Source organism: Seriola aureovittata, chromosome 8, assembly GCF_021018895.1.
Source record: "Seriola aureovittata isolate HTS-2021-v1 ecotype China chromosome 8, ASM2101889v1, whole genome shotgun sequence".
Classification (NCBI taxonomy): Eukaryota; Metazoa; Chordata; class Actinopteri; order Carangiformes; family Carangidae; genus Seriola; species Seriola aureovittata.
The window spans coordinates 12,062,911-12,302,619 of NC_079371.1; the positions used below are offsets into that span (position 1 = coordinate 12,062,911).

General features: G+C 40.0%; 12 protein-coding genes and 2 long non-coding RNA genes across 43 annotated transcripts; 10 read left to right on the top strand and 4 right to left on the bottom strand.

Annotated features, from left to right (window-relative positions):
• Nucleotides 1-7,043: 7,043 nt before the first annotated feature.
• On the bottom strand, nt 7,044-10,992 carry p2ry4 (pyrimidinergic receptor P2Y4). Its single transcript, XM_056383057.1, has 2 exons — nt 10,751-10,992; nt 7,044-9,658 (listed from the first exon to the last, which is right to left on the bottom strand). Exon 2 carries the CDS (start codon nt 9,607-9,609, stop codon nt 8,515-8,517), a length of 1,095 nt encoding a protein of 364 aa, XP_056239032.1. The 5' UTR covers nt 9,610-9,658; nt 10,751-10,992; the 3' UTR covers nt 7,044-8,514.
• Nucleotides 10,993-13,829: 2,837 nt separating this feature from the next.
• Nucleotides 13,830-36,248, bottom strand: inppl1b (inositol polyphosphate phosphatase-like 1b). 2 transcript variants are annotated; one of them, XM_056382761.1, is made up of 29 exons: nt 36,199-36,248; nt 33,114-33,141; nt 29,035-30,220; nt 27,666-27,729; nt 25,692-25,830; nt 25,432-25,552; nt 24,754-24,894; nt 24,508-24,595; nt 24,274-24,351; nt 23,898-24,035; nt 23,691-23,805; nt 23,512-23,612; nt 23,322-23,424; nt 23,018-23,214; nt 21,482-21,599; nt 21,213-21,309; nt 20,961-21,099; nt 20,697-20,796; nt 20,428-20,516; nt 19,493-19,574; nt 18,902-18,991; nt 18,693-18,806; nt 18,529-18,617; nt 18,350-18,437; nt 17,712-17,864; nt 17,224-17,305; nt 16,264-17,059; nt 16,062-16,177; nt 13,830-14,659 (listed from the first exon to the last, which is right to left on the bottom strand). In XM_056382761.1, the coding sequence occupies exons 3-29, from the start codon at nt 29,169-29,171 to the stop codon at nt 14,566-14,568; spliced, it is 3,669 nt and encodes a 1,222-aa protein (XP_056238736.1). In that variant the 5' UTR covers nt 29,172-30,220; nt 33,114-33,141; nt 36,199-36,248; the 3' UTR covers nt 13,830-14,565. The 2 variants fall into 2 exon arrangements, with proteins under 2 accessions (XP_056238736.1, XP_056238735.1); XM_056382760.1 differs by lacking the exons at nt 33,114-33,141; nt 36,199-36,248 and having other exon boundaries at nt 29,035-30,421.
• Nucleotides 34,770-41,065, top strand: arr3b (arrestin 3b, retinal (X-arrestin)). 5 transcript variants are annotated; one of them, XM_056382765.1, is made up of 17 exons: nt 34,774-35,612; nt 35,852-35,885; nt 37,139-37,169; nt 37,333-37,393; nt 37,489-37,533; nt 37,631-37,824; nt 37,985-38,044; nt 38,131-38,207; nt 38,347-38,482; nt 38,575-38,659; nt 38,839-38,911; nt 39,150-39,287; nt 39,455-39,532; nt 39,632-39,655; nt 39,767-39,816; nt 39,985-40,132; nt 40,589-41,065. In XM_056382765.1, the coding sequence occupies exons 2-16, from the start codon at nt 35,878-35,880 to the stop codon at nt 39,990-39,992; spliced, it is 1,068 nt and encodes a 355-aa protein (XP_056238740.1). In that variant the 5' UTR covers nt 34,774-35,612; nt 35,852-35,877; the 3' UTR covers nt 39,993-40,132; nt 40,589-41,065. The 5 variants fall into 5 exon arrangements, with proteins under 5 accessions (XP_056238738.1, XP_056238737.1, XP_056238740.1 ...); XM_056382763.1 differs by lacking the exons at nt 39,985-40,132; nt 40,589-41,065 and having other exon boundaries at nt 34,770-35,601; nt 39,767-39,974; XM_056382762.1 differs by lacking the exons at nt 39,985-40,132; nt 40,589-41,065 and having other exon boundaries at nt 34,773-35,612; nt 39,767-39,974.
• A 680-nt stretch (nt 41,066-41,745) lies between these two features.
• On the top strand, nt 41,746-50,340 carry rab41 (RAB41, member RAS oncogene family). Of its 5 annotated transcripts, none has more exons than XR_008828480.1 (8): nt 41,746-41,960; nt 43,107-43,165; nt 44,686-44,739; nt 45,643-45,748; nt 46,053-46,164; nt 46,598-46,691; nt 47,105-47,198; nt 48,067-48,084. XR_008828480.1 is itself a non-coding variant. In XM_056383191.1 (8 exons), the coding sequence occupies exons 1-8, from the start codon at nt 41,882-41,884 to the stop codon at nt 48,395-48,397; spliced, it is 636 nt and encodes a 211-aa protein (XP_056239166.1). In that variant the 5' UTR covers nt 41,756-41,881; the 3' UTR covers nt 48,398-50,340. The 5 variants fall into 5 exon arrangements, 4 of the variants coding, with proteins under 4 accessions (XP_056239166.1, XP_056239167.1, XP_056239165.1 ...); XM_056383191.1 differs by lacking the exons at nt 45,643-45,748; nt 47,105-47,198 and adding exons at nt 45,025-45,130; nt 48,333-50,340 and having other exon boundaries at nt 41,756-41,960; nt 48,067-48,133; XM_056383192.1 differs by lacking the exons at nt 45,643-45,748; nt 46,598-46,691 and adding exons at nt 45,025-45,130; nt 48,333-50,340 and having other exon boundaries at nt 41,763-41,960; nt 48,067-48,133.
• A 1,168-nt stretch (nt 50,341-51,508) lies between these two features.
• On the top strand, nt 51,509-56,235 carry stard14 (START domain containing 14). Of its 2 annotated transcripts, XM_056382151.1 has the most exons (7): nt 51,509-51,620; nt 51,814-51,934; nt 52,059-52,206; nt 52,854-52,957; nt 53,122-53,239; nt 53,337-53,389; nt 54,874-56,235. In XM_056382151.1, the coding sequence occupies exons 1-7, from the start codon at nt 51,589-51,591 to the stop codon at nt 55,078-55,080; spliced, it is 783 nt and encodes a 260-aa protein (XP_056238126.1). In that variant the 5' UTR covers nt 51,509-51,588; the 3' UTR covers nt 55,081-56,235. The 2 variants fall into 2 exon arrangements, with proteins under 2 accessions (XP_056238126.1, XP_056238125.1); XM_056382150.1 differs by lacking the exon at nt 51,509-51,620 and having other exon boundaries at nt 51,646-51,934.
• A 333-nt stretch (nt 56,236-56,568) lies between these two features.
• Nucleotides 56,569-61,320, bottom strand: pdzd11 (PDZ domain containing 11). Its single transcript, XM_056382152.1, has 6 exons — nt 61,226-61,320; nt 60,566-60,673; nt 59,658-59,798; nt 59,422-59,520; nt 58,636-58,696; nt 56,569-58,008 (listed from the first exon to the last, which is right to left on the bottom strand). The coding sequence occupies exons 2-6, from the start codon at nt 60,656-60,658 to the stop codon at nt 57,974-57,976; spliced, it is 429 nt and encodes a 142-aa protein (XP_056238127.1). The 5' UTR covers nt 60,659-60,673; nt 61,226-61,320; the 3' UTR covers nt 56,569-57,973.
• Nucleotides 61,321-66,180: 4,860 nt separating this feature from the next.
• Nucleotides 66,181-77,765, top strand: gdpd2 (glycerophosphodiester phosphodiesterase domain containing 2). 5 transcript variants are annotated; one of them, XM_056382147.1, is made up of 16 exons: nt 66,181-66,467; nt 68,765-68,997; nt 69,889-69,992; nt 70,155-70,248; nt 70,499-70,558; nt 70,658-70,756; nt 70,897-70,987; nt 71,797-71,942; nt 72,893-72,975; nt 73,375-73,534; nt 73,642-73,848; nt 73,937-74,085; nt 74,849-74,996; nt 75,191-75,273; nt 75,377-75,398; nt 76,620-77,765. In XM_056382147.1, the coding sequence occupies exons 2-16, from the start codon at nt 68,911-68,913 to the stop codon at nt 76,773-76,775; spliced, it is 1,689 nt and encodes a 562-aa protein (XP_056238122.1). In that variant the 5' UTR covers nt 66,181-66,467; nt 68,765-68,910; the 3' UTR covers nt 76,776-77,765. The 5 variants fall into 5 exon arrangements, 3 of the variants coding, with proteins under 3 accessions (XP_056238122.1, XP_056238123.1, XP_056238124.1); XR_008828372.1 differs by having other exon boundaries at nt 66,331-66,467; nt 74,929-74,996; nt 75,377-75,393; nt 76,620-76,659; XM_056382148.1 differs by having other exon boundaries at nt 66,331-66,467; nt 75,377-75,393.
• A 371-nt stretch (nt 77,766-78,136) lies between these two features.
• Nucleotides 78,137-157,976, top strand: dlg3 (discs, large homolog 3 (Drosophila)). 13 transcript variants are annotated; one of them, XM_056382139.1, is made up of 24 exons: nt 78,137-78,227; nt 80,285-80,416; nt 87,576-87,661; nt 93,066-93,182; nt 126,152-126,205; nt 126,715-126,765; nt 128,099-128,223; nt 128,690-128,859; nt 129,125-129,261; nt 130,489-130,633; nt 132,359-132,521; nt 139,158-139,314; nt 139,895-139,997; nt 147,309-147,423; nt 149,224-149,400; nt 149,517-149,592; nt 150,186-150,285; nt 152,168-152,209; nt 152,342-152,392; nt 152,499-152,600; nt 152,688-152,860; nt 153,147-153,256; nt 153,343-153,434; nt 154,741-157,976. In XM_056382139.1, exons 1-24 carry the CDS (start codon nt 78,152-78,154, stop codon nt 154,845-154,847), a joined length of 2,661 nt encoding a protein of 886 aa, XP_056238114.1. In that variant the 5' UTR covers nt 78,137-78,151; the 3' UTR covers nt 154,848-157,976. The 13 variants fall into 13 exon arrangements, with proteins under 13 accessions (XP_056238114.1, XP_056238117.1, XP_056238108.1 ...); XM_056382142.1 differs by lacking the exon at nt 150,186-150,285 and adding an exon at nt 150,945-150,990; XM_056382144.1 differs by lacking the exon at nt 78,137-78,227 and adding an exon at nt 78,803-79,112.
• Nucleotides 157,671-167,904, bottom strand: tex11 (testis expressed 11). 4 transcript variants are annotated; one of them, XM_056382129.1, is made up of 29 exons: nt 167,826-167,904; nt 166,617-166,729; nt 166,188-166,272; nt 165,951-166,030; nt 165,787-165,867; nt 165,565-165,684; nt 165,259-165,339; nt 165,044-165,129; nt 164,897-164,954; nt 164,701-164,796; nt 164,497-164,578; nt 164,108-164,186; nt 163,839-163,990; nt 163,618-163,703; nt 163,079-163,216; nt 162,781-162,883; nt 162,533-162,657; nt 162,007-162,092; nt 161,568-161,621; nt 161,419-161,459; nt 161,237-161,314; nt 161,063-161,133; nt 160,374-160,487; nt 160,090-160,162; nt 159,816-159,965; nt 159,621-159,729; nt 159,376-159,496; nt 158,623-158,790; nt 157,671-158,411 (listed from the first exon to the last, which is right to left on the bottom strand). In XM_056382129.1, exons 1-29 carry the CDS (start codon nt 167,887-167,889, stop codon nt 158,340-158,342), a joined length of 2,766 nt encoding a protein of 921 aa, XP_056238104.1. In that variant the 5' UTR covers nt 167,890-167,904; the 3' UTR covers nt 157,671-158,339. The 4 variants fall into 4 exon arrangements, with proteins under 4 accessions (XP_056238104.1, XP_056238105.1, XP_056238106.1 ...); XM_056382130.1 differs by lacking the exon at nt 165,259-165,339; XM_056382131.1 differs by lacking the exon at nt 158,623-158,790.
• LOC130173174 (uncharacterized) lies at nt 160,174-165,880 on the top strand. The gene is made up of 3 exons (XR_008828375.1): nt 160,174-160,272; nt 161,429-161,474; nt 165,795-165,880. It is a non-coding gene; the product is annotated as an uncharacterized LOC130173174 (long non-coding RNA).
• Nucleotides 167,884-169,697, top strand: LOC130173173 (uncharacterized). The gene is made up of 3 exons (XR_008828374.1): nt 167,884-167,971; nt 168,678-168,783; nt 169,607-169,697. It is a non-coding gene; the product is annotated as an uncharacterized LOC130173173 (long non-coding RNA).
• Nucleotides 169,698-170,131: 434 nt separating this feature from the next.
• Nucleotides 170,132-214,553, top strand: kdrl (kinase insert domain receptor like). Its single transcript, XM_056382128.1, has 30 exons — nt 170,132-170,996; nt 177,422-177,512; nt 178,637-178,851; nt 180,402-180,526; nt 181,731-181,890; nt 182,004-182,140; nt 182,238-182,409; nt 182,523-182,649; nt 182,796-182,965; nt 184,274-184,430; nt 186,481-186,595; nt 189,133-189,241; nt 190,419-190,703; nt 190,973-191,119; nt 191,728-191,856; nt 192,936-193,042; nt 193,527-193,656; nt 194,184-194,288; nt 196,173-196,286; nt 196,509-196,597; nt 196,769-196,922; nt 197,658-197,755; nt 198,395-198,517; nt 198,812-198,923; nt 201,704-201,803; nt 204,444-204,549; nt 205,637-205,761; nt 208,650-208,728; nt 209,255-209,358; nt 212,276-214,553. Exons 1-30 carry the CDS (start codon nt 170,933-170,935, stop codon nt 212,472-212,474), a joined length of 3,948 nt encoding a protein of 1,315 aa, XP_056238103.1. The 5' UTR covers nt 170,132-170,932; the 3' UTR covers nt 212,475-214,553.
• Nucleotides 214,554-223,568: 9,015 nt separating this feature from the next.
• cdx4 (caudal type homeobox 4) lies at nt 223,569-227,558 on the top strand. Its single transcript, XM_056383314.1, has 3 exons — nt 223,569-224,288; nt 225,734-225,879; nt 226,858-227,558. Exons 1-3 carry the CDS (start codon nt 223,853-223,855, stop codon nt 227,089-227,091), a joined length of 816 nt encoding a protein of 271 aa, XP_056239289.1. The 5' UTR covers nt 223,569-223,852; the 3' UTR covers nt 227,092-227,558.
• A 1,122-nt stretch (nt 227,559-228,680) lies between these two features.
• Nucleotides 228,681-236,367, top strand: chic1 (cysteine-rich hydrophobic domain 1). The gene is made up of 6 exons (XM_056382655.1): nt 228,681-228,841; nt 231,904-231,958; nt 232,961-233,116; nt 233,510-233,566; nt 234,091-234,150; nt 234,902-236,367. Exons 1-6 carry the CDS (start codon nt 228,696-228,698, stop codon nt 234,950-234,952), a joined length of 525 nt encoding a protein of 174 aa, XP_056238630.1. The 5' UTR covers nt 228,681-228,695; the 3' UTR covers nt 234,953-236,367.
• Nucleotides 236,368-239,709: the final 3,342 nt, after the last annotated feature.

The window sequence follows — 239,709 nt, forward strand, 5'->3', positions numbered from 1 at the left end:
CAGTTAAATCTTACAGAGATAAGGACAGGGGCATGCTGACTTGGGAACACGGGCCTTCACTCTTGCCTTTAAGACCGGCTTTAGCAGCTCTCTTCTAGATGTATTCAAACAAAACGTCCTGCAGAAATAAACCATCTTTGGTCTTATGAGCTGCATCAGGACGCATGTATATATATATATATATATATATAATATATATATATATATATATATATATATATATATATAGGAAACATGTATATGGCACCAACACACATGCACAAAGCATGGTCTTTCATCTGCGTTTTACCATTACACACGGAGAAAAGACACAGAACATACTGTGTTAGACACTAACTGGATGCCTGACTGAATGGTACTCTTACTGCTAATTAAGTGCTAATGGCAGTTCCCCCTGCGGAGAATACTAATTAATGCTCCATTCTTCTGCGGGCTGAGCGCGTACTCCACCGCGGCCTAATGAGGGGAGGCAGGTACATCTTCTCCCAGGCTGGGTTAATAAGTACAACACAGTGGGGTCTGAGTAGAGAGGGCCATACCAGGGGGCTGCTTCCTGTTCCCTAATCTTAACAGACCCCCCTCAGAACTCTCACAATGAGCCAGGGAGGTAATGAAAGGATTTGTCCCATAACCTCAGAAAATAGGCCACTATGTGTCCGTGTAGATACCGCCTCCGAAGTTTTGGTGTCTGTACTAATGTAACATTTCCATGGAGGAAATTCTGTATTGAAAAAAATATATTTAAAAAAAAAAAAAAGGTAACAAAACAACCTACACACTGACAAAAAAATGTGTTTTTTTTCCTCCAAACAAAGATATTTGTGAGTTTTTTTTCATTATTACAGTGAAGTGAATGTAACTCAGTACATAACTTACACATGCATATGCTATATTTACAGTACAAGTACATGGGAAACTGTTCTTTTTACCAAAAGGTTCTCGAGACGGAGGACCTTTTTATATTGCTTATGTTTTTTCTGTGTGTTCCTACAGAATTATGACTTAGAAACTGCTGATGTCTCTTAGAAAACAACTTCTATTTTATATAGTTTCCAGCTCCCTGAGAATATGCAGCACTGAAAAATAAATAAATACATTACCTGTTTGGATGCAGAAAGCCTGGGAATCAGATTCAAAGTGCTGAAGAATGAATGGATGTGCGAGTATGTGGGTGCGTGCATGAGCGTAAACATAGATTGAGGATGGTATTGGAATTACCTGAGTGAGATAATGGTGGTGCATTAGATTAACTTTCAGTCCTTAAATGCAACACATTTAGGCAATCTTGTCCCCCAAAAACATGTCAATGTCTGAAAGGCCTCCCTCTCGCTATCAGGAGCCTCTGGTCCCCCACACTGATGCAGCTGGCAAGGCGCTACCGTCGACTGTCAAAACGCAGCGCCAGATCTAGTTATAAAATAATTGAATTTTCATATCAGAGGGGACCAGAGTCCCAGCAGACAATAGGACTGCTGAGTCCTCTCTGATATTGGCTCAGGCCCTTTGCCATGCGCATGAAATCAGTATGTTAATGTTCCAGGGTTTTCTTTTTTTAAGGGCACTTGTGCTCTCGCAATGTACTACCGATGCGGTTTCAAAAAAAATTGCAACTATTGATAAGTAGGCAGCCAGCAACCCCCTCGACCCCTCCCCCCACCCAACGTGCCCACCCCCGCCTCCCCCCAACCCATCGAGGCTCTAGACATTCTCGCACCCCCATCCTCCCCCATTATTAAAATTGTAATTTATTTTTCTAAATCAGAATGACAGCTTGCTTTCTTTTCTCTGCAGCAGGCAGTGAATCACCAAGCTTTAATTACTTTCGTAACTTCGCTGACCCTGTGAGCGTGCTGCTCTCCCAGAGAAAATGGGACCTCCAACAAAGGCCCTCCACAGCCACAGCCGCCTTCGGTTCATTCGAAATGCGAAAATTTATCAAACTACGGATTTTTTATAAGATTTTGTTAACATTTCACCTCCTATCTTTTTCACACTCCCCCAAAACAACCCCCGCTTGCAACAGCTCTGCACTCCAGTCTCCTGGCCCACCTCCTGAAGAAACTCAGTGGATAACTAAACAACCTTACTCCAACTCTCCTCTTCTGTGTGTGTGCTTGTGTTGACTCAACAAAGGTCCCTTGGGGTCAAAACAGCCAGAGGTCATACTATTATCAGTAACCCCCTCATATCCAGGCCGTGGCCTCGGCAGCAGGGAGACAGACAGCGCAGGGTCCTGAGGCCACAAAGCACAGATCAACAGGGATGAACGCTACATTTGATCACTTCACAGATCTTTGGCCTCCAGACATCAGGGTCAAGCTTTATTCAGCAGAGCCGTCAGAGTCTATCACGCAGCGATCAACGGCCTTTTCTGACCACAATTCATCGCCACAATGGAGTAGCTTCAGCTTTTAACAGCATGAAACACTTTCTGAAATCATCCCGTGGATCGTGGCCATGACACTGATGTGTGCCAGAGCAACGCGTGACTTTTAAGTTGAGCAGGAAGAAGGTTTCAGACGTTGCCCCCTTCTGCTTTGTTGCTACAAAGTTCAGGCATGTGTCTTGTTCGCCAACAGATCCCCATTTGCTTCACATTATTCCCGGCGCCTGACTTATTAAAGTAGCTAATATGTTGTAATCCCTGCTATCGCTCTCACCTTCTCGCTGGCACACCTCTGTTTTGGGCTGTGCCACTGTGTGAACCAGGGTTGTGCAGGCACGGTTGGTCTTTTGCTGACTGCCTGATAATTGAATGAGCGATTATCCCTCCCATTAATAGACAATGATACAGAAAGCACTGCCATATGTACAGAATATTAATGAGTGGCTGCAGCAGCCTAGATAAGAGAAGCGCCATGCAGTTGCTGTAATAGGGGTTAAAACAATTTGCCCCACACCACCCTATCCCTCCTCGCACTCTCTCTTACACACACACACACACACACACACACACACCAGCTCACATGCTTTCCACTATGCTAATCCTCCATCCTCTCACCAACTACGCAGGCTGCTGCCACCAACCAACCAACCAACCAACCACCCCCCATGGCCTGGACTTGCTGCTTGGTGCTGACCTCACTGCTGCCAAGGCCGACCCGCCTTTGTGTTAGAGTGCGAGCAGGGTCACTTGACAACAGAATGACATGCTAATGATGTGAAGCGGGTGTTTAGTATTTATATTGTGAGACATTTTGCAACAACAAAGATGGGAAAAAAAACTTGCAGCAATTCAGAGGAGTTCTTGATGAAGAAGAATCAGTTTTCTAGCTTTAGTACTGTTTTACAGCTTAATCTGTCTTCACCTTCTTGCTGTTTTCTAGTACAGTGTTTTTTTCTCTTCTTCTTATGTTCAGATGAAGTAAAGATGCAAGTGCAGCTCAAACCCACTGTGCCACAAAGGCCTATCAAACATCACCTCCATCAAATTTCATTAGAGGTTGCAGAGTGTCAGGCAGGTGAAACAGTAGGGGCTCACTTCTGTATGAATCGTCATGCCAATCAATATCTAACATCTATTAGCATTTGGAAAGCAATATTTCCCCTTTTACCTTGCAATAATTGTGCTTAATGCTGTGAAGTACCTTATCATAGGTCTGACGGCAAAAGAAAGGCCAGTTACCATGGTGACTGTGAAAGCCATTGGTTTCCTTTTCAGCAGAATAATGAACTTCTCTCCTCTGTGTGTCACTCTTCCACTCCACTCTCAGCCTCTTCGATTAAATTCAGTCCACGCGTCCTTGAAATCCCTCATCTCTGCCTTATAATTTGACAAACAAGAGAAAAACAGAAAAAAGATGTTCAAGGCTCAACAAATGCATCACTTGAGACTGAGGCGTAGGTGTATCCCACAATCAATACACACAGTATTTTTTAAAATGTACTCATATCTAATCATAATTAGAAGTTCTATATGGTCTGATAGATTGTATTTTGTATTTTTTGATGATGAAATGGTTTAGAATTATATTTTTTTCCTTATGTATATAATTATATGACATGTTTTCCTCTGTTGAGGCAGTAAGATATGACATGGTCGTGATATGATAATCATTACTTTTTCTCATAGAAAACCTGTATTCATTAACTCAAAAAACTCTGAAAAGAGAAAGAAAAGAAACTGTAAGAAAAATCTGTAAAATAAATAAATAAATAAATAAAGCTTTCAAATGCAATGTAATTATTTGCAATTACAGTTGGAATTTTTTGTATCTATGGTTTTTGAAATATATCCTAAAATTTGACCTGCATCCCAAAACTGAAACTCCCAGCCCCTTGTGTGTATCAGTTGGAAGTGGTTTTTGCTGCAGATGACTTTAAGCTGATGGAAATCTTGTCAAAAGTATTTCAAAGACGTAAATACTTAAGTTTGATTTAAATCTGCTTTGTCACATTTAATAACGTTGGATGCATGGAGCTGAACAGAAGTCTACAACATGTTCTCAGGTTCTTTTTCTATATTTCTGTAAGGCTCTCTCCTCTAAATGTCGTGAATCCGATCATTGATTGCACTCGCTATCCACAGTGTCCTCGAGCAACTAATTCAAGTAAACCAGCAGGATCAAGACGAACACAGATCAGACAATGAGACCAATTAAAACAGCAGCGGCAGTAATTTCCCTAATTTACCGGGGTCGTTAAATAAACAGATTTTTTTTTTTTTTTTTAACTGTAAATGACTTGAACTATTGAAATATTTTTAGAGAATAAATATATAGTAATATACAACATGACATGGGCATCAACATCGAATTCTTTAATTAATTCATTTGACGTGAATTATTTAGGCTCAAATTATATGCTACAGTATTTTAAAGTTTTGTTTGTTTGTTTGTTTTTATTCCGTTTTGTAATTCTTGCTGTTTTGTCAAAGCCAAGGTGACAACCAATACATTTTCTAATGAAGCTATTGAGCAAATATCACCATTCTAAAAATGAAAAAATTAAAGCACCTCCATTAACAGTCTGTAAGACTCACGTTCCTTAAAGCTTAAAAGCAAATGTACTTATTTCTTCTAGAGCGGTAAAGATTCGTGCCAATTTAAGTGAGACTTCATTTAACGCATCTTCTTCACCACCAACAAATTTACATCGATGATTTCCTTAAGGAGGCGAAAAATACCCGGGGTACTGTCTGACAGGCCTGGTAATATAATTTCATGACCAAAATATTAAATCTAGCAAAAGGAAACATGAGTAATGTTGTTATCTTAAACCCCCTGGTGAACAACATAGCAGCAAACAAAAAGCACATATCTCTGTTTAAAGTATAAAGTTACCATAGTCTGATGATAGATAATTTGGTGAAGATTTCTCAGGGAGTAAAGCTTTATGTACGTAGGCCTTTAATAACAATTAGAGAACAATTAGTTTGTTTAGATAGGTCTAATCGGATGACACAAGGCACAACAATGTGTCTCTAGACACACACACACACACACACACACACACACACACACACACACACACACACACACACACACAGGTTGTCAAGTCACCTGCACGATCCTGTCAGCATCACTAAATCATTTAGATCAACATTTGATTTGATTTAATGAAACCTGCCTCCTAAAGATCAATCAGATACACAAAGTGAGCCTGCAGAAAACCAGCTACTGTTTTTAGCTTGATGGTCATTATCATGCAAGTGGTTATTAAACTGTTTCCTGAATCCAACAGAGTTAGAAATGTATGGCTCATTCACTGAGAAACACTGTGAAATATGAAAATCACCAAAAGATGTCATTTAGCTCAGTTCGTTTTGTTCCATTCATCCTTCAAGGAGAATTTCAAGCCAAGAAACTTCACAGATCAACATCTCAAGGGCAGCGGGAGGAAATTAACAATACCAAGTGAAAGGGTTCAGTTTGCCCAGGATGATCATTCATCATCCCCTCACGAGGCACGGAGCACATCACATGGGCTAACAATAATAATGAAAACTGTGACTAGTGCTTTGCAATATTAAGGTTCCCCTGCGTTTTCTCTCCTGTAATTTCAGTCGCAGGTTTCGCCTCCATCTTTACCCACTCATCTGCACTGTGGTGACACCTGCTCTACAAGTGGCACCTGGCGAAGACACAGTCTCCTTGGTGAGAAAACACGACTCAGACTGTGCTGGAGATATGAGAAAGACACACTTGACTTACCTGTAGTGTCAAACATGGCGGTCTGTTTCCACTGGAGAGGGTCTGAACATGTGGCCTTTAGCTAGGCTACAAGCTGCATGTTTGTTTGTTTGTTTTTTTTATTCGGGTTAACGTTTTAGTTTCACGTAAATACGTGAAACACGTCACAAACACTGAAGAGCAGTTTCAGTTTCAAGTCAGCAGTTGTGCAGGTTGTTGGGCCTGGACACGACCATAGGACCATGTTTCTGGGGCGCGTGCGGGCCACACTTCCTCTAGTCTTCTTCTTTGTCTGTTAGACAGCACTGGGGGCCAAAATACGTCATCGACCACACGAAAATGTCATTGCTTTCGAAGACGACAGGACATTTTTTTTTATTTTGCAGTTTTCATGCATAAAGTTATCTGACCTATATCGTCAAGACGCCCAGCTGAGTGAGCACTCAGACTACAACAGGCTTCTTTTCACAGTGACACCACAGGGAGGCGCTAGTGAGCTGTTTTCACAGGAGTAAAGAAGCAACTGAAAGACAGTGAGGTACACAGTTGAAAATGCACAGGGCTGCTTTGTCTAGTTAACAAACAGTTTGAAACCTTAATTAGATTTATTATTATTATTATTATTATTATTATTATTATTATATCGTGTCAAATAAGGAGATCTTTCTCAGGCTCACTTTTATTTGTTTTGCATGGTGGAACATGAAGTACAAGATGAAGATGGTGGTGATAAACCTTCATGTAAAGGGTTATGAGAAACATGACAATATAGAATAATATTTCCAAACCATTATCATTTGGACTATCATTCGGGTCAGTCAGAACTGATTTGGTGTTGAAAAACTTTGTTCATATTCTCAGAACATTATTTTAAATTCCTGTCAAAATCAACAATATCAGATACATCAGGAGCAGTGTCTAAAGGGATGCTCACCACATCAAATTTATTCAGATATAATAGTTCAGCCATGAAAATACAGGGTTTTAGGTTTGAGTAGTTGAAATGAAGCTGAGACAGAATGTAAATAAGACACAGAAGATATTATTGCATTTCTTCCACAGTGTGGAAGAAATGCAATAAGTATTTTAACTTTGAAGTTATTTTTTGGGAAATTACTGTGTGAGAAAAAAAGAAAAAAAGTGGTTTATATTTTTCTTGTTCACATAAACAGTTTCCTCATCTTTACAGTATTTACAGCTGCCCCAGGACTTCCTTGCTTGACTCAGACAGTCTGCGTTCATTTCACAAACATCACTTGTAGTGTATCTATAAAGGTCCCGGCAGGTGCAGTTATTTCAGTTTGGCTAAAGACTTGAGGAGCCATACGCCTAAACTTACATCGCTCTTTTAATGATGGTTAGTTGACTAAGATGTTAGACTTTGATGATATCTCTGACCACACAGGTTAGATTCACTGCATCATCAGGTAATAATATGTGTCATACAGTTCATGATACATGACATACAACAAGTAACTCATGTGGCAACACTCTTTCACTCGCTTTCACATCCTGCAAAACTATCAAGCAGCTCAACTTAAGATTACTGATAGAAAAAGGCCTTTCAATTTCATGTATCAATCCCAGAGGTAAAGGGGGGAAAAGGAAAATCCCTTATTCCTCTAATGAGGCGTGGGTGGGTTGAAAAATCTATGTCTTATCCAGATCAGCCCCTCTGTTTTACGTCAAAGTCGAGCAAAAGGCAGCTGTTGGGGTTGAAGGACAAAAACAGCTGGGAAACAGGGGGTGTAGCTGCAGTTTCTGGGTAACTCGCAGACACTGTTGATAAAACAGGAAGGATTGCCTCATAACTGTCTCAATACTGACACAATGGCCAGACTATCTGTCATCTCTGTCTGCTACGAATCTTAATGTTTAGATAATTTTGTGTCCAATCAAACTTAGTTCTCCTTACTCAAGATGACAATGATTCATTGCCTGAATCATCTGTTATTTATTTTAAGGAACCTTTGACCACCTGGGTCACAGCGCTCACGTGTTTCACTTACTATTCCCCTCAAACTGAAACTCAACTCTTCTTCTGCATGGACACCATTTCCCTTAAAGAGGAACACTGTACAACCATGTGAATACTGTCTATTGTATACTGGGTTTTGTGTTATAATCCCTTTGTGGAAAAGGTACAGACTCTTTCGTAGAAGCCCACTTGAACTTCATCTTACAACCATAACAGAAGCCGAGCAGAACTGAAATATGTTCGTTATGCCTGTTAAAAACAGAAGGTTGGAAGTATATACTGTCAGTAAAATTTACTGTGAGCTAACTCTCTTCCAAAGCTCTCAGTGCAAAAAGAGAAAAACAAACAGGCGCTTCTGAACATGGCATTATACATGTTAGTTTAGCCTTGAGCAGAAATTTTCTGCTATCTATCAACCTCTCCACTGTCTTTAAGGGCTGAGTTCTTATAGACCAGAGCAATTCCATGGTTATTGTTCCGCTGCGTTTGTGCCTGTTCATGTATTTGGCTGCTTGTCGTCTGTTTTTTTCCTGTCAGAACTGACAACATTTTGGAGCGGTAGTGATCCCCAGCCAGGAAATATAGAACTGGGTCAATGCAGCTGTTGACACTCGCCAGCGGCCTGGTGATCTTGTAAGTAAAGTTGACAATGTTAAGGAATTCACAGTTGAGATTTAACACACGGGAGGTGTAGTAGAGGGTCCGCGTGATGTGAAATGGGACAAAGCTCACAGCAAACACCACCAGAACCACGATGATGAGCTTGATGGACTTCTGACGTGAGGCACTGCTCTGCCGGCTGGCAGATAATCCCTGTCTGGGCCGGCACAGGGTCCGCGCCATCAGGCAGTAACACACCACGATGACCATGAACGGGATGCCAAATAGGAGCACCATGACTACAGAGCTGTAGTCCACATACTCCTCAAAGGCCTGCTGGCTGGTTGTGTCATGGCACAGGGTGTCATTGTCCCTTCTGGAGGTGGTGACAAAAATGAGGTTGGGCACCAAGCACACGGTCACCACACCCCACACCATGCCACACACCAGATGGGCATGACGAGACTTCACCAGAGTCAGCGCCTTGATGGGGTGGCAGATGCCCAGATAACGGTGCACGCTGATGCAAGTGAGGAAGAGGATGCTGCAGTAGAGGTTGGCATAAAAGAGAAAGCGCACTATTTTGCAGGCGGCCACTCCAAAGGGCCAGTGACTGCGGTTGGCGTAGTAGTAAATGAGGGTGGGCAGGGAGAGGACGTACAGGAAGTCAGACAGGGCGAGGTGGAACATGTACACTGTGCTGGGGTTCCACGGACGCATCTTTTGGAACATCCATAAAGCCGTAGCGTTGAGCATGAAGCCAAACACAAACACCAGACTGTAGGACACAGGTAGCAGGATGTATTTGAACTCCTCATCGAAGCGACAGCTGGAGTTGAAGACTGAGATGAAGACAGTTGGCAGGTTGTGCGTGTCAGGGCTGCTGATGACCGATTCCATAATGATGTGACTTCTCAGTGTAGCACTACCAAACCAGCAGAGACCAAACCTGAAAAGCAGAAACAGTGAGATGTGAAGACTTTTACATTCATAAAAAAAATACGCTTTGTATTAGAGCTGAAAAGGTTAGTTGATTAACTGATAGGTCGACTAACAAAAAATTAATCACTAACTATATTATACAATGTGAATAATTCTCTGGTTGAAGCGTTTCAGTTGTTGAGACTTACTGCTTTTCTCTGTTTCACATTTTTGTAAAGTCTTTTTTTTTATGTAGTTCCCGTTTAAGAGTGGTGGAAGAAGAATTCAAATCCTTTGCTTGAGTAAAGTAATCCCACTGTGACAAATTAGTTTACTTAAAGTTTACTTAAATTATGTATATTTTCACTTAAGCACAGTATTATCACAAGAATATAAAATAAAGTATCAAAAGTAAAAGTTTTTATACACTGTTGCTCATAAAGTTGGAATAAAATATTTTTTACCTCTTTCCATGAAATGATTGTGACAATGTGATTTATTCATTCTTGACAGATAAAGTTTATATCTTCTCAAAACTTTAGTAGTCAATCTCTTCCAAAGTGATTACTGATGCATTTAAATAGTTATAAACAGAGGACTGTGTCTGAAAAACAAAATTATTCCAACTTTATGGACAACAGTATATATACATATATATATATATATATATATATATATATATATATATATATATACACACACAGTATAAGCCTGTGTGTGTGTGTGTGTGTGTGTGTGTGTGCGCGTGTGTGTGTGTGTGTGTGTGTGTGTGTGGGCGAATATGTAACAAAGTAAGTCCCTATGAAGAATAGTTTTAAAATAAACAGAGTAAAAAGTAAGCCGCAATAGAGATGTACAGTAACGTAAAAATGTGGTTATTCTAATACAAGAACAATACTTGAGTACTTGCACTTGTTACTCTCCACCACCATCGGTTAACAATTCAAAATGTTTTCACGAGGATTCACTGTTTATCCACATCTGTCCTGTGTTCCAAAATTCTCCACATCTGGTTCCACACACGGTCAACAACAAACGCTGGGGCATTAGCCTCAGTCGATATTTCGCGGTCACACAGTCACTTTAAGAAGCCAGTTATCGTAACTCCGCCGCTACTCACCCACAATGAGACCCGTAACACAGAGCTGGTTGTCGGACTGCTCCTTGATTCCGGTACTACAGAGAGAAGTCGTGTAAACGGACCGGTTTCACTTTTCAGCGGAGGTCGATAGTCGTTTCTCTCACTCCGTCGTCCTGTTCGTCCCCTCTGCAGCGCAGCTGGGGAGCGTTAGATACGCAATTTTTCAGTGGACGCCGCGTTGGAGTCCATGGCTGCGCTGCAAACGCCCGATACATGGAGAGGAAGCCACACACACACACACACACACACACACACACACACACACACACACACACACACACACACACACACACACACACACACACACACACACACGGGGAGTTAAAGTGCTGAGTAGGCAAAACTCCCGCCTCCCAAAAAAAAAAATAGTCTTCAGAGTAAACTCACTTTCAAGTCACTTAAGTGAATCACGTGAAAATGCCACCAGACCTCATTTAAGGAATCCACACCTTAAGATTTACTTGAAGTGTTGGATTTTGTCCTTAGACTCTCCAAGTGCAGATAAGAGACTGTTTAAAGCAGCAATCATTCTTGGCACGTTTCTGTTTTGTGCTCCTGATTTCAGAGGGCAATACAACATTATGGCCATAAATAGCTGTTCATTGTTTAATGATGAGCCCCATATTTTGTTGCAATACTATAGAAGAAATGACCCAACACTCAGCACTGTCTGGAGCCTCAACATTAAAATCATGCTTATATGTTTGTAACACCCTGTCTAATACATGAGGCACCAGCACTTTAACAGTATGGTGTATGTAAAAGATCTTAACACTTACTCCAAATGAAATTCATTCCCATGACAACACATAATGGCAGTCAACACTCAAATGCTGTAGAAGTTAATATTTGCACAGCTGTACAGTAAAGCCTGTGTAGCAACAGCTCTCTTGAGCTGTGACGAACTAACTGGATGATCTTCTCTGGAATCTTTGGCACCTCTGCCTTTTCTGCAAGAAGGACATGATAAGTTATGGAATTATAAAGTCTGATCATAAAGACATAAAAATAGGGAGGATGAGCGATACTGTTGTCTCAGACAGACAATAAACTGGTTTGATGAGACTTTCCATTAATAAGTTACCAAAAACTACAGTTTGATTGACCCACAGTCGCAAACAGGATTATAACCACTCCAATAACCCTAAGACTATATGACAATAGCACACAAAATATGATTTGGTTCACATGCAAAGAGCTCATATCCCTATAAAGTTCAGTTCTCTCGTCCTACACTGAGCTTTGACTTGCAGAGGTATCGTTATACTTTCTTCAAACGGTGTTTTCCAATTTTGAAACGTTTGTTGAAAAGTCAAATAAGTTTAGGCAGTGTTTGTAAATAATAATTATAAAATAAATCAGACTAACATGATCTGAAACTATCCATATATGGTAAATATAACTCACATACTGTATTTTAGATGTCAAATGTCGGTTAAAACAAATTCAGAATATTATTTGCAGTTATGTTCTTGCTCTAAAAACGTCCTAACTGTTCCCTGCTCCCACATATAGAAACTGGCCCCTTCACCCCATTCAGAGATGCAGCAGTGACTTGTGTGTGTACGGGCCAGCTCGGTGGGTGCAGTGTGAGATTGTGTGTTTCTTTGGACTCAATGGGTTTCTGTGGTTAAGATGCCTGGAATGTGAGTGGGCCACTGACAAAGCATGTTCTCCATCAGAAACCCATTCAGACTGTAGTGCAGGGTGGATGGATTTACAGCACCACGGATGGAATACATGTCAGCAGCTAGTTGTAACAGATTATGAATGAATTTGTCAACAGTTAAAGGAAAAAGTTCAATATTTTGGTGAATAAGCATATTTGCTTTCTTTGCCGAGAGTTAGATGAGAAGATTGATACCACTCCCATATCTGTACAAATAAATAAATATGAAACTACTGTCGGCGGCCAGTTAGCTTAGCTTAGCACAAAGACTGGAAACAGAGGGAAACGGCTAGCCTGCGTCTGTCCAGTGATAACAAATTCCACCTACCAGCACCTCCAAAGATCACTAATTAACATTGTTTAGTGCAAAAACATATGCATAAAAACAACATGTCATATTACAGGGGCCATGTGACTCCTTGAGGTTGACAGGCAATGCTAATTTAACCAGATTCTGGCTACAGCTTCATGATTAATGTAGACAGCAAAGTGGTCTTGATCTTTTCATCAAACTCTTGGCTAGAAAGTACATAAGCATATTTCCCCAAATATCAAACCATTAATTTCCTAAAGAATGTGATTTTTTTTTTTTTTTTTAAATGTGTTCTTCTGTGTCAAACTTTACGTCTACATCTGCAAATAACTCAATACACTCATTCATACACATTGTTGTTGCATAAACTAATATTTTCAATTAAACATGAAGGTTTCAAACGACAAACTATTTCATTTGCATGTCACCAGAAGTTCCCAGGCTTCCAGGTGATGACATTGTCGCAGCCATGATACTATGCAGAGGTCAGTGACACATACCTGCTGTCAGTAGAGAGAGGGACGTGTTTGGTCATGTTTTAATGAGTAACTACCTTCACTGAAAAAAAACAAGCACAGACACTCCCACAACAAGGGGAATATTTAAGAGTTATTTTCAAATCAGATTCACACAGGTCTCATCTCTTTCTGCTGCTATTATCTAAGTGAGCTGATAAATACAACTCTCACTATTTGCTTGTGGACTTGGTTATTAATTCAGGCGTCTTGTATTCGCAAATCTTAACTGAGGTAATTGTATTTATATAAAATGTGGAAATGCATTGGTATTTGCTCAGTTATCCAGACTAAAGAAATACACCCTATGCAGTTTTCAAGAAGAACCTCAGAAGTGTTCAGTAAATAAAAAAATGTAAAATATGAACTGTCAAATGTTATATTATAAAAAATGAAGACTTTGATGCTTGGTTGAACCTAGATGGTAACACACAGTGTGTCGGTTATTGCACAACGGGCAACTGGCAATTATCTGGCATCTGAAATAGACGAGATGCAAAGAGGAAGTTTCCCTTTTCCACCCCTGCTCGACAGAAGGAAATAACACTTTTGCTTCCTTGGTGACAGTCAAGAGTTGCTTTATGCACTTTACTTCATAAAGGTCGCATAAAACATACACAGTGGGCATAGGTACTGATTAAGTGACATGATAGCAACAGTAGGCGACAGTAAACAAAATGAGATATGGCAGGTCCTTCTACACCAACTTTACAGACAATGTTCCAGTAGATAAGTACGGCTATGGATTTTATGCTCCATAGGTTTAATAGAGGGCTTTTACAAGCTCAGGTCCAGGCTCAATAATAGCAGAATAATGCAGAGCACACAGTAGAAGGGATGAAGGTGAATGGTAAACACTAGCCTTGAGTGAACACTGGAAATAGAAGAACTATGTTTTTATAGTCATTGAGAAATCATTTAAAACAAAAATCAATGAGACCTTGATACCATAATAAACAGCTTTGTATGTGTCAGTCACTAGAGATACATATCAAGGCTTTCCATTCTTATCACCCGCTCTCATAATCTGTCAAGATGGATAGATGAATAAAGCAGACTGTGCAATTAGTACTCCCTGCGCTATGTTCCCTTTGTTGTGCTGACACAGACAAACTATTGTTGCAGTATTGATTGAGTAAAGGAAAATATGGCAGGGCTGAGGTAAAGTCCAGCTGTCGAGATTGATATCCGATCAGTCTGTCCTCTCTTCAGATCTCAGTTCTAGCAGTTCTTCCAGTTCGAATCGAGCAAGACTACAGGGCTTTGTACCATCGATGTTTGTCATGTCTGCCTTTTATCAGTTCCAGTTCCTGGGCAGGTTCTCGAGGATCCTACGTCGGTGCGATGGGTTTGTCACTCCTGCAGCACGTAGATCCTCCTCAGTGATGCCGCTGTGGTGAGGAGAAATGGTACTGAATCAAAGTTGACTTCAGTTCAGACAACAGTCATTCATAGTCATTTTTACTTTGTAATATTTGCAACTTTATAATCTGATACATTTTTGTAAATGTAGATGGTGTCAGCATCTTTATATCTTTATATACATCAGGGAAAACACAGGATTTTTTTTCATTTACACTTGAACCTGAAAGGACTGGTTCATATTTTTAAGTCTTAAAACATTTCACACGTGCCCATTGAAACAATTTTTGCTTGCTCTAAGCATTTCTCTTTTTCAACTGGCCTTTAAAAAATCACTCTCCGATATGCTTCCAATGTAAATGATGGGGGACAAAATCCAGCACTCATTCCATGCAAAAATGTACTCCAAAGTCAATCTGGAGTGAATGTGAGGCTTCAACAGTCTGAGTTAATCAGATCAGGAGGGTATCTTAAAAAGTTCCTCTTTCAGCATGAGATTCCCTCTTTGTGTTACTATCCCTCCACCACAGCTCAACACAGAAATGCTGTCCAGCAAAACACAGAGGGAAAGTCACTCAGTTGATTTGTCTAACTCAGACCGCTGAAGCCTCACATTAACTTCAGATAAAATTTGATAAACTTATTTTTTGCACAGAACATGAACGATGGATTTTGTCATGTTAAGTCATCTCAGTCAGATGAGCATGACTGTCACATGCACACTAGTAATTTGATTAGCCCATCAACTGATTATTGCAAGTATCTTGTGAAAGTGTATATATCTGTACAGACAAGTGTATCTTTCTCACACTAAGAGTCACGTTAGATTGATATTGACTTTTGACTTTCACCTTTCCGCTTACTCATATTATGGGTCTTATATTTTTATTCTGTGCATGCACCACAGAGTGAAGCAGAAACAGAAGAGATGAAAATAACACTAGGTTTTTGGTGGTGGCAGCTTTCATGTTACATTTAACACTGCAAATAACAGAGCTTATTCCGGCGCTCTATAAATTTCCTAGCAGCTACCACAATGTTACTGTGAAGAGGGCACCACATAAATCAACTTGGTTTCTGTTCCTCTAGTGGCTGCTGGATGTTGGTTCCATGTTATTTTCACTTCAAATTTTTATCTAGGTTTTGATTTAAAATATATTTATTTGCTAAAAAATAGGGCATGTTTGGGTTCGTGTTCTAGATTAGTGTTGGTATTAGTATCACAGCCTGTTGCGCTCAGCTGTGGTGGTTGCTCCGCTCAGGCTCCCTCACCTCTGTCCAAACTCAGATTTTCTGGCTAAAGTAACAGCAAAAAAACCTTCTCTGTGTGTGTTGTAACAGTAATCAAATTATTTCTTTCCTGTCTATGAAATTCAGTAATGAGCCTACGTAGGTATGGCTTGTGCACCATGTTATCCAAAATCATTTTACCTGAAGTAATCCAGATCATCCCAGCCATTCAGGCTGAGTCCCAGGGTGTATTTCTGAAGACCCAGAGCACTGAGAAGCTCCCGCACTGTCTCTGGTGCACCTTGGAGGACAGACACCTGGATTGAGATAAACCAGACTGAATTTTTACAGAGAACCAGGAGTCAGGTCTTTTAAAAACTGTCTTGGAGAAACAGCGCCATACCTCTTTCTCCCAGCAGTAGCCTCTGTCTCCATGCATCGAGGGGCCATTTCTGTAACTTGGCCTCTGGTTTGGTATGGTTGGGCCTCTCTGCTCTGTGGGGAAGAAGTCAACTTCGCTGAGGGACTTGGCAATTTGCAAAGCAGTGAGGGAGTTGTCCCCTATAGGCCCGGGTGGCTGCTGATCCACCATCCAGGGAACAGAAACCTGACAGTGTGCTAAGTGCGTGGGGGTGTAGGGGAAAGCTGGCGGCGCCTTGGCTGCCCGTAGAGGACTGGCCCTCTCTGTGAGAAGCTGATGTTGATCCCTTCTGGCTTTTTCCCTGATGATTGCTGAGTGATTCATATACAAGTTCCTCAGGTTCTTCTCGGGCAGAATGGAGTCCTGAACAATATTTTTACCTTGGTATTTGTCTCTGAGTTGTGAAGTCTGCTCCTGGTACTGTGAGATGGCGTTACTCGAGGGTGGAGATATGGGAGATGGGTCTTTGGCAGGGAAAAGCTGATAGGAGGAGTTGGTTTGGGGCGTATGAAGGTCATTGGTTGGAGTGTACTGGGGCAGAATGGCTGGAATTTCAATCTCTGTAAAGTCTGATCTGCGACAGGGTCTCCTGTCAAAGCCCTGACGTCCTGAGATTTTTGGGAGCTGCAAGGCCTCATTACCAGACCAGATCACCTGAGGGTCCCTCTGCTGGGGGAGAGCCTCCTCCACCCTGCGTGCCACAGACACACCTTCGAAGATGAAGTAAGCAGGATTGGTGTAGCTGCTCGGAGTTAGTTTGGGAGGAACTGCAGAGGACCTGTAATGAATATACAAGTCTTGGATTAAATTAAACTACATATAAATGTTAAAAAACCATAACACTGCATGTGGCTTCAGGTACTGATAAGAAAATAAAATGCCATCCACTGAAGGCTTTCTGCTGCTTTACACTGATGCCCAGAAACATTAAGAGGTCCTCACCTATTTATTGGGAGCCGTGTAGGTGCAGGAGACATGTGTCCCCTCGTGGGACATTTATCATCTTTCTCAAAACAGAACCACTCTGAAAAAGTCAAATGACAGGAAATGAATAATACATTTTGTAAAGAGCAAGACCTCTTCAAAGTCTGTGTAGTGCGTGTAGGACGAAAGCTATGTCAGTTTGCAATCACACAGCATGGTGGTGTTTGTGTGTGCCTTGTGTGATGTCTGACCTGGTGCCACACTACTCATCTGTCCTGTCTCAGGATGCATCTGGTCAGGGTCAGCCAGGAGCCAAAAGAGGAAGCGGTCGATAGATACCAGCAAGTGTAAAGCCAAGCCAGGGATCATTGAGGAACCAAATAGAGGAAGCAATGTGAGACTCAGGAGAGTCAAAGAAAGCAGTGACAGTGGAGATGAAAGTTTAGTGGGAAGTGATAGTGCAAGCAAGGCAGAGATTAGGAAAGCACCCGTTCCCGCTGACCTACCATAGATCTTCTCCCGCGTTCCTCGCCTGTCCTTGGGGACATGGACCCTGACTCGTCCTCTTATGGAGCCCATCTCCTCACCTCGGTGACTCAGAAATGTCTCAAACTGCTCTGATGTACGCGTGAGAGAGCGCAGAGCTACACAGCATTCACCTTCAAAATTTTTTAAAAACATTTATTGATTAGATCAATAATACATTTCATCCTGAAACACCACAAAATGTAGAGTGCAATCGATTCATTCAGATAGTTTCAGCATGTGATTTCCTTAGGTTTGGGCATACTAGTAGTAAGTCAATTACATTTGATTTGGAGTTCTCAGAAGAAAACACTGTAATCCATACACTGAACTGTGAAGACTTTTTCTTTTGCATATACATAAAAAAAAATGTTTTAAGCATATCTTGATAGAAAATAGTTGTCAGTGAAATTGAGCACAAATAGATGTGTCACTTCCAAAGAGATGAGCAACCATATCAAATCATATTGAAACTATCTGGACTAGTAGATAGCACTTGTGATAGGAGTTAAATGGCTTTTGGATATACTGTCACTTTGAGGGCACTCATTAGAAAAGTAGCCAACCAGTTTTAAAAAGAGTTGTTAATTAGACAAAATGAATTTGCCCTATGACCAACCGTATGACTCAAACCCATCACATGACTTGACAGACAAGAGTAGGTGCTGATCCTGAAGGTATTCCATGTCAGACAGGACTAGAAGAAGCTATAACAGACATACAAATCACAAGTTAATAATCTTGACTTCAAGGACAAACAATATTTTCAGTCATTTTCAAGCAGACTGAGCCTCTAACCTTGGGCAGTTGTTTGAAGGACCAGCCAAGTTTGAGAAACCCAGGAACATCACAGCCCTGTGAGTCATTCTCACTTGAACGTCTTGTCTCTGCAAAGAAAGACATGAATGACTTTCTGCTGCTGTGTAGCGTAATGCTAAATGCTTTTTGATGCGACATCATACCTTCAAGGCAAGATGAATGAAACTCAATGAAGAACTTTGCTTTGCTTGCTGTCTTCACAATGGCCTCCACGCCGTCAAGCTCTATCCAGGCCCTCTCCATGCTTGGATTGGGATCTGTGCAAGACAAAGGCATGACAATACTGTTTATTCAATGACCGCATTCAGTCATATTCTATTTTGTGTCCCACCAGCCACAACAATGACAGCACCTGTTTTGGAGCTGAACTGTGATGTCACTCCCACTTGGAACGTGGCGAAAACAGGTGAGTGATCGCTTGTGAAGATGTCATCTGTGCAACCTGGTAACAGACAAGCCACCATATTACTCTATTAGTATGATCACAATAACAACACAAAAATACCTTATATTTACTGTGGCTAAAATTATGTAACAACTCTGTATAGACAAATGATCTTTCAGCAAAAAGAGATTTAAGAGACAAAAGGTTGTTCTGCTACTACCCAGCATTTGTTATGTTTTGACAGTTTGCTGAGGTTAGTGAGAAACACAAGCTCGGGTTGAGTGAGAGGAAATGACTCTGTTTCTTGATGGACCACAGACCAGTATGTAAGGGTTTGACTGTTTTGAGGGTTGCTCTCATTTTACAGTGGCTCAAAGACAAAAAAAAATAACCACAGATATCTAATTTGAGCATGCTGCATAAAATCTTTTGTCTATGTCGAGGTTTAAGCAGTGCCCTTTCTTTGCTGCTCTTCTGCATTTTGTTTATGTCTTATTTAACTGTGTGCTTTTCTACTTATAGATTTTTTGATTTTTTGTGTAAATCATCAGATCTTACCATATGCAGAGCATATTATGTGCGTCTCCGGGTACGATTTCCACAGAATCCTATCACACCATGATGGAACATTCACTCGCACCTACAGGAACAGATTCAGGTAAAAATCAACAACATGTTTGTTTGTATGTTTGTCTGAAGTGTTATCTGAAGGGTTCCTTCATTCCGTCATGCCAGGCATTCTGTTTTTAGACTGGGTTAATTCTTAGCCTCCTATTTTTAGTGATCACAGCAGCTGTTGTCAAAGTCAGCTATCCCTACAGACCTCCTAAAGGCCACATTTCCAGGCTTGGAAGCAGTTTTTACCCAAGAGCCTTCACTGAACTGAACTCAAGAGACACTGTCCCCCTCCCAACATAACACTACACACCACAGGACTAAACAAACTAAACAAATTCTTGCACTACAAAAATCTAGTAATATAAGTTTACACTTTGTAATTACATCTCATAGATGCAATAGCACCCAATACAGGTTTCTGTATTTATTTCTCTTGTTATTATCTCTTTTAAATTTTTTAACTGCTTTTAACCTGTTTGCTGGTGCTTACCTGCATGGATAAATATGTGTATGTGTATGTTTTCAGGAGCTGCATGGCAAATTTCGTTGTACGACGGTGTGTAATGACAATAAAGGCATTTTCCTCCATTCTATTCTATTTAATAGTGAGTCAACTGTATACTTAGAATACTTGTACCAAATACCTGCCAACAGATCAACACTGCTATCTCTACAGCCATGCTGCCAGTGTGGCGAAAAACCTTGATGAAGTTATTGAAATGTTATGCCCCTCACACTTTTTGGCAGCAATTCAGAAATGTAGATATTGTTTCTGTTGTGAGCCAGCATCTTCTGCACTGCACCTGAAGGAATTTTTACATGCACCCACGGTTCTGTTATTCTAAGGTGATTTTGGTTAACAAGAAATGACTCACCCCTGAGGTCTTGTACTTTTGCCATAGGTAGCAGTCTCGAGAGCCCCGTTCATACCGATAGGTGGGTGGAAATGCAATCTTTTCCTCCTCTTAATCATGATAAACAGACAAAATTGCAGAGTGAGCTAAGCAAGGGTTAAGCTGAATCAAAATGCAATGGTACTGTACACTCATTTATTGTGTCATTTAAGTGCTTATGCAATAACTGTATGATATTGTATTTATAGCTCTCAATATAGGTCAAAAGTCAACAGAAAACGGAAACTAACTGAAATTCAGAAAGGCCTTCCTCTTGTGTCTCTCTCGGGTCAACTGATCTGCACACATGAGGTCCTCAAACTCTCTCTTTGACACGTGTTTCAGGATGTCCTGGAGTCAGTCAGGACCAGAAAGAAGCAAAAACATCAATGTCTGGGATTTCTCAAAATGACTATTATGCCACATCAAGCCAGTATTCAGTTGGTGCTGAATCAGAACACAGTGTTTTAAAAAAGAACAATGAATGACGAAGAAATAATATAGGCCAGTCTGACCTGCACATCCAAGTCGAGCCTGTAGTTGAGGTCTCCACACCAGAAGAGGTGAGTGAAGCGCAGGCTGATGTCAAAAGGCCCGAGCTGTTTGTCGCCCAGAGACAGCAGCCTGAGGATGTCCACAAAGTTCTGGTTCCTCCTGAACATTACATACATTGAAAGATAATAATATTTTTAATATAACACAGATAGGACATAGGAGCACACACACTTGGTCTTTCACACATGTATACACACAAAGCCACAATGTACCTCAGGACTTTCTCACTTCCGGAGGTCAGGTGGCAGTTAACAAACCCAAAAGACGTTCCGTTGAAGAGGAAGGAGACCCCAACAGCTCCCTTGTTTCCTGAAACAACGGAAATACTCAACTTCAAACCTCCATGATAATAAAAACACATTTTGTTCTTGTTATTCGTACATTGATATATTTTATTTCTTGCTGTCACCCCTGATATTGAATATTTTCTGTATTTGCTCTGTGTGTATTTGTGCTGGTGTGTTCATGCAGGGCAGCCTACCCAATGTGTTCCCCAAGCCAGTCTTCACACTGGCTGTGTTCACATGGCTGATGCGACTCTCATGCTCCGGCTTCACAAACACAGCCAGCCTCATATTCCAGAGGGACTGTACTGCCACCTGCAGGACATCAGGCTGTATTACAAAAGATGACAAGAACAGTCTCCAACCAATTATAGATTTCTCAGTGGGTTTGGCCCATTTCTATGAAGTCAGGTTCTCCGAAATGCTGGCACAGCCACTAAAAACACATGCTTAATGACATCAAAAACATAATGTACCACTGAGGTTATATTTTCAGATACATTCCCGCAAGAACATGGATGACAAAATATGAGAAACTCTCACAATCCTTTCCTACAATCTACTGAGAGGCTGCTGAGACATTGCCCCTCCAAGTGAAACATGTGGGTTCTCTCACACTTATTACATACTGCCAAGCATAATATATTAGTAATAGTTTAGTAATAGTTTTACATGAGGGTGGGTGCCCTTTGAAATTCTGAAGAAAGTGTTTTCATCATTTCACATGAACAATACTATAAAAAGAATGAAGCACTGCTTTATATGATGTTAAAATACCACCTTTGTAAGACTAAAATACCAGGAGTGACATCACCATTACACAGAAGACATTTGTACGCTTTACGTTATACATTGTTCAAAAATGCCAGTGTGATGTCACTTTTTGTTTGAGGTGAAATCACAAAGAAATTACCTTGTGACTACATTTTTCATCAATCTTTTTATTTCTGTCAGACCTAGTAGTGTTTGTAGTTTTTTTATTTTGTGTTAAATAATGATAATTAGATATTATTTTTAACAGTAAAATAATATTAGATAATGCAAAGGTTTTCTTTGTTTGCAAAATTGCAAATCTGGGTGAATGTTTTGAGAGCATGAACATTGATTTGGAGCTTTCTGTGAGTTACATGTGGGTGAGCTTTGAAATAATGTTATATTTAAACAAAAAATCATACAGAGTTAGACGCTGCATTAATAGTTTTTTCATGTGCATCTTAGTTTGGAGAAATGCGTCAAATCACTTCTCACTTCACTTTGAGATGTTATGTAGAAATTCTTTAGTTTTTATATTCACTACACACTCACACACAAAAATATTAATAAAAATGTTAGCAAAGTCATTAATTAGCAAGCATTGTCCAAAACAAGTGTTGTTTAGTTCAGAATTTCTGATGTTGAAATGAAATTCCTTACATTGTGCAATGAATCCTTTCGGTAAACTCTATTTGCTCTGCTCCACTGATTTAGTATAACACTTCTATACCATTGTAGGATTCAGGATGGACAGTTAAAACCTGAAACAATTTATAAGATCACACAGCTCCATCTGCAGCTGTACGAGGCTTAGTACATGTGCTGCAGTACTCCCCAAGTAGTTCCCCTTTAACTATTCTGGCCATGTAAATTTGTGAATCTTTCTTCAGTGACATATTATAGCTTTATGGATAATGCACTCTTTTTGGACATAAGAATCAACAGTTGAAGCTGGAAAAAGTTAGAAAAAGGAGAATTACTTGTTTGAAGTCAATGTGAGTATAGCTGCGAAGAGTTCCTTTGATATGCTCCGTCCACTCTCTCTCCCCCTGAGGGTTTTCCTGAGTCCCCAAGGCGTAGATGTCATGAGGGAGCAAGGCAGTCGACTCATCAGGGGTGTGTCCCAAACCGCAGCAGGTCACCCACGTCTGCAGGTTTCGGGGAGGAGGGGAACCACCTGTGCACACAACACGAGACAATAAATCATCAAAATAATCCTCTGTTTCTACTTCAGCATACAAATGAGTCTTCTGTAAAAGATGCTGTCATCACATTTATGCTTACCCATATTCCAGGTGCCAACAAACACAGAGACCATGTCAGGTTCACTCAGCTGAGAGTGCCTGGCTTTCATCATTTGGAGTAGTTGGCAGAAGGAGTCACGTTTCTGACAGGAGATGACAGTCACTCAGTGAATCATGAGGGTGGAAACAGTGGATTCCAGTGAATATTAAAACCGATTATCTTGTTTTACCCGTGCACTCTCAAACGTCATTTCCCGTGGTGTGTTGTGGTGACTGTCTACCACCATGCGTACTTTGGCTGGACTGCTCTGGAACTTGACAATCTGAAGGACTAATAGATAATTTATTAAGTATATTTGCAAGCAAGAGAAATGTTATAGGAACTAAAAAAAGTAAAATATTTTCTTACTTCTGTCATGTGAGACCCTCTCTATACCAAATGAACCAGCCTTCCTGTCAAAAAGCAGCACTCCTGGGTCCACATCAACAGAGACCGTCTGTCTGCCATACCTCACCATCTTCACCTGGCCACACAGAGAAAAACAATTATATTATATTAAATACAATGTAAACTCTGTTGGTTGTAAGATGAAGTGCCTTTTTCACCCTGGTTTACCTGAAAGGAGTGGACTGGAATTTGTCTGTCATGGTTCTTTACAGGTGGTATGTTGCTGGGTGTTGGTTCAGGTGGAGGTGGATTGGGCTGCACTGCCAGATTGTGATTGGTCACTGCATCTTGTAGTGCTTTTAACACCTTTATAGGCAAAGAATTTTAAATGTTAGAATTGAATTATTTTTGTCCGTCACAAATATTTTTTTTATGGGAGCGGGACACATGATTTTAGCAGTTTTTCTGAAAATAATGTGGATGCATAAAAGCTGGAGAAAGTAAAACATGTCTGATGACAACAGTCTGTTCAGGAATAACAGCCTATCCAGTTTGAAAAAAAAAAAAAAACACTGATCCTGAGTTTAACCCAACGAAAACATACCTTTTTCTCCAGCGAAGACAGGAGGCTGACCAACGCTGAAATCTTACACAACAAGGTGTCTATCTCCATCTCTGGACCCTTGTTCCAAAGAGACAAAGACAGGTCTAACTAGTTGATGTATATGAATGTTGTTTCAGATTACCACCTTTTATCTCCCACAGTTCTGGGTCACTATTTTAGTTTAGTTCGATTAGTTAGATCTGACAAAAGCATATTGGCTGGTTTGTGTTGTACCTGTGCCTTGGTGTGTGTTAAAGAGCAGCTAGGATGGTCAAAGACCTTGGCCAGAGTTTCCAGACTTGAGAGAGTCAGGTCAATCTCACTGTAGAGCAGATCAATGCACAACTTTTGTTCCATAATCATATATGAATATATGTACATTTTCTAAAATTGTATAGTATGCAATATTAATTCCCAACATAACAGTCCATAAATGGCAGTCTTCACATTGGGGTCATCGTAAACATTAATTATGCTAACCTGTTTAGGCCTTGGCAGGCAGTGCCCAGAGTACGCTTGAGGTGGCATAGCGTTGTTGCTCCTTTATGCACATTCTCAATGTCGAGAGGAAGCTCGCTGAAGAGGTAGTCATTGAGCAGACCAATCACGTCACCCGCAGTACTGTAAACAGGATCAAACAGGCAGATGGTAAAGTGTGTAAGCCGTTTCTGCTCTCTGGACTTTGCTTTTGCTTTCATTTGATCTGGTAAGAAACCCCTACTTGAAACAGTTAAAAAATACAGTAGAGAAGACAAAGACCAATAGTTCAGTACACAGCAGATACTGTACTATATCTGCTCTGTGCTCTACCATTAATAGGCCAAACAAAAAGTCAAAAAGATCAAACAGTATTTCACAAGTTGCTGCCGCAGGTTTCTTTATGCTTGACTGCCATCATGTGCATATTTAAATATGAAGATGTTGAATTGCACATTACAGATGACGTTAATGTGACACTGCAAATCCATAATGACTCGCAAGTCAATAAACAGAAACATTTATAAACTTATGTTATTGTCACTAAAGATAAGCAGATATCAAGTAAAACACAGATATGTTAAGAAAGGCTACACATGCAGCATAGATAGGCACTACACATCTTTGAAATAGAGTTTTGGCAATTGATCACTGTTTTACATTTAAGCTGGATAATCATACCTGGATGTGTTCAGCTCTTGTAATTTATCCAGGAATGGGGCAGGAGGGCCTGGTTTAGCTGGTGGTCCTAATAAAAGCGCTGTGTTGACAGAGGTTGGAACTGGAGGCGGTCTCTCATCATCTATGCATACATGAAACATAAAATCAGACATTAATAGTCAGCAATGAATATTTTAGGATGTATGCATAATATAGTGTACTATATTTTTTTTTACATATATTTAAAATTTTGGGGATTTTTCTGTAACTGCTGGACCCACCTGAGCTCTCATCCCCCGTGTCTGTATCACGAGGAACAGGGTAGAGCAGGGGCGTGACGAGGCCTTTGTGGGGATGCTGGTACCCCAACACCAAGTCCTCCAGTGTCCGGAAACAGTTTACCTGCACCCCCTGTGTTGTCTGTGAGACATACATACATACAACAGATGTCACTGAGTATATGTACATGATGTATGTGTGTTAAGAGACTGTTATCTCCTGCCTATCTCCTATCTACTTTTATCATATAATATTCTTATTTCTAAAACTTTTTCTTTTTTTTCCTGTCTTTCAAATACCCACTTTTTATAGACTTAATTTACTGTCTTTATATTATCCTATGTTTATTAAATTGGACATTAAATTAAATAACTAAAATAACCCAGTTTTGACATGAAAATGTCATGTGGTTGTTTCTGCACAGGAAGATCACCCATCCCCCCCAAAGATTACTTGGCAGAACAAAGCAGAACAAAGCAGAAGCATTTATTTGCATGACAGAAAAAGGCACATACAGATGATTTGCTGTGATAAAGGGAGTCCCAGGGGGATTTAGAAGTCCGTGCCCTGCACCACACAGGACGGGTGACATCACTGACAGCTACTTCCTGACTACAACAGCAGTTGGCTGTCATGTTTCACTGTGGTCCAACTTTTCCAGTCAGACTAAAAAGCCCCCCATAAAAACATGGCATGGAAGTTTTTACATGCATACGTTCACACAAACAAGACTACCCTCAAACTTTCCACAAAAACCTGCACCGCTATACATCAGTGGCACTCAAAGCATCGCAGGCAAAAATTACAACTAAGTAAACACACATGCTGTGCACAGGTGCTGGGAATATATATTAGCAGTCACATGCACAAAATCAACATGGTATGCATTAGATCACAATGCAGAGCAAACTATTTTCCTGTGTCCTTTTTTAAGTTTCTTTTTTTCTTTTTCATTTTGCTGTGAAGGATTCGAGCTACCTATCTGTTTGTTGCCAGGACCTCTTCAAATAGTACTTTTTATACCACAGTTATCTCTTGAAAAGCAATTATAAAGAAATGAAAAGCAATAAGAGACAGTGAGAGACAAAATGGGGCCCAAAATATCTCCGTGGCCCTCTTGGAAAAACAAGAAGGCAAGCATGCGACTTGTGAGTTAGTGGAGCAAATCCAGTGAGGGAAAATACGTACTGGAGGTTTATACTGATGGCAGTGGAAAAACAACTGAAATAGCAACAGAGTTTAAGGTCTTCTTTTGAAAGCAGAGGATTTTTCCAAGTCGAAGGCTTGAAAACAGCTGCCAGACAATTGTTATTAAACTCATTATTAGACTTTAATGCACAGACATGGTTAAAAAAAAAAGCCACAGATGATATTGGCTTTAGATCTAGAAAATGTCTATTTCTGTCACTCTATTTCTTTCTCTCACACACTGTGTGCATGTGTGTGGTTGCAAACTTTGTGCTTGTGCGTTTCTACGGTCTAATAATTAGGTCATTTGCTGACTAAATGGCCCCTTTCTCAGAGTATCAAAAACAGACACATACCATCACTGGCTTAAACTCTTCCGCATCCAACAGACTCATTATGTCTAATACAAACACCCCCATACATACACATAACAAATAAGCACATCCATTGGTCAGTGACCTAGTGTGTGGGTTGAGTAGGAATCTCTGAGACATAAAAACAATTTCTCCTCTGTGCTGCTGAGCTCATGCTGCAAGCATGCAGCCACATGGCAGAGATGCCATTCAAACAACAAGGCTGCTGCAGTTGTAACAGAGCCTGTACAGAGATGAAACACAAACAGGTTCCTGTTCTCCTCCTAACAGGCAATAACAAACCATTGTTTGATCTCTCTAACTCCATCTGACCAGCTGTGTTTCTCACTGTGTGTACAGTTTGTGCCAAGGTTTCAGACATCTATTGTGTTTCTCATGGTCTTCCTTGTCAGGCAGAGGGTGATGAGCACTCACCTGAACTGCTAGAAGGCCGTCTGCATCGGGAAGAATACGATAGGTGTGAACATGACGTTGGAACCTTTGGAAACCAAAAAAAACCTCTGTTATTAATGGTGTTGCAACTTACTAAAACACGATTATCATCAAACATTCAAAAGGCAAAATATATTTTAAATTTATTGTTTATATGAGGACATCTAATTGTAGTTAAAAACACTAACTTCCTTAACAAGGTGTCAGTTGTTTTACAGATCGCTAATGACGTGGCTTATTTTACTAATACAAGGCGAGACTTAGATCATCTCCATCAGTCACTTCAGAGGAATTTGTTTCAGAAGCACGTAAAGATGAATGGCAGTTTTTAATCAGCCAGCTACTGCATATTGTATGAACAAAAGGGAACCATGACGGCATAATGACTGAATACAAATCAAAAGTGTGGAGAAATTTAACACACTAAAAGAGGGAATGAGATATTGAGAAAAGAACGAAGGGAAAGAGGGAGCACTGCGAGCGGCCAGGCTCAGCTTTCAGGAATGTATCTGGCTGGGGCTGATGAGCAGTCAGCGTAGTGCGGTCGCTGGAGCTCCCGCCCTCTTTCAGGGGCCCCAGGGAAGAAAGTGGGGTAAGAGGGGAAACAGGGAGTCCTGAGCCAGGGTTTGCCTGGCTGAGATGAACTGTGTTCGGACAGGACAGTCTGACTAGTCTGGAGAGGGTGTATGTGTGAGGTTGGCCCAGTCTGTATGCAGTACTTTAGGCCGTAAGAGCTCCTTTGCTGCCTGCTGGCAGACGATGGTGAAAGTGATGGATATGACAGGGTGAGTGAAGCTGCTGAATCAATTTACAGATGGGGACATTCGGCAGAAATGTTGAGTTTGTAAATACTTTCCAATCCTATATGCCAAAACCTAAAGTTTCACAAGATAAGATAATAAAGTGTGGTTTCACATAAAGTAGAGCTGCTTTCTGTTTCTTCCCAAATAGAACAGCATTTACTAATCCAAGACATCGTGAATTAATCATTCGGTTAATATTTTCAAGTAGGTGGAACTCATAAAATTAGGCATACGAAGTAACATTGAATCACTTTTGTATAAATCATTTCTGAGTGCAGAGTCACATTCCCTTGCATTTTCATTTTCATTTTCTTCGTTTCTAAGTTAGTATAACGAACAAAAGACGTACGACATTACACTTACAAAAACATTCAAGTACCAGCTCAGGTGGGCTCATCTAAGACACCATAAAAGCTTAAAGTACCTTGTGAAGTCAGTTATGTTTGATTGTTATGGGTAAGAAAAATCAGCTGTAAGTGTATGTGTGTGTGTATGTGTGTGTGTGTGTGTGTGTGTGTGTGTGTGTGTGTGTGATAGAGTGTACTCACAGCAGGCACAATGCATAGGCTCCTGGCACGGACTCACTGTCTCTCACTAGGTAGCTGCCATCCCTCCCTGCCCGTGCCAGCAAGTCCTCTGCGTGCACACGGCTGATGTCACGATGATACCATGCCGCCGTAGCCATGGCAATCAATGTTGAGAGATATGTTCAGAAATATCATCCACATGAGGTGATGAACTTGACATAACACAAGTCTAACACAAGTTTACTGTGTCAGAATTGCTCAGATGGCATGACGCTGACAGACTGTCACTCAAGTTGTTAGTGCCCGTGTGCTGAATGGTCTATTTAAGTTGTTTAGAACTTTCCCATGATCCTTTTCTTCATGACCAAAGTGTCAAATAGACAGCCCAACACCTTGTTTTCATCAGCTAGCACTTCCTGGGTCCCTATTGGTTCCTTGGTCACCCTGGGTCACACATCCTGTTCCATTGTAGTAAGAAAGAAGAGGCATCCAGTTGATCGTGAAGTTAGTCCACTCTAACAACAGCCTGCTCCTCACCAGAAGCTCCAGTCCACCTTTCTGATAATACCCTCCTGTACCAAGACCCTGTTTCAGTTTTTGGTTGCAATTTGCTGCACCCAGGTGGGTGTGTTGCTCCAACAAACACAGATCATCACAGCGGTACGCGGGGGGGAGAGAGGAGGTAGAGGAAAAACAGCGAGAGGTGCTGCAGAGTCTCAATGAAGCTGCCAGCCCTGAGGCGATGACGGTGCCTCTAGCTTAACCACAAACACAAGCCCTCCTCTTGTCCCAAAACAAAAACCCCACATGCAAACAACAGGAAAAGAAGAACCAAGAAGGCAAAACAAACAAATCAAGCCGCACACACGGCACCCACACACGCACACAGCAGAGACAGAAACATACCAGATGGAACTCAGTCAGCACTAAAACCAGACAGGCATGCAACAGAAACCAGACTAATTCAAATGATTTCTTAGCTCTGTTGCCATATAAGGGAATAGGAACACCCTCCAAAAAGTTCAGCTGATGACTGCAGTTGTCTTTGCTTCTTCCAGGCCCGGATTCCATTTAGAGTGTGTCTGGTTGGATGTGGGCTAATCCGGGGGTCTCGCTTTCATGCTGGATGTTTGCGTGCTGGCGTGTGTGTGTCTTGTCAGAAGAGTCCCGTCCGCACTGGCGTGGTCTACGGTGGTTCTTCAGAGTGCTGTCAGAGCAGAGGGAGGGAGCAGAGAGGCAGAGGACAACCCCCGTTAGAGCACAGGGCAGACAGAGGAAGTGACTCGACATTCCAGATGGCGGACATAGCCAGGAGAATTCTTGCGAGGGGCTCAACCTCACCACCAGTGTGTGAAACAGCAGAGTGCTTCCTTTCTCTCTCTCTCTCTCTGTCTCTCTCTCTCTCTCCCTCTCTCTCTCTCTCTCTCTCCCTCTCTCCGCCCGTCAACTTTCTTCTTCCTCCCTCAGCCCCTGCCCCGTCTCTTTCCTCAAATTCCAAACAGAAGACACAGCTTCCCTCTCACAGGTGAGCTGCCTGGCTAGTCCTCAGTTTCTTTATTGTTTCTATTTTACCATCTCTATCTCCAGATGTTTCAACCTCTGCCAGGCATATTTACCTTCTTCCACCTTTTCTTTCTTCTGTCCCAAACTTCTTTCCTTTTTTTGTTACCCTCCCTAAACTTCCCGTCCTCTCTTGCTCACTCCTTCCCTCTCAGCAAAACGTAGTCTCCATATGGTTATGATCATCCCTAACTTTCTTATTTTTGCCTTCCTAGAAACATCGCCCATTATTCAGCCCTCCTACTTCCCTCCTTCTTCGTGAGTTGGAACATATAACTCTGTGGGAAGCTGTTTGGTCCTATATTTGCTGTTCTGCCTCTCACTACTCCGCAGAAATGTGCCGACCACCAACCGCAGCCCCCATAAAACAAACAGACACAAGTCCATCCCCAACTGATGACATATCTTCTTATCCCTGTAATCTGTAATCACTTGCTATGTGCTCTCTACAGCATATAATTGAAATGAATGCAGTATCTTGAGGCGGAGCAGCGGTGCTTTGAGCTAAATGCTAACATCCACAAGCACATGCTCATGCTCATAATGAAAATGAGAACATGCTGATGATCAGCAGTTCATGTTTAGCGGGAATGTTTACAACATCATCTGGTGCTATCTTTGCTAATTAGCACTAAATAAAAGTACAACTGAGGTTGATGGAATGTCATTAGTTTTGCAAGTATTTGGTCATAAACCAAATTTTTGACCTGATGATGACCTTGTGCTGGATGAAAATTTGAGGGATCACCAAAGTTCCAAGATATCACTCTGATGGGGGGCTGATAACATTTACTAAAACCATAAATCCTCACCATCATTACTAAGTACCAAAATCACATTTGTCATTCTCAGAAAGAGCAATTTGTGTCTGATGCTGATTTGCTTTCTCTCTTATATGTTGCTCTTTCTAGTTCTACCAAATGCTGCTTGTGCGAGCAATGGATTGGACAGAATACTGAGACATGCACTGGGAAAACAAGATGTACTCCATTTCTAAGAACCACCTGCTGACTTTCACTTCCCATGCAGGCTGTCAGAACAGTTTTTTGAATATAAATATATAAATAAACATACTGTTTAATTTCAGAAAGATTCATCTATGTCGAAGATGAAACTGGATGACCTGATGAAGAACTGTTGTTTTGCTGATATTGAGCAGTATTTTGATTGAAAGATGCAACATTTCTTTACTTGATATTATATAATCAAGGCCACATAGCAAAAAGGCCATGATTATATAAGGGCTAAAATACAGTATGGCTTTAAGAAAAACAAGATAGTAATTAGTTAAATATGGAGATGATTTCTATTAAAGGTGCAGTCCACCTCTACCAGAGGACAAACTGGCTACATGACTGGCTTTATATAAAACTAAAGGATATTGTAAAACAGGGTTTAATCAGGTTAAAATCTCAGGAATTTTACAAACTTAACACTTACTGTAAAAATGAACACAAATGCCAGACATCTAAATATAGTTGAGGAATTGTGTTTTTAAAAAGAACAACACAAGTACGCCACATTGTGAAAGAGAAATGTGTGTTGAATAAGTGCCCTGGCTGTGGATGACCATGTGCTCATAATAACTATCTTTCCAACTGATGGCAGTAAAAGCCCTTCAAAGTTCCAACATCACTTGAGTTGAGTTAGTGAGCAGCAACTGCTAAAAATACACTGAAGAACATAACAGACAGAAAGCTGACAGGTAACATCTTTGTGCCTGCCCAGCATTTAGTCTGAATACATACATACTGATACTAATCACTAATAAGAATTACAGTACTACATATCGACAAATCTTTACTGACAGTCACACTGGAGGAAAACCTCACCTTACACAGTTAACCATCACTCGTATGGAGCCACTGATTGGCTCAGCGCCTAATATAGTTTGTCCCTCTTAACAACAAAAACTACATCACTGCCTCAGTTTAGCAACACACTGAAGACTGTGTTGTTAAGAAGTACTAATACCATGGTGCTATAATGCATTGAGACTAGTCAGCAGTGCTTTTAAAAGGGACAATGTTGACTGTCCATATATAGTGTTGCCTAAAATGGCACCAGATTAACTGTAAGGGGCTTATGTGACTGTATGTAATCTTGTGCAACCAAAACTGGAAAAAGAAAACTCAGAGAGAATGTTCATCATGAAGAGAGCAGAAAATAAGATTAACTATCCTGGACGGTATTATGTAAATACAAAACTGTGTAAACAGTGTGGACAACGAATAGAGACCTGTTTACAGTAGTTTACACCATAACAAACAGTACATCACAATGGTGTATCTGAACTGTCAGTGACTACATAAAACATCTGAACTGATTGAAATAAAAAAAAAATGCAATGCACATTAGACTGGGCGATACATTCATGTCTGGATAACAGATCGGTTGCTGCGATTCCTGACCCATTGGCCCAGAGCTGAGCTGTGACTTGGTAAGTTCATTAGAGGAATGAGTATGAAGGGGAGGCCAGTTATGTGACCTTTTATTCATTCACTTCACACAGTTCATAAATGGCAAATAGTTACACTAACCTTAAAAAATGTCTTCATCCTGAGAGGCCTGTGAATAAATGAATGAAAACATGGTGAGTATTCTTTTAGCACTGACGCTGTGTCAGTTGATTTCAGTTGATTCATCAACAAGACATACCAAATGTAATAAAATGCCCATGAGGTGTAAAGCTTTTAGGTAGTGCTGTTTCCCTTTAGCTACTTCAAGCCAGATGTTTGTTTTTTTTCTTTCTTGTCCAGTGAAGCGCATAAAGGCTGTATCAGAATGACTGTAAATGTTTATTAATAGAATACACAGAACACAGAATATAAGCACTTGGGTTAATAATGTTACATCAAATTGTTAGAAAAATGTGTATGAAAAGGCATCACATTTATTTACTCTGTGTTATATTGTTATGACCTACCATCTAAGTTTAGAGCCCAAGCAGGACAGTGGATTTAATTGTATGTATCTCCATGGATAAAGCTTGAAAAAAAAACATCTGTTTAAAGTTATTTGATGTAAAGAACAGAAGAAATTTAAATCTCAGGGACATTACAAACTCATACACAAACACAATTAAAACATATGCTACACAACTAATTATAATGTGTGTTTTTGGCTTAAGGAATGTCTTGCTTCTTTTAAACTTTCTTTTCCAACGTCGGTTAACAGAGGTGTAGGACTTTATAGGAAAAGCCTGACCATTGTCAGTTTTCAGTTTAGGCAACAGTTTGTATGACCATTTTCTGCCCAAACTGTGGCTGTGTTTTTGTTGTTACATAAGCCTCATATTTCTCATAAAGGAGCCTCTGCCCCCACATCTCACCACTCTTTCAAAAATAACTGTTTTGCTTGAATTTCTTATTATACTACAGCAGTATACAGCATGCTTTCCACAGTTCCTCAGCTTCTCTGGATTTCACTGCACTGACATGCATATTTGAGTTGTACATGTAAGTGTGAAGTCACGAGTTACATGCAGAGCACCAATGTAAAATGATTAGGAAAGCAGCTTTAATGAATTAAACGGCTTAGCTTTGTTTATGCCTGTGAAGTCCTGGCTGATGATACAGCAGTGTAATGTACAGTAGTGTTGTCCTGTCTGGGCAGCTTTAAAGAGATCTCAAACCCTATCCCCATATGACAGTTGAATCGAGGCAAACACATACATCCAGCAATCTAATTCATTATCTTTGACTGGCAAGGCGTGATAATCCATCCGTAAAGCCAATGATTCGGCTCTTCCATTAATCAATCAATTACACCTGGCTGAGGAAGTGAGAAAATCCTCTATCGATCCACCAGACAGATTTACCTCAAAAGCTGTGTGCCAGTTCAGAGGCTAGATCCTCTAAAGGTCACTGCCAATGAATGTGGAAGACATGAAGGTCAGGCTAAACCTGTGTCTGCTCCCCAGTTGAGGTGGTCTAGCCTCACTCAGATCAAAGCCAAAGGATTCAGGTCAGTCCTGGCAAAATTAACTGCTATCATTATATACTCGATGCTATTAACTTGCTGAATAATCTTGGTCACAACCATAAACAATACAGATTTAAATGTATAGTGGTAATTCTAGTAATCAAGGTAATACTAGTGGCAAAGCCTTGTTGTATGCATGGCAGTAAGTCAGTTAGATTTCTGTAAACCTGCCAGGAGTACAGATTGTACAAGGCTTGGTAGAGGAGCCATCTGTCGTCCTGGCTACCATAACAACCAAAATCCAACTAATACCAATCTACTCCTCTCTAAGCTATAAGAAAGGAAGTCCTTGCACATTCACACTCAGTCTATTCATAAGATAATGTTTTAACCTCAGTGATGTTCTAATGGCAAAACTCACAGCTTGGAGCACAGAAGTTAAATAAGTACTATTGCATAGTGTTTTATTATTGAGCCACTAAAAATAAAAAAAAGTTTTAATATATTTTTCATAAAGTAATTTTGAAAATGATAAAAAAAAAAATAAAAAACTGCTTGTGATTGAGTCATGATGCTCGGTCTAAACACAGGTTGAACTAGAGGGGCACTCAGAGAGCGCAGACCTCCACCAAGGCCAATGTCAAACAACATACACCAGACTTAAGAGAAAAAATTGAAATTCATAGTAAATTATCTGCATCATTATAATATCCTTGTTCCTGCACTAGCTATAGGGAAATATAGAGGACCATATGTGCAAAATGCAAAAACCAACAAAGACCAAGTGACCAACATAGTTGAAGTCCAGGAATATGGTCTGTCCCACCCCCCAACACTCACAATGCCCATACGTCTCTGAGCTTATTCTTTTGAAGTCACATACACAACATTATTTTTACACACACTGAGGACCAAAACAGTAGCGTTCTAATGAATTAATCAGATTGGCTCTAAAACAGCCTTCTTTGAGAAGCTGTATAAGCTGAAGGGAGGGCTCTAAGGTTGGGAGGTCATAGTATAAAAGCAAACAGGAGGCAGTGATTGGCACTCGCACACACTACAGTCGATCAACAGTGACGGATTACAGAAGACTCACTGACAGAAGTGAGGGCACAGTAAGTGAGTTTCTCTTGCTGACCAACGGCACATTAGCAATAGATGGAGATAGTTGAGATAAAAACTCAAGATAATGGTATTACATTTATTGCACAGAGGAGCACCAGGATTTACTGAAAATATAACGTTTTTTAAAAGGTGTCTCCAAAAATGATATTTAAACAAAACATAACAAGTGTGTCATAGATTTATCAATTATCACGTTTTGATAACTCTGTTTAACTCTTTTTTTTTGCAGATTGGATCTATAACTTTTCCATCAACATGTCAAAGTGAGTATACAGGGTTTTCTCTTATCCACTATATTCTGCAACTATCCTGACATAGTAACTGCTTTAATTTAGAGGTTAAAAATCAGTCATTCCACTTGTGTAAGGCATTAAAATGCTACAAAGGGTAATTGAATATACCTATTACGAATGCTATTTAACACCACTGTAACAGTGATACTTCATGCTGCCTCAAAATGAACAGTTCTTTCATTTGTGCCAAAATAAAATGTTAAGGATTATTGAATAATCTTGCAGCAGTATGCACATTTGAGGTACTAATCTGACATTGTTTTTTTATTAAACTATTACTTACCGATACTTCACTCACTGATGAAAACAAGCGCGTCTTACGATCCAAGCAGAGATCAAAAGGATAATTCCTTCACTAGAAACAAGCAGAGAAGCTTAGCTCTAACAATTTAACATCTTGGCAGAGGCACGCAGAGTCACTGTGACTCCTCTGACACTTGAATCTTCCAGGACATGGATAAATCCTGATTAAGATGGATTGTGTGGATTTGATCTTGGAAGAGAGGTTAACAAGACAAAGGAAAAGTTTTAACAAGATTACTTGGCACTCCCCTGAAAGAGGCAAATACCACCAAGGAGTACTTGTTTGGGATTGCATTCAAAAGGTTATGTAATATTTGGATAATTAAGAAAAACACTGAATTCTCTGGATTATTGATAAAAAAAAATGACACATTTACCAGGACACATACAACATACAGTATGATGAATCTATTCACTGTAGCAACATACTGTTGGATGACTTGGAGAGTTTAGCAAGAATACTACTACTACTATTTGTCTTATACTAAAGTTAGCACCATGCATTGAATTTATGAGCAATAGCTTCATATTGAGCAAAACAAGACAATTTTAATTGTATATAATGTTACTATTGTGTACAAATTTACCAAAACATAGTTTTGTCATACGTCCAAATTAGACACTTGTGACAGCAGGTGCTTTTCCATCCTACAAACTAATCCATCCTCACAGGAATGGAGTGGTGGGTGGAGTTCAATGGGGGCGGGGTGGGGTATCCTATAATCGGACATCCGTGGTAGGTTGTATGTGTATAAAATCATGGCATAAGACCACACTAAACTAAACTAAATTATTGTAATGCAACAAGGCAGAAAGAATTACATTATTTATCAAATAGGTTTACAGAATGTAAAGATGTTGAAAATGTGTGAAAATTTTTGTCTGATTCATTGCATTTTCCTTTTTTTCTTTCTTTTCAGGGTATTTAAGAAGACCAGCGGCAATGGACATGTAAGTGGCCTCTATAATATAGTCATTACAGGGCAACCCTCGGGCCTAAGGAGGAGTGCAGTTTGTGTGTAGCTCTTCCAAATCCCAGAAATAACTTCCAAACTCTTGTAACCTTGGCGGAGGAGTGACTGTTTTCCTCGCTGCTTTTCTCCATTTCTCTCAGATTGCCCTGTACTTGGGGAAGCGAGACTTTGTGGACAATGTGGATTCAGTGGAACTAGTTGGTGTGTGGCATAGAATCTGCTTTGCATCCTAATATATATACAAATATGTGCATCTCTGTGAAATCTAACACTGTTTATTCTTCACTCATTTGCAGAAGGGGTAATCAAAGTGGACCCTTCTGGTCTTAATGGCAGGAAAGGTACTTTTATCTCCTTTGCTGTCAGTGATGAAAGTTATAAGCCCTAAATCTACCCAACCCGGACCAATGTGCAACACTATATCATTTTCCATTGCAGTATTTGTCTACCTTGCTTGTGCCTTCCGCTATGGAAGCGAAGACTTGGATGTCATCGGGCTGTCCTTCAGGAGAGACATCTGGATACAGCGTGTTCAGGTGTATCCACCTACAGGTGGAAACGCAGCCAAATCACCTCTGCAGGAATCCCTCATAAAGAAAGTTGGAGAGCAAGGATGTCCCTTTTCCTTTCAGGTAAGGAAGCATGAACTCACTCTTTACATAACATATCAAATTGTTCTTGTCCTTCAGTCCAATGTTACATTGATCAAACACAGATCTTTACTTCACCTTTACTTTGAGATCATTATCTTAAATTGTATTCATCAGTGTGCCTCATCTCTGCTTGTTTCAGTTGCCAACAAATCTCCCATGCTCAGTTGGCTTACAGCCTGGGCCAAACGATGCTGGCAAGGTACTAGTACAGTTCATCTATTTAATATTTCTTTTATTTTACTCTTATATAGTCAGTCATTTTATTTGGGTCTTTTTCTATTGTAGGCCTGTGGCGTGGACTTTGAGGTGAAAGGGTACATTGCCAACTTACCTGACAGTGCAGATGAAGTCATTGACAAGAAGTATGTATGCCCACAGTCAAACCATACTGTCAGCCAAATCCTGGCAACTCTTTTCTTTTCATCCTTAAACTGTAACAGAATAAACGACATACAGAGCGCTATCACTGATCCTATTTGCTTGTCTTTTTTCTGGCCTTAGGGACACTTGCCGTCTGATGATTCGTAAAATACAATTTGCACCAGCTAACAACAAGCCCGGACCCAAGGTTGATATAGCCAAGCAGTTCATGATGACTGACAAACCAGTTAACTTGGAGGCCTCCCTTGAAAAAGAGGTACATTTAAGTATGGAAACAGCATTCTTGATATTTCATAAATTATATAATGATTGCTAAACTATTCCAAATAAAATCATTCTTAATTTTAGATTTATTACCATGGAGATCCAATCACCGTCAAACTAAAAGTCAACAACGAAACCACTAAGGTTGTGAAGAAAATCAAAGTCTCAGGTGAGTAACAAGGAAAGAATTAAAACTTGACTGAAGTTAAAGTTGAAATGAATTGTGTTTGTTCGGCTCAGAATAGAAGAAAGTGAGAAACAAATATTAGTGAGGGTTCAACTTTGTGTGTATATATGTTCAAGAGTCATACGTTTTAACTGGTACAGAACTGTTCTTTTTCTCTTTAGTTGAGCAGCTAACGAGTGTGGTCCTCTACTCATCTGATACTTACAGCAAGGCAGTCTGCACTGAGGAGTTTGGGTAAGGCTTTCTTTGTATTAAATTCGGCTTCACTTGAATTAATTTAGGAAAATTCTTTCCTATAAAAATATTCTCACATCCAAATATCTCTAAAGTGTATCCATTACGATTACTGAGAAAAAAAATTGTCATGGTTACATTTCATTTTAAATCTAAAATGTGTAAAAGTAGAGACACAAATAATGCCTGTTAAGTCAAGCATGTGTTATTTATTTATGGCTTTCACTGCTATACACAGGGAGACAATAAATGCCAACTCTACATTCGAGAAGTCCTTCCAAATAACCCCCCTGCTGTCCAACAACAAAGAGAAGCGGGGTCTTGCAGTGGATGGACGGCTAAAAGATGAGGACACGCATCTCGCATCCACTACCCTGTAAGCCACTCTAGCTCATTCATCAAAGGGCTTACAGTGAGCCCAGGACAGGTTTTCATCCTCTTATTGAGTGGTGGTAATACAACTCTACACTGTGTCATCCACTTATCGTGACTTAGACCAAATCCTCCAGCTATGAAAAGTAAACTATTCCTGTCCCCTCACAGGAGTCAAGGAGAAAAGGAGATGCAGGGAATCATTGTCTCTTACAAAGTGAAGGTGAATCTAGTGGTGTCCGGTGGAGGGTAAGTTTTAACTGAATAGAAAATATTCATAATGCTTTTACATTTTGTGTCAAATTGTGGAGACTAACGTTTTCTTTTATTGTCTTTCTCTCACCAAAGCCTGCTCGGTGGCCTAACAGGAAGGTAAATATTGATTTTACGTCATCTGTGGTCATGTGTTATCTATGTGAAGAATATACAAATTGCTATTCTATTTCTTTTTAATAACAAAACTTTTTTATTTTTTATTTTCAGCGATGTCATTGTGGAGCTTCCTCTGACTCTGATGTCCCCGAAACCCGCAGGTGAGTGCAGTGTTTTGCATGTAACTGCAATTTAAATGCTTCCAGAGACATTTCCTTTACACAAAAGAGACACTATTTAGTTTACTGTAACTGACCTGATTCACATGTTTAATGTCATGTTCTCCCCTTTTATCCATCTATTGTGTGTCATTGCTGTCCAATGAGCAGAAGTGTGAGTATAACAAAGGCGTCTCTATGAAAAGACATGTATTTGGCTTGTGGCTGTGATGTTTGTGACATGCTACTGATATTCTTCTCCTATGTGTTTGTGTGTTTTGAACCACAGCACATTGGAATAAAGGCCTCTTTAGTTCAGGTGAGGTGACTTCAGATTTGATACATTTCATGGTGTTCACTTCTTCAAGGGCTACAACATATATAATTTCTATGAAATGAATACTTGATGTAAACACAGCGATGTTAGATCTAGTTCATGACAAATGTGAACAATACAATCAAAGGACTTTTTCATTCATAATATAAGTATTTGCATAATAAAAGATAAAAGTCATGAGGGTCTTCTGAAAGAAGCATAGATGCGATGACCCTTGAACAAGCACACTCTTTCACACTACAACCCTGTTGAATTTGTGTGAAATATTAAATCTGAACCATTGTTGCTCCACCTCCCAGATTAATTTTTGTAAGCATCTCCACTAGCTACTAATAGACGCATGTATGCTGACTCATAGCTATTACTATGTATGCATTAGACATATAGTTACCTTGGTGTAATGTTGAAGTCACAGAATGAGTTGTTTCATGCCTACAGGGCAGAAATCACAATTGAGTCCATGGAAGGATGAGATGACCAGCGAAGGAAAATCACCTCTCTGACAGAGAACACAGAACACAAAGGAACTCAACACCAATGAACAGAACCACTACTCATCATTGAGTTACTATAATGTTCTTACTTCCCTTGCACGTATACATTTCTAGTAGGCATTGCTGCAAGAGTTTTATCACTGAAACAGAGTCTAAACTCTCTGTGACATTTCTCTGAATGCCATCATAACATTATATAGAAATAAACATGTGTTGTATAATTTTCTTTGTCAGAGGAAGTGTCCCTTAGCATAGATAGTTATGAATACTGACAATGCAATGCTTAATTTATTGTTAATGTTTATTGCCATCTCATTAGAGCCATCACACATTATGACTGAATGTGCAGCTGTGGGGTGAATATCCCCAAAATACTACTGTCACTCTTTATAGACAAGAGAAGGAAATAAACATGTTGTTTCCCCAACTACTCTCTTATTTGTTCATTTTGCTCAGTATTTTCACATCGAGACTTTGGTACTTAACACTGAGCTGAAGGGCTTTTATCAAGAAAGTACTTTGTTACAAAAAATATAAACTGTTTAATAAATTCATGAACAAAAGTGAATGCATAACTGAACAAAAACAGCATTTTACTGTCAAAGCTCTTATGAAGAATGTTTTTCTTTTCTACACAGGCCTCATTCATATACTTTTATTTTTATGCTAGCAATAATTTTGTTAGGGTGAGTCACATTTCACAGTTTGTACTGTGTGTTTTTCATTTAGGGCTAAAATTAACACTCAATGACACACAAGCATTGCTCTGAAAAGCTGCACCAATAGTGAATTTCTGAATCATACAGCTAACTATAATGACAAAATGACGCCTTCTTCGTTTGCTTCTTGGTTTTCTATTTGCCCTTACTTTTTTCTCTAAACAGGCACCTAACACACTGTCTAACCAAATGTTATTAAAAAGGTCTAGCTAAATCTGAGTAACCTAATTGTGCCTGTAGGGCTACCATGAGTGAATGCTCACTCGTTCTGTCTGGCTAAAATCTATGAAAATCCCTTTGCTTGACACATAGAGAAATAGCAACAGATTTTTTTCCGTTACCGTTGAAATGTGTTATGTCGTTCAGTTCCTCTTGGTTGCGCTATTTCACTCCTGTATGAATAAGGAAACAATAGCGCTGGCTTGTGCTGGATAAAGATACACTACTTGTCCCTCTCCGGTCTAGACACATCACATCAATAGCCAAGTTAGCTAACTAGCTGTTTATTTTTTAACAAAATGTCAACCACGACCGGCGGCGGTGAGTTTGGCAACCCTCTACGAAAATTCAAGCTCGTCTTTCTGGGCGAACAGAGTGGTAAGCTGGAAATGATGTACTTGGAAGTATGAATTTGGTTGGATGTGAGGGATATGTTTGAGAAGTGGCTAAGATCGGCTAACTAGCTTCTCCGGCTAGCTTGCTGCTGGCTAGGAGGGTAAAGTTACTCACCCAACATCAGCGGCCAGTGAAAATACAAAGCGAAATGTTAATATTTCAGTGTCAATAAGGTGTTTACCTGAGAGTAAGATGACAAAAGAGTGATGGACACGATAGTCTTTCTCACTTGCGATGATGTCATTGCAAAGCTAGCTAACGGTAAATGGCTAAACTAGCCAAACATCTCGCTCTTCGTCTTAACGAGAAATTCTTAAAATTAGTCATGCTAACGTTCCAAACCATTATCGCTTGTGATTTATCTACAGATTGGTTGCTGTCATATTAAAGTAAACGACCTAGTCCTTACTCTGGCCATTAGTTTGTGATGCATCAGCATCATCTCACTAGCGTAATTGTAGTGAAACGTAGCTGGCCAACTACTTTTAGCTAGCAGTGAGCTGTGCTAGATTGAAATACACCAACGTTTTCTTATATGAGCTACTAATCATTACTGAATTGAAACCTTAACGTGGTTGTCAAATTGCTCTTGCTTCCATAGAGGATAACCCGTATAAGTCTATGGATTTATATTAATTCGCTTTATCACTATAGCGTTGTTCAACTCACTAGCTGTTAGCTCCCTACGGCAGCACCTTGCAGAGCCACGTCGGCCAATGGGTTTAGACTAGTCGGCCTTTTCCCGACCATTTAACGTCAGCTTATAGGGACTGACACCGACATTATCTATACGTGGTTGATTTTGGGAGCGATTGTTCAAACATGGCAGTGACAGTTTTCTCTTGTCAAATGAGAGAAATGAATATATTCTTATTTTCCAAATTTTGTGGCTCCACCCATATTGCCAGCTCAGCGTGTGGGTTCAGCAGTCCACATTGCATCAGTAATAACAATTTACTCACTATGTCATATTATTGAGTCATATTGACATTTTTTTTCTTCCTATAATAAAGAATTAGAATTGAGATATGTGGGTATTTTATATTATCAATGGAGTTTGATCCTTGATTACCAGGAACAAATTTTAAGGTTGCTATTGTTATATTATATGTTATTGTGTTTGTACAGTTGGGAAGACCTCACTCATCACCAGGTTTATGTATGACAGTTTCGACAACACTTATCAGGTAATAACATATGTTCATCACATGACATAGAATTAGTGTGCCAAGACTGAGTATGTTCTAATCAATATTAAATGTGTTTGAGATGTCCTTTTTCATAACAGACATTAAGACTTCTTAAAAGCAAGTGTAATTAATAGGGTTGGATATCAGCACTCTTCTAAATTCAATTTTGATTTCAATGTCCAGAATCGATTGATTTAGATTCTGTTTTAGATTAGATTCTGTGTCATTAGATAAACGCCATTGTTACGTAAAGCAGAATTTATCCTGGGAAGTTAAATCTCTTTTTACCATCAACAAGTGAGCAACACCATTATTTCTTGAATATAAAACTGTTTGAAGTGTACATTATAGGCTAAATTACAAAAGCATTTCTCGGCTTTGAAGCTACAGATCAAGGATTTCTTTTTTCTTGGCAAATGCATAATGACCAAAAGATGATAAATCTATATATACCTACATATATTTTTAGGCCTACATATGCAAAACAGCTGAACAAGGATAATACAAACCTATACCACTTACAAGGGTGTCATCACTATGCATAATACTATCCCATGGACCATCAGTAGCAGATGCTTCAACTAAGTACAGACATCCACTTTAATGATCAGATTGAGTGCAGAAAGTCTGCTCACTAATTCATCTGCACTGTTTGTTTAGACAACACATCAGCCTGATATCTGCACACAGCTGATTGGCTGGAGTTAGCTACCCGACAGGGACTGACTGAAAAAAGTAGAATCCACACACTGTTCAGTTGATTTCTACAGTTTCCTCATAGGCAGGGATAATATCTCTTTAGCAAACACAAGCAGAGCTCACATCAGTCTTTTTTTTCAGTTTATCCCTCTCATAGATGCAATCTCTAGATTTGATACTCACCATCCTGAATCACGACAGTCCCATAAAGTGTGGTGGGTTCACACAGACTATAATTGTTCACATTACACATTTTACATGATTGTCTTGATTAAAGGTGGCTCATATATCATCTATATTACTTTTTAACTTAAAATTTTCTTTTATGTATACATTATAATAACTTGATTTCCACAAAATAGATATTTTACACAACATGCATCCCCATCTGAACCACTTGCAACAAGTAACCAGTGTATACACGCAACAAAGCACAGACACACAGGTTTATTGAGAGAAGTGGCAAATATAAAGATTCATCTTGGGATTTTGAGAATTTATATATACATATATATCTCAAATGATTAATTTTTTATCCAGTCCGTATTAATTAACATGATTTAATTATGACTTTTGTATGATCTTTTGACTCCACATCCTTTAAGATTAGCACCTAATTGGAACAGAGTCATTGTTAATGTTATTAGCTTCACTTAGTTCCTATGAGAAGTCAAATGTTGTGAAAAAGGTCTGTAGGTAATGTTTAATAGAAAATGTGGTCAAACTCATTTGTCTAATAATTTTTCCTAGATGAAGATGTCATACATTGCCAAGTATTGTACCTACAACAATGTTTTAATGGAATGATTGTATTTCAGGCAACAATTGGCATTGACTTTTTGTCAAAAACCATGTACCTAGAAGATCGCACGGTAAGCCCTGTATATTTTATTGTAATTCTCATCATTCCCATTGCCCTAGTTTTAAAACTGCTGGAAAAGCTTAAGGCATGCATCTGCTTTTTATGCAGTAGCCACCATTTATTTCCCTTTCATCATTTCACATTTACATTATCCTAGATTTTACCATTCATTTTGTTAGACATGTTATCATGTTTTTAGTTCCCATTGTTAAGTTTTTGTTTTCCTTCCATCCCCTGGCTGGGTCATGAAATGCCCCCCACCCTATTCCCACATTCATTTTGTGGCTGGCCACAGATTCGGCTGCAGCTCTGGGATACAGCCGGACAGGAACGCTTCCGCAGCCTCATCCCCAGTTACATCCGCGACTCAGCTGCTGCTGTGGTGGTTTATGACATAGCCAGTAGGTATCATGGCCTTGCCTCACCTCCCTGTCCTTTGTTTAATATGTGCAAGGGCATAATAGAGCATTTACTATCCTGGCAAACCCAACTGGACAGCATGATGAGGGTATATTCCAGGCTCTTTGCATCAGTTATGGTGATGCTAAAGCATTTCTCCAGCAGTGTCCAGGGGTGGTCTGTGCTTCCTAAATGCTGTCATATATGAGGCTGGTGGAAGGAATAATAGAAAATGTCATCAAATCTCACCTCATGAGCAGAAATCCTCTGAAGCAGCCTCTATAATGATTCAGCATGACTTCCTTTTACGCATCTTATTTGCATAACACTGGTCATCTCTGACCCTGCTGCATTTGAATGATTTACCCCATTCCTCCATAAATGGCCATTTTCATCTCTGCTGCTTGGCTTGCACTTCTTTTATGTCTGCCCTGTTCTCTGTGTTCTTGGTCTGCCTTTCCTCTCTTCATCTCCACCTCCTTGTCCTTTTCTTCTCCTCCGTTCCAATCCTCAGGTCCGGCTCCAGCTTTGGGACACTGCTGGACAGGAGCGTTTTCGTAGCCTAATTCCCAGCTACATCCGTGACTCTACCATTGCTGTGGTTGTTTATGACATCACCAGTGAGTCAGGGCTGTACTCTAACTTTTCAGTAGGGGTCTTTAGCAATTGGAAGGAAACTATCTTGGCATAGTTGATACTTAATGTATTTCTGCTAATAACCTTTAACATCCTCTCAAGTATTTTTTCCTTTTTCAAGCTTCTCTTCCTAATACGTTTCCTTACTGACATATGGCTTTTCTCACATAAGATGTTCTACCTTTTTAACAAACAGTAAAACCTGCCAGTAATACCAAATGTTTTATGTGTTTTTGGGACTGCACGTGGCTGATGTGTACAGTAATCTTGTGTTTTTTGCATCCACAGATCTTAACTCATTCCAACAAACCTCAAAGTGGATTGATGATGTTAGAACAGAGAGAGGAAGTGATGTCATTATCATGCTGGTTGGGAACAAAACAGACTTGGCAGATAAAAGGTACATGGTGGCGAGAGATGAGTGAATGATAATTATTTTCTTATTCTGTTTACAAAGATTGATAAATACATTGTAATTTTATACTTTTACTATGATTTAGAAAATGGGTAGCATCAAGTGTTACAGTATATAAACTCTGCCAAAGCCTGGAATCCCACTTTTCTTCCCTTCAGTGCATCTCATCCAATTTTGACTTTTATCATCCCTCAGTATTTTGCATACTCCAGCCTTTTTTATTAGTGATTTATCTATTTTTATTTCTTATGATTTGATCATATTTCTGTTCTGCCTTTTTTTTTTTTTTCCCTTTCCTTTCCTTTTTTTGTTCCCTTTCCTGGTCTGTTCTATCCATGTCATTTTGAATTTTTTTGTGTTTCCCTCAACACCACACTGAACACCACTCCCTCCCCCTCACTTCCCGGGACCATGGCAGGCAAGTTTCTGTTGAGGCGGCAGAGAGGAAAGCTCGTGAGCTCAATGTGATGTACATAGAGACCAGTGCCAAGGCTGGCTATAACGTCAAACAGGTTGGTGTCTAGCAACAGCAGGTGTAATACTGACAAATGATCTTGACGTTTCCAGCACAGGTCATAACGTCCTGTAGGTCAGGGAGGCCCACCTGCGACGACTCCTCCATTTATTCATTATATGGATCAGAGTGTGGCTGTTGAATGAATGAGTGACCTCTGGAGTCGATTTCCTGCTGCCTCATCTTTACTCAGCACAGCAGCTTCTCTCCCTTTGTCTTCCTCTCTGTCTGTCTGTGTTATAACTAAACTAACCTCTCTCTCTCTTTTTCACCAAAACAAGATTCTGTGCTGAGCTCTCTTTGTTTCTCTCTCCATCTCCTCCCTCTCCTTTTGGCCTGTCCTCTTTGCGATGTTTCTTTCCATATCTGTCTGTTCGTCCATCTCCCCCCCTTCTGCTTTTACCTGAGCAGACAGATCACCACGGAGGAGGGCGAGCAGAGAGCTAAGGAACTGAATGTCATGTTCATTGAAACCAGCGCAAAGACTGGCTACAATGTCAAACAGGTAGAGATTCTGCTCTCTCAGGGTAGTTGAGCTCAATCTGCCCTCAGAGTGTACAGTTAACTCTTTCCGCCTCCCTTTCCCCTCTCGTGGCTCATCATGACACGTCTTAGCATTCTCAGTACATACTGCTGTATCAGTTGTGTTTTCCCCCCACAGGCTTATCAGTTCACTTGTTCTGCACAGCTTTACTGCTACTTTGTTCATTTTTGACCAAAATCTTCTTGTCTGGTTCACTAAAACTTCTGCCGCTTTGAAATTGTATCTGTGAATATGATGGATTTGCTCAGTGGAGGAGGTTAGCACGGCAACCTTCAATTTCATGCTCTTATCTCAACCAGCAATTACAGTCACATTTTGTATCACTGCTTTAACTGCTTCTTGTGTTTGCCTGTTATTCAATGAAATATCCTATTTAGGAGTGACCACTTTCTGTCTGTGCTGTATATAGCTCATTTGACAGTAGGGCTGGGTGATATGATGATATAAACAAAAAAAAAAACTAGTCAGTAGGCATAAATATTTCAATGCTTTTTACACCAAGTGCACCATCCCACCAAATATCTCTTGGTGTATGTGGCCATTGTGGGTATTGTTAAAAATTGGAAATTAAATTTTTCAGACACTGAAGTAGACAAAAACAGACTTTGCTGGCGGGTTATTTTATGTATAAACAGTTTCTATCTTGCATTTTCAGAAGAATTACAATATCAACATATTTCAGTGTCTAAAATAAAATGAAATTACATTTACCTTAATAGAAGATTTTATCCATATCATCCACCCCTATTTGAATGCATTTTACTTTAGATGGCAGTCTGGTACTTTGAGTCCTTTTTCAAATGTGTCTAATTCCCACTTTGTTTTATAGCTGTTCCGTCGTGTTGCTGCTGCATTGCCAGGGATGGATAGCACACCAGAGAAAAGCAAAGAGGACAGTATCCTTTTTAAACTTGCTTTCAACAGATACTGTCACACTGTTAAGTATTGTTATTTTTGCCAAGGCTTTATTACTTTAATGGTAGGAAATGAAGAATGAACGTTGACTGTTAAGATTGCAGCCAGATAGCTCTGCAGAAAATACTGAAGTGAAATTTGCTAATTCATCTGTGATGTTGCTTAACCAAGCCCTCTCAGTGATCGACATTAAACTGGAGAAACAGCCAGAGATGACTGTCACCGAGAGCAGCTGCTCATGCTAGTACACCTCACCCTCACCCAGCCTGTCTCCTCCCCACCAACAGCTTGTCTCTCAGTGGCCACTCTCTCCACCCTTGGCGCACTGCCATTGGGATGGAGGACCTGTTGTTTGTTTTTTTTCCCTTTTCAACTCAGTGACTTTTCAGAGTAACCGTGTGGATGTGCATTACTGTATTGAAACAGATTATCTGGGGAAAAAATGGTTCAAAAGTAAACATTTAAAACAAGGAATAAGTTACATGATATGTTGAGATTTTCATCCAGTTGCATGGCATTATATAGGATTGCCGACTGACATAGCTAACCGCTCATGAGTTATTGCACAGTTCAGAATCTTAGTGCTGTTACTCTTGTCATTGTTGTAAAGTAAAACTGCTTGGGATTAATTCAAAGACTCTGCAAAGTTGAGTTACCAGCCCATTGTATTTTACTTTTTTTTTTTTTTCATTATCATCTGAGATAATGTTGTATGTCTCAGATAACTGATTATTTTTGGACTTTGTCTTATTTTGAGGAAGACGAGACAGGATCTTACCAGTGAAATTATGTCATTGCTAACCATCATATTAACACATTAGGCTCAAATGAACCCTTTATATTGAAGAGGGTCAGTGGTCCATTCATTGGGTATCATTTATACCTAATACATCTGTAGGCTTAAACTGCCTCATACAACAGCATGTTAGTAGACCAAATTTATATCATTTGAGACCTTATTTAAAACATTGCTGCAAAAGGGATGTGTTACCAAGTCTATTTTCATTTTAAAGGGAAGCCATCCCGAGTTGATAAGAATGGCTACTAACTTGAAACTATGTCTGCATTAAAACTATAGCAACTGTCTTTCCAGTGTTAAATTAGCTGCACGCATACTAACATGTCTGAGGAGGAGATTTCAGTTATTAGATGCCCCTGTTGTATGAAATAAAAAGAGCCAGTGTTTAGTTTTTCCATGCTGATGGAAAGTTGTCACTTTGGTCGCTATGACGTACCCACTCATTGATAATTTGTGTTGTGTTGATTACACTATTGCAAGAACATGCAGCATGCTCACTCATGCAGGATTTATATGGATAAGAACACAGATGCCTTGCTTGTTTGTTCACCAACGTTGTGCACTGAATCAAGCCACAATATTGTAAAATATAAAAGAAGCCTGCTGACTGGTTCATGGCTTCTCTCGTTGTTTTGTAGAGCTGGTAGATAAAGAGTTCGTCTTCAGATACAGCTAACGCTTACTAACACCCTTGCTGTAAAAAGTGCAGAGAAGTTAGTTGCAGTATCCTTTTGCTGTATTGCTATTGCCTGTGTAGGACTGTTGGTTTTATGTGTTTATTTATTTTGTAACTTGGACTTACAGATAACATTGTACGCTTGACCAAAAGTGCAGATGCTGACACGCATGTTGAAAATTTATTTTATTTATTGTTTGCGTGTCTGCTGGGACTCCAACTAAAGGCGATGTTGATGCCTGGTAAAGTTTTGTCCTGTCACACTGCAAGAAATTACTTTTTGCAGTTTGTGTAGTCAGTAGTTTGGTTTACATTCGCAGGTAAAGGCTGCACCATCTTCAGACACACACACACGCACACACAGTGAAACACAAACCAACTAACTAGCCATAGCACAACAAAAGACACTGGTCATTTGCTGTAGCTTGTTTTGAAATGTCAGCGTTTTAAAAATGGATTTAAAAATTTAAGTATTTAATTACATCAAACAACCATTTTAACATGAGCAGCTCTTCTATTACTTGTCACTGACTAAATACGCAGCTTTGTGCTATTCTGAATTGTGTCTGTCCATTTGAAATATGCTGTCTACTCGTGTTTAGCAACGTTTGTGTGAATAATGTACTATTACTATCTGATGTATAAAAAGGAGAGTTAATGAAACACAAGTGTAGGCCTATCACGTGGAATAGAATAAAGATATTTCACCAAAATCTCTGATCCCTGTCTTTATGAAGCACTACTGTAGGAAAAAGTACGCTTACAGATTATTTGGTGTCAGTCGTATGGTATGTTTTTAATTCTCTTGTTTCACATGCTATGGTTCAACAAATTATCATGTTCTGTTTGTCAGCACAGTTATTAATAAAATACAGTATCTGAGTTCAAGGTGAGAAACCCGTCATGTAGGTGTGTGTGTGTCACACTTGGCAAAGTAGACAAACCACTTGGTCAATAACTTACAGGCATGAAGTGTTACAACAGGAAGGTGTGGCCAAGTATGAAAGTTAGGTTGCATTACACACAATTACACTGCTACTTTGCTGCGTCATCTTTGGCCAAAAGCTGTTGAAAGCATGTAATGAAAAATTGAATGTATTAACTGGGGTTTCATAAATCTATTAGTTTTAATTGTCCTAGTGAGTACATTTTGTCCTCACTACATCAAAGGACTGTTTGAAGGTTAAAGTTAAACTTAGGGTGAGGCTTGGGAAGGGCATGTGCAATGTTTAAGGTTAAGAGCTAGAGGATGCATTATAGTCAACGAGGGTTGATATACACACAAATATATGTGTGTCTCTGTGTGTGAGAGTTTGCTACACATGGAAAGAAATGTAAAACTAATTAAGCATACTAATACACAAATGAATTTCCCCTAGGGGATAAATAAAGTATCTATCTATCTATCTAATAATATATACTCTAACATATAGTTGAGACTTGGAAAATTCCACAATTTCAGTATAGTATATATTTTATTTTATTTTATTATTTTTGTTGTCTTTTTAAATTCATTTAAATTAAATTAAATTAATTCTTACATTTAAATTCAATTTAATTTTAATTAGGACATTTAATGAAGAGTTGTTAAAACTGACTATAGGACCAGTCTAAGAAGGTTCATTCAGGTCTATGAAAGGTCTAAATGTACTTTTATTGTTTCACATTTAAAGTCGTGATGATACTCTGGAGTCATGAGCAATTCGCACCTACCCACTCCCCCGAGCATCCCACAGTGTTCAGCCCACTACAGTGAATGTACCCTCACACTTTCTGACAACAAAACACCACCAGTGTTGGTTTTCTGAACTCGTCATCGCCTCTGGTATCAGTTTCGACGTATAGTAGCTGTAATGATGCGGTGTGAGTTTTGCTGTGGTACTCTTTGAGGGCGGGGCGCACCTGCCCAGCACACCTGGTCTCAGGAAGTACTGTGAAGTATTTGAAGGCATGGCTCAGGAATGGAGCACAAGAATCCCGCTCGACTCGCTAGGTGAGTGTGTTCGCATATATTCGTGTCGCCAGAGACAAACAACTGCACAAGTCAAACACACTCTGAACTGAGCAGGTTGCTTTGCTTTTTGGGATTTCTCTTTTTTAAAGCAAAGGAAGTGTTTTTTTTTAAGATACTCAAATATGTCTGTTTCGAGTATTTTGCCTGATGAGGCGGTGTTTGCTGACTTCAGAAATCAGTGTTTATCAACGGACAACTGGATAAGCAAGTATGATAAGAGTGAGATGGAAGTGTGGGTCGAACACCCACCTGCGAATAGAGGAAATCACGAACCTAAAATCCACAAGATCAAGGTAAGGTCACTTTCACACTAACTTTCCACACATTGGGTTATCACACTTGACTCTGGGTGGTGTGCTGTGAACTTGGCCTATTTTCCATTGTATATATATATATATATGTGTGTTTGTGTTTCAGTGTAAAATGACGATTAAAGATGTATCGGCTGCGACCATGTACGACGTCCTTCACGATGGACAGTACCGTAAGAAGTGGGACCCCGCCATGTTGGACAGTTTTGACATTGCCCGGCTCTCTGCTAACGCTGATGTGGGCTACTACTCATGTGAGGACTCCTGGTTATTGTATCTCATCACATTCCTCTGTGTTTTTCCCCCGTAGAAACACGTCCGTCTACAGTGCAGGCCTGACTCAGTTTCACCTGTTGTGCACAAAAAACACAAACTCTGAAAAGATAAAGTGTAGTAGATTTTGATAACATTTTAGGATTTTGTACTTCTTTGGAAGAATAGTACCAATTTGTGATTGAAATAGTACTATTCGGTGACTTGACCTGATTTTTTGATACAATAACTACAATGGGCTTACACCTCAATGATTTCTTTAAGCATTGTGTTCTTCATAAATAATAGAGTAAAATGGACCATTATTTTGAGTCATAGTGAAATACAAACAACACCACCACTATTTTCCCATCAGCAAGCACTTCAACTCATTATCCTCTTAAACCCATCCATGGTGCATTTTTGTCGTAGCTTTTAACCTCCATTTTCTAATTTATTAGAAAAGTGTTTTCTCCTTTTCTAAGCTACTAAAGCCCTCAGGGATGAAATGTGAGCGGCCTCTTGTTCCACCAGTGTATTTATTGTCATAACAAGGGTGCACTTGTAGAGTCTAATTGAAGAACTGAACGAATGAAGGAAATCTTACACAATATAATCTGATTTTTATCTCCGTTTTTTTCCTCTGCAGGGCTTTGTCCAAAGCCAATAAAGAACAGAGATGTGGTGACACTGCGTTCGTGGCAGGTGACGGATGACGAGTACATTATCGTTAATTTCTCCGTCAAACACCCGGTAGGCCACCTCCTCCACACACTCCCAGGCACATAGCAACCACTGTCTTTAAACGCACCATTTCTATAACTCTCTGACACCTAAAGTGCTATCTAAATAGACAGTGTCACATTGCCTAACTTTTTTTCCTCATTTTTCTGCAAACTGTTTTGATTCATTTACAGAAATACCCGCCTCGCAGTGACATTGTGAGGGCCATTTCCATCCTTACTGGCTATTTTATCAAGCCCACAGGACCAAATAGCTGTACTTTCATTTACCTTTCACAAGCTGACCCCAAAGGTAAGACCATAACCAACAATTAAATTGTTTAGTTCAGATTGAAAATTATTTCGTAATATTTTTAGAGCTGTTTTTAAAGTTTATCTCTCTGCTCTAGGTTCTCTTCCAAAGTGGGTGGTAAACAAAGCATCTCAAGTTCTTGCCCCCCGGGTATGTAACATTACTGTTGTCCCTAACTCTTTGCAGCAAAGCTTTTATTTACTTGTACTTAACATTGAAAGTGATAAAGTCAAGATACATGAACTGTGTATCAGGATGTCTCACTTGTCCACAAGGTGAGAAGTGTGCAAGAGGTGTGTGCGCATAAGGTAGTGAGGGTTTCATGTGTTTTTAAAGGACAATAGTAACCATAGAAACCCAATTTTAAGGGCCTGACCCGGTACAGTTGCTGACAAAGGATTATCTCAGCTCGAGCTGTTGCTCTCTCTCCCAGCAGAACTCGTTCACCAGGTTTCATATCCTTCGCAGATTGAAAGTATTTAGACCAAAGTGTATCTCTGTGTGTGCGTGTGTGTGAGAGAAAGTCTGCCACTGACAGACTTGTGCCTTTAACTAGACAGAAACATTGACCTTCTTTACCTAGTAACAGTGATTTCTATGAAAAAACATTATAAGGCAAGAATACATAACTTTGGCTAAGAATGGAAAATAATTGAATCTTAATTGTAGAGCACTTTTAATTGCTTTCAGAGTGTAAATAAAACAACTATATTAAATAAACAGCAAGCTAATAGATTATGAAATAAAATAGGAACCTGAACAGAGTAAAATATTAAAAGATGACAAAACAATTCACAGCAGTTGTTGGGAAAGTAGTTATGAAGACTTGCAGGATTTCACTAGGTTTCTTCAGGAGAGGAGCGCTTACTTGTTTGTGACTGGAGTTGGACTGCAACTTGAAAAGATTTTTATTATCAATTTAATCAACTAATCTTTAAGCTATAAAATAAAAATGACTGTAATTCCCAGCAGCCAAGGTGACAGTTTTATCCACCCAACAGTCCAAAATCCAAAGATCTTCATTTTACTTTTACAAAAGGCTAAAAAGAAAAAGGTAATGTTTACATTTGAGTCAGAGACCAGTGAATGTATGGCATATGTTGCAAAAAAAAAAAAAAAATGATTTAAATAATCAGTGATTATCCAATTAATCATTTCAACACTAAACTGGTAACTATTAATGGCAGGTGAAAAATTATCTATAGATTAAGATACAATGGCCAAAGTGTATTAAAATCAAGTTAACATACAGTATGAGCACCTCACACTGTAGATAGTTAAACAGTAAGTGCATCCATCCAAGTAAACTGACATTTGCAGGAAGGGAAAGGTCCTCATTTCTTTTTTCTTTTCTGGTTTTAACTTGTATTTACTTCTTGCCTAATTCACAGTCGAAGCTGAAAAATAAGATAAACAAGATTACAAGTCTAAATACAATTCATATTATTACGTGTTACATTTAGCTGTTGAGAACACTGTCAGAGCTGTAAATAGTTTTTCACAATCACTACAACCCGTGTAACTACTGGCTTTATCTTCAGCTTTGTTGACTGAGAATAAAGGTGTGGTATTATCCTCACTGTCGGACTTCAGCCCTCTGATAATTGTATCCTCTCTTGGCCCACTCCTTCCAGGTGATGAAGTGTGTACACAAGGCGGGGCAGAACTACCCAGAGTGGAAACAGCAGAACTCTCCCGACCAGAAGCCGTGGTTGTACCCAGAGCAGAACACCCTGGCCATGATGGACCCCGCCGAACTGTTGATACAGAGAGCAGACTCGCTTGAAAACGTGGACGAGTGTTCCAAGGTGGATGCTCAGGACAGCGAGGACAGTAGTTAAATCGCATCGAAGTGATGGGAGGAAGGGCTGGAACAAGAGGGAGAGACTGTATATACTCACAAACACGAAAAGACTTGAGAGCTCCAACTGTGTGATATCGCCCTAATCCTCCGCTTTTCCAAATCAGTGTGCCTTTTGGGATGAGCAAGAGTATGAAGTGTTTACAGCCATCTTACCAGATGAAAATGAGCACAGATCAAGTTGCCATTCACCTCAGTCTATTTTGAACTAAGCTAATTCAGTGTCCAGTGTTCGCCATGGTGTAATTTCTTTACAGTGTACAGGGTTAGAGGTGTTGGGGTTGAATGTTACAGCACTACTATTTACAATGGCTCCTCTGTCAGGCCTCGTTTAGTTGCAGCTATGAAGAATACACACAAACAAATTTTTAAATGAGAAGAAAGTCATTGTTCATTAGTGGCTCTTTATAAGGGACTGAAGATTAGGTATTGTCAGTGGTGAAAATGATGTGAAATTTCTGACGCCGCAATTGCTCGTTAAAACGTTATGGAAACTATTTTTGACTTAAACTTGTTTGTTGAATGTTAGATCCGAATAATTGGATCTTGAACTGAACACACTTAAATAGTCACTTTTATTTTGTTAAATCACATTAATATGATTAGTTACATTGTTTAAAATAGGATTTGCATTAACGTGAGACATATAGAAGGCAAAGGCTTCTTGGTTTGTGCAGCAGCTCTGGGCATCAACCTTGAATCTTAACACAAAATTTTAAGTTTAATCCAAGACACAAAGAAGAAAAAATTCTTCACTGTCACTGCATTTGCAACTGATTTTGTTTTTAAATGTGAATTTTATTGCTAAATGTCAGTTAATTTTATTTAGTCACGAGTTAGCATTTATCCTGTATGTCTACCCTCTATATGTAATACAGGAAGACTGTTGAAGGTTCATTGTATTTATGCAGATGTGCAATCAAAGTGTATCCATTGTAATTCTTACAGAAGTTATATACGAAGTGTAGACTTGCATTGACACTCAGGGAGAGGGTCAGCTGTTGATCTCTGATAATGAAAACCTAGTTAGATTGTATTAACATGTGAAATGTACATAGCAAGTCTGCATTTTGTCAGTTGATTATTACTTTACCTGAAGGATTGGAATGACCATAAAGGATACCTTTTTATTTTATTTTATTTATTTATTTGCAGTTACTGTGCCCTCAGATGAAGTCATGATGGAGAAATGATGCTAGAATGAAGCCCTGCAGGCTGAGAGCTTTAAGTTTTTCTGCGTGATATGAACTGTTACATGGTCTTGACTTAAAAAAAAAAAAAAAACAGTAAACCTCACGAAGTTAACCTGCTTAGTCACTGTCATTGACTGCATTCCTCTTAAGGTGACTGTCAGTTTCAGTAGAAACCAGCCTACATAGTGGAACAAGTCTGTCTACTTGCAGCATAGCAAACCAGTTCATTTCCAGCTCTTTTTCAGGCTCTTCAAGTACACAAAGGCAAAGGTTACTAGAGTTCAAAACTTTTTATTTCTTTTACTTCTCAATGTTAAGTTCTTTTATGAAAAATGATAGTTTCATAATGAGCTCTGGATCATTAAGAAAAACATTTGTCAAATTGGGAAACCAAACATTATTCCTTTATGAAAATTATTAGTGTACAAAAGAATAAGACAGTGTTAAGATGCAAAGGGCAGGTATTTACATAGGTCTTAACAAATTTTATTAATACATGAACTTACTGTATTCTAGCATACTGTAGTAACATCCAGGGGTGTACAACTGCTTTCTATAAACGTTCAAATGTCTGCAGATTTACTTGATAGCCAAAGCTTGCATCTCTTGATTTCACTGATGATCATGTTTTACCAAAGAGGCGAAAATAATAAAAGTGCCAGGCAGATTCCTCTGCATCGCCATCACACACAGATAAACACAGGGCACAATGTGCTGTTATCATGCATTTTAACAGCATGTTAGAGGTTATACCTGTCAACAGTTTGGCACCTCAAGTAAGTAGTTTATACATTAAATACCTAATATATCATTCAGGCCAGGAGAAGTGTATGTAGACCTTTCCATGTATGAAACAAGAACATAACATTAGACATTATTAAAGTAATGCTGGGTCCACAATAGCAGTCAATATTTATACAATGGCAGTTGTATAATATAGTTATACAACTTAATATTTCCCACACAATTACAAATATTTGTTAAAAAAAAAAAGTTGATGTACAGTGTATTCACAGTGATATTTAAAAATCCACTAAATGTTGTGCACTCAACATCATTTGGTCTGACAATATGTGAGGCTATGCTGTATTTGTACCAAACGTGTCAGAGTGTACTGAAATCCAAGTTATATGTACATTTTTTACATGTATATACACCCAATTACCAGTTTATTAGGTACAGTTACAGGTAGTAATATATTTCTCTACCTTATGTTAGTGTCATCAATGCAAATGTGTACAGTACAACTTGATTAAAGTATTATATTTCTAAGACTACAATTGAGATTATTAATTAGGGCTTGAGGAAAAACTATAGAGACATTGTTCACTCGTTAAATTATGCAGGGTTTTCTAAATGTTATGCTTGAACAGACAATATATATCAGTTCTACAAAGCCTCTGCTTATACATCTCTGAATTCCAAGAAAATATGGTGTAGAAATCACTATATATCACAGTAGATAAGAGTGTTATAGATTATCTGGGTGAGAGGGAGAAACTGAGAATTTAACAGAGTGTATGTTGTCCTTACATGGAGGACTTTGAATGAGTTTGTTAGTCATACATCAGTCATCCTGAAGCTGAGACAGAATGGAGGCCAGAGTCTGTGGGAGGAGGGTAATGATGTGCAGTGACGTGTCTATCCACTGTCGCTCTCTCTCTCTCTCTTTGCTGCCACCTAGTGTACAGTCCTCTCCTTCTGCCTTTGGTAGTCTTAAAGAAAACAGAGATAAAATTACAATGCTGAAAGGGTGTCTTTATGTAATATCATACCAGTATGGTATAATTCAGTGACTCAAAGGCCAGTTTTTTGTTGTTGAAGACAAGCACTATGATTAGACAGATAGTTTACATGGCTAAAATGATGTGGGTACTGAAACAAGCTGGGTCTGTGTTCTGACAAGCTTCAAATTTTTCAGGTTTACCTCTTCAGACTGATATATTCATTATGGAAATATGAATGTTAAACTGTAATTTTTAGAAGGGGAAACAGTGACTCCATTAGCACAACAAGTACAAATGCACTTATATTAACATGTATTTCTATATTTGAAACCAAATTATACTTATATTTTTGCCATAATTAAAGATTTCTTTCAACTTAATTCTTCTCCCCATATGTACTATGTTCCATGGTTTGAATTTTTTTCTCCAATACGAAACCAACCAACCAAATATAAATTATAAGCTTCAAGTCAGAAATAGGATTCGTGCCCAATTGTATCACTACATAAATGGTAATTTGCAGTTGCACTGTAAAGCGCAGATATAGTAGATGTCAAATCTGGAGCACAAACTGTTATTTACATGACTTGAAGTTTTCAAGATTCAATGACTTACTGTAAGGAAAGAAGCGCACCCTCATCAGTATTTCTCGTGCAGTCTTCAGAATCTCAACAGCCTAAAGAGGAAGAAGAAATGAACTTAATGCAATACAATAAAAAGTTTATCACCAATAATAACCACAACTGTTGGGGCAAAATGTTGACAACAATGCCACACTGGATTCACCCTAATAGGGCATTATTTCTATGTGATATTTACTCCTTCACAGGGAGATAAGGTCAAGAGCCCTGGCAGCTTATTTTAAATATTTAATTAATATTTTTAACATTAGCTTAAATTCTTAAACAGTAATATTTGTATCATGACCATTGCATATTTTAATTGCCACTGGAATATGTAATTTGCTAAATGAAATACCAAAATCAAAATGTATGCTCCAATCTTATAGGGAATGGATTTTCGGTGGGTTTTACATTCAAGTCTAATTACACAGCCAACTTTGACCATCAAAACATGAAAACATGACAAGAATAGCTTTTATAGATATACATGACCTCTGTGCTGAAGAGTTGTGTTAACATTAACCCATAAACATCCTTCACATTCTTGAATTATAAATGGTTACGCCTATGTGTTAAAGCTGCACCTTGAATATGTGCAAACTACAGTGAAGATGACAGAGCACCCAAGTGTGAAGCTGTTCAATATTGTTATACATAGGCAGGGAAAATGTCAGCGACCAACCAAGTAATGCGATTGGAATCATATTATATACTGAAATAATAATGTGTTAACTAAAGTCTGTATGTACCACAATTTGAAATTACTGCTCTGACTTACTCTTGAGTGCTCTATGTCTTGGAAATCAACCTCATTCACTGAAAGAACCTGGTCTCCCTCTTGTAGTCCTGCTCTGTGGGCATCTGAGTCTGGAACCACCTGGCAACCCATCACATAGGTATACAGAAATTAGTAAACACAATGTGGACATTTTTGAAAGCCAAACAATTAGTCAGCAACACAACAGGTATAAACGGCAGTAAAGGGCATACCAAACCCTAGGACTAAATACATACCTTGGATATAAAGATTCCTAACTGTGATGCCTTGCCCCCACGGATGTTAAAGCCCAGCTGTGCTCCCGGAGGCTTCTTCAGGACGATGGTGCGAGGTAGGAATTGGGTAAGCTCATTGTTGTAGTCAGGGTGATGAACACGCTACAAACATAGAAAAACCTTGACTTACTGAAAGCAATCTGATCAGAATCAACAACCTACAGGAAATGGTGTTGCAGGACATCACATACCAGAAGATTAAGAACAACCTCAGTGTCTCCTTTTTTGCTTCTTTGCAACTAGGTGGATCAGCAGAAAAGTTATATAACTGAGCATGAAAGTTAATTCCTTTTAAATCAGAAATTCCGGAAACACTAGATTGATGATTAAAAAAAAAACAAAAAAAAAAACTCAATGTCCAGTTACTGGCTTTTTGCAGAGCTTTTTAACTGTACTACAGTCTTCACCTTTGTTGTCGGACGTGAGAGCTTCCTTGATCTGTTTTCGGTCAACACTAACTCCTCCTGAATTATTTTGACCACTTTCCAGCTGATGCCGTGACCAGTTTTGGTCTGACAGTCGATGTTGTATGTTCCCAGTGTTGATAAAGTCTCTTGTCCAGGAACAAGGATAAATGGGATACAGACTACATCATCTCTGTGAACACCAAAACAAAGTCATTGTCCAGGTGTCAGTGGACAACTAGAGAAAAATCAAGGAGGCATTAAACTCAAACACCAGAGGTTACCTTTAAAGAGTGACAGTTACAATCTCACCCTTACGTGACATCATGTTATCATGTGACCATAGGTCCTGAGCTCTGCCACCTGTACCATCTCTTCTGTGCCATTTCCAACTGAGAAAACGCCATCCCCTGCTGAAGAGATACAGGCTTAAGCACAGCAGGTTTTTCTATTAAAGTGGCATACCTCTTGTGGAGGTATCCATGCTGGTGGGTTCTCATAAGATGGCAGGAATACCACTGGGAGCTGGTAGTCATCATAAGGAATTTTCTGATCCATTGTTTCTGAAAACACCTGAAGAAAGATAAGTGCACTGTTATGAAAACGTGTTCCCTAAGGTTTAGTGTATGGTTTGCTATAGAAGAACACCTTACTGTAAACTAATGCTATATTTATATAATGCTAGTTACAGCATTAAAACGATGAAAGTATAACTACCGTATAGTATCTCAGCTGCGTTCACATCACATATTTTCTCCACTAGTTACTAAGTTGTACGTAAAAAGGTTTCTAAAGAGTAAACCTGTCATATCACAAAAGTGACATAATACAAATAATGATTTGACTGTGGATATATTGATGTACATCATACCATATGACGCAAATTAAAATGAATTGTGCTTTCGCCGAAAGTCGGTAATTTAACTTTGCAATACATAGACGAGATGCTAGCCAATTCTAGTTAGCTTAAAAGCTAACTTCGAAACGAACTTAATTTACTCAATTTACAGCTCATTTTAACTAATATCACTACCATTGTCATCTGAACTCTAACGGTGAAGATACTACATAATTTTCCGAGAGAGAAATGCTGAGTGACTAACATAAAACAACAAATAATCTCACCACAGGCTTGTCTGAAACAGCTAGCAACAAGCACTTCTTCTGTACTAACAATGATTAGCATCTCAGGCATTACCGCCTCCTACTGTCGTGGAGTGGAAATTACTTCTGCCGTCATCAGGTGAGGACTACGGATGCATTGGGAAGATGTATAATAGCTATTATTACAACTTACTTAATAAAACATCCATAGTGTGGACACAACTTCTTTGAGATTTTGACATTCTTGACATTACATTGGTGAAGTATAAATCTTAATTAACATAATTCATAAGTGTTCTAGTTTTTTTTTTGCTAACCCACAACTAGGCATTTATTTATTTATCTTTTTTTTTTAATTTATTTATATATTTTACTTAAATAATAAGGCATAATTTTGGAAGCAGGGTCACATGACTGCTGGGCTGAAGACAGCAGGGGAACATTGTGCTAACTGGGTAGGTGATACAGGTGCCTTGAGTGCTCTTTGTTCTGTGGCCTGAGCTCATTCTCTGTTTGCCCTTCAGTTCAGCTGATTCCCACTATCATTTCACCTTTGCCCCTGAGTGTGTTGTGTTACTTTCTTTCATTATATTTCCTCAAGTCATGTTTATTTTGTCATTAAGTAGTACATCTAATCACCTTGGTTTGTTCATACATTGGTTAGAGTGAGAATTTATTCATGTACTGATTTTCGATTTAGAATTGTTTGTTGCTTTGTTCAAGATATATATGATAAAACATTTGTAACTTTGTGTACGCTTTCTTTCATAACTACTCACACCTGACTGCAAGCAAAAGATTAAATACTTTCAAATAGAACCTGCTGTCTGCTTCTCCTGCTTTGCTCATATTCATAAAGAAAAAGGCCAGTATAATCCTACACATACATGTGTGGAAAATTACATTGCTATAATGGAATTAGATTTTCATTTTCAAGTTCACATGATCATCTTAATAAAGTCCCCAATAGGCTTCTATAATGACTTTAATATCTATAATTTTAGCCTGTTATTTTTCCGCACCAGATACTTTGAGGATGTAACACTATATTATAAGCATGGATTGTGCATTTAAAGATTCCAACCCAATTCAAATTTCTTGTTCCTGTGCACCAGAACAAATTGGTGAATATTTGTGAACATGCAGCACTATCTTCTAAAGTTAGAGACCAAAGGGAGAACCTTAAAAAGTTTGCTGGCATAGTATACTATAACTATAATTATATATTATGCTTCTCACTAAAACAAAAATTATGTCTCCAGAGATAAGATTCACTTCAAATATCATTGTTTCATCTAATAAATATCAGGTTTATATTACAACGCACTGCTCTCTATGATTATTTTTCAGCTGTCTTGAACTCGGGGCCCTGCAAACTGGCCCAGTGTCAGCCGCCTGGTTGAGGCCATTTGCAGCCAGCTCTGCCGTCTTCACCCAGTGGCCACGTGGTCCAGAGGAACCATGACAATTTGGTGGTCCCTCATCCTCAAGGACAACGATGCCATTAGAGACCAACATCCAGCTCTTTGAATTGAATCAGAGGACTCAGTGGTAAGAGTTTGTCATAAAGCTGTGTTGTTTTGTTGTAATCTATACTGTGCTTTATATTTCAATGAAAGCTGAAAATCCTAAAACAGCCTGTGTATTCCAGGTGCCTCCCAGACTCTCGCTCCAGCCCTCTCTCTTCATGTCAGATTTATTTAATAGTTAACAAGCAGGTTTTTTCAATGAAAACACAATAGCATTTCTCTTGCCTCAACTTGAAATGCACACACCAGCAAAGATCTTGTTGTCCCCAAGCACATTCTCACAGCCAGAGCCTTTATGTACGACTCTGCAGGCACAGATTTTGCTGCTGATCCAGATGGAAAACTTCCAAAATCTAGCCTTGGTCTGATTAGGACTGCATGTATCATATGTTTCATAGACACAACATAAAATCACACAGGGCACAGGGTTTTACACACTTTACACAGATACTGTTTTCATGTTAAACCTCAAGTCAAAATATACTTCCAAACCCTAAAATAAAACCTTTCATCTCTCTAAGTTATTTGCATATAATTTAAGATTATTACCTTCCTTGAGTCTCTTTCTTGTGTAGAACATAACTTTTACTTTCCCCACAAAAAAATTCAATCCAGAATTCTTCTCCCACATTTTAAATTGAATTGTATCCCATGCCCCACATTTATTTAACAATTCTGACCCCATTTTAATTCTGACCCCAGTTCCTATTTGATCCTCCAGATGCAGCCACGCAGCCACTGTAACTCTTATCCAAGAAGTTAGTCTGTTAGTGTTAGTCTGTCATTAACCATCCTTAGCATGAAAGAACAGAGGTATGATATCAAGGAAAGAGGTCTATAATTTTCCATTTTTCCCTGGTTTCCTTGTTGCTTTTTCCAGCTCACTGGGATTCTTATTTCTTCCCATACTTTCCCTGGTGCAGTCCTCTCTGTTTTAGCCAGGGGCATCTCTATTTATCTATGGACTAGGCTGGAATGGACTCAGACTCTATCTTGTCTTATTTTATTGGGGCCCCCTACTCCTATTTCTTTCTTTTCTTCTTTTTCTCCTTATGCAATGAGAGTCTATGGCAGCCCCTAGAACTGTATGTTAAAAGGTTTTGAAATTTGCCACACTGATTGGGGACACTCCCACAATGGTTTTTCAAGTTTCATGTCTGTGAAGGTCAGGTCAAAGTTGGATGTGCGTTCAAACATGTAACTTTTGCAACTGAATTTCTTGAATTAAGCCGAGGTCAATGCACCCTATGACCCCACTTACCGCCATTTGGATTTTCTGGCATTTTGGATTTTTTTGTAAAAGTTTTTTTTGGTCACACTTCACTAAAATTGGCACAGATGATCTTCAGACCAAGCCTCACAAAAGTTATCACATGGGCTTTTGATTTCCGAAAGCATTCATTTGTCACGGCCAATCACAAATTGTGGTCATATCTCGGCAACACTTTTCTGTATGAAAACGAAACTGTGTACAGAGACTCACTCATCAGGACGTAGCTTAAGAAATCCAGTGCCCTTCGACCTCTAGGGGTGCTGTAACAACAAAATTAGCATTTTGCCATATAACTGTTGATGTGTTTGCCTTAAAATCTAAATTTCCGTGTCAGGTAGTACTACAGAAGAACCCAAGGTCAAGACATGGCAACTTGTCATGTCAACCTAAATGATGAGGTCGCCACTTTGGATTTTATGTAGAACTGTTTTTTTGCTATTCCTCAGACAAACTTAAGCTGCTTGGCCCCACATCACTGCTTGCAGCTATATTTATTAAAAGTTTATATGTCCATATTAGAATCAGTCTGACCTAGGTAATGTATCTATGACATTTTTCCTGATATTTCTCCTCATTAACATCTATTCTTATTTTATCTCATTTCAGCACACTGAAATCTTTCATTAATCGTTATTATCATTAACTCCCCCATAATGTGGTATGCATGATAAAATCCCTGTAGCATGCAACACAGATCTTTGTATGCAAGCTTAATTCTAGTCTTCTACATGGGTTGTAGTAATTCATGACCATTTGCTACTTTCCTACACTTTCCTTTCCTTTGCTTTACAGAAATGACACACTCGGTCCCAACACCATTTGTGGCATCTCTCCTAACTGCAACATACACAAAATCCAGGTTAGGCTTTAACCAGGACTCTTGAATACACACAATGTCTGGTTTTTGTCTTCCACTTATTATTAATTGTTTAGTCCTGGCCATGAGCAATTGGGCGTCTCCACTGAAGAATTAAAATGATCAATAGCTTGCTGAATCTTGACTTGACTGCACGTTGAACTCGTCCAGTGTTTCTTGTCACTTCTTCTTCTTACTATTTTGGGTAGATTGACTTTTTCAACACTTTTCACACATTTTCTTTCCTGTACGTCTCTAACACAGAAAGTGTGCCATTTACTAACTAGAAATTTGATTTGTCAGCAAGGGCAACAACAAATAGTTTCCAAACATATAGCAAGCTTAAACCCACATTAGCGTGTGTGGAAAGTTGCAGAAAGATGCAATACTTTCTCCTCTACTGTGACACATCTCATTCCTGTAAAATAATCATATTCTCACAGTTTAGCCAATACCAAAATTAAGATTACACAATTTAAAATATCTGACTCTCATCTTAGTGTCATGTCTGCTGCAATTTCCCATTGAAAATAATTTGTGTAGCCAAACATACCCTACCCATTTGGTTATAACTGATTTGAATATGGAAATTTTACTGCAGAGACTTTTATGAGCTTGATCACATACATGCTTCATACAGTATGTCTGCATTTATTATTAAGTTAATTATCACGTTACATTGTCATTTCATATAATTCAGTTGTAAGAGAAGAATGACTGAAGAGTCAGGTCTACACTGCTTCACAACTCAACAGTTCAACAGTTACCTTGTTTGACAAAAGTCAAATCAGGCATTATGTTTAGGCTACTATAATGTCATCCCTGATAGTTTCGCAATACAGGCAGGAAGGATCCTCACGCAAACACAGACAGTTAAAATGAAATAACTGCAAAGAAATGATGACTGATGAATGAATGAATGATGACTTACAGGAAAACAAAGAGGTATACAGAGAATAAATAAAAGAACAAGCAGGCGACAACGATCTTTTTCCACACTAAAGCCTCTATCTCAATGAATCACGCTGAATAGAACCTGTTTGTGCACTGTTACTCAACAGTTAGGCTACCCAACAGGTGAGAGCAAAAATCAACCGAATATTTTGATTAAAGACATTTCAATCTTGGGAGTATTAAAAAAAAAACATCCATTAAGAGCTATTTATAATTAAGCTTATTGGACCAAAGTAAAATTTGATAAGAAAGTATATTAGTGGGTAAATTTAGCTTCCATCTGGATATCATTATTATGAGGTTTCTTAAACGTGACCTCGACAAGCGGAACTTTTTTCTGTCTTTATGTTTGTTACAGAGACGCTGTCAACGTGGCCGGTCCACAGGTTCAATTCCCCGCCGGCTGTAGGTCCTACATCTACCTGAGCTGGACTCGTTGGATCCTCCCTCTGTCTGCTTGAGCTACACCGCCCCTAATCCAGCACCCATTCACGTAGGTTTATTTTTCTTTCAGGTCACGGACGACTCAGTAAGTGAAAAGGATGCGAGAGAATGAGAGTTGATGCAGACAGAGCAAAGCGGTTCTCCCAAGAAGCGTGTGTCGGCGTGAGGACGCGTGAACTGCGAACGAAGGATTTAGGGACATTTATGGTGAGTCACTTTTGGTTGGAGATTGTTTTCAATAACGATAAGCCCCTTGGTCGTTCACCTCAGCTTCGAGGACACTGCTAAGTTATTAAGTACACAATGGGTTTTGTTCCTTAGATGCAAAGGATTAAACGATTAGTGAAGAAATAATACTTGTGGACGTGGACATCACATTTTCTGTTTGGACATTATGGCTTGAAAGCTGACAGGTTGGAGTGACATGGTCTTGTGTCAGTTTAATCACATGGAAATCACTAATGTTTTCAATTAGCCTACACATCTCTTCACATCATAATTTATTGTATTGACATGGTAAACTAAAAAGGAAAAAGCAAGAAAGTAAGAAAAAAATAGGAGGAGAAGAAGAGAAAAGTTGCAGCTGAAGCATTCATCCAATCCTGTAAGTGAAACAGGAATGTATCATTTAATATTAAAACTGTATAGTACTTTTCCTGATCAAGACAGCACAGCTAAAAGAAAGTGTATATATATATATATATATATATATATATATATATATATATATATATATATATATACACAAGACATTTGGGTATGAAGAGATGAAGCTTGCTGAGATGGTTTTAGATATTATGTGTATTGGCCTAATTCCAAATTTCTATTAAAGTGTAGAAACAAGGATTTTCACATGGTTGTTTGTAAAAGTTGTTTGTTAGCTTTTGTTTCTTGGAAACAGATTAATAATCAAAAGGGATTTTTTGGGAAGTTGAAAACAAAGCTTGATGGCAAAATAGTTTCTGTTATAAAGGGAGGTACCAGTGAGGCAACATCATTTTTTATCCAAGAGGAAGCTCTGCTTGAACTTATTCAGTGAGAGTGAGAAATGATAGTAATCTCTTTTCACTCCTTTCCCCATTAGTTTATCACCTCATAGACATCAATCATTTCAGAATATGTGATTGGATATTTGATCTTTCATCAGTTCTTATTACAGTGGTGCACCCACTACATTTTTGTGCCTCATTAGAGTTTGCAACACCAACCAGATGGAAGTGGTATATAAATGAGCAAGGTGTGTCTGTGTGTATCTTTTAATCCTCTTTATAATGTAGGTGCTTGTGCATGTATTTTATGTAGAATTACCCAGTGTGTGAAATTATATCCTTATACTTTGAGTATAGTATGCTAAAGTTTGAGGTGGAAATTGAGAGCAGCAATTAAAGTATCATTAAATAAACAGTGATGTCTTCCTGCCAGTTACATTAGACATAAAAAGGGTTTTGTTGTAAGGCTCTCAACCATAAAGAAGTATTTAATTGTTCTTTGATTGTAATTGGGACATTCCTACTTCACAGTATTTTGTCATCTTGTACCCTTAGATAGTTTGGTTGCTCATATTATGGTTATTACTCAACCTCCAGCTTCCTGGTCGATGCTCAGTTTACACACTGAAACAAAGTGTCTTATTTTTCATGCCTGTGATATTTAGACCTGTTAATCTGTCCAAACACGCCCCTATTAGACAATTTCCTGATTCTTTTTATGAAACACATTACTTAATGTTTGGATTTTATTTTATGATTTAGAGTGATAGTTTAATCTTAACCTTGCTTGATCAATTGAAAACTTATGATCTTTAACTTTAATTACCCTGAAGGCTTCTAGTATAGAGAGAAACTGAACAAATCAGATGACAAAAAGCTGGCAAACGCCCAAGTCAAATCAAGTAAAACAAGAAACTGCTGCTTATGTTTAACGTATTTACAAGAAACCCTTATTGCTCAATGTGTCATGTTGATAGGTGGCAAACGTGTGAATTTCCCCGTGTTGTTTCTGTTTCATGGGACTGAAACCTGGCACAAATAAAAAATGTCCCAACATGTTTACTAAAATCCTGCTGTGACCCTTTCCCAGACTACTGCAATGAAAATGACATGGAAATTTCTAGCAAATCTAAATCCCTATAAGCTCTGGTCATTATCCGTGTCCATAGACTGTCGCTCACTCTGTTAGTGTTTAAACTGTTTGTTCTTCACTTACGCTCAGTTTATTTCCTCCACCCCCTCTCTGTGCGTGGATGTGCCTGTCACTGAGGCTGTTTGTGATGCAAAGGCTTGAACAGCGTGACTTCACTCTCACGCCAGTCTGTGCACTACTCTCAATACCCCATGGTGTCGGCCATTGTAAGTGCTTCCAGTGGCTGTACCCCCTTTGCACACAGACTCTACTGAGTAGGCTTTTGAGCAGGGATTGCCTTAATACCCAAAGGAACTCTCGCCCCCCCCCCCCCCATTTGCTTTCTGTCACAGTCGTCTTTCTTTCCCTTCGTGCTCTCATAGGTTAAGGGAGGTGAATGAAATCGGGCCTCTCTTCGGTATCCAGAGAAAGCTGGGCTCCCTCCATCGTTCTTCAGGCTGCGTGTATCAGGTGTCCAGATTGCACAGAACAGGATCTGCACTTTCTACACTGTGAATGAGAGGAAGTGATGTCTCAAGAAAATAACTGTTGCAGAGTTTGCAGCAGGGGCTTGTATAGCTGCCGCTGGAGGGGCGCCAGTGAAAGTAAGAGAAAAGTGAGTATTTTTATCCATAGCTTTTTGTATATTTAAGTGAATGTAATGTAGATATATTTTTAAATGACCGTTAAGGAGTTCAGATACGTCTTAGATGTTCTAATTTACCTCAGCTGTGCTCTGCATTGAACTGTGATGTGTGTGTGTGTGTGGTGTTTATTAAATAGTCTGTTCAACATTCCTTCATCAATTTCAGTTTTCAGGTTCCCATGTACTTGCACTGATCACTGAACCTTTACAAATGACTGAAAGCAGGGATTAACATTCCACCGGACTGAATTTAGAAATATAGAATATTGCCAACGAGCAGTTCTGCCACACGAATCGTGTGCTTTAAATGTATTTTAAATGAAAGTGGATAACTTTGTGTAGAGAAGGCTATTCACATTCTTTTAGGAAATAAAACCCCAGTAAATGAACTGATGATTAAAATGCCGAATATGCATTTGTGTGCCAAGAAAAATAAGTCAACTCACAGGCCCTAACAGGCTTGTTATGGAGTGGAACAGGATTATAAAGCGGGGGGAGGATGGTGGCAGTCTATAATTTTGCACAAAAATGAGAAACTGCAAGCGAGGTGTGCTGTTTGAGTTCAACTGTCAGGGTACCATGCAAGGTGCAAAATCAACTGTGAAAAAATGTTGGAATCGTTCCATTTGTCTTCACAGATCAAATTCTCTTTGGAATTCACACACACACACACACACACACACACACACACACACACACACACACACACACACACACACACACACACACACACACACGCACACACACACAGATTTTCACTTAAACACACAAAACATACAAAAGATCATTATCATTGCGCTCATAACCTGGATTGTGAAGACGTCCAAATGAATAATAGTCCACCTGTTCTTTTTCTTTTAGCAAACATGCTGCTGGTTCTCAGTCGTCAGTCTGGTCTCCCTGCTTTCTCTCTGCTGGCTGTACATTTGTCTGGTTACTTTTAACGACCGAGAGGATGTGAACTGGTCAGTGTCCACAAACATTCACACACACATGCATGCACACGTCCCACATTGAATCTGGCACAAAAGCCCAGAATCCTCTCTTTTCTTTCCATTTCTTTTCTTTCTTTATTGGTGACCTCTACTCTGCTAACCTTGTGCTGCCCTCTTTTGTTCTATTATCAGGCAGGGATTCACAAAACTGAAACGATGGGTGAACTGGTTCATGGTGGTGATCATCATCTCTGCAGTGTTAACCAGCTACTGCATCCTGCTATTGGTGAGAATACAGTGTTGATACTGTGGTGTTGAATTTGAGTGGTAAGGATGGAGTGACTGCAGGATGTTAAACCTCATCGTCATGGGAGTGGTTAATTACTGGCAGGGGAATGGGTAATGTAGCTAAATGAAAAACATAAAATAGCCATTATTTAGCTTAGCTTTGTACTGTGGAAACATCATTCTTAAGCCACCGAATAAGAGGTCATTGCTGCAATTCCATGTTCTATAATTGACGCCATTCATTTCAGCTTTTTGCACTGCTCCAAGTTGCCTTAGGAGAACAACTCGACTTACACTGGCTGCACAAGGTATCGTAAACATTCATCTGACCAGCTTTTTTCCAAATATACATAACTTATTTAAGTTATTCAAATTGCTGATTGTCATATTGCTTTTTCTCTGCACAGATCTTCCTGTTTTTCGGTGTGACGTTCATTGCTTTCGGGGTCACAGGAATTAGCCTCCAGTGGCCACAAGAATGGCCAACTGTTCCTCTTTCACTCCAGGTACAGTCAGGACCTCTTGTCGAGGACTGAGATCTGAGTGTGGGGATGGTAATGACGGTGTAAATGTATTTTTAAATGGCTCTAAGCTCACCTGCGTCCATCATGTGTTTTTGATGTGCCCTGTGTCGGCCTCTTGGCAGGCCACAGCTCCTTTCCTGCAGTTTGGCGTCGTTGGAGCCTTGACGCTGCTGAGTCCGTTTGTCTTCCAGGGCTTCCACACCGCCAAAAATGGTATGTGTCAGACATCATTTCAGAGTACACATAGCCATGACTCACAAGCCATTACATTATAAACCTTTTACCAGACATAAACATGATCACTGCTTTCCAATAACATTGTACTCGTTAATTGTGACAATGAGGTTCATTTGGCTTTGACCAGCAAACGGCTAGAAACCAAGATAGCACTGTAGGTGAAAGGATAGAGTGAATAAAGATATAATAAATTAAGAAAGATTGAAATGTTAATAAGATAAGAAAGTAAGACTTCACAGTTGGTATCACTTTTAATTCTGTGTTTTGTGTTATGCAGAATGTATTACGGTAATATGTTGTTGATTAGTAACATAACAGTATGAAGATGGACTGCCGCTGGTTCTCAGTAATTGCTGTCATGTATCATGGCCTAAAGGCTTTTTTCTTTACCATTAATAAGGAAGTGATTTATGACTGGGATGTGGAATAAATGCAGCTAAACACATGTACGGAAAAGCAGCATAGTTGTGATATAAGAGCCCCTATGCCCTTATCCAATGATCTTAATAACACATAACTTTTTATTTTCATGAAACTCAGCAAGTGAATCCCAAAGAGTAGTTTAAAGAATGACTATGAACACAAATATTCACTTGTGACTGCCTGTAAGGGAAAGGCGTACAAACAGGACACAAGTATTTAAAAGGCGGGATATTTATGTGACCACCACTGTATAAATAATACTCATTATTTCCCCACGCTACCGCACAGGTCCTTTGTTCAAACTCACAACATGCAAACAACTACAGGGGATTGTTTCATCATTTGACTTTTGTTCTCCACAGTGTCTAAGGTCCTTATCGCTGTGGCCTTTGTAGCGGTGTCAGCAGCCATCTTCCTGTGTCCCCTGTTCATCCAGTCCCCTTGTCTGATAGAGTTGAATGAATTACCGGAAAAACCAAAGCTCTTTGGCCACAGAGGCGCACCGATGGTGAGCATCCTGTTTTACGTGACAACACCCTTAAGATACACATGGTCCATCTTTCCCAGTGTTGGTAGATGTTAGTACACCTTCGGAAAGAGCCGTCATGGTGGCGTTATAGCACTTAGGCTTGCAGTTTATTTTGTCGAAGGAGGGTGGATTAATGATCATTTGAAGGGATAATTGGACATTTTGAGAATTATGTTGAACACTTTTGTGTTTAAAGAAAATTGTCATGAAATTGTCTGATCTATAACCCACTATGGAAACACTATTTGTCATTGTTACAATTATGTTTTTGACATATTAATTCAAGCTTTAGAGAATTTTTCTATTGTAGATTCACACTAGCTGCTTTCCCCTGCTTTCAGTCTTTATGCTAAGATAAGCGTTTCCTGGCGGTAGATTATATTTTATGGAGATTTATCAATCTCATAAAATTCTTGGCAAGAAAGCCAGTAATTGTGTCTCTCTAAATGTCAAACTATCTCTGTAATTTGTAAACCACCCAGAGAGAAAAACCGACTGCTACAATCCATGCAAATAGCATTATCTCCTGTCATTCAGAGCAAGTCATACAATATATAGTATTATGTTCTGTTCACTGATGTGCAATGTTGACATTTTCATGTTTACACATCACAGCGAATGCTCTACCCCTGGCTCAGGTGTGAACAAATGTCCAGTCATGTGAGGGCCCCATATGTCGTGCTGCTCTGTCCTTGTTAGTTTGCTTTGCTCCTGGGTCACCAATAAGCTCAATTTAACACATTGTATGGGGTTGTGTGTGTGTGTGTGTGTGTGTGTGTGTGTGTGTGTGTGTGTGTGTGTGTGTGTGTGTGTGTGTGTGTGCGTGTGCGTGTGCGTGTGTGTGTATGTGTATGTTCACACAGCTTTAGGGTAGTTTGAGAGTTCAAGCACATGAGTGTGTCTCACCCATCTGTCCTCACTGTGTTCAGCTGGCTCCAGAGAACACCATGATGTCATTCAACAGGAGCATCGCGTGCGGCGTGAAAGCCTTTGAGACGGATGTACAGCTCAGGTACGGTGAAAATGGCTTCATCTTTAAAATGCTTTTTAGCAGCTGAGGATAACAGCATTTTGAAGTAGTACACATGATTTCTACAGCCCCATAGCACCATCTGACCATTTGCTAAGCCCCACCAGCATTACTTACTCTGGCTACACTTCTCAAGCTTTCCTTTCTTGCACAACACATATGCAAAGGTAACGATGGCAGAGAAACCATGTGTCTTCGATTTCAGACGTAGGTAGACAAAAGCAGGCTTCTCTAATTCTAAATAGCGACTGCAGCTTTTTCTGTAAGAAATTAAATAAACCACAGAGGTCAATAAGTAAAGTCATAAATGACTGAATATAATTTTAAATTTGGATTGTTTTGTCTTCACAGATGCTAATTTTCACTGTTTCTCCAATCTAGTAAAGACAGAGTTCCCTTCTTGATGCACGACAATGTGTCTGAGTTTTTGTCGAGAACGACAAATGTTAAAGAGAAGTTTCCCGACAAACGCTTCACCTACAGCGCCAACCTCACCTGGGAGGAGTTACAGAGTCTGAATGCAGGTGAATGGTTCCTAAAGGTGAGGGCTGTGCTTTGATCCACGATAGTCTACACACTTGCTCATAAAGATTTATGTAGTGTCATTAAACATGCTGCAGTTACAGAAAGTATTTTTGGACTTTGCAGACAGATCCTTTCCGTTCAGTGTCCCAGCTCACAGAGGAGGAGAAGGAAACGGCTAGAAATCAGACTATACCCTCCTTACTTCAGCTCCTCAACCTCGCCAAGCAGCACAACATCTCAGTCATATTTGACCTATATAGCCCCGACCAGGAAAGTGACACAAACGACACAGTCAGCACCATCTTGCGTTCTGGCATTGACCCAAGCCTGGTGAGTCTAATGTTAATGGATGGAGTTGGATTGAGAAATTTTATGATATAGCACATTTTGTTAAAGTTTAGTATTTTCCTTTTTACAGATCCTCTGGCTTCCTCCAGCAGAAAGAGAAAGTGTAAACTTGACTGCTCCAGGTTTCATCCAGGTCTATAACAACGAGGAAGAAATGATTAAGAAAGGAGGAGACCACCTGAATGTGAAATACAACAAGATGAGTACAGAAAAAATCAGGTAAAAACATTAATATGAAAGAAATACACCCATATTATCTATGTGGTGGTGCTAGGGGGCATGCACAGTACTGTGTGTATAGCATGCTGAGACACAGTGCTGGCACTGAACATAGATACACAGGATCGGCCTCCAGGGAATGTGATTCAAATAATGTCCCAACCCCTGAGTGTTATTAAATGGATGAACAAACTAACCATGAAAAAAACGTACTGGCAGTGTAGCAACATGTTTTGAATAAGTGCTAAATGAACTAATTGTACATGGACTGCTGTCTTTGCTTTATGATACCGTCTTTCTACATGTTTGTCATTAGGAAGCACAAGTGCAGTATGAATACGATCAGGGATCATGATGCTGTGCATGTGTATGTGTCTGTTCTTATCACTGTCTATTTATGTGTGCATGCAGACAAACTCTTTATTTTTTGTATGATTCATGTTATTGATTTTAGTACTTAAACAAATGCAAAAATGATCTAATAATAGATTAAAAATAAGAAAAGCCATAGCATACAACATGCATTTACATGCACATATGCATACACACTTACAGTACATGCACCCACTTACATACATATACACACATAGCTACAAACATACATACACACACAGGTAGATACATACCTGCACATATATTTACTGTCTTGCTCTTCCACAGATTTCAGTTTTCCAATTTTTTTATATTACTTCTCTCCTCATTTACTTGCAGTATAACCTGTACAAAGTTCTACATTCTCTTTCATTGTGTCTGTATCTGGCAGAAACCTACGCAGTAAGAATGTTACAGTTAACCTGTGGGTGGTTAATGAGCGTTGGCTGTTTTCTCTGCTGTGGTGTGCAGGGGCCAGCTCTGTTACCACCAACTCCTGCCACCTGCTAAAAGACATGGACAGCCCTGACTGGATCATGGTGAGAAATACATACAGCTGCACACACTGTCTCATGTTTTACTTCTACTGCCTGTTCACTTCATTATCACAAAAACACTCCATACCAGTCAATCAAGCATTTGTTTTGGAGCCAACAAGTTTGTGCAAGTGTTTTCCAGAGTATGTGACACGCCTTGAACATGTCATGCCTATGGGCATGTTACTGTGTTTCAGGGACAAAATAAATACATATTAATATGGATTGCAGTGGACGCTTTATCTTTTCTTATAATGGCCACGCTCTACATCTTTCAAAGGTAAGTTGAGCAAATGTTTGCTGTACATGTTTGTGTCTGCATAAAAATGTCCATGAAAGTGAATAGACTGACTCATCAACCTCACTGTTTCTTCCTCACACAGTTTGTGTCACAAAGGAGGTATAGTAAGTTTAGATTTTAAAATGTTAAGATTAGGGCTGCAACTAAACTACTTCTTTACTCATTATTCTGCAGCTTATTTTCACAATGAATCGATTAATCATTAAGTCTTTAAAATGTTTATCAATATTTCCAAAAGCCTGAGGTGACAATTTCAGATTTGCAATCCAAAGCCCAAACATTATCCATTCACTATCATGTAAAATAAGATTTTAAAAAAAGCAACCTGGAAAAAGAGAATGTCCTTTTTTTTTTTTTTTGCTTGAAAAAGGACTTAATTGATTCTGAAAATAGCTGCAGATTAATTTTCTGTTGATCGACTAACCCCAGAATAATTGCTTCAGTTCTACTGACTGTATTGACAATAATGACACTAAAAAAGATTAGCTACCGGTATTACATGATTCAAGTTTGGGTGATGCACACAGCACTCCAGGTAACAGCTGATATTTTGATTAAAGTGGGTTCCTATCTATCTTCTTCTAATCTGAATATAGGTTGCTAATAATACTTTTCAAAATGGTGATATTAATCCAAGCTTATTTGGGGTTTAATGAATAACTGTATAACATAACTACAATGACAAAAGTATTGCTGGCAATAGAAATACAAGCCTGTACACTTTATTGATAAAAAATAACTTTTTAGAGACTGTTAAAATGCGAATGAACATCAAGTAACTTTTTGGTACCACTTTCCAATAAATCACTGTTTACAAGAGGTTTATGAATTGTAATTAATGTATTCAATTATTACTTAATTTATAAATAAATTCATAAATTATTTACTAAATTGATCAGTAAGGCCATCAATAAAAACACATTTGGGGTTGCCACGTTGTAAAAAATGTTTGACCACTTACTTGGATTTAATTTTTTAAAATCTTTTTAACATTTAAATCTTCAGACTTAATGGATTAAAAATCCTTTATTAATAACTTATCTGCATGGTTCTGTAGGTGAAAAACATAAAACATTTATTGATGGATTAGCAACATTAAATGATCATCATTACAAAATAGAAAGGATAAGTACCAGCTAAAGATTTTTTCACAACCTGACAACCCAGTCTATAATCATTAGGAAATAATTTATTTACTATAACAAAATACTTGATTACAGCTTATAAAACGATCATAAATGGTGCCTCATTAGAAAGCGGTACCATCTCTTTTACTGAAGTGGGTCCCTTCATTTGTTTTCTTAACTTTTTTTGACTCCAAACAGGAACAGAGAGGAAAAGAAACAATACTTCAGCCTGGAACGAGAAAGAACTGTCTCCCTTCTTACCCACTGGGTAGGTTGACTGAGTCCAGCTGCAGATGTTTCAGCCCCAAAACGACATACATCCTTGTTTGCACTACAAGAATGCTTTGGACTTGAACCAGGAAGAAAGCAAGTCAATGTGAATTTCCATGGACTGTATTACAAAGCCATGAAAGTTGTTTTTTTAACAGAAATTTGAAGATGTGAATCCAATTTTGGCACTATACCACTAAATGGCTGTTTTAGTGTTTTGTTTCCGTTTAAGTCTGCTAACTGGGTTTATCGTTCACAGGGTTTTGGTCTTTGTTCTGTTGCTACTGAAAATATGAAGCTTTTCTTTGATTGTATCATTGCAATCTGCAATGTAGATCTTTGTTGTCACTGTTTTTTTTCTTCTGTTGTTGCTGTTTTGATTTGTTTCAGAGCTCTTTTATGATGTCACTGCTGCAGGAAAGATGTGCCTTGTGTATTCAACCCTCTACTGTATGAACTACTGGTACATTTTGTTTGTTTGTTTTGTTTGGGAAGATCGGAGACCCAGGTTAACTCCATATCATTCAGGTCTACGTAAGTTGATTATTGGCAATTATGTTAGGATGTATGTTATGTTATGAAATTTTAACTACTAAAATGCAATATCAACTATGTGGGATTCTCTTCCCTCAATCTTGTAACCCTGGTCTTGAGGAGGGATCCTGTGTTAAATTCTCCTTTTAGGACCTACATTGTTTGAGTGTTTATTGTGCTCCTTTGTTTTAAAGTTGTGTTTTATTAAAGTGCTTCCATTTTTCTATATTTCTACGTAATTATCAGACAGAAAACTAGGACAGAAAGTACTGTAATTAGTCTTATTTTTATTATCAGTGGGTCTGACAATTATTTTCTTTAGTACTCGATTTGATTGTTTAATGCAGTGGTTCTCTAAGTGGGGTCTGCTGACCCCCAGATGTCCTTGAGGGGGCTACTGGGGGTTCTCAACAAAAAGGAGAATAATTTATTTCACTATAGCCTATATTTCCATCCATATAACACAATGATGGAATGTGTGAATTTGGTCATGGGTTTCAAGCACTTTCTGTAATAAAACATCTAAAAGCAGAAATGTTATCAGATGGGGGTCTATGATTTAATTTGGGGGTCCTTAGTGTGAAAAGTGAGAATCACTGGTTCAGTGTATAAAATGTCTGAAAATAATGAAAATGCCCATCATTATTCTGTGAAACGAGAATTTGCTATTATAGAGAACTAGAGAAAGAAGAAAATATTCACATTTGAGAAGCTAGTACCAGTTAATTATTGGCAGTTTTGCTTGAGGGGAAAGAGTGTATTAACAGTTAACTTTCTCTACTAATGAAGAAATTATTTCAGCTAGAGTCAGATGAAATAATGCAGCAGAGATAAAAATCCTCTTTTCTATCCACACATCTTTTTTCCTTGTCATACACTACCCACAATGCAACTGATTCGGCGACAGTTGGGGCAGCAGGTGTGTTATGCTAGTAGCGGCTAAATGTAGCCTCGAGCCTCGCTTGCCTAAAGCAGAGCTGGGAAGTGGATTACAGAGCTCTGGTAAGACCACTTCTTTTTAACTCCACACGCCAGATTAATTTTTTTTAATTTCAAAACTTTTAGTCTTCAGCCCCAACTGACACTGACTCACCAGAGGTAGTTTATATATCAGACCGCGAACAGCTCCCTCTGGAGCCGCGAAAGACTTTCTACAACTTCCCCCAACATACACACTCAGCAACGTTAGCTATTTCCTCAAGAGCTGTAAACTGACTGGTGTGTAAAACCCTTTAAATTGTGATTTCCTAGCACCAACTCAACGCACCACTAGATGGCACACAATGCATAAAAAAGAAAGAAAAAAAAAAGGCGACTAGAAGCTGATCAGAAGAAAATTTGACCGTGGACGACATACAGCATCGCTAAGCGCCTTATGACAACAGATGATGGCGTCCAACATAATACTGTAAGATAACTGCAGGTGGCATAGTTTAAATGTGTTGACGTTGGTATTACAGTCGCCTGATAAGCCTGCGCCAAGGGCTCGTTGAAAGCGAGGCATGTGTGCGTGTGTGTGAGGGGAAGAGGAGAGGGAGGAGGAGGAGGAGGAGGAGGAGGAACATGTCACGCTTCGGGGTCGTTTTGCCCAAAACTTGTGGAAAGTTGACATGAAGTAAACAATCTCCTCTTGTCACAGCTGAACCTCAGTGTGTGGGTGTGGATCACTGCTGACTGCAGTAACAGTTCAGACAGACGGGGAGTGTCCACCGACTGGATTCAAAACTCCACATCCCACTTGTTTGTGAAGAAGGAGCTACAGTTGTGGTTGTGTAATTATCCGGGGCTAGTGCTGTAATTATTTTCTTCCAAAAAAAAAAAGAAACTCCCCCAAAACGGTAATTTACATGACTTTTCGAGTTGGCCACAGCATGGTTCATAAATATGGTAAGTACCGTTAAATGTAACGTTATGTCTTCAGCTCCCTAACGTGTCAAAGTTTCAGAGTAAACCTCCGCTAAAGTTAAATTTTTAGGTTAATGCCAGCTCATTACTACATTAGATTACTTGCACAGCTTTTCACTGGCCCACTAACCTCAGTTATAATCCCCCGAGAACCACGTTTTTTTTTTGTTTTGTTTTGTTTTTTTTTGTCCTTAGGGGATGAAAAAAGATAAAATGTTGTGAGTGGAAATTGTGCAACTTCCGGGCAGCAGTGTACTGTTTTTGAGTTTTTCTTTTTCTCGACCAAAATGTTCAAGAACAGATAGGAAACTGAAGTAGTAGATTTACCTCCGTGATGTGCATCATCTCTCTGCTGTGTTCCTCACCACCCACTGGGTTCAACAACCAGCTGCACAGTCCTGTTGCAAGAGAAAAATACCTTTAATGTGCTGTACAGGAGAATGTAACAGCAGTGCTGCATTTGGCTACAAGACGAATACAAATCATTACTATTATATGATATGTTGTAGAGAGTCATACATTTATACCTAACTGTGTGTCCATAACACTAAAAATAAAGCTGAAACTTTTTTACCTACTTAACATATACTTTTTTATTTTTATGTGAGCTGCATTTGATTATTTATTGCTATTCTCTCTAAATTTTAGGGATATATGATGTATCAATTAGTGTCTTGGTTCCAGCTCCTTAAATGTGATTTTCTTTTTTATCTTAATATCTTATTGTAATAAATTAAATATATCCTTGGGTTTTAAAACAAGAAAAGATATTTAAAGAGCTCTGGGAACGAACTTTCTTGGTATTTTCTCCTGTTTGCTGACATTTTATAGACTACAGAAATGACTTATGTAGAAAATAATCTGTAGTTTAATCATTAAGAAAAGTAATCAATAGTTGAGGTTCTTACATATCAAAACAGGTGTTTTTATCATATTATCATATTTTGTTGCTGTTTTAGGTGCTTTTTAAGAGCAATACGATAAATATTATAATATAACAGCATTTTATGAATAATATATGATTACATTCACTCATTTGTCAGACACCTTTTATCAAAAGTGAATTAGTGAGGGACATCACTAAAGCTTCTATTAATATTAATAAGAAAGTCTGTTGCTGTTGTCCTGAGACATGTCTCTATTTTGTGAGGCAGACACAGAGCGGGCAGTGGGGCTGCTCAGACAGTACCAGGCCAATCTGACCAGTCCGGAGGAGCAGGCCTTGAAGACCAGCGTGGGTAAAGTGTCTGCCATCTTGGGAAGCCAGCTGTTCCAAGCCCTTCTTGGTAAGAAAAACACTGTAAAACTGCTTGTTTTGGAGTCTTTCAAAACTCGGCCCTCCAGCTTAAGTTGCATCAAAGTTTTCTCAGGGTGAACTTTCTAAATAACTTTTCCTGCTCACACCCCTTTCATTTTGAGTAAGAGGGATGTTTTGTTTTTTGGTTCTGTTATTGTGTGATTGGCTGCAGGCAGAAACAGGACGTAGACAGAGTCAGGTTGTATTAATTTGTGTGGGAAGTTAACTGAGTCTAAATGTTTCCCAATTAGGTCTTATGAAAGAGGCCTTTCAGTTTGCCTCACAAAGGTTAGCTGTATACCCCCCTCTGTAACATAGTCAGATTGTAATAAAATCCCAATAAAGCCACACACAACACAGTCTATCTATAGACTGAGTTTTTATAAACTCAGACATGTCACACTGTGAAACTACAATTCTTCTCTTGCCTTTGACAAAATGGCCTCTTTTGCACATTATACCTCATGACCTCATGTCGACACAACATTGCTCATATAAACTGAAACAGCTGATTCACCACAACCAGAAAGCAATAGTAATCTACTGAAGCTGCCGCTGACTAAACTGATATTACTAATCCTGCAGTGTGCATAGTTTCTACTGCAACTCATCTGAAGAGTCTCTGTTAGTCATCGTAACCTGCTCCACCTTCATGACAAGTTTGGTGTTTTGGAAAAGAGCTCAGGGAAGGCAGTGTGAACCTTAACCTCAGCTCCTTTTTAAAGCAGATAAAGAACATTACTTCAGTTTAATCAATGGTTGAGTGGTCCTTCTAATTACCACAGCCATGTTATAATGATGCTTGCCCTTGGCTCTGCTGTTGCTACTGCTGACCTACTGCTGCTTCACAGCTGGGGATCTGAGGGGGGAAGGGCTGCTCAGGCAGCAGTTGAAGAAATACAGTATGGTTGGTTTTTAGTAGTGATGTATACTGAAAGGAGTTTTCTTCTTGTCAACTATAGAACATCAGAGTAAGAGGTGGTCGGGACTTATTTTAAGATCATATGTGTCTTAACAGGCCAACAAATCTGCCCCATTTCAAAACATCCTTCAAATGTAGCCGTCTTTTGCCTGATCATGAGGACATGACTAGTGCATCCTTTTGGGCCTTTTGTTGTAATCCACTGCTCTCCAGTTGGTTACTGGTGTGTTCAGACAATTCTCATCAACATGTCAAGTCAATTATCTTTAATCAGGTTTCTGATTACCAATAATTGCCTGTAAACTCTGGTGTTACTGAACCAGTTTACCACTCGTACCACGTACCACTAACCTTTTAATAGCCTCAAAGTGGTTAATTTTGGCACGTGCAGTCCTCCAAAGGCTACACACAAAGGCTGTGTCTATTATAGAAGGCTGGCCTCAGTTTGGCACATACTGTAGCTGCTGTGTTAATGAAAGACACTTCAGCAGGACAGATGGTTGTGATCACAGTCTTAAATCCAAGCCTTCAGGTTGAAGGATCTTCCTGCTCATTGCGCTCCCATGCTGCTATTCCAAATCAAGAACATTTGAAAGCGTTATTGTTTTGTTGCTTAAATTGGTGATTGTTTCCCTCATAGTAAATGGCATCATTGATAAACCACATTTTTATCAACACTACACATACACTATGACACACAGTGCAACACAAATCACTGTTCTGAAATGAGGTTTTCTGTAGACACAGATGTAGTTTTGAGTGTCCAAAGATGTTTTTAGCCATGCTCGCAGAGTTTGTGGCTCTAGGAATGACAAGTTTAGTCAATCCACTACTTCGGTTCAGACTGAAATATCTCAACGACTCGCACAAAATTATCTGAGTACATTCATGATCCCTAAAGGATGAATGCTACAGACCTTGGTTATCCCCTCACTTTTCCTTTCACAGCATCTGCAGGTTGAAAAACTTTGTTGATCCTCTGACGTTTCACATAGTGTCATCATGAGGCCAAACTTTATTTGTCCAATACTTTGGTTTTTGTCCATATACCTGCAAAACCAATTACATTCCCATCAACCTTAGCTGTGCTTTGTGTTTAGCGCCAAATAGTAATAGTGTGCTAGCATGCTAAACTCAGATGATGAGGACATGATAAACATTACACATGGACCTGTTTAACATCAGCACGCTAGTATTGTCATTGTGAGCGTGCTGATGTTAATATTTAACTCAGTATAACCTCACAGAGCTGCTAGCATGACTGTAGACTCTCAGTCTTTATAAACTGATCTGTTGACTCACTGTATTAGTCAGCTTAAAGCTACAGTTTAACAAAGAAGTATCTTTATATAACATCTTTATACCCACCATTTGTACTAGTTTAATCAGTATTTTCACCTTGACCAAGGTTTCATTCTGAGTGTGATTCAAATATTAAACTTGCTAAAATGTCCTTGAGCAATGCACTGGTTTCCGTCTAGCTCTGAGGGGACTTACATTTTTGTCTTTCTCTGACAGGGGCAAAGCCATAAAAACACTCAAGCATCATCCATTTCTTACAGTATTGGAACTATTTTGGATTATGTTGAGACAACTTTTTATTAGACTTTTGGAATAAGTTAGTCATGTTCCTCTGCAGAGCACATGAATTGTTTATAAAGGTGTCTGTATATCTGTATAATAGCTCTATGCTGAACACATTTTTGATCTAGTAACTATTACTAAAGTAATATACATTGTTATTTGTTTAAGTGAGGGAGACTCAGAGAGGATTATCTTTCCAAATCGGGATTCCAAACATTCCTCACAAAGAATGTTCAATCAGGGTCGAGTCTGAAGCGGACAGGAAAATAAAGTGCTCTTGGCTGCCATGGCCAAGCCTATTCCTCAACTGCCCTGGCTTTCTGGATCATCTATGCAGTGTGTGAAGGTAGAGGAAAAAGAGGAAGAAAAAAAAGGCCTACGGTTGATGCTTGTCAGGTACGGGGCTGACGAGGCTCCACCCTCCATTCAACATGTGGTTCTCATCAGAAAAAGCAGAGTGGAGGAGAAGCCGGTTCACGGCACTAATAGGAATACAGTGCAGTGTAAACATTACTCATCCTCTTATCCTCTCCTGTTTTGTTTGCCTTGCAAACTTTGTGCCATGTGAACTCGTTCTGTTTTGAACTATTTTGTCACTGTGGTGGTGGGCTGAGAAGTGGAGAGGTTTATGAGCAGGATTAGGGTTAGGGTTATTGGTGACTATGTTTTAAACAATTGGTCATCAGGTGAGAATTTACAAAACCAGAAAGTTTTATGATTGAAAAACTGCTGTTCAAACAATTTGGAGACAGTGAACTTCCAACATTACAGTACAGTATTTGTCTTTGAGAGATCTCTGTAACTTTGATGCACTGTGGGAAGTAAAGAGTTGTTTGATGCAGTGTGGGAAGGTTTTGTACTGGCCACTTGATTGGATGTCTGCATGGTTGCACAGTCACGAACAAAGGTTGCCTTAACTGTGCATCCACCCTTTTGTTCCAGTGTACAAATATGCAGTGGGGGGCATGGGGGGGCTCACAGCGAGTGGGGTCACACATACAGACAAACACATGTTAAATTACAGAGGACCGTAAATGCCTGGGGAATATTTTATTGAGGCAGTGACAAGGGGGTGAATTGTTTGCCCTGCCTTGAAATTGTGGTCTATTTTTCAGTGAATGCATTATTCTAGTGAGCTGTGGGTTGCTCATCACCATGTAAAGAACCAGAGGGTCATTTGTTTTTCTATATGATTCACCCAGGCAGGCAATACAAAGATGACTCCAGTCCAATTGAATAGGTACATGACAAATAGAGGAAGCCTATAACACACACAAACAGACTGATCCTGCATGCAGAGTCTTTGTAAGACTGGGAGAAGGTGCAGGAAAACCCCCTATGACTGTGACAAAAAGGCTCAGTGCTCCGACCAGGCGGTCCAAAAATAGTGCCAACATCAAAAAGAGATCTGGGAGTAAGTCCTGTGAAAGCGACTTCTGGCTTGGAATATGTATTTTGTTCCATGGCCAGGAATTTATGTGGTCTGCGAGGTTTGGAACAGTTCAGAGATTTTTTTTTGGAAAGTCACAGATGTAAAAAAAAAAAAAAAAAAAAACTAAAAAAACAACAACTCTGTACTTTGTGTTACTGTGAATCCTGATCTTAAAACACTTTAAGACCTGATTGAGCACTTTTCTCTGTCTTGTTACTTCTGCCAGGAATAGATGAACGATGTAATTAGAAGTGTTAGTTGTGTGAAAGCAAGCCAGGTGTCTGAGATGCAGCTGAAGAGCAGATCCTGCACGACTTAACAGACACAACAATTTCAAGATTTATTTGAAGCAGAACTGATCATTTTATATGAACAATGGGACAAATGAGTGAAAAGTGTACGTGAAAGTTTTCACCCGCTTTTTCTTTTCTCCCCAGTGCTGCATAGCTTTTTAGCTTCTTTCAGCTCATTGTTTTGGTTTTACAGCCCACAACTTTCCTTTCTCATAAACCCCGTTTGCAGCTACAGTGGCTGGCGAGCTCTGATAAACCCGCTAAACACTTCCTGCCAAGCACCAAATGACAGACAGACAATTTAGTGACCAGCTGGTGAACTTGGTGAATTTAGCAGCTTGAGACATATTTTCCCAAACCAGAGCTAAAAGAAAAGCGAATATTGGACAAACATTTGTCAAGTGGGCAGAAGCACGACTCCAAATTAATGCAAATGTTTCTCCTTGTTTGCTTGATGTGTAAATAGGCAAACTGCTTGCAAACACAACTTTATAAGATGTTAAGTTAATGTCTTTGCAGCATGCTCTGCTAACGCTAAGTGCCAAAATAAAAGTTAAATTAATACAGGTTTAAAAAAAAAAAGTGGCAACCAAACACTTAATACTATACCTTGGGCTTATGAAAGGCAGCACACTTTTGGTTTTTGTGTTGAAATTTCAAATTTTAAACTGCATCTAAACCCTGTTACATTTCATCTTAGGTGTGACAACAAACAAGCCAATAAACTTGTACCTAAACCTTTTCTTCTCAGAGAATTTTGACATGAATGGTAATTGGACTGAACTTATATAGCACTATTCCAGTCTTATTGACCACTGGAAGTGCTTTGCAATGGAAGCCACAGTCACCCATTCACACACACACATTCATATACTCACACAACGATGATATATTGGGGGCAATTTTGGGGTTCAATGGGGTTCATGGGGTCCCAAGAACACTTTGAAATGCAGACTGGAAGAGCCAGGAATCGAACCACCCATCCTGAGCCACAGCAAAATACGCTGTTTGTTCTAGCAAAGTACTCTGATGGATTTATGATTTGAGAGATAATACACGGTCGTGATTTTGTAAGCAGAATAGTTAATTATGTATCTGAAATAGCTACAAATATTAGCAATAAGGCTCACTAGTGTTGAGGGTATTTGTATGTAAATGTGTTCATTTAGGTCGGGCCACAGGATGTGTGTGTCTGCATGTATATAAGACTTTGTGTAAGTGAGGATGCTCTTTAGTCAGCTGGGCAACAAACTCCTCTGCCCACACATGGCTTCACTCCTCCATATTCAGACACAGTGATGAGTCACATGCTCCATTCTTACACTTTTGTTCTCCTGGTGCTTTGTTGGGACATACTGACTCTTATCTCGCTGTCTCACATACATACACATGGAGAGAACTTTCTTTGTGTCTCTGTTTCAACAAAAGATTCACATTGTTAATGGACAAAAAAACATGTTTTAAATTGTATCAGGTTTCCTTAGATGTCCTGCCTTGTGGCCTGTCTCGCCCTGACATTGAACTTTGGGAAGTTGATGAACTCTCTACCATCCTCTTTATGCCAGCAGTGCAGTAACCAGGCCCCGTGTGTGTGACATCAGCAAAATTGTCCCAGTGCATTCTCGTCAAATGGCTGCCACTCAATAGGTGACCACAGGACATGGGTGTGTAATGAGCCAAGAGGTGATGAGTGGAGACGAGTAGAGAAGGGAGGAGAGCAGCAGAGGAGTTCAATCTGAAAAGAAGAGGAAAACTTTAAAAGGAGGGAGGAGGAGTTGAGGAACACGCTGAGATGTCAATACTAATAATGTTACTCTCATGGTGTTTTGCAGTACACGTAGACAGCTGCCTTTTGAAAAACCTGGTTGTCTAGTCTTCAAGATAAGATATCCTTAAGTAATTTCATCAGTCAATGGGTCGCTTTGGTCATCAGTGAAATATTTTAACAATGAATGGATTGTTGTGAAATTTAGGACAGACATTGGGTTTCACTAACTTTGGTGAACTCTTAACTCTTCTAGCTAAGGGTTAATCTAGCACTATAATCGGTTCATAATTTTAATTTGTCTGGTAATGCCAATTCCCATCAGTCTCAGTTTGTATTATAGTGCTTAAACAAATGTAAGCATGTTAACTTGCTGAAGACCCTGTTAAACATTACACCTGCCAAATAAACATCAGCATGTTCGCTTTGTCTTTGTGAACATGCTAATGTTTAGCTAAAGTACATATCTATATGAAAAATATGTATATGGAGGTCACACTCCTTTCTACTGCTCATACAATCACATTAAGTTTGAATCATCATCATACATGACTTTCAGGGGAAAGTTTAGGGAATAACAACGTTCATTTCTACAGTACTCAACTCAAACCCTGTAACAGGCTATGCATTTCTCACTATTCAACTAGGGGGCAGTGTGTACATTTATTCAACTCACCCTAAAATGGAGCTTCAATGCAAAGACACTGAAAGTGACCTACAGTGTAGTTGATCTGTGATGTTGAACTAAAAGAATCAAAAAGTTGTTTTTTTTTGGGTGTGCAATGCAAGTAGTATGAAATATTATAATGTGGGCCTCTAGGACACAGACTTGATGATTTGCTCGGTCGGTACCTGAGTCATATAGTTCAGCAACAAGATAAGAAGAGCGCTTGCAAATGTGGAGGCATAGCTTCCATCTAAACAGACGACTCCCACCCCCATGTTTGCACCGGCTGTACCACTGAGGAAAACAGACATCTCCCAGTGTGCCCATGATTGATTGGCGGTTTCTAGAACACAACTAAAGCAGTGCACTTTAGAGGACAGAGAAGTTATGAACAAGAAATAATGATTACACAGCTTACATCTGATGTTTGTAATCCAAGTAAAGAAAAAAAAAAAGCTGATTATTGTTTTGTTTTTTTCTCACAGATATTCAAGAGTGTTACGAGGTGACCTTGCAACAGAACACAGAACAAACTGTTGTGAAAGACGACAGCAGGCAGGACGCGTGGGAGGTAATTTTCCTGCTTCACGTTATAGATTAAAGAGAAAATATACTAAATGTTTACAATCTATCTGGTGTCACACGTGCTGTGGTGTATCCCCTGGCTGCACAAAAGCTTCCACAGCAGCCAACACACAGTGCCTCTACCTGTGTCCCTTACACTCCTACATGGATAAAATGTTATCATGAGTCATGGCAGCTATGACTTCAACCTGGTGAGTGAGTGTCAGGCAGAGAAAAAGTTGGGGGGAGGGACATGTGTAGAAGGAGAAGAGGAAATTAGACGGAGTCAAAAGAGCGCTGATTAGCATTTGCTCATCAGTGGGCTGCTCTCATGAAGTCAGCCAGTCTTTTCATTATAACAAGTGTTTGCTGTCACATGGTTATTTAGAATATTTTTAGAGTACAACGCAGAGAACAACTGAACTGAAGGGAGCTGCATTTTGTGTAGATTTAAACCTGATTCAGATGATTTACTGAGGAGCATCACAGACCTCTGACTACATTTTACAGCAGGGTAAATATCAATAAATCCATACACTGTGGTGTTTTTTTGTAGGTCCATGTCACTCATCTCCTAAGGAAACCTTCACTTCATATCGCTTGTGCGATTTAATGTTGTCTCAAAACTTTCCTTCAGCTCTGCCGAAATGTTAATGAAATTGATCTTTGGTTGACTTCTATAACCCATTAACTTTGATGATCTTCGGCCCTTTTTTTAGCAGAGAAAAACACTATAGCTTGTACTTTGTGTGTGTGTGTGTCTGTCTGTCTTTGCGTGCATGCGTGTAGTTATTTGTCTGCACTCACAGTGATGCAACCTTAATGGACGCAACAGGACACAAATTCACAGTGATGCCGCAAAAAAAACCAAAAGAAAACGTGATTTCAATCACTTAGCACAAAATAAAAAAATGTAATTTTTAGAATTGAATTAAAGGCACAATGGGCAGTTTTGATCACTTTGAAGCATCAAACTGGATTCTTCCACAGAAATATCAGACCTATTTTATTGAATTATGTGGGCCTGAAAGATGCTTCAAAGACCGTCATTCCATTACAGAAAAAGCAACAGGACATTTTCCATAGCTTACTGTTCTCATTCATTATCCAGAAGAGAACAAGCGTAATGTGACTGTTTAATATACTCAATAAAACTGAGTGTATTGCTCTGCAAAAGTTTATTGCTATTATATTAGCAGTTCATTCCAAATATTATCTAGCAACACACAAATGGGAATGAGAATTTAAAGCGTTTCTCTGTCTTAATGTGTTAAAATAGCTCTCCAGAGACATTGGGCCTTACTGATCAAGTCTCTAAAAAACTGTGAAGAAGCAGATCCCTGCAGAAGAAACTACGTGTACAAAAGCGAATAAATAGATAAGGGGGCAAATCTCCTAATATCACAATTTCGGGTTGGGTTGAAGCAGAAATTATCCTTTTTGTTTTTATTTAAAGACCAATTTTTGGCATTAGGCATTTATTTTAAAATGTACAGTAGGAAACATGGAGAGGGAAAAAGATGTGACATGTAACAAAGGTCAGGGTTAGAGAGGGCACATACCCACTGGTTTAGTCTTCCTCCTTTGCTTGTACACAGTATTCATGCTGATCTGCTGAATTGTCTTACTTTAATATTGATTCCCTATTTTGTCTCTCTGCCCAATTGTTACCTGTTCTGAAAGGGGATACTTTCATGTGTGATCTTCGTTGTTTTCCAGCACAGTCATTTTGGAAATGCTGTGTAGTAACATTTCGGATTGTTCATAACACATCCCCACACATAGCTTTAGTTTTGAGAAGCTCACTATTTTGTTGCAGCTCTTTTATGTAAGGTTCACATTTTTCAAGTGTTAATATGTTAATACTCACATGCCAAGTTATTAGTTGGTTGTTGTGAGTTTCTATAACTGTCTTTACTAGCCCCAAAGAGATCCTTTCATAAGGTGCTTTCAGTGTAAGAAATGGGGGATAAAATCAGAGATACATAATAATACATCATCCAATGCAGTAACCCTTGTTTGACCATTGACCACTGGGAGGGCAGCTGACCCTCTGTGCCTCCTCAATAACCAGGCCCTGGATTGAAACTATGCTCCAGGGGCCACAGTGAGTGCAATGTCAAACATTGGGTTACTGTCAGCAGGGGCCTCATATTTCTGACAGTCGTCAGGAGACAGGGCTAAAATGTGGAGCAGGTGGCTGTGGATCTGACTGAGCCGCCCTGTATGTTTGGTTGATGGGATCTATACTTGATTTTATACATATCCCAATAAATTGATCATTGGATTAGTGTATTTGTGCATGCATATTCTGTATATGCACGTGTTTTTACATTTCTACAGTGCTGTGTTCTAGAGGTTTTTTAGCCTTATAATATAAAGGTGATACTGAAATTACGCAATTCAATCCTCACACAAGATAAAAACTTTAATCCAACATTATTCCTTCATGCTTAACAGCCCCCCCCCCCCCCCCATTCAATCACTTAATGGCTATATGTTTTTGAAATTCATTTGCTAAGTCTGAACTGGATTACGTACGGTCAGCTGAACAGGGCAACTGTGATAAACTTGTTATTGACTGGACTGTATTAAATGGATGCTTTAGTCCAGAATACTGTGTTGTTCAGTTTATGACTGCTTGTCAACACGCAAAACTTATGTTAAACAAGAAGGATTCTCATGTACTTGTAACATTGTTTAAAGGACACATTAGGGAATGCATTAAAAATCTGTTTTCTGATTATGAAAAGTTTAAGAAAATAAAGAAGAGTATCTGCAAGAATTATGACTTCTAACATACTGGATGAGTCCAGCAGCCTTTATCCTTTTTTGTCTAAAGAACTACAGCCCGATCAGATCAAGAACTCCTTGATCAGCAGCACCCCTTATGTTCCAAATGGGCTCATTCGACTTGATATTAATTTGGATGTTATTTAACACTAATAATTATATAAAAGTTGATTTTTAGTTATACAAATGAATTCTAGATTTTGTCAGTTATCCATTACATACCTATTTCTGATTCAACCATTTATTCATTCATTCATTTATTTATTCAACTGTTTTAACTCTTTATCCATTACTATTAGCTGACTCTTTATTATGTTTAGCTTTCTATTTAAACAATCAAATACAATAATATATATCAATAAACAATAATTTTCTTCAATTAAATAATTATTTATCTGAGCTTCTCCACAGTCTTTCAGTGTAACCCCTGACAACCACAAAAGTCGCCCCCATGTAAGTCAATGATCGACTGCATTGAACCAAATGTGTTCATACGGTGTCACTCCCATAGTAGAGAAACTAAACCACAAACTTTAACTGTGGCTTGAACTCTACTCTGCCATCCTAAGCTCCTCTCAGTGTATTCTGTGATCCACCCTGTCTAGCTTCTAATTCAGTGCAGCATGGCTCCTGATCCTTCGCCCATCCTCTCCTCTGTGGATCCCAGCTGCCTGTGGAGCCCAGGCACAATCCTACAGAGAGAGAGAAGGTGATGGAAGGATGCAGCAGCCATAGTGGGAAGTTAGGGAAAGAGAGAGAGAGAGAGAGAGAGAGCTGCTTAATGGACACCCAGTGAGGTGCTCATCAGTATTCTAGCCATGCTGTCACCTGAGTGGAGGATGGGAGGGAAACTAAATGAGTCTGCACATTCCCTGATTTGGTGCAGAGTAGCAGGTGAGAGTGGAGAATAGCTCGTTTGGAAAAGAAATGAAAAAAGACAGGAAGCTGTTTTTAGTAGATTTATTGAATTCGTGATCAGAAAGTAACTTGTGTTTGGATTGCAATAATCTTTCTATTTTGTATGTTTTATTTTATTGTGTCATAATCATGGAATAACTCAGAGTAATGGCCAACATGAAACTGAAATACTTCATAAATTTTAAATATTGTATGACTTGAGATTATTAATTGATGGAGTCATTTCAGAAATTTCTGCACAATTTGTGTGTGTGTGTGTGTGTGTGTGTGTATATAGTGCAAAGGGCATACTCATAGATGCCACTATTAGAAAGAGCGGGTAACTAGGGGGGCAGCTCTGGCTCTGGCAGTGCCGGTTGACCTGCCTGTCAGTGCTGCCATGTGGGAATTGAGCCGTCAAAGAGAGACTCACTTAGCATCTCTGAAATAACACAGTATATCCATTCTGCACCAGGTCAAAAATAAGGAGATTGTTGTGAGAATACTGCAAACTTGACATTCAATGTGATTTTAAACTCTTGCTGTTGGTTGCCAGGTACAGTTGGCTGCATGCTTGGGGGTGTGTGCGTGTGTGTGTCAACACAAGGGCAGCTTTCATTTTAATTTGGAGCTAACAGCTGAGAGAGAAGGCACCGCTTGTTTGGAAAATCACTGGGCCTGTTTTGCAGTAACACTTTTTGTAACTTTGTGCCAGTGATGGCCTGCTCTAAAGGCTGCCCTCTGCTGTCAGTTAAAGGTGTGTGTGTGTGTGTGTGTGTGTGTGTGTGTGTGTGTGTGTGTGTGTGTGTGTGTGTGTGTGTGTGTGTGTGTGTGTGTGTGTGTGTGTGTGTGTGTGTATGTGTGTGTGTGTGCGTGTGTGTGTGTGCATGTGTGCGCGCGTGTGTGTGCGTGTGTGTGTTGTGTGTGGTCTAATTTGTGGGAATGAGCTCACTAAATTTCGGGTACTGTAGACTCCTTGTGTTCATGTCTCTGTCACTACTCTTATGGTGTGAGACTTAATATGTTGCACTTATTTATTTGGATTTTAGTTACAAACCTGTTGTGAAATAGCTCAGTGTTGTGACTAATGGCTGAATTCCAGTGGTGCAAATTAAACTGTTACTCTAATATTTTTGGTTTTGCAAACGTCTTCTTTCAGCACGGCACTTTTTTTGTACATTTTAAACAAAAAAGATATAACATGTTAAATACAGACTATTTGAGGTGCTGGTAGGTGGGTTTTTATTCCTTTAGACAGAGTCAGGCTAGCTGTTTTCTCCTGCTTCCAGTCTTCATGCTAAGCTAAGCTACCTGCCTGCTGGTTCTCACTTCATATTAAGAGCACCTCTTCTCTCATGCAGTGCCATTGGAGTCTCAGAGCTAAGCATCTGATTTTGCACTTATTGCTAAGCACTTATCACTGTTCGGAAAATATTTCCACAATCCTTAAAGACTCTTATAACCACCTGGATGAAAAAATATTCTGTTTGCTGCAAGATAAAATATATATATTTTTAACCTGTGAGAGTGGCCTAATTCGCCTAATTCTCAGCAAGAAACCGAAAGAGCATATTTGCCAAAATGTTGAACTATTTCTTTAAAAATGTTGGCAATGGTTGTCATATTTGGTATCCACGAGTGTGTCCTGATCATTGCATTTTTTTTTCTAAATCTGATTTTATTCATTCATGTCTGACAATTGATCTTTCTGTGTCCTGCAGGACCAGGATGAGGAGGAGGAGGGTGTGTCTCGGGTGCGAGTGACCAGCAGGAGGAGCCCTCACAAAGTGGAGCGAGTGTCTGGCTTGGTGACTCGCTCCCATGTCGACATGCCAAAGGTGAGTAGAGCAAAGCAAAACGGAATTTTCCCAGGGGTCTCTTGAACACAGCTTCTCCCCAGTGATTCTGTTGAGACATCAGAAAGGGCAGCTGCTGCTAAGAGAAGCAGATACTAATGAATCTGATGATGTGATGATTACACATTCTCCATGGAGAGTGCTCTGGCATCACGAAACATTTGTTACTGTTCATAAAGGTTGATGACCTTTGGAACATTATGTTAATGATGAGACATAACTGCTAAATCAGAAAGCAATCCAGGAAGTCCAAGAATTATTTCCTAGGGATTTGTTTGATCAGTTTGAAGTGACAGAACCAGCTCAGGCTGGACTCCTAAAAGACTGTGTTGATTATTGTTATTCTTATATTTCATGCTTAATATAACATCAAATAAATACATTTTTCTTCAGTGTTTCAGCACCTTGCATGGATAATTAGCATTGATTACGCTCAGACAGATCATATACTGTGTAATTAATAGTATTTAGGCGTTTAATCATACTCTGGCAGTAATTATGTGACACAGCTATTTTGTAGATATTTTGTTGTCAATCTCTTCACCTACAGCTGTATAACTTAAGTATTAGTTTACGCTTTTTCCCATGTCGAGGCGCTCCCTATTGCTATGAACGAATGTCATAGATTTAAAGGAATAAGTCACCTTTTTGAGAAATGGGAGTATTTGCTGTGTTCAAACAGGAGGAACAGCTGCCATGGCTCTGTCCAAAGGTAATAAAGTATATAGCACCAGCACCCCTAATGCTCACTAATCAACATGCTACAGCTCTATGTTTAATCCTTGTATAATTCAGAGTAAAAAACTGCAATGTGTTATGGGCTGTTTTTCTTTTTTTACAGTTTGTTTTTGTATGGATTAAACAAACCAGCTTTGGTGTGTTAATAAATGAGCTTTAGAGGTGCTGGTAGTCTGGTTTTGTTACAGCTGGCTAGCTGTGTTCCCCTGTTTCCAGTCTTGATGCTAAGCTAAGCTATCTGCCTGCTTGCTTTATATTTATCTTACAGACATGAGAGTGGTATCAATCATCTAAGCCTATTTCCTAAAATGTCAACCAATTTCTTTAAGGGTTGTGGTCAACCTGCTGCCTACCTGAGCAACAAGCACAGTCCTCATAGTTCATGATAGAGACATGTCTCATAGGCTTGCCATGTTCCTCAGTATTGTTAAAGGCCCTTGTGTTCACATGCCTTCCCCATTACAACACGGCCAGTGGCACATGGCAGCACAGTGGCCGCAGGCGTTGGCTTTTCAGCTGAGCCCAGAACTAGTGCAGTGAGTGGAGGGGGTGGAGGCGTGAGGATCTAGGGGCTTGGAAGGGTTGAAAGATAGGGAGATGCGAGGCTGTAAGCTCACAGATTCAATGTGTTTGTATGGTAATGTCTCACAAGAATATGGTGACAGTACAGGTTGACTCTGGTGTGGATAATATGGAGCTGGCTGGGTGTGTGTGTGTGGTTTGTGTGTGTGTGTGTGTGTGTGTGACTCCCTCTATCACATGAAGGAGGGAGGTGAGGGAGCCGAGGAGGCGCAGGGATCGGGAAGGAGGGAGTGGGGGGGTGAGGGGTGGGGGGGTAGAAGGAAAAAGAAAAAGATATAGTGGGGGAGGCTGGAGAGAGAGAGCAAGGCGGCTGAGAGGCGAGGGCCGGTGCAGTGCAGAGCTGGAACGGACACCCAGAGCTCAGCCTTCCTCGGGTTGCCATGGAAACCACATTCCTCCCCCGCCTGCATCCCTACAGACTGCTCTGACTCTCTTCCTCTCTCTATCTATCCCTCTCCTCGCTTCTCTGTTTTTCATCCTGTCTTTTTCATTCCTCTTTTAATTCGCATCTTTGTTTTGTTTGTTTTTTCCCTTCTTTCCTCTCTCTCCCTCTCTGCTCTGTTACACCATACACGCATTGAGCACATCGTGATCATGCACACTCAGCAAGCACAATGATTTTACATGCATTGCTCTCTGTGGCAAGGTGAATGGGTAATTACACACACAGGGTTTATTTTGCATTCCCATGCACTCATGGACACATACGCACTTTGTTGTTTTCTCCACATCTCTCTATTTTCTTCTCTCTATTTTTACTCCCCCTTCTGTTCAGCACCATGCTTCAGTAATGCCCCCTCTAGTCATTGCATTTCTGCCCACACACAGGGCACCTTAGCTTCGTTTCTCCTCAGTTATGGCGTCTGTCGTGGACCTACAGCACCTTCATCATATTTTATCAACTTGCTTTCACCTTCCTGTCGGTTTCCACCTCGTCACTTGATCTCCTACTTGCACCCCCTTTTCATAGCTCTCTTTATTTTCCTCTTTTTCATTCATGTACAAAATCTATGCCAAAACAGTGTTCTTTAACCATGCAGCTCTAATACAATCTCTCACTCCTCTTTTCCTTTCTCTATCATTTCCCTCCATTCCTTCTTTCATTTTCCTCCATGTGTATGCTTCTGTCTCTCATTATTCCATCAGTTGGAGGTGCTGTATGTGGTGTGTGTGGTGGAGCAGCTGTTCCCTGCCACTGAGGCCTCTTAATAGGAGTCTTAGCCATGCAGCCTTTGTTTTCTGCATTTGCATCGCTCGAAGAGCTTCGTTGCTGCTCCTCAGCAGGTTACTTTGTCTTTTGGTACAAAACTGATGAGTATCTCTCATTTCTCTTGGTCTGACTGGCTTGCTGTCTTGCGGTCTCTCTTCCTTTCCCATGTAACCCCCCCTCCTCCTGCACACTTCACAAAGCTATGATTCATTGAGCAGTGCCAGCATTAAGTGTAAAGATTCTCCGATATTCTGTGATTTAGGCCTTTCAATATCTGATATTTGTGGAAGAACCAAGAGCATTCTGCTATGATGTAATGATGCCTGAGCGAGACTTATAAGACTTGCTTCCTCACCCCCCCTTACAGTTAGTTAAGGCTACAGTAGAGCAGCTTAGTATGTGTTGATATGGAGCTGCCTCTTTAAGACTGCCTCACTGCCGATTGTCCTTTTATGGCGCTGCTTCCGGTCAGGTGACGAAGGAGTAGTCACATAGCTTCTCTGAGAAATGCCTAGAAATGACTGAAAAGCTCAATACATGGTCTGTGCAGTGGTTGGGGGTTGTAATGCTCATTATGAGTGTAGCGTGTGTGTGTGTGTGTGTGTGTGTATATGAGTGTGTTTGTTACTTGGTGTCCAGGTGGGTTTATGTAATAAGGGCTGTGCAGGCTGATGCTGAGCTTATAGTGTTGGGGGAGCTGCAAGGTGGGATGCGGAGAAGCATCTCTGTTCCAAAGCACAGGATAATTTCCTCATTTATGCCATAAATCACAGGTCCTTCTTTTTCATTTGTCAACTGAAGGTCAGAGGTCACCGCTTTCATTTCACAAGATAAATCACCTAATGCTGTTGATCCACATCGTTCCAGCCCAAGCTCTTTAATTGGGCACAGTGTTTATCAAGGATTGCGCAAACACACAAACACCACTCACTCTCTCTCTCTCTCTCTCTCTCTCTCTCTCTCTCTCTCTCTCTCTATATATATATATATATATATATATATATATATATATATATATATATATATATATATATTTGGGCATTAGGTGAATGCCTGTTTTTTCCAACAAGATTGCTATTCTTCTGGGTCTACTAAAACCAAGTTGTTGTTATTGTATTTTCTCCAGGATAGAAACGGCTATTAAACTTGGTAAGAGTCAGAGTGTAATTACTAGCTAACAGTTCAATCATACCCTGCTGTGCAGTGTTGTTTCAGTGTCTGTGACAATAAGTTGTTTCAATATTTATGACAAAAAGGTTTTTCACCTTTCATTGACAGTGGGACATCTTTTTGGTTTTTTTTCATGGTTCTACATTTTTCCTTCTCTGGTATTTATGTCTACCCACCAAAGAAATGCCAGTAACAGAATATTGCTTTTTCTGCTTGGCACTGCTTCACAAATGGAAAAATAATCTTATATAGGTGACAGTTTTATTGTGTAATAAACTGCAGATTGAATTGACAACATCATGTGATCTAATACAAGGACATTGCAAATGACATGCTCAAAAATGATTGTGTAATTGAGTCCAACCAAAACTACATAGTCTCTACAAAAATTTAACACAATCTGGGCTGTATTTAGTGCACAGGTATGGTATTACACTACATTGTACTGATATGGGTTTTATGCCCCCTGTATAAACTTGCTGCTACTGAAATGTTAACTCTTAAAGAAGCAGAGGACATTAAGAAGCACTAGATTTCTTTATTTAGTGATTCAACCAAAAAGGGAAGATCAAAACAGAAAATCCTGATTTATTATCCACAAAATTACATTAAAAAATGACATCATACAAGACATGTTCACCAGGACTACATTAACCTTCAAGAGCCTTTCTGTCACCCATAACAGCTCTGTAATTTGATTAATGCACATTTACTTCCTGTATTCCTCTTCCTGCTACCATTCTGATACAGGAAAACAGCAATTGATTGGCTCTAAAAAGACCTACCAATTTTTTAATGTATTTTATATTATGTAATATTTAAAGGGAGAGGCTTCTTTCCCCTAGAGGGACTAAATGTGCCCACATACACAGTTTGTAGATCGTAGATGCTTGTGTCTATATGCCAGCCCACCCATACAGATGATACAGATGACATATCTGTGTTCATTCATTCAGGTGATCTTTTTCTGTCCATCTCTCCTGCCTTTATTATGTTTTACTTGCCATTCCCTCATTTTGTATGCCGCACAGTGTGTGGATTTTTTTTTTTACTGCAAAACATCTGACTGCACTGAGTGGTAAATGCGATGTGGACAGTTTTTAAGAGAGACAGAGCGAGGCAAGGGAAGGATGGTTGCAACATGTGCTCAGTCATGTGTGCTGTGATCGATATGCTTACATCGTCCTTTCAAGCCGCTGCCTCTAAGCCCCGCCTCATCGCTCTGATTGGCTTCAGCGGGGTTTGTGGCTGAATCCTACAATGTAACTTGAGGCATTCAATGGTTTCTAGTCTCTGTTTGAAAATGCTCAAGTTTCTCCTCCTTTTGCTCTCTGCTTGGCAAATCTCTGTAGGATAGAGTGAAAGAATATGATTATAATGAAGTGAGTTACTGTTGCATGTAATTAAGTGTGGCTGAGCCTGCTGTGTGTGCCCCCTGGTAGGCCTGCAACACAGTGCAGTGTGCCCTAAAATCCTGCTCAATTTATCAGGATGCACAGATACATATTAATAGATGCATCATTTAAATGCACTATGTCTTATATATTAATCAAAACACTGAAAATGCACTAGCATTCACGTATGAGCACTGTAACATGCAGACTATGTACAAATATACTCTCTCCCCCATGCAGACACACCCAGCTCTGTTCCCCGTCACATTTCATTAATAATGCATATATGCAGGGCCTTAATGGCGACACTATAACATTCCCTCTCAGTTCTCTAAAAACATAAATCTTCACCCTCAGTGTCGGGATGTTTTATATCTAGCTGTGATCAACCTACAAATTCATAAGCATGCAAAATGGCACAGGCAGTCCTATCGCATGACTGAAACTATAACTGCCACAGATACATGAAAGCCATATAGTCTCTCCTTCCTTCTTTTTTTCCCCTCACACATTCTCACTCTCAATCTCTTCCTCCACCCACTTGAAAACCCAAGCGTGTAATCTTGTTGGTTTCGTACACATGTGTTGATGTCATCATTGTGAACATAAAATATTTCCCCCTATGGTTCTTCAGCAGTTCAGTTTTCTCTCACTGTGCTTATTTTGACCCAATGCTGCACATGGGCAGGACTAAGGAAAAAAAAAAAAAAAATTCAGCAGCAGTGCTGCTTTGCCGGTACTGAAAAAAAAGGAAGAGAGGTAGAGTGATGTAAAGTAATGCAGTGTGATTCAAAGGCATCCTCTGTTGAGAGGCAGGTCTAGTGATACCCAGGAGAAAAAGGATTTTCATCTGCTGCACCTGCTTCCATTGTGAGATTATTTGCAGATGTGTGCTGTGACACAGAGCCCGAGGTTGCCAATCACTAGCACAAGAAAGCTGTTAAGTCTGCAGCTGAACTAGAGATGACCGTGGAGGTGACCAGTGACCAGTCGGAGGGACAGGGGTGCTCACTGTAAGTTGGATTTTGGCTGCACTGGTCTGATGGAAAACGTGGATTAGACTCACAATTAGTGGGTCAGGGCTGAGGTTCGGCATTGACAGATTGTGGACTATGACATCCTGACCTTTTGTTTTTTTATAATAATGAGTAAATAGACAAATACAATGTTGTTAATGGGGTTTGATGTGTGAAGCAGTACCTTTTCACCCAAGGCAGGCAGCACGGAGGTTTAGGTGTTGCGGCCCCTTTAAGAGCAGCTAGCGAAGCGCTCAGTCCTGTTGGTGCTGCTGCTGCTGATGGCAGTGCTGCCAGTTGATTGGCTGTGGCTGTCAGGGCTGAGGTGCTAGAGGGATGCTGCTACGTATCTTTCTCCCCCCTCCCTTCCTGCCTCTCTCTCTCTCTCTCTTTCGCTCTCTCTCTCTCTCTCTCTCGCACTCTCTCGGTCTCCATCTCCCTCTTGCTTGCTCGCATCCCTCTGAATAATCCACATCTAGGGCAAGCTGGCTGAGAGGCGATCCAGTGCTCAGCTCCTCTCTGCAGGCTGAGAAAAGAGACAGAGAGAGAAAGACAACGATTTTCAACGCAGGAGGAAAAACGCGATATTTTGACAGAACGGGAGAATACCAAGAATTAACAGAGGAAGATTTTCATCTGCGGATATCATTTATTTATATATATTGTTTATATATCTATATATATATTTGTACACACACATATAGATATTTATATATATATATACATTTATCCCTGTACATATCTGTATTTGTGCTTGTCTGTTTATATTAATATTTTTATATGTATTTGTGTGTGTAAATATATATGATATATAAACAAAAGAATATATATATATATATTAATGAATTTATATGCGTATCACTGTGAACCAAGAGAAGCAAGAGGAAATTTCTATCATTGGGGCTGGTCTCTGATTGTGTGGTCGTATACAATATTTTGAATATTTCCTTTGATCTTCTACGTCAAGAGGACAAAGACTACGTGCCCATTTTGTATTTTGTTTTCCTGTTGCTGCTTCCCGTCCCTCTTGATCTTTTTTTTTTTTCTACATCTGAGAGGAATAAAGCGGAGAGTGACAGGATTTGACGAAAAAGGGAAAATCTGTAGAAATTCCTGTGATTAGTGTTATTTCCGTCGGCATTAGCGCTCTGTGAGCCGATCACAGCGTGCTGTGTGAGATCTGAGGAGGCAGCAGAGACAGAGTGCCACGCCGCTCAGCTCAGCGTCAGCCCAGCCAACACAGCCAGCATGCACAAACACCACCACTGCTGCAAGTGCCCAGAATGTTATGAGGTGACCCGTATGGCTGCCCTGCGTAGGATGGACGCCCCGTCATATGGAGGAGACTGGCAGGCCGAGCCCTATGGATACCCGCCTGGGTACGGGGGAGGCCAGACCTTACCTCCCCCAGCCTCAGGGGGAGGTGGAAGCATGGGAGGAGGAGGGGGCACTTTGGGGAGAAGTAAGGGCAAGATTATGTCTAGTGGGGGCCCTGGAGGCCCCAACCCAAAGGGCCAATCCAAGGGAGGCCCCAAAGTAAACGGCAGCAACTCCAGTGGACAAGGAGGATGGTGGCCTGAGTGCACCTGTACCAACCGGGAGTGGTATGACCAGGTAACTCATCTTTCACACTCTGTAAGATAGCTCAGGACTGTGGGGCCTGGCTGGGGATCTGGGATCAGATGAGCTGTTGCTGTAGTAAAGCAGAGAGGATCATGTATCAGCTGAGGCTGTCAGTTTATGGAACATAATTCATATTTAGTATTCATCTCAAGTCCTCCGTTTCCCATTTGTTGACTGTGGTTCTTCAATTGGAAGCAGAGTACGGAGAACAGAACGGGACTGATCCAGTTTCACTGCACACACATGGAGATGATCTTCATGTTTGGATTTGATGCAGATGACTAATGCTTATAGATTTAACACACCTAATGCATGTCGTCAAAGGCTTACGCTGATGCAGTTACCATAGGCCAAAAAATGGTGCATTTTCATTCATTGGAGCAGCATTGAGAAGCAATTTGCAATTATTTTAAGCTATCTCTCAAGCCAGTTACTTAGACGTTACACACTGACTCTGTGAGGAATTAGGTGTAAGAATGAAATACTTCAACTAATTGTAGGATTGTGTCTCATAAGCTCAGAGTAGAGGAAGAGATGATGAAATCGACACGGGTTCCATTCTTATTAATGGCCTTTTTTTTTAACAAGCCATTTTGCTCAAAAGATTCACAATATAATGGATGTGCTGTCAGAAAAATAAAGAATCAGCAGTAATCTGTGTCCAAACGCTGCCTGTCATACATGCCGCACAGTGTGAATGAAACCGCCTCTTTACATGCGCTCCATTTTGTTTCTATTATCTCCATTTATTTACATGTATTTATAAATTACAGTTGATATAAGGTCAGAACAGCCTCAGAAGCACAGTCTTTAATTAAGCAAGGTGCATGCATGTGAGCATGAGAGTGAGCTTGGGTGGGGGAAGGGTAGCTTGGTGAGCATGAGATTCAAGGAATGGTTCTTGCTGTGCATGAGTATGTGTCTATGTAGCCTCGTATTTGCAGCAACTGAAGCCGTTGCATCGTTTGTACTTCCCCTGTCTATGTCTGATCACATTTTGAGCAAGAAATGCGAGGCAGCGGGAAGAAGGAAGGTGAGAAGAAGCAAAGGGTAAAATGGAGGCAGAGTGGAAGAGATCCCCCTGAGCTGAGCCCACATATGAGCCGCAACCTGGCTGATATTAGCAGATTACTACAGCCAAGGAGAGGTTTTAGCTTTGAGGAGAGAGATAGACACTTCCCCTTGCTTCGTGTTGTATTAAAATCTGTTGCAAGCGTTTTTCTTATCAGCTGCATCCAGACCAATCAAGCTTATTTCATGTTTCACACATTTGAAAGCTCACAGCAGATGTGATTATGTAAGCATTTATTGCTTACACTGAGATTTCATTCTCCATCAGTTTTTCTACTTCTCATTTCCAGCACATTTTTTCAACATTCGACTTGCAGTGAAACAAATTAGTATCTGCTTGATGAAATATGTTTTGTGACCGCATCGTGATCCATGTAGGGGTCCTGTGTTGTCGAAACAGCACCATTAATGGATAAACCACTCTGTGGAGTCATATCTGGTCCTATCCTTTCGAAGGATACTTGCTCCTTTGCCATATCATGCGAATATGTAGCACACAAAAACTCTTGAGAGGAAATATCCAACCTGGCGTACATGACATGGAATAAAAAGATGTGGAGAACGAATCAGCAATGGATGATTGGCGGGGGGGGGGGGGGGGGGGGGGAGCAGTCAGTGGGGTGAAAATGCTAAGGTTGAAAAAGAGAGAAATAAGCCAATAAAGGCAGGCAGCGGGCCTGGAGAGGGGGAGGGGGTTATGTAAGAGGAGGCAGTTGGTGGTGCTGTCAGAGAGAGAAAGCAGGAGAGGCCCTGACACTGTGGACAAGCATCTGCCCCTCCGTGTCTTAAAACAGGCATTTGAATGGCCAGTGTGTGCTCCCCTTTCTATATGAACGTGCCATAGCACCGCATGGATGGAGATGCACACACCCACCGCCACCCCCACCCTCTCAGCTCCTTCCTCAGTCACCGTTGCTCATCCTTGGGTGGGAAATGTGAATGCTACCCCTCCCCCCACTACCTATACACAGCCGGAGAGCAGGGCAGTAATCACACACGCCCAAACACACACACACGTCTTTTATCTTATAGCTTTCATAGCAACTCGTGTTTTTGGATGCGAGCACGATGAAAGGCAATAACCTTGCACAGTCATTCAGAATAATCTGAGCTGGCTTTTTATAGCTGGATCATTGACATTTTTAAATGGCTGCTGTAGCCATGAAGACTTCATGTATGTGTGAGGAAATCATTAGACACCCCAGGACATAATGATGCCGTATTAATTTTTTTTCCCCTCTGTCATCTATTTGCTAAAGGATTGTGCTGCTTTTGTCAAGAGCTTGCTAGGTTAATTATGGATGATTCCAGTTGGGATTATAAGAACATTCTTTAAAACAAGAGCTTTTGAATTTAAATCTGAGAAAAGTAGAGGCCTCAGTCTACAGGGAGCTTCAGTCAGAAAGCTCCCTCTTCCCCCCGCGGGCTCCAATCTGTCTTTGTGTGTTCTCCAGCTCTGTCGCTATGATTAGCTTTAAATATTAATTGGATTTTACTTTATTTATTAGCATCAAGATTTGGTCCAAAATGCTGTGCCAGACCTATTGTTTATAACAGGTCTCTGTAGTGGCAGTGGTGTTTTAAATTAATGTGAAGGCATGGTGGGCGTTCCATGTTGAACACTCCCATAGGTGATTACAACTTGACAGCCCTCAGGCCTTGATCAGAAATGTTTATGTGTGTGTGTGTGTGTGTGTGTTTGTGTGTATGTGTGTGTGTGTGTGTGTGTGTGTGTGTGTGCGTGCGTGCGTGCGTGTGTGTACCTTTTACAGTCCCATTGATTTATCAGTGTCATTGGTTTTTACATCTGTCTGATGAGATTTTGTTTGGTCAGATTTGATTTGCCATTCCTGCAACAGCAACCCAGAGAGTATTATCGGATGGGATTTACATGTGCTCCATGTCCAAATGTCTTTAGTTGGATCCCCCACAGTGATCTTGAAAGGCTCCATCTGAAACCTGGAATATTCTCATCAGATCAAGAGATTTATCTATGAGCTTGTCTCAGGAAAATACAAGGCAATATGTATGTGATCTGAAGGAGAGTGCACTCTGTACGTTTTCTATAAAAAAAATGTAGTGTTAATGATAACGCCAAGATGGATGACATTTTCATTACACCTGCAGATGCTGTTACTGTCAATACATTTAGTCCAATGTGACACATAATTACCGCAAGGTTGTTTTTTAAGTGTCAAGTAAGTGAAGCAAATCTGCACATATTGTGTGTAACATTTCAAGTCAGCGCTCTGATTGGCTGGTATTGCCTTTCGGTGATAGGTACTTCAGAAAGACAGCAGATTCCCAAACTTGTGGTTGTACTGATGACGAGTTAAGTAAGAATACTAAGGAACAACGTTGTTAGAAAACACATTTCAGTTCAATGACAGGATAAATACCTATAAACCTCAATTCTACTGGTGAGAGCTGCTTTCAAAAGAATATTAGGAATGTCAAAAAGCAATAAAGATGTAGGGGGCGTGATACAGGAGGTGGGTTAGACTGTCATGATGGTCAGATGGCCTCCTCATAATGCCAGGATACCTTGACCTCGAGAAATAAGGAGTTCATGAAAGCAGTGTTTTGTCGTTTGTTTAACTTCACGTTTTTGGTGGGAGGTCTCCTTGACATCACAGGTAGTTGTGTGACGTGGGCTGCCATTTGGTGTCAAGTGTCAACATGATAACTTCTGTCGTTGCCTGGCAGATTAGGATGACATCCCAGGGATAGCTGGTAGGCCTCTTCATCCCAGATTACTGGGAATATATTGCCTCTTTTAATGCAGCAGTGGTACTCGTTGCTTTTAGATGTGACAGTTCTGGCCCTCTGTGAGACTATGATGTGGTTCTCTTACTTGCAGTAATCCAAGGCTCCGGTTTTAGAGTTTTCTTTACTGTTTTGTTGTTTCTTTTGCAGTATTTAATAGTTTGATTATTTATGATATGATATTTAAGTGGTGGTATTCCAGTCTTAGCACCAGCTGCACATTTACTAAATTAAATGGAGATAAGGAGAAGGTGACCTTTTGACAAGTAGTGAACATAAAATTATGCTCAGTCATTTTTATCCCAGTGTAATTAAACATTATGTTTTATCAAAAATAATTTCAGCAATTCTGAAAGAATATTTTACATCCCTAAAATCAGCTTAATAATTTTATTTTTTTATTCTTAAGAAGAGAATCAGTGATGTGAGAGCATGTCTGATGTCAAAGTACCTCTGGACCCTGCTCCTCCATGCTGACCCTCCTTCTCTCCCACACTCACCCCAACAAGCGTTTTCAGAATTCAGTAGGAGGCAAAAACAGGCAGAAACAGTGTAATTACTTTTTGAAATCTGTCGATTCAGCTAAACGATGTGAAGTGTGACAGACATGTGCTCCAAATTTCTTAGGATTTCATGGTGCATTATTACATCTGCCTCAGCCACTCGGAGCTGCACACATATATTATGTCTGCTTTAACCACCGGCGAGGTGTAAATGTGTAGCTGATGTCCAGCCAAACATTGGCTGCTTCAGACCCAGGGATACTAAACTAACATGAGATAAAAGTATGTAACGTTGATGCCTCCAATTTTCTCAGAATGCTCACTGCTGCTCAGGAGACCAGTCTTCAGCTCTTTGACACGAGCTGGAAGAAAAATGTTCTGAACCGACACCATAATTTAATTTTGGGCAATACTTGGGTAGATATCAGAAGATGCTGGGGGTAACATACAGAACTCTGTACGTAACTGTGCAAGACATTATGTTGTCACTGTTTGCCATTACTTAGAAGTGTTCTTTCAAACTGTGTATAGCAATTTCAAAATATTTCACTACAGTGAGCACTGATGGTTTTATGAACTCATCGTCGTTCTAGTCAGAATGTAAAACAGCCACAGTCATCAGAGTAAGTGCATTTTATGGAAAACAAGGTTCACAACCTTTGTTCTTTTGTGACCTGTATTTCGTTCAAACTACAGATTCAGGTAATTTCTTTGCAACCCATAATATGATCCAACACTCATATAAATTTGCAAATTGCAGTTGCCACATTTCAGTACAAGGAACACCAGCCACTTATCAGTGTTTTTGCTGTTGATATGTCACCCTAGCGTGCTCACTTGTCAATTACTCAATATAGCAAGCAGTGAAAAAAATATCTTGGTGGAAAATTCACTTGTTGGCTAACTCGATGTATTTCCATAAACATGTGAAAGAAAGAGAAATAGATGTTTGGTTTAGCCAAGAAAATCATTATCTCTTTTCATACATGGCTTTGGTGGTGAAGATTCAGAACTGCATAAAAATCTAAATTTGAACCATTTTTCAGTTACACTGAAACAGATTTTTTGAAAAACTGCATTTCAGCTTTGCAAACTGCTACAGAAACTATGATTCAGATGCCAACGCTGCATTTTACTGATCTCATACAAATTCAGAGCACATAATTTAATTTCAGTTGTCTTCTAGCAAACCTCCTACATCATATCTTCCCTTCTGCGCCTGCCTGTCTCTCTCCCACACACACACTCGCACACACATACATACAGTATAAGCACACACACCCATGCCTTACACAGACCTTTACCCAAAAACAAAGTGTTCCTTACCCATGAGAATTTTGGGGTAAAGAGAGGATGGTGAATGATGGGAAATGCACTACAAAACAAGGGAGACAAGGTGCACTGCAATATTTATGTGCACTTTGCCAAAAGTTAGCTTTTTATATGATGTAAGAGGGGGAAGGGACGGAGCGCTTGTGAAAAGCCCGGTCAGGCGTTGACGTCAGTGTGCAGAGGAGACTTTGACAAGCGAGCCACCATTATGAGAGCTGAGGAGCTTGATCTGTGATGGGGAGCTGCTGTAGCTGTGACCCAGGACCTGAGCTGTGTTGAATCCCACCTCCTACACTTGCTTTTAAAGCCTCCACGCAATAACTGTTGTTCATTATCTTTGCATTGTGTTCTGAATCTGCTGTTATTGTTTCAACATGGAGGTCCTCTGTGAAATTCTGGATTCACAGGAATGTGTTGTGTCCCCTGCCAAAGCAGATTTAATGCTCATCAAGTGGTTTGCTCATTACGGCAGTTTGGCTACAGCTATGTGATACATATATAGGCTTTTGCACAGTGTTACAGGTGCAGTCGCCTGAAGCTGCAGATCCTGTGTGTGGAGTTGTGTGCCCTGCTGGAAGCTGAGGCTACCATGCCCCTGTGATCCATATGGTCATTGTCAGAGGCCTTGCCAGGGCTCAGCCCCGTATCAGCTCGCCTGTTCCCCTCTCTGGCTCTTGCTGCCAGCCAGGAGAGGAGAGGAGAGGAGAGGAGAGGAGAGGAGAGGAGAGGAAAGAGGAGAAGGGAGGGGAACGCTGTTTGTTTGTTTGCTTGCCTGCTTTGTTTTATTTAAGGGTTTTTGCTGATCACAGTAGCGACTGGCCTAGAAATATGACTGTGCTGCGCAGGGCAGAGTGGACTCCTGATTCAGCGATGGAAGCATCAGATTTTCTGTTAGAGAGAGAGAGAAGCGAGGGACACTGGGCCTTTGATGGAATGAGATGGCAGCGTTAAATGTTACAGCAACGTTGTTGTTAATTAAAAGAATCAGACATTAGCGTGTGATGTGTGTTCCATGTACACATATGAAAGCTTTTTCTTCTTTTGTACTAGACTCATTTTTAGCAAAAATGTGCCAGCATCCTCGGCAAGGTACACCAGCTCCATCACCCACATGCTGCTGTGGAATATGTGTATATCCAATCAATATTAGAGAAGAGCTAGTCCCTAAGTCTTCTGACTCCTCTTCATTTTTGTGGGGGTGTGTGGGTGCTTTCAACAGTGCTTGGGCTTTTATTGCTTTTATTCAACCACCATATCAACTGTTATTTTTGTAACACTTTACAACAAGGGACAAAAAATCCAAAGCCATCAGTACTTGAATTAGGTTCCAAATTATTAAAAATCAGTGATTATATATTAGATAATTATTTTATTAATTATTTTCTTCTGAAGTTTTTATTTATAGGCTACTTAATCTCTGTTTTATAAGTATATCTTATTATAGTTTTGTCAATAGCCTGACTGTTTTATGTTAAAAACTCAAAACTTACATCCTCCATGTTCACTGTTGTCTCAATAAATTTAGCATTATGTACATTTCCATAGCATAGTTAATGTGGTCATGTTGTAGCCTCCTCACACCTCTTCTCCAACAGAAACACTGTTTTCATTCGCTTATTATTTCCAGTCATCTCCATTTCGCAGTTCTTCCGGCATTTCCCAATAACCGAACTCAGCCATTCTAAGTTAGCTTTTAATTTAAAACAGTTGCAGGAAGTGTGGAGTTTCATTTACAGTAACTTCACATCACTTGATATAATATAATATGAGTAGAAACAACTGGAATCAATTAGTGAATAAAGTTGGAGAGGAGAAACTCAGAGCAGTAGAGTTAGCGTTGTAGAAACGTACATTATGCTGAGTTTACCATGCAGGCTATAAGAGTACAGGTAATCCCACACAACCTGTACTGCTTTGTGCTGAATAGCTGTTAATTAAGACTTGACTATTACTTGAACTATTGCTTTAATTGGAGAATTAACAATATATTTAGGGTACTTTTACATCATATATTGGGATAACGCAGCCAGACTAGATGCCGGCAAGCTAACTGGTGAAACTTTATGAATAGGCTGTTTTTCACAAAAGATATTTTGACATGTCTCAGTATGAAAAGGACAGGTGTAAATAACGAAATTAATGATGGTTCGAATTCCATTTAGCTGTTTCAGTTTCAGGGTCCTGGTGTCGTGCATGCTGACTCACTGTCACACTGTCATGATTTACTGGGACACTTGAATTTGATACTCAGTGCTACAGATACATTTTTGTCAGCACAAAAAAAAAAAAAAAAGGATTGAGTTTCGATACTCAGTCCAAGTTGTGAGCTTTAAGGTCAGTCGCTCACAAATATCCATGTTGAGTGTCTCATTGCTCTCACAAGGGACGTTTCTAGCAGCTTCGTAACAGTTATTCCACTTGGTCACTCATGAGAAAATGCCTTAATTTTTGTGACCTATTATAACTTATTACTTTGAGTAAATCATCATACAGAAACCTGAATATTTGTTGTTCTGTCTTCCATTTTATGGGAACACGTGTGTGTGTGTGTGTGTGTGTGTGTGTGTGTGTGTGTGTGTGTGTGTGTGTGTGTGTGTAGGACATTTGGCGAAGCAGTGCATTTCTTACCATGTGTAGCTGCTCTGAGTGCCATCTCTGTCTAATGCATTATCCAAGCAGCCCTTCAGCCATTTGGTCTGGCCTCTCAATTTTGTGTGCGCATGTGTGTGTGTGAGTGTGTGTTGTTTTTCAGTGTTCTTCATTTCTATCATCCCCCTCCTGTCTTCCACTGGCCTTCTCCTCCTCCGCTCTTTCTTTTTTCATACATAGTACGAATCAAAGGCTTCATTTTCGGGGGTAGAGCTGTATAAAGAGAGCGACGAACAACTCCAGACCTGTGCCTCAGTATGATTAGTGTAGTTTCATATGGTATGTACATGCAGTTCTTTAAAGGAATATACACCTGTGCATTGCCAGTCATTGTTCAAAGATGACTTAGTTTGAAAAAAATAAATGCTAATTATTTATTGCAAATAATTTGACTCAAACATAATTTTAATTAATGTTTAAATAGAGAATTTGACTACATGCTAAAATCAGATCTAATTCTTAACCAAACAACCTTGAACAGACATCCAGTAAAGTATATGTAGCTCAGTGTTCTAATCAAACTAAAATGTTTTTGTTTCTCAATCTAGATTTTATATTCAAAGTTTTGACCATCATCTTTTACAATAACATTTTCTTTACCAGCACAGATTTGGGGTTGTTGGGATTTTGCTTGACATACAGTTTCATTACCATGGAGTATACGGTGTGAAAGAGAGAGAGGTTTTTTTTTTTTTGCAATTTATTTTTACCCAGATTATCCAATCAAGGTTTTTTTTAATAATAAGTGAAAACAAAAATAGACACCTCTTTTAAATCCCTTAATGACTCATAAATTTCTCATGCTTTCATTTGATACCACATGTTTATTGTTTTTATGTAGGTCTAGTGGCACTCCAAGGTGGATTAACATCACATCAGATTTAACCCTAACCCTTGATTGATGGTCCATATTGATCAGCATTAATTATTTGAGTTACTCTGATTAATTTGGCCAGGTCTGGACTGATTTGTGAATACATGAAGTGGATTAATGGCATTCACGGTGACCCAAATGCTGCTTCTTGTTATGTGACCAGTGTGGACATACAGTGTATTGTGACAGCATATGTTTGGCTCACATGGACTTCCTGTTTACCCCCCACTGAACTGACAGGATGAGAGGACTGCTAACATAATCCAGACATACAGTATCTCTGCTGTATATACACAGAACCACAGATGATCTTTAAACATGTCCCTCTGTTTATTATCAGTCATTATTTTCTATTAGTGAAAATCAATTCCATCTACCCACTGAGTTTGAAAAAGCAGAAACGCACATCTCAACCTCAGAGAGAGGGAGAGAGAGACAGATAAAGAGAGAGCATGCCCTCTCTTTGTCACGGATATAAACAATACAAGCAATCCCAGTTTAATATCATACATCTTATTACACTGTTGATACTACATCTCTGCCTTGAAATTGCTTTTATGGATTTATTACTTTTTGTTTCCCTCTGTGTGTCTGTGCATTTGTGTTGATATTTCTTCAAAATGTAACACAACCTTTCCCAGAACAAGCCAAATCCAAATTTCTCCTCGTGTCATTGCCTTTACTTGGTGTAGATTAAAACTTTAAATGGCTTTATGTAGCCTAAACTATAGAGCAGTATGGTCATGGTGTTTGTAATGTCTCACATACATTTTGGAATGGATGATTTTAAGGTGGAAGTGTGTGTTGATAGTTTGCTGCCATCTTGTCAGTGGTTTGGAAAGCATCATGGCTGAGTTCAGGACAGTAATTCTTAAAATCACCTGCAGGACAAAGAAGAAAATATTTACTGTACATTTCAAGAGAATTTATTTATTTATTTGCCCCATCACAGAAATACAAATTCAGTTTTCTGTTTTCTTGGAGCTCGTAGCAGCGATTAGTTTAACCTACACACTGGTTTAAACAGTCAGCCATAGTAGTTGGTGCTTGATATGAATGTATAGGCAGTATATTTCTGATTGCTCATTCAAGAATTCATACCTCATTTCCATGTTATCAAATTGACCAATGAGGTCAGGTTCAAAGCAGCTGCTCATTTACAGTGACAACTATGTAAACAATAAATAACCATGTCTGCGGTAATGAGGGTTAAATGGAGAGTGGCCAGATTAGATGTTGGATTACCGCGTTATGCTTTCTTGTAGCACATGGTCAGAGGGCAGCGGTCCAACGCTTTAGTTGGCAGCCATACTTCTGAACAGCAATAACTTCATTGATGGCTGATGTCATTATCTTTATGTTTTGATGTATCAGCGTTTTGCACTGGCTGTTGTGATTATCTAGGTTTGCAGTCAACAACTTTTTGCACGATTGATTTGACCCATTAGCGCTGTATATTACTACTGTGTATGAAAGCTGATGCTACAAAGAACGGTCACACACACCATTAAAAATGTGATATTTATACAACATCTGAGAGCAGGACATGTAAGTTTATGTTGGATGTTTAACACACAAGTGGAAATTTAAATAAGATTAGAAATCACATCTCTGTTCTGAGATTCTTTTGATAAATGAAATAAATAACTTGTAAAATATATATAGATTATTACTTAGTTTCTTAGATTATAGATTATTATTATATCACAGTTCTGAGAGAAAAAGGAAAAATCCAGCAGATTAAAAAGTCTTGAACCAGCTATAATTAGCCAATCTGCAGAAAAATTCACACTTTATCACACATTACAACCGTTAAGTACAGTATGACATAAGGTATCATAGCGATCATAGTGTCTTTTATAAGAATACAATACACAGTCATTTACTGATTAGTTATACCTGTCCAGCTTTGCACTGATTGTAATTATTTGCTGACGCTAAGGCTGTATTTAATTCTTTTTAAAATCCGTAGGTGTAGATTGGTGTCCTCAGAGGTTCATGAGGCATTTTGACAATATTTGATATCAATACTCTTGAATAAGATGTTTGCATTTGCATTCCCAAAAAAACTGATGCCACAGTATATACTCCGCGAACATACATTTATTTATACTCACTCTATAGAAAACACTGCTCTCCCTTCTCTCCCTCCATCTGTCCCACTGCTGTGAAACTTTTACTTGCAAGACGAATTGCCAAGTGAAATCATAACATATATGCTGTAGGCTACCATGACTTTTTAGACGCAATATAGGACTATTTTGTGTTATCATGAGCAGAAGTTTAAAAAGGTCAACGCTTGCCATTCAACACAGACAGATAGTTGCCTTTGAGCTGAAGACCCACAGGCTGAGGAATGGGAGGAAAGAACAAAGGAGATGTTTGTGTTTTAATGTGCTTAACAGAGCAGCTGGAAATGAATCAGAGCGCGTTATTATGAAATGCTACCGTCATGTCTGCTTCAGTGTACATGTGGAGGACTTGTTTTCTCATAAAGATTTGTGCCTATTTTCCAAGCTGTTCTTATCCAGGTGTAACAGGGCTGAATGGGCTAACTGTAACATTAACCACACACACACACACACACACACACAAACACACACACACACAAAAACATCAGATGCTAATATTTCTCTATGATCACACAGATGAAGGGTTAATGCCACTGAACCATATACATTACTGTTGGCAAAAATGTTGATACTGTGAAAATAGAAAATAACAGTTCAGTTGGCATCATTTAAATTTTAGAGGCTGATATTAAGGATGAGAGTATGATGTAAAAAATATCACTGATACAGCAGCTATGCAAAAAGAAGACTGCATGTCCAAAACACAGGACCCAGAAACCAGGGTTCACATCCTGCATCCCACTTGTTGTTAGGTCAAAGGTGCTAAAACACTTGAGTTCAGGTTGAAAATAAGCTTGTCGTTGGTTAGATGTCTTTCTATCTTTTCCAAGTGCTTTGGCATTTTAGTGACATACACATGTTTTTGTGTTGAGTGCACCACTCATATCTGTTTGCTGAATATGAGGCTCCTGCCAGCAGATGGTTAGCTTAGCTTAGCATAAAGACTGGAAAAAGGAGGGAACATGTAGTCAGACTCTGTCCAGAGGTTAAAGAACAGTATACTGAACATTTAGCAGATTGTTCAGTGTGGACATTTTGCATTGGATTGCAGATAAATTAAATCTGCACCTTTTGTCGTTCTGTTGATTAAAAAAGAAGGTGTAGTCTAGATAGGATTATGTTTTGTTAAAAAATGTATTGCCAATTCACATTAATTGTATATAAATGTAATTTTAGGCAGAAAGTCAGTCCTGTGTTCAGAATGTCGAGGAAAGCAGCAACGCTGAGCCCCCCCCAGTGTGAACCAGTGAATGTCTATTCAGTTGTGTCAGTTTGTGCTGTGATGATGCAAGAGAGGAGGGGATGCAAGGGAGGGGGATTAAGAGCGGAAAAGGGCAGAGAGAGAGAGAGAGAGATGGGAAGGGGGAGAAAGAGGTGAAAGAATGAGAGGTGTGGCATAAAGAAAGGGGTAGAAGCCAGTAAGGAAGAGGAATGGGAGGAGAGGGGAAAGAAGAGGGGAGGAAAGGAAAGCAGAGAGGAGCCTGTGCTCAGACTCCAGCCCTGTGTGTTGCCATGGTGCAGGCTCAGTCAGAGCTGCACAGTAGCTTTGCCGCTCAGCTAGCTAATTACCCTCAGACTGCAATGTTGATACGCAGGCGGCCGAAGCCTTCTGGATTTCCAAGAGCTTTTTTGATTGCCGCACTGACACACAAGTACAAATCAAGGCAAGAATTATGTGTCTAAATGTGGAAAAACGTATCGAAAATGACGTCAATGGAACAAAAGCTAAAAATGCAATGCAGAAATGTGCTGTAGGTATGTGATGAACAGCATTATTGAACATTGTAGTGGTGCTCTGCTGTGTCAGCCATGCCACTTGTGTAATATACAGAGCTCTTCCAGCGCAGCGCTTCATTGTCCGTAGACTGCTGCTGCTGCTTACTGAGAGCCTGCAGATCCTGATCAGCCAGCTTATAAAACCCAATATGGGCCATTGTGGATTAATATTCACCATTAAAATTTCCAATTATGTAATCAGCCAAATCCAAGCCTTGCATATGCTCACTAGAATATCTCAGCAGGCAGGGATGAGGGAGAGGAGGGGCGTCTGAATGAGAGAAATGATGCAACATCAGTGAGTGCACCTAGAATTCAAGGAAATTTGTATTTTTGTTTGAGTAACAATCTGCTGAAAAGATTAAGCCTTTTATTAATACTGCAGCATTGTTCAGTATAACCAGGTCCTAATGAATATCCAAAGGTAGTTGTCTGGTCATTTTGAATCTTTTAAAGTCTAAAAGTGAAGTGTGTCTTTAAACAGATGCAAACTTGCAGAGATGTTTTTTCTTCTTGCAATGATTTGTGCACAAACACTGACTATGATTATGTGATGAAATACTGAATCTGGTACATATGTTCCCTTTTATCCCGTGGATCCCTTTGACTAAGTGCAGACAAATCCTCAGTGAAACTTAATCACTGTTTTAATCTCATGATGCTTTTTGTTTTAAACAAAATGTATTTTAGGTTTGTTGATTAAATTGAAAAACAGGTGCCTTAAATTCTTTTCAGTCAAAGACTCACTGTGAGTGAAGAACAGTTTGATGTATTGCTGGAACTAATGATTTGATTTTTTTAACTAATATATTAATTGTTTTGTCTAAATATCAGAAAAATTGGGAAAGATGCCCGTCACAATTTTGAAATTGCTTCTTTTGCCGACTAACAGTCCAAAGGCCAAAGAGATTACATTTTTCTGTGATTAAAAACAGAGAAAAGCAGCAAATCCTCAGATATGAGAAGTTGCAATCAACATTTTTACTGTTGATTGGATAAGACCTATACTACTTTCATATCTGTATGCTAAATATGAAGTTGCAGCCAGAGGACGGTTAGCTTAGCTTAGCGTAAATCAGCACAACAAACGGAAGCAGATGGAAGCATCTGGCAACATGAGAGTGATATCAATCCTCTCGTTTAACCTTTATCGAAAAAGCAAATAAGCATATTTCCCAAAAATGTCTAAAAGTATTTGTTTATGCTTCATTTCAGTTTCAGGGAGGATTTTAATTTTCAGCATCCATTAATTTTATCTCGGTACATTCTTTATGTTTATCTTACTGCACTCGTTTTGTATTGAGATGGCTACAGTCCATATATTCTGTTCCACAGAACAGGTTTGTTGTGTTTTGACAGCCAGCTGGTGAATAGTGTTTCATCACAGCAACCTCTGTTAAATGTGTTACAGGCTTATAGGTTTGTGTGTTTTCAGATCAGTGTTTGTGCCATCTTTTCCGTCCAATAAGATGGCTACTCTGATCTCAGCCGAGATGTGTTCTTGAGGGGACGGTGTGCCTGAACACAACCCGAGGTGGGCAGAGAAGAAGGGCAAATCTGGACCCTCGACAGGAGGCAGATTGATTTGGCAATCACCAATGAGCTACAAACGTTTAAAACAATGCCCTGTTTTTCCCTCTGCTGTTTGGCGCTAAATACATCAGCATATGGATAAATGTGCTCATGTATTCATAACTATCACCGGGAAATTAGAGGAACAGTTCTTGTTTTTTGTTGCCTCGTCCTTTGTCCTACTTACTGTAATTCTTCATCACTTTCAACACCTACACTTATTGTGAGCCAAAACCCAGGCAAGGGTAGTGAATGGAGATATGTGAATGTGTGGGCGTTCCTGAGTGGAGCTTATAGAACAGCATGAAACCTCAACCATGACAGCAGGATCTGTGCTGAGTCCCCTGGGAGGTGGGGACGAATGGTTTTCATTGGGCTTTGGGTCAAAGTTAGCCTTGTTATTCTCACTATATTGTTTTTACAGTGGATCTCTAAGTACTCTGTATTTGATCTCTGTAGTTTTATCACTGTCTCATGATTTTGATTTGTGGACCAGCACCAGCTGAAGAGCTGTGGTTTCTATTTATTCTAGTCCAAAACATTACATTCACATTTAAGGAAGAATAAAATGAATGAATGTGTGAGTGAAGACCTGTGGTGTAAAGGGTAGGTAAAGGAAATCATTTTTTACCTCCAATCAGATGGGTTTAAGGATCATCATGAGCTTTGGGGAGAGTGTTTGCAACGGCATTGTGTCCATGAAGCAGAATCACGGTCCAATGTTCCCAATTAAAAGAAAAGAAAAAGTCTAAAATTGGAGGGGTATAATTGCAGCTCAGTAGATTGTGTTCTGGTGTGCTCAGGAAAGGAATGAGGAAAAATAATAAAAAGTGAATGAGAGCAGAGTGCTCTCATTGAAAAAGAACAGAGCACTGTGGACTATCAGGTGTGTTTTCTGGTAATAAATAGTTTCAGATTGTTAATTTTTAGGTGGATGTCTTTTAGCTGCAGTGAGAGAGTTTTCTGAGAGTTCCTGTGGTCAATAAGTTTCAGATAAGTAAGAAGAGAGTTCAGACTGATAGAGGCAGAAGTTTAACATCATTGTAAAGAAATACTTTGACACTTTGGGAAATCCACTCAGTTGCTTTCTGGCAGTTAGATGAGAAGATTGATACCATTCTCATGTCTATGTGGTAGTATTACAGATGATTTTTTTTACCTGGCAACTGCTCTCAGCCAAGTGACACACATGAAGCCTTGTAAAATGACAAATAAACATTGTTTTTTCTATGAATTAAACAAACAAGATATAATATTTTAACCAGTCACAGCCAGGGTAGCTCTTTCCCTCTGTTTCTGGTCAGTATGCTAAGCTAAGCTAAGTGGCTGCTGGCTGTGGTTATCAGTCCTTTCATCTAACTCTGAATCTAATAAGCTTATTTCCCATAATGTCAAACTATTGTGTAAAACAGTAATGTTGGCTTTATGTTTATAGGTTGGGAATGTGATCATTTATAGAATTTCAGGAGACAGAGATGTAATGATATATGCAATGGTGACAGTAGTTTCTCAATCAGTGCTGATGTGTTCAAGTCAAGTCAATTTTGTTTTAATTGCCCAAAATCACCACCTGAACATTATACAAGACCCTCTACCCTTAGGCTTTAGAGTTGGACAAGAAAAACCTCCCCCAAAAACCCTTTAATGAAAAAAAAAAAAAAAAATTTTTAAATATATATATATATGTGTGTGTGTGTGTGTGTATATATATGTGTGTATACAGTATATATATTGTGCATATTTAATTTCTAACTCATTCTCTCAAGCACTCAATACTGTCCTGTAGTTGCTCCTTGCTATCTAAAGAATTGATAATAGTGGTCTCATAAAAGATGTAAATATTCAGAAAATATATAGTTTATTTACTGGATGTATTTACCTGTTAGTGGCTGTTATTATTGTGAAATGTCTCACCTTGTCATGCCACAATAAGACAATTACCTCAGCCACACTGTCAGCATCTTCACAGCATCACACAGAAAACTCTGTACACACTCAAACACAACAAACCATAAAATGGAGATGAATTGGAGATGAGGTAAATCTAAAAGATTCACTTTTCTCCTTAATGACACCACAGCAGCTGAATAATACACCCTTATTGACTGACGAGGCAACGTGACGGTGGTGAAAGCATCAAAATGGCAGCACTCATTTGTGTGTGTGGTTGTGCACTGTCACCGGTACTCAGCGCAGGATCCAAAACACCAGAGAGGAACGAGCTTAGCAGCTCTCTCAGCTTAGCAACAAGGGGTAGCAACTAGTCAAGAGCTGTGAGGTAACATGCTGCAGTGACCTCTGATGTAGAGGAAGTAGTGGGGGCGGGAGTATGTGAAGCATACTGATGACACTCACACTTGACAGGCTTCCTTCATTATGGAGCCTCGCCATAGCACATGTGGTAACTTTCACTGTAGCTGTTTGTGATTGAGCCTCCTGGTGTTGGCTGTGTGATCGTGAACCAGTGACTGATGCAAATTAACAATACAGTCATTTACATAACAAAGTATCTGGATATGAAAATAAAACTGGATTATTGACAATTTATATTTTTGCAACATTGAACTTTAGGGCACCAGTTGACTGTGGCCATGGCGGGGGAGGCACCTGTTATGATGCAGTGATGACTCAATCAGAGAAATAACACAGAGCAAAGCAAAGCAGAGTGCTAAACCCATTAGTTTTATAAATATTTTTTCATCGATAGTTTTTCATTTTGATTGAGTCAACCAATCAAAGTCATTTATCAAGCTAAAACACCATGCATTCTCTGGTTTCAGCTTCTCAATTGGACAATTTATATAATTCAGTATGAGTTTTACACCGTTTACTTCAGGTTCTGGAAATGGACATTTTAAAGATTTTTACTTATGATTAATTTATCTATCAAAATAAAAGTTGGATTAAAATAATAATCATTAGGTGCCACACTAGCTAAGAACAAAATACCATTTTCTATTGTGATATAAATCTGGTTTTCTTAGCCTGAACATCATTTTGTGGAAATGAGTCTGAACTGATTTGGTTTTGAAATGATCAAAACATTTTACATTTCAATCTGAAAGGAAATAGGTTTGACTCACTTTAGGATTATCTGATAATTTTTCCAAGGATAATCATATTAGAAACAACAGTACACCTTGACCATATCGTTGTTAGTATAGGGGTGACCAAAATAACTGAAATGATCAGATTATCACAATATTAATAAGGATATTTTCTGATATCAATATACTGTATATCACTAAATGGCAACTGCACAAAAAATAATTGAATTGGAATCATTGATTTGAATTGCAAAAGTTTGTAGAACGTGAGCACGATACGATCAGATCATCGATGAAAGTCAAAAAGTTATAACACTGCATCATAACCACGGCCTCCAGCATGAGCTGCTTTCACAGCGGACATTTTGACTTGTCAGAGCAAGAAAAGCACAGGTGTAACTAAATTACATTAATAATGAACAAATGTCCCAGGAAGCCATGATTGTCAAAATGTACACATGCGCACACGCTCACTGTATATATACATCAAAGGCAAAGAGACGAGCACAGTCATGTTTAAACCTGATCAGCTGTCAGCAGACTTGTAGCAAGGCCTTCTCGAGCAACACTGTTATGAATATTCGTTACACTAAGTACTTTTCCCTCTGTGGCTGCACTTGTGAAGGTCAAACTAGCCAGCTCTCATTTGGAGCTGCTCAGCATGACAGAGAGGTAAGCCAGAGCATGCTTTTGTAATATTACATAAAGATGAGGAGGGAGCGCTGCTGACAGCTGTGACGGGCTATTAATTATGGTTTCATGAATGTTCGTCTGTGGTGTGGGTTTGGGGAAGGGGGGGGCAACATAGTCACAATGCTCAATCATAGCCATCAAATCAGAAAACTTTGAGCTTTAATGGGGCCGTTTTATGGGCGAATTAATTAATTTCCTTGTGGCTGCCTCATTGAGATGAATGCCTGAATTCAGCTGGTGTTGGAGCAGTTGACCTTTACCGCTATGGGATTTCTTTATTACATCTCGTTATTCCGCCTTTGTCCCGGACAAAGAATGCAACATTGAGTTTCAATGGCATCTGCGAGTAAAACATCTCTTGCTGTCATGTGTTCATCCTTCTCAGCTCCATCCATGTGTCACTTCTTCTCTCACCTTGCTTCTCTCCTTCCTTCTTCCCTCCGGCACAGGGGCCACAGCGTGAATGAGATGTTGGGTGCATAGTAATTGACTAGGTATTGATTGGACTGCAGCGTGGCCTATGAGAGGCCAATGAGAGCCAGAGGATCAGAGCAGCACCACTGACTGCGTCTCTCATCCCACATTCTGCAGAAAAACATAAACGCAGTACCGCTAGAGGCATCAGAAAATGAAGGAACATTACATTTTGAGATAACATAAGGTCGTCGTAGCACACCTTGTTCTCCTATGTGCTGTTAGATCTGACTTTATGCCCAGGAAGAGCTTACTTCAGCATTGGCTGTATCATTAGACTGACTGGGTGCATCATCTGAGCGGGGCTGACTGTCATATTTCACTGCGATGTCACCACTGGAGACTGAGCTGCCATGTTGGTGTGCCTTGCCGCGAGAGGAACTGATGCGGAAATGTTTTCTAAGGAGGAAGGGGTTATTGCCCTGTCAGCATGCCATCACTCTGCACATGCTGAACCCTCTTGTTCTCCCCCTCCATTCTACCTGCGAGGAAGATTAGGGTTTGAAAACACAAAAAAAGTAAAGCTGACTGGTGAAGAAGAGCAGCAAGTTTAACTTTCCTTGTTGTCTTTACCTTGTTTCCAAGTTGTGACGTTACAGTCATCAGCAGGGATGCAGAGTCATCTGCAGGCGACATATCATGCAGGATATACAAACATCTTTTAAAATGATGTTTCTTATGATGGACAGTGTTTGTTTGCTGCACATTTATTTACATAAACATAAATTATAGCGAGGCAGTTAACCATATTTAGACCCATATGTTAATAATTCTATGTTAGCAATTAAACAATGTTTACAATTAAAGAAAAGAAAAAAGCCACCCCCAGCAGCCAGCTAACATAGCATACCCACTGAAAGCATTAGGAAACAGCTACCCTGCATAACAAAGGTAACAATATCCCCCTGTAAAGCATAACATTGTTGTTTCTACACATTTGCTTTGGAAGGGATTAAACAAACGCAGTATACCATGTAAATTAGTGAGCCTCATAGGCGCTGGTAGTTGTGTTTTGTTACCTTCGGACAGAGCCAGGCTAGCTGCTATTCCCCTGTTTCTAGTTATAATTTTAAGCTAAGTTACCATACAGACACGAAAGTGGTCAACTAAAAGCATATTTCCCTGAATGTGAAATCTTTTTATTTAACCTATGATTTTCAGTGTATCTGCTTAACAAAGCATATTCTATTAAACACAGTATGTTCAGATCAAAACAACTGAGGTAATGCAGCCATAATGTCGTTTTTGAACGTAGTCTCTTTGGATTTCACTCATGACGTATGGATTTAAGACGTGTGTGTGTGTGTGTGTGTGTGTGTGTGTGTGTGTGTGTGTGTGTGTGTGTGTGTGTGTGTGTGTGTTGTGTGTGTGTGTGGTGTGTGTGTGTGTGTGTGTGTGTGTGTGTGTGTGTGTGTGTGAGAGAGAGAGAGATATGGACAGGCACCACAGAAAGCAGTCAGCCACATCCAGCCCATGGCCAGGCATGTGCAAGCACAGAGCTGCATGAACTGCAGTGAGAGCCCTGAGAGGTGAAGCAGGGGGAGGTGACTAAGCAGGATAGCTGGCCAATGGTGTACGAGCACTGGTTACCATGGGAACACATTGATTATTTAACAATTTGGATGAAGCCTGTGCCCTGCACTTGCCAAGGTTCAGTGGGAGTCTTTGTAGCTTTACTGTCCCGGGGGTCTGCAGCCAAGTGAGTGTTGTGTGGTGCAATGCCAAAGGGACATGATACACATCCCCTGTGATGCTGAGAGACAAGAGACAGATACACAATCTCAACTGACAGAAGAGCAAGATGATAGATTGATGAACAAGAAACTATTATGAACAGATGGTTGAATGAGACAAGGGGGTGAGAGAAAGAAAGGACTGTAGCAAGTGAATTTTCATCGCTACTGGTGGTCACTGGGGACTTGTTGTAATGATCTCATGCTGGGGAGGCAGTCTGGGCTCATTGTCATTGTGTGCATACGAGGTCTTTGTGTCCAGTATGCTCACTTGCTTCCATTTCTCAGTCTATGGTCCATGTAGTACCAAAGTTACTGTACCCCTCGCTCTGCATCGCAGGTGGGCAGAAGTAAAGAGCAACAACTATCTGTGAAAGCAGCTTTTAATGACTAATGTATGAATTAAAAGAAAAATAAAGGGATTTTATGGTAATCATATCTAGATTTGGTTAAGTCCTGTCATATCTGTCAGTCCCACACATGTACTATACAAAGCTGTTTTTAAAACTTCTTTAGCAGCTCTCAGGACAACCCCATTTAAACCCGGCATTAACATGCAATCTGTATTTATCTATATCTTAACTGAACAAGGAAAGGCACACATTAATGCAAGGTCTAAACGCTGGGTCATACCTTGCATTGTGCTTGGAATAGGATCCTTGAGAAGTAGCCCAAGTCAAGTGACACGTCCGCATAGACAAGAGGAAGTCTTCTGGGTCTCTGAATACTGATCTTATGGCATAAATATTTTTTTTTACTTAGCAGAGACCTTGTCCTTTCAATGAGGAGGCATAATAATTAAAATTTCATGCTATGTGGCCACGTATGGCCTGTGGCTGTCTTATTTATCTTTGGTAGTTCCAGGATTTTGCCAAGTCAAATCTCAGAGTAGTCAAGTTCAAATTAAGTTAGAAGTCCACATTTTTGTGTACAGCTCTGGCATTGTATCACATCTGCAACCTTTTACTGCCTCACCTATTGAATCACATCATAGTTCCCTGACCCACATTCACCTGCAACACACTGACAGACATTCCCATCCCCTCCTGGATTGACATCAATCTATAAGAGACTGCTTTTGTCTTCACCTCTGTGATCCTCAACCTGCCTCCCATGGTAGCAAGAATCCAGATACCGTAAATTAGTGTTTGTCCTCAGCTCGTCCTGTGTGGGCTCATTATAGCACAGACAGATCCTACCTCCGGTATGTGTCATAAAACTTCAGTGGTGGTCAGATCTCATGCTCTTTCTGTGCAGCAGGTTAGCACAGAGGTAAGAGAAGGTTAGCAACAGTCCCAAGGAAGGTGGGGTAATCCAATCTAATCCAAGTTACCTGAGTAAATTGCTAAATGTTAAACAAACTCATGTTCAGATTACTCATGCTGAGATTATCTTCCATTATTCCTTTTTGTTTGCTTGTTATGTGAGATTCAGATAGAGGGATTACGCAGCAATCCCTGGCCAGGATAATACTGCTGTTTTCTACGACTGATGGGTTTATTGTCTTTCAGCTGGACTTGTAGGTTCAGTGATCCCATGAGGCAGCATTGGTTCACTATGATACTTATGATAAGCACTGCAGGCATTGCACTGTAACAGGTGTGTTTTGTCACATGTGGTCTCAGTAGTGGATTCAGTAGTTCAGTCTGTCAGTCACCAGGGGACAATAGTAGCCAATGTATTCCCATGTGTTGCCCTCAGGCTGTGTTTCATCATATCTTGCTGTATGGGCTTTGGTTTCAGGGTTTTCTTTCACAGCTGACTATCACTAACATGGCTGCTGTGGACTTTTACTATTAAACACCTCTCCTGGATTTGGGGCGTGTGTTATAAATTGGGGTCTAAGATGAAGGGGAGGAAAAAAGAGCAAAGCATTCATGAGAGATGAGATCTAGTCACATACGTCTGTGCAAACACAAGCACAGACGTTAGCATCTGTTAGTGCATATGCAGATTACAATGAAGGCCTGGTTGTGCTGACTGGAGGGGAGGGTGGGGGGTGGCGGTGGGGGGGTCGGGTTGCCAGCCACAGCTGTCCAGAGTCATAGCACATCACCACCGAGAGGAGCAGGTCAGATCCACGGCTCCTGCTTATCCGGAGAGCGACCTTCATTACCAGGGACATCACTCAGTGACAAGTGTGGAGAAAGGAAATGATTTTGATCAAAGGATCAAATCTTTTTAAGAATGTGTTTCAAGTTGCACTCTTTTGTTTGCAGAAGTGTAGCAGCCTCATGCAGCTTGACAGAAAACCCCTGAACAGTGGCCTTTAAATACTCCTCAAGTATCATAATAGCATGTATGCACCACAAATAGAAAGTAATATCTATTGTACATAGAAAAGCTGAGTAATTGAGTATCATTTGTTATATGACATATGACACTATGTACTGTGTGACATGATTTGTTACAGCATATATATAGTGACATCTATCCCTTTAATATCTGTGTGTATATCTTGATTTTTATACAAATGTGGGGCTCAATACTGGAGCTTTTGAAACACTTTCACAATCATTTATAACATGAATATAATCTATTATTAAGTAGAATAATTCTCTCTTTGTTTTGTTAAGCTAGAGCACTCAAATAATCAAAGAAAATTCACTCACTAAACTGTAAAGCAGCTTTACAGTCCTATTGTGATATCACCAAAAGCAAATAGTAAATAATATCATTGTATTATATTGATTTATTGTCTCTATCTATCTATCTGTGTACATCTCAAATTTTTTAGTGCTATAGACTGTCAATATATCAAAGATATCACTACAGGCAGTTACACAATATACAAGCAGATGGCCTAATAGCACAGCTCACATAGAACATTGAATCAGAAGTAGTATGTAATATACCCTATAGTCATTTAGGAAGGAGATCATAATCAGCTGCTTGGACACAGGCAATGTCTGCATATATTAAGACAAAGAGGTAAGAGGGTGAGATTGGGTGAGGTGGGGGGTTTAGGGGGAGGGTGGCAGCTAGTGATTTTCCCTTCAGTGTCGGACCTAAGGAAGTGTAAGGTCCCAGAGCAGCACTGTCAGCATCCCCTCACCCACACAGCTCAATCAAATCAATAAAAAAGTAGACAGCCAGTGCGCTGTAGTAGAGGACAACCGTCAAGCTGTTCCTAAACCAACCAGTGCGTCTCCTCTTTCACACTCCTGCTTCTCTGTTTCCACTCGGACACCTTTCCTCTGAGGTCTCAGCCCACAGCTTCTCCTCATCTTCTCTGCAGGCCTGAAATGGGCAAAGAAACACCAGGTGGCACAATAGAGCTGAGCTGGGAAGTTTATTGAACTGTGAAACTTAATATGTAAGGCTTGTAGTTGGGTTCAACTGGGTTTTAAAAGCTGGTACCGATACTATGCATTAATGTTGATAATCAGTAATCTGCATTTTACATTTTGCCCTCTTCATGTGCCCAAGAGAAAACAAAAATATGAAGAGTAATCAATGTTTCACCTAAAATATTATCCATATCTCAGAGGGGAGCATCAAACATCTAGCATCAATAAAACTCTCCACAGAAATCTATATTAATTATATTTTTTTAGTTGAGAATCTAACTATTAAATGGCAGTGGAAACATCAGAATATATTATATTAGTTCAGAATTCTTAGAAAACATTAAGTAATCATGAGGGTTCTGACAAGTCGATTGTTAAGTCAGAAAACAGTGAAAAATGGCCAACAAGATGTCTTTATGTGCCTTTTTCCTTGATCAATTACTTCAACAATTAATCGATTATCAAAGTTGTTGCCAGAATGAAGCATTACTTCCATATTAAACACATATCTAGGGCTGCAACTAACGTTTATTTTGATTAACATCTAAAATATCAGAAAACAGTGAAAAATGCCTGTCAAAATTTCCCAGAAACCATCTTTAATTTTTTTTGTTTAACAAAGAGTTCATATAGCAAAGCAAAATTTCCATAGACAATTATGTTAAACAGAGGAAACCCTTGCATTTGTGTGACACAAGCTAGTAAATGTTGGTATTTTTTTCTCGATAAATGGTTTATCAAAATCATTGTCTAATCTGTTCATTAGCTAATCATTCTTGCGTTAGACCTCAAACAACCCTAACCCCCTAAATTATAGAATAAAATAAGCTATATAGAAATAAGATTATATATTCCCTTTATAGTTTTACAGTACTACCTGAATGGTTACCAAACCATAAAATCTTGCATTCTGTATTTGATACTACATGGTGTTATCTCTGTGTGTGAAGTGAAAGTGAAAAGGACGAGCAATGTGGGATAAACGTATTGTCCCAACAGCTGGAACGCAAGCTGGTTTGTTTTATGAGGTGACCGTGGGATGTCTGGCTGTGGCGGTTAATAAGCAGCGGTCTCTCTGCCCCAGTCCTCATTCGCAGTCCTCACACCTTTCCAACAACCCCCCTGTGCGCGCACACACACACACACACACACACACATACATGCAGCCTCAGCCCCAAGCAGACTGACCGACTGTTCCCATGGCATCCGTTAACTTTGCTCCCTACTGATAGTGTGTGTACCGCATTACGTCTGTGTGCTGCCAGCATCACACACTGAGATAATGTGTATCTCTTCATATTCACAGGCCAACCCTCCCCCCATCATCGTCAACGCAGACTCACTAGATGCAGGCCCTTATGTAAGTATCTGTTCTCTCTCTCTCTCTGTACAGTATATATCTCTCATTCACACTCCCTCTGTGTCGGTGCATGAGCACGGTTATGTGCGTGCTTGGAAAAGGGCTCGTCCTGGTAGCAACATGCTGTTTGCCATGTGGACCAACATCCATTATCCTATTGACCCTGCCTGTTTGTGGGGAATGTGCATTCTGCAGCGGCACATTTAGTGTCACAGTGCATATGTATTTTAAGAAAGAAAGACACTTTTGATTGCAATAAATCGGAAATTCATGGTGGTATTTTTAGTCAGAAAAACAATCTGGTGAATGTATCTTCTGTATTTTTTGTCAATAATCCTATTCTCCACGGTTCTCTGTATTCAGTCTGTACATAGGTCTATTCTGTATTATATGGTATAGGATTTAGATGAAAAATTTGCATGCTTCTCTTTTTTTCTTACCCTGTTTTTAGAAAATGGCATAATTCAGGCTCAGTGATGTAACTAACCATTATGTTTTTATTTTGGCAGGTAAATGGCAGTGATGGGATGTATAAATATGAAGAAATCATTTTAGAGAGGGTGAGCTTTACCAATTGCTTGTTACATTTTTTTCCCCACAATTTACATATTCCTCTTTAATGTATTTTCTGCATGATGGATGGATTTCTCCCCACTAGGTGGTAGTAAGCAACTCAGTCTTCACTCATTGAGCCTAAAGAACATGAAAACTAAAGAAAAATCTAAATTTCTATAATTGTATATGAGAATCATATGTGATAGTGTGTGTTAGTGAAGTTATAGCTGTTACGTCACTGCAGTAAGACTGTCTTATGTGCAATGTCTCATGTAAGTTTGAGCACAGAATAATGCCAGCGAGGCATAGCTTTTTACATAATCCTGATGCACATGTCATCAGCAGACGCCAGAAATGTAAAGTGCTCTCCTGTTCAATTGTTCAGCAGGCACCACTGCACTTGTCAGCGATGGTTCAGCTTGTAGTGGCAGAGCTATATGTTTCTGCTCTCATTATTCCACCCACATATAGATGCACCTCCGAACCCATGATAGATGCACAGTATCTTTCTGCCCCTTCCGCTCTAAGTGGCATTTCTGCATGCAGAAGGCTTAAATAAACTATGCAAAGTCACACTTTAAAAGGTCTGTGGGTGTTTAACATTTGGTGGTAAGGCCTAGTGTACTCCTCTCGGCTCCAGAGCAGCACACTGGGAGGCCTCAGCCTCCCTCTGTCCTAATTTGTTGCGACTGTTGCTCATTAATTATAGAAAATAATAAAGTGAAGTCTTTTCTCAGCTGTCTTGTTTGCTGCCTGTCTCTGTGGCCACGGCTGTCAGATGCAGCAGTGTGCCTGGACCCACTGGATCCAAAAGGTTCCTCTGTTGTTTCAGGAGCAGGAACGACAGGCGGTGGTAGTGTCTGTCTCCTGCAGAGAGTGAGAAGCTCTGTATCATGCAATAGAAATGATGCTTCTCAACTCATCTTTACTTTAGATCATAAATCCATTTTTCTGTTGACACTGGGCATCTCCACCACTGATGCCTCTCTGTGGGTTGATGGAATAAGCGTGACATTTTGAATGAAGTGCCCTCCTCTAATGGAATACATGGCATTATCATTTGTCACATGCAAGGACACACACACACACACACACACACACACACACACACACACACATACACACACACACACACACACGTGTCCACAAAAACGGACATCAGAAGTGCCTGGAGCAGTCTGCATCGATCACATGTTCCTCTGAGATACCAATACACTTAAGAGCCATATTGCATTGACCTTGAGCCAACATTGGGTCCAGTCACTTACATCAAAGTGTGTGCATGTGCATGTTGTTTACTGTTCCCTACTGAAAATGCCAATCATAACCTGTGTGCAGGGGAACTCTGGCCTGGGCTTTAGCATTGCTGGAGGAATAGACAATCCCCACATTCCTGATGATCCGGGGATCTTCATCACCAAGATTATCCCAGGAGGAGCAGCTGCTATGGATGGACGGCTGGGGTAAGTTCCTTTCTTCACCTTGTCACCCTCCTCCTCTTCCTCCTCCTCATCCTCCTCCTCCTCCTCCTCACCTTATTCTTTCCACCTACTATTTCCAAGCTCCTCTGCACCCTCTGTCCTCTCTCTCTTCTCTAACCTCCTTTCTCTCTTCTTTAATGCTCACTACCAGCGTGTCCCGCCAGGCAGTGCTGTGTGGGAGGCAGAGTTTCTACAGCCCTCTGCCCCATGGCTCTCTGTGTTTCCTCAAAGTTATGATTCATTGGAAAACCAAAACCTAAAACATGCAAAAATTATGATATGGAGTGTTTTTTTAAGTGTGCTTCGGAGGTTTCTGATTACATAGGCCTTGCTCGGGTCTCTCCCTGCCTTTGTGCAGCAAAGTAACTCCATTTATGTTATCTATTGACTGACAAGCTGGTGTGTGTGTGTGTGTGAGATATATATATTAAAACGTTTCCCTCCACAGGGTTAACGACTGCGTGCTGCGTGTGAACGACGTGGACGTGTCCGAGGTGGTTCACAGCCGGGCGGTGGAGGCCCTGAAGGAGGCAGGGCCGGTGGTGCGGCTGCTGGTTCGACGGAGGCAGGCCCCACCCGAGACGATTCTGGAGGTCAACCTGCTGAAAGGACCCAAAGGTCAGGGGCACATTTAGAGAGAAATATACAAGTTCATTTTTATACATCCTTCCTGGAAATGAATGCATTGCTAAATTTGTTACTGTTGTGCATACAAGTGTGGGGTTAAATTTGGAAAAATAGACTTTAAGACTAGACTTAAGAAGTGAAACATTGAGCACTGAGGAAACAGACCCAGACATGGAATATATCTAAAAATGTATAAAATGAAAGGTGGCTCTATGTACATGTATTGACTATCTGACTGTGTGTATTACTCAACCAGGGCTGGGATTCAGCATCGCCGGAGGGATCGGGAACCAGCATATCCCAGGAGACAACAGCATCTATATTACCAAGATCATAGAGGGAGGAGCTGCCCAAAAAGATGGACGGCTGCAGACTGGAGACCGCCTGCTAGCTGTATGAGCCCACACCTCCCTCTTATTGAGTCACATATTGAGTGTTCAAATCAACATGAACTAATTTTAAGTGTTCATTTAATTCACTGGCGAGTTAAACAAAAATTCAGCAGTAGTTGATAGTACCGATTACAAACCCCTATTGCTGTAGGTGGGCGAGTATGTGCTCTATGTAGATGTTAAGTACACTACATTATCTGGTTGGTTGCCTCATCCTGTCATTTCAAGCTAAGTGAGACACACAGCACACATCAACATTTATGACTTTGTGTATGATCACTAATTAACCATTTGGGTATGAGAGTGAGAACGGTTACATTTGTTTAAGGCTGTTGTATATCAAACAAGACATTACTCATCACTACAGTCTGTGTGAAAGACCTGCAAATAATTATAGTGAGCTACTCATTACTGCAATATGCATGTACAGATATGTTGTTTAATTGATCTTTTACAATGTTAAAATACAAATGCGATACCAGTCAGAAGTTTTTAATACATTTAAACAACATTTGTGACTTTTTATTTTATTGGAAATTACTTACATCTTGAATTAGGGATAATCTCATATTTTCTCACTGACATCTAATAAAATACAAATATCTGGTGGCACACAAGACACTTTTCTGTTTTGGACATACTTGCCAAAGAGAATATTTTTTAGCCCTCTGTCTCACATTTTCAACAGGTGTCTAGCCTCTGTTCGAGAGCAGTTTAGCAGGCCTAGTGTACAGGCAGACCACTTCATTTGCAGCACAATTATACAGTATAGTGTATTATCTACTGTATATGTAATTAGAGTGATCAAGATTTCAACATTCTCAGTTCATATACTATACTGTACCTGTTATTTGTTCTCTAATGTGTTATTGACAGTGCAGTAAGCACATTGCTTCAGTGTAACCAAAACTAAAATATGGGGCGTTCAAAAACTTTTGACGGACAGCATATTTCCAGGGAATAGAGTCTTAAAAGACAAACTGTAGAGACTCTTTAAAACCTTAAGCTACTGCTTTTGACCTCTGTTAATGCTGCACAACGCACCAACCTTTCACTCTGCTGTTGAAATGTCCAGAAATCTAATAGTACCTTCAAGCTATGATTCATTATTGTGTTGGCTGGTGTGATGGCTGGTGTGGTGCGTGATGTTGTCACAGTGCAGCAAAGATGTGAGGTGCTCAGGTTTTGATACAAGGATTTTTTCCTCCCCTCTTTTCACGGCATTCAGGTGAACAACATCATGCTGCAGGATGTGCGTCATGAGGAGGCAGTGGCTGCACTGAAGAACACCTCTGATATGGTTTACCTCAAGGTTGCCAAGCCAGGACCTGTGCATCTCAATGACATGTACGCCCCACCAGACTACTCCAGCAGTACGTATCTATCTCTTCTTGTTATTGTGGTCGTCCTTGTAACGGAGATGCTGTCCATACACTGTCCGAATCAGGATCTACATTTTACATTCCTTAGTACATACACAGCAGCTGCAAAACTACAACAGGTTTATTTATATAAAATGTTTAACGTAAGGTAAAGGGTGATTGATAAGTCAAGGTCAATGTGTTTGTACGGGGAATCATCTTTTTTATCTTTATTAGAGATAGTTCAGCTGTCCTGCGTGAATTTTTGTGTTGGATCACTGTTCTCTCCCCAAAACTGCTATGCCCAGACACCCACGTAGTGACTGCTTACACACACACACACACACACACACACACACACACACACACACACAATCCTTCCCACAGCAACAACAAGCACAGTTCTCTGCCTCCCACTGAGTGTGGATGGTTTCTCACATCCCACCTGCTCATGAGAGCCCACGATCTTGAGCTGCAGCATCTCAAATTTCCACTGAACAGTGATTTAGTGTTAGAGGGGGCTATCGAGGGCTTTTCGTATGTTCTAAATGTTTGCAGTTGTCGAGCCCTTAATGCAGACTTAACCCCGCTCTGACAGTACAACCCGTGTTCAGATGATCTGGATTTAAAATGCTTGATTTATCAAGCTCAGCTGCCTCCATCAAGAATGTAAATTCAGGGGAAAGAGGTGTATTTTTACGCCTGTGATTCTGCTTTTCCCTGCATGCACAAGGACTACATCAACTTTTTAGAAATGTGTTTCAAATTTTTCCTCTTAGGCGATAAGAGGATTGACAGATTTAAAACATCAGGTGTAGATTACTGAAACATCTCTGTTCATACATTAGTCAGTGCTAGTTGTCTATTGTGTAAAGATTAGCACAGACAGAGTAGAGACATGTATAAAAAGCATAGCCAATTTCCTAAATGCCAGTTTGGTTCTTTAAATGGAAATTCTGGTTTTAAACAACCTGGGCCTTATTTTTGTAGTGTTGGCCACCATCCCTACTGCTAATAATATCATCGTTATCACAATATTAATTGCTAAGATCTGGAAACGCAGAGACATTGCTAAAAAGATAAGCAGTCAGATGATCAGACAAGTTTTGAAAACCCTCACAGGTCAGGCAAACTTATTTGGAAGAGAAAATGTTAAAAATATTACCCAAACTGACCAGTGTCAACATCTAGAGCCTACATGCCGACATTTTGAGTTTAACTTTGACCTACTGTCCCTCCTTTTTTTTTCTGTACCTTTTCTGTGCTAGCGGTTTAGATAAAACAGCAAATCTTATAAAGTATATAGTAATAATGGCCACATGACATTCTAATAACTCTAGAGCCATGGTAGTAATTCTATGAGGCTGTTCTAAATGCTAACGTCAGCATGCTAACATGTGGTCACAATGACAATACTAACATGCTGCAGGGATAATGTTCACCATCTTAGTTTAGCATGTTCTTGTGCTAATATTTGTTAATTAGTGCTTAAAACAAAAAGCTAACGGGAATGTATCGGACCTGCTGGATTAGCAGATTATTAAGCCCAGTAGGATTCCTCCTCTGGGGACCATGAATCTACAAAAATTCATTTTGGCAATAGTTGGATCTGGATCAAAGAGGCGCACCGACCAATACCTTCATTTTTGCTTGGGTAGCGAAGGTGTCAGTCTTACGCTGTGTTCCTGTTGTGCCTGTTGTGCCTGTGTTGTAATCATTCTTCCTTTCCCCCTACTGGTCTGGCCCTCCCCCCAGCCTTCCCCACCATGGTGGACAACCACGTCAGCCACAACTACATGGGGGCAATGGAGCCTAAGCCAGTGTACCCACCGCCCCAGGTTACCCCGTCCAGGTACTCGCCAGTTCCCCGCCCTGTTCTAGGAGAGGACGACTTCACAAGGTAGGTTACAGGCCGGTTCCTCCATGAATGATTCTCCTCCCATACATTACATTCATACAAGCTCTACGAGTGTAGACTTAACTAAATCACAGCACATAGTTTTGCCTCTGGAGATCAGCTAAAGGCCTTTTTAGTTTTTGCTGGTGTAGTTGTAGTTAAGGAAACATGGCTGTAGAGCACAATTGTATGGGGCTTTTAAAACAAATCTTTTCAATTTGCATGGGGTTCTTTTTGTTCTTAGCCACCTCCATTTTGTTGTTGTTTCACAGGTGTTGTCATGGTTCCTTTGATGATACGTGTACATATTTGTATTTGATGAAGCAAAGCAAATGCTTAGTTTACATATTTCATTTCATCAGGGCTAGAGTGGTGCATACTACATAATAGCTGGACGGTGTGGCGGCTGTGTGCTGAGAGAGGCCTCTTGTCACTTCTTGTACTTGTTATGACTGAGGTGTAACCTTTGACCTCCTATCCAAGTACTGGATCAGAAGTAGCATTCATAGGGGCTTGATTGGAGTGTCCCACGAGGCCTTGGGTCATCTTAACCCACAGCTCTGGGGAGGAGGCTGTGTTCTCCCTGTGTGTGTGACTGCATGCAGGCGTTTATACGTGTGTTGTGAGGTGAAAGTGTTACTGGATGAGTGTTAGTTTTGTGGCCCTGTAATGTCCTTGTCCAAGCTGTCTACATGACTTGTATGTGCATTTGTCGCATCTTTGTTGGTTTGTGTGCTTTATTTGTGTCCTACACTTGTCCCGTTCACTGTGATTCCTGTACCCCACAGCAGGGCTGAACCTATTTACAGTGTCATCCACAAACCTGGGGACAGCAAGGTGCCCCAGGCCCTCTACAGAGGCTTCTGTCCTTCCCCTGCTCCCTTGTGCCAAGGTCCGCTCCCCTTCTCTGGCAGGTACTAACCTAGTCCATCACGCCTTGCTTAGCTAACCCTCCTCTCCAGAGCTCAGCATCTTGATCTGGCATCAGACAGGAGTAGGGCCCGAGAGGGATGGAGGCCACCTGCCTCACCAGTAGTATGTAGTACCACATTTGTGCACAAAATACACAAAAAGAAATAGACAGAGAGGAGCAATGGACAGAAGAGGAAGGAGAGGAAAGGGAGGGAGGGGGGTGGTGGGTGATATTTTTGTTGCTAGAGCTCTCACTTCCAAGCAGGGGTTTCTTTTGGCTTATTTAATCTTTCTGTCTCTTTCTGTGTTGCATGTAAATGTTCCCCCACCTCATGTCTACTTTGCTGCTTATATATACTGGTACTTTAAGTGTGTGGCTGCTCTTTTTTTGTTTGTATGGCCATTCCACTCATATCCAACTCGTACTTAATCTTTCACGACTTCACATGAAACGTGTTAAAACACTAAGTACTGCAAATTGACAGTGGGACAGAAATGAAAGAAATAGGCGTATTATTTCTTGCCCTTTGTGTATGTGTTTTATGTGTTTTTCTTGCTACTACACATACACTACTATTAATGCTTTTCATATTTTCAGTCATTATTTATCCATCAATTTTCTACTAATTTCATTACATCTATGAATCTGAAACAATAGTGCCCTGTTCCTCGCAGTTTAAAATGGAGTCGTACCTGCTCTTCACAAACACATCTCCACAGGAGCGCAGCCGAAAGGGCTTCACGCTCCCACAAGCTGCTCAATTCCATCTGTCAGGACGCATCGATAAAACTAAGCCTCTATCTTGGGCCAAGTTACTTTCACTGGTGGTTACTGCTGAAGACAATAATAATACATGATATTTATGGCAGTGCTTGTGTTTTTTCACTGTGTGGCATTACTAAATGTGCAAAAGGCCTCCTGTTTGTTGATTTTGTTTTGATGTTGTTTTCACTTACTTATTTACACAGTCATGTCCATCGTGCATCACCTCATGGATGAATGCCCCAATTTTTCTGTATGAGCCATCGCTTTTATGTAATGTGTTTGTGATAAATGTAGCTTTTATTGTGTAACATATATGCCGTACACTGATTCAAATATGTGTTTTCCTGTGTGTGTGTGTGTGTGTGCGTGTGTGTGTGTGTGCGTGTATGTGCATGTGTGTGTGTGTGTGTGTGTGTACGTGTGTGTGTACGTGTATGAGAGATAAAAAGACAGATTCTGGTCTTGCTGTTTGGCTGTAACTTAAGGCAGGGTGTGGTGTTTAAGAGAAAGGACAGTACAGGAGGATGGGGAGACCTATGAGAGCCACCCAACACAAACATTCTGCTTTGCAGCGTTGGAATGTTTTGCCTGCTGCTCAGTGTATGTAAATATAAACACAGAGCCTTGCTGTTACCATAAATGTAACGGGGAGTAAGAGCCTGATCCGGTGCAGGCCAGCAGACCAGTAGCAGCAGACAGTCCTGCAGCTGTCATGATTCATCTGCACGCTGGGAAAACCAGGCCATGCACTCAGGTCTTACCCCTCTCATCCCCCATGCTGCCAGCACCAATCACACACACATACTGTACACTGACACATTTGCTCATAATGTGCTGACACATACGAGCACACACGCAGGTACGTGTGCTTAAATGCAATGCACAATTATGACACAGACATATACCTGTGGGTATACATCTTGTGCACCAGACAACTCATAAATTAACGGTGCAAATGAGAACGGCCTGCACGCTGTGACCATGCGCGCACCTGTTTTCCCCTAGTGGGTTTGTGTGTCATGTCTGCTGTAGAATCAGAAAAGTGTGGCATGGTCTTGGAGGACATCATGTCCGACAACCAACTTGATCCCAATCACAGCAGATGAGCATCCAGCTCCATCAGACTGACGGGCAGATAGCAGACACCTCCCTCCAGCCCCAGCAGCTTCCCCATTGGCTCCGACCAGGAGGGGTTATTTTAGATGGATGCTATAGTAAGCACAGGCTTCTGCAGAAGTGGAGCAGGCTGGTTGTGAGGAATGAGTCAGAGCTTGTATCGGCCCTTTGCCCATCTGCACATCCCCCTCAGTGGTGTCATCACAGACACATCCCCCTCCACCCCCCCACACCCCCTACCCACACCCCCCTCCATCTGATATTACCCCCTTTCTGTAGATATGTTAGTACTGTACATAGCTCCCTTGCATTCTTGTTTCTGTCCACATTGGACTGGATAAGAGATAAAACCTCCGGGTATAAATATGCATGTTTAGTGTAAACATAAATCTGCGTGAAGTGATGACACTGTGCACATTCACTAGACAAGCAGCTCCCCTCTGCTGGTCAGGGCTGTAGTTGTTGGATATACACAACAATGCTTCGAGTTAGGCTGCTTTGTTCAGGCACAGCTTGTGTAAATACAGAAGCTGGAGGACTGCAGCAGCAGGTGAGCTAATCAGTAACTTTATGTGTCTCACCCACGTACACAAAACCTTCGACTGGGCAGCGCAAGAATTCAGTCATCAATAACGAGGAATGCTTTGACCTTTGGTTAGCATTTTTAAAAGCTGCAAAAGCACAAAGGGGAGTTTAAAATAAAGCTAATCACAGCAGATTCAGCTGAGTACTCGTCTTAGGTGTTAATCATTCATCGTTCCAATTTTATTCTTAGTCACAGTGAGAGGCATGAAATATCTTAAACTGTCTATCACCTTAACAGTGAATACATTTTTTCCTTTGTGAAATTAGAGGAAAATTGCAGGTCATAAAGAAGAGGCAGACACAGGAAATCTATGGCTGAAATTTAAACAGTGAGAAGTCAGAGAGCGATAAAGCAGCATTTTAATTTTATCTGTATGCGCCTCTATACATAAGCTGATGTGATCCATTCGGGGAAAGGGAGAGATAAAGTGCCGAGAGAGGTAGTCTCTGTCTGTGGAAAATGGCGTCCATCTGCAGTGTCCACCATTAATCAGCCAAGCAGAGCCAATTACTGGACTGAGTCCAGGGCAGCATGACCCGCTGAACCCTGCAGCCCAGATATCCATTCACAGCTTTAGGGCTGAGCTGCGACCGCTGCAGCCAAAACACTGAAACAGACAGGGAAAATATAGCAGTCCAAGAGGCGGTGGGTTCTGAATTAGAGAAGAGTCGCAGGAGAAATGGCTGGGCAGAGAGAAAGGCTTTTTGCTGCTCTATAACTGTTTACATTCCTGGCATGGATGAAAAGGCTAAGGGGGGAAGGGATGGTAGTTCAGGTCTTGTGATAGGGAGGAAGGACTTGATCGCTGCATTTAAAAGAGTAGGAATTCATTCCCACTTTCCATGAAAATGGCCTGGCGCTACACATCCTATGGGCAAACAGTGCACACAGAAACACGTGTGCACACCGCTCCTGTGGAGTACAACTGTAAAATAACAAAAAGCCGCTGGCCTCATGTTTTCAAATATTCTACAGAATTATTTTAGCATAAGGAAATCCCGCTCGCTGTCTAGTGTGCAACCACGTCACAGACTATGGGGGCATCAAATCAAAGGCCTGAAAGTCGTGAAAGTCAGTTCATGAGCTCCTCAGTTTGTTTACTCTCTGACAAATTAGCAAAGAGCTTCTGGGAATCTGTCTGCCTAGTCTCCAGAGGGCCAGGCTAACAGACAGGAATGCTGGTGTGCTGTTTGGGGGGGGGCAAAACAGCATCAGAGTGGAGATGAGGGGATCGAAGTTGGATAACATCCAGTCCGACACACCAAAGTCCTGATGCAGACCTGATTATTCCAGATGTGCGTAACGGGTGATTTTGACTTCGTCCTGTGGAGGGAAACAAAGATGATTTGCACGGGAGCGGTAGGGTTAAGTGTTAAGTCTTGCCTTACTAGTGATGATGGGGAGAGAGAGCGTTTGTGACAGCCCAAAGAAGAGCTGTTTCCCATCACAGCACACAAGGATGAGATAGGGAACATCAGGCCCCAAACACATGAGCTTCTAAATTTGTAGCCCCTCTCTCAGCGGAAGGCCAGAAAGGCAGAGTGGGTCGAGGAGTAAGAGCTGAGCTGAGCGATGTGCTGTAGCCACCATGTTCACAGTCAACATCTCATCTTCCATGTCGCTGGTGAGGAGCCTGCCTGAACGCACAGTTAGGAAATGCTCTTTCAGAAGCAAGCACCGGATCCGGATCTTAAGGTAACCATGGAGATCTGTGTGCCTTGTCGAGTTGGGATGAAAAGCTCAGGATGGAAAGCAAGGTTATTTTAAGCTTGACTTGTTTGAAAAGAAAATCAGTCGTTGTAGCATATTTAAAGGCCATTGCCACTTGCTATTTCTTTTATTAATTGTTTTTTCTGGTGCTAAAAATATCTTAAAGGCTATGGAAAAAAGCAAGAACATACTAAAGCAAATATCTAAGCCTTGTCGATACAGTTGTAATGAATCTGTCCCTGATTCTGCCTAGTACAAGCCTGTTAGGCAATACGACAGACCGAGAGTCACTATGTTGCTACTGATCCATCTTATTTTAATGGCCTTACAAAAAAACTCTGCATCTAAGTTCAGTTAATTGCAAACGAGTACAGTTTAACAGTCTGGTTAAACTGTCTGTAGGCACTGTTTTACCATTTAGGACTTTCCGTTGCTCCTCATCTCTTTTAGTGGAGTAATCAGCACTTTTTCCAGTCAGTCATGGGTATGATTCTGAAAGTTTGGAATGCTGCCTCGGCTGCCATCGATGGGAAAATGGTCTTAACAGTTAGAATACAGCCATTAGCGATTGAGTAGGAATTGTTCCTGCAGACCACAGGCTGAGTGCTGCAAGAGACCACTAATAGGAACCATGCAGTGCTTTCTGTTAAGAAAGGAAAACTGTGTGTTTGTGTGTGTGTCTTTGCCTATGTACGTGCATGCGCGTATACTTATGTGTATATTTGTATATATGTGTGTGTGTGTGTGTGTGCGCGCATGTGGGTGTGAGTCTGATGTTGGGCTTCCTGGAGTGTGTGTATTTGCACTCGTGTGAAGTGTGTTCTCAGAGGGTTTTTGCTGAACCATAGCAGCGGTTTGGCCTCTCTAGCATCTTAAAACTGAGGCAGTCTGAATAGCCTGCTGGAGGATGAGTCATAGTGGCTAAAGCTAAAGCAGAGCTTCAGCGGGTCTGTCGAGCTGGAGGTAGCTCATTGTGTCTGCGTACGTTAATATGAGTGGGTGTTTAAGTGTGCAGATGTGCGTACATTTCCATGAGATTGCCATACATAAGCGGAAAATTCTATAGTCAATAGATAACCTGCATTTGGATCCTTTCGTGTGGCTGCTGGTGTTATTGCTCACATAGTAATGAGTTAACAGTGCTATCCAAGTGGTTATCAAGTATTCTAAGTTATCTTTATTAGCAGTATGATTAGTGCATGATTATTACATGATTAACGATTGTTTCTACTGGTGAATACTGCCCTGTAGATGAATCATTTAAAAGTTCTATTTAAAGCACTCACATTCAAATATATACGGAGTGGGGCTACAAAAAAAGATCTGCAGGCCCACTGCTTGTCGGTGCCAAAACCGAATGCACTCGACATTTTGGATGATCATACGAAGTGTAAACTAATATAAGATGGCTGTTGTATGAAACAGCCTCTGTGTACCCCCAGCGTCTGTGTTTATGCTCTTTCTGTTTCAGTTATCTCTCTCTCTTTGCTCATCTCTTCTATGCTCTCTGTCCTGGCCTATACCCTGACACTGTCACTCTGTCTGGCAGGGAGCCGCGGAAGGTGTTGCTGCACAAAGGCTCCACAGGCCTGGGCTTCAACATCGTCGGTGGGGAGGATGGAGAAGGCATCTTCGTCTCCTTCATCCTGGCAGGAGGGCCTGCTGACCTGAGCGGGGAGCTGAGGAGGGGCGACCGGATTCTCTCGGTTAGTATCTCAACCTCAGGTTTTTTTGTTTATCCACATCAACAACTGCGACAAAATTGAGGCATTACTGTAAGATTTGCAGCCAACTCCCGCTGTCAGAATAATGATGATAGAATTAAGGTGGCCTAGGGTTTAGAAAGCCAGCAAACATCTGCCCTGCTGAAATGTCCTTGAGCAAGACATTAAATTCACAACAACTCAGAGGGAGCTTAGCAGTGCTCTGTCAGACAAGAGAATCTTGCAAATCAAGAAACTATCAAATAAATTACATATTTAAATCACTTGACTTATATTTCATAATTTTTAACCTTTTCAGAATCCAGTGTTGCTCTAAATACACTGTATGCCTGTTTTATTTCAGCGCTGCGAGTGCTGTGTCTGAAAATACATTACCACACTTTATATGGAAAGATAATATTCAACAGAAGCTAAAAATTGTACTTACCTTTATAAAGGTTATTCAAAATCAGCAGTAAAAGTCACATAATTATCATACATGTTATAATGTAGTCATAACTAATGTTATGATGAGGGCAGATCTTATCTCTTACTAAGTCTATCTCCATCTGGTTTGTTGTAGGTGAATGGAGTGAACCTAAGGAATGCCACACATGAACAAGCAGCTGCAGCACTGAAGAGAGCTGGACAGACCGTCACCATCATTGCTCAATACAGGCCTGAAGGTAAGACCCTACAGTCCCCAATCACACATGAATGAAGAGTTTTAAAACATCAGTCATTGTTCGGTTACAAGCAAGTATAATGTGATCTTTACTGTATGTGCACCTGTCATACTGTTTTTGCTTACGGCTACATCCAACTGAGGTTTTCCACATTTGCACTAAGTATACATGTGAATATGTGATATGTGATATTGTGGCAAAATAGATATTGAACTCACAGTTTTAATGGTCTGTAATGGAAAGATTTATCATCATAAAACCTTTATCTAATTGTTAGATTTTCAAAAGTATTCTTGAACCAGATTAGCCTGTTAGGTTAGATTCTTGTCTAATATGTCGTCTGGATGTAGCTCATTAAAATCTCAGAAAATTACCAAGATGATTTCAACTGAGTTATCTCAGCTTGGGCTTGAACACTACAAATTTAGAACAGAAAACCTGTAGAGGCATCAAGTTTGAATAAATTGTTTGCTATTTTGGGAAAATATTCACTTTCTTCCCAAGTCAGAAGATCGATATCATTCTCACCACTGTACGGTAAATATGGAGCTAACACCAACAGTCAAAAATCAACAAAAGAAAATCTCCTTAGCAGCACCTCTAAAGATCAGTGATTACCATGTTGTATCTTGTTTGTTTAGTCTGTACAAAAATCAAGACGTAAAAACAGCACATTGAGGTTTTATGGGTGTTATGTACCTGATTGTCACTTGGCCAGGTGCAGTCATTTCAGAGGCTCAGCTGGTTGTCTGGCAACCTCATGGGGAAGACAAGACATAACCTCCTGTAATCCCACAACTTGTTGTAGTGGGAAATGTAAGATCCACTCCTATGTATTGACAGTAATTTGCATCAGTGTCACCCAAGTGCGTGTGCATGAGTGTTCTCATGTGCATGCACAAGATAATGGGGACCCACTCATAGAGACACAGATCCATAATTCCACAAGGAACCTTTAAGATAAGGGGAAACACATAAGAGAGTGAAGACAGACTTCTCTTCTCCAAAGATTTGCCCCTGACCCTTGGGATCTAATGCCAACCTTTTAAATAAGGCTCATTATTTTCCTGAAGTGGCTGGGCACTTTAGTTTTTCCGCAAACGTTACTCATACGAGAATAAACTGTGTATTTGTTGTGAACTATTTTCAGTGGCGGATTAATATATTAATACATGCTCTAGTGAGTACTCTCAGCAGCAGAACAACATATGTGGGATTGACTCAAAATAAACCACAGTACCAGTACCCACTTTCATGGTAATGAAGGAACATATAAACCAGAGCAATGTGTGGCTCACTATAATTTTTTAATGCCTATTTGACAACTATGGAGGTGTATGGCACATATGAATAAGCAGATAATGGATACATAGACAATACTTGTTAGAATGATCAGTTCATTATTGGTTTGGTCATTTAATGGGATTTGTAGACAATAACAAAACCGCAAAATATCAACAGACGTGTCCTTTAATGTTGCAATGAAAGTCAGTTATACCTGGTGTGGCGGTGCATGCGTGATAAGCTCCAGTTGCAACCCCGGTTGCGCTCCTGATAGGCTCGCTTGAGGAAGTATTCAGGTTCAGGGGCGGCACTTGTGTTAGCAGGCTGAAGTGTTGAGCTAAAGCAGCAAGGCGGGCAAACGAACCGCTGTTGTGCTTCCCTGTTCAAACTGCGAGCCCCTGAGAGCCAGCCGCTGTTCGTGGACACAAACCCAGACAGCGATGGAAAGAGGAGACTAAACGGAAAGTACGAGCTCTACATCAATTACGACTGCAGAGGAAAGGTTTTTTTTTTTTTTTTAAGGCGTTAAAAGTGAAGGTGGAAAACGGAAAAACTTCAAACTTTTATCTGTCTGCCAGCCTGTGTGGATGGGGGATGGGCTCGAATACAACAGCAGCAGAGCAGAAGCCGCATGAACTCCCTAATGGCTGGATGAAGAAACTACCGGCTGAGACCGCGAAATAATAGCTTCAGTTTCATTTAATTGAGGTGAGACGAGGAGGGGAGATAGTGGAAATTATTGACACATTGAAACCGCATCAACTGTGTGAGTTGAACAGTAGAAATGGTTTATTTTGGCTACGACTGTACCGAGGTAGTTGGAGAGGTAGGTGCCCCTTTTAGCTGCAACCTGTAGTTGTACTTAAAAGTAAAGTTACAGTAGCCTATTTAAAGTAAGTTATGTCTGAGCTGCTTAAAAAAAGCAAGAATTAACCTACTACAAGTGACAACACAAGTTCAAAAAGACTATTAAATCGGCCTTGAAATTAATGTTAAGTTACCGTGGCAGACATGTGATAGCCTCACCCCTACTGTAGTTAATACACACACTCCTGCCATTACCTGGAATCCCCATTAGTTTGGTTTTATGTCTAATTTATTCCTGACTCTTAGATTTAATACTACTACTACTTAAGACCACATGAAGTACCTTTATGTTGTAATTCACACGAAGCAGGATTCATTCAGTCACTTTTGGCAATTGCTTTGCTATTCTTATGTAACCTAAGATTTTAGGTGGGGACACAGAGGTGTGGTCAAACAGGTGTGTGTCAGCTTGGTGGTGGTTTAAACAGTGACCTCACCTGTGAACCTCAGCTCTTTATGTTTAATTTACACCTGTACGTCACTGCCGCACCAGACTCTCAGACCACAAGTCCATTTTCTTTGCTGACTAAAGCAGAATTTATGTGTTGCTTAGCCATGTAAGTGTTTATCTAATTTAACAAGGTTTATTTATGTAAGTGTCTCCACTCTGTTTTTGTAATAGTAAATTATAGCTTGGCTGTGCATTACAGCTACTTTGGCAGTTGCATTTTTCTCAGTGTTTTTGTTATTCTCTTCATGTGTACTTGCTGCAGTAATGCTATAAAAACAAAGGGAGGGATATTGTAAGCTTTAGATTGAGGCTGAGTTCTCAGGTTAGACTATGACAGGAATGCGCAGGGGTATAAGTTGTAGCATGCTCTCACTCCATATTCCTTTCACTTTTAATAAAACACCAGCCATAAATGTCCAATAATGCTCCAAGGTCATTGAAAGGAAGGTGAAACAGGATCAGTCAGTTGGCATGGAGCTAAGCTAAAGAAAGACACAGGCTAAGATCAAAGCTAACTCAATATTGCAGTATAGGTTTTCCTTCTGCCACAAAATGCTGATTATAATGCCTCATTCTTATCCATGTGAGTTCATGTTGTCTCGCATGCCAGACCATTCAGGCAGCATCTTGAATAATGATGTGGTTAGTTGAAGGGAACCTTTGTTTTCCATACCAAATCATGCTTTCAGCTCTGCGCCCCTTTTGTAACCCAGTGAAGGACACTTATCTGTTTATGTACAATGCATAACTACTCTAAACATACAAGTTGAGTGCTGGCAAATTATTGACTTCCTGCATCCCCTCTGGTGACCTGAGATCTGTCGCCAGTAAATCTGCTGGCATCCTAAAGCGGTGTGTGACATGTCGTTCGTTTGAGTCTGGAGCAGGAGGAACCCCCTGTGAGCTGTACAAGGACAGTCAGTAAGGGGGAGGAAGTGGAGGGTGAATGCTAGTTTATGTCGGGCAAACTGCCTGGAGACTAATCTCAGGGGCTGCGGCCTGGGCGTCCACAGACGTCTGATGGAAGGCCAGTACTGAAGACTACAAGAAGCCACAACAGAGCACACATGCTGCAGCAGAAGCCCCTCTGACTCTCAGTGGCTTACTGGAGCATCACCAAGTCTCTTTCACTCACATTAATTTTGAAGGAATTGAGGTGAAGGGTGTGTATCCACTTGCTAGCCTTTCACAATATCAAGGAGTGTAATTACACTAAAATCTTTGCATGTAGAAAATGGGAGCGGGGCTGTGGAGAAAATGTTAAACTCCACGTGCTCTCATTAAACGTACACCAGTATGGATTACAGAGGTTTGTAGACATAGTTTGGCCAAGGTCTACATGTTCCTCTACTGGGGTCTGTGTGCTCACTGGCTCGGCTATTCCTGAGATCATAACACACTCTCGCATTACATGTACATGCCTGCTGCATTGCATAACTGGATCAAAAGAGAAGCGACCGTCCCCCAAAATAAGAAAGCTGTACGACTAATCAGGACACGCAGTGGGAGTGAGAGATACAGAATAGTCCCAGTTTCTATTAGCTGTCTGTTCTTCCTGTGGGTCACTCCTAAAAATATAGGCTAGCTCTTGTGTATTAAGTGCTTTAAGCGACAGACATTTAATGTTGATAATTGTGGACTCCCTTTTCTCAGCATTTCAAAGGTGTGATTCTGAGTAGGGACGTTAGAGAATCTTTCATGTTGGATTGATTGCCATAAAGAATTTATTAATTGACTGTGCACATGACTCATTCTTAACCAGACAGATATGGTTATGTCCTTAAATAAAACCTGAAACAAGGTGTCAACAGATAATAAGGGTAGCCTATCCTTTTCGAATGTTTGTGTTTATTTTATAGGTGTACCTTGTCAACTTAAGAATATACATGAAGTAAAAACTTGAATTGAAATATTTTTAATTTTACGTTTTTTTGTGTCTTTATGCGATAGCTGATTGTAGGTAGATGACGTGAAATAAAGGAAGGAAGAAAGGGGAAATGATATGCAACAAAGGTCCCAGGCTACATGTAGGCCAGGGACATTGCGCTTCATAGTCACCAACTCAACCCACAGGCCACAAGGGTGCCCAGGAACCAGTTAAATGAAATTTTAATTTTAATTTGTGGGTGTTCTGAGGAATAAATGCTGCTGTTGTAGTTATAGTTGTGACTTGGATTTGCGCTCATTTGCATTTTTGATTTTCTCACAATCCAGGAAAGATTTGTTTCTGTTATTGTTACTGCATGTGCTTGATATTTAAGGTGGGACAAACAGTCGATACATAACCTTCGTGTCAGTATAAAGTGTTGTTGTCCTGTTGGTACATTTTGACATATGGTTGATGATAATCGTTCACCAGTATCGCAGTGTGTTCTTGGACTGGGAGTATCCTTCCTTTTCTGTGAAATAGAACCCTTCCTTCCCTCCTAAACTTCCTTTAGTGACAGAGAGGAAGTATGTGTTGCTGATTGGTCTGTGGCTTTGAGAGACTGGTTATCGTGTGTTTTCCTACTCAGTTACACAGATATTGTGATGTACTTTACATAGATAATTGTAATGCAGATTTCCTTGCATTCTGATGTCATCAGTACCAACGAGGGGCGGCAGCATCCAGCTCCCCACAGAAGCATAAAACTGGTTGTAGTGCTTTACCTGCTCCTCTTGAATGTCCACAGTATTGAAATTAATCATTTGGATGTTAGGAATGTGAACAAGCAAAGCATTTAACTCTACCACCTGTGCTACTCAAACCACTATCTCACTGACACAGCTCTCAGCCAGCCCTTCAGGTTGGTGCTATTGTGAAGCAGGGTATTAAGATTGCTCTCTCTATTTAGCTACTCTTTGTCTTGTCCCTCGGCACCTCCCAAGCTGCTGCTTCTTGTGCTTCATTCTCTCGTCTTTCCTCTGCCTGAGAGCCAAGTGGACTAGTCTGAATGACTGTTTCCGCATCTGCTGTCCCTGTTCTAGGTGTGCTAGGACGTTGCTGTTGGTTACAGGCAGTCAGGCGGTGTCTGGTTACCTCACCTTGCAGCGTCACTCTGTTGTATTGTTAACCTTTTGAACAGAGACCAGGGTGGAGAGCCGTCACCAGGCCTGGGGCAGGATCTGTCTCTGCTTTGAATCCCCTTTAGGTTTTGTTTGGGGGGTGAACGCTTGTTTTTGCACCTGCCCAGTATTTTCCAGGAGCTTGGACTAACTTGGAAATCATTTTGTAGGCATGGGTGTTTGTTTTTCAAGGCTACTTGTTCGACAGACTCTGGACTTTGATCTCTTGTTCACGTTACAGGAAGTGTTGCCAGCTATGGATGATTAAGCTGTAAGGTAGGAGTCAACCCCTACAGGCATGGCAGTAAAGGATACGTGGAATAAATGTGAACAATATTCTCTGGCACTGGTTCTTTTATAGCCTCATTATGATCAGGACATAGATATGTTGTCTTACTTGAGCAATAATGTATGTTATCACATGCCATTAATGATTTGATTCTAGGCTGTTGTTTACAGCCAAATTTCTGAGCACAGCAGTGCAACATGAAGTATTAACACTTACTAATTCTAACTGCAATGACTTTCCTTTCATCAGCACTGTAAAGTGTAAAATTGTCAAAACATTTTGATATATGACAAAATTAGTCGTTCACAGCGCTGCCCTTTTACAGTCCCAACACCTCCTTTGTGTGATCACATGAGCGACCTAGTCTACTTGTTTTTCTAGCTGCATCTGCCGGTCTGTTTATCTAGCCGGTGTGCTGTGTGGTGTGGTGGCCTAGCTTGTTCCAGCAGCCTGGGCACAGAGCACGCTGCGCACAGCAGGCTAATGAGAGCATTCTTAATGAGGAGGTCCAGGTGGATTCATACATCATCCCTGTGCTCCAGAGCAGCAACTGGATTTACACACCTATGACAAATGGTCATGCATTTGAAATTGTTGGAGGCCTTCCCTTTTTTTAACCACACTAAAGAGCCCATGTTGAACTTAATTAATCTGTATAATTAATTACCTGACATGAGACATTACTGGATGTGTAAGGCAGATCTGCGATAAACCATCTGTTCCTGGGGTCATTAATCAGCCTAAGGATTCGCTGAACCTTCCCTTTATTCACTACAGCTCACTGCAGCACAATGTAAGACACAAAGATTGCCAACAATTTTTCAGTGAAATAAGAGAGCAGGGTCCAATACTGTTTTGGCTCCTTTATTACCTCGTTGTATTTTCGCCCATGTCTGTTTGTTTGTCATCAGGATTATGCAAAAACTGATTAACCAATTTGCTCCAAACTTGGAGGGGATGGGTCATGGGTCAGGGGCCCTGGAAGAATCCATTATGTTTTGGTTGAAGGTTAAACGACTGGATCCAGGAACTTTTGATCACTTTCCTTAACATTGCAAGATGGGACATTTTCTCAGTTTCTCAGAAAATAATGTATGGATCTTGTAAAAAAAAAAAAAAAAAGAATACTTATGATGTTGAGCTCTACGAGTTTGTATAGTTTGGTGCAAATCCAGATCATAAGCTGGATCTGGTGAAAGAAAATCAATTGGCCTTGGCAGAGGTATGCGCTCTACTTAGTGCCATTATAGTTTGACATGTTACCACCTTAACTTTGGGTGTATCAACTTGAAAGCACAAAGGGTTATTGTATTCCAGAGGACCTGTTTTTGGGGTGCTGTTGACAGAGTTTGTTTTGTTTCTTACATTGCAGAGTATAGTCGCTTTGAGTCCAAGATTCACGACCTGAGGGAGCAGATGATGAACAGCAGCATGAGCTCAGGATCAGGCTCCCTGCGCACAAGTGAGAAACGGTCTCTCTATGTCAGGTAAAGCTGGAGCACACACACACACACACACACACTCACACACACACACACACTCATGCTTGCACTCACTACATCAAGTTCTAAGATCTGTTGTCAAAAGAAACACTCTTGCATAATAAACCTCTACCTGCCTGTGGGGAAGAATAAAGCCTGAAAGCACATGTTGTCAAAAGCAGCCGCACTGTCAGAGTACAACAGCATGACACACATGGCGTAGATCATACAAAAAAACTTGAAACTATTTGTAGGATAATGTTTAATTTTAGGGCATTGGGTTGATAGTATTCATCACCATAAAAAAAAACAAAACAATGGACAGGCATTCCCTGTTGTTGTTTTGATGCCGCATGCGACATTGATTCTACTTCGTGTAATGTAGATTGACAGGGGAGCTTGTCAGAGTGACCTGCGTTATGACACTTTGGGCTGCTTGCCAGACTGGATGGAGGCTCATTTAGGAATTAAAACAGGTGGCATCCTTCTGCTCACATAAATGCAGCAAGTCACAAAGGACTCACAGGGGTCAAGGTAAAAGGACTGTGTGATGTAACTTCATAGTCCAAGTGCTTCCCCATATTTCTGCTGAAGCACTAATGCGCTTCACTTAACCTAAGCCTAATAGCTACATTACTAGATTGATTTAGCCTGAGTTCAATAGCAATGGACCTTACCCGTATGTATCAAAAGAATATAGGTGTAATCTCATTGGACACATGCTATAGTCAGAGGAGTGTTAGTCTGACTCATGCCTCTCTTATAGACTGGCTCATATGAGGCATGTAGAGCCTAGCCTGCTCCTGTGCGGGTGACTAAGCCCACAGTTATGTTGGAAAAGCTGTCTAGTTAGCCGGCTGATGCAGGAGCCGCCATATCCTCCCAGCCCACCCCCAGGAATGTGGAGGCGTTAAACCTCTAAGGTGCACTCGAAAAAAACACAAACACAGTGTCACATGTGCTCACACTCTCACTGAAACACACTGTAAGTATGTCATGGTGCAATAACATGGTTAATGCTAGGAATTTGATAATCACTCACCAACCTATGTTGAAAGTGCTCTTGTGTGACTTTAAAGCACACACGCAAAAAGGCTTCCGCCCGATAGCATCAGGACCGTTTCAGTAGTGCTGTCTACCTATTGCCACGTGCTGTTTCAGTTGGCAGGAATAGCTTGGCAAAAATCTTTTAACAGAGGAGGAAAATGCATTTTGGTCACAGCCTGCCTGTCCACTGGACCATGGTATATGGCCTGAAGATATAGGCTTGTAGGTCAAGGAAACTTTAAAACCAGTAAAGCAGGTCTTACCAGGTAATACCGTCAGCAGTGGCTATGGGTTTACCTGTCTGACAAGACAGTGATGCACTCACAGACAATAAACTGTGTTTGTAGAGAGTATGCGGCAATAGCAGGTAGAGATGTCAGGTGGAAACATCAATGACATTCTTTATATGGGTTGTCTGCAGTCCAATGTGACATTACTTTCCACCTTTATGTTTGTATGGTTGTACAGTAGCATGTTAAATAAAAGTGTTATTATCTAGTTAGTCAAATGCAAAAAGTGACATGTCTTTCAAGGTCTTACATTCTACAACTTAATTCCACATATTTTGAACGCAGTCCACATGCAAGGTCAAGTAATTGAAAGAGTAACAAGGACCAATTATGTACTGCAGGCGACTCATAACTGCCATTTTGTGCCAAGAGTGGACACAGAGTAATTTGATCTTAATGCATGTGGAATCTCTACACACAAATTCGGGATAGAAGGGAAAGAGTGTAACCAAAGCTTTTGCTTTTGTAGAGCTTTGTTTGACTATGATCGAACGAGGGACAGCTGCCTGCCCAGCCAAGGCCTGAGCTTCTCTTATGGGGATATCCTCCATGTCATAAATGCTTCTGATGACGAGTGGTGGCAGGCGAGGCTGGTCACACCACATGGAGAGAGTGAGCAGATTGGGGTCATTCCAAGCAAGAAAAGGTACAGTCGCTTTTCATTTGCCGCAGTGTACTAATGCCAGACAAAGCTTAGGCTATATGACTACTTCCATTCATTCCCAGCCTAAACATAGTCCCACTTTTTTTTTTCCCCCCCAGAGTGGAGAAGAAAGAGCGGGCCAGGTTAAAAACAGTCAAGTTCCACGCCAGGACAGGGATGATTGAGTCTAACAGGGTAAGTGTAGAGGACCAGCTGCTACCTGTCCTGGTGCCAGAGAGGCTGTCTTCAGAGCTGCTGCTGGGCTCCCAGGGAGATGGCCTACTTCCCCCTGAGTGTGGGAAAGGGACCAGCACCTGCTCACTGAAGCGAGCACAAAAAGCGCTCATATTACTGTATAGCTTACACAGGAGCTCTGTGGAGATGAGAGGTCTCTGTAACCTCCGCAGCTCATGCACCCAGTGATATTAAGAAATGTGCACTTACAAAATGTCTGCACGTTTGTCAGAGACAGATCTGTCAGATTCCATTTGTAGAAGTATAAATCAGTTGTAATGTTGTATCTGTATAATGTATTATGCAAGGAGATTCAATTTATTGAAAACAGTACATGTTGGTAAACGGAAGCTTCACATTGATATGCCATTCATTTTCATACATTACCTGCTTCTCATTTTCATTATTTGATGTGTATTTTTTGTTTACATTTCATTTGTTTTTTGTTTGTTTTTTTTTTTTGCATGGGTGTTGAGTACCTTCATTGAAACCCATTCTGTTTTTTGTTTTCACCCTCTCATTGCCCCCTCCCCCCTTCTCACCCACACAAACAGCCAGTCAAAGTAAAGCGCAAAAAAAGCTTCAACCTCTCACGCAAGTTCCCGTTTTACAAGAGCAAGGAGAATATTGTGCAGGAGTTGGTGGAGTCTGAACGTGAGTACCAGCTGTGTGATCGGGGGGGGGGGGTTGTTTTTCGTCCTTTCCCCTTCATGCTTCAGTTCTGTCTCTCCAATTTTCATCTTTCCGCTCACCTCCAGGGATGGTTTGTGTGATGGCACCACTCTCATCCCTTTCTCACTGTCCCAGAGAGATGCCTCGCATGCAGAGCCGGCATCAAGTCGGGAGATGTGGGGGTTCTCTCTGGTGTGTCTGTGCATCTGTCTGTGGGCTCCAGAGGAGTGTCGAGCTGTGTGTGCTGCCAGCTGTGTGTGTGTGTGCGCAAGTTCTTGGCTGCATTAACACACAGGCCTTCTAACACTGTGATGCTACTCCTTGTATAAGTCCTGATCAATTCTCCAGTCAGTCACTGACCCACAACAAGAAGAATCTCATTAACTGGACTGAAGCTTTAACACTTAACAGGTCAAAATCCCATTTTAATGGGATTGGGCTTGTGTAATTGAAAGGCCGTGGCTTACTATGAACAAAGTGGGGCTCAGGCTTAATGAGTACAGCACAGCGCCATGTGTCAGTGGGCTTGGCGAACACTACACAGCACTCCTCTCCCTCTCTGCCCCAACTCTCACTAACCTCTTCTTCTTCCTGTCTGCTCTCTTCTTTTGGTTTCTGCTCTCACCTGTCGGGACACCTAGGACTTCCCAGGGTTAAGCGATGACTTTTATGGATCAAAGAGTTTGAGTAAGTGTGTGGTTGTACTGTCAAGCAGCTGTCCCCTAAGCTCAGAGAAAAATGCTTTGTCACTGCAGACCCAGCTGGGAATGCTAAACCACACACATTTAGAGTGACACATACACACACGCGGACCTATGTGGGTGCTCACACACACACACACGCCTACTCAGATTCAGAGAACATATAAAATATGCATTCCCACAGGAGGATGAGTGAGAGTTACTGTTATTCTTAACGTCTCATGGGGTCTTTATAATAAATGTTTAGCAGAGTTTTGTCAGATAAGGTCAAACAGAGCTGGAATGTATTTGTCACCAGAGCGTCGCTATGCCAGGTTGGAAACACTTTTTCCTCCACTTCCCTTGAGTCAGCCAGCTCCTGCCTCCCACCTGTGGACAGCGTAACGCCTGTATATTTATGCCTCTGCGCCGGCGACAGCCAGGGCTGGAGGCATTATGTTTTTGCGTTGTCCGTCCCATTCTTGTGAGCGCAGTATCTCAGTGATGCCTTGAGGGAACTTCTTTAAATTTGGCACAAATATCTACTTGGACTTGAAGATGAACTGATATGCCATAACTCCTGAATTCATACGCTAATTATGACACAATCTAACACCAGTGTCTAATAGGAAAAAATAATGACATTTTATATCCAACTGGTCAAAGGTCAATTCCATTTGAGATCATAACGTTCTGCAAAAACACTACTGGCCATTATTCAATGCTGTAACTCAGGAAGGGGAGATGACCATATTTCCTGCAACCTGACTGGTTGGCAGAGGCATACAACCACAAGGCGGTAATTCTACTTTCTTTGTCTTGTCCCTGATATGAGATCCGCTACCACAGGCATAGATCTGGCACTAGCAAACATTGGCCAGGGAATTGTTGGTCATTTGGGATACTGTCACAGGAAACACTTAATTTCCTATTGCTTGCACCTAAAACCACTTCCCTAATATTGCGAGAGCGTGGCTGCCTTACCAGACAAGACTTCTGCTTTCTTTATCCCCTTTTCTTTTTTTCAAGTGGCCTAGTTTTTCAAAAACAAGCTGCTTTTTTTCCTGATGGCTTTTGAGGCAGGTGAAAATATTTTTCACCCTTAAGAAGAGAATTTATTTGAACTTAACTGTGGCTTTACTGTTTTGGGATTATGTGCAACTTGCTCTCTTATGCTTTTGCAGAATGCCTGACATCCAACACAAGTGACAGTGAAAGCAGTTCAAGTGAGTCACCCTCATTTCTCGTGGTCCTTCTGGTTTGTTTTACACTGCCTTCATAGACGAATAACATTGTATTTTATTGTATTCTTTTTTTAAATGAGTTTAAAATTTTCTGATGATTTTGTGTTATTGCAGAGGGACAGGAGGACACAATTCTTTCCTATGAGCCAGTCATTCGACAGGAAAGTGAGTAAATGGCTTCTCCACATTTGAAAAAATATATAACATAATTCAAACTTTGGATTGTTTATTTTGCATTTATCTTCACCTGCCTTCTTTACCTCCAATTCAGTCCACTACACAAGGCCTGTGATCATTTTGGGTCCAATGAAGGACAGAATAAATGATGACCTCATCTCAGAGTTTCCCCACAAGTTTGGCTCCTGTGTACCCCGTGAGTCGACAGCACGCAACAGCTCTGCTCAGTACACTGACCATAACAGCGGTGGCGTAAATAAACTTGTTCCATTCCCCTCTGCAGATACGACTCGTCCGAGGCGAGAGAATGAGATGGACGGCCAGGACTACCACTTTGTGGCCTCGCGAGAGCAAATGGAGAAAGACATTCAGGATAATAAATTCATTGAGGCTGGCCAGTTCAATGAGAACCTCTATGGGACGAGCATCTTGTCTGTCAGAACTGTGGCGGAGAGGGTAGGCTTTGAGACTTGTTTCTCTGTAAGATTGGGTTACCAGATTGGGTTTGGTGTATATTTGGGTTGTAACCAGAGGCATGTTAGGTTTCCTGCCAAATCGGAAGGCAGACATGTGTAATTAATGTTCCACTACCAACTTTCCCAAAACCTGCTACTCTCCAGTACTCATTTTTGCAGCATTACAAGAACCACAATCAGTCCTTCTTCAATATGTGGCCTACTTGTGTGACAAAAATCTAAAAGTTCATAGTATTTTTAACAAAGCGTACTCTAACTGCCTACAGGGGAAACACTGCATTCTGGATGTGTCTGGGAATGCCATTAAACGACTGCAGCAAGCACAACTTTATCCGATTGCCATCTTTATCAAACCAAAATCCATTGAAGCCCTAATGTAAGTTTGAGCTGTATACTGTAATCAAGATATCAGTGGTCGTAAGTGTTTCTGTGGTAATAACTAGAACCACTTGTGTTTTTCAGGGAAATGAATAAGAGGCAGACATACGAGCAGGCCAATAAAGTCTTTGACAAGGCGGTTAAGCTGGAGCAAGACTTTGGAGAGTATTTCACAGGTTGGTCTAACTGGCCCTTTGCTTTGGGTCATTGATAAATATTTGTAGTTCTGATTTGGGCTGTAGCTAATGATTTTTTAAATTATAGATCTCTTAGTTATTTATTTATTTTTTTGATGATGATTGGTGAAAAATGTTTATTACAATTCTCCCAAAGCCTTATAAAATAAGACAAAGACAAGCAGAAAACCTTTGTGACAGGGCAGAAACCAAAGGTTTGGAACTTTTGTCTGAAAAACGACTTAAAACAATTAATTGATGAAAAGAGGTGCAGATTAATTTTATGTCGACCAGTTTAATCAACTAATCGTTTCAGCTCCAATTGATTCATTCTTTAAAATTTCTTAATTTATATTACAATTTTTGGGGGCAAATTAGGTTTGAAAACGTGTGAGTCGTCTTACATTGGAGGTCTAGACAATTATGTGATTGCATCATCGGTCGTTCTTTTTGAATGGAGAGAGTACCAGTGTAACACTGTCTTCTACGGAGAGTGATGCATTATGGGTTGTTTGTAACCTTAATGTTGTGAGGATAGTCAGTGTTTTCAGTCCTTTTATATCAAGTATTTCAGAGTTAGTGTTTAGTTAGCCAAGTGCAACCTTCAGGAGTTTCTGGTTACTTGTGTAATGTGTTTTGTTGCCACTGAGGAAATAACTGATTGAAAACAAGTTCATAGCATGTCCTAACATCTTTACAGCAGAAATGAACCAGGAAAAAACTGTCAAACAGCCAAAAATTCTGTCTTTCACAGATGATAAGCACAAAAAGACTGAAAAATGTCAGAGAAAATGATTCTGACCACTTAATGAGGCTGACAGGGGAGTGAGTCTCTGACTGATGTACAAAGATGCACAAATGTGGTTTTACGTATTACCATATTTCATGTTTCACTTATACAAGAGAAAAAGGCTAAAGTGATGAGAACGCTCGTCTACTTGGATTAATCTCAGGGACACTTTCCCACCAAGTGTTTCCTATCCTCAAGAAGAGTTACTCAAAAAGATACCTTGGAAAAGGGTGGATTTGTCCTATAACCAGGGTTGTGCTATAACAGTAGTCATTTACTATATGTCAAATGTCAAAAGAGGAGAACAAAAATCAGTTTTGGAGAGCCCACGGTCAGTGGTCTGAAACCTAAAGATATTAAATTTGAAATGATGCACAATAAAAACTGGCAAATCCTCTCATTTGAAAGTTGTTTCAGATTAAGTTTCTCTCTACTTATCGATTAGTTGACCTATTGTTTCTTCTCCACTTCTGATGCAACTAACAAATATATTTGCCTGTGTGTTTGTGTCTCCAGCTATTGTACAGGGTGACTCACTAGAGGAGATCTACAACAAAATTAAGCTAATCATTGAGGAGCAGTCTGGTCCCTACATCTGGATCCCCTCCTCAGAGAAGCTCTGAGCTCCCTGCCGTCCCCTCTGCATCGGTGCAGAGCTCCCCTCCTGCCTCCCAGAAACCCCACCCAAGCCCAGATAGCCCCCCTCCCTCCTCCTCACCTCCTTTTTGCAGATATGTTTCATATCAAGTTTTAGTGTCATCATTATGTTACTCTCTAAATGAAAAAGAAGTCTTATCACCATTACTGTGACTGTGCACACCCCTGCATGAGTTTCTCAACAAATCCATTCAAGACTGGAAATGCCATTCCAAAGGAATTTGTCAAATGAAAACAAAAGGGAAAAGGAATAAATCCTTTTGTGAACTGGGACTGACTGAAGATCAGAATGTTTTACAGAAATCTGGAGAGAGGAGTTGGGATTCAAAAAGAAGTTGCAGGGGAACAGAGACAAATCATACAAGTTGGAACACTTTGTAAATGTTCATTAAAATCACATTTAAAAGACACGCAAGATGAGAAGTTGAAGACCAATTAAGGGTTGTTTTTTTTTGTTGTTTTTTGTTTTTTTTTCTAAAAAGACTGGATAAAATCGAGCCCTGCTGACGGTACTGTTCAAGGAGTCATCTCTCTTGTTTATAATGACTGAGGAAATTAGTGGAGGAGCCTACAAACTGGTGATCTATTTATCACAAACCAGCTTGCTGTTTGGTCGTCTGCCAGTTGTCTGTGCTGCAGCTGATAAAGACATCTCGGGAGGGAGATCAAGAGGAAGAAATGCGTTGTGAATCTCTACATTTATATTATGAAATCACAAGATAAATGATAAAATCCTACTGAGATTTTACTACATATTAAAAAACTACACATTTTACACTTCACTAGAATTGTCAATTTGGAGGGCTGTTTTCTTTCTTTCTTTTTTTTTTTTTTTTTCTTCTTTGGTTTTTTTCCTTCTTTGTGGGATTTTTTGCTTGTGGTTTTTAGCTGCTCTGTGTAAAGGATGGGGGTAGAGAAGTGTAACTGGGCTCTCTGCAAAACACCAAACTGCCTTACATCAAATACAAATTCTGTTTTGTGACTACCTGTTGTCTGTGAGGGAGGCTGCACACAATTGACAAGGAAGACCGAGGAAACCTTCTCATCTTTCCTTACTTTTTTGTGTCCTCCGACTGCCAGGAGGCCTGACTTGAGTGCAATAGATAAACAAAGTCTCGCCTCTGTGGGCGTCTTTTCTCCCCTGTATTTCAACCTCTTTGCTGTGTAATTTAAAAGAAATTTGGCCATTTGATTACAATTTGGACAGCCAGAGCCTCCTTACTCATGTTGAGCAGCAGACCACCCTATTACACTCTCTGCCTTCCAAAAGGATTCTCTTCTGATTGAATGGTCACATGGTACTGTCCTATCTGCCGCCATGATGGTGGCCTTAAAACGGGTAGAACAAGACAATAATTGTATTGGGTGTCTCTAACAATTAAAGAGTCAATATAACCTGTTTTGGATTGTCCCCCTGTGCCCCTACCAAAAACAACACTAAAGTTGGGTTTGATTAAACCTATATGCTTTGTGTATCTATAAACATATGAATTCTTAATGATTCTGTTGTTGGCAGGTGCTGAACCACTGTGTTGAGCTCGTAGTGCGTCTGGGGTGAGCTAGACCAGCTCAGGAATCTTAACGTACAGATACCATTTCCCCTGCGACTGAAAGGCCACGTTCGGGTGATGACACAGAAAGTTTATAGCACGAACAAGTACTCAAGGTACTGTCACATAGTTAAAGGCGTTTTCAACTGAACAGTGTAATCGGTTTGTATTACGCATCTTTTTCGTGAGGCGGGGAGCTTGTTCAAGGCCATCGATGTGGTCACCTTTTGAGTTGGCTGTAACATGGCTTCACCAGGATTGAAATGACCTGCTCCACCCCCCCATCCAGAGCTTGGCACTGTATGTTAATGTGTGCATGTGAGAGGGCACATCTGAAGAAGGAATACTGTGGCCCCTGATCTTGTGAACGTTCTCGCTTTCCTCCTCAGCTTTTTGAAGAGTGCAAGGAGATTTTTTTTCTTCCTCAGAGAGCCAGACCCAACAAGAAGTGGTAACCTAGACCTCTGGGTCCCCTGCTCTCTCCCACCCACAGAGCACCTGTACCTGCAGGCATTTTCTGAACAGGTGTGCCCACCTGCCAGGCACCACTGCTAAACCAGCTGTCATTACCTGTGTCAAAACCAGAGTTCAGGGAATAACCGAAGGGAACAGAGCCATTTATAAACTGCTTGCAGACTGTTTCAAAGGGTGTGGTAGCTGTACAATGTAAATAAGCCCCCAGCAGATCCCCCTCACCTGTGCTTCATGCATGTGTGAATCAAACTGGGACAAACATGTTTTATAGACCACAAATGTCAGGTAAGTAAAGTTTGAGCTACTCTTAAGATATACTTTCCATACAAATGTGCTGTATTGTTGGTATTTCTCTTCAAATGCCTATTGGAACACTTAACTAGTCAGTTTGGGAATTCAATTCCCTCAAATAGGGCCTGTCTACATGTGATTTATTGTGGAACGTGTCTGGGTGTATAGATTTTAAAAAATATATTGTAAAATAATTAAAAAGAGATGCAGGCAGAAACCTACACAACATCACAGAAACCAGGAGCATTGATCAATACATCATTAGAAGTTTAGAATTGGTCCTCTCTGGTGTTTAGCTGAAATACAGCTGACTGTTAACAATGTGTGTGGTATTCATACCTCAGTCAGCCATGTCAAAGCCCAAAGAACTTGATTTCATTTTACTCTTTCCACTGAGGTTGTGGTATATAACAAGATGGAACCTGAATGCCTCTGTGTGTGTATAATTGATGAGGGTCTTTGTTCTCATGAGAGAAATGATGACATGTATGCTTTTATTTTTTGGGTGGGGGGGTCAGGGTTCTTGTTTGTACTTTTGGGTGATGATGTTTATGTTATAGCACATCTGTGCAGTAAGTGCTTGCAAACATGAACCCTTTGATTGTACAGTAGTTTCCTTCCTGTCACTGCAGGTGGTACAGCCTATCAGGACACTTGGCCTCATGGTCTTCCCTGTCCTAGTCATGAGGGAACACAGTCCTGCAACTTTTGTTCGGGTTTTATTTTGGGACTTGACAAGAGTTTATTTGTTTGAAAATAAAATATGTGACTCAGTTATGATTTTGATGTGCTTGTTATTCTGCTTTAACTGACTCGGTGGCTTAAAAAATTGAATTACGACAATTGAACTTTTTTTTTTTTTTTTTTGAAAAAGGTTATTTGGCATTTTAGCCTTTATTGACAGGAGACATGGAGGAGGGTGATGTACAACAAAAGGCTGAAATCAAACAATGTGTCTTAACCTCTAGGCAACTAGGACACCCCACCAATACATAAAGTTTAAAGCAACAATTTCTCAAACTGCGATATGTGATGAACATTTTACCACATGTAGCTACAACGAACAGAATGGAACTGAATCAATTATAAATTGCCCTCAGTACAGACCGTTACAGCAGCAACAGCTGACCTGTTACCGTTTGATTATTCCTCCATGATGAGGTTCTTCTTGGCTTTGTCCAATCTGTCCAGGATTTCACTGTAGAGACCAGACATCTGTGTGTACACAAGACACAACTGTTTAAGTTAAAATGGTCTTGGCTACAATGATTGTTATATAACTTATTCTGCATAAAGCTCATGTGTTTCTTGGGCCAAAACCTTTGGCACATTTAGTAGCAGGATTAAACAAGCTCTAATATGCTCCAGTGCTACAACCACTTCTGTCTCCCTTATCCCTCTCCCTTCCTCTCCACCAGGCTGGTACCTGTGTCTCATAGCTCTCTTTCAGGGATCCTAAGTGACAGACGAAGCTCATGGCGAGGCCACACCACTTCTCAGCCTCAGAATACTGAGCCAGGCTGTACAGCAATATCCCTGTGTTCCAAGCCCGAGTCAGCAACCACAGGGTCTCCATCTCTGGGAAGTCGTCCGGCTACAGAGAAGAGCAGGAAGATGTTCAAAAGGCCATTTAACGGAGGCCACCTGGGTGACTCACTTGAGCCAAGTGTATGGAACGAAATCGGTGTTTTTAGTGGGTAAAAGCCTGTGAGTAACATTACTAACTTTCATCCAATCATGTTTTACTGTATGTTAACCTTTACTAATGCTTAATGTTAATGTTTTTCTCAACACTTTAATCTTGGGCTTTCAATTTGATCTAAAGAATTCCACAGCTTTTGAGTAATAACTCAATATGAAAGGGGAAATATGCACTGCCTCCAAAGCAGTGTAATGTCTCAATAATTTGATGCCTCTTTCAGAGCTGCAGCTCACCGGCAGTGTGATGACTTGTACAGCACATTAACATTCAAATTGGCAGGAAGGGGGTGGTGAATGGAAGCATCTGCTAATTGAAGTGCGGCTGAAAGCCCATTGATAAAAAGAGGCTTCTAGAACAGCAGGCAGGCATGGGCTGGAAGAGAGGGGGTTAATTATATAGCAGGCAGGCGGCAGTTCTGTTGGAGGGAACAGGAGGTGGGAGCCAAGGGATGGCGGTGTGTGATTGGCACTGACTCACTGCGGCTGCAATGATGGACAGGGCCTCCTCATAGTAGTCCCACACCTCCTCGAGCACATGGGCCTCCACCTCTGACACACCACTTGGGAGGGACAGCTTGATCAGGCTGTGAACACACTTGCTAAGATGGGGGCACAAAAACAGTCTCACAATCAAGAATCCTTTCATCCTAATAAGCACTTTGTGGAAATGGATCGCTAATGAAATGTCAAGGGTATTTTCATTCAGAGAAGTGACGGGTTTGCCTGCAGCAGGCCTGGTCAGCCTGTGGTTGTTTCTTGTGCAGAGAGAGAGCAACCCTCAAGGCCTTCTTGCACAGCAGAGGGAAGTGGGCTGGAGGCTCCATGGCTAAGGCTACATATAGAAAAATAAAGATGTCAGCATACTGCAAATACTAGGATGTATGTTTCTTTAATCATGCCAGGCCTCTTTTTTTTTACCTGCAATGATCTCTAGCACCTTCGTTTCAATGTTTTCAAGCTCCAGGACAGACTCCAGAACTGTCTCCACCTTGGGGTCATTCAGCTTTGCACGAGCTTCAAATTCATACAGCAGCAGCAGTGTGTCTGTGGGGTCCAACGGGAAGCTTCCTGTAAGTGCATGTTGAGAATACATTTCTTAAGATCCATTTTCACTTACAAAAGATCTGAGGGTTATTTGCTTCCTTATAACCTATACTGTTTCTTTTTTTTTTTTTTTTTTAACTCAAGGTACCCGATGCTTTCAGGGTTTTCCAGATCTCCCAACAGATCTGAATGTGCTCCAGAGCCTGAGTGAGCTCCTCGGTCTGTGAACCAAACAGAAACACAAAACAAGCAAGATTCATCATTGCCATCTAGTGTTTGGTTCCTCTTCAAAGGATTAAAATCAGACACCTACGCCAGCACCAGTAATGTGGTTAGTCACCTCTCCTCTCCACTGGTCTTGGTAAATTTCCATCCATGTGAATAGAGAGGATGCTAAATGTAGGATATGGGCAGAGGGAGTGGGTGGCACACCTGGTCAGAGTGAGGAGACTTCCTGCAGAGCTCCAAAGCGGCAGCAGCAGCCATTAGCAGACATGTCTTCTGGCCCATGAGCAGTGTGCGATCAGGAGGGCACAGCTGGGAGAGCTACGGGGCACATTTGACAAAGAAACTAAGGCATGGAAGTATGGCATTATTGTAATTACAGTATTTAGATTTGGATTTTAGTAAACCAAAGATAAAATGGCTGGTTCAGAAAAGCAGAAAGACAGTGGCTTGTGATCTGAAGGTCAGTGGTTTTGAGCACAAGACAAACTGGAAAATATGTGATGGGAGAGAATTGGAAGACATTCTCTCCTCATTCAACAACAATTTTTGAGGATTTTAGATGCTCTAAAATAAAGTAGTTCATCTCAGTTCCTCTGAAGCATCTGCTCATCAACAGCAGAAGCTTCTGTTTGTGTAGGGCTGTTTTCAGGCATGAATGCATGTATTTAAATGAAGTACGTGCACAACCTCTCATGGAGAAAAAGGAATTCTGATAAAGGTAAGGTCAGAAAGTCAGGACAGAGGTAAGTATCAGGATGGGACTATTGTGGTGACTCTTAAACTGATATGTTTATCTTTCTAAAGAAAATGTTAAATGCCTGTGTTATTGATCTACACCCACTTACTGTAGATATTGATTAATTCATCTGAGAAAGCAAATAAAGGGTACCTGCCTGGTAAGAGAGCACAAAGAAATCCCTCATTCTGTCAGGACTGCTCTCGCACTGAAGAGCCGAGTTCCAAGCTGTAATAAGAACACACGCACAGACAAAATGAAGGTGCTCCAACATTTGAAGTGATAGCATACCGTGTCAGATTAAAGTGACAAGAAGAGAGAGTCTTGGTACCAATCTTCCTGAACCAGTTAGCTTCATCTGTGCGTTGCTCCACAGTCATGTGAGACTGATGTGAAACTTTTTGCTGAGCTGCAGTGATGGCAAACAAAACATTTGCGGGATATGATGCACAGCTACAGATACTGTAGTTTCTTCCCAAAATGTCATTTCACCTGTGTTGTCTATCTACTCACCCATTTTTAGATATGGCAGCAGGACATCCAGACTCACATTCCTTCATGGAGCGAAGGTAAGAGATGTAAATCGTTTTTTTATTTTATTAAAAGCAACATCAGTAATACTATATAATTGCATGTTATTAGGTACTTTTCCTTCCACTCACCTCATCTCATCACTTGATTTTTCTAATGTGGAGAGCACGAGTCGAACCAAACACCTAAAAAAAGATGAATGGAGAATGAATGGAGAAACTGGTGTTGACCTCCTTTCTTTCACCTACTAACTGTATTATACAGAGACACACTTTTAGAGGAGAAGCAATGGAATATAGGTCAGTGGATCATAGAGGTGTATGGAAAACTAACAGACTCGCTACAGTCTCTCAGCACATGAGCCATCATTACTAAATGTTGTCACTTTATGTGTGAAACTCAAGCATCACGTTTTGTTTACACAAATGCTGGCTTCATGCTCCTTACTATTTTACTTTCATGTCAGAGATGATTTTTATAAAATACATGTAAATTTTGCTGCAGCTTAATTGTATTTTGTTATTAAACTCTCCAGTTGTATATTTAAAAAATATTTCAGTTCTCACAGACCTGAGAGCAGTCAGAACCTGAGCTTCATCTTTGGAGTTTTCACACAAACTCTCCAGTGCCTTCATGGCAGTTTCCTGCTGTTCATTCTGTCACATGGGACAAACATCCTCATCATCATTAATGCTTCCGCCCGCCTGTCATGTTCATCACAATCATACAGTATACTAAAAATAGAATTCACATACATTTTCTATTTATCTAGTCCTTACCCTTACAAATTGCTAATGTCTGGTCACTGCCCAGTACGTTTGCTGATAGTAGTTTGGGAAAGGGAATGTCCCCTAAATGTTAATCATAAATTATGAATACAAATATCACAATTAAGTGAAATTCTATTTGTACAGCCAGAATGAGTGCAATGACAAGGATATGATCCTTCATCGGCTACAAGTTGAGGCCCTATAACATCACAATACATTAAGACTGGGAAATGTGATAACAGTTCCACCAGACCTAACAAATTGTTTCACCATTAATTCCACAAATTTGACGACTGGTGTACAGAATCAAGTATGATGAGTGCTACCTCCAAAGCAATCTGAGCAGCCAGACTGAGGAGATTGGATGCAGCATTTTCAGATACCAGCAGTCTGTCCTCACAGGCCACGGGACACTTGGACAGAAGTCCAATCATATTCACTGCATCTGCAGCTGGTACAAATAAACAGCCTCATCACCAAAGATGCTTCAGATGTAGCAGTCACTAAACTGCAACACTACTACTATGCATGCCTTTACTGTATATGCTTTACAAATGTAATGTGTTGTGGATACCTTTCTTCACATTCTTCTCCTGTACGGCGATCTTGTAAACACTGAACTGAGTGAAAATGCTGTCAGGATCACATCTCTCTGCTTCTTTAATTGCCTCTTTGGCCTAGTGAAAACAGGTTTTCATATACAGTACATGCAAACATACTTCATATACATAAACTGTAAAAATGTGGCAGGACTGCTTGCCATTGCAGCTGTTGACATAGACAAACTACCTGTTTCTATCAAGGACCACCAAATGCAGCCACTGGACAACATTTATTTCCCTGACTTGCTGCTGTGGCTCAAGTTGCCTCACCTTTTCCAGTTGCTTCAGCTGCAGGAAACAGGAAGCTCTGTTCCTCTGCAATTTGGCTAAGTTGGGCTCCATTTGACCTGCCTTAAAGAAACTCAGGGAGTAGTTATACCACTGCAGAGCCTCAGAATAGTTCCTGGCCTGGACAGAAATATAAACATTAAGTTATACTTTATTTATCCCTGTGTGGAAATGAAGTCTCTGTATTAAACCTATCCTAACTATTTTATTAGCAGTAGGCAGCCTCAATGAAGGGATCAGGGACTAACACTAGTTCTGAGGCCAGTGCCTTGTTCAAATGCAGTGTAGGAGTATTCCTGACATGCATGTCTTTGTGTTTTAGGGAAACTATAGCACCAAAGGAAACCCACACACAGAAAAAACATGCAAACTCTAGTGTTAGGTGGGCCAACTACATCCCACCAGGCTTCTTTCTAGGAGACACCAGTGCTAATCACTTAGCCACTATGCTGATAATTATACATATGTGTAGACAATATAATATGTTGTAATAATGATAAACAAGGCTGTGTTTGGCATACCTCAAAGTGTTTCGAGGCCTTATCCCACAGCATGACATGTAAACTTGTCAGGGCCTGTGGAGTCAGCTGTTTTCCTGTATAGTGGCCTGTGTGGGTGTAGAAAATGGTAATAATACAGAGGCACAGCTAAAGTGCATTACTTGCATAAAATTCATCATGTTGTTTTTATTAATATCAGTCTTCTTCAAGAGATGGAATGAAAAAATAAATAAATAAAGTACCAGTGATAATGTCCTCTATCTTCTGTTTGCCCAACAACTCCTTGCCTCTCTGTAGCAGTAGCTCAATGTGCAAGACAAGAGCAGTTCCCAGGTCAGGGGACGACTCAAAGCGCTGACACACACGTTTTAAATACTCAAATGCCAGCACTTCTCTATGAAAATCAAAACAGATATCATTCAGAGTTGGCTAATATTTGTCTGGGCATGCCTACAAAGAAATGTGTATATGTGCCAAGAGAGAGCACTAGCAAAGATGCTGCAGTTTTTACCTGTCTTCAGACATGAGTAGTTTCACGGTGCCTAGACACACTTCAAGAGAAACCTCACACTGTAGCATCTCATTTAGTCCTGAAAACATATTTTGTGGTCTGCTTTTAAATGTGAATTTTAACTCCTGAAGTCACCCACAGCCACACATTAACACTCATTGTATAGACTTATTAGAGTATATATAGATATTTCTGGAGGAATTAAACTCATGAGTGGCCAATTTTGAGTTTTTATGAATGCACTTTTTTCCAGTAGCTTCAAAGAATCAAACTAACAACATTTCATTCTTGAATGTGCTTCTCTAACCTCTAAGCCACTGATACCCCACTGCTGCCTATGTTAATCAAGTTCTGTATAAATAATTCAATGAGGTCTGGTAATAACTAACCTCCTCTGATATGATCGTCTGAGGCTCCACATCTCAGGAGTATTCTGATCTTTAAGTACAGCCCAGAAGTGCTCACACATTCCTGTCAAATTTCACAGCAATTAGGTACAGAGCATCTGAGCTTTCTTTTTAGTAGGTGCATGCTTCATAATGCAAATATATATACAGAATATTACAACATGAAAATTATTTCTTGTATCCTACCTTGTTGGCTAAGTTGACAGCATTAAGAGCTTTCTCCTGAAAGCTGTGACAGTCCCATTCTAAATAAACAGTAGCAAGGAGTCTCAAAACCTTGGCCTATTGTGATGGAAATTGAAGATATTAAAAAAAACAACAAAAAAAACAATTTTAAATTGTATATACTGCTTGAACTTAACTTTGTACTGCGCTATCCTACCTGGACTTCAGATCCAGGGGCGTATTTAACATTCATTTTCCCAATATCATAGCTTTGGCTGAAAAAAACAGAAATCAATCCAAAACCCTTTCCCACTGCTTTCCTTGTCTGCACTTCTCTACTTGAATTAAACATCTTGATATTTACCTCAACCAAAAAGCACTCTCCTCAAACTTTCTCAGATTGTAAGTGTCTATTCCAAAGTTGTAGCACATAAGGGAGAGGTATGCAGTCTGCATTGAGGAAATATGTTCACAATTAACACACTTTCAATAACAATATGTATGAAAAGTACAAAACAACAATATGTAGTGTTGTTATAGTGTTAGTTATTTTCTTTTTTTTTTTTTTTTTTTTTTTACATCTTTTGGCAGCCGCAGCAGCATGTCTTTACAGCGCTGCATATAGGCCGCAGCCTCATGGTTATTCCCTTGACTTAAGGCCTGTAAAGTAGAAGAGACTTGAACTTCTTTTTGTCAGCAAACAATATAACGTTCCCTATTAGCACAGGATGAGATTTTCCCATCTCATTGTTTCTCAGTTCACATTTTAGCTGTCTCACACTTCACACTGCAAGTCTGTCAGAATAGCACTTCTTCAGCTGCCAAATATCACAAGAACAAATATTCACATTGAAGGTGTTGAGCATCACATGCGCCACAGCTCACCGACTCTGCCTGGCATGAGAGAATTCGAAGCAGATCCTTCTCCACATCCTCCTTGCATGAAGTGATGTCAGCTGCTCCATCACCTCTGCACGTTAGTTGGCTATACAGGGTCTCCACGCTCTAGGGATATTGTATGTTGAGTAATTTGTGAAGACACCACATTTATGTTTGCTCAAAACTTTGTTAATAAACTTTGTTGAAACTGTTAATTTTTTTCTTGACCTTGACAGCCAGTCTTAGGAAGTGATCTGCCATCTGAGAATTTTTGCAGTCCAGCCATGTTCTCCCTGTTTTGCTGGCCATCTGTAAAAATTAGACACTGACAAACAGACCCTATCCCCCTGAAATACTGAGCACTCACGGAGGGTGCCTACAGTAAAGCTTACCAGGATCTGCTTGCGGATAATGCCCTCTGTTGGATTCTCAGGCTCACAGCAGTACAGCAGACTGCATGCGACATGACGCACTGTAAAGAAGGTGAGAGCATTTGAATGTGTCGTGAGATGACTGTGGCTATCCCTGCTTGCAATCCCAACATTGTTTCAACATTATAGATGATATGTCTGAGTATTTTCAAGTATCATACTCATCATTAAAAATAAATACTGTAAGTAGAGGTGTACCTTTGGCCTTCTGATTTTTACTCATAGTGGTGCCCACATTCTTGGTGACTGCCCAGTTCCACAGCTGGATGGCACACTCCTCAAACTGTAATATAAGTAAGAAACAGAAGTATTCATGCAACTTAAAAATTCAGTCAACTTATTGGCCACATAAAGGTGATATAAAGCTATATTAGAAAAAACAATTGTTTACTTAGTAAATAGACCAAATGAAAAGTTGTTACAACATTCATGTAAATTATGGTAGAACCAGACCAAAAAGTTACACTATATCACTTTTCAAGAAAATAAAAGAAAGAATTGCCAGGGCGAAATATCTTTGTTAGCATTCAATACGGTGTTTTAGGTCCTGTATTACAAGACATAGCATAGATCCCTAGCCAGGACTGTGGGCTATAGTCAGACTCACTCTCTCACACTTGTATCTACCTGTAGAGCTGGTATTTTGGGGAAATCCTCTAGGCCAGAGACTTCAGAGAAGAGCTTCTCTATCACCTCATCATAATCTGTCTGCTGTTTCTGCAACAGGTTCTCTGTGAGACCTGCATATGCACAAAAGCAAATGCACATGTTAACAGTACATCAACAAAACAACAGAACATCCCATCTCCACAAGTGGTCAGTGATGTCTGACACAGTATATCACATATCACAATATCGTTTTTGCCCAGTTCCCTGATAGCAACCTTCATTTCACCATGGGAGACAAAATGAGAAATGTGTAACTCATCACTACCTTCTGGTTGGACTCAGAAAAGTAAACATACCACTTAACAGTACTGTCCAGTCAGCAACAAAAGCACTATCCTACAAAGTATAGGTGGAGCAACAGTTAGCTAAAGTGAGTAGGAAAACACTCTTTCACACTATTACCTAGAAAGAAGTGTCTCAATAGTCAATTTCACTTCTAATGTGTGTCTCATGGCAATTTTAAAATATTTATTGGTATAACATATATTAATAAATTGATATATGAATTTGTTAATGCTGACCATTAATTGATTATTTAGTGTAGTTATTCGTTGTAACATCATGAAATGCATAACTTTTTTTCAGATCCCAAAGTATTCAACAATATAAAATAAATTGCACAACTCTTCAAAAGTTGAGAAGCTGTTACCAGTAAGTCATTAATATGTTTACCTAATAAATACATTATGTAATTGTTTTTCCTCGTTAATTAGCCAATTTTATGCCCAAAGATTATATCAGGGTTATTTGAATGCACCCTCGTTGGATCAATTAAACCTTAATGTTATTACTACCCTGATGTTAAGGTAGGTAATGGTGTCAAAAGGCTTAGGCTTAGTTAGCCTGCCATAATAAGTTACTCTGTACTTCTGTATTACGATGTAAAGCAAATTCACTTTTATTAATTTTAGACTAAGCTCGGTAAAACATTAGGGTAAAATGCATAAATCATATATGGGTGGAAGTCTTGGGTCGCTATGGTAACCTTGCTAACTGCTAGGGACCTAGCTAGGATGGAAGTTGAGTTATGTTAGCTAACTTTATCAGGACATCGATTTGTTGCGTAAATTGTCTTAGTTGGACCGCAGTTTATCGCCTAAACTGTCTTAAACCAATACGTGGTATAACAAATAGTGTTTACACAAAGTGACCGGGATAGTTACTCACATTTCACGGTTGAAACAAACAGCTCCATATTTTGGGTTTCAGCCAGGACAGGGTAGCTTGTCATGGTTTGATTGACAGTTTACACAAATGCCCGCGAAATTCGTCCACAAAGGGACGAGCTCAAAGGTAACAAAATCAAAGTTTGGGTAAGTGTTAACTTTCAAAGACGTTATGTGTGTTCATATATTATTTTTTACAAAGAGACGAGCATTTAGTTATTAAAATACTTGGTTACAGTTATGTGAGACATTTATTTTACTATTAGCTAGCATTTAGTGATATTGATATGAACACTGATTGAACACTAATCACCGTGATGGTTACCATGGCATATTGATTTTCTTTTCCAAATTTCCCTTCACACAGGAAATTTTGACTGGTAAACAAAGCTGCAGAAAATAACGTAAATTGTGGGTGCATCAATGACATTTAGGTGTTAATTTAATATCAGTACATGCTTGCATGGTGGCACACCCATAGACTGTAACTGGAACAAAGCCATTATTAATGGTATTAGTTACAGCTGTGCTTAATTCTGTTAGAGCAAGTCAAACGTTATCAACATTGAGATATTTTAGTTTCCTCTCTAAAAAGGGGAGCAAACCTCACTTTTAACATATTTAATTCAGTGCCAATCAAATAAAAACTGAAGGCCTAATTGTTCATTTCTTATACAGCTCCTGGCTTGAAAACAGACAATTTGTAATATTGCCAACATGCAAAAATAGTTTTGTTAATATTGTGGATGATAAACCTTATTTTGTACACAAACATTTATGCTATATTCCTTTCTTACAAATTACAGTATGAATGGGGCCCTCTAAATACTGACTACGGCCATTTCATCAACAGGGCAGGCAGTCAGACCCCCTCCACTCCTCTGCTGAAGAAAGACTTTTCTACTGGTTCATTTACCCAAGAAGACGTTGCTGTTGAAGCAAAAGGAAGAGTGCATGCTGTGAGTGTAGAACCAGTTAGTCCCCCATAGTGTGTTTTGAACACCAGATTCTAAAATAAAACACTTGAAATCCACCCCTCTCAGCTAGCAACTTCCAGCTATTGTTCATCTGGAGACTTATCTGCTGCCCTCTTGGCCCAGAGGGAATGTCTCCCTTACTGACGACTTAAATTGTGAACACACGCTAAGACATTGTTGAAGTAGACAAGGCAGTTTCTTGCAAACCTAAATTCTTTCTTGTGCATTTAGTGCGTTACTGACGTTTTAAGGTTTATAGCGTCTCATCTTTACCAGTGTTTCATTATTAAGACTTGATAGCCCGTGCCTTGCAGCCATTTTCTTAAGACTATTACTGTTTGAGAGTCTTGTCAGAGTTATGCCTTATAGGGTTGATTCCGAAGTCTACAAAGGGAGAGGGGTGAATTTACTGTTTCTTCACCACTAGATCACAAGACTGAGTGTCCACAGTCTCACTGAAGCTTAGAAACAAAGTAATCCAACAGACAAACTTATTATGACCCCTTTTTTGGAATTAACCAAGCAGAAGAGAGCTAAGTTTTTGTTTGCTCTTTCTAGCCACTAGGCATGAACATTACTTAATGATTTCCTTGAGTGGTTTCAAGAAAAAAACTCAAAAACTGTATAGTTCAAACTATACTGAAAACATTGAACTAAAATGCTGATAAGTGTGCAGGAAATCTTTGAATTCTTAAGTTGTGACTGTGCTGTCTCAGAATCACAGAGAGCAAAAGTACTCCCATGACTGGGATGTTATAAATTGTTTCCCAGGTTCTCATGCCATGTCGCTGTTTTCCTGGTACAGTGATGGAAGAGTGCTGCTCATTGCATTTCACCACCGCTGGTCCTCATCCGCAGTGCACCACCACTCCCGATCCAGTCCCCAAAATGGTGGCTTCTCAATCCTAACGTGGGCGGAAAGGTGAGGGGCAGGATGTTCTTATTTACAGTGCCTGCTACTATGACCTACAGCAGCAAAGTAATTGTTGTGGTGATAAAAAAAAAACAGTCTGCAGTACATCCACACACTGCAGGGTACTGCCAGACAAAAGAGAATTATTTACATTGATATAAAAAGCAGTGTATCCTGTTTCTGAAGTTAAAAATAAATCCAGCAAATATTTATTCTAAAGACTCAGGCAGATAGATTCAGTCTGATATGATGATTGTTTACTTTTTACTCCTTTTCCTCTTGAGACAAGATTACTGCAGTTACCTTTAACCTTAGATACACATTAGATTGATTTGATCAAAGGAAGGGTTACACACAAAGATGATGCACTTTATAATTTGACTCAAAATTTACATTTAGAAACATTCACTAACCACAAATCAGTGAGGTAATTTTGATATTAACCAGCCTTGCTACAGTGCTGTAATACATATGTGAGTGGAGTTTTCCACTAGAAGTAAATATACAAATTAATGTGATTTCTATTGCATACTTTCATATTTAATGGTTTTACTGTAACATTCCTGCACCGTTTCTAGTAGTTACTCATTTTGTTGACCTGACATAAAATGTGTTGCATGATTGTTATGGATCTCCTCTTCGGTAGTCTGAAAAGAGACGTTGTCCCCCCCAAAAAGTGACGTTGCATCCTTCCTCTGTGTCTCCATAAAACGTGCCTCACGCATGGACTGTAAGTGCTGAGGCGAAAGGGAGGAGAAGTTGTCCAAGGCGCGCATGTTAGGCAGGAGCTGATTGATCTAGCCTTTGTGGGCCATACCGGACAACTGTGAGAGACTGAAAATACCACTCACCCAACTTTTGTTTTTCACCATCCCTTATATTTCATTCATCTAACATTTTTTTTGTTCGAGAGCACCTGCCCGGAGCTTACAGCGGTTCATCCGGCTCCTCATTGCGGGATCGGGACTACCCAGCTGCGCAGGAGAGCTCCCCAGCAAAACGCGTCATGGGATACAGGAGAATCACTGCCGGTTTTTGTATGTACACCTGAGGGGTTTGTGGATTTACAACACGGTTTTTAAAATAGACAACAAGACTCTTTGATTTACTGGCTTGAAGAAGAAACTTTTGTCAGTCACCCGGAGTGATAAGCCTCTGCCAGGGACTCTTATTTTTTATTCTAACACACGCTTTGGATTTTGGCGAAGAGTTGGCAGGATGGTCGCATCCGACTGCTTCAAACTGGCCGTTCTCATCTCGTGTTGTTTATCACTCACAAATGGTAAGACGTAATTTATACTCATGCAGATGAGTAATTATTACACGTAGCAGAGTTTTATGGATGAAACAACACAGTTTGACTGTTTGGTTTGTTTCAATGAATGGCTGAATGCATACTGTTTTACAGACATCTGACATAATCAGCTGCCAGTTATCAACAGGAGAAGTAGGCTACACAAAAGTGGCTTCTTTTTATTCTTCATCTTAATAATAATAATAATGATAATAACAATAATAATGAGAATAATAAAATAAAAATATGCCCTTTCTTTGCTCCTACACTTTGTGGAACATTTTTATTTTATATCGATATAGTAGAATATTCAATTTGCATGTTTTAGGAAAATTATCCGTCAACAATTGATGCCACCTATTGGTCCTGCACTTCCCACTTGAGCCACTAGAGGTAGTCTTATCCTGTTGTAATTGGGTGATTATTAACAAGTTAATAAAACGTGTTGATTCTGACAGCTAATTGTAACAGATGTCCACACTTTATATTCAAGTGTAAAAAGTGATGGAATTTTAATGTGGTTGATTTGGATTTGTTTTTTCAGATATTCTATTATAACTTATTATTGCAAGTAAGCCTTTTGCTATATGTTATGAAAAACGTTTATTCCAGCAATTGTTATCTGTGGTTGAACAGGATTAAACATTCTGGGAAGAGAATGCATGTTTCTATCTGACAGTACAATCAGCTTCATTGTCTCAGTGTCACTCCACAAAAACAAGATAGTGTTTAAAAGGTGGATGTTCTTCCACCTTGTGCCAGGTCTAGTGTGCCACAGTAAGGATTCCTCATCATTTCCAAATAAACAGCCCGTCCAAACAAAGGAAATACTGTTCACGTTCACCCCCTTCCCCCAACTACGCACACACACACACTCGTACACACTTTCAGCCTATGAAGCTTTGTCTATGATGTTTTTTAAGTAGATTTCCTTCACTGTCCACACACAAAGCGTGGGAAAGACACAAAGGAGGAAGCGGATGTAGGGGCAAGAGGTAGCCTGGAATTGTTCTGGCTAGTAAAGGTCACGGAAATGTGACACGCTACCTGAGCAAAGATTTCTTCCTGGAGCTCCTTATGCTCATATTGTGCTATGTTAAACTCCATCCACAAGACAATGGCAGGGAGGGTGTTGTTTCTTCATAGTAGCTACAGACTGGTAGAGCCATTAATTATTGATGGTGCATCAGGCTGTCTCTGTATAAGCTGCGGAGTGTAACAGGTTTACACTGGTAAATATGACACAAAGCTGTAAAGATATGATAATTATGCATGTTACGCCACCAAAGTTCATGTTGCATCCTGTCATTAACGCCACAATATTTGAGAAAAAGTTATTATCAGACACTGATAGAGGCTTTGATCATGTTATTTATACACATTTAAACAGTCTTCTTATCAGTATTCATCTTTGTAATTACATAAGTGATTGAGAGGAAAAAGGTAATTGTTCCGTCGCAGAAATGTCTGGAAAATTTGTCAATATTTAACATGCAGCTGCTTCTATTCAAAAAATGAGCACAGACACCTTTGTGACACCAATTTAAGTAAGGCATAACAGTTCAGGCTAGATGCTTGTATTGCGGATTTATTTCAGTTGGCATGTGTAATGGTTAACGACTTAAAGTCCTCTGTATATCAGTAGGGATGTTATCTAATAATATTGATTCAATTCGAATTGTGTCTGTAAATTTCATAGATACGTTTACTGAAATTATTTCTTGTGTTATGCAGGTGAATTCATCCTAGAATTATGAGACAAAACTGAAGGAATAAGTTCTAGGTATAGAGTTACATAGCTTTAGTCAGTAGCATTGTAGGCCAGAGGCGAAACAAAACTTTTTCTTTTACTCCTCATGGTTTCTTCTCTCTTAGTCTTTACAGCATTGTCTTTTTCTCCAATGGGGGCAGTATTTCTTTTGAAGCTGTCTTTCTAGCAGAGGGAGTTTATATGTGGTGTCTAATTTGTTTCGGAGCCATTTTTTCCTTACCTGCTTGGATGCTTAAAATGTAGTGAAAAATGGGAGTGATGAGAGATCCGCCAAGTGCAGTGGAGACTCATTGCTCATTGGTGGTACATCTGGGTCCATGCAGGAAGCACAAGAAACACACACACACACACACACACACACACACACACACCTGGATTGGGAGACTTACCAACAGAGCAGAAAAAGTAATTTCTTACACAGGGATATTTAACTTTACAAATTGCTTTGAGTAGCTGTTCTTATAGGATGATTGCAGCATCTGGTCCATACTAGACATATCCACCCTGAGTTAGCAATGTATTTTCTTTGAATCCTGCATGAGATTTCAATTTCAAGGAGCTTCTGTCTGCCTACAACTCTTAATCATATATTATGGAACAGGAATCCTCTGGGTTTACCATTTAGGTCTCTCATGCAGGAGATTCCTGTTTGTTGGCTCTCCTCAACTTTATATAACCTAGAGTGGCCACCCATCATTGCCAGATGTTCCTTTATTTTGCTTTTTTAAGAGGAGTCTGGGGCATTTTGCCTCTAAATCTCCAAAGGCTAATATATGGCTAATAAAAAAGGCGCTCGCCCTAACTGTTGTCTTAACCTTGCAGTTGGCAAAGTGGAAGGTTTTCAGAAGGGCTCTGAGTGAGAGAGTACGCCAGGACACATGCAGCACAGCTAGAGCAGTGGTAGCTACTCCTTATTTTGGCAGGTGGCTCCAAGCCTTGTCAATGGTTTCAACTTGTTGTTGTGATTCTGCCAATCGAGGTTTGAACCATTTGCGAATTTGTCTCCCTGTTTATCTTGAAAATTTCAAACTAAAGGCAGCATACCGTGAAATATCCCTGGCACAGAACGCTTGTGCAGCAAGATACAGCTGTAGCTGCACTGCTGTGTCATCAACACTATGAAAACTTGTGATTCTTTTAACTTGCTAAACTCAGAAGTGGTGGATATGAAGCACTTTTAACAGTTCGTTAACAGAGTAGTGGCATATACCTTTTGAATGGTCACTTTTAACCTTATCAATGAGACACACACATCAGTTTATGTAAAGTTTATTGTTTTGCCGTAGTGATAATAATTATTATCATTGCAGTGCAGGAAGCTTATCTCCCAGATTGGTGACCATTCGCCACTGTTTTGCTCGTGTTGCCATTGCCTGAGTACAGTGAAGATGACTCACCACCAGTGACCCTGCACTCTTTTGTCAAACAATAATTCCCTCTCCACCCTTTTTATGTATTTTGCTATCACAAAAGTACACTGAAGTGGCAAGGTTAAACAAAGGAATCATCATGCCATATTGTTACTTTTGCCTTGAAAACACCCCCAAAAAAAAGAAAAAAAAGAAAAGATCTTCTCCCCGTGACTCTCTAGACAGTGTTGCGTCGTTGCATGACGGGACGGGAAGTACTGGGAGATGAAGTGTACTCTCTGCAAAGAGAAGGGAATTCCGCACATTATTCTGTACACTTTAAGGGCTGTGACTTGGAGTTTCCCGTTGAATCCAGAGACAGCACAGTCATTTCATACAGTAATAGTGGTCTATATTACGCAATATCAAACATGAGCAACTGGCAGCATGCCGCAGCAGCAAGGCTGGTAAAATCTTGCCAACACTTACGCCAACTCCCAATATCATTTCTCTCACATTTTCCCAGAGCTCCTGTCTTGCTGTTCACATATTACTTGTCTCTTCAACAGTTTGTTATATCCTCACGCTTTGGTTCTGTAACTTTGTTGTAAAATGGTAACGCTGTGCAGTAGGTATTGGTTTAAAGTACCAAAACAGAAGGCTGCAAATCATTTGAGAGTTATGAAAATCTGATACAAATAAGAAGTATAATAATGTTAATGACTCACTGTTATGGATTTATTTTCTCAGTTTATCTCTCCATAGTTGTGCTCGGAATATCTGAATATCTGTCACCATGATAATTTATAATTCATAATACAAAATAATTCATGCTGTTTTTATGATTAGAAATAACAACACACTTTTTGTGCCCCTATATCCTTAATCTAGAGTCAACAATTTCAGTTGCATTGCTGAACCTCTAGCTTGCAATAATTTAAAAAAACTTTTAGTTTTTGTCATTGTTTGTCTGTTCTTTTAGACTAAATATTTAAATGGGATTTTCTGAGCCACAAACATTTCAGAATAGTGTAGAGTAGATCCCGGAATCCAACACTGAATTTTTAGTCTTTCCTGACTGCCAGTGAACCTTCAGGACCACAAATGTTTTTTCCAAACACTGTGTCCTGTGCCACTTCCTTCCATCAATGGCAAGTGAGGACAAGGACATACAAATGTGATCCTGGTCTCATCTTTGTTAACTTGGCATTGTATCAATAATCAGTTTGATGCTGTGTCACTGGCTCAAGACCTCTTCAAAAGTTGATTGAGAAACTGAAGCAGAAGTCACTCGGCCTCTCTCTCCCTCACTCTGTTTATTCCATGCCTGTCCTCTTTTCAGTGGCTCTTAATGAGAACCAGCTTCAGGGCTCTTTGAACCAACACAATAAGCACAATTTCTGGCATTTTTTAGGCGATCTGCTGGAGGAATGCAGCACACAGCTGTTGCAGGGGGTTAGGGGTGTCAGGACGCTTGCTGAGGTCAGCGTTGGGCAGGCACTGGGGCAAATGGGAGTTTTAGGGTGTGAGTATAGAGAGACAACCGTGGGATATTTTTTTTTCTCTTTTAGTGGCCTGTTGTGGGGCCCTGCTGATTCATCCATCTGTAGTGAGTTACTGAGGAGAATAGAGGAAAAATTGGGCAGTTTTAAGAGACGAGCTCCCTACCAGTGCAATTCAAGGTCAGGATGATGTTTACGGTTGTTTTTTTGGTGTTGTGTGCAAGCAGATGCCACCTTTCGTACGCGTTGGGTTTGTATCGAAAGAAATGACATGTTTAACATGCAGAAATTTGACTTCTATCAGGATACATTGTACTTTTTATCTTGCCATTTGTATTTATCTGTTTCCACAGATCAAATTCTCATTTCCAGCAATTCAATTACAAGAGCTTGCTGTCATTTTTCAGACATGAGGCAAAAAAAAACACAATTAGACTCGGTGCAATTAGAATGTTCCTCAGGAAATTTTTTTGGCACCTACAGAGAAACCAACAATTGATAGTTATTAACCTGTGAATTGTGATTGTGTAACTGTTTATTAAGATCAGGAACCTTAACAGGATTTTTATTAATCTAATAAACAGCTGAAAGCACGTGGTATCACAACATGACAGAGTGTGAGCCACAATCCTTCCCCTCTGCATAACCTTGGAAACAATAAAACAATAATGTTATAATATTTTGGGTGGAAGTCAATACTGAGTGCCACTGCCAACACCGGCAACGTCAGCTCATTCTTTGCACAACAGCTGTTCTTAATAATAGACAAATACTAGGCAAGTGTGCGTGTGTGCGCGTGTTTGTAAATGCAGGTGTACTTGCGTATGTGTGTGGGTTTCCATATGCGTGAGCAAGCATGTGTGTCCATCAGCAAGTTCATGTGTCATCATGTCAGCCTGCTAGTACACCTTTGTGTAACTCCATTGTCTTTCTTGACTCTGTGCTACAAATAAAGGTTTCCCTGAAGGCTGTCATATTTGGAGGGTTGACTTAATAAACTTGTTTTTTGACCACAGTGACAAGCTGTTCAGGAATCTCAGTGAAAAGAAGGAAATCACATATGGGACTGTGACACCTCCTGGACAGCAGCGAGAATCACAGTGCTTCCTATGTTGAACGCTGTTAGATGGACCTCTCAACAGACATCACCTCAACCCCTACTTTCCCCCTGATACTGTAATAATAGCATTTAGAGTGCAAGTTCAATGGTAAATGAAAAAAATACAAAGGGAGAGGAAGGGAGCAGCCCACTAAAGGAGGTTGAGCGGTTGATTTAGATGAAACACGTCCAAAGACACTCATCAGGGTCTGCCTCAGTTCTCGTGATTCTGACTGCTTTGACCTTTCTGGCAAAGTAGCACAGCTGCTCCCCATATTGTCCCCTTCCTCCCTCTATTCCCCTTTCTCTCTTTCTTTCTTTCTGCTCATCCCTCGCCACTATCCATTCAACAACCTGCCCTCCCAGCACTGGAAACACCCCTAGTGCTCTCAAGGCGGACAATCACTTGCATAAGAGGCAGGAGTAGATCAGCACAAAGTGAACCCACATTTACGGCACCGAAGCCATTCATAGGAATTTCCAAAATTTTTTTGTTTTCCATTCTCTCATTTAGTGCGATAGTGACTGACAAGCATTATTGAAGAGATACTGTAAATGTGCAGGTTAGTTTGACTATGTTCCTAACTGTTCTATGTGTTTGTTTCTTTGTGTGTGTGTGTGTGTGTGTGTGTGTGTGTGTGTGTGTGTGTGGTGTGTGTGTGTGTGTGTGTGTGTGTGTGTGTGTTCAACAGGGCATTTCAAGAGAGAGGACTCGCCTAAGATTCTGCCCTCTGATAATCCCCTCATTCTTCATGAGGGTGATTCATTACACCTCATATGCAGGTTTGTAACAAACTGATTTTTGTCAATGACAAGTAAACCAAAACAATATTTTAAATACAATCATTGTTAAACAACTTTTAAATTCAATGTAGCAGGTGATTAATAATGTCAATTCCTTATTTATGTGGCAAAGTTAGGTATTTTATCATGTAGAAATTTGCCACAATCAAAGAAGTTTATGATTCCAGATTTTTTTGTACCTTCCTGGTCAGTTATCGGAGGTCAGTCAGGAGGAGAAGGGTCTGTTTCTGAGCTGTCACTGCAGCCATATAGTTCAGACCCTGGATTCATTACAGGACAGAAAGGCCAGGGGGGAAATAAATGGGACATGCCTGGGCCACGGGACACTTGTCGGCAACAAAGAAGCTGGGACGATCCACAGTCCTTGACAGGAACCAGTGGTGGTGGTCCACATTTATCAGTCTGTTGCAATTTCCTTTAGGGATGGTGGGACCAAAGTGTGCTGCATTCACATTTGTTAAGAATTTAGAGAGTCTTGCATCATGTTGTAGGCCCGCAAGGAATGTTTAGGAACTCATGTCTATCTAATGTAATGCTTCCCTACAAGGTCATATGCTAGGAAGCCTGGCCCATACAGTACCGTCTTGTTTTCTGTCTCTGGATAAGAGATGGAGGTTGCTTGACCCAAAATTCTGCAGGCAAAGTTAGTGGTATGCAAAACACGTTTGATGTTCCTCTGGGATCTCTGTAATGAGAGTTTGAAAATGGATGCTGTGTGGAAAGAATGTGTTAGCTGAGCACATCATTCAAGAGAAATATGTTCCCATGTGAAAGTTCAAGTTATCGGACAACTCAAGATCAACCTAAAATAAACTTAAAATGAACATTAAGCCAAAAAATCCCAAGGGAAGAAGCAGTTGCTGCCACCCTGAACTAAAGAGCTTGTAAGGTTGTTGCCAGCTGTGTTTACATAGGACATATACCAGTCCTTTGTTTACATAGAACAGATCAACAATAATGTAATATTGATCTGTCAAATTTGTCAACATTTTTGATTGTACATTTTGTTTCCCATCTGTTATCAAACTTCAAAGTGATTGGACTGATTTAAGTAACATTGTCTTCCAGTTCATCTAATACTGTCCCACTCTGTCTTCTGTCAGAGGTCACAGCCCAGTGCACTGGACACTTGCTGCGCCCCAACGATCCATTTCATCAGAGGGGGTGAAGGTGCAGCAGTGTGGCAGACATCACCCCCACTCAAACTGCAGCAAACTGACAATCACACACTTGAGTGCCAACGACACAGGGAAATACAACTGTAAATACTCCAAAAATGATTCAGACAATGGCACCTCGACCTATGTCTATGTCAAAGGTGAGACCTGCAAAGTGCCCTTTGTATGGGATACTGGTAGTGACCAGCTCAGATTATTGACCCTTTAAAAAAATCAGTCTGTGCAGTCTGTGTTAGATGTATGACACTGAAATGTTCCCCTTCAGACTAGTGAATGTAAGTAATTTTCCAGCATGTGAAAAACTGAATGTAATGTTGTTTAGAAATACAGAGGACTGGTCTATAAACTGTAGCACCGATAAGGGGGTTCTTTCCTTTTGAACTTAATTGTTTTTCTTCGATCCACGATTTAACTGTGTTTGTGATTCTCATCTGCTGACTCAAGTGAAGGGGGTCTAGTGTTAAAATGAGCAGTGGCACTTGATGGACAAAATTAAATGGTCAGTGAGAAATGTGATATTTTCTTGATGACTAAAACCTTTTAAACAGCAAGAAGAGGAATAAGTCAGTGAGAACAGAAAAAGTGAAACAAAATGTTGATACAGGGAATAAATTATATGAAAGAAGGAAGGAAGGAAAGAAAGAAAAGTGCAGTTTTGATTCATTTTGAAACTATATGCACTATGTATGACTATAGTTGGTCCTTACATGCAGACTGCTGACTAAAATCTACTGGCATTCAGACTGTAGAGACAGCAGTTCTCCTTCCCAGAGAGAGTAAGTCAGAAAGAGGAAGTGGTTTCTTTGGTACCATGGTTTGTTCTGGAGGTGGAAGGGTGAGCGTGATTGCACGGGAAGCCCTGGTCATTGACTGTGATTTCCTGCTCCAGCTACTGTTTTCTCCCCTAAAGCATCAGACGGCACCAGTTACAGTTACACTATTATTCAAATGGAGATGGTGCTAGGCAACATATGGAGAACAAGTCAGCCTCAGCTCATTTCACCTAGATGTGTTTGTTTTTTTTAGACTTGAAAATAGTTTCTAAGACAGGATAAAAAATAATGAAATATTGGTCTAAATGATATGAAATAGTATGAATAAAGTATAATAAATAATGAAGAACAAACTAAAACTGGATGCCACTGTTCCTTCTCCTGTTGCTCTGTGAATGTGGTTCACCCCTTGCCTAGCTATCAGGCAGCCTGCTGTGCCTGTGTTTAGTCTAACTCTCTTTTCAAAGGCCTTCAGCTGTTTATTAGATCATTTTCCATGCTTACTTTTCAAATAATAGTTCCTTTATCACACCACTACTGCTTGACCTCACACAAATCGCAGACTATTTGCGTAGCTGTGAAGTTCCCATAGCTGTCGTGTGATGCCTGGCTACCCAGTAGATACACACCACTATAGCCTGATTGTTCTATCTGTGCTCTGCTGCCTTATCCGGTTAGAATGAAGTGATCTCTTTATTTGATCACTGTGTTGGATGCCTTGACATTGCCCTGATCCAATTGCACTCCTCTGGCATAACAGTTTTTTCACCCTGTATTAACAACAGCTATATTTGCTACAAAACATTGTTATCCCAAAGGACAAAATGTAAGGGGCCACATCTGCTTTGAAATTTAGTTTCTGTTTGACCTGTATTTTAGATGTCACTTATTTTGGAGAGGCTTTTTTTGTCCCTCAGATCCCGAGCAACCGTTTGTGGAGCCTTATGGAACAGCTTTCATGCTGGGTATCTACAGGCATGAGACAAGTCTTACAATCCCCTGCCGGACGTCCTCTCCTGATACAAATGTAACGCTGATAGGGGTAAGGCCTCACAATCTTTTCACACCTTCTGCTCATGCCTTCCACTAGTAAATGAAGTTGCTGTATTGTACTGTATATAGTATGTAGTATATAGTATATAGTAAAACACTCTATGTGTTCCATAGACCATGTTGGACGTTGAAGTAAATCACATAGTGCATTATCTGATTGCTGTTAAGATCAAAATTGGGCATCAAGACTGTTATTACTACCACAGCAGGATATCCTTACTTGACGTGTTCTGGAAAAAAAAGTGTTTCCACTTTGTGCTTAAGAGATCCAGTCTCACTGGATCTCACACCCTTTGTAAATTAAATCACTCTAGCACATAGAAACACACTGGTGACAGTGGCTTGTATAAGGGAAGCTCAGGGGCGGTGAAGGGAGCCATCCTGTCTGCTTCCTGTAAGAGCAGGAAGGTGTTCCAAGAGTGTTTTCTCAGAATAGACACTCAGACTAAATTTAGTTCCTCTTATCTTCCAAACATCAGGAAATTCAGTAGAAAAACAATGCAAACTGTGTCCAGTCACAGGAAACAGCAGGTAACTTATGAGGATTATAACATTTGATCCCAGAATTAAGTTGGAGGTGTCAGTGAAGGAGCACTCCCTATGTGACTGCACAATGCTCTTCATCTATCTGCAGAACTTAAGAACCTGATTATGGTAAATAAAGAGAACAGCACAAAAGCCATGTTGACAAAGTTGCCATGACAACCACAAAGATGTGTGCTTTTTGTCATATTAGTGATTAATATATGGCCATGTGTCATAGTGCCTACTGTGGACAAACACATCTGACTCAGATGGAACAGATAGTGGTTGAGTGACCTTCCTGCTATTCGAAAAATCTATGGCAATCCTCCTTCCTGCTCCTTTTCCTTCCTTCCCTTCCCTTGCCTCCTCTCCAAGCCCAACTTCTGGCATAAGAACAAACAGCAGCAGGCTTGTACATCCTTTTCCGTGTCTGTTTTGTGCTCCATTGCATAAATGATTGCAGAAGTTACACTCCAAAAAACAAATTAGACCTTCACTCTCACAGATGTCTGTCCCCAGCTGAGCTCAGCAGAGCATGAGTTATATGTTAAATTAAGTTAAGTGCATAACACTTCTGTCTGGCAATGTGATCTTTAGTGAACATCAGTGTGTCACCAAATATCTATGGATACTGACAGAATCTCTTTGCTCTATTCCCTTGATTGCAGCTCCCACCTTTATCAGATCAGATTGCTAAGGAAAAGATATGGGATCCAAAGGTGGGATTCAAGATTCCCTACGGTCCCTACACTACGTACAATATGTTCACCTGTAAAACCATGGTCAACGGTCGTGAGTTCAAGTCAGTGTACATCCCTAATAGACTGAGTGAGTGTGTTGTCCTTCTGTCCAAACTAGCTCATTGTAAAATTAAAACCATTGCTGATAAAGAGGTGTCTCTGTTTCACAGACTTCTTTTGTCTTTTGTCTCTATTTTATAGCTCTTGCTCTTGATAATGTGAAAATCACCCCAACCCGTGTCAGAGTGTTGGTTGGAGACACCCTCATCCTTAATTGTACTGGTGAGACCACCTATAATGGGAGAATCAGCTTCACATGGGATTTTCCAAAGATTAAAGTAAGTTCAGATTTACTGTTAACACCACACTACTGTATGTAAAAAGGACCATCATAGATTGTAGCAGTGAAGTTTATGGTGCTTTTGTTTTCTTCAGGAAAATCGACATTATACAAACAAGACCAAAGGCGACACTGCTAGGGTCATTGTAATGAGCAACACTTTAGTGTTATCAAACATTACCATAGAGGATAAGGGGTGGTACCGCTGCAAAGCTGAGATTGAACCTACAAAACACAGGAATGCCACAGTAAGAGTCCAAGTCTATGGTAAGTATGCTTTGGATGCATCAAAAATCAGATAATTTAAAACTGGACTTCCATTAGGCCTAAATTTCCTCTAGCACTGATTCTAATGTCTTTGTCTTTATCTTTTGTTGCAGAGCATCCATTTCTCAATGTCTCCTATAAAAATGAGCGGTCTAGTATATTGACTGTTAAAGAGGGTACAAAAAAGGTTGTGTTTGAGCCCAGGGTCAATGCTTTGCCCCCAACAGACATGTTAGCATGGTAAGTAACAGTTTAAAGTCACAATAAAAATTTCATATTATGGATTGAGTGGAGCAGCACAGTGTGAAACCCTAAGTAAATTTTTTTCTTTTCATTTACATTGTTTAGACACGTTAAAAAAAACTCTCTATGCTTCCAATTTTCAGGTATAAAGATGGGGTCGCTATCAAGAAGAATTCCACCTGTTACAACATGTCAGTTTTCAGCTTGATTATCACTGATGTGCAGCAGAAGCATACTGGGGTCTTCACCATAAGCCTGGGCAACCAAGTGAAGGGCCTGTACAAGAATCTGAGCTACACTCTGCTAGTCAAAGGTAAGCCGTCGCCATAAACCTGATAATTACCACTGATCCTGAGGAAATGAAGCAGTGCCTTGGCTGTGGACTGAGGCTGCCCCAGAGCTGTAGCTGCTTTCAGTCCAGTTCACTGGACGGCAGGTAGCAGCTCTAGTATGAGAGGAATTTGGGGGCTTGTTGATTCCAGGGCTGGATTGACGTAGCAGGGGCAGCTGTTGTTGATTATTGGGGCTCTTTTGAAGGGGCTTGGCGCAGTGTGTAAATGGCCTGGGCTCTATTCTGCACGCAGACTCCAGCCGTTCCAGACCCCCCTAGTCCCCAGCATTTATTTGCATCCTCACCATGTGTATATACAATGCAGCTCATATACAGTAAGCAACATGTTCTATACAGTATCTATACAGCTTGAGGAAAACAAGTTTTTTGGACGCAAAAGCATGTAAATCACTGTTATGATGACTTTGTAAAGAGTACTAACTGTTTACATAAGTTTATAAATGTTTTAGCATGTTGAGTAGGAACTTGGATGAAGCCTGGTTTCAACAGAGAACAGACACGTGTCAATGAGTTACTAGAAGCTTACCATGGGGGGTGGGCAGAGTTATTTTCATTGCATTCTTTAAACATTATCAAGCAATCCCAATAGCGTGCCAAAAAGTGGACAAATCAGCCTCCTTCTGGCTTGTATATACATTATTTATAGTCCTTGGCTGTCCCACTTCGCACAACTTAAATTTATTGGAAAGAAAAAAATGAAACACACAGACACAAACAAAGTGAAGAGTGATTCCTGGTATCAATTAGGGAACTATTTTAAACTTTGTTCATCAGTTGTTTAGAGCTCTCACAGTGCTACACATTATGAATGAGTTCTACGTGACAACACGTGTGGTGGGTTGCAGATTGTTGTGGTTTGCCAAGCAATGTCACAGTGTGTAGGTTGACTATTTCAGCTGTTCAAAATGGACAGAATGGCTACCTCGTGAGGTGGTACAAGGATCTTTGTCTGGTGTTAATTACAGCGCACATGGTTGATTCACTGACCTGGCCATGGGCCACAGTGGGGTCGTTCTTTGACCTACAGCCCCGGGCTAGCCAATCATCCTGCCATTCTTCTCATAGTGTCTAAAGGACAACTGGTGTCAATGGCACCTTTTTCATGGCTATCCATCATGACTGTCGTCCCTCGTTATAAAGACATTATGAGATTTCACAGTGGGCTGGGTTAGGATGGTTGATCTAACCTGTTGTCTCTCTCTCTCTCTCTCTTTCTCTCTCTCCCTGTGTTTTTGTATGTGTCTGTTGATATACACTTCTCTCTCAAAGTGAAGCCAACTATTTCAGAGGCGGAGCTTGCCACGGTGGACGTGCAGCCCTACATGTTTGGCAAACAGCACCAGCTAACCTGCACTGCTTATGGGTTTCCCTTGCCAACCATCACTTGGCTCTGGCAGCCGTGTCACTCAGACCCTACGTTTAAAAAGTGAGTCACCATCTCACAATGTTCCAAGCAAAGAAATGCTAAAACTAGTTTTCTTGCATTCTTGGTCTGTTAACTTTCTTTCATCTTGAAGAATTAAAAGCATATCAAAGGCTAGATTTTCCTGATTTTAAGCACAATTTTATGTCTAAAACGTTTTATATACAGAACGCTTTGTGTTTTGTAAAATGTCTAGTCTCTATAAACCTTTTCCATGCTTTGAATAATTAAATGTGCAATAGGACCATATCAGTCATGAATACCCAACCTAATCTGATTAAAAATCAATTACATGCCACTACCTACCACATGGTGACCCTACGTTGAGTGTGGTCTTTCACCCAGTTACCTGTAATGTACTGTCTGCTCAGTTTTAGCTGCCAGTTTACAGGAGACTAAAAGACTTGATCAGGTAGGCAGTTTGTATGTGTAATATCTATCAGGCTAAACAAAAATGGTAAATAATGCAAATGTGTCTGCTGCTGTCAGTGAAATGTTTTTTTTAACTGCACCGCATTTGCAAAAATTCAACAGCTATGTTGGAGGACAAAAACTTAAATGCCACTTAAGTACTGGCATCGTATTCTGAAACACACAGACAAACAGCATCACAGACTTAACAGCAGAAAAGTGTAGCTTCCAGAGCCACCACTCCAGCCTGGGGATCCCATTATAAAATAGATTTACTGAATTGACTTGGGCCCAGAATATGACACATTAATCAAAGAAATGCAGCCCTCGAGAGCTGCCCTCTTGTTTGTGGTCAGTGGTTCTGTAGGATAAAGGGGAAACATGGGGGAGATATATTAATCTCAGATTCCCTGAGCTGTTACAGAGTCGTACAGAAGTGAGTGTATGACTGACTGTGCATGAATACCAGCCTGGTAGTGAACCCACAAACAAGATGAACATTCCCTGAGATCCTAGCTCGTCAATGACAGCGGGAGACCTGCAAGTCGTAAGATCAGGAAAACAATGGGTCATTACCCTTGGGTTATCAGGCCTAAACTCCATTAGCAAATACAACATTGTGGACTGAAAGAAATTAAATTATATTACATGTTACATGGTGTTAATCCACCAGTTCCTTCATTTTATTCATTAGATTATCTCAAAAACCCACTTGTACTTGGCAGCTTTATGAGAAATAATAGCAGAGTGTTAGTTGGGTCAAAGCAGCTCTTTCTGCTGGCCTAAAGATAATCAGGGCTGGCACGAGGAACAGTGGCTGGGCAGTGGCAGGCAGCTAATGAGACATAGGAACAGCTATAGCCTGGTGGGAGGCCAATTGTGCAAAATGTTTGTTTTATACAGCCCTGACCCTGCAAAGTACCTGTCACTGTAAATCCAACATGTAGCCCTTCAAGATCATATCACATCTAAATCTTTGGGAATTTGGAGAGAAGGGGGAAAATGGGGTCTGGGGAGGTTTTAGAGGTGAGGGAAGCTTGCTATCTTGGCTGTGGAATAAGGCTGATAGTCTAGGAAGCAGAAATATGGGGGTGTCTTTTTCACCAGGTTAAGAAGTTATCAGCTGTCCCTTGTTGACCGCTAAGGTCTTAGGATCAACCTTATCTCCTCTGACCAGAGTGTAGAGGGGGGGGTTCCTGTACGAGGTGACGCATTACACAGCCCTTCCTGTCGCTGTTGCTGTTTCCTCCTCTGCCTCTCCTCTCATCAGGCTGATTGTTGCCCACCACGGGCGGTGAAGGGTTTGGGGGTGGGGGTCAAATCCTTTCTCTAGCTTTTATAACCCAGACAACCTGGTCTAGACTTGGACTCTACCCAGATCAGTCTCAGTGGACTCTTAAAATATTCTCAGACTTTCAGGCTTAAAGCATTTGCAATAAGCTAGCAAGTTGTATATCATAATCATGTGATCTGAGCAGGATGTGTTTTAGTGTCACACGAAGGTTCCCAATTAAAACAACATAAAAGCCTGTTTTTTTCATCTGTGATGTATTGTTCAAAGTCCAACACTTGTACATCTGTTTTTGCAAAGCTGGTAGTATGAATGGATGGTCAGTTTTATTGCATTTTTTCTGTCCTGCAGAGGCATTGCTTACCCTGAGCCAGTCCTGGTCAGCACTAATGACAGGGGAAATTACTCCCACAACTGGATTAAGAGTATAAGCACCAAGCCTGAACTGGTTAAAGGAAAAAAGAAGGTACGTGGTTTTACATACTGTGTAGTGTTTGCACATGGTATTTAAACAATGGATGCACTTGGAGCATACTTTGTTCACCATGAAATGTGGTTGACCAATAACAATGACCAACTCAACAGTAGGATTTATATTAAAGCCATCAAGAGGATGTGATTGGGAAGGTGTGTAGAGCCATAGAACAGCCAATAGCTTGGTCAGATTCAAGTAGAAATCTCCCGTGACCAGGGCTTGAAAGTCAGATTTAACATCTGAAATCCATAACTCCCTAAAATGTTCTCCTTCACTCCTTTTGGCAGTGATGCAGTACTTCACTGAAAATGATTCATTTTGTCTGCATTAGTTTTGACTGTGACTGTGAGGATTCACTTTTGTCTTTCATTGCTGCACAACATGATTTATTCTTGGAATAAACAACCAGGAGAATACAGGAAAATCACTTGGTTGCATCCATATGATGTGGTCTGATCTGAAAAGGAAGATGCTATCTTGATAAATACTGTACATTTACAACCTTTGGTACAAAGGCCTTCCTGTAAGGAGCAGTATCTCTCCCAGAGCATCCCTGCCACTTCTGACATGGTGCACCCATAAATGACAGACACAGTTTCCCTCTACTGAAGTGAAATACACGCTCAATTTCACAGTTTTTTAATATGAAGGAGACCTGTAAATTACACAGCTGCAGCTTCATCCTGCGCTAAAGACACATTGTTTTATTTTGACATCAATTAATCTTTTCGCCTCTTAGAGAGCCTCTTTGCTCTTAGAGCTGAGCCTTATAAACAATAGTAAAGCCATGCATTGGCCAAGGGATGAGAACAAGCCTTTCTCTAATTTATTCAACCCCATTACCTGTGAAGATGATCTATCAGCATATATTACTGTAGTTGTACATAATGTAATTATAGAAGCAAGATTTGATCACGAACACAGATAGAAATAGTGTTTGTCGTCATTGTGGAATTTACCAGTTCGTCAGTTTTTTAGAAAACATCAAACGCAAACCCAAAACATGCCACACATAGAGGAAACAGTAGACAACGCTGCAAATGACCTGTGGGAGCCTGTTACTAAAACTGTTCACCCCAAACATAATTAAGAGCAGGCCTCCACTTTCTTGTGAAAGTCAGTCCATTGAATTAGGTGAAAGAACCCCATTGCAGCAGACTGGGTCAAATTAGGGCACAAATTCACTGACATTCAAGTTTTCTGTAGGGGAAAGAATCAATGATCATTATCAATCTATAGCTTCCTGTTCACTGTTTTAAACTGAAATTCTGATGAATTGCTAAGCTATTTATTGATTTGTGGTCTCATTAAGTATGCCATGAAATTCAGAATCATATCAATTCTTTGCTCACTAAGTAACTGTAAATTTGGCCATTTACACAGGGCATTACTTCTAATATGTCTCTGACATAAACAGAGAGGCAGCACTTATTTACTAGTACCTGTGGCCAAACGCTGGTGCTTTATGGGGGTTAGGACTAAGGGTCAATGATAACAAGCAGCAGTGTAAAGAAGAGGGATTTGTTGGAAGTGAATTCCTCCCTGTCACCCCACATAAATTGTGTTGGCCTGTGAATAAGAACGTAGTCAGGGCCAGGTCTCTGAGTGGCTCCCCAGAAAGCCAAGTAGAGCGGGATACTGGCCCGGGTCATAATATAAGGAAAACACGGGGGGAAGACATGGGCACCTGGTCACAGTTCGTCTGGTCAGGTCACCTCTCAGGGACTGTGCGCAGCCATTTAAATGACTGTTTTTGAGCTTGGGTTACATGGTGAGTAATAGCTATAACCTAATACCATAAGGCCACTCCATCAGTGTTTTGACAAATGTCATAGCAGCATGAATTGGACAATGTGATATAACTTTTTAAAACATTTTTTACTGCCTGTTTGTATTGTGAACATTGTAAGTACATGGACGTTGAAACTGTTTCATGGCTACGACTGTGTGTCTGAGAGTGAACACAATAGCTCCTACAAGTCAGGAAGTTTAGGCCAGCATACACCCAGACAATACACCCACATCATTCATTCTCTTTGATGTAGCTGACTGCCCCCAAAAAACAGATGTCACTATGAACACTAAACAGAACCCCACGCAGTCTGGCCCTCACCCAAGTTTCACTTATTATTTTGTCTATTTAAGCCATTAAAAAGTTGTACTAGCGTGATGACAAAATTGAATGTGGCGTTAGAAGTGCTTTTCAGGAAATGGACATGGAGCCCCAGCACTAGATCTATAGTGCAGGTCTGAAGGAGACTCAGTGGGTTTTAAAACTCCAGATGTACCCTTTCATTAATGTGACGCACTGGAGAGTAAAAAACAGACCAGGCTTGTTCCAGACCTCTTACTCGTCTGTTACAGCAACTCACTGCTCTGATTGTGACTGATAACCGAAGGATAAATGACACTAAAAGTTGAAGTTATGTTGGACACTGAATTGTGATTTCAAGCATTTGTTATTTATCTTAACATGTTTTATTCTGCTTACAATAATCAGTAACAACTGCCCTATTGATCCCAATTAGACTGTGAGTACCCTGGTGATTGGAGAGGCTAGCGTGTCAGGAAAGTACTCCTGTGTGGCCCAGAATGAGGAAGGCTTCAGCAACATGACGAGACCTTTTTACGTTGATGGTAAGTGTGTTGGCAGAACACAGCACCTGACACATCAACTTTTAAATCTTAACAGCTGAAAGTGCATGCATAGATAAGTTTTATTGCAGTTGCAAAGCACACTATACTGAGCACTAGATTCTTTCAGATGATCTACACAAACAGTACACATTGTAATGAATTGCAAGAACAGGGAAGGAATGTGCAGATTGTATTGTGCAATAAAGAGACCAGAGGGGGGCATTAATTGAAACCATCTTCCACTGTAGCTTAATGGCCTCAGGGTGGAAGAGAGGCAAACATGTCCTGAGCCATATGGAGTGCTATAATGGCACACGTTTAAAAACAGCTATGAACAACTGCATTCCTGCTCCAGTGCCAGCAGGTCATTCCTCTTTCCCTGTTAGACTTCTGCTATGAGAATTTACTTTTTATGTGCATCTGAGTTTTTCCAAATGTTCCCAAAATGAATATCCACTGAGACAGTTATGTAATAACAGTGGGGATGAGTTGTCCCTGCACACAAGCACAGTTCACTTTGCACAGTTCACTTGGCCACAAAGTGAATCACATTTCCTTAAAAGTTGAGTGAATCATATCTCTCAAAGAGTGTATTGCTCTTGGAGAGGAGTGGATGTAGGTGAACACATAATTGAGGAGATGCCAAGTACCAAAAGATTGTCTCCCAGAGAGAGAGAATTCCCAAGAGGAATCCTGCTCTGCTTCAGAGGTGAGGAAGACAAAGAATGATGGAATGCTGCTTAAGAAAAGAGGACAGAATTGTAATAACAGCTGTGTTCTCTTACTGAACACAGAATGCTTTCCAGCAATCTGAATAAACAAGCGAGTCTGGTTCCCCTGGGGCCCAGACTCAGCTTCACTCCAATTGGATGAGTGCAGAAGCGCCATCAGCAATGCTGTCCGCCAGCAACGTGCTTCCAATTAACAGTGATGAAACAGGAAACAACTGCAAATTTGACATTCCTGGTCTGCGACGAGCAGCTTTGTGTCCCAAACTGTTGTCCCAAATAGGACTTATCTGCAAGTCTTTCCCCATGTGTATAAAACAGATGACTTAGATTCCTGTAAAATGCTGTTTGTTTATTATTAGGAACTGATGAGACTTGGTCATCATCTAGAACAGACTTAACATCATTGAAATCCTAATTTACTACATTCCTCTAATTTGTCTGAATAGATAACCCTGAGGAAATTACCACTCAACCCCGGACAGCCATCGAGGGGGATCACGTCACTCTGAACTGTCGGGCAACTCGCTACCTCTACACAGACCTGCGTTGGTTGGATTCCACGAATCAAACGATCACTTCTAATGTGTCCAGTCTCCAGCTCAGCAACTACTCCATTTCCATTTCTCTCCATCTGCATAATGTGTCCCAAAACAGCACTGCAGGGTACAAGTGCCAAGCATACAAGCTCCAGCAGAGGGTTGAACTCAAGAGCGCTGCACTTAAGGTGGATGGTAAGTTAGAGGTGGATATGAGAAACTGATTGCATTTCTATTGTTGCAGTAATAACTGTTACTGATTGTAATGCCATTTCCATAAATTGCATCTGTCATCAATAGTCAGCTGACTATAGGTAAAATTAGTCATTTTGTATTCATGTAATAAGTGTTTCATGTTACTGAAAATTAACACACACAGGGACGCTTGTTGGGTTGCTGTCTAGGCAAGATTGTAATAGAGCAAGAGTATCTTTGATTCAAACTTTTTCCTTTTTTTGGTGCAGCAAGAAAACGCCCCTGGCTGAGCCAAAACCTGACTAATCAGGATGTGAACAGTAGCAGCACCCTGATGCTGGCTTGCTTTGCTCTGGGAGTTCCTCGTCCAAACATCACGTGGTTCAAAAATAACGTTCGAGTGGAAGAAGGCCCAGGTAACCTGAGATTAGTATTCCATTTGCTATGTTCATCATACAATAAATGGTTTGGACAATTTTTGGTGGTCAGTGGCGCAAGAGCAATCCTGGCACAGCACTGCACAGACTGGATCAACGGCTGAATACATTTAAATGAATACATCTTGATAACAATAGGACTACATAATCCATATTTGGGGATTTCATTCCCTTTGAAAGCTGCAGAGCCTGAGCTGTTTCTTCAGAGAAAAGTGGTTCTTCATTGGAAGGCATATATTCTCTGAGCACAAGTGAACAACATATATGACTCAGAGGTCACATGATGCCCCTTCCGATCAATGATGAAGATGTATTTACATTCAAAAGTCTGTCAGTGTGTAGTGACTCCCATAAAGTTACTTTAAAAGATATTTGTGCAGATATTTGCATTTGCAATTACTTCTAGTATCTAGCCATATATACATAAAATAAATGTGTATGTATATGTACACATATATATGTACACATATAAAACCAGCATGCACCTGCACAAATATAGGGGTTATATGTTATATTCAATAAGTGTTAAATGCCACCCTTTTTTAAACTTCATGGTACCAGTTTGACTGAGAGTTTGTGTGTTACAGGTATCACAATGGGAGAGGACGGGGTTCTGACCATTGAGAGGGTGAAGAAAGATGATGAGGGTCTGTATGAGTGTCAAGCCAGAAATGTTGAGGGCACCGCAGTAACAAGTGCTTTTGTTACTGTGCTTGGTAAGTCATGCAGACACCTACAGATATTAACTTCCTAACCATGAAAATAGATCAACACTTCAACCTGTGGCATTTGCAATACTTGTTTCCCATGATGACATGCTGTGTGCTTATGTCCAATCAAAACATCTTCTCACTACTACAAATAGCTCTGGTTTGACCTCAGTATGAAAATGTCCCCTGACAGAAAATCTGTGGCTGCCAGGAATGCCAAGTGAATTCCTTCTTTGGTTTTATGATCAAGGCTCTGGCTGAGGGTCCTTACTTTGAGGACATGACCTCTGTGAAGTGCTAAGAGGTCTACTAATGAGTGCAAAGAGATTGACTGCTACAACAGCCAAGGGACTGGGAACACACAGCAGATAATTGGAGTAGAAGTCCTTTCTCTAAACGTGTGTGTCCCAGTGTGCCTTTTACCTGTAAAATTTATTGCATGTTGACATGTGAAAGTGGAAATGGCAATGTAGATGAGATATCATGCAAACACTTTTTTCCACATCTAGACACTTAAACAGATTCTTATTAAGCTGAACTTTTCTTGTGATGTTCAACTTTAGAGTTATTTTCATCCATTCCATTTTCACCACAAACATATTCCAACAACAAGCTGTATGCATTTCCTGCTTGGGCTGTTTAGTCAACGATCAGATGAAATAAGAGCTGGAAAGGTTTTGTGTAGAGTCTAGGGATATGAGCTTTCAGAGCGTTGACATGGATGGTTAGAAAAATGGTGTTTGGAAGAAAACTCTTTAGGAAAAACTGTGGTATGCATGTCCCAAACAAACCAGAAATAAACACCAAAGTGTGTTTCCACTTCTTTTTTGTATACAATCTCTAAGAGAAAATTAAGTAAGAAACAAATAAACCAAAGAATGATGTGCAAAAAAAGTCTTGGCATCTTCAGTCAAAAAACAGGCTCTCGGTTTGAAAATTTGTAGCAGACTGTAACAGTTTTCTTTTGATCACTATACTCCACAAATCTTTGTCAATATACTATGACAACTCATGAGATCACGAAAAGTACACAGTGATTTTTGCCAAAGACGTCTGGGAGTTGACAACAGGTCTTCTCTTTCCAGGGGATGAAGGGAAGCCAAACGTTGAGGTAATAATTCTGGTGTGCACGGGAGCTGCAGCCACATTCCTCTGGCTCATGCTTATCCTCTTCATCCGCAAGTTAAGGAAGGTAAGGCTTTACATCACTTTTTTCCCCCCAGAAACCAAATGAGATTAGCATTTGTTTTTGATGTTCTTGATCTAATGACTGTGTGGAAGCAACTGACTCAGGCCTCTTGTGAAATGCAGTTTAATGGAAGGATAAATTTAGCAAGTGTTTATGATTTCCACATTTCCTAACATTTGGGAAGTGGTTGTATGTAGGATATGGCCTTAAAAGAGAACATAATGTGCTTGTATAACAAAAACAGCGAGGAAATATTTTTGTGCCTTTAGTGCAGTCATGTGCGTAGAACAAGAATTTCCGTGCAGCCAGTGTGTGGGGTCATTACTTATGTCCTTTCAAGTATGTGCATAGAGCAAGAATTTCATGTCAACATTTTCACTACTTGCTGATCACTTCAAACGAGTCATAAGTTGTTCCATGGTTGTCATTATCAAAAATGTCTTCATGATAATCATGAAATTCATGTTTTATCCTCTCACACCTTCAGCAACCGGCACATTATAAAATGGGTCCATCAATCATCATTGACCCTGATGAGTGTCCTCTCGAGGAGCAGAATGATCTCCTTCAGTATGACAGCAGTAAATGGGAGTTTCCCCGTGACCGCCTGCGACTAGGTGAGCACCATGCAGTTCTTCCAGCGTGGGGAAAAATGTTTTATATTGAAAGATTTTCATATATCGCAGGCAATAATAAGGCATCAAGTAAAACAAACACAGTTATTTGCTTGCCATCCTCTTAATTTTTATGAGGTTATAACATCAGTTTAAGAGGTTTGCTGCATAATTCAGGCTTCTGGCAAGTTGAAACTACTAACTCTCCGTACTGACAAAATGTGTAATATTTTTAACATAAGGTTAAAAGTGTAAGAAAATACATTGCCACATTAATGTACATGGAATAGGTGTCACCCCTCTCTGCAGCTGGTGTGCAGGGTCATTATTTATCAGTGACCTGCGCTGTCATCCAGTCGTAAATGAACCATAAATTCTCTAGAATAACTGCCTCGTGATGAGAGTCCCAGCGTGTTCTTTTAATTACACACCCATAGCCTGACTGACAAGGAATCCAGTCTAATTTTTCTGCTCTAGGGACAGGAAGCTCTAATGTCGTCCCACTTATCAAATACTTTCTTCCTTTCCAGGCAAAACTCTTGGCCACGGAGCTTTTGGAAAAGTGGTGGAGGCTTCTGCCTTTGGGATCGACAAGCTTTCAACCTGCAAGACTGTTGCTGTCAAAATGCTGAAAGGTAGGATGTCAAAAACATAATTTTTTAACTGATCCAACATTATTGGATAATAATACACTTTTTGCCTGCATGGCCTCTCTGGTTCATTATTCATGACAGACAGGCCAGCATAAACCTCACAGCATTTACTGTTGTATGGATAGCAGATGAATATCAGCTATGTGTCATTTCTGCAGAGGATTTATTTCTTGTGCACGTTACAGACTCATGAGCTACAGCACCACATGTGCCTGCAATTAATGTTTGTGTAGCGTATCGGTTCAAAGCAAAGCATGCGATGTCTGTTCCTTGCGAAGTGCAGTTAGAGGTAAAGGCTAAGACCTCTAACCCTGTTCTTGATGAAGAGATTGAGTGTATGCAGTTCTGGCTGCTTGGGTCAGAATGTCCAAGATCTGCAGGTGAGGAAGAGTTCACAAGTGTAAGATAGGAAACAAAATGAGGAATAAAAACCCTGTTTACATTTTCTGCATTGCAGAGGCTCTAACATTTGGAAATGATCCCCTGCCTTCAGTCTTTTTTTAACAGGAATTATTTACAATCCCATTGCAATCCCATTCCAGTCTTTCCAAATATTCATAACAAACCATAAATGTTGGATCAAAATGAAAACAGAAATCCAAGAAGCTAAAAAGAGTTTAGAGTACAAATGTTTAACTATTTCCTTTAGGATAGTTTTATATGTGGATGACATCAATTTTTAACTTGCATCACCAGAGAGGCAAACAGAATACCTACAGTGGTCAGTGATATGGGGATGATGTAGGAGTAAGGATGAAAAATATGGTTGTTGGTTAGATATACTGGTCACTGTCATAGCATTAATCATGTCTAAGCATAAATCACAGGCTCTCTGAGAGGAACAGACTCTGGCTGTTGTTAGTCGTAGGTCAAACTTAATGGAAAGCAGCAGGTCTCCTCAAATTGACCGTGGTTTAGCGAGAGCTTCCCTGGCTCCTTTAGCTTCTAGCTCATAAATATCTGGTTCATTGGAGCAACAAAAAACAACCTCTAAATCTTGATTTTTGTAATTCAAGTCAAAGACTTCTCGAAATCAGGTATGTAATGTGAGTACCTCCCATTTTGTTTCTCTAATTTTGTTGGCAGTTATCTGTGAGGATTTCCTCCATCAAAAGCTGCTTCATATCACTGGGCCTAAAGCAATATTATTATTTTTCCATCATATTTAATGAATTCTCCAAATTAAATTCTCCAGTAATCCAGCAACTATGGTTCACTTCTTTTTTTGCACTTTCTCTGACCTTGCACACTGCAAAGCCGGAATTTCTTCTTTAAATGCATTAAGCAAGGCGAGACGATATCATCATCTGTATCATCACCGTAGATATTATATGTACGTGTTTTGGTATGAAGATTTGTATGAGTTCTCATATATTATTACCATACTGTATGAGATTTTAGAGTTGGTAACTTAAACAAACTCAAGGCTAATATTTTTTCAGTTTTTACTGATTTCTCCCCATGCATCCAAAACTTGTTTCCAACTATATACCGTTTACAGTAAACAAGGTCTTGAAATATGCCTGAGGTAATAGAAAGGGAAGGCAAGTTTGTGCCCTTCTGTGTATGAAATTACCTTTCAACATGATAACAGACCTGCGTAGACTTTTTATAACATTATCTTTGATAATATTTGATATTATATTTCTACAATATTAACCAAATTTTCTTGTGAAATTGGCTAATTTCATTTATTTAAATGGTCTTTCTTATTGTTATTATAATATTTTCATGCAGTTTGGGTTTCCAAGCATACATGAATGTAACATCTCTAGATTAATCTTAAAAATGTATATTTTGTCAAGATGTTTTAATGATATACTAACCAGTTCTGACCAAGTTCCATATGTGTTTACATTATTACAGGAGGTGCTACGTCAAATGAGCGGAAAGCTCTGATGTCAGAGTTAAAGATCCTGATCCACATTGGCCATCACCTGAACGTGGTCAACCTGCTGGGAGCCTGCACGAAGCCTGGAGGTGAGCTTTATTACTGGGGAAGTTATAAAATGCAATCCCACTGTTCTGATATTCAAGTATGGAAAACAGAGGGCATAAGAAAAGGACATTAGAATTGCTGTTATGTTTCCTGTTGAAGTGTCAGTTTAGGTTTAAATTGTCATCTCTATCTTTCTTGCTTTTCTTTATTGTGAACTATTACATGCCATAGGAATAATCATAAGAAATGTACCATCTTAACAGGACCATTGATGATGATAGTGGAATTCTGCAAGTATGGTAACTTGTCCAACTATTTGAGAAGCAAGAGAGATGACTTTATCGTGTACAAGGTGAGTCACGAACTGCATGATTTAGACTTTCCAGAACTCTTGCTTTCTCATCATTTTAGCAATGAGCTCATTAGTGTGAGCGTGCAGTGACTGTTTTGACAACCTTATAGAGAAGCCCCAAGCATGTCAGCAGCAGCAATTCATTTAACATGATATATGTGTGCTGGTCAGCGCCAGGACGGTAAGGTGGTGTCATCAGGATCATCCTGCGAGCTCAGTGAGCTGATGAAGCGCCGCCTGGAGAGTGTGGCCAGCACCGGAAGCTCAGCCAGCTCTGGGTTCATCGAAGATAAGAGCTACTGCGACTCGGAGGAAGAGGAAGAAGGTAAAGGCCAAGCAAGTCTTGCTTCCCTTCAACCCCCGCACCCCTCCCCTCTCTGTTTGTCCCTCCTGCCCCCCTCACCTCTGCTCCACCCCTCCTGCCCAGGAATGAAAGCTCCCCTCAGATTGTTTTCTAGCCTGAATCTTATGGGACGTTTCCTCCTCCTGTTCAGCAGTACAATCACTGCAGCAGGAGCCACTGTCACCCCACTGAGTCTGGGGAGGCGTCTGTTTATTTCCTGTCCTTGCCTTAGTGTTGCTCTGCTCTTGTGCTCCAGCTCAGGACCAGCACGTCGACCATGTTGTTCCTCATGTGTTATTTCTGGTTTGATTAGCTGTTTACTCAGGTGGGCCAGTGGAAGGACTCCTTGTGAGTTCCTCTCTCAGACCCCCGACCAGCACACAGGGCCCATAACCACACGTTTCACCTGCCGTCTGAAAAATTGGAAGAATTGTATTTTGTTTTATCTGTCATCTGTAAAGGATGTTTTAAAGACAGGATGAATTGTTAAGATGACGTGTAGTAGTCTGGGACTTTACATTTTCAGTTTCCCCATTACAATTGTTACTGTTTCATCTAATCCGATTTATCTGACAGGTGTACAGAGCTGATAATCACACTGACTGCATTTAAAAACACAGCTAGATGAGTAGGATTATTGCTCTAAGTTTAAAGTCCATATATGTCCACTATGAAACACCATTTTAACTGAGAAAGCTTTATGTTCTTTTGTTTCAGAATCTGAGGATTTATATAAGAGAGTCCTGACATTGGAGGATTTAATTTGCTACAGTTTCCAAGTCGCAAAAGGCATGGAGTTCTTGGCTTCACGCAAGGTATTATCTTCTTCACATAAATCACTATAGGAAGATGCATTCTATTATGAAAACCAGTCTATAAATTGTATTATATAATGGAATGGTTTTTTTATTTATAGAGGATGTTATTTTGATTTAGATTTTGCCCAAAATAGTGAAGGATTACTATGTTAACCCTTGTTTATTACTGCATTTAAACAAGCAAAGTTGATTCACACTAGTCAAATTCTAAATTCTAAATTTGTTGTGCATGCAAATCGTGTTCAGTGTTTCTACATTGTTAATGACAGCAAAATCACAACTTAACTCTTAATTTTAGCTCAGCGATTGATTTGCTTGTTGTATAATCTTACCTCTGTAAATCCAGTGTTTTTAAAGGATAACAGACTATAACTCATTCATATAAAGTCATTCATAATTTCAGGGAGACAGGATGGGACTGATTAGAGAATGAAGCCATTGTTGTAAATGACCTTTTACAGACAATCTCTTAGCCTGGATAAAGAACACATCGTCCTCCATTGTAATATCACTGATGACTTGACCATGTGTTGCTCCCGCAAGCTGCCATACTGTAGCTTTGGGAAGTCAGTTATATCCAGAAAATGATATGTAAATGTCATACTGAATAAGATTTTATTCCTTTTTTTTCATTAGTGCATCCATCGTGATCTGGCTGCACGAAACATACTGCTTTCTGAGAATAATGTTGTGAAGATTTGTGATTTTGGACTTGCCAGAGACATCTACAAAGACCCGGATTATGTGCGCAAAGGAGATGTAAGTTTATTAAAGTCTTAACAGTGTTTCCAGCTGTCTGGTATTTACTGTCTTGCTGAAAAAATGCTCAAGAGCATTTCCATCAATGAATAATATGCAAAACAGAAATGTACCACTAACTGGACAGAAAAATGGAAATTTGAGGCTAAATTTGTTTATCCAATCAAAAGTAGCACCTGCTCAGACACTTTGAACCGATCTGACAGTATAATTAGTGGTGGTATTGATAAGAGAGATCTCTATACTGGTGAGATAAGGCTGTTAATTATTTCTTATTTCAATACTTGTGCACAGGCTAGGCTACCGCTCAAGTGGATGGCACCTGAGGCCATTTTTGACAAGATCTACACAACTCAGAGTGACGTTTGGTCTTTTGGTGTTCTCATGTGGGAGATCTTCTCCCTGGGTAAGTGTCATGGCTCAGCACTGACAGCACTATTTTCATAATTCACTTGCATACTGTTTAACATACAAGGGAGCAAAGGAACCTTGCTTATGCAAAACTCACCCGACCACACATGCAGAAAAAAATGTGGACGTGACAATTGCAATCACGGCTGCAAAGGTGGGTCATACTAGTTTGACTTAGCTATTAAACACGCCTGACAAACATTTTTTGATAGGTAAGTTTTCAAGTAACAGGAGGCAACTATCAGCTTCCAAACCCAGAGTTATCCACGGTAAACCTGTAGGTACATTAGTCAAAAATGCAGAATTGCCAATGGGTAAACAGCATGAAAACCTCTATTGCAAATACAAATATTAGGAACAAGTTGAAACCAGCATAAAATGGAATACTGTTGGAAAAATACAGAAAAAACAGCTATTATTTTCTTGTGAAATGAAAATATTGACATTCACTTTACATTTACCTGTAGTTTGTGTTTATTCTCAACATCCTCACATATGCGTAAAGCCTGGAATCTCAGTTAAACACTGGGCTCTGTTATTAGAGATGCTCAGTGAGAAGAGAGCTTTAGCTTGGTGGACTCGCTCAGTGCCCCCCGGCTATACAGCCTCACCAGATGCACTGGGTAATAACTGTCTTCAGTAAGTAATTGTGCCTTGAGGACAAAGGGCCTAGGCTTGCATTGTCAGCCTGAAAAAACTATTTTCATGCCACTCGTGCAAAAAACATTAGTGAAGTCAGACTGTGATTTTTAGTACAGGCATGGGACATTAAAAGGAGAGAACACCTCCTATTTAAGCTATGCATTTCTTCCCAGCTGGCAGCACAAACTCACTGTAACCAAGCAGCCAGATCAGTGTAAAAGTGTGGCCCTGCTGTGAAATCACTGCAGCCTTTAAGACAGCTTTGTGCGTTGGTCCATGATTGCCTCTGCACCGTGGCACAGAGCTCACCACATGTTTCTATAGCAAGACTCAACATGAAATATTGTATGTTCAAATGTCACCATGGGAAGCAGGGTAAACATAAGAGTAAGCGTAAAAAAGCTGAGAACCAAAGTTGAATGTATTGCTATGCTGTACTTTCTGACTGTGCTGCTTTTGAAACACTGCCATACATTGTCGTCACCCGCTGCATTTGAAAGAAAAGTGTGTCAAATTGCATATTCTTTTAAATGTAAAACACACTGACGTCATTATGACACTCTCTTTTTTTTTTCCTTATTTTTCTTGGTCTTTTTCTCCCTCCTCTTCACTCTTGACACATTCTCACCACATTTTCCGTTAAAGAAACACTTACACATCTGGGTAGTGTTAGCCAGGCCTCAGAAAAATAAATCAGGAAACAAAGATACAAAATGACTTAGAAAAATGGCAAAGAAGTGAGCTTTGCAATCTGATCATGTTCGGAGGTCAGGGTAACCCAAGTGTGTTTTTCAGATCACTCTGTGAACCAAAAGTGTGTCAGTTCCGTTTTGTGGGATTAAATATCCAAACCTTGTTAGTATAGTGTTGATGCCAAAAAGTGAACCGGGTCCCCATGGTGCTTGTCAGATACACCATATCAGTACATATGTTGGAAAATGTTTGGCTTATCATTAGATGGCAGATGATTCTACTTCATCATAAAACACCATCATTGAGGTATGATATGATATAACATTATATGTAAAAACCATGAGCACATGACATACAATAGAAAAAGTTCATCTCTGTACACTACAAGCTTTCTTTCATTTGCACCAGAAAATGACACAGAACATTTTACATTTCACAGTAAATACAAATAAAGTATTGTAAATCTATTGATATAAAAACATACTGAACATAAACACAAAAAACTTAAAAATACAATGAACAAAAACTGCAACAATTCCAGTCAATTTTAGTTTCGTTTGGAACCTTTATATCTCTTTTATAGGTTTACATATATAATTCTTTTAATAGCCAGTAAGCTTTATCTCTTGAGAGTTCTTCATATTCACTGCAAAGCTAAATCTGTGGTTTCCCTTTGAATTTGGGAAGCTATAACGATGGTATTTTATGTTGTGTGCGGGTTATTCAAGCAAGCACAAAAAATATTATTTAATGGGTCCAGAAATTGTGTTGATTAAATAGAATGGACATGTATTTTCCAAAACCAGCAAAATTGGATATTGGATAAAGGTTGGTTCAGTGTATGACTGTATGTTTTCACAGGGAGCAGAGCGTGAAGCTTTGGCCCAAGATTCAAATTTTATTGCCAACATTAGGGTTCAAAAGTAAATAAAATTAGCGGTGGTTCCCTTTTGGTTGATGAGTGACACACTTGACAGATTCTCGTCTCAACAGTCCAAATATAACAATATTATACAGTTACTGTACAATGGGGACACCACTGTATGTCATGAGGGAACCAAAGTTACATCATCCAATCATTTTAAAACAGAAATCACTCATTTGACTGTTGTGGCTACAGTTCACAATCTTCTCCTTTCTTAAATTTTCCTCCACTCTGAAAACACTTTGTCCATGCAATTTGTGTCAACAGTTTGAAAATTACATTGGCAAGAACCAGCTTTATAAATCGTGGCACTGTTAGAATTTTTCCTTCTTTTCATTCTTTTTCCCTTCCTCCAACAGACGACTAATTCAACTTTCTCAATACTGTTACATTTGGATTTTACCATGTTAATATCATATTCCCTCATATAATTATGTAAACATCATATTTCCCATCACTTTTCTTTTGTACGACGAATCAATGTAATAAACTTCTCCCCCTCTTTCCCCTCCCAGGTGCCTCCCCGTACCCTGGGGTGCAAATTGATGAAGAATTTTGCTGCAGGCTAAAAGAGGGGACAAGGATGAGAGCACCAGAATATTCTTCCTCTGAAATGTGAGTATTCCTAATAAATGTACAGTGGGGTCCAAGAGTGGAGTTCAAAAGTGGACAAACAACAAATCAAAGTAAAAAGTACCTGCATGCTGTCCACTTCAGTCAAGTGGACTTTATTTCCAAGCAAAAACTATTGATTTGCTGGGTGATATCTGTCCTGACCTGTAAATCTGTCACTGAAAATCTAGGATTGCAAACATTTTATTGTTTGTCAGAGTTATGTTTTATATAGTTTAATCACTGAAAACAAGGCCCATATTCCACTGAACTATCGTTTCATTTAAATCTGTCTCCTATAGTGAGAGAAGTCTTGTTTATCTCAGCCAGCTCACAAAGAACAAGAATGTAAAGGCAGCAAGTAAAAGCCTCCCATATCGATATACAACTGAGAGGAGGCATTGTTTCTTTGTGGCTGCATCAGCAGGTCAGGGGTGCCTGATAAGAATCATGGGTAACCCTGCTCTGAAATGTTGCAGGAGGAAACATTAGCTGCTGATTAGCTCAGCAGCGGCGAGCTTGAAGCTCTAAAGCATTTTCTGACTGACAGTGTGACAGATGTAACTGAGAGGCACGTTTAAATGCAATGAGGAGAGATGGACTTGAGACTTTTTTGAGAAGGGGCTGATGGATGGTCCAGGACATAAATATCTGTGGGAGGACAGAGAGTTCTCTTCTTTGGTGTCAGTGCTGCCAGTCAGTGATACAGCTAGACAAATGTTTTTTTAATAAGAATACTACTCTTTTGTACTATGTGTAGCCGAACCAGATTTATGGGCTGCACAGTCTGAGCTCTGCAACTGGGTCTTACCCTAACATATGTGCATATGTTGTGTCTGGTTTTAATTTAAAATGACTCATATAGTCAGACTTCACAAATCGTATTTGTTTTGAAAGCATAATGCTGCACTTCTGCTTAATAATGATGTGGTAACTAAAGGTCCAGAGTTTTAAAGCCACTTTTGCCAAGTAGAACTAACTGAATGAATTTATCAGCTTTACAAAGGAGACTGTGATTGGATATGATACACAAAATCTAACCCAGACCATAGTTTTCAGTCAGAGCAGATGATCTATAGATGCAGACCCAGCGGTGCCAAGAATCTCTTATACTTTCCATCTTGGTTCAGACAGTCCATTGATGAAAATAGAACTGCCAGATATTATATTTTTCATGCAGCAAGACTGTGAGGGCTGCCTCTAATTTAAAGCCAAGATGAAACCTGCTGATATCAGTTAAAATGAGATGCATAGTAATACAGTCAGAGTCAGTGGGGTGAAATCTGCAGATCCCCTCGAGAGGTCTGCAGTTGATCCCACCTGTTCCTAAACCCAGGTTTTGACACTTTGAACCTGACCCCAAATTCGTAATATATGAATGATAAAAAGCACATGAGGTTGGAGGCAGTGTTGAGCAATTAATCTGCGCCACTGCAGCAATGATTCATCAGGAATGTTGTCTACAGCCTATTAATAAGATCCCCCGTCCTGATGCATTGCAGAAGAATTTAGCGGATGCTGCTCAGAGAGTGGGAGGAAAATAAATAGGATGCTCACTTCCCATCTTACCCCACATGACCAACCGGACAAAGAAGCTCAATTATACAGAATCGCACCTCCCTCAGAAACACTGCACTCCCTCAAGACCCAAAACATGCAGGGGGAGGCTATTTATTCTCATTACAGACCAGGCAGGAAATGTGATTTAAATTGTGTAGTCATACAATGTGTCTACTTCCTCCCTGAATTATATGCATAAAGGCTGTGATCATGCTCCCCACATCCTGTCACCATTAGGAGGGCTACCACCTGGACAAGTATACTCTACCCTCTACCTTAACATGAGAATCGCAGCCACTTAGCTTCTTTCAGCTGGGCCTAGATGCTCTGCACACAAATACAGATGGAGAGAAGAGCTGGGTCAATACAGCGGCAACCAAACATCTGCTTTTCCAAGTCTTCAACCTTGAGATTAACTGAATATGATGCCAAAAATAGTTTACTGACATAAAACTTAACATTTCTGTTGGGAGAGTAGTGCTGGCTGCAACAGAAACAGGATAGGGATCCATCCCCAACCGATCTGAATCAGTAACATGCTGTGAACGTAACTTAAACAGCAGCCATGGTGCTCGGTTTCTAAATTCCTCCACAAAATGAGACAGACCATTGCGATGGAAACTCACATAAAGGCTCTGAGTCTTGCCACATGGAGAGAGACGCTGACAGCTTGTCAGAGACCTGAGCGAGGCTGTATGCTCTCACTGGTCTTCACACCCAAGACCAGTAGAAAATCAGATACAACCCCAGAGGCTCAGGATCACTTCAACACGAAGAAAAGAGTATGGACAAATGTTCTAGATGACAGTCAATCTAGAGGTGACCCAGATGTGGTCGTTCAATGCATAGGGGTTTGGTTATTGAAGATGAAAAGACAAAGGACTAGAAATCCTGAGGTAGCTCTTTTTCCTATTAAAGGTGCTAAATAATGCACAAAATTAGTCAGATTTTACAGTACATCAACCCAAATATACTGTCTGTTGTTCTTGGTATTACCATTCAGAGTGTGTCCATATAGCATGCTGAGGATTTGTGTGTGTTTTTATCACAGTGTTTGCTCAGTGGTATATTCTCTGCTCTTAGATATCAGACCATGTTAGACTGCTGGCACGGGGAGCCACAGGAGCGACCTACCTTCACTGAGCTGGTGGAAAGGCTGGGAGACCTGCTTCAAGCCAGCGTGCAGCAGGTATGAAAGTCTTGTTTTGTAATATTCAAACACTGTATGTTTATATAGAGTTCCACATTCAAAATTCAGTCCTTATTGTAGGTTTGTATCAACAACAGCAGGAAAAACGTGATATCACTTTCCTGACCAAATTTTCGGTTTACAGAACAGTTTTAGCTAAATTAATTACAAAAAACATCAAAAAGGCTTGACATCTGACCAAGGGTTCAGCATGGACACTTTCTTTTGCTGCATATCTTGTGTCCACGTCAAGAGTGTATCCAAGCAGATTCAACCTGAGCTCTGAAACACATGGACATGTGTTGCTGCTCTTTTTGAGTATGGTGGTGTATCACACTGTTGTCAGTGAGTTCTCTCCCTGTTTGGGTGTGTTCGGGTTATTGGATCAATTTTGGACTGGGTTTCACTAACCTTGGGACCCTTTCAGATTAAGTCTCTTAATTTTTTTTTTACATATTAATGTGTTTTTTTAAGGGTTTTTCTCCGTGTCTGTTTTGGATCAGATGGAACCTTGAAGCACACAGCACAAAATAAGTTATGGCACTGTGCCATGTAACTTAACAAGGGACTGACATTTAAAGAATAACAAGATGTTACTGAAGTTGATGAATGGAAACTAAAGAAAGAGGGGCCCTCAGCATCAGCTATCTCTGCTGATAGAACATTTGACATTGAGGAAGAAAATGAATTATCTTTTACTTCTCCTGCAAAGACTACACAGTCCAGTGAAGTAATACAAGATAAAGACAAGGTCACACATCACATCACATGAAAACTACAGCATGTTGCATTACAAATGAGTAGGTAAAAGCTATCTTCGTGAGAAACAGTTCAGACTGGAACAGTGAAGGGGTTTGACTCTCATTAATAAAGCTACTGTTACAGTGCAGAACGGCTGGTCACAGACTCTGTCGGCTTCTCTGACATCATTGCATTGGATTTATTCTGCATGACCTTAATTTCTTTGGCTGCTCGCCACGTGACGTGGATGTATCAACCTAATTAAGCCCCTTGTGTCTTTATAATTTGTGTCATGGAAGCATAATTGTGTGATTTTAGATGTTTTGTCTCTGTGTGGTTGATTTAGGATGGGAAGCACTACATACCCATCAACACAGCCCTGCTGGCTAAGGTGGGAGACCCGTCCAACACAGTGCTGTCAGAGGAGACACCCACACAACCAACCTCCCACTGCGACTCAGGGAGCAACTGGTGAGAAAATGGATCCTTGTTCACTGGCTAGTTTACTTAACCGATACCTGAAACTCTAATGAACTTGAGGAGGTGCTGCTATTTTATCTAGTCTTCCCAGTGCTGAGTGACACAGCTCAATGGATGGCAATTGGTTATTCCACCACTTTGATCCAAACTGAAATATTGTGACAACTATTGGATGGAAGTTTATTGTTAAACTGTAAAATATCCTGCTTTTATTACATATCTTTTTCACAAGTGTTTAAATATATACAGTACTGTGCAAAAGTTTTAGGCAGGTGTGAAAAAATGCTGTAAACTAAGAATGCTTTCAAAAATATAAATAATAATTGTTTATTTTTTTAGCAATTTACAAAATGCAAAGTGAGCAAAAAGAAAAATCTAAATCAAATCAATATTTGGTGTGACCACCCTTTGCCTTCAAACCAGCATCAATTCTTACAGGTACACTTGCACAAAGTCAGGGATTTTGTAGGATTATAGTCAGGTGTATGATCAACCAATTATACCAAACAGGTGCTAATGATCATCAATTTCACATGTAGGTTGAAACGCAGTCATTAACTGAAACAGAAACAGCTGTGTAGGAGGCTTAAAACTGGATGAAGAGCAGCCAAACTCTGCTACCAAGGTGAGGTTGTGGAAGACAGTTTCATATCACAGATCATACACCATGGCAAGACTGAGCACAGCAACAGGACACAAAGTAGTTATACTGCATCAGCAAGGTCTCTCCCAAACAAAGATTTCAAAGCAGACTGGGGTTTCAAGATGTGCTGTTCAAGCTCTTTTGAAGAAGCATAAAGAAATGGGCAACGTTGAGGATCATAGACGCAGTGGTCGGCCAAGGAAACTTAGTGCAACTGATGAAAAACACATCAAGCTTATTTCCCTTCGAGACCTGAAGATGTTCAGCAGTGCCATCAGCTCAGAACTGGCAGACACCAGTGGGACCCAGGTACACCCATCTACTGTCCGGAGAAATCTGGCCAGAAGTGGTCTTCATAGAAGAGTTGCAGCCAAAAAGCCAGCCTCCGACATGGAAACAAGGCCAAGCGACTCAACTATGCACAAAAACAAAATAAATAAATATTTGGCTGTAGCAGAAGGCAGTTTGTTCACCGAAGGGCTGAAGAGCAGTACAATAATGAGTGTCTGCAGGCGACAGTGAAGCATGGTGAAGGTTCCTTGCAAGTTTGGGGCTGCATTTCTACAAATGGAGTTGGAGATTTGGTCAGGATTAATGGTGTCCTCAATGCTGAGAAATACAGGCAGATACTTATCCATCATGCAACACCATCAGTAAGGCGTATGATTGGCCCCAAATTTATTCTGCAGCAGGACAATGACCCCAAACATACAGCCAATGTCATTAAGATCATATCTTCAGCGTAAAGAAGAACAAGAAGTCCTGGAAGTGATGGTATGGCCCCCAGAGAGCCCTGATCTCAACATCATCCAGTCCGTCTGGGATGACATGAAGAGACAGAAGGATTTGAGGAAGCCTACATCCAAAGATCTGTGGTTAGTTCTCCAAGATGTTTGGAAAAGCCTACCAGCCGAGTTCCTTCAAAAACTGTGTGCAAGTGTAACTAGGAAAATTGATGCTGTTTTGAAGGCAAAGGGTGGTCACAACAAATATTGATTTGATATAGATTTCTCTTCTGTTCATTCTCTGCATTTTGTTAATGGATGAAAATAAACTATTAAGACTTCCATTTTTGAAAGCATTCTTAGTTTACAGCATTTTTTCACACCTGCCTAAAACTTTTGCACAGTACTGTGTGTGTGTGTGTGTGTATGTATGTATGTATATGTATGTGTGTGTGTGTATGTATGTGTGTGTGTGTGTGTGTATATATATATATATATATATATATATATATATTATATATATATATATATTATATATATATATATATATATATATATATATTATATATATATATATATATACATATATACATATATATAAATAAAATATTTTTGTCCCATAAGATTTGGTACAAATATTCACGTTCCTCTCAGGATAACTAACTAGTCATTTTATGACCCTTTCATCTAGCACCATCAGCAGCTCAAAAATGTAATTTTGTGACCAGGTTAGCATGCTGATGTTTAGCACTCAACTCAAAGCACCACTTTCTAAGAACAGCACCACCAAGCTGTGAACATGGCTGTAGACTGGCTCAAATCTGCATCTGATTTCATTGTATTTAAATTCAACATAAATCCCCTTATTTTAAAGACATGTAAATCTATCCTCAGATTGTTAAAGGTAAGCAGTGCTGAATTGTTTTCCAAAGGAAATGCCTAAATTATCTTCCCACTTTGCACTGAACAATATCCAAAACAATTATTGTTCCTGTGGCACTCAGACTAAGCTCTACAAGGAGAACATTTAGGTCTGACCTGAGTACAATGAGAAACCTGATGGGTACATGATAAGAAATATAGACACGGAAGTTCGATGGCCAGAGAACTTTCAGTATTGTGGCTCCTGTGAGGAATTTCCCCAAAAACCATAGAGCTAGCTTCAAGATTTATGTCCACTTAAAATAATATTTGTTAAAGTGTTGGGTTTTCACAAGTCCTCCAAGTGTGGTTATTGAGGAGGTGTTGAAAAGCAGTAATGACAGTTACCCCTTAAGCTAAATTAAGCAGTCGTTTTAGCCGCTGAGTGTTGAAATGCAAAGTAAACAAGGTGTGTTTTCAAAGGACATTGTCACAGATGATACGTATTGTTGATCTAAGTGATTAAGTTCCTGCAGTTTTGTTGCTGAACTTTGCCTTTTGGCTCCAGCGTAATAAAATGGTTCTCTGAACAGAAACAGAACATCTTAGGATATTTTGGAGACTTACCCTGGAAATGATTTTTTTGCTAGGAACATCAAGATCCGCCCTGCTAGTGTGAAAACCTTTGACGATGTTACCATGGAGAGCGGGACAGAAGAGAACCACGGGGTAAGTTTTTCAGCCTGACACACAGACTACACCAGAGACAGACATATGCACTTCAACTTTCCCTAAACCAAGCAATTAGTTAGGTAACAGGCATGTGACATTAATTTGAAACTCCACACCAGAACATTAATCAAATATCATTTGAACTATATGAGAGGATAAAAAATTATTTTGGATTTAGGGTGAATTTTTAACTTATTGAAATTGGTTTCAATCCTATCTATCAAACAAACAGTTAATAGTGGTTGTTGATACGTTGATAAGTTAATTTCTTCTCTGGCTGTCCGGTCTGGAGTGCCTTGTCACTTGGTTCGATTTTAATGTAATTATTTTTATATTTAATGCTATCATATTTTATGTGCACCTGTGAAGCAGTTTGTAACTATGGTTCTGAAAGGTTCTATAGAAATAAAATGTATTCATTTACTTATGTTAAGAAATGTATTTGTCCTCAGGTAATAAAAATTAAAAGATGCTATGTGGTGTTTTAATTATCCACTGTTATCTGTCTTTCCATCATCATCAGGACGGCCAGTCAGACAGCGGGATGGGCCTCTCCTCTGACAACATGAACACACTGAAGCGCCTCGAATCGTTGGCAGGTCGACCTCTGAGCATCATGGCTCTAGCGTACGTACACTACACCTCACATTACACTCCTCAACACAAATCAACACAAATCAAATCAACACAAACAAATACACTGGAGGAGACTTCAAAATACCTGCTTGGAAACCTCCCCACTGTGTTGGAATGTAGACACTATAACTGTCATACAACACACACACACACACACACACACAGAAGTTTCTTCTGTCTTAAAAAGAAGTCAGCGGCTAGTTTTCCCTTTTGTCTGAAGAAACCATGCGTGAGGGACAGCAGCACAAAGGAGAAGTGCGAGGGAAAAGGCTTGAACGTGACAAACTGAAAGACCGAGAACAAAAGCAGCGCGGCTGCGTCACTTGAGGTTTGGCTGTTTTAAGAGTGCACACTAAAACCTCTTTGTTTTCACTTAAAGAGCCCTGAATGAGATACCTCCCAGACTGTTTTAACTTATGAGTCATGGTTGTCTTCTATAGTCTGATGCTGGGTAACAAAAACACATAATCTCAAAAGAGTGACGTAGACAGATTATATATACTCCAAAATCCTGTGGAGCATTTGATGGCTTTAAGATGTGGATTCTGTTAGGGCAAGTATATAAAACTGTAAAGGAAAAAAAGACACTGAGACAATATGTTCTCACTTTACGTGTTATTTTAGGATAAAGTCAAATCTGAATCAAATTTCTGTAAATCTTTTTCTCATTACTGTCTCTGTAGGTGTCTAAAGGCTTTCATACTGAGTTTACAGCAGCTCAGTGGCAGGGTTAATTTACAGGGTCAAACCCTTGTACTAAGTAATTGCACTTTAAACCTTTTGGCATTATTCTGCTGTTCCCTGCACAGTAGCAGCTATTATTACTCCTTCAAAGTATTATGACTCCCACTTAAAAAATTAAAGGAGGAACAGCAGTAAATTAAATCATCATCTGTTTCCTGAATCTCTTTTGAGATTAAGTGGAAAGTGTGCAAACTTCTACAAACACCCACACATATCCTGTAGTTTAGATTGCAAAACCTGAAGTTCAGGCAACCTAGACACATTTAAGGCCTGCTTGTGTCATCAGGGCCTCAGCGTGGCAGAGAGAATCAACCTAGGCATGCGGAGAATTATCTATATTTTGAGGGGAGGACTTCCTTGCTGGGCAACCACTCAATCACTGCCACCTTTGAACTTAGGATGGTTTACAAGGGCCTCCCCTGTTAGCTATAGCGCTGTGGATCTTTTGTGTAGCTTAGGTCCACCTGTTGCTTCCTTTGCCTTCACCACTCTTCTAGCCTGCCCTCTTTTTACCAATAGCTCACAACACAACTTTCAGTCAGTGTTGGTTGAACATTATTGCCAAGGAAGTTGCCCCAGTGAGGATGTTGAAAATGTAGTAAATTTTCAGGACACAAAACTGAAAATCCTAAATCAGAAAAAAAACTGGTCCTGTATTGTACAACCAACAGTCAACAATATTATTTCATACTATCATCGAACAGTGATAGAACCGGCTAATATTCACATTTGAATCTATAACCACTAAATATTTGGCATTCTTTCTTTAAAAACGATTTAAACAATTAATTTACAAATTGTTTCAGCTCAGGGAAAAGATTATGATGATTTTCGACCTGACTCATCTTGTTTCCCGTTGTTCAGTTGCCAACTGTACCCTAACCTTGTGCTTGGTATTGGCAAGACAACACTATTGTTCACTGTTTTTGATGCTTAGTTTACCAGGTAGTTTATTCATCACGACAGCATTCCAGTGTAGCGGCATCACTTCCCCCCGCCGGGCTCTGACCCTTTGGCCTCAAGAGAGGAGCTCTAGAATCCCTTGGCAACCTCCGAAGACAATAAGAAGCAATTACTCATATTCTGAGCATCAAATGAAGCAGAAAAGCTCAGGATGATTGATTACATCATACATGAATGAGGAAAAGTTTGTCTGATTGTACAGCTTCACAAGGGGCACTTCTTAGATCAAAAATATCAAGCAGCCCTCTATTGTGCGAGTGATCAAGTCAAGTTGTCTTGAGGAAAACAGACTTTTTATTCACAATAAATTAAAGGACCAGTGTGTAGGATTTAGTGACATTTAGTGAGGCTGCACACTGCAAGGTATTCAAGTGAATACACTTCAAATACCCCTATAGGAAAAGCTACAGTGGCCACAGGTAACATAAAACACAAAAGGCCATCTTTAGAGCCAGTGTTTGGTTTGTCCATTCTGGGCTACTGTAAGAAGATGGTGGTGCACCATCCCTGGAAAAGGACCTGCTTCCTGCGTTGATATGAAAGGCTCATTTTACGCCAAACACAACACAGCGATTCACAGTTTCAGGTGATTATACACCAATGAAAACATAATTGTGAATATTATATTCCATTTCTGCCAATAGATCCCACCCTACACACTGGACCTTCAAAGTTGGTTGTTTATCCATCCACAATGACTGCAGCAGTGTTTCTAAAAAAAAGAAAAGTTTCATCAGAATCATTCCACAGATGCTGCAATAATATCAAAAGCCTTTGCATGAGGGCTGTGAATATTTTTTCATGAGGACGGAAGAATTTGTTTTTAGAAAAGCCTTGAGGTCAATTTGCGTGCAGTGTCATGTCTTGGTCAGGATGTCAACAGATCATCCTGTCACGCCATGCTGATTTGTTGTGTCTATTGTGTCATATTTGTTTTCCAGTGTTTTTGCAATTAGCACTTTGCATTAGTCTGTTTATTGTACAAGCCTGATGATTTGTCCATTATCCGCTTATTTGGCTGCATCTGTGTTTTCATGGACAGAAAAAATGAGGAAAAGCTGGTTCATAGCGTTCCCACTAACTATTAGTTCCAGTATAGACGAAGATAAAAGCATCACTCTGTGTCAAATTCCTGTCATTGCAGTGATAGATTATTTGTGTTTTTAGTCGTTTTTAAGCATGTGAATCTTTGTGTTTTTAGGATGAAGGCAGTGAGTAAGAGTAAAGAGTCTGTGCTGTGTGACACAGAGAAGGAGAAGTACCCAACTACAGTTCCCTCTCTGGACTTCAGCCTGGACGACTCGGCCCTGGATGACTCAGCTCTGGACGCTGGCCTGGAGTGTCACAGCCCCCCGCCGGACTACAACTATGTGGTGCGCTACTCCACCCCACCTGTGTAACCTCCTGCTTTACCCCTGGAGAATCTGACTTGGTAGCCTCAAGGCCTTTGCTTTGTTCTCCTCTGTTTTGACTCTTATCTCTGGACTGTTCTGTAGCAACGTTTGAGAGGAAAACCCATGAGATTCCCTCTTAAACCGTTTAGAAAAAGACGCTCTGAAACAACTCATGATTCTACTCAACCATAACCTCTGCATCCTCTAACTTCCAGGGCGTCTGCTGTGCAACAAAAGAAAAACCTGTAGACTGTTGATTCCTTTCCAGTTTTCAGACAGATGTAAATGCTGCTGGTCCGCTCCACATTCACTGTGATTTGTCAAACAGCTGAAAACAGGCTCAGGTATTTCTTTGCTCTACTGTGAAAACAAACCACCATGATTCCAACTTTACCGCAGATCTGTACTAACTACAGCCTTTTATGATAAATGGAGAGGGGATAGCTGAGGCTTTTCAAATTATACTGAGACTATTTTTTTTTTTTCAAAAAATTTGAAAATAATTTAGTTAGTAAAGGTAAAGTTCAGTTTTGCTCAAAGCAAAAAGCAGATGAAAAACTCAAATTAACTATAAATTGTGAAAAGTCTCTAATTTGAAGTATCATAGCGCCTGTAATTCCATAAAATTATCAGTTCAATTATCTCAGGTTGATCCAGAGTGGCAGAGGAGAGCAAGTGCTCTGTCATGTACTGGTGGATGTTTTTTAAGCTCTCCGGGTAATGAAAAATCACAGGTTAATGGAGGAAACAGGGTAAAGCTGAGAGTAACACCAGACGGCTTAAGATTTTACATTTCAGCTTGACCATGAAAGCATTTAAAGGAAGAGTTACTCTATATTCAGTTTCCTCCATCAGATCCAGATTTGTTATTGAAGAAGCTTCAATTTTTTTGTCTTTAAATTTAAAAGAAAGTGAGAAGGAAACCAGATTTGTTTATTTTCTTGTGTAGAAATTGAATTAGAACAAGACCGAACGGTTTATTCAGAAAGCACTAGTAAAATAAATTGTGTATTTATTTAGATTGTAAAAACCTGGTGTCTCAGATTTTAACCAAAGAACTTTCCAACTCAAGTTTCCTGATAATCAACACTTAATATCACATTCCACACTTAATTAATTCCACACTTAAAAGCTGTTTGTGCTGCTGTATTCACTGATAGTAAAGTTGAGGGAATCTGCCTCTGTAGAAACATGTATGTGGATATTCTCTATCCTTCGTCTTGTGCTAAGTGTTAATAAAGCTTGCAGGGCAGGCTACAAAAACTCTACGTGTGTGAAGTTAGCACCAGTCTGCTCTGGTTCACTGTTGTTATATTTTAACATGTAAAATCTCCGTGTTTTAACAGCATTTTGGTCAGTTTATTCAAGATTCAGGATGTGTTGAACATATTGTGGACCAAACCTTCATTCATGCTCATGTGTTACTGTGCACACACCCTGTTGTAATGTGGCTAGCTTGAGCTTATTAATGACTAAAGAACACAGTATTTGTCAGTGAGTAAACTACAGTGTTAAATGGATATTTTGAATCCCAAAATGACGTTTTATTTGTGGACCAATTGGTTTTGTTTATGTGGGGAGGAAGTGATTATGCACTGATACTTTATATCAAGTATAATTTTTGTATTCTAAAGGTATATTATTATGAAACAGTGTTGAGGGTCACATGTTACAAAGATTTCTGATTTTATTTGTGTTTTATTTAACTCTTAACTCTAGTACATAGTAGGAAACTAATGTTTGCAGTATTTGTTGTATTAATTCTTGCCATCCTAACATCATGTTCACTTTTTATAACCTTGTCTTAAATTTTGGTTCTATTATCTAAGTTACTGCTATCACAATAACAATCAAAGATTTCAGTCTGAATGCAAAGATTAATTATTAGTATTTGGATTTTATTGCATTCCTTCATACATCACTATGATCAATGGTTCCTGCAGCAGGTCAACCCATCATCCTAGTTTTTCCTGTTTTGTTCATGTAGTGTAACAAGTTAGCTTTAATGAAAGTAATGTTCCCCAACACTGTTAACTGAGCATATGAAGTAAATAAATGAATAAAGATCTATATATTTATACTTTACTTGAAGTCTCGACTCATAAATGTTTTAAACACTTACTTGAGGAAAACATATTTACACTGCACCGTGGCTCTAAGAGTTTTGAATAGATAAATCCCAATGACTTTGACGATCCCGGACTCTTCTTCTAGCGCCACCATAAGGTTCACATTTGTGGTTCAGTATAATAAAAATGTCTTGACCACTATTGGATGGATTACATCTGTGAACTTTGTTGATTCCTGGCTTTCCATCTAGCGCCATCATCAGGCCAAAAGTTACATTTGTCCAATACTTTGTTTCTTCAATTGAACACATCAATTGTGCACATGCTTTTTCTGATATTCTTCAAAACTCTTAATGGGTTTCTGTAAAACAGTGTGTTGCCAATAAAATAAAACCCACAGTTTGACTGATGATATACTTGAAATCATTGAACTGTAATGCAAACCACTGGTCCCCAACATTTCCGGCATGTGAGTTTTCAAAGTAAAACCATGTTAAAGAAGACCAATGTCTACTGACAACCTCTTATTACAGGCTCGAACCGGTAAAAGTTTCCAATGAATCACAATGAAAAATGTGTTTTTTTCCCCTTTCATTTCCTGCAAATCATCTCATGGCCACTCGGATTTATCCTGCAACTCCTCAGAGGGTCTCATGTTGGGAACCACTGCCACAAGCAAGTATGAGTGGAAGCTTCAGACTATATTTAACTCTAACCCTGTTGATTCATATCAATGTGTCTTGATTATTCCCATTTGAATTCTTAAACCTTAATGAAAGGGTTTGTTTAGATTGGACTGTGCCATCAGTGTTTGGCCCCTCTGCTGCTCCTTGGACGATGAGAGACTCACTTCCTCGCCAGGACACGGTGTCGGCAGTCTGTCTGTTCACCGGGACAATGCCCCTCCAAGTGGGAAAGGAAGGAACTTTTAATCATCCTGGTCACGACCGGAGGACGCCACACACAGGGCTTCCTATGGGAGCGCAGTGCCCCTTGTTACCGGCACTGGGTGTGGCCAAGGGGAACACACGCCACAAGACAGGTCCGGCCCTTGACTGTCTCCACTTGTCCTTGCAGGATTTACTATGTTTACTGTAAGGTGAGCGCCTAACATTACACGCATACACACATCAACAATCTCTGATGTGGACTGTTTCCTAGAATATGAGATACAAACAAACAAGGGAAGGATGTTGGAGTGGGAGGGTATTCTTGACTGTCATGATTTTTTTTTTTTTTTTGGTGATAAACAGGCTTGTGTATCTGCACCTATATACAGTATTTTTCCATTCAGGCACACCTTTCCTGAGTGTGGGAGCTGGATTCAACTTTGCCACTGAGTTAAGCTATGCAGAGACTTTCTTTAAGGATCAATGATAAAGCTAAGATCAAGCTTTATCATGATAAAGCTTGAGATCAAAGATAAAATATGAGTTCAAGATCTCCATAAAATAAGAACATTTCTTGACATCAAAGATTAATACTAAAGTCCATGTAGCACCATTTAGAGAAGAATGAATCCTAAACTATACAATATTTTTATATTTTGAAGAAAAGGGGTTTTAAATATTATTAAAAGGACATATCTGCATGTAAAACAAAAGTTTGGCTCTGTTGCATCTGGCCTGTCTAGAAACAAAAAATGTTTTGTTGCATCTGGTATTCTTCTTCTGACCATTGAGGCACATTCATTGTGGCATGTTCAAGGTTAACACAGATTGCATGAACACGTGTAGAGTGAATCCCATTCTCTTTCGTATTGTGCAAGTTATGATGATTTAAAAGTGTTTATTTTCCAGGAAGTGTGAAAAAAAAACCCTGAAATATTCTGGTGCACAGACGATCACAATTAGGAATGTTTGTTCAAGTTTGATACATTTTCTGGAGCCTGAAAAATGACTGAAAATTGTTTTCTTTATTTTTGGACTGTTTTGTAGAACTCTAGAAAATGTGTATGAAGCATTTTGGATCCATAGGCTCGTATTAAATCGTGGTATCTTGTGAATTCATGCTGGGAGGGCGTGGACATGGACACTATAGTTTGCAGAACATCACTTCTGTCTGTATTTTAAATGTTATATTTTTTTCCCTTATAATTAATCAGTCCATCAGTCACCGCATACTGTCCTTGGCTCTACACACGACAGTAGCCTTAGTAGTGGTTGTACATTATAAGTAATAATTGTCACTAATAAAGAACAAACCAGCAGGTGAGAAACACATAGCATTACATTAAAGACAGGGCCTTACATACTGTAAATTACAATCCCATGACCTAGATAACTTCCCATCATTGTTCTGTGATCAGATGTATTACTAATGAAACATGGGAGAGAGGAGCATAAATCTGTCACCAGAGGAGCGAAGAGACTTCAGTGAAGCCAGTTCATAAACACACAGCGCTTTGTTTATCACACACGTAGAGTCACACACTGGTGACACATCAGGGGCAATTTGGACGCTTTGACATGTGGACTGGAGGAGCCGGGGCTCGCACCACCCACCTCCTGATTACTGAACGACCCGCTCTACCTCCTGAACCACAGCGCCCCCCCGCCCCCCCCCCCCCCCCCCCCCCCACCCCCCAGCCTCTTCCCAGAACAAACCGAGCTGCAAAATACTCCATCAATCACTGAACAAGTTAATTAATTCAGGGAACCTCTGAAACTTTGCCAAAAAAACATATGAATCTGTGCAGCTTGAATTCCTATCATAAACTGATTTGAGACCATTGACCAAACAGCACAAAGCCCGTCTCCCCGTATAAATGACCACACAATGCTATTCCCAGACCCCTGCCCAAGAAGGTGAATGGTGGGTATGCCACATCCGCGCCTCTCACCTAAATGCAGAACAATGAGCCGGATACGTTCACAGTCAAACACCTGACTTCAGTCCACCTCAGTAAAAGGCCGGGTCAACAACACATATAGCTAAATAAAGACCTCTATCTGTAATGAGCCTCAGCACCACTGTGGGTCAGAGGGTGAAGGGAAAAAACAAACAACAGATCAACAACAGGTTGATGTATTGTCATGTGTACTATTAATGTGATTCATTTATACACAGCCACAGTGAGTTAAATATAGTTGGTGGTGTCCAGAAGCCTTTGTGGTTAAGATGGGGATCTGCATCTACACTGTCAGATATGTCTTTTTTTTTCTTTTTTATCATATGCACCATCTTAGTTTAGTGTGTTAGCACACTAATATCTGCAAATCAGCACTTAAACAACTGCTGAGGCTAAAGGGAATGTAATTATTTTGCAGCTATTCGGTCATGAACCAAGTTGTTTCCATCCAATAGTTGTTGAGACGGTTCGCTCAAAATCACAGAAGTCAACTTCACGGTGGTGCTAACCACCAAACCACCAAAGTGAGCAGGAGTCATTCTTTGGACAGAATCCATCCATCCAGTAGTTGTTGAGATCTTTTCAGTCTGAACAAAAGCTGGTGACAGACAGACTGACATTGCCACTCCTTGAGCTGTGCTGTTGGTGTGGCGAAATAAACTGCTCATGAACCATAACTGACGTCGGGAAATTAAAATGAATCATTTGTTTGTGCTTGACTAAATCACGTGCTGTGCATTAGCAAGAACAGGACTTTACTGGATCTCTTTAAAACACTGTGTATGAAAACATCAGATGGGTTGTATTGTCGGTCTGGATTTGAATTTGACAGGCTGGGATATCAGTGGAGGAAAATAGAAATGTCGACTTTATTCATAGCATGTGTTCATTCTCTGGTTGTTCCCTGTTTGTTCACTGATGACAAACAGAAATCAGACTTATATCAGATAAGCTCAAGGCCGCTGATCACCTCCTGCTTCCATATAGTTCAGGGCTAACACCAGCTGCACAGAGCCTACATATATCTGATAAGAGCATTTACTGACTTCAAATAGTTTCCAGAGAACACCAACAAAACTATGTCAGCCCTGCACCCTTGGGAGCCTTCAAATTCATCAATGCCCATTCAAAGGCAAAAGTGCGGTGAAACCAGCTCACTCACTTGCCCCCATTGTGTAACCCCTCTGGTGGGGGGTAAGGGGTGTGTAGAGTGCCCATATACCAGGAAGGCCTGGGAAAAATGCAGCGACCACAGCGGTATCATTAATGTGAACAGGGTTATTATGGAGCTCGGAGCTGCATGTTTTTTTGTGTTAATACCTTTCTGTGACATTTCTGTCGCTGCCAGGCTTCTGTTTCCCCCAATCACGGCTGCTCTGTGGCTACTCTTGGTGAACTGAAATCCATTAGACAAGTCCATATGTGGGACATCAGAACCTCCTGTTTGCTGCCACCAGCAGTTTACAAATGTCTGGCAGTCTGGCCTCATCTCATCCTTTCTGCACTACAACTTATTTGCAGTGGCACTATGTGGCGTGGGTTACCATACATCAAGAAAATTCAGATCGTTTTTTTCTTGGTATTCGGTTGTTTGCTGTGTCAAGCAGAACTGTGTGTAGTTTGTTTTTATCTTTTCTTTTTCTTTAAAGATCGTTTAAGGTACAACACCATAGTCTGTGCTTATCCGGGTTTTAAATCAAATTAAAAAGTGAATTTCTTATGTAAATTTTTTATCCACGTTTCTTCGTGTTGGGCCTTCACATGATGATGTTTCCACCACCCGCCCCCCCTCCTGAATTCCTCAACACCCCTGCCCCAAGGATGTAAAAAATGTTCGCTCTCAAGCAAAGCAATAACAGCTTGTAAACACAAACATTTTTTCACAATCTTGCCAACATCTATTTCTGTCATATCCTGAATAAATTAATCCAAATACATGACTTGTGTTTGCTGCATTTACATGTGTTTCACATTAAAGATGACAAACCAACAAGGATCGGTGCCTGTGTGTCAGCCATGCAGGCAGTTTCTCTAAAAATAGTAGCAGATGGTCCTGTTTTACCTCCTTTCCTGCTGAGCGCTGTGGCCACTTGAATAACATCAGTGAAGTTATGCAACAAACTGAATTCTTGGGCTGCTTCCCCACCAACTGTCACTGATTCACTGATTCTCTACATGCACACTACAGTGTGCTGAGCTCAGGAAAAGAGGCAACTTTTCTGACTTTGTTTATTTGAATGAGAAATTTGAGTAATTCTGTTATATCATTTGTAAAGTGTATTCGGTGTTGCACATCTGTTAAAACTGCACTGATCGCTGACATCACTCAAAATGAACGCATGGCTCTCCCAAACCAATCAATCTGAGAATCTATAAGATGTTGGACAGCAGTTCCAGAAAGCAAGAAAATACGAGATGGGACTCATTTAAACAACTGCGAGAGGTCAAGTGCGCCATGGTGGACAGGGTCAAGCAGACCCCAGGGTGTACATCCTGCAAAGACAAGAGAACCAGAATAATGATTTATGATTTCTGCCTGATGTAGCTCAAGGCTTGTGCTTTTTCAAGGCTTGTACAATTTGTATACGTTTTTCTGTCGGATTAGTGTTACAGAGCAGTTGGATCGGAGCCAGAAAACCCAGCATGAACCTCTAAAACATCCTGGAAAGTATCAACGTCAGCTTGTCAGTCTTCAGCTGTACATCTGTGCAACATCATAGATACTGAAGAAGAAAAAACTCTGCTGATTTCCCACATTCACACATCACACATCTATCTATCTATCTATCTATCTATCTATCTATCTATCTATCTATCTATCTATCTATCTATCTATCTATCTATCTATCTATCTATCTATCTATCTATCTATCTATCCATCTATCTATCTATGACAGCTCAATTGCGCCATCTAGTGACCAAACATGCAGCTTGTACATGGACTATACAGTGCTTCAAACCAAAAGCACAATACACTAGGAATTTGATATACAGGACACATTTTAGACTTTTACAGTGAAAGGGTAAGATAGTAGAATATATATAAATTGAACCAAACACTAGAGACCTTAACAGACAATCAAAAAACAAAATGTGACAAAGCTGCTAAGACCTCGCTATCAGGATTACTGTTAAACCTCATCTATGATTTAAAATGCAAGATCCAACTTGAAATACACTTCACATTTTATTCTTCTGACACTGAGCTCGATTGCATCTGTAACCGTGAACAAGTCTGTTCTTGTTGAATATCCGGCTGTGGTGATTATGTCATAGACTGCGGCTGCCCTGGAAAATGAAAACCGAAAACCAGGAGAATTAGGACACTGTGTGACAGAAGTCCTGATGACACACTACCACATTTACTGTATACACCCTGCACTCAACTCCAACTCATCTGCATGTGACATGTGAGACAAAACGTCTGGTACAGTCAGTCAGCTACTAAATGTCATGACTCAATTCTCAAGAAGTCACGTAAAACATTTTCTCTTCCGCTTACTGTAAGAATACTCATTATTCATGAGGATGTTGCAGGAATCATCTGAAACAGAAACTTCAAAACCTGAGAAAGGGGAGAGCAACATGAGGAGTTGAGCCTTGTGAGGTGAATGTACCAAAAGAAAACATACAAACACACAAACTACTGCTCGGCCTGTATCACAAAGTAAGTATGAGCAGAATCCTCTAGTGTGAAAGAACAAATGTGGCAAGAAAAGATGAGAAGATTTTTCTGTTTAAATGACTCTTCCTCACACATCATCATTGTTGGTAACACTACTTTAAATTATCAGGAGAATAAACACATTTAATAAATATTTTATGACAGTGTAATGTAGCTGTGAGCAGATGTAATTGGACAATGATGTGACTGATGTGTAGATACATAATAAACGACAATATACTAAAATATACTTCATGGGAACTGTTATGACTGTTGACAAATACAGTAAATTACTGTAATAAACACTTAAAATGTCCTTACATCTGCTTACAATGACGATATAATGAGTTACAATCCCTTTGTGAATAAAGCTGAAGTTAAAGTGAAGTGTTACCAGGCCATCATTCATGATAACTTATTTGGTTTCCCTTTCATTTCTATGTTCTGTGTATTACTAAATTCAACGAGAGGTGCCTCGAAATGCATTTGAGGATAAAACATAATTATATTAGGATGTTTCCTGAAGACAGAACTACTTATTGTCTAATTAGATTTTTACCAAAGAAAATATTACAGTTCTTGTGGTTTGTAGATTATCACAGTAACTTCTTGTCATGTGTCACATGATATTCTGTATAATGAAATACTACTTAATACTACTGTCATTTACAGTAATGTTAGTGGGTAGAGGCTGCCCTCTTGAGGTAAATACTCCGGTGTGTGTGGTCCTACAGATTTCATTAGTCAACAGTTTGCAGCAGTCCACAGGAGGGCAGCAGCGAGTCTGACTCAACAGTTTTCAGGCTGTGGAGATCACAGGACAAAACAAAGCAACCTCAGTTCAAAGACAGTGTAGAGATGCAACCAAGTCTGAAGAGGATGGCAACGGACTGGGAACTGTCATAAAAGAAAACTTCTTAAGCCACCGGATGTAGTCTTAAAATTAAGAAATAAAAGACATGAGAAAACCTTGTTATTCCTACAGAGGTGATTCAATGAGTCAGCTCCTCTCAAAAGGCCTGACTTGCCTCCTTACCAACTTTTCCATGATCCTACTTTATGAACAGAAATCCTGGACTCCACCACCCTGAGAATAAACTGCTTTATACTGCAAATATGCAAATTCCTTTGAGAGGAAACTGTTTAAATTCCCTGAGAAATGTGTATTTTATTTACTTAAACTGGTGATTGTGACTGTTCCACACTGCAGAGTAAAGTCTCTGCTGAAGTTCCCCCGAAAAAGCAAAAGAAAACGTGTCATACTTGATACTTACCAGGATCCTCTATAAACAGACAGCTGACTGACAGCCAGGAGAGCCTATTAAACTCTATATAAATCACATAAGTGGCTGGCCGTGGACTGTCAAAGGTCACCTCCATCATTACATTGTCTCATAAATATTTTCTGGTCGATAAACAGACGCTTCAGTGAAACCCATCAGCGTTTATGACTTTGCATCGTACTTTCAGACAAGCCAATTACACAACTCTGCTAAATTAGCCCTGGGACACCTGCAGGAGAATAATAAGAAATTAAAAGAAGTGTGCTCCTCTGAAGTGCGTATAATGTTATCCAAATGTAATGATACACACAAGACTGCAGCTCAGTTTTGGATTTAAAAGTGAATTCTTGATTTTTCTTTTTAAGAAAAGTGCATTGAAAAAATAATCCTAAACATGTCTGACATTTTCAAATTTATGCTCAGTGAGTTTGTTGTCTCTGAAGCTGAATGAGCCTGTTTGGCCTAAATGTGGCAGTGGCCTATATTAACTGAAGGATCTGGCTGACTGTGTCCAAATGGGTTTTTAAAACTCAGATCTTGAATCGTGCCGTTATTTCTCCCGAGAGCCGTGACACACATTTGACATTAAAAACTAAGCAGGAAAGAAAAAGAAAACTAAGTTGAGTGTAAATTGCAGGAGACAGCGGTGACTGATGTGTGGCAGGCCGCTGTTTGTCACAGGGGGGGTTGTTGGAGTTTCCTTGTAACCGGAATTAGCTGTGAAGTGCGACCTTTAGGTGTGAACACGCAATACTAAAGGTCCGGCTTGCTTCTGGAGAAAAAAGTCTCTCGTACTTTGCACCTCGTTTGCAAGTGAATATCTGAAATAAAACGGGATTCAGCGTGAAGCGTGGTCGGAAACAGCTGAATTCTATGACAGGTTTTTAAACATGATCGATCTCCTAAGTTGGGAAAGTTAAACCTATACAACTATACTCCACTATTATAGGCTCAAGCGAAATGAATTGTCACAAGAAAGTGAATAAAGTTGTATAACAAAACGTATCTATGCGCAATTACGCACAGATCTTTTTTTTTTTTTGCTTGCTTGCTTGCTTAATGCATTTGTGCACGTGTTAACTCGGCTTATTGCCGGTTTGTGCAGCGTGTGCAGCTGATAGGCCGCGGCGTTAATGTATTCACGGAGGGGAGAACTCATGTTCAGGATAGGCCGACTGTCAGGTGATGACGCGCCATACAGGACAGGCGCGAGGGGACAGCTGGGCCGGCAGCACCGGTCACTCTCATTTGGATGCAAATCTCCAAGAGTTGAGGAGTTGGCTGACGTCAGACAGGCCTTAGTATACCTTTACCATCTTGTCAACAGAGCCACATCATGTGAGACTGGAGACAGACTGGAACTACGTCGCATTTCACACTTGGGGAACCTCTCTGGACTATAAAAAGCAGGATTGTTTTTTTTAGAAAACAGTTTCAGGGCAGCAATGTCGCCTTAAAACAGGCCACATCATCCCCTCTGCTGATTTTGCTATATTTAATTTTTTTTTGTACAAATCATGTATGTGGGATACTTACTGGATAAAGAAAGCGGCATGTATCACCAAGGGCCAGTGAGAAGATCGAGCATCAATCTGCCTCCACAGAATTTTGTTTCTACACCACAGTACCCCGACTTTACTGGATACCATCATGTGCCAAACATGGATACGCACGCACAGTCTGCGGGGAGTTGGGGACCTACATATGGCGCCCCACGAGAGGACTGGGGCGCATATAGTCTGGGACCACCTAATACTATTCCTACACCCATGAACAACTCCTCTCCTGGACAGGTTCCTTACTGCTCCTCTGAGTACACTCACATGCATCCTCCAGGATCTGCGGTGTTACAGCCGCCGCCGGACAACGTTACCGTTGCACAACTTTCTCCAGATAGAGAAAGACGCAATTCATACCAGTGGATGAGTAAAACTGCGCAATCATCTTCTACAGGTGAGTCCATCATCCCAAACATTGGGTCAAATTTATGTTATTCGATGCGCTGAAGCGCTTGCCTCAGTGTTGCATGAAAAACAGTTTTTGCGCCTGTAAGAGTTTTTGCTTCTCTTTGAGTCTCACCGAATTTTACGCGTTTTAATTATTTTTCTGGCAGTTCCATGTCAGTTAAAATTAAATTAATTATCGAACATGTTGAATTGAAAACAAGAGCGGAGGGTCAATGGGTCAAACTTGATATTGGGGAAATGTAATTAAAAAAAAGAAAAAGGAAAGTGCTTAAGAATGCATAAGAAGGAAACTGGTCCTGTGACACTTGCCTTATGCGGGCTCTCTCCATTTAAGATAACACAAGGGTAAAATGAGAATGAGAGTATTACTAGTCTATAATTGATAAAAGCCTATTTAACATAATACATTTTGATCAGACTAGCAGCAGAAAGAAGTTAAATATATCCAATAATAATTTCCACATCTCATAATTGTGATGGTTAAGATGGTCTGAAGGCCAGCAGCCCAGTCTACTGTATTCTCTTCTGCGGTGGAAATAAAAAAATAAAAAAAGGTGTGAGCAATCGGCGCCAGGCCCAGTTGTGATGTTAATGACATTATTCCTGGAGATGTGAGGTCGACTTTCCTGTCACATTGTTTGGTGTTTTGAGTGTTATCCGTCATATCCAGGCAGTGGCCTTTGCTTTCAACACCTCTTCACTTTGATATGCACCAACCTCTCTTCCTCTCCAAGAGTTATATTGCCGGAAAGAGTGGGGTTTTTCACAGCTAAAGTCTCAAACGTGGAGCTATACCTACTGTATGTCTTAACAGTGACGTAAATTACAGTTTCAAATCGAATATTATGAAATGATGTGCCATAGAATAAAACACCGCAACTATTTTACACCAACATAGATTCATTAAAATTAATTCAGGCTGTATTTATGTTAGGAATATGAGTGTCCATCGCTATTTCTTTTTATTTGGACATGATTTGTCACTGTCAAACATTTGTTTTCTAACAGTAACACTAGACACGCACTCACACAGGCCTATAAAATTGTAAAACTGGTCTAACAAATGTAATGTAAACTACATGGTGTCGGGAGGTGTTTAACGTAAAGTGCAGATACTTCTATTATCTCCTGTGTCGAGTGTTTCTTTTTAACTTGTCAGTGCAGGATCTGAATCGTGGCTGTTTGAAATTCACTGTTCTACAGTTGTCATCAAAGCAAGATCAAAAAGCTCAATTTGCGTATGTGTAGATAAAGCAAAGAGATGTGGATTTAAGACACAGCTAATAAAGATGCTGTGTGCAGATAGGCCGGTCCTGGCATGCAGCCCGCTCTGTGTAAATCTTCCAGTTCAGCCACTTGGCTGCTGGCAGATGATCCTAGAAAAAAAAATATTCACGCTGTGTTTTGGGTTTTCTTTTGTCACCTTCGCAGGTAAAACGAGAACGAAGGAGAAATACAGGGTAGTATACACAGACCATCAGAGACTGGAGCTGGAGAAGGAGTTTCATTTCAACAGATACATCACCATCAGGAGGAAATCTGAACTGGCTGTCAACCTCGGCCTGTCGGAAAGACAGGTATGTCGATTGAAATACTTGTGCCTGGTTTGTTTTCATCGCAGATGGATGCAATAACTCATTTTTACATATGTCATACATAGAGCACACCACATAGAGATGTAGGCTTGTTTTCACATGTGTAACTTACAAAATGAAGCCTATAGAAAACGTCATTATTTCTTTTTTTTTTTCATTAGTGATAACTGCCTTGGATATATTTATAGTCCTATCTAAACCCCTGATAAAGCCTATTGGCTCTTGTTTGTTTTTGTTTTGTTTTTTTGTGTTTTTTAAATCAACGAATAATTCTTGGATCATTAAAGCCCCATAAAGAAAATATTATATTGGTTATAATTTTCCTGATCTTTCTAATTATATTTGCCCATGGTGAATACACAGGCGTTTTATTTTCTATTATTTTGAAATCACACCAAGAAACAAGAAATTGTGGAAATGTATTCATTATGCTACACCTAGCCTATATTTATTATTGTATTTATGATTCATGAGCTACTACTACTTGTCCTATGTATCTGTTAATAGGAAATTTAATTTATTTGAATGACTTATTTTCTATTTTATTTTATTTATAAAGGACTAGCTTACACCTAAAAATATCACATTTAATCATTATTGTTGTTATCATTTACTGTTTAATGAAGTTAAGTTCTATCTAGGCTTACTAATTTATAAGGGTTTTATTTTATTTTAGTAAGGAATATCAGATTAAACTCGGTAGTACACGCCAATAATATATTTAATATTGTTATTCATTAATAATTTCCTATTTAAGCCTATCTATTTTTATGTAGCCTATTATATGCATTTTATTTTATTTATAATGAGAGATTATACAAGCTTAATTTTTGTCATTAATTATTTTCTATTTCCAATCTAGACTTATCTATTTATAATGATTTGTTTTGTTTCACTTTAAAGGAGGTGGCACATACCCGAAAACATTTATTTAATTGAACTTTCTTTTTGCCTTTTCAGGTGAAAATCTGGTTTCAGAACCGCAGAGCCAAGGAGAGGAAACTGATAAAGAAGAAGATGGGTCAGTCTGACGGCAGCGGGGGGTCTGTGCATAGTGACCCGGGTTCAGTAAGCCCTCTGCCGGTGCCCGGGTCCCTCAGTCCCTCAGACATCCACGGCTCTCTGTACCCCCCTCAGGGAATGAACACCTTGCCATCTATCAGGAATATACAGCAAGTGACTGTGACTCAGTAAAACAGTTCACCCTCTGGACCATGTAACATAACTGAGCACTCCTACACGCTGACAGGACACTTGATAGGCAGCCAGAGGATCTGAACTCACGTCCTGAAGCACAAAGCTGTGGATAAACGTTTAATTCATAGCAACGAAATGCTGGAGGCTCTTGAAATATTGCTTTTTATAGAATAGTTCTAATAACGTGGGGATGAAAAAAACGAAAAAATCGACGTGTTTCAAACTTAAAAGCTTTAAATTGTTTGTGAGTTAATAAGATATAAATATCCTTTTTTTGTATGCGATGAAGTGTATGTGTTTGTGAATAAAATGAAAATTCAGGGACCTTTCAAAGGAAGTTTTATACTGGATTGTATGTAGCTCACGTCACACTGGACAAAGTGCTTTGACTTGACAAATCATTTTCACACGTTTTTCAGCACAATTGTAACAGCACAATTGAGCAGCTGGTAATGATACGGGTAGAGCGGTCGTTTGATGGCAACTTTCATAATGTAAATAAAATGTTTTTTTGCAGTACACCTGTCGTTTTCCTCATTTCCGATTTTTGGTTTTGCAAAGTTTGGGTTACATTTGCATGTAATAACAAAGCAATGTAGGTGCAAAACAAGTAAAGCACCTCAAGATGTCCATTTCAGGGGAATTAGTTTAAACACCATAACACATTTTATACAGTTGGCAATTAGTCAATTGCATTTTCCTGATAATACTGCTGAAAAAAAATAAAAAAATCCAAGCACACAGGTCTATCAAACCAGTGAGAATAAATATGGCCTAGATTTGCAGCTACACATCGTTTTCCAGAGATGATATTACAGGCCTACTGATCAACTCAATGCATCTGCTTTTTGACTGGAGTAATCCAAAGGGAATTCATCTTCCCCAAAGCTCAAACAGGAATCACATAGTTGCAAAATAAGGAAAAGAAACCCCTCACATTGTGCTGTCTATGCTGGTTTGTTGTCAGTTCTCTCCGAAGTCGCCATGCTTTGCACACTTTAAAAACGAACCAGCTGTATAGGAGTCCACGAATAAACAGCCATGATATTCAGAGCATAATAGCCTGTTTTTGCTATTCCATTCAACACATTATACACAACACTCAGGTGCACAGTAGCTACTAGGCCTATTTTTTTTTAGGAATGTGGTGAATTCATCCTACATTTTGTACATCAAAATGTTTCATGGAAGCTGTCTGTAGACTTCAATAGCACAAGTAGTAATCTTGGTTGGTTTTAGGCCCGTCCTAACCAAACAAAGCGGATTAGAGCATGTTTTTAGCTCAGTGTAGTCTAATTAGTTAAGGTGACATGTTAGCTTAATTATCGGGTGGCAAGACTGGCTTCTTGACTTCTCTTGACTTTGAGCTGGTTTGTGTTTTATAAGTTACCTGAATATCCCAAATGCTGAGTGCAGAATTTATAATTTTAAATATTCTGAAAAAAAGTTAATCTGACATTTTTCTACTTGATTCTACAGAGTGAGACTTGAGTGCTAGGGTTTGAACCAGGTTTGAACACATAGGGGCGATGGTCGCTCTTTAACAACTCGTGCTCCGCGCTCCCGCTCGAGCGTCCGTGCGCGGCACCGTGGGAAACGTCATGAGCGTCTTACTACCCAACATGGCGGACTTTGATACCATTTATGAGTTAGAAGACGAAGAGGATGAGCACGTAGTGAGCGAGGAACACTTGCCCAGATACTGTCCGGAGCCCGTGGTTATGCGAGGGGCTGGGCACATTACAGTGTAAGCAGAGCCGTGTTTGTCGCTCCTGTCTGTCCGAGTGTCGCTTTGTTATCCTTAGCCTGTTTAGCTGATGCTAGCCTGTGAGCTAACGCAAATCACAACAACTGACGGCTAGCCATATGTTGTGACATGGGGATAAACGGTTTGCCTCCGAACTGAGCATTATTACGATACAACCTAACAGTTCTATATCCCCATGGCAACCATAAACGTGGTAGTCCAGCAACCGATAGGCATTGGAAGGCAAGTTTACATGTGATGTACCTTAAGCTACAAGTCTGTGACTAACGTTATCACCGAACAGACAAGTGTTGCAATGTCTCCAACAGATACTATTAAACAGTGGTGGACAGTAACCAAGTGCATTTACTCATGTGCTGTACTTAAGTAAACTTTTAAGGTACTTGTACTTTCATTTTATGCTACTCTATACTTCTATTCCTAATTTTTAATAGGGAAACATTCTACTTTGTACTCCACTTCTCACAGCTGTCGTTACTGGTTACTTGTAGAGCTAAAATGATGAGTCTATAAGTCAATTGGCAGAAAAATAATCAGCAGCTATTTTGATAATTGATTAATTGTTTCAGTCAATTTTCAAGCAAAAATTGTGAAACCATGCTAAATTTTCTCTGATTCCAGCCTCTCTAATTGGAGGATTCTATTCTTTTCTTTTTCATATGTGTTTGTAAACTAAATATTCTGGGGTATTTGGACTTTTCTTTGGCATATATCGTTGTAAACAAAATATTTTGGGTATTTGAACTTTTGGTTGAGTAAAGCAAGAGATTTTAACCTATATTTTTTGGCTCTGTGAAGATGTGATGGACATTTTTTAACATATTTCAGTGACTGAACAACAGCAACAAATCGAAAAAATAATCATCTGATTAATCAATAATGAAAATACTTGCAGCTAGATAAGATTTTCTAGTTAAGTGTCCAAACTCTTGGAGCCCTGTGTTACAGATGTCAGATGTTGCAGGTTTGAGATACGAGTTGTCAAGAGTCCCACCAAAGGGCAATTTCCACTTTAAACCTCTCAGATGAGTTTATTGAGATTTTGAACAGTTTGAAGCCCAAAGAGTTAAGATTATCAAGTATTCACAAAAAGTAAAGCTTTGAGGAAAAAAAATGAAAATAGTTTTGTTAAACAGAGCTTTGATTTTTCTTTTTTCCTCTCCTACTTCTCTCCCCACAACCCCTCAGATTTATCTGGTGACATTTTGGAGGGGCTATGATAATATATTGCTCTTAATTTTGATACTTTTTTTGCTGATGGTACTTATGTACCTTTACTTAAGTACATTAGTGAATGTAGGACTTTTGCTTGTAATGGAGTATTTTCACATTGCTGTACTAATACTTTTACTTAAGTAAAGGTTTTTAATACTTCCTCCACCACAGTTAAGGTATCTGCCAAGTCAGCACAACTTCACCAATGAAGACTAAGACATTTTTGTTAAGTTTCACCATTGTTTACATGAGGTTGCCAGTGACTAGCTAGGTACATTTCGGCTAATATAATTTCCCACAGCCCAAAGAGATGTATTCAAATTTCTTGTTTTATTCAACCAACAGTCCAAAAAATATACTGAGTTTATGATCACATATGACAAACCAAGGCATCAAGCCTTCACATTTGAGGAAAGTTACTCAAACATTTAATCAAATATAAAACTAGTTGCAGATTTTTTTGTCTTTGGACTTATCGATTAAAGGACTTATTGTTGCAGTCCTAGAGTGGAGCATAAACCTTAACGCATGTTAGCTCTCCAGTTTGATGAAATATGTTAGTCTTGTCATAACAAATTGGAAAACCTGAAAATTTTCATCACTGTCATCATTGTCAGATATCTCCTCACTTTCACCATAACATTAACCTGACTAGATTCTGAATCAGCTTTCTTTGCCCCCTTTACCATCCCTGCACGTGGATGCTAATAAGAAAAGGGTATCAATTTTAAAACATAATCCCATTTCTTACTGTTCTCATGGGTATTATTATTATTGAACGTTGTCAAGTCATATGAATGTGAACAACCTCCTAGGAAAAATAAATACATGAAAATATATTATCAGGGGACATGTTGTCAAGCTGCTTTATAAGCAACTAATGGCAAATTCTGCATTGCTAATGTGCCCACTCAGAACTGCAGAAAAAGATGAAACTGTACCCCTGCCCACTTGTATTGGGTTACACTCCTGTATATATACATTACTGTGCAAAACTTCTAGGGCCTATAAGTGAAGTGAGGATGCTTTCAAAAATAATACCATGAATAGTATTTTGTGATGGATGACAATCTAAACATCTGAAGTGCCTAAAACATTTGCACAGTTCTGCAGATAAACTGTGACAATATGGCACATATAAACTATGTTTCTGTAATTGGATAGTTAATAATATGAATGCAAGGATAATATGCCCATTGATTTTATTTCCTTGGAGTGATAACACAATATGCATATGAATGTCACATGAAATCTACAGTGGCCAGTTCTCATCAGTGAAAACAGGCCACCACAGTAAAATAAAGTACCAATGGCTTATTGAAAGCTTGGGAGTGTAAGCTTATCATCCTAGTTATAATTTGTTTGTAATTATTTTTGGCATGTTTGACTTGAAGTGATTTTTATTGATGATAATGGTATAAAATGATATAATGGTATAAAATAATTAATCATTAAATAATTATTAATTATTGTACTGCTTTGGTTGGTTTTGTGATGCAACTTCGTCACCTGGACTCCTGCATCTTTACTGTCGTTACATTAAGGTCTGCAGTAGAAATAAGTGTTTACTGTGTCATTGTTTTGTAGTTGAGTGTGATTTAATGCCCTCCTTCTCATAAAGTTAACTTATATTAAACAGAATTGTGCTGAATGAATAATTTTTGAATAAACATGTTATGTCTCATTATGTAATCTAACAATATATTTCTGCTCTGGCTGTAGATTGCTTTTGTTCTCATTACATTTATAGTAATGACAGATTTTGTACTTATATATTTTTAATAGTATATCAGTGATCACATTTGATTTTTTTCCCCTTTTCTCAGGTTTGGACTGAGCAACAGATTTGACACAGAATTTCCCTCTGTTCTCACGGGAAAGGTACAGTTGCTTTTTAGTTTTCTTGCATTTCAGTCTTGCAGGCTGCTTTCTGTTCAGTTCCAAGTGGGAAGAATTAAGCAATTAAAACCACAGTGATTCTATTGTTCTTTTGGGTCTTTAACAGCTCCAACTTCCCCAAACCAGCCTATTCAAACCTCTCCAAGTTGTTGTGATGTGATGGCGATGCATTTCAAGTAATGCACCAAAGTGCATAGAAAAGAGGCTGAATGTGCTGCTGTCCAGCTCTGTAAATGAGTAAGCCTTCTATGGGGCTCAGTTGACGGGGACCCCAGTGTTTTGGAGGGTCCAACTCCAGGTGATAAAATAATGAAATGAAGACTCGGTCGTAGACAAGAAAGAAAAGCTTCCTGGGTCAGACACAGAAACACAAAAAGGCTGCAGGGGTAAGAGCAGGCCGAGGGAAGTGTGGGGCAATAAAAGGTACCTTCAGTATTGTGACCCAGGGTGACGTGATGGATGAGGTCACAATTATGATGATTGAAGGGTGCAGATCAGGCCCTGCTGGGCTTTATTCTGAGGTCTTTGGCTGTTTGCAAAGAGACCTTTGCATCCTGTCATAAAAGATTACGACCCCTGTTTTATGGCGTACAGACTCAGCCAGGAATGAGCATCCATTCAAGTTGTTTGGCCGGCGCTGCCACAGGCACTGAGCTTATCTCTCCTTTGAGTCTGTCCTTGCCCTGAACAGTCTAGAGCTTGGTTAGCAAGTCAGAGCCATAGTATTTAGAGATGTCATCTCATCTCTGGACAACATCTGCAAATATCTACCTGTTGGTTTTCCAAAGCTCTTTGATCTTTGTGCACAAGTTTCCTTTGAGCAATTAGGAATCTTTCATGTCAGCACTACCAAGAAACACTTGAATTGTCTTACTCCCCTTTGTTCTAAGCTTTTTGCTTAATGTTTAAATTTTCTGATAAAAATGACATCTAGGAATTGTTGATTTTGGTGCACAGATCCATCATTTCTCCTCTTTTTTCTAGGTAGCGCCAGAGGAATTCAAAACCAGCATCAGCAGGGTGAATGCTTGTTTGAAGAAGAACTTGCCTGTGAATGTGAAGTGGCTTCTTTGCGGCTGCCTGTGTTGTTGCTGTACAGTTGGCTGCAGTCTATGGCCTGTTATCTGCCTCAACAAGAGAGTAAGTCCCAGACTGCCTGTGACACAAGTTGGACCTTTTTACTCTCCCTTACATCAGCGCTGATTACTCAGGGGCTGTTTCAGCAATTCAGCCGTATTGGTCTAAGTGTAGAGGGTAATAACAACTCATGTTCAATTAGTGGCTCTGTGCAGAAATGACGCATTGCACTGCACAGCTCCTCTCCTGCCCAGCTCAAGGGTGTGTCATTTAAAGGTGGTGTTACCACTCAGAATTACTGACAACAAAGTGAAAATTACTAGCTGGTAAATTGGGAGTTCAGTCCATAAATCCTAACACTGTGGCTGTTTACTGTTATGTGTAAAGTGTAAAATTGAGTAATAAGTATTCTTCTACTTGTGTTAATGTATATGCAATTGTTTTCTGTTCCAACAGACAAGACGGTCTATTCAGAAGTTGTTAGAGTGGGAAAATAACCGATTATACCACAAGGTAAGGAAGACAACAAATGGCACAATTGCACCTGTGTGAAAGTGCTTAATTGTCTGTGTCAGTGTGCAGTGTAAGTTGAGTATTATCATGATGGATAATGACAATTAATCTGCTTTGAAAACTTAAGCTGCAGCACAAGTCCCTCAAAGCTGCTTGCCTCACATTTGGTGCACGGGGTCTGTCAGGACAGTGAGGTCAGCACTAAAATGCTGTGTTAATTTTGTTTTGTCTCGCAGCAACAAATTACAGCTAGTAGCTGTGCAAAGGCATAAAGGAAGCTCTTCAGGGTGTCTGGCCACCGTTTGACCCCAGCGAGACCAGACAGCTCTTCTCCCAAATTCCCCTGACACTGAAGGAGAAATTTCAGACAGATTTTCCTTTTTGTGTGTGTGTGCGTGCGTGCGTGCGTGCGTGCGTGCGTGCGTGCGTGCGTGCGTGCGTGCGTGTGTGTGTGTGTGCACGCGTGCGTGTGTTTGAGAGTGAGAGAGATGTTCATTCATTGTGTCTATGTCTTCTCTCATCAGCTGGGACTGCACTGGAAACTCAGTAAAAGAAAATGTGAAAGCAGTAATATGATGGAATATGTAAGTAGGCTGTCACAACGAAACAGCTATAAATTACTGTCACTGCAACTAGCGATTATATTTATTACTGATTAATCTGCAGATTATTGTTTTGTCTATAAAAAGAAAATAATGAAAAATGCACATCACATTTCCGTAGAGCACATATTCCTTACTATCATCAAATTCAATCAAAACAAATTCATTACATTTGCGCTATAAAGTTCGGTCCAATAATGAATGAATATTTACTTGCATTGGTTTCAAGCAGTTGATCTCCAGAGGAAATGTCAGTGTAAATCAACACCTGCTTATAAACTCAACAAAATTAAGTAAACCATAAAAAAGTTTGTTGATGCTGTGTTCACACTCATTGGATATTTTGTTGGAAAAAAAAAACCCAATAAGTTTTCACTGAAAATCTTACTGATAAGTTCAGTTAATAAGCGTTGTCTCCTCATTATATTAGTAGAAAACAAAATCCAGTTGACATTACGTTTCTTTCAAAACATTTATTGCCGTTGCAGAATTTAGGAGACAGCGTGGTTTTATCAGAACTTTGTCTCTCTGCGTGATTTATACCAAAAGCTCTTCACAAAAACACTGCTTAAGAAATTCTAAAGAAACTACAGTACCCATAAAATAAATCTTTAATGATCAATATTCTATTGGTCGATTAATTGACTAATAGTTTTGGGGCTAGTTAACACATTTATGTTTAAACATCTTGCAGTGGTCCTGATAACTAGTTTTGCCTTTTTTCTCTCTGCAGGTGATTCTTATAGAATTCTTACCCAAATATCCTATACTCCGACCGGACTGAGGAGGCCGTTAACAGACTGGACGTGTGGCCCTTGAATCTTATCCTTAGTGCCTTGTATATACAGTATGTTGAAATAAGGGTCTGCAGCGGCGTCTATCGTGGCGACCTGTACATTTCCCAGTACCTTGTACATTAGAATTTGCAACACTGTCACTTTGCTTTAGAGCAGATTTTGCACATTTTCCCGACAGAACTAGACATGTCCCCTTTGTTGCACTCTGATGTGTTTTTGTTATGTGACAAACAAGTGAAACTCTCGAAAAGTGCATTTACCCCAAAGAACCATCAACCTGTATCCCATCTATTATATCAGTAATCCCTTGCAAAGAATGTGATGCCTCCACCTTCCTTAACTATCCTTGCCTTATGTATGACTTTTTAAATAACTCTACATGTAACAGGAGGAGGAAGGCATTGGGTAATTCAACAAGTCTGTAGATTCAAACGCTGTTTGTTGGGTTTCCTCTCTTTGAATCCAGTTCTTTGCAAGTTGATGGGATGGTTGAAATTGCCTAACGTACAGTGTACGTCATCACCCTGTGTTTTTTCTTTACATGTAACCCTCTGTACATGGGAACTAGCTAGTAAGAGAACTTGACCTGTAAATATCATGTTAGGATAAGCTGTACAGTGGTATACCATTGTTTACATAAAGTTACTTAGGTCTTTAGTTTTTTTGCCAATATATTGCTGTACCATAGTTTTGATTATTGAAAGATGTCTACGTACCTTTCTAGTTTATATGGACCTGTTTACCTTGTAAGCCATATAGTTACAATGTACATGATGCCAGAGTTAGGACTGATTATTGCACTTGAGCGCAAAAGAAAGTCAGGATTTTAGATTATAATGCATCCTGAATATTCATCCAATAACAACAGCTGCTGTGCTTGTTGCCGTGTGGTTTTTGCCAATGAAGATGACATTCAATGACGCCTCGTCTGATAAAGCTGGAGATGGTCGCATCTCCAGCTTTGATGTTGGACATGCAGTTGGAAGATAATGATTTGAATTCTGCACTTCCATTCATTTTTTTTCCCAATTTGTCCCAACAATGCATTGATTTTTATAGTTTTGTACTCTTCCCTGTGCTGTGTTTGGTCCTCCTGATGTGTTATGGAGCACATGCATTAACAGTACATGGTGTGTTGAGCAGATGGTTCCTTTGTTTCAGTCTTTCTGTCCAGTGTTAAAATTATTTTCCTGAATCTTGGTCAAGAGATTGCTGTATTGCGTTGTATTAGAGTGCCTCTGGATTAGTTGGTGAAACACAGAGAAGTATAGGTTAAAATCTGTTCTCTTGTACAAAGGAGATTTGAAATCCTCCTCCCAGTATTGTCCCCCTTACAATTCTTGTAAATGTTTGTCATGATGACCTGATCCCTATGGAGAGAGAAAATAAATTGTCGATTTGGTTTTTCTTTGCTGCTGCGTCCTTCTTCATTTGAAATATCTGTCACGCTCAATGAGCAATGTGTCACCTGAGTAAAAACAGATCATTGTGGACCTTTGCTAATGCACTTTGCCCACAGCATGCTGCCCTACTACCAGAAATGTGGCTATTAGTCATGTTTAACAAGGTGTTGAATTGTTAAATTTAACAAGACAGCCTGCAATTACTCGACACATTTGTAAAACTAAGGAATGCTGTTACCAAAACCTGTTTCTGCTTTCTAATGTTGTGAATCAGCGGTCAGAGAGTAGAAAATACAGGATCATGTTTCTGCTGTATCTCACTACAACCCCCGAATACTGGGTCTTCACTGGGGCTGATTTTATGGTCCTTTGTTTTTTTTGTTTTCACATTCACAGTCTTTCCCTGTTTAAAGAGGTTTTTACTGCAGTAATCTTTATTCACCACTGTCCTAATAGTTTCAACTCAAGTTACTGCCACCTCTAGTTTTAGTTAATTTTGAAGAGCATTATTAAATGTAGTGCAGTTTATGATAAGCACAAGGTTTAGTCAAGTAATTTATTCTTTTAACATTTCTACATTCTTGACCTGAAGAATTTGGTTAATTGATCTTTGAAATCCCAAAACATGTAATTTAATTTCACGTGTGAGAAATATTAGTTGTGACATGCAGATTTATTTAAATTAACTTTGATGTACACCATGTGAAGTGCATTACGTACATTGTATTCTGCCAGCTATCCGCTTGATCGTCATTAATCACAGTGGTGAAAAGTACATTTACCCTGTGTTGTAAGTACTGAACTTCAGTAACAGTTTACGAATAATGCTTAGTTACTTGTAATTTACTTGGGTATTTCCAATTTATGGTGATTTATACTTTCACTCCACTAAATTTCATAGGGAAATATGACCCTTTATACTCCAATACAATTATCTAACAAGTATAGTGAGTAGTTACTTTGGTTTGACCTACACAGCTGTTCTCAGTTATGTGGCTGATTGGACCTGCTCAGGTTGGAGTTGTGCAAATCTCTGCTGGGATTTACCACCAAAGTCCTGTGACAAATCGAACAGGGGAGCCACAGAAAACCAGTAGAATTTTGAATGCAGGACTTTTAACTTGCACTGGAGTATTTGTCTATTGTAGTATTATGACTTTTAGTAAACTAGTAACCCTTTCACCACTGGCTATCCATGCGGCATACCACTGATACTATGGTGAGTGTCTGTGTGTGTGACTTTCATATGTACTTACTGCTTTTACAGCTAGTTGTACTGGTCTTACTGTCTGGTCTGTTTGCATACACAAACACAAATGTGTCTGTGTGTGTGCGATAGACCAGGAGAGGCTGTGAATGAGTGAGAAAGTCAAGCACTCCTGTGTGTGTGTGTTTAAACATGTAGATATTCACAAACTTGAACTGTACACTCTGTACACACTCACTGCAGTATAATCATTAGTCTTATTTAATGCATTACAATTTCTTTGTACCTCGATGGGGTACAGTCATTTTAAGAACCTATGTTTGGTCACCTTTGATTTCGCATGTATGTATAATGACTTCTGAGCAAACATGTCATATGGGGGAAAATGTTTTGAGAGAGTCTAAAATTAGTCAGTTTGTGTCCACCAGGGGTCACTGTACAACTTATTGGACATTTCTGCCTCTGGTAAAGCACCATTTGCACTCATATTGTAGTTTACTGTAAATACTATGTTCTGAGGGAATGTGGCATAACAAATCCAATATGATCATAATTTGTTCACCAATAGCAGCTCAGTAACATTTATATAAAATTTAACTTGTGTAGTGATTCTGCACCATTTCCCACCACATCAGCTGTATAAGAGGAAATATTTGAGATTCACTTTTTGTACTAACAAAAACTGCTGGATTGCTGTACTGAGGAACTTCCTCCCCCATGTTTTTTTTTCCTGGGATCTTGCTGGAGCTGCTTTACCATTCATGCCACTGTAGACAAGTGACATCCCCCACATTGCAATTAGAGACTTGATAAACAGAAGAACAACATGATTTAATATGATTTTATTGAACATAATGAAAAAGTGGATGGGCCAAGGCATACACTAATATTTATAACTAATGCCACTCTGACTCAGAACTAATTCTGTGACAATACTCTGAACTGTTCAATAAGTCTTGTATCAGTTAAGACACAAGGAAGGCCACTGGGAATGTGCTGAAACAAAAAGAACGAGGTAAAACCATTTTATCTGGACTAGGCCATTCACCTTTGAATTAATTTAAACAGAATATAATGAGAGGAAATAATAAGAGGAATTAATGAGGGAAAACACATTTTGGTAGAGTGGCAATTTAAGGCAAGTATACATTCTCGTTTGTCCTTCAATATCAACAAGGCACCCGCTTATCAGAGTTGTTCAATATGAGGCATTATATCATTTGAAATAAATACAGAGCACTGGTACATGTATCAATCAATAAATCAAAAGATGAATGAGAAGTTGTCTCGTTAAGGATTAACGACACTTTGATAAAAAACTAAACATCCATCACAGATTTATTTGCTTCAATAGACCCACTCACAGTTTGAAACAAAAACATTACTGTGTCCATGTTTATTTCCTGTTGCAGAATTGCTAAAATCAAGAGCTAACAGGAAATAAACTTGGATCCAATGTGTTTTTTACCAATGCAGTTCAGATTAAGTGTTCCATGTAGATTGATGATTACTTTTATGGCTTAGATAAGACTGGACCTTAGATTTTCCAGCCTCTTTTAAGCCTGCCAGCACCAAAGTGTTAGACCAAAGGTGACTGTAGATCTTTTCTTTAGCTTTCCAACAAACCCACTGTTAAAATGCGTCTCTTTTTGTAACACAATGTGGCCGTAGCTGTTGATTTTATTCTTAAAAAAATTTATTCAATTTACTTCAATTTCTCATGGCTTCATCAGTCGTTGCACGATTTCAAAGTGCAATTTAAATTAAGTTGATAAAATCTTACTAGTGATACAACAGGTACAAGAGAGGATGATTTTTCTGTCTTTGGCATTGGTCTTTACAATCAGCAGCCATTTTGTTATACAAAGTGAACTATAATTCATCATTACAACTGTCTACTTGTACTGTAAGCTCTACATTTCATCTTTGGAGGCTGTTAACGTGAATCACTTGAATCAAGTCATGACTAAATGATAACATTATCCAACAGGTAAGCAAAAATATAGATAAAGCTTCAGAGGAGGATCAAAAAGGTGTTTCAAAAAATGATCCTTCCAGTTTGTCCTTAGCATATAATTCACTGATTGTCATCATTTTTGCACCCTGACTAAACTGCAGTGCGAGCGCACCGAGC

Coding starts and splice junctions, on each gene's coding strand:
- p2ry4 (XM_056383057.1), bottom strand. CDS start 9,609: ATGGAATCGGTCATCAGCAGCCCTGACACGCACAACCTGCCAACTGTC.
- inppl1b (XM_056382761.1), bottom strand. CDS start 29,171: ATGGCTACGGCGGCATGGTATCATCGTGACATCAGCCGTGTGCACGCA. Junction 23,425..23,511: donor TGACGTTTGAGAGTGCACGG/GTAAAACAAGAT, acceptor ATCTCCTGTCAG/AAACGTGACTCCTTCTGCCA. Junction 21,100..21,212: donor GGAAGTGAGAAAGTCCTGAG/GTACATTGTGGC, acceptor TGTAATGTTCAG/GAGGAACCAGAACTTTGTGG.
- arr3b (XM_056382763.1), top strand. Junction 38,208..38,346: donor GATGAAGTCATTGACAAGAA/GTATGTATGCCC, acceptor TTCTGGCCTTAG/GGACACTTGCCGTCTGATGA. Junction 39,288..39,454: donor CATCTCGCATCCACTACCCT/GTAAGCCACTCT, acceptor GTCCCCTCACAG/GAGTCAAGGAGAAAAGGAGA.
- rab41 (XM_056383191.1), top strand. CDS start 41,882: ATGTCAACCACGACCGGCGGCGGTGAGTTTGGCAACCCTCTACGAAAA. Junction 43,166..44,685: donor GTTTCGACAACACTTATCAG/GTAATAACATAT, acceptor ATTGTATTTCAG/GCAACAATTGGCATTGACTT. Junction 46,692..48,066: donor CTGGCTATAACGTCAAACAG/GTTGGTGTCTAG, acceptor TTTGTTTTATAG/CTGTTCCGTCGTGTTGCTGC.
- stard14 (XM_056382150.1), top strand. CDS start 51,764: ATGTCTGTTTCGAGTATTTTGCCTGATGAGGCGGTGTTTGCTGACTTC. Junction 51,935..52,058: donor CTAAAATCCACAAGATCAAG/GTAAGGTCACTT, acceptor TTTGTGTTTCAG/TGTAAAATGACGATTAAAGA. Junction 53,390..54,873: donor CTCAAGTTCTTGCCCCCCGG/GTATGTAACATT, acceptor CACTCCTTCCAG/GTGATGAAGTGTGTACACAA.
- pdzd11 (XM_056382152.1), bottom strand. CDS start 60,658: ATGGATCAGAAAATTCCTTATGATGACTACCAGCTCCCAGTGGTATTC. Junction 59,521..59,657: donor TAGGAATCTTTATATCCAAG/GTATGTATTTAG, acceptor ATGGGTTGCCAG/GTGGTTCCAGACTCAGATGC. Junction 58,009..58,635: donor GGTGCGCTTCTTTCCTTACA/GTAAGTCATTGA, acceptor GTTTTCTTTAAG/ACTACCAAAGGCAGAAGGAG.
- gdpd2 (XM_056382147.1), top strand. CDS start 68,911: ATGTCTCAAGAAAATAACTGTTGCAGAGTTTGCAGCAGGGGCTTGTAT. Junction 70,757..70,896: donor CTGTTCCTCTTTCACTCCAG/GTACAGTCAGGA, acceptor GCCTCTTGGCAG/GCCACAGCTCCTTTCCTGCA. Junction 75,399..76,619: donor TGTGTCACAAAGGAGGTATA/GTAAGTTTAGAT, acceptor GACTCCAAACAG/GAACAGAGAGGAAAAGAAAC.
- dlg3 (XM_056382133.1), top strand. CDS start 78,152: ATGCTAGTAGCGGCTAAATGTAGCCTCGAGCCTCGCTTGCCTAAAGCA. Junction 150,286..152,167: donor GGAGTTGGTGGAGTCTGAAC/GTGAGTACCAGC, acceptor ATGCTTTTGCAG/AATGCCTGACATCCAACACA. Junction 152,861..153,146: donor TCAGAACTGTGGCGGAGAGG/GTAGGCTTTGAG, acceptor AACTGCCTACAG/GGGAAACACTGCATTCTGGA.
- tex11 (XM_056382129.1), bottom strand. CDS start 167,889: ATGACAAGCTACCCTGTCCTGGCTGAAACCCAAAATATGGAGCTGTTT. Junction 163,704..163,838: donor GATAGAGGACATTATCACTG/GTACTTTATTTA, acceptor ACACCCACACAG/GCCACTATACAGGAAAACAG. Junction 158,791..159,375: donor TGTCCATCATTGCAGCCGCA/GTGAGTCAGTGC, acceptor TCTTCTCTGTAG/CCGGACGACTTCCCAGAGAT.
- kdrl (XM_056382128.1), top strand. CDS start 170,933: ATGGTCGCATCCGACTGCTTCAAACTGGCCGTTCTCATCTCGTGTTGT. Junction 182,966..184,273: donor CTACACTCTGCTAGTCAAAG/GTAAGCCGTCGC, acceptor TCTCTCTCAAAG/TGAAGCCAACTATTTCAGAG. Junction 197,756..198,394: donor AGTTCTTGGCTTCACGCAAG/GTATTATCTTCT, acceptor TTTTTTCATTAG/TGCATCCATCGTGATCTGGC.
- cdx4 (XM_056383314.1), top strand. CDS start 223,853: ATGTATGTGGGATACTTACTGGATAAAGAAAGCGGCATGTATCACCAA. Junction 224,289..225,733: donor TGCGCAATCATCTTCTACAG/GTGAGTCCATCA, acceptor TCACCTTCGCAG/GTAAAACGAGAACGAAGGAG. Junction 225,880..226,857: donor TCGGCCTGTCGGAAAGACAG/GTATGTCGATTG, acceptor TTGCCTTTTCAG/GTGAAAATCTGGTTTCAGAA.
- chic1 (XM_056382655.1), top strand. CDS start 228,696: ATGAGCGTCTTACTACCCAACATGGCGGACTTTGATACCATTTATGAG. Junction 228,842..231,903: donor GGGGCTGGGCACATTACAGT/GTAAGCAGAGCC, acceptor CCCTTTTCTCAG/GTTTGGACTGAGCAACAGAT. Junction 233,117..233,509: donor TTATCTGCCTCAACAAGAGA/GTAAGTCCCAGA, acceptor CTGTTCCAACAG/ACAAGACGGTCTATTCAGAA.